Source organism: Episyrphus balteatus, chromosome 1 (genome assembly GCF_945859705.1).
Source record: "Episyrphus balteatus chromosome 1, idEpiBalt1.1, whole genome shotgun sequence".
Lineage (NCBI taxonomy): Eukaryota > Metazoa > Arthropoda > Insecta > Diptera > Syrphidae > Episyrphus > Episyrphus balteatus.
Genome location: NC_079134.1, coordinates 119,996,881 through 120,285,238, shown reverse-complemented (window position 1 = coordinate 120,285,238; position 288,358 = coordinate 119,996,881). Strand labels below are relative to the sequence as shown.

At 31.9% G+C, this 288,358-nt stretch overlaps 7 protein-coding genes across 15 annotated transcripts; 4 read left to right on the top strand and 3 right to left on the bottom strand.

Moving 5' to 3' along the window:
- Nucleotides 1-104,226: 104,226 nt before the first annotated feature.
- On the top strand, nucleotides 104,227-186,471 carry LOC129910518 (uncharacterized). Its single transcript, XM_055987938.1, is given in 16 exon segments — nucleotides 104,227-104,895; nucleotides 135,412-135,479; nucleotides 167,177-167,440; nucleotides 169,614-169,817; nucleotides 169,885-170,004; nucleotides 170,068-170,210; nucleotides 170,278-170,367; nucleotides 172,271-172,337; nucleotides 173,095-173,646; nucleotides 178,287-178,643; nucleotides 181,318-181,444; nucleotides 182,438-182,912; nucleotides 182,970-183,169; nucleotides 183,234-184,448; nucleotides 184,513-184,671; nucleotides 186,238-186,471. Coding segments are annotated over 14 exon segments (3,930 nt in total). The 5' UTR covers nucleotides 104,227-104,895; nucleotides 135,412-135,479; nucleotides 167,177-167,341; the 3' UTR covers nucleotides 186,360-186,471.
- A 3,144-nt stretch (nucleotides 186,472-189,615) lies between these two features.
- On the bottom strand, nucleotides 189,616-215,426 carry LOC129921058 (uncharacterized). 4 transcript variants are annotated; one of them, XM_056002695.1, is made up of 10 exons: nucleotides 215,342-215,426; nucleotides 202,837-202,931; nucleotides 202,188-202,777; nucleotides 202,015-202,121; nucleotides 194,057-194,203; nucleotides 193,659-193,787; nucleotides 192,548-193,604; nucleotides 190,536-190,598; nucleotides 189,929-190,058; nucleotides 189,616-189,874 (listed from the first exon to the last, which is right to left on the bottom strand). In XM_056002695.1, coding segments are annotated over exons 1-10 (2,415 nt in total). In that variant the 5' UTR covers nucleotides 215,344-215,426; the 3' UTR covers nucleotides 189,616-189,779. The 4 variants fall into 4 exon arrangements, with proteins under 4 accessions (XP_055858670.1, XP_055858671.1, XP_055858669.1 ...); XM_056002696.1 differs by lacking the exon at nucleotides 215,342-215,426 and adding an exon at nucleotides 203,228-203,246; XM_056002694.1 differs by lacking the exon at nucleotides 215,342-215,426 and adding an exon at nucleotides 202,992-203,215.
- Nucleotides 205,366-211,774, top strand: LOC129921055 (uncharacterized). Of its 3 annotated transcripts, none has more exons than XM_056002690.1 (5): nucleotides 205,366-205,517; nucleotides 205,581-206,968; nucleotides 208,780-210,880; nucleotides 211,192-211,331; nucleotides 211,395-211,774. In XM_056002690.1, exons 2-5 carry the CDS (start codon nucleotides 205,600-205,602, stop codon nucleotides 211,643-211,645), a joined length of 3,861 nt encoding a protein of 1,286 aa, XP_055858665.1. In that variant the 5' UTR covers nucleotides 205,366-205,517; nucleotides 205,581-205,599; the 3' UTR covers nucleotides 211,646-211,774. The 3 variants fall into 3 exon arrangements, with proteins under 3 accessions (XP_055858665.1, XP_055858664.1, XP_055858666.1); XM_056002689.1 differs by having other exon boundaries at nucleotides 205,378-205,517; nucleotides 205,576-206,968; XM_056002691.1 differs by having other exon boundaries at nucleotides 205,378-205,521; nucleotides 205,576-206,968.
- Nucleotides 215,427-215,881: 455 nt separating the features above from the next.
- On the bottom strand, nucleotides 215,882-223,325 carry LOC129921056 (replication factor C subunit 1). The gene is made up of 4 exons (XM_056002692.1): nucleotides 222,228-223,325; nucleotides 218,018-219,186; nucleotides 217,800-217,951; nucleotides 215,882-216,763 (listed from the first exon to the last, which is right to left on the bottom strand). The coding sequence occupies exons 1-4, from the start codon at nucleotides 223,171-223,173 to the stop codon at nucleotides 216,001-216,003; spliced, it is 3,030 nt and encodes a 1,009-aa protein (XP_055858667.1). The 5' UTR covers nucleotides 223,174-223,325; the 3' UTR covers nucleotides 215,882-216,000.
- A 2,407-nt stretch (nucleotides 223,326-225,732) lies between these two features.
- Nucleotides 225,733-240,733, top strand: LOC129921060 (ras-like GTP-binding protein Rho1). 4 transcript variants are annotated; one of them, XM_056002701.1, is made up of 5 exons: nucleotides 225,733-225,885; nucleotides 233,771-233,931; nucleotides 239,944-240,093; nucleotides 240,158-240,238; nucleotides 240,319-240,733. In XM_056002701.1, the coding sequence occupies exons 2-5, from the start codon at nucleotides 233,776-233,778 to the stop codon at nucleotides 240,508-240,510; spliced, it is 579 nt and encodes a 192-aa protein (XP_055858676.1). In that variant the 5' UTR covers nucleotides 225,733-225,885; nucleotides 233,771-233,775; the 3' UTR covers nucleotides 240,511-240,733. The 4 variants fall into 4 exon arrangements, with proteins under 4 accessions (XP_055858676.1, XP_055858674.1, XP_055858675.1 ...); XM_056002699.1 differs by having other exon boundaries at nucleotides 225,735-225,969; XM_056002700.1 differs by lacking the exon at nucleotides 225,733-225,885 and adding an exon at nucleotides 233,259-233,414.
- A 10,972-nt stretch (nucleotides 240,734-251,705) lies between these two features.
- LOC129921059 (adenosine deaminase-like protein) lies at nucleotides 251,706-258,896 on the top strand. The gene is made up of 5 exons (XM_056002698.1): nucleotides 251,706-251,821; nucleotides 257,676-257,815; nucleotides 257,872-258,060; nucleotides 258,116-258,578; nucleotides 258,648-258,896. Exons 1-5 carry the CDS (start codon nucleotides 251,783-251,785, stop codon nucleotides 258,828-258,830), a joined length of 1,014 nt encoding a protein of 337 aa, XP_055858673.1. The 5' UTR covers nucleotides 251,706-251,782; the 3' UTR covers nucleotides 258,831-258,896.
- A 2,455-nt stretch (nucleotides 258,897-261,351) lies between these two features.
- On the bottom strand, nucleotides 261,352-270,820 carry LOC129905180 (GTP-binding protein Rit2). The gene is made up of 5 exons (XM_055980590.1): nucleotides 270,282-270,820; nucleotides 270,121-270,177; nucleotides 265,485-265,750; nucleotides 265,288-265,425; nucleotides 261,352-262,854 (listed from the first exon to the last, which is right to left on the bottom strand). The coding sequence occupies exons 1-5, from the start codon at nucleotides 270,469-270,471 to the stop codon at nucleotides 262,741-262,743; spliced, it is 765 nt and encodes a 254-aa protein (XP_055836565.1). The 5' UTR covers nucleotides 270,472-270,820; the 3' UTR covers nucleotides 261,352-262,740.
- Between the last annotated feature and the right edge of the window lie 17,538 nt (nucleotides 270,821-288,358).

Sequence of the window (288,358 nt, the reverse complement as noted above, 5' to 3'; positions counted from 1 at the left end):
AACAACTGGATCGCATGCTTTATGTCTGATGGCACAAGGTTAATAGAAATTAAAGATTTACAAATATTTAGTACATAGTTCTATGTTACAGATAGTTGGCATAATAATTAGGATGTGATCCTGCAAAAATGTGGCAGTTGCTGATCTTCAGTTTTTTTTTTGGACAGCTTTGGGTTATGGAAAAGTTCAATAACGGCCATATTATTCACTCTGGATTAAGTTTGGATAAAAGTTAATTTTAAATCCAATCCATTAAATCTGAATTTCATAAATCCAAGGATTTAATTTTTTGTTCATATTATTCACTCAAATAAATTATGTGATTATTCAATAAATTTTGTATAATTTGCATTTATCTTTATTTTTCCTTCACAAAATACTTAAAAAAACAACTGAACACTGTGAAAATGAATTTTACATCTGGATTTATAAACAGACCTCCAGATATCAGTTTAAATTTATTTGGATTTAACGAGATTGGATTTAAAAAATTGGATTTAAGATTGGATTTAAGTAGTGAATATTATGGAATTGGATTTATTTTTGACATTTGACATTGTTTACATGATGTAAATTACATCCAGATGTATTTTTTAAACTAGTGAATAATATGGCCCAGACATGGAAAAGTCAATACAATTGTATCGAATTCGATACAAATGGGTTTGCTCGAGTACAAAAATACAATTTGTCTGAATTCGATACAATTTTTTAATCTGTGTCTTCAAAATTCTTTTGCAGTCTAAAGCCTGAACTACATCAAAACACAAAGTCAAAAAAGTACGAAAAAGTAAACAAAGCTCAAAATATAAAAATCACATGTATATTTGACTGACGACATCTATTGGAAAAAAATATCTAAAAAAGCTCTTTTGTTTTTGAAGTTTTGAAATTTCAAATAAAAAAAAAAAATGAAAAAATAAATAAATTACAGTCAACTCCATCTAAGTCGAATTGTCACAGGACACGAAAATTGGTTCGAGTTAGAAGGAAATTCGACTAACAGGAATCTATTTAATCGGTAAAAAAATTTGTGTTAGAGGAAAATTTGACCTAAAAGAAGTACGACTTATAGGGAATCGACTGTATTTGAAATTTCAATTGTTTGTCAAAAGAGCTTTTTTTTCGCAAAATGACAGGAACTATGTGATCGAAGAGCTACCTTACGGAAAGGATATAAAATATTGTTTGAGTGTATTTGTTTTTAAAACTTTGTGAAAATTGAAAGCTTGGTCTTGTTCAAGCTTTTTGAATCGGAAACATCGTGTTTACTTTTTTGTACTTTTTTGACTTTGTGTTTTGATGTAGTTCAGGCTTAATATTTAAAATAAAGAGGAAATCGAAAGTATTTGAAACATAAGATCTTTTTGTTTAAGTTTTAATTTAGTTTCAGATTTTTTTTATTCAAAATAAATGCTACAATTTGAGTATAGTGACTTGTTTTTTTTTTTAATATTTTTAAAACTGATTGTAAACATTTTTTTTTTGACATTCATCAGCAAATATTGAAAGTGCTGTTCAAATTAGAGACTAATAAAGTCGAAATGCAAAACACTGAATTCACTCTGTTATAAATTCAGAAAACCAAAAAGAGTTTTGGTATTTATCGAATATTTAAGTTTGTTAAACTAATTTTAAGTTCAAAACTGAGCCATTACCTGAAAACCAAGATTGCACTTTTGGTCCCCACGATTTTGCATTTTTTTTTAAATTTTTTAATTCTTTTAGTCTTTTGTGAATATGTACTTTTTCCATATTTATTCATACCGAAATTAAATAAAAATTATTCTTTTACGCACAAAATAGTGAAATGTATACGCAAAATTTTAGAGTTTTTGCAAATAAAACATTTTGATTAAATTTTATATTAATTTCTTATGTGAAAAATATATTTCAATACAATTGTATCCATTTCAGTACAATCCAAATGAAATTTTCAGTACAATTAAAAAATGTAATTTTCCATCCCTGATAATGGCCGTCACAGTTTAGTTTTTTAATTGAGTATGGGAACGATTTGATTTTCCAAAAATAGGGCAAATGAAAGTCGAAAAAATGACTTAAAATAATAAAAATAAAATGCACGACTGGGTCGCACGAACTTGCTCTTAAAGTTCAAGATGCTTAAATTTTAAAGACTTTTTATAAAGAAATTTGGGAAATGTAGGTACCTACTATATATGTATGTAGGTAAAAAAAAAAAAAAATAAAAAAGAACATAAAATTCTAGCGGCCCATTATAGGTATGGAACTGAGACGAAAAAAAAATGTTGCCACTATAATAGATCATTCTTCCACGATACCAAAATATTTGAGTGTAGATTGTGAGTTGAATTTTCAGCCTCCTATCTTATATAGAAGGGGTGCTGATCGATATTAAAAAATTTTATTTTTTTGGAAAAAAGTAAAAAAATGTGTATTTTAAGTTAGAAATTGCTTTAAAGTTGTGGTTTTGGTACTTATTCCGAAAAAAAGTTCGAAATAATAATTTTTTGGGCCACTTCCAAGTAAATTTCAATAACAGGTAGTACACACTACACAGACTTTTTATTTGCACATTTTACTCATTATTTATTATATTTTAATTTATTGCTCACTTTTTTTTCAAACAAAATTATTTTATATGTTTATAAACCCAAGTAAAACTTAAATAAAATATTTGCTTTAAAAAAAAAATCAAGATTACCTACAAAACCTAAAAATTGAGCTGTTACTAGCACCCTCTTGCGCTTAAGATAGCGAATTGAAATTTTACAACGTAAATGTTATAGATAAGTGGAACAAATTTAGCGGGTGGCCCGAACGAAAATCGAAAAATATTGCTTTCAACCAAATAAAGAAAATGCGAAAATCGTTGGGTTTGTAGTAAAGTACAAAAAACAACACATCTGTCTCGAGCAATATGGTATTTTTCATGAGTTTCGAGGTAACAAAAATGTCTGACATTTTTTGGCGAAAAGTAATATCAAATCCTATTGAATTTTGGAAGACATCGCTCTTGAATTCATATAAAAAAATTCAATAATTCGCTGGCTGAGAATTATAGGGGTGTGTTTCATACAAAATACAAAAAATGAGTTTTATACACCAAAATTTTTGTAATTTCAACGTAATTAGAAAAAAATTAATGGTGACGGTACAGGTAAAAAAGACATACAATTTTCATGATTTCACATAAATGTATTAATATAATAAGGTTCTATGTTATTCAAATTGGAACATAGAACCCTTTTTCTGATTTTTTTTTTCAAACAAAAAAATACATTGATTAAAGTTACATAGAACTTTTTTACACAAATTTTTCAAAATGAAATCTTATGGAAATGATCTTTTTTTAAACTAAAGTAAAAATTAAAGATCTTTTGATATGTTTCGTTGGTATTGAACAACAGGGGTGGAGTCGGCTAACTTGATAGTCAATAGTTGACATTCAAAAACGACGATTTTGCTCCATAATTCGTCGTTTTTGACTATCCACTATCAAGTTAGCGGATTTCACTCCAGGGCATTTGCTAAACAGCAAAGAATTTTTGTATCTCGTTCTGTACTCTTTTAACTAAAATATGTACTATCCAACGTTAACTTTTGCAATAATTCATTCGGATTACCTAACCTATATATTCTTACATTATAATTAAATTAGAGTAATGTTTTTCGTGTGCCAAGAATTGGAAGTGATTTTTTGGAAACTTCTTTTTCATAATCGAGGTTGGGAATTTTATAGTTCGTATTAAAAAGCCAAAAGTTAAAGAAACACTTAGATTCCTTAACTTAAAACAAAAGAAGTCAAAACTCAAAAAGTACCTTCGGACAAACCTAAAGCCGATGATGGCAAGATATACTAGGATAAAGCAACTGCAAACTAGATTTAGCTTTCACCTTAGTAACCAAAAAGCAAAAATATTAAACCAAAAATTAACTAATTTTTAGTTGTATTTAGTTGGAAAAAAATTGGTAAAAAAATGAGTTTTTTTTTCAAAGGTCAAGATTTTACTCTACTAACCAAAGTTAACTCTTCGTTAATCATCTTTACAATTACATATATTAGTTTATTTCTATGGAATAAAAATTTTTTTTTTAACTTGAAGCATAATTTCTATGGAATAAAATTTTTTTTTTTAACTTGAAGCAAATTTACTTACGTTATACATGGAGACAAATAAAGCACTAAGAATCAAGATGATACTCCTCTAAAGTCCAATCCTCTTAAATTAATAAGATTTCTAATAAAAATAAGTAAAATTTGTTTAAACTTTTTTTAAATCAAAGTGAACTTCATTTTAACAAGAATTTTCTTTTTCGGGTCAGTTTTTTCGTATGTTTACATACTTGCAGTGGCTGCTATTTATTCCGTCAATTCCATTACAATCCTTGAACAGCAACAACATCTTGAAGGTGCTACCCCACCAAGTGTTTAATGGCTAGAGTTACAGTACTGTTTCACGGATGCCAATCCGATCATCAAACTCCTTTATTCCATTTTGTATGTGGTGCTTAGTCTAGTAAATTTCTTCTTAAGAAAATTTAAGTGTAGATACATACCTGCTAAGATTGAAATGATTTTTCATTAATTTTAATTGCATTATTATTAAAATTAAAATATTAAACAAACTTTAAACTTTGTTTGGCATACATTTTGCACTGTAAAGGATTGTTTTAAGACGACTGTCTTTTTGGCAAAAAACCATGCAAAAATCCGATTGATTTAATAAAAATTCTAATTGTTTTTAGCATGTCTTTTTTCTGTGTACCTGATTGAACAAGAGCAGAAATTGTTGTTTTCTATAAATGCCAAAGCCTATTTCACGATGAAGTCACTTTTTTTCATATAAAATCCATTTATTACATGTAAGCTCTTTATAACTATAAGGTTCTATGTTGAACATAGAACCTTTTTCAATTTTGTTTAAAAAGTTTTTTATTAAAAGGTTCTATATCATTTTTCAAAAATGCTCATAGAATCCTTTTTTGTGATGAAATTAATGCTTTTTTCATGGTTTTATGATTTTTTAGGGTTCTTTATAAGATTGCATCAATACTTTACTGCTATGTAACATATGTAACTATTTTATCCAAAAACCAGCCTTAAAAAACTTTGAGATCGATTTTCTCAAAACTAAGGTGAGTTGACATACAACCCTATAATTCTCAGCCAGCGAATTGTGGGGTACTAAAAGGAATATTTTCAGAATAGAAGTTTTCAGCATGTTCTCTACTTCCTGTCCATTCAGTTGATATGTTGATGATTCAATCTAAAAGGATTTAAAGAAAATCAATCTTTTCTATTTTATTTAACAAAACCTGCATTGAAAAATAAAGACAAAATAATTTTACGAGCAAGAGTATAAAATCACTAATTTTGGTCTTTTAAAAATTACAATTGTAATGGCTACAGAATTTCTGCTGAAATATTTTTATTTTTTAAAAGCTTATTTATTAGCGATTTAATGAAATTGACTATACTAAAAATGTAAATAGAAAACTTTTTTTTTTTGTTTTGCATATAAAGACATTTGTTAGAAATTAGGTGATAGTACCTACTTGAATACAAAATTTTAATGCATTTTTATTTTCTTGGCGGTTTAACCTTTAACCTTATAATTCATAATGCTTCGCTTCTCATCTCAAATTACAAATAAAAAAGAAATAAACATGTTGATATTCTGTCACTACATGCCAAACATGTAGTTACGACAAAAAAAAAATCTTATATTTTGAACAAATAGAACCAAAAATCTCTTATCTGTTTGTTTTTTGTCCTTTCTTCTATTTATTGTTCGACTTGTGAAAAAAAAGTATTTTTTGTTTACGACCTTATGCTCTCAATCTTATTAAAAGAAATCTGTTTTCATCTAAAGTTAAACATCTGCTGTTTTTTCCACCAAAAATTACAAGCACTCTAACCATGTTATCCCAGGGAAAAAAACTTTAAAAAATAGAAAATAAAAAAAAAAAAAACAAAATACAATCAAGAAATATTTAAAAAATCTTCATTCTTCATCCCACCACTAATATACAACTGGCCAGTGACATTAATGACAAAAAATATGAAAGACATTGGTTTTGCCACAAAACTCGTCGTCGGTCGTGTCAAACCCAACAAACTTAAAATAATGATTTGTTGTCGCCAGTCCACTGCATTACTAAAGTTGTTGGCATCTGAATGACTGACCCCCCAGGATCAACTATAGAACGTCTTTATCTTGGGTTCTTCATTTGATCTTTGTCATGGCATCAAGTGATAAGCCCCTTGGAAACCAACAATATAATAAAAATACTCAACAAGAAGAAAAAACACGCAAATGGCTGCTGGGCGAAAGGAAATCACACGACAAACAAGGATAATCCGAAAGCTGTACTGCAGCTCCGACCTTCAGCAGAGCACCACAGCTACGCACATCTTCACATAGAGGTATAACAGCCAGTACTTTATTTTATTTGCTGTAGATATACTTGTATACCTTTAAAGGATATGTCAGCTCTATGTGTATACGGAACGGATATTCTTTGGGTATCATCACAACCTTATAGTTCTTGTTCTTTTTATGAGCTGTGTATATGTTAATCCATCATTTTTACTAGTATTTGCACTATACTCTCACATAGCCACTTTTGCATTGAAATACTTTATAATTGAACACGAATTAAAATTATTGAGTTACTAGTAAAAAGATGTTTCATTTATAATCAAAATTTAATATTAAATTTCAAAATGTACCCGTATTGAACATTAATTGTTTCGAAATTGTATCTACAGGTTTTTCATCATAAAAATTATGAATATGTATGAATGTAAATTCAGATATAAAGTCGTATTCAATAAATTGTTGCTTCAATAAATAATTTTAAAAATATACCTTGCATGGAAGCCTTATAGATTTATTTTGCATTCAATATAGCCAAGGAAAGGCCATTTTTTTTTTATAATAACTCAATCCACAGTTAATTCTTAAGAATATCAATAAAATTTCTTTAAAATTTATAGTATCTTTAATCTACAAGTTAATTAATATAAAAGTGATTAGGACTGGAAGAGCAAGTACGTGCGACCCAGTCGTGCATTTTATTTCGTAAGCAAACACAATTTGGTTTCCAAAAAACGGATCAATTTTTAATTTTTGTGATTCTCTACAGGGGGCCAATTCTGGTTCTGTGAATAAGTGAAACAAAAAGCTTTTCACTTGAAAAACAATTAAAAAACTTTTGGAATATAAACAGTATTTTCTGGATATTAGCGGTAGCTGTGTTAGAACCGTTTTCTTGACGTCGTGATTGAACTTGTTGTACAAAAGCTTTACCTAAGTAAATGAATTTTAGATTTTTTTAAATAAATTTTAATTTTTTTTTTTTTTTGAAAAATTCTTTTTTTTTTTAATTTGTTTTTATGTGTCATTTAATATTTTCTATTGGCATGCCATTTTGTTTTTTTTTGAAAAATGTTCGAAAAATTTTTAATCATAAAATCTATTATACTATTTAAAACGGCTCTGACTATTTTCCAAAAAAATTCTAAATATTCTTTTTTATACAAGAATAAATTTTATATTTAGAAGTCGAAACCACAATTAGTTATTTTTTAATTTTAAAATAGTCATGTTTTTTTGTTGTAACTGGCTCAGTTAACATTTTATACTGTAACAACAATACACTGCGATTCACTTGAATAAACCAACACATTTTAGAAAAGAAAAAAGCAATTGGAGCTTTGGTAAGGTAACTTACCAGATTCTAGGTTTTGGTATTTCAAAAAGCAATTTAAAACAAACAATATTGCAAAAACAAAAAGCCAAAACAGTTACCGTGTGGGTGTGGCTACAAGTTGCGTTTTTTTTCACAACACTTCACAAAACAGTGTGATTCACTAGAATAAATGCAGGCTATCAAATCGAGTAAAAATGATGAAAAACGGTAGATCAAACTGATTTTAGTATAGAAAAGTGAAGCGTTGATATTATTTGTGCATTTTAACCAAATATGGACCAAGAGCTGTTATTATTAACCAAGAAAAAGGAGAAAATCGAAGTTTGCACTGGAACCCTGGAAATGCATTTTCACAGTGCACAATCACGGACTAAAGTGGAGAAATTAGGCCGTGTGCGAATTGCGTTAAAATGTTGGTTAAAATATGACGTTTGGTTAAAATTTGACACTAGCATGGTGAATAAAATGGGTTAAAATTTACCCAGCTGCGGAGCAGGGTAAAATTTGACACTAGTGGTTAAAATTTGACGTTTCTCAAGATAGAAAGATCAAGATAGATTTGAAATTATTTTTGTTATAATGCGTTGATATTTTAAGAAATGTTAAAAGTATTAATACAAAGTACTTCCTCAAATTAATATTCATCTTGAAAAATTGAAAATCTACTAATTGTTTGTTTCTTTTTTATTTTTTATATTTCTATTTTGTTGGCAGCTGGTGAACTACGAATTAGTGTTAGAAGACTGAATTAATACATTTCTTTTTGATCATAATGAAATGGGAATTTATCGATAAAATAAAAAAAAGTATGTGAAATTGAGAATTTCTTACATTTTCATACTAGAATATTTAACTTGATATATTTTCAACTGGGTTTTGTAAAAAAAAAATAGTTAATTGAATATAAGAAAAACCATTTTTGAGGGTAATTTTGTTTTATCTTGAGGGAATTTTATTCAAAGTAGTACCAAGAAAAAAGTCCCATTTAATACATTTTAACCTAATTCGCACATCAAAAAAATAAATTTGATCCCTCTTTTAACCAAACGTCAAATTTTAATCGTGGTAGAAATTTTAACCAACATTTTAACGCAATTCGCACACGGCCTTACATAAAATGCTTGGTAACATCTTAAAAAGATAAGAAATTATAGTTTTCGATAACATTTACATTCGATGAGTATGAAGGCTAGTCCAGTGAACTTTCGTCTTGATCCAATATGCATCAGTTTTATTTCTATTGCGATGTGATTTCGGGCATTTACCTTATGGAATGCTCATGACGTTTGTTTACCCAAAGTGTTAACCACGCAAACTTTGTTTGTCAAAGTTTGCGATTAGTTTCGAACTATGTAACTAAAAGTTAATTGTTGCATATTATAAAAAAGTATTGTTTCCTATTACACTTTTTAGCGACCTTTGTTGGTGGTGCAAAAAATGTACCTCCTTTCGAAATCTAAGAAATAGGACTAATATTGTTCTGGAACATTTTAGATGGTTTATTTTCCATTCAAAACTCACCACCCCATTTTTGTTTTCTTCAAATGTAGGTAACCGTAAATGATGAACTTTTTATTTTACCTTATTTGACCATAATAGTGGTCTTAATCTGCATTTTGAGGCTTTTTAATATTGTACACATTTATAACTTCAGTGAAGGTAAAAACCATCACACTACCATCAAATAAACACCACTTTTCGTTTGATTTTAGCGCCACGTTTATGGAACGTGCAGCTAGTTTTTGAAATAATTTTTACTTGGCTCTTTGTTTATAGGTGCCTAGGGTTGCCAACCGTACACTAAAAAAGAGTATTGTACTCTATTTTACGTATGTGTACTCTATAATCTATAACTCTGATAGAGTACGTCAAAATACTCTTTTGTACTTAAGGTTGAGTATACGTTAACTAATTGGTGGATAACTTTCATATTTCTAAAGATAGAATTGAATGAAAAAAAAAGAACGAGGCTTAAAATATTCGACCTTATAATTTCTAAATTTGAACAATTGTAATTGTAAAAAACACTATAATTTTTGTCGTTGTTTTAGTACGACCTATTTGTTTTGTGTTTGTTTCTTAGTCAAACCTTAAATTTAATTTTTTACTAAAATTTTTATTTTTTTTAATTCAAATTTTGTTCTCTATTTTACTTTGTTTTGTTCAAGACCTCAAAATATTAGATTTTTTCTTGTAAAATATCAAGGTATTTAAAATTGAGTTAACCTTCTTATATATTTTTATTTCGATGAATTATATTGATAACTGCAAAAATTGTAAGCCATATTCTATCTGTTCTTGCCACTTTATTAGCATTCACTGAGAGAGTATTTTCGGTCTTGAATATGAAGTGGCGAGAGGAGAGAAATAGGGCTTCGTTGAAATTGATGAATTTTGAATTTGAACGTTTAGTCATACACATATTTTAAAAACAACAAAAATTGTTATGTACATATACTGTAAGAAGCAAAAAAAAAATACATTTTCAAGACTTGAAATAAATGGTATGTCGTATGTACTCTTCTTTTTTCAAATGTACTCTTTTTTTTCGTCTCTGGAATCTAATATACTCTATTCCTTCTTAAAAAAGTTGGCAACCCTACAGGTGCCCCATGCTTTACTTTTACATTAAATCATTAGTTTACGTCGATTTCAAAATATTCTCATACAAATTTAGCGTATTTACAAACACCATTCACAAGTGTGCATAGTAAAAGTGCATTCAAAATGTTAGCTTCTATTTTTGCATTTTCTGTGGTAGGTACCTATTGGAAGCTCTTAGCGCAGATTTTGTTAAAATACACAAATTATTATTACAAAGCTTAACTTTTCTAAACTAAAACTAATTTTGTCCACGCTTTTTTATCATTTTAACTAAAGATTTAAAAACTTGCCTGTATTCTAGTGACCCAAAAAAAAACACAGTGTTTTGTGGCGACATGCGAAAAAACGCAACTAGTAGCCAACAGGGCTGCCAGAAATCATGATTTAGCATGATTTTCATGTTTTTTGAACTAAAATCATGTTTTAATGTTTTCGTGCCCAAAATCATGTTTTTTTTTTTAATCCAAGAGAAAAATCTTTATAATCTTTTTGTAAGCCCACAATCTTTTTCACTAGATGAACTGTTATTTTTAATGGGGGTTATTATGAATAAAAATTTCCCTCGAAATGTTTCCCATGTTTTAAATATGGGATCGAAAATTATCATTAAAAGTTTCCCTCGGAATTTATTGGTATCGGCAATCAATTTTCCAGGGGAATGTAGACATCATTTCTTACGATTTTTTGCTAACTGAAAATAAATTCCGAGGGAGATTCATGATCGCACAAAAAATTCCGAGGGAATCAAAATTCCCCTCGAGATTCACGATTGGGCCCAATAAGTCATTCAATACCTACATGAAGTATGTATATATGAAATTAACCTTAAATGAGTGCAAATTATAAACTGATTTATGTTTTCAAGTTTTATTCCCGCCATTTTTGTAATTTAAGTTATAATTACAATGGCCACCATTTGAAAAAAAGTGGGTAAATTACAAAAGCAAATAATTATTTTTTCCTTCAAAGGGCAATTTTTCCCGAAAATAAACCATTGTATATATATTCCTATAGTACTCTCATGAAGTAGAATTTTCTGTTTTGCGTCGCCACCGCTTTGATCGCTAGTTTATTTTATATTTGAACCTTATGCAGAAAATTGAAATGCAGATCTACCAAAAGATGTCGCTAAAGTATTTTCTTCGATTGATAGTACTATAGAAATATATATACAATGAAAAAACTATAAACGTTTTGAAGCCAAGATCTAAGAATTCTCCATCATAAAATGAGTTTGATAATTTTCACTTGAAGAATTTTTACAAAAAGTACCCTGTGTAGTTATATCTCTGATACTTTATACTATTTTCTAAAATAAACTCGAAATAATTTGTTTTATTCACCCCTAGTCACGATGTGGTTGTTCATTTTCTTTCAAATTTTGCTTTTTTTTATAAATCATGTTTTTTGAACTGAAATCATGTGTTTTATCATGTTTTTTTAAATTTCGAAATGGCAGCACTGGTAGCCAAACGGTTTCTGTTTTTGTAATAAGTTACTCTTTGAAAACCCAAAACCGAAAATCTGTTAAGTTACCAAACCACAGCACCAATCACTTCTATCTTTTGTAATATTAGTGCCTTTGTTCAAGTGAACCGCAGTGTATGTGGGAAATAACAAAATTTAGAAAAAAAAATTTCTGTAAGCCATAACAAACTTGCGTGTCGGTTCGTCGGTTCATTTCAGATAATTTTTTTGTAATATCCAAGGGTCATATTTTTTATTAATAATCCAGTCAAATAAGGGTTTAACCTCGGAATGAATGTTAGTAGAAATTTTTTTTGCTCAATATCTTCATTTTGCCATTCTATAACATATCTCAAAAGTCTAGAAAAATCTCATGTCCGCTTGTCGCGATTTCAAGGTCAAATCGCGAAATGGTGATTTTCAAAATTTGCAAAAATAGGCTATGGTATTATATACACATATGATACATGATTTCAAGGTATTTTTTAATGCTGATTCCAAAAAATCTAAAATCAAGTCAATCTGACGTCTCTGGAAAAAGTTATACGTGTTTTTCATCTTTCAACCCATATTATTATAACAGTTGCTAACTTACTACCGAAAAACCCTTAAAAGTAATGGTAGCGGAATCATATTTTGCATGAGGGTTTTTATATCCATTATCATTAAGAATCAAAACAATGCAATGCAAAAAAAACATTTATATCTATGACAAAACGGTATTTTTTGAAAAAAGGGGAAATTTTGGGATGTGCACTAAAAAACATCCTGGTACAATCTTGGAATAAGTGCTAATAGGCTAATTTTTTTTGTTTCTATCTTTGTTTGGATATTCTATAACTTATGTCAAAAATCTAAAAAAATCTCATGTCCGCAAGTTCTAATTTTCCAGGTTAAACTAAGTTAGGTGCAGATTTTAAAAAAATAATAAGAAAACTTTAGATTCTTATATGTATACCAACATAACCCATATCATTTCAAGGTATTTTTTAAAGCTGATTCCAACAAAACCCACAAATAAATCAATATGACCATCCCTGAAAAGTAATGTACCTTATTCATGTTGATCTGACACAAATATCTGAAAATTAGTTTTTCAAATTTGTCAAATCTGCACCTTATCTTCAAACCAAGAAAATTAGGACTTGCGGATATTAGATTTTTTTAGATTTTTGAGGGTAGTTAAAGAGTATCCAAACAAAGATTAAAATAAAAAAAATTGCCTATTAGCACTTATTCCTAAGATGAACAAGAATCTTCTTTAGTTGCATATCCTAAAATTTGCCCCTCCATCAAAAAATACCATTATTTCGTATGTATATATATTTTTTGTAATGGATTGTTTTGATTTTTAATAATGATGGATTCTAAAATCTTCATGCAAAATTTGGTTCATCTACCATAACTTTTAAGGGTTTTTCGGCAGTAAGTTTGCAACTGTTATAATAATATGGGTTGAAAGATGAAAAACACGTATAACATTTTCCAGAGACGTCAGATTGACTTGATTTTAGATTTTTTGGAATCAGCATTAAAAAATACCTTGAAATCATGTATCATATGTGTATATAATACCATAGCCTATTTTTGCAAATTTTGAAAATCACCATTTCGCGATTTGACCTTGAAATCTCGACAAGCGGACATGAGATTTTTCTAGACTTTTGATATATGTTATAGAATGGCAAAAGGAAGATATTGAGCAAAAAAAAATTCTACTAACATTCATTCCGAGATTTACCCCTTTTTTCTCCTTATTTTACTGTATTATAATAATAATTTGCTTTTAACTTGTACCTTCCATCCAGTTTTTGAGTAAAATGCAAATTTTCGAAAATGTCTAACGATTACGATTGATTTTTATCTCATTATGACTGCATTCAAGCAAAACAATGACATAATTATTTAAATATCACTTCGCAGAGCGTTTACCAAAAAATATTCACCTCAATTTTTGCGTAAATAACTTAAATATTCCGCTACAACACTTCATCTTTGTTTTGTTGCTGTCCCAAGCAAATATTGACTGTATCCACAATAAGGCCCTTCTATTAAATCATAAATGCGTTCAAACTTTAAATCCGTGTTTTTCAGCGTAAATTTAAATTTATTTTATTTTTTTTTCTGCTATGGGAACACACGTTCATCAGTTATAAAAAGAATTCTATTTTAGCTGGCAAATTTTATTCGTAAGACTTTAAGAAGTTGGAACTTTCAAAGTTGGCAAACAAACCTATTGGCATTAGCTGCCCATTGAGCAGAGTACATATCGCTCCAATCGGATTACGTGGTACTTTTTACCCTAATAGTCCAATGGTATAGGTATACCCTCTTTCTCATCACATCATTTGTCTTTCAAGGAAGTAAGTTAATATTTAACTTATTTTTTTGTTGATTTATTTGATTTTTATGGCGCTGTTATGAGGTTGAGAGGAGATGCGGAAAACGGAAGAAGTATCATGGTACATTTCAAGTTTTTTTTTTTTTTTCTCTAAGTATTTATATAAAATGAGAATAATGAAATCTTTATGTTTTGAACGTCCGTTCGGGAGGTTTTTCATTTTTATTTTTTTCCATCCTTAGATAACCTATTGAAAGTCAATCATATAAGAGGACAATAAGAACCGTTTGCAATGTATAAATGGACCCCAATGAAAGTCAATGAAGCCAGGTGGTGAATCTGTAGACTTTTTCTTTTAAAAATTATTATATAGACCAAAAATTTAACAAGTCTTAATGAAAGAATGATATGGCCACAGCAATTGAGCTTATAAGTGGTTTATTTTCATTTAAAAATTCATTTTTAAGTCTTATTGAGTACTTTTTTTTTTAACTTGTACCCAATATATAGGCAAAGTAAGATTTTGAGATTTTAATGAAATGTAATAGGTATATATTGTAATAGGGAAACAAATTTTTTTTCTCGAGAATTGTTTTTCGGTCAGTCGTTTTGTTTAAGTGGAAGGTTACGGGACTAAAATCTTGCGTTTAATATATTTTTGCCCTATATTGCAATATTATTCATACGGGAAACCGACGAAGTTACGAATACCAGAGTTACGGGCGACAGAGTAACGAGCGTCAAAGTTACGCGAAACCGAAGTTACGAAAAACTAGAGTTATGAATTCTAAAGTTATGATACGCTATGACATGTGATTTTTGGGTTGGCAACAATTGCGAGGAACGATATGGAATTATGGAAATACAAACAAGAGATTAACATTTTTCTCATTGGTCAGAACTAAATAAGTTAAGCGAAAATGGGTGTTATTTAATCTTGTAAAATTTTGATTGGATAGGTATAGATATACATATATGGTTTTGTTTTTGTGAGAAGATCGCAAAAACGTTGAAATAGAAAAAAAAAAAAACATAAGTATACTTATGTAAGTTTGGGGGACATAGTTGAAATTAACTTCTTATTTGTCTAACTAATATTGCACCTACGTATTTTTTTTTTCTATTAATTAATATAATTATTCATAGCGTATGTTGTAATACCCACTTTGTATATCTATACCTATCCAATCAAAATTTTAAAAGATTAAATAACACCCATTTTCGCTTAACTTATTTAGTTCTGACCAATGAGAAAAAATGTTAATCTCTGTTTGTATTTCCATAATTCCATATCGTTCCTCGCAATTGTTGCCAACCCAAAAATCACATGTCATAGCTGAACATGTAGAATTCGTAACTCTAGTTTTTCGTAACTTCGGTTTCGCGTAACTTTGACGGCCGTAACTCTGTCGCGCGTAACTCTAATATTCGTAACTCCGTTACCATTTCTATTCATACATACAAAAGCTTAATTGCAGTCGTACCTATGTACCTACTTTTTATCTTTAAATCATTCCAAGATTTGACAACTGAGGGCGAGTAAGACATCTTTGGCGCTTAAAGATATGAAACGGTAGACGTATAAAAATATTGTTTACTATACAAGAGGGGAGTCTATCATTCCTGGGCAATCTAAAAACTGACATAAAATCAAAACTATTTGACAACAACGGCAACACTTACAGTTACGAACTATAGCATTTTCAATAGAATTTTTTTTTCTGTTTTTCAAAAACCCAAAAACATATGGTTTGATACGAAATCAAAAGAGGCACGTTGCTTTATCATTATCAGTTAAGTTTGTATTGAAATCCAGTCTTGATAAATTAAAGTACTCAATATGTTATTAAAACTCCTTTTTCCAAATTTTTACTTTGAAGTCGATTACTTCAAAAACCAGTCATTGAAACAACTTTATACACCTACTTACTTATGGTTACCAGTGACTTAAGGCAGCGGCATCCATAATTGAATCGTTTATTTCAGAAAAAACATAAGTCAGGAGCAACAAAAAACTGTTTTTTATGTTAAAATTCCACAATACTTCAAATTTAAAGTATGACGCATTTAAAATATAAACTTTTTTTCAAGTCTTATCGGGTTTTTAAGCCTTTAAAGTCGCTGGAATTATGTCGTTTCTGAAATAAACGAATTTTTGTTGGTAAAACTTTTGTATTTATCTAGCTATAACTTTTGAACCCTGCTTCTGATTTTAATGAATAAAATAGTAGTAGATAGAGTAAATGTTAACCTTTTTATTGATGTATGACTTAAAGGCTTGCGTGTCATGATGGCTGCCAAAATAATTAAAAACTGGTAAAATGTCATATATTCAACAGTTAAAAACGCTTCCACCGCGAGAAATCTGGGTATAACTTTTATAGTTAAAGTAATTGCTTACCTTTTTATAGATGTATAACAAAAAGGACGTGCGTGTCTAGATTGCTATCAAAATAATTTACAACTGGTAAAAAGTCATGTATTTAACAGTCAAAAATGTTGCCACCGCGTGATACCTTTCCATATGTTTTGGACCCTATACTTTCAGTTTTCGTATTTTGGGGGGGGGGGGGTTTCAGAAGATGAATAACTGTACATAAATGAGAAATTAAAAAAAAAAATTGGGGAAAACTGGGGTCGAATTACAGCATACGATTACGATCATTCGTTAACGTTTTTTACTATTTGTGTCTCTATTTATTTAGTAGAAAAAGATAGGGACACATAGCAACCATACGTTAATGAACGTATGCCGTAATTCGACCCCTGGACTTATGTAGGTAGGTTAGATATCAGACGAAAAAATTTAAAAATAAAAATCTACTAGTGGATTAACTAAAGCTTAAAAAAATGGAAATATTAGGAAACCCGGCCGAACAGCTCCAATTTTGATAATCTTTTTTTTCAATCATCAGTAGGTAATTGAAAATACTTAAACCTTTATTTTATATTTGTTTAATAACAATTTTTCAAAATTCTGCGTTTAAGGACCATTTTTTCAAAAACTCTTAATTAAATTTAGTGGATTTAAATTTTTCAGATAACAATAAGCTTCTGGCTTTTTAAAAATGTATTTTTAAATATTGTAGGTGTTGCCGTTGTGTTCAAAAATTTTTTTTGTGCTTAAAGTCAGTTTGTGAGAAAATTGCTTTTACTCACATATATTTTATCCCCTTAAATTACCTAGAGTACCATTTATTTCAGAAATGTAAGCAAAAATATTAGTTTTGTTAAAAAAAATTAATTTTAATAAAAAAAAAAAAAAAAACAATACGGCAACATCGGCAATTTTTAACCTATATAGAGGTTAGAGTATAAGATCATCTAAATCGGAGCTGTTAGGCCCGGTTGTTCCCTAATAATTTTCTTTAGTTACTCCACTATACAAATGTTTCCTTTTTATTTCAATAAATACATATATTATTTAATTTTAAAATAAGTAAGGAACGCATGTCTGTAAAATCCATCCTTTAACGGGAAATATCTACAAATAACTAAAATGTCAGTTTTTGCAATAAAGGGCAACTCTATATTTCAAATTTATTTCAAAGAAAAACTGGAAACGCAATTTGGTTAGAATAGCTAAGATCAATACGTGCACAAAATTCAATCAAAATGGTTAGAACCATTTTCGACAAATTGCATTTATACTTAAAAATTGGATGGGAGGTACAAGATATTAAGAAACAAAAAAAAAATCCGAAGTGGAGCGGAGCGGAAATTTCTTAACCATTAAAAAAAATTGTTATTTTGTTAAAAATTATTGAGTAACAAATTTATAATAAATTTTAAAAAAATCAAAAAATCATTAAAGAGGAACGATCTTTTATGCATTCCTTCATTGTCATCTCCTATGTTGATCAGGAAAGCTTCCTGGATGTCTTTGATAAATTTTTTCGTTAATTTGTTCTCATTTTGTGCCCACTTTTTCATGGAATTAAGTACCCCTAGATTACACAGCGACACAAAAAAAGAAAAGTTCTGACCTAGGGATGCGATTATATTGATCATATGTTTTTTGGGACACTGAGACCAAATCTGAAGTCTATTTTGCCCTATCACGGCAGGTTTTTGAGATAACCTCAAAAAAGAGGTTTAAGTCAGGTTGTCTGTGAACTCTTTTTAAGTTTATCTAGAAAAACTGACCCCTGACGTGATCGAATAAAACAGACTTCGGATTCAGTTTAAGAGACCGAAAAACCACATTATAAACATAGTTGCAATCCCAGATCAGCACTTTTTTTTGGTTGTCACAGGGTATGTTTTGTGCAAGCTGAAAAAAAGGAGTTGGGGTCAAAATTCTTTTGTCAAAATTCTGCTTTACAAAATTCTCCTTTCAAAATTCTGCTTTTCATAATTCTGTTTTTCAAAATTCTGCAAAAAATTAAAAAAGGGTTTGGAAAATGTTAAGAAAAGGTTTTTAATACTAAACATTTCCGAAAATAATTCAAAATTTTTTAATTTATCAAATAAAGATGAATATTCAAAAATTTGAATAAGAAAAGGAATATATATCAAACAACATCGGTTCCAATAAGTTATAGATTTTATGTGAAAGAAAGTCAGGCTATGCATTTTAAAAAATATTTGCGACACTTGAACAAAAAAATTTAGGAAAGTACCAATGTTGAATTACATTAATGAGGTGTATTTTTCTTTAGTCAGCGCATATGCTATAAAAAAAAACAGAATTGGCAGAATTTTTTTGTTCAAGTATAATGAAGAATTTTGAAAAGCAGAATTTTATAAAGCAGAATTTTGAAAAGCAGAGTACAAAAAAAGCAGAATTTTGAAAAACAGAATTTTCGTTAAAAAAGCAGAATTTTGAAGCCAGAATTTTGACCCGATCCCGAAAAAAAGTTCTCACCTGAGTATGCGACTATGTTAATAATATGTTATGCTTGCCATTTATATCACCCGCAGTATATTTTTGATATCATGGCTAGGAATTGGCTCGTACCTATATGTATATTTTCCAGTAGCTCGTAGAAACGGTGGCATCACCACAGTTGATTTCATCTAAGAAATTCTTCCGCTACCCGCCTTGGATCCAAGGAGAAGTTCCTTAGTGAAAACACGTCTCTTGCGAGCACCTTGGAATGAACACCTTTATTTTAGAGTAATAAGTATGTCCTACTCGAATAGTGGAGAACTACATTCAATGATATGAAAACAAAGTGTCTTTCATTTAACGACTTGTAGAAAAATTATTATTTGTATACCCTATGGAATTCTAAGCTTATTAGAAATTGTTTGTGTAATAAGAACTTCAAACAAAACAACAACAAAAAAAAATTATACAGGACACATGAACCATAGATACTTTTACACAAAAAGCAACCAGCATGTCAAAGTGAATAAACTAATTATAATTTACCTAATCACTTTAACGAACACAATGTTAACATCATTAATTCTAATTTGGACTACGTTTCATTTATTGAATCTTTTTGTTTTTGTATGTTTTTTTGCTCAGAGAGAGAGAGAGGTCAAAAATAATTACGACTTCTTCAGACAACTTCCCTACACCCTAATTGATAGACCAACAAAGCTTGTAATTACTCCGCACAGCAAACACAAATAAAATTTATAAAATATAACACCCATTAATATTTACTACTTTATGGAACACAATTAACAAAGTTTACGTATGGAAAACCTCTCATTTAAACCGAAATGCTTACCGCAACTTCAAACCACAAGCAGGTAAACGTATAACACGCAAATATTGTCCTTATAAAATGAGTGTGAGTCGTGTGCAAGCTTAAATTTATTCTACCAACCGGCCAATGAGTGGTTGAATATAGGGTATATGCGTTTAAACGGGCTTGGGGGGGGGGGGGGAGGGTTGACTCCCAATCCCGAGTGCCTTTTTTCCTCCTTCTACTCCCTATATTCTATCCTGTCCCGTCCCGATGCAAAAACGATGACGAAAGTATCTCTGATGAACCCTTAAAGTAATGAAAGTAATGGGGGTAATAAAACCTCAAAATGGGCCTCATCAGTTCCCCAGCCGGGCGCCAACGTCAACGACACATTATATAGTTCAAGTTGCTCTTGCTTGCTGTCCTACAAATTCTGTTGGGCTTGTTTGTGGCTTTGGTCGTAATTCTCTCGTTCGTTCCGTCGGTCGTCGGCGGTGGCGGGCGGCGAAGGCGTCGTCGTTTGTTGTTCATCGTCGAAAAGAAGCATGATGCCGCATATAATGGTTCAAATGACGTGGTCGTGCGTCATGTGAGCTGGTCGCACACCGCCAACACCACACAGCACGGCACGGAATCAACAGTCACATAATATGGGACAACGTCTATAAATTAAAATTATGATATTAGAAAGAGTGTCATCCGATACAAACGAGCACAAATTAAAAGCACCCTCAGTAGCTCTGTGCTGTACTGTGCAATGTTGCTTGCCTGTTCCATGGACAAAAATCAGCATGCTCCAAGTCCCGTCCGCACTCCACAGTTTGTACATTGGAAGCGGTTTCTTCTATATCGATATATGCAAGCAAGTAGTGAAAGCATACACGTTGTGTCCTTGTGTTGGGACTGTTCTAGCTAGAGATGGAGAGACGAGGTAGTAATAATATCCTTTTGCCCTTTGAGGAACGAGTGTAGTAATATTATGAAGGTTGAAATGGGGGAGGGGAGAAGTATTTGATATAAACTTCGTTTTAAAAGCTAATTATGTTTTATTATTTTGAATTTGTTCTTGAAAAGCTTTAAATGAAACATGTTTTATTTTTAAACCATGAATGGGTGGCACCCAATTTGAGCTTTGGCTTCCTATAAAAGAAAATATTTATTTCTGTGTTTCGACAAAGTTCTTTAGAATTTTCGTTTGACTTTTTATGATAGTCTAAACACCACAAATTATCATATATGTATAGGTTTGGGTACATTTTGAATACATTTCTAAACTGAAACAAGATTTGTGGCAGCATTTTTGAGAGAAAGTCCGATTTCGTTGGTAACCATGTACGGCAGGGATGTCAAACTCAATGGTTACTAGGAGCCAAAACAGGTATATCTTCTGGTTTTAGGGTTTTCGGGACACCACCAGGCGAAATTCGTCATTATGAAAAACGCGAATTGGTCTATATCCCACAGACTATTGGATTGACCGAATAAGTTATTTAATCAAAGTTCCAGCTTCTTCATGTCTTCGAAGCCGTGAACTAAATTGGGAAGTTGTAGTTGATGATGCGGACCTTACAAGTAGCTTGTAAGAAAGCAGATTAGGACTCTTGCGATGGATGCGATGGAAAGCGAAGGTAGCCGTTGCAATTTGACTCCCAGATATTTGGAATTAGTTTTGGCTGTAAGCTGCACTCTATGGTTAAGATTGATTGCATTCGTTTTAAGTTCCGATTTGGCATAGTTTATTTTAAACCCAAAGTAGAACTCAAAGTCGGGGTGCGTTCAATGTAAAGATAAAAAGAAATGGGCGTTGTTTGGATCCTTGTGCAACTCTTGGTCTTGATCCATGACCACAAGTCCTTGATGTTGATTGACAGCGATTTGAACTTAAAATGACCTAGAAGGATAAAAGCTTAAAAATATTTCAATGAGATTATCGTGAAATAGAAGTCGAGAGAACTTTATTCCAACACTGTCAAATGCCTTTTCCATATAAAGTAAGCATCCAACAGTGAACTGATGATAGTTTAATAAGAGAGCTACAATTTTAGAGACAATTTCGTCGGATCATCACTGAGGTATTTTTTTTTTTTGCAGGTCCAGCTGATTTCTTCAAATGCCTCTTGTAAGTGATATCTTGTATTTCATCAGAAGTGGTAAGTCCTGCGTTGTTGGTCTTTAAAGTTGTCTGCGGAGGCTTTGGTCTTGTCCCTGGTTGTTACAGCTTGGTCGGTAGTAGTGTTGAAGCTTGTTTGCAAATAAGGTCTATTTCTGCTGAAACTGTTAATTTTCCTTCATGCGTCTGGTCGTGGTTTGATGGTCTGAAGTCTCGTTATTATTTTATTAAAGGAAAATTGTTTAAACATAAATCGTAACAGTTTCTATAAGATTTGTGATTCTTCTTTCAATACCTGTTTGAATCTTTTTTACTGTCCGAGATTCGAGTTCAGCACTCAGAAAACCTTCAGAAAAGTATATTTTCGGCATCAAAACTAGTCTTATTGTTGGTGTCAAGCTCCTTCCGGTGAAACCCTTGTAGCTGCTACCATAACCTCTGTCTTTGGTCGTAAAGTTTCTGGATGTTCTTAAGAAGATGTTAATATCTGTCCCGAGGAGTTTTAAGCTGCGCAATTGCGCCAGAGACAGCTTCGGTAGGTTCTTTGTGGCTGTAAGTAAGATGATTCTTTCCTTGACGTGTCGCTCTGGAACTAAGCATAGCTACATCAAGTTTAAAGATCTGGTGTTGAATGTTTATAGGCAAGAGGATTGCTTCATGGTTCGCGTTACTGATTAGGATTGTGCGATCCTGTAGAACCTTGTGTAAAAGGCAATATCATGCAATGCTTCCATATGACCCTGATGAACTAAGAAGAAAAGGAGGCCTATTCTGCTGCAAGCATATGGAAAAACATTAGCATTTAGTTGCCCTCAGATATCGAACAATACAATGCATAACGGGGAGAATTGTCGTCTCTTTCTGAGGTAAACTCGAAAAAAGAACCCAACGATCCGCAATACATCGAATGACGAATAAAAAAAAAAGAAGACAAAACTTGCTTGATTTATATTAATTGTTATTCCAACCCTAAAAACAATTTATGGCCGAACAAAAACGACTAAAGTTTTTATCCTTCGATAACACAGTACCTACTTCCTCTTTAAGAATGGCATTTAAATGGAGCAGTTCAATCGAATAAAGAGTTTTAGTCAATTTTTCCGAGGCGGTGTCTATTTTATACTCAAATAAGAGAAGTTGTTTTAGAATGATCCATATCATTTCCGTGCATCGATTATAGTTTTGCTTCATAACTTAAAACAGGTTTAAAAATAGGGTAGAGTTGCTAGTAGCTCCAAGGATTTTTTTCTCATAAAATAAAGCAGAAAAACGTCAAATATCAACATTTTTGAATGATTCTTGAAGTAATTTAAAATGTAGGTATGTACTTTATTTATTTCTTTTTCGGTAAAATTAAAAAAAAAGTTAATAATTGTTCCCAAAAATAATTTATTTAAGTTTTTGTAAAAAAAAAAGTCCCATTCTCCTAAATCCGGCCTATGTTTCATATTTGAATCGTTTATTTCAGAAACAGCATAAGTCCACTTTTTCCAAAATTTTTTTTTTTGGAAATTTCTCATTTATGTATAGTTATTCATCTTCTGAAAAAAAATTAAGTATGTCAGACCCCCCAAAATACGAAAACTGAAAGAAAAGGGTTCAAAATATATGGAAAATTTTCACCCGGTGACAACATTTTTGACTGTTAAATACATGACTTTTTACCAGTTTTAAATTATTTTGGCAGCAATCTTGACACGCACCCCCTTTTGTTATATATCTACAAAAAGGTAAAGAATGACTCTATCTATATCTATTAAATTCATTGAAATTGTACTCAGGATTCAAAAGTTATAGCCATATTTCTGGTGGTGGCAGCATTTTTAACTCTTGAGTAATATGACATTTTGCCAGTTTTAAATTTTTTTGGCAAACATCATGACACGCAAGCCTTTAAGTTATACATCTATAAAAAGGTAAAGATATACTCTATCTACTGCTATTTAATTTATTAAAATCGAAAGTAGGGTTCAAAAACTATAGCTAAATAAAAACAAAAGTTTTACCACAAAAATTTCGTTTATTTCAGAAACGACATAAGTCCACCGACTTTAAAGGCTTAAAAACCCGCAAAAACCTAAAAAAAAGTTTATATTTTAAAGGTTTCTAAATGCATCTTAGGCTAGCTAAATTTGAAGTGTTGTGGAATTTTAAGTAAAAAACAGTTTTTTGTTGCTCCTGAAAAGTTTATGCTCATGGACTTATGTCGTTTCTGAAATAAACGATTCATTTTCAGACATCTAGTGTCCCATCTCCGGCCACTAACTTTATAATAAAAAAAACATTAAATAAATTTTAATGTTTTTTGTTTAAATTTTTGTTATTTAATAATTTAGAAACAATTTTGAATATTAATAAGTAATAACAACAAATGATTCAAAAATGTATTCATTTTTTTCCATTTTTTAGCTTTTATCAATAAAAGGAGGCCGAATACAGGAAACCCTTGAATTTCAAAACTTTTTTTGTGTTCTATCTCCGGCCCTCTTTTAATTGAAGAATAATACATATATGTATATTTAATTGTTTTTTTTTTTGCTTGAATTAATTAATTTTTATGCTCCAAGTCGCTTCCTTAGAAATCGTAATTTATTCCAGGAAGCAAATTATAGAACGAATTATGCATTAAATGAGCCTATAAATCACTGTGTGAAAGAAGCAAATGCTATTTTGAATGATTTTGATTTTAATTTTCAAAATAGTAGAGAAACTTTTAAAAATTTGTTAAATTTATATTTTTCAAATCGGCAGTAAAATTATAAAAAAAAACCTTACCCGACACGGCATAAAAAGTTATTTTTTTCGGAAAAGATTGACTAACAATAATATTAAGAATAGATATTGTAACTACTTTAGGAGAGACATTTAAAAGAACAGCATAAGAGCAAAAATTTGGAATAGATCCTACGAAATCACTAGCTATAACTATTTTTCAGAAAGTTGGCCGGCTACTGGAGACGGCCAGAATTAGGCAACTCTACCCTAAAACGCATACAATGGAGTAATCAGATAGTTAAGCTTTTGAACAGAACTTCCACATCAAAATGAATGAATTCGCCTAAATCACGACGATGATGATTCCAAAACTCCATAGATACGAGTCATGTTTGTACAAAATTATATGATATCAATCAGATGATTTTAATCTGCACAAGTCATCTGAAACATCCAACTGATTTTAAATGCGCCAATTCACGCACAAGCTTGTAGTTATCCTTTAGAAAAATATGCTTCTTAAATTTGAATGAAAGTTCTTTGATTTCGTACCCCATAAGCAATAACCACTAACAGCAGGGGAAGGGGACCTCCCAATCCTGACTTATTCATATCTTCATAACAAAACAAAAAAAATGTATATATACAAATGCAAAACAATGTTATTTGATCCGAAATTATATCTCGTTAGTGTGTTATTCATCGAGTGCCATTACGCCCATTTTCCTTTTCAATAGGCTAACTAAGTAAACACATTGAAAGCCATTGGAGAGCAAAAAAAAACACATATTCAAGCTGACAGCGAAAATAACAAAGAACTCAGCTGTATGCCATGCCAGCACCAAGCAGCACCCAGCACATCATTATTACGCCACATGAAGGGCAGGCATCCCAACTCCATTCCCACAAAAAGTGTTATAGCATGTTTAGATTCATGTGTCACATTTGCGACATACGAGCATAATACGAGAACCGAAGAAAAAGGGCCGGGGCACATGGTACTGGAATGAGCCAACATGTGGGGGCGGCCTCATCGAATTAATAGAAATAATAAACACAATAATGATAACGCTCCAAAGGTATATATGTACTGTACATCCATCCCCATTCCCGTGATGTGTCGCCATTGCCATCGACATCATCATATCGTCCGGTGGCCAGTGGGTCGGATCGAACGTAACAAGACTCCAATAGCAACGCCAAACAACGAGGACAACGGCAACGGATATAGAAAAGCAAAGACGGAGCCAGTGTTGTGCAATCAATACACTAAGTCCTTCGTCTTTTTCCCTTTATTAATCCACCACTTAAAGATGACAGGGAGTTTTTTGTTTGTCGTGTCCTTCATATCGTGAACACAAATGAGGGTGTGACAACAGGATGTCCAATGCCATCGGTGGCTGTTAGACTATCCTGTCCTGGTCTGTTGTGTCCTGTCCTGTCCTGCCCTGCTCCTTATTCTTATCCTTATGCTTCAAAAAATAATAACTTTAATTCATTCAGCCGGCAAACAAAGCCATTATCAATAATATCAATAATCAGTTTGATTATATTGCCAGCAAAACGGATCAGGTAAGCTGAGCTGATCAGGATGTCATCCCCTCTCATGCTCAGCTCATATATTCGACAAGAGACATGGAGGTGGGCGCGAGAAATGTGACGCACTCGTCCTTTAAGATGGGCGTTTGGTCATTAATTTTGATTACTCGCGTGTATAGAATTGCGCTTACAAAAAAAAGGTCCTTATAATTAATGGACTCAAAACAAAAGTCCTTGTTTAGTAGTTGTTGTTGGTGTGTTCAATTGAAAAACAAGTTTATGTACGCTAATTACCCCAATAAATACGAAGCGAATACTTTTTGTTATTATAAGTTTGTTTTCTCTTATCGTTATGGTGTTGAGTATTTTGTTTCCAATTCCGATACAAGAGAAGAACAACTGTGGTAGGCGTTCTTGGAATTATTGTTTGAGCTTCTTAAAGGATTAATTAAAACTATTGGCAATTGAAAAAAAAAGGAATTAACTCAATTGAAGAAAAAAAATAAAGAAAATGGGTATTGAAAATAGAATAATATACATAGTTCTTAAAAAATCAGGTATTTTGAGTTCGAAAACTTTCTGAACTGAATCCAATTTTATCAACTCAATGTCGGACAAAAGTTTTTAAATTAAAATAATTGAAGAAAAGTAACTTTGCAGTGAGTATCACAAAAGTAACCTGAAGTTAAAAAGACTCGCAAACAGTGTGAGAATACCATTTGAGGTTACAAATATTTGTGAAAATAATTGTATTGAGTCTAAATGTGCCAAAATTGTGGAAGAAGCGTTAAGGAAACAACCATTAGTCTCAGGTCCGGTTGTTCTATTGTCATTGTGGTGGAACTGACCGAGTTATCGTAGAATCGGAATTCTTCGCCTAGTCCAGTAGATCTTTGGAATATTAAGCTCAGGTATGTCTTGGGCTGTTAATTATACTTTTCAGTTGATTAGTATCGTTTTCTAGATTTTGTTATTTGTAAAGCTTTTTATTACTAGGGTATTTACTTCACATCCTGACATATTGCATCCCAGTTCTGGTTCGCAAGACCATTCTTTCGCAGACCGACAGTTTTCCAATAAAACTATATCTTCCATGTCGTGGACCTGGGAATTTAGATGTTTTTCTTGTAGTGTTACAGTTTAAACTTTGAAGATTTTCCTGTGCAGTGTGACAGGAACAGTCCCTTTTCGTATTCAAAAGAACTAAACAAGATTTGGGATCCTTTTTAAATCAACCATGTTGAACAAAAAGTGAAATACACATGCAAATCATGATTTGTAGGTATAGTAGGTACCCTTCTCAATAATTCAAATAAACGAACTATAAATGGACTAAGAATAATGGCGCCTTTTTCAACAACTTCGGGAAAATTCGGGGCGCCTTAGTATTTCATAACAAATAGGACGTAAAACAGAGGCACCTTTGCGGAAGCCATATAAATTGAAAGAAGATTGGGAACACCTTCGTCATTCAAAAAGTGTAGACCCGAAAAATAAGGACACCTTTGCGAAAGTCATTCATAACCTCAAACCAAAATTTCAATTTATATTTAAATAGTTCTTGAGATATTTTCAACTAAACATTTTTTTTCTTTCTTTTTCGTACATACTGAAGCCAGTATCTTTTGACCAAAACTTTAAAAATTGGTTTTGAATTATGCATTCAGATACAAAAATTTCAAAAATATTATTTTGCTGTTATATCATCCAAAATATTCAAGAGGTACCCCTTGCCGAAAAAATAGATACCTTTTTAAAAAAAACTCATCCAAATCCATCGAGTGAGACATCAAAAGAATGTTGTCTTTAAGCTCTAAACTGCAAACCAAAAGTTTCTTGGAGGTCTTTTTCTTGAGATGTTTCCAGCGAAACATGTTTTCTATCTTTTTCTTACATTCCGCAGCCAATAGCTTTTGGCCTAAAACATCTAAATTGGTTTTGAGCATAAGATATGAGTTCATAAAGATTCAGATTCAGGTAAAAAAATTGCAAATCTATTTTTTGTGGTATTTTCGAAAAATTCCCTGCCAAAAAAAAAAATACGCATTTTCAAAAATCCTCCAAAAAGAAAGGTCTCTTTAAGCTCCATTCATTTCTGAAAACTGAAAGTTTCTTGAGTGTCTGGTTGCATATTTGCATCCAAACATATTTGTTCTAACATTCGAAGGTATGCGGACCATTGTTTTGAAACATGTCTTGCATTTAAAAAAATCTTCCAAATTCATCAAAAAAAAGGGTTCTCTAAGCTTTATTCGTATAAATGAAACCCAAGAGTTTTTATGAGACTTGAGTCATATTTTATGTATATAAACAAGTTTCTTTAATAAGTAGTTTCTTGTGGGCCCTGACATCCGTTGGGGAGCCCGGTTTTAACAAAACAGTGTTATATCATCTTACAGAGCACAATCTAGGTATTTTGGCTTTATTGCTGGTTATTTGAAAAACGAAACAAGGTTTTACAATTTTTTAACTTAGGTGTAATAAAAATTCATTCTATTAAATGCACATTATGAACGAAAATCTGACTGGTATCTGGTAGTACCTTCCACGGCGCGGCGTATCTAGAAAAAAAATTTGGAGGGGGCTGAAAATGTTTTCAATAATTTTTAAAAGGGTGAATGTACGAAAAAATTGTCTCTCTTTTTTATTCATCTTTGAGCAAGAGTGAAGCACTGTGCTGCGGTTCTGAAAGTGGTATAGGAGCTACTGTCTCTTCCTTTCACGGTCAAAGTAGGTACAGTAAAACCCGGATAAGTACCTTACCTCAAATCCCCTATTTAGATAGGCACTAAAGCGGGTAAGGTACTTACCAGAACCCGCTTAAGTGCTCATAGGCACTTATCTCTATATTTATTTAATAATAAAAAAAACATGTTTGATTACTAAAAACATAGGTAATCTTCACAAAACAAAATTACTTTGAAAGTTTAAAATAGCTAACTAGTTAATTTCCACCTTTAGTAGAATTTTTGATTTTAGAGCGGTTTAGGAAACAAAATTTTTCTTACAGTTCAAACTTGTTTCAAATGTGTACTTAAAAGAATTTTTTGCAAGTAAATTTAATTCTAAGTATTTGAAAAGCCAGGCAATTAAGCGGGGAAGGCAGTTAAGCGAAAGGTACTTAAAAGATGAATTTTCTATGAAAAAATCCTTAAAATTTTGGTTCTAAAAAAACAAAGGTACTTATGCGGGTTAGGCACTTAAGCGAGAGGCACTTATCCGGGTTTTACTGTAGTGTTTTTTTCAAAGTTTTTGTATCCGAAACATTTTACACAAAAAGCAAGGTATTGAGCCATCCTTAAAATTTCCCACTTTTTTCACTTTTTAGGTCATGTAGTTAAGGCTTGATATAACTACAACGGCCACTTTTTGGCAAAAAGTCAAAAAGTGAAAATTTTCAACCTCATTTTGTGACAGTTTTTATTGCCACAAAATTAAAAATAATGATGCAGAGAGCTTATTTTTTGGTTTAAAAAAAAAAACAATTTTTCTACTTTTTTCCAAAAACAAATAGCGTTTTCTCTTTTTAAGTCATTGTTAAGGCTTAATGCTGTATGATACTGTACAGTCATAATAATGTATGATTAAAATGATGTATTTCAAAACAGTGCAAATTCAGAATCCAGTAACTTAAAACACTGTATGAGCAAAATACTGTAATGCTGTATTACAAAGTTCTATAATTCAAAATTCTGTAAATTGAAAAATAGTGACAAAAAAAATACAGTATTTTCACAAAATGTCACAAAGGCTTAACAAACTGCCTTAATTTTAGTGGAAGTATTGAATATTCATATAGTTTCATGGAATTGGTGATTAATCAAAGTGCTTACCTATGTATATTAAATGGACAAACAAAAAAATAAGGGAAAAAAGTGAAAATAATTTTTTAAAAAGGTTTATCCAACAAAAGTACGTACTTTTTTACATTATGAAAACGATTTTGCAGCCTTTTTACAGCATTTTAATGCACAAAATTTTGAAATACAGTGTTTTGACCAACCAGAGTTTTGAAATACAGAATTTTGCATCACAATATTTTGCCCATATCTACAGTATTTTTGTACTTACAGAATTTTGACTTACAGTATTTTGACTTACAGTATTCTGAATAAGGTATTATGACCCATACCAGTATTTCGACCGCAACCCATTTCGAATACTTCGTAATTGCATAAGAAGTTTTGCAAAATTTAAAGGTGATGTAATTCGACGTCAAAATACTAGAAAAATGATCTGAAGAATTCCAAATTGGTCTAAAATCCGAAAAAAAAATTACCAGAATCCTCAACGTCAGTTAAGGCTTTTGCTAAAACAAACACAAATAGCCGTTTCAGAGTTTGGAGGGGGCTCAATCAAATGAGCTGCCTCTAAATCTCTTAGATTTACTAACAAGTTTGAGTTAATCATGTACATTATGATGAAATCAGCTTAATAATAACATGATCTTGAAGGCTTGGGGGGGCCCTCCCCCCCCCCCCCCCCCTCAATACGCCACTGCACAGTCCTTCCGAAATTTATTAGGTTATATTTAAGAGTGATATGTTGAAATCTATTTGAACACCTCGCAACATCTTTCTATCAAAATTAGTCCTTGTCGGTTTCTGTTACACGTATTCACATTTCAGTCGTATAATTCTGTAACAATCTTGTATTGCCATAATTTCCACCAAGCAAAGAATTTATTTTTTTTCCCTTTTATTCTAAATTTATGACTGCAGAGAGCATTTCGGAATAGTATTTCTTTTTCACCAGAAGAAGTATATAGATGATGTCGTTTCAAGCAAATGTTCTTCCTGATATTGAATCCAATTCCGATACCCATTTCCTATAAATCTCTGCTAAGTCAGTGTCCTTGCCATACTACGTCCAGTCCATGCGTTGTCGAACGATTTCTTACATAAAAATAATAAGGGATCAGATTCAAGTTTCGGATTCATAAGTTGATTGGATGAAATAAAATGATAATTTATTGAATCCATGTAAATTGATTCTTCAACAAGATGCCTTTAACGTGGCCAACATTTCAATAGGTCATTCCACTGAACATCCCAACCAACCCAAAATGTGTGTATTATGTGTTTATTGGTATTTTAAGGTCAACATGTTAATTTTGTTGACACATCCAAAAATGTCGCATCACAGAGACAGGCTGTCGGAGTCAGTGGACAAAGATCCATCATGGCCATCGTCCAATACTAGACACTATATATGGAGTCGGACAATCTGCCGTCCTCATCGTCGTCGATGGTCGTCATCGTCGCCATCGCAAGCATAGAACTCCAACTGCAAACATTTAGGATAAACTAATTTGGCTTACTCGTCACCAACACCACTGGCTGCGAATGATCCGGATTCGGCTGACAGGGAATGAAAAGAACACAAGGGAGGAGGCCTCTGCCAGCTCTTCGGCTGTGTATAACATGGAACTGGATGAAAGTTAAGTAACCCTCTTCATCTTCCAAATAAAGTGTGAGGGAGAGAAGCGACTATACCCTTCGAACGCTTGACAACTGACAAATGTACCAGGACGCGTTGGCCGTTTGTTTTAATTTACCACCCGTAGTTTGGACTGCTTCATAAGGGAAATCGAGTAGACTTTGACATTAATTGCGTTAGAAGAATGGAATACCTTCAGTGTGACTGTATTTGGCCGCCATCATACCGACATATATCCAAACTCATACTTGATGGCCGTCGTCGTCGCCACAGTGTCGGTTTGTTGTTCACACTCGTTCTTTTGCGATGGAAAACGGAAACATTTTTTTTTCGCACTTTCAGCAGACCATGGTTCATTTATTTGTCCCACCGCGTTGGGTGATTAAACTCACACTTCTTTACTGTCGTTCTTTTTTTTTTGTTTTTGTTTTTTTTTTTCATGTTTTTTTTTAAGGCGGAAAGCTTATCAAGTTTCAACGCACGTATTCAAACTTAAATTATTTTGTGCATTTACAAACAAAAAGGACTAAAAGGAAATTGGTTGAGAAGATGGTTGAAATAATCTCAACGGGGTTGCAATGGAAGCATAATAAATCTTAATCGAACAGCAAGAGGTCAAAGTAGTTTGTCTTTCAGAGTAAGCTATAGCCTTATAAACAAAAAGGGCTAGGTAACACCAAAGTTTAAAAAATGATTCTAATTTTGGCTGGGGAAAAATATGGATTAACTCTACAACAACACGGTATTTAAAACGCTGAACTGGGTTAGATAAAAATGGATTGGAACAAGACACGAGTTCTATGAAAGCATAAAACACGGTATTTTCTTGAAAATAAAAAACCTCGGACCTTAAGTATGGCAAACGTGGTTTCAATCAGGTTCGATGAAAGTGTAAACTGATAATTTTACAACCAGTTGATAAAAAGCCTGTATGGACCATCCATTAAGCAAAAAGTTTTGGAGGATATTTGAGTTTGAACACCGCGGAATACTTTGAACAACACCAGGAAACCGGCTAAGGAAAGACCAGAAGCAGATTTTGGATTAAAGTGATAGCAAAAAATACTTTCGGAAAGGTCTTTGAATTTTATGTATATGAGAAATGCATAATCTTGCATTCCTAAGAGGGCATAGTCCCTTCTCAACTACACCTGAAGTTGAGCCGACTCTTTTCCTCGATTGTTTTCGATCTTCCGACTTGCCTGCCTTCTTGAGTGAGCGTGTTCCACTACATTGCTTGGCTTGCAGAACAGTCGTTGCCTTTTCGAAGCGTGTGGCAATTTTCAGAGAACAATTCCTTAAAGAATTGGGAACATACCGAATGCAGCCTTCCAGATTCGGCTCTCATGGTGACTCAAGAAGTTTTCTATGTGTATCGCCAAAGGATTATTGAAGGTTAGGTTAGGTTGTAGTGGTTGTCAGGCAAATTACCCGACACACTTAGTCTTAGGATTATTGAAACATGGATCCCTTTTTAAAAAACTCATGTGGGTTCCTATTTATGTCCCGAAACCGCTTTTAACTAATTTTGAGATTTATACACTTTTCCGACAATTTAACGGCTGGTAAAAATCATTTGGATAAAGTCAGTGGCCTTTGTATATTTGAAAGGAGGTTTTGTAAGTTCTAGAACACCTGCTGAGGTTCTAACCGTGGGCGAATCGATGATAACTTGTTGCGGAAGGCTTCAGTTCCGGCAAGTCGCACAAATACGGGATCAAAACTTACAAATTATGTGACCCTACTCGTTAAAGCGTAACAAGTTCAGTACATAGATTTTTACACAGGGTTACAAAATTAAATGCGTCCTACGCCCTAGAAGAGTTCTTGCTTAAGCTGCTGAAATATTAAAGTTGTCAGAAGCTATTATTCTGCCTTTGTAGGTACAATCCGATCATAGACCTAATTGATTGGAACCGTTATTTTTCCAATGGTGAAGCTAAGAACATTAAATCATTATTAAATATGTAAATATAGGATTTAAAAATTTTAAATTTCAATTTATAAAAATTAATTTAAGTTTAACTTTGGTATTTTATAATCTTTTTTTTGTATTCAATCTAACCTGTACTATTTATAAGAATTATTTCTCACTGTACAGCGATTCATGAATTAAATAAAATAAAATCAAATCAAATTAATCAAATATTTTTCGACGTGATACGTGAATATGTGTACATACGTATCAGTAGTCAAATGGACAGATATGAGTAAGTGAAAAGTTCTGATGCTGAGCACAAATCATGACCTTGAGATTATAGCTACCCCGAGTAAAAATGGAATTCCGCCGCACCACCGCTGCACTACGTCCGCAGCACTTTTTGACCGCCGCACCTACGCTGCAGCACGTCCGCACTATGATCAAAAATTTCTAAACCACCGCTGCAGCACCATTTCATTTTGAAAAAATGAAAAATATGAAAAAAAAAAAAAAAATAGCTGTATCAACGCCGCCGCACCACGACTGCAGCACGCCCGCACTATTTTATTTTGTATGAACAAAATTCTATTCTCGTACTTATACAAATGTTTAAGTCGTCTTCAATGTTATTTTGGCTTAAGTAACAAATTGCCAGTTCATGCAAACATGACTTGGTGGTCGAGTGGTTAAGGCGTTGGACTTCTAATTGAAAGTGCTAGGGTTCAAATCTCCTTCTCGTCGGTAGTTTTTTTTTTTATTTTTTCAAAATTCCAAAATTATGTATCATGGGCCCCTGTTCTGTAACTTTATCACTGGCGATAAACGCTTTTGAATGTCTAAAAAATCCACTTTCTTCTATAAATAAAGCAAACATTTTTTCATATTCCAAAATTATGAAGGAGAAAATATGATTTTGAACGAAATTTCTTTAATTTTGATGTTATAAAATGGATTTTAGAGTCGTTCAAAAATTGTATCGCTAGTGATAAAAGTTACAGAACAGGGGCAATGCTGCGGCGAATTTTTCATACAAAATGAAATAGTGCGGACGTGCACCGAATTTTTCATTCAAAATGAAATAGTGCGGACGGCGCGCTGCGGCGGTGGTGCGGCGAAAATTCCTGCAAACGCGGTGATGCGGTCATGGTGCTGCGGTCAAGATTTTTTTCTTTAAAAATTCAATTTCCATTTTTACTCGGGACTGGAGAAAGGAACAGAAATAATGAAGCAATCACAAATCTAAAAAAAGAAGTGGACTATTACCACGCAAAACAAGGAATGGACAAAGTGGAACCCCACAGTCGAAGTAGGTACCTAATAGCAAACTCAGAAAAAGTTGTAATATAAGTTATAAGAATTGTCCGACAGCTCAAGATACAAGAATCGACTGGAATCTCCGGTTTTTACTTGTAAAGGAAAATCAACGCTTTGATTGGAATGCTTAAAAAAAACATCAATTTTTTTATATTATTGTTTCTTAGAACTGAAGAATTTATTTTGTTATTTTTTTGGATAAAAGTTAAACAACTTCAGATAGATTTGTTTACTGTCATATAATTAAAAATGTCAGCGATAAAAAGTCAAGCCATTAAATTAAATCTATTTCAAATTAGAAAGAAACGATGATTGTCATTAAAATTAGAAAACACTTAATATTGTCGTTGATTAGATTGGAGGCCCCTTTTTTCGCAATATGATCAACTTTCTCTAATGTACAAGTACAAAGCTATATAAATAGGTAGATATACCTCATTTTCTCATGTTCATATAAAAAAAAAAAAAACATATAGCAAGGTTAACCCCTATAGAATTTGTCATGTGAATGACGAATGAAAAATCACAAACATTCAGGAAGAGAAACCAGAAACACACAATCATATATTTGTTGCTTTTTCTGTTGTGACTTTGTTAAAAAACATTATTAGCTCCCAAAAGAACTACTCGCCTGTGTCACCAAACAACGCACACCGTCATCGTCTTTGTCGATAACCTTTTGGGAATGTCGATTCACTAGAGAAGATTCCCATTTTGTATCCCACTTCTGATTCTAACTGCTAAGTATGCGGTATTGGTTGCATCCCCCGAATGGGGAATCCAATTATTTGCTTATTTTTCAGTCAAACATCAAACAAATAATAACTTTCTTTTAATATCGTTCTGTTGACTATGGTTGGGTGTATTAAAGTGACCAATTGTACTTTTTTAATGTTCTTTTGATTCTATTGAAAAATAAACAGTCACAAAAAAAATGTTATTTTGGGTTACCAAGGCCCAATGACTTACAACTTTCGGCCATACTTGTGTCGTGTGCATATAATTAATTTGCAAGAATGGAAGGAACCTAGAATACACAACAGTTCCTCTGGACTTGAGGTTTGAAAAAACATTGCTGTTCAGTTCAATTTAATGAATTTAAGGCTTTGAATATTTTTTTTCATTTTTTTTCAATTTTATTTATTTATTTTCGTACATTAAAAGTTTAAAATGGTAACCCCATAAAGTATATTATTATATTTTTCAAAAAGGACTTTTAGATCCTTTATTTTGTAAGGAGAGATTCATGTCCAATGGTCTTAGCTTATTTATGTGTTCCATTGGCATCAAGAGAACTTTGTTACCTATATTGGGTAAAGTTTTATGCCATTTGTGTGAGTTGGCATTGGCAAAACACAGGCACAGGCACTCCTTAAGCCGCAAACTACATAATGTAAGGTTGATTTTAAAGAGGATTTTACACTCAAAGTTTTTTTTTTTCTCAGAAATAATGTGTTTGCCTACTTATTTCTTTTGGTTGGTATGAGTTAAAGTTTTGAGTGAAAGAGATGTTTATGTTGTATTGTTTTTTTTTAATACTGATAATTAAAAACTTTAATTTTAAGTGCTATATTTTAAATTATGTTAAAATGCGTAAGATTGACAAAACAATGGTTTTATGACAATTTTCTACTCTTTTATTAATGATTGATGATGATGCAAGGTGGTGCAACAATCGCGTTAAACTAAATTTTTGAGATTTTAACCAAAACTAACATTATATTAGTGTTTTTATCGTGCCGTCCATGTTGCATTGGGACAGTCGATGTGGTTTGACGTCTTTGTGACCATCTGAACATCGAAGAGATGCTGAATATTTGTCACTGCCCAGTACAACAGTCGTTCTCGTAACGGCTTCTTACGCTGACCAACATTCAGCAACGAAGAACTCAAAACCGAGCTCGTCAACAAATACGTCGCATCCGTTACGTCGCACACTGGAGCAGCTCTATAGAGATCAGTGCGCAAAAGGGCAATTTGAAATGTTGTCTAAAGAAGAAAAAACTGTTTCTTTTCACAAAGTATACGATATTTGTGATAAGGTGTAGCAGGTTCGATCAATGTTAGTATTTTTATGTAATTTTTTTTTTAATGTGTGATTTTACGTTGTTTTTTTTTTTTTGGCTTCTTCAGTTAAAAAACTTGATGATAGTTTTACAAAGGATTATTTTTTTCATTTTTAGGAATTAATTTCATCTTTATTTAGTTATCTAACTCAATTTTTTTCAAGGTTCTGACCCACAAAAAAATGAGTGTTTAAGAAAACAACTGGTTGAAGTATTTTTGGCCAGTGAAAAGAATACTTGTGATGCCAAATTTTTTGAAGTTGAGACTTTTCTTCAACCTAAGACGTTATGCAGCGAAACTAGTTTATGTGAGCTACGACAAGACATAAAAAATTTCAAACATCAACTAAAAATCAAATGGGAACGATCAAATCGAACAACAAAAACGGTTTCTTGCCTCAGAGTTAAAATGGCTCAACTTATTAATTTCTTTTAAACAATTTTGTTCACCTCCTGGACGTCCATCAGTTTTTTTTTTTTGAAACATGCAGTGAATCCACAGAACGCAAACGAACTGCGGAATTGCGAAATGCAGTTCCTACAAATGAGCTTGTTTATGCTGCCCAAATGAGTATACGGGCTTCGGGTCAGAAGTAAGCAGCAAATGTTGTAAAAGAAGCAACATCGTCTCAAAGTTTCTTACAAAGACAAAAAAGTTTTGATGAACCAAGAAGAGTGTCATCATTAGAAGCTTTGTCTATGATGATTGAAGCAAAATTATCAAGGCACCAGTACAACATCATAAGAACCTATGCCAAAAATGTGTTTCCCTCTTACAAAGAGGTTCAAAAAGAAAAGAAAAATTGCTACCCTCCTGAAATTAAAGTAACAATAACTTGCGCTGAGGTATCTATGCAAAATCTACTTGATCACACTAGCGAAAAAATAAATACTGATCAAATTAAGAAATGTTTTGGAATCTTTGCAATCAGATACAGAATACGAATTAAAGCTAATATCTATTTTGGGGTTTGATGGCAGTTCGGATCATAGCCAATATCATCAAAAATATTTAGAGAGCCATGAAAGCGATGATAAATTTATTTTTATGAAGTGTCTGGTCCCACTACAACTTTCATTCAACCAAAAGGTTCTGTGGAAAAATCCATGTCCTTCATCTCCGCGCTATTGCCGTCCATTAAAAGTTGACTTTCAAAAAGAGAGTGACGAGCTTATAAGGACTGAAAAGGATATAACAGATACGCAACTGCAGAATCTTCATGGATCTAACATATCAATTGATTCTAAAAAGTTTGTTGTGAAACATGAAACAATACTATCAATGATTGATGGCAAACTTTGCAACAGTTTATCTGACACAAAATCTTCCATGAGATGTTATTTATGCAATAGTACAAGCAAAGATTTCAACAACGTAGACAAAATGATTCAATTGCCTGTATCAGAACAATATTTATCATTTGGTCTTTCTGTTTTACATGCATGGATTCGAATTTTTGAATGTCTTCTGCATGTTGCATATAAGCTTCCAGTTAAGGAGTGGAGAACAAGTCAAACAACAGAAGTTGTCGTCAGTGAAAATAAAAAGCGAATTCAAAGTGAATTTAAAGAAAAATTTGGCTTAATTGTTGATCATCTTTAGTCGGGATACGGAATACCAACACAGGTAATGTTGCGAGGAGATTTTTTGAAAAAAGTAATTTATCCGCAACCATCACAGGAATTGATGAACTTTTAATTCAAAAATTTTATAAAATTGCAATACTTTTCAAGTGGTTTTAAGCTCAACAGCGAAAAATTTAAAAGCTTTTGTGAAAATACTGCCCGATATTTCATTCCCTGGTACTATATGAGTACAACAGTGCACAAAATACTAATCCATGGACATTTAATTGCTTCTACCTGCCTCTTACCGATTGGTCAGTTAAGTGAAGAAGCTTTAGAATCGCGAAACAAAGATTTTAAAATCTTCAGAGAACAATTCAGTCGAAAAACCTCAAGAAAAGATAGTTCAACCGATATATTTAATAGAATGATGATTTCGTCAGATCAAGTGTTGTCAAGTCTCAGAAGCGAAAGCTTTTTTGTTATTAAAAAAGATTTTCATTCAGATGCTATCAATATGTTTGATGTGGAGAATATGTCTTTTGAAAATGAATACCTTAACAAAATTTAATTAGATATTAAATGTATTATTGAATGTAAATTATGAGATTTCTTACAAAACATTGTTTATAGATTATTGGTTCTAAAATTAAAAATTGTACTAAAAGTTTTCATATTTATTTAATTCTTTGCATATTTATTATTAACAACACATTTGTCTTTGGGAAAATGACATAATCCTTGATAATAAACACCAAAATGAAAAAAAGATTTTTTTGCTGTGTAAACACGAAACACTCAGGTTTATGTTTAAGCAACTTTGTCTTTTCTTAGTAAAAATTAAATTTGAGCTCAATTTCACTATTTTACATAGCTTTTAAACACAAAAAGTCACTTTAGACTCTTCAAAATAATTAATCGCACAAAACCACTACTCTTGCCCCACTGTGCGTCGCCGGTTTTATCCGACCGCTCGATAAAATACACACTTTCTAATACATAAGTACCGCCCCGTACACGACGGAAAGGAAAAGGGAACAAAACTAAAATAAAAAAAAACGATATTCTGTGAATTTTTCGATTGGAAGTCTTTCTCCCAAACATATTTCCCTTTAAGTTTTCCCTGGGTCTGGATGGGTTCGAATCCACGCCTCTTCCACCTAATTTTTTTCTATGGTGAGGAATTAACAAAGCCTCCGAGAGTATCATTGTCATTAAAAAGTGCATTTCTTCTCTATCTTGTGAATAACTTATTACTTGCTACTTTAAACCGCATAAAAAAAAAATAAAATAAATCCCTTTCTTAATTTAATAATTTCGCATGATTTTTCGAACAGAAGAAAAACATAGCTTCATTTTGTTGAAGAATTAAAAGAATCCATATACCAACTTCCAGCATGCATAGGAAAATTTTCATCCCCCACTTCCAGCCAGCCTATCCATTCAATATCATCTTACCCGAAATTATTACAGACATTATATGGATTCCCTGCTAGCGATACGCTCGTCATTAAGATTTCCCGTAAAAGATACTCTTAATTCGTCTTGGACTTTGCCCCCAGAGAGAATCAGAGAAGGAAAATCTAGTAGAGGATATCCATGAATAGAGCAAATTTACAATTAATGTTTCCATTATCAGATTTAAGGCATACATCATCAACACTCAACAAAACACACAGGACAAACAAACCAACATCATACAGAAACACAGAGATAAACATCGACCGAAAACCGAAACAATGTTGTTACTTTACACCGAGCACCACATTATACCGTTACCGTCCCGCCTAAATCACCACCCCCCCAACAGCCAGCAGTCCAGGCCCACTTGCCAATTTAAATGATATGCCAACTCTGTCAGTGCCAGATTGGAATACAGGCAACAGTCTACTCGAGTGACTCGTTTGTCAACTGTGCGGGCGTCGGGCGAGAAACTGCTTTCTGGTCCAGTTGCCCTGGAGTGGACCATGCTGTTGACGTTACATCAGAGCGAGCGGAGCACACAACTGGCAAACTGGGAGGTAGACGCTAGATGAAGATGAGCGGAGCTCCCATTGAAGGGTGTTAATTCTGTAATTAACAAAAAGGCGCCCTACTGATTCCTGAATGTCGTCCAATGGACGGACGTAAGGACGAACGGTCAGGCGATCCGTCGCATCGGTCTGGATATGTTTACTCATTGGTAGAATACTGGGGGTTTGCCAGAAGGGGGAGGAGGGACAATGGACAGAGGCGAATGGAATGTGTGAGCTGCAAACTGAAAATGTACCCCGATGTGGCATAGATTTTCGAAATTCTTCTCTATCGAATTTAATTGATGGGGTAAAACGGTATAAACGAAAATTTAATGTAATTTGACAACTTAATTAAATGAAGTGTAAATGTGAATGTGTTCCTGTGGATTTAACATCAGTTTTCATTTAGCTCCGACAGAAAATGGCTTCGAAAAGAAGCAAGGACGAGAGTAAACAAGAAATGTATAGGAATGGAGAACTAGAAACTTACAAACATACAAGAATAAGAGACTTGCCATTACACTTTGAGTGTAATTCTAGATGACAATTAAAATATTGTGTTTTATTTTTTGTTGCTTTGTTTTTTATTTAACTCTATAGCTGTCGGAGCATTCTAAAAGGGGTGTTGTGTCGAAATTTATACGATATCTTAACATTAATCGTTTTTGTTAACACAAGCGGTCATTTTAGGTCGTTTTGCTCATTAGAATAAATCCGGGAAGGGTAAATCTAGGGCTTTCCACTCACTTAACATGACTGATGACGCCATCTAGTGAAAGGATTCAACTTTATAGTCAAATGGAGATATACATTTATATAAAAAACAGCTTTAATTGAATTGTTTTGTACACATTCTGGGTGTGTAATAAAACAAATTGTGTGAAATTTATATCACTCACAATCACACAATGTTCTAACTTGTTCAACTCTGAGTTAAAGGAGTTTAGGAGTTTTTTTAATTGAATGTTCGTGTCATTTAATCTTAGTTCTTGAGATTAAGTTAATTTCTTGGATGTAATGTTATATTCTGTGAATTAAATAAAATAAACTTTATTCTATTTTGTGAAAAAAAAAAAATAGAGTTTAGGTAAATGATACAATCGAAAGAAAAGAAGTCATGTAAGAGACAGTCAGAAATATTTAACTTTAAATGGAACTATGAATATATATGTATATCTTTGGGTCATAACTATAGCTACCCTTGTGAAATTGAAAATCAGTGGGCAGGGGAAAATGTAAGTGGTAACGGAAAATCTAAGCAAATTTGCTTACAAAAAATATGGAATTCGAAAAGAATTAAAAAATTTGGTGTGAATCTATTAAATTAACTAGAATCCATTAGATTCCTTATGCGTATATGACAAATTCTATCGCTGTACCTTGTGAGTATGTTTCTTTTATTTTTTCTGCGTATAGAATGGAGTTTTTATAAAACAAAACAAAATAACTTATCCGAAATATCTAGAATGGAATTAAAAAAAAAGAACTACAGTTGAAAGAATAACAATCAGATTTCCTGTTGCTGATAGATTTGTTGTATGCAAAAAAAACTTGTTGGACAGTTGTGAGAACCATATAATTGAGTGGCCCTCCCCTGAAGAAGCACAACGTACCTACTGCTTCTTTTTTTTTGGGAAATTACGATTTTAAGGTTTTGTTTAAATATGTATTCATTTGAAAATAAATAAAATGATATCGTTTTGGAGGAGCTAATCCACCCATTAGCTGGAGAATCCTGTCAGTCAGTTTTCTCCATTTTCTTCCTGTGATGTCTTTCTCTTTCTTTGTCTGTATCCTTTCTTTTATTATTTTTACTTGCTCAATAGGGCAAGTATTGGTTTTGTGTCAAAAAAAAAATTTCGAGGTTTTAATCAAAACTAACATTACGATGATGGAGAAGTCCAAAAAGGTGGGTTTCGTCATGACGTTCGTGTCGGTCTGTGCGTCAGTGCGTCCATCTGTACAAGTAGCTACAGCCTAAACGGGTGAACGAATTTTCTTGAAATTTGGTATAGATGTTTTTTTCGTAATTTCCAAGGTTGGTTTTTTTTTTTGTTTTTTAATATCTCCCTTAGAACGTATAGCTCCCATAAAAAATTTTTGAGTTATTGCACTTTTCTCGAAAACGGCTCTAACGATTTTGATTAAGATTTACAGTTTTTTCGTATGTTTTCATACTTTGCAGTGACTGCTTTTTGTTCCGTCAATTCCATTATAATCTTTGAACAACAACAACATCTTGAAGGTGCTACCACCAAGTGTTTTATGGCTAGAGTTACAGTACTGTTTCACGGATGCCAATCCGATCATCAGACTCCTTTTATTCCATTTTGTGTGTGGTGCTTGGTCTAGTAATTTTTTCATTTGATTTGAAAAACTTCTTCCGTCACACTTGAGTATTGAACCTAGACCAAGCGAGTTCAGAAGCCAGTACACTACGCACTGCGCTACCTCACCCACGTGATTAGCCTCACCCAATTGCAGGTTTTCTTAGTTTATCAACATGCAAATGAATAGACTTAGCATTTTTACTAGCTCCTTCAAGTATGATTGTTGTTGTTCGGCTCTTTCATGTTTTTCTCCATAGTCTTAAGCATAGCAACAATTCGTTTGCATATACGAAAGTAGGAAAGTGATTAGAAAGATGTTAGGCGCGGGCCCTGATTATTTTTCATCATATTAAGTTTACAGTTTTTTCGTATGTTTCCATACTTTGCAGTGACTGCTTTTTGTTCCGTCAATTCCATTATAATCTTTGAACAACAACAACATCTTGAAGGTGCTACCACCAAGTGTTTTATGGCTAGAGTTACAGTACTGTTTCACGGATGCCAATCCGATCATCAGACTCCTTTTATTCCATTTTGTGTGTGGTGCTTGGTCTAGTAATTTTTTCATTTGATTTGAAAAACTTCTTCCGTCACACTTGAGTATTGAACCTAGACCAAGCGAGTTCAGAAGCCAGTACACTACGCACTGCGCTACCTCACCCACGTGATTAGCCTCACCCAATTGCAGGTTTTCTTAGTTTATCAACATGCAAATGAATAGACTTAGCATTTTTACTAGCTCCTTCAAGTATGATTGTTGTTGTTCGGCTCTTTCATGTTTTTCTCCATAGTCTTAAGCATAGCAACAATTCGTTTGCATATACGAAAGTAGGAAAGTGATTAGAAAGATGTTAGGCGCGGGCCCTGATTATTTTTCATCATATTAAGTTTACAGTTTTTTCGTATGTTTCCATACTTTGCAGTGACTGCTTTTTGTTCCGTCAATTCCATTATAATCTTTGAACAACAACAACATCTTGAAGGTGCTACCACCAAGTGTTTTATGGCTAGAGTTACAGTACTGTTTCACGGATGCCAATCCGATCATCAGACTCCTTTTATTCCATTTTGTGTGTGGTGCTTGGTCTAGTAATTTTTTCATTTGATTTGAAAAACTTCTTCCGTCACACTTGAGTATTGAACCTAGACCAAGCGAGTTCAGAAGCCAGTACACTACGCACTGCGCTACCTCACCCACGTGATTAGCCTCACCCAATTGCAGGTTTTCTTAGTTTATCAACATGCAAATGAATAGACTTAGCATTTTTACTAGCTCCTTCAAGTATGATTGTTGTTGTTCGGCTCTTTCATGTTTTTCTCCATAGTCTTAAGCATAGCAACAATTCGTTTGCATATACGAAAGTAGGAAAGTGATTAGAAAGATGTTAGGCGCGGGCCCTGATTATTTTTCATCATATTAAGTTTACAGTTTTTTCGTATGTTTCCATACTTTGCAGTGACTGCTTTTTGTTCCGTCAATTCCATTATAATCTTTGAACAACAACAACATCTTGAAGGTGCTACCACCAAGTGTTTTACTAGACCAAGCACCACACACAAAATGGAATAAAAGGAGTCTGATGATCGGATTGGCATCCGTGAAACAGTACTGTAACTCTAGCCATAAAACACTTGGTGGTAGCACCTTCAAGATGTTGTTGTTGTTCAAAGATTATAATTTTGATTAAATTTAACACACATATTGCTGTACAAAGTTCCAACAAAACTGCGTTTTTAGTTTTTCTCTAAAAATACGGATAATAGAAATATGGTATTTCCTTTTTATCACTAATGTCGGCTCTTCCCTTAAATCTTTAATTAGTTATTGCAATTTTCTCGAAAACGGCTCTAACGATTTTGATTAATTTATGCATACGTAATATTCAAAGCAATTGCAATAAAACTGCATTTTTTGTTTTTCTCAAAAAAGTCAAATAACAAAAAAAAATGTTTATTTAACAAATTTTAGTTTCTATGTCGGCTCTTCCTCTGCATAAACCAAATTTCTTAAAAATATACATATACAGGGTGTCCCAAAAGTTAACGTCGAAACGAAAACGGTAGATAGGGTAGGTGGTGACAGTTATTAGAAAAATAATAAAAAAAATCGCAACCATATATTTTGGGAGTTATGGGCATTTGAAAAATTCGAAAAAATGGTCACCCTGTGACGGTTTTTCATATGCCGTGACTACAAATCTTAATTTTTCTCATTTTTTTCTTTTGTTACGGAACCTTGAATAACCCTGCTATCAAATGCATTCAATAATTTTTACTCAGCTGCATCAGTTTTAAAGAAAATATTACTTTTTTACCCAACTTAGTACGAACAAATTTTACATGACTCTAATTCAATGAGCCGTAGTGTAAAAAAAATGCACTACGATGTTTCGGCAAGTTGCCTTAAAAGTTGGTGTGTTCAATTCTCTTTTTAAAATGGTACAATATTGTTGGGAATATTCCATAAATAACCGAGATAAATTTTTTTTTTTCTTAAGAAATCCGGTATTTTTTATGGGTATAGAATGGAGTTTTCATAAAACAAAACAAAATAACTTATCCGGAATATCTAGAATGGAATTGAAAAAAAAAGAACTACAGTTAGGGCCAATTTTTCAATAGTCAGTTAAACAGTCAGTTAGTACTTATTCCTAAGGATAGAGAAAATATCAAATTTTCAACAAGAAGATATAGCTTATTCCTAAGAATAAAACTATCTGCTTCTTCCAGAGACGAATAAAAATTATTCTAAGGAATAATCTCAACAAAAATATTGTGTCAGTTGTCAAAGCTGTTTTGAAAGAATTTTGAAAAAAATACAGTGAAACACAAGAAAACAAAAACAATCATGAATTAAAATGACTTTTAATTTTAAATATTTTTGAATTTGACAATTTTTGTTCGTTATTCTGTAGAATAATTTATTCTTGATTGAAAAACTCAATGTTTTTATCTGATTGTTTATGAGCCTTATAACTTTATTCGTCGAACAGTTAACTGACTATTTATTAGAAGATTGAAAAATTGGCTCTTAAAAGAATAACAATCAGATTTCCTGTTGCTGATAGATTTGTTGTATGCAAAAAAAACTTGTTGGACAGTTGTGAGAACCATATAATTGAGTGGCCCTCCCCTGAAGAAGCACAATGTACCTACTCCTTCTTTTTTTTTGGGGGAAATTACGATTTTAAGGTTTCGTTTAAATATGTATAGGCATTTGGGTTTCAAAAGGACACAACCAACAAGGCAAAGAAACATGGTGGTGGAATGATGAAGCTAAAGCAGTTGTAAGTAAAAAGAAAATGGCTTTCAAAGCTTGGTCGAAGTGCCCCTCTAATAATACAGAGCAAAAGTCACGCCTCGAAGTGGAATACAGAAACTGCAAGAAAGAAGCGAAGAAGATATGTGCCCAAATTCAAGCCAAGAATACGGAAGACCTGTATCGGGAGCTAGATGAAATTTCTTCCCCGACTGCTGGTGCTATTCAAGAGCTACGACAAAACGTGAATAAGGGCGCAACCATCTTCAAAATAGCCGCTCAAAGAAGAAGAAATGCTCAGGAGATCTGTTCGCCAAAGTTTATTAACAATGCTCAAGGTCAACTACTTGTGGAAAACGAAGAAATCCTCCACAGGTGGCGACAGTATTGTGACGAACTTCTAAATGAACAATTTCCAAGGCTACACTTTCCAATAGCTTCACCTAACTTAAGCGAAGTATCCGATGTCACAGTCGAAGAAATTAGAGAGGCTGTAAAATACTCCAAAAAGGGAAAAGCTGTTGGGCCAGACGAAATACCCTCAGAGTTTTGGAAAAAGATGGGAGACATCGGGTCTAGATGGCTCATGGTTCTTGTTTCCAAGCTTATACGAGGTGATCGAATGCCTAATCAATGGAGGGAAAGTTATCTTCTTCCAATATACAAAGGGAAGGGTGATACTCGAAGCTGTGATAATTACCGTTCGATTAAGCTGATGTCACACACCATGAAGATCGTTGAGCGAGTCTTGGGTAGCCGACTGCGAAAAATAATAAGGCTATCTGATGACCAGTGCGGGTTTGTTGCGGGTAAATCAACCACAGATGCAATCCAGAGTATCAGAATCATTATGGAAAAACATCGAGATTCCTTGGAGGATTTGCATGTGGTATTGGTTGATTTTGAAAAAGCATTCGATCGACAACCACGAGATCTGATATGGGTGGCCCTCAGACAACGAGGAGTTCCGGAAACCTATGAGCGGATAATTATGGACATGTATGATGGAGCAGTTACTAAAGTAAGATGTGCAGCTGGAGTCACCGAAGAATTCGAAATCACAGTAGGTGTACACCAGGGAAGCGTCTTGAGTCCTCTGCTCTTTATTACCGTTCTTGATTACCTGCTTCAAGGCAAAGTGACGGACCCAAAAGTGCATCAGTTATTCTTTGCTGACGATGGAGCCATCATAAGTGAAGACCCGATATCCCTGCAACGAGCACTTGATGTATGGGTGGATGTTCTAGAAGGTAGTGGGTACCGCATAAGCGCGAAAAAGACAGAATACCTATGCTGCCCATTTTCTGATCCACACAGGCCTATTCCTGACATTTATTTGAATGGTGTAGTGCTTCCCAAGTGTGAAAAGTTTAAATATCTGGGGTCTATGATAAATAACGAAGGTACTTGTGATGACGATATCAATCATCGCGTAAGCGTAGGGTGGATGAAGTGGCGGGAAAATTCTGCTATCTTCTGTGATCGAAAAATGCCCCCTAAGCTGAAAGGAAGGCTCTACACCGCAGTTGTGCGTCCAGCACTCACATACGGTTCACAATGTTGGACAATGTACAAAAAGTATGAGAGTAAGTTAACGGCAGCTGAGATGAAGATGCTTCGCATGACAGCAGGAGTAACAAAGCTTGATAGAATTAGAAGTACAAAGATCCGAGGAAGCCTTCATGTTAAAAATACCATCTCCCAAAAAATTGAACACGACCGACTCAGTTGGTATTGCCATGTTCAAAGGAGAGATCCTGAGAACCCCGTCAAAAAAGCAATATCATATAACGTTCCAACACGAAATAAAAAGAAAGGTAGGCCTAAAAACTCCTGGTACAAGCAAATGCAAAAACACCAGCATTCAGTTGGCCTCAGAAACGGAACAATACAAAACCGGGAGGCTTGCCGCCGATTTCTGAGGTCAACCCGGCGAACCCCACAGGCGGATCACTAGTGTGAAGCAGTAACATGGGAAGGTTATGATCCCCTCGACATCGAGATCATAACAGCGCCGAGAAAAAGGAAGAAGAAGATGTATAGGCATTTGAAAATAAATAAAAGATATCGTTTTGGAGGAGCTAATCTACCCTTTAGCTGGAGAATCATTTCAGTTTTCTCCATTTTTTTCCTGTGATTTCTTTCTCTTTCTTTGTCTGTATCCTTTCTTTTATTATTTTTTCTGACGGTTTTAGGCAACCTCTGTTTCATCTACAATATATGTCCATTAGGGCGTTCGTTATTTTTTAGTCAAGATCCTAAGTGGAAAAACTGTTTCTAAATAATAAAACAAAATCCCCTAATTTTTTCAGATTTTTATTTTGACGCTAGATGGCGCCAAAAGAAGCTTAAAGTTTTTTCTCATTTTAAAAAGGTATATCGTCGCTGTAGTTCTAATACCTCGTAACCCAGAAAAGTCTATTTTTCAGGAGAGCCAAAAAACTAAGTATGAAATGGATGAGAATCAATACAAATGATCTGGTTTTGATTAAGCGTAGCTCTGACAATATCGATGTTAGGCAAACAGGGTCTTTTCTATTACATCCGGATTTTTTTCAACAATATAATTGCATCATTAGTCCAAAATCGCTGTTTTGTGGGTTACGAGGTATTAGAACTACAGCAACGATATGTTGACTTATGAGGCCATTTTTTTAGATATGGCCTTAGTGTAAAAATTGTTGATGAGGTTCTTATCTATATTAAACACCCTAGTCAGGACATGCATGCCTTTTTTGTGTTTATTAAGCCAAGCATTTTTTATTAAAACAAGCATATGAATAGCATGTAAAATAAAGTAAAACCAAAAAAAAAAAACATGCAACAAATTTAACTTTAATAAGCATGCTGATAATATGTATAACAGTATAACCTTTCATTTGATATATCACACATAACGGTTAATTCTCTACAAGTTAAAGTTACACAATATTAAAAAACTTGAAAGATACCTCAAAACACCAGTGGAGAAATGTGGCTGTAATCTGTACTGTAATCTCAGTTTAAAATTTCTACATAGTTGGCTTTAAAAAATTCTTACTTTTTTTGTAGGCATGGTAGAAATATGATTGATATGTCATATAAAAGGTGGAATAAGCTTTCACATAGGCGGATGCAGGGGGGGGGGCACGTGCCCTCCCCCCCCCAGAACTTAAAGTTCATACTTAAAGGAAATCAAACTATAAGAGTTTTAAAAATATATGAATAATAACAGAAAGAACTTGAGTGAAACTCTTGTCTATTTCTGGCTGAAAATGCGAATTTTGTTGATTGTTGCATTCCTTTCACATGAATAGCTCCAACTCACAAATAAATAAACGGCTATTTGTTGGGTACACACGAATTTTTTTTTTTCGATTTAAAAAAAAGTGAATTTTCAAAGTGATTTTGGTGAAAAATTTTGATATGGACATCGAATGACATTGAATGATATAAAAAAAATAATTGTATATGCAACTCTATTTTTTCATACAGAGGGGTAAAAAAATTTGCACTTTTTTCGTTGTTTTTTTTTTTTTAACATTAGTGTTTTTAAAATAGCGGAACACGTCACAAAATTGCATAAACTATATATTATAGAACTGCTGGATATGTAGAACAAACTTGCATTTCAGAAGTTTGCCCAAGTTTGCACCCCGAAAATAAAGACCCCTTGAAAAAAAACTCCTCAAAAGCGACCCTTACTTATAGATTTTTATAAATATTATTTTATTGAGAAAATTTTTCCAGGGATACCTCTAAAAATATGTAAAAAAAATAGTGTTCCAAATTTCAAAAAAATCGGTGCAGTAGTTTTGAAGTTATGGGTAGCACCGGCGTTGAAAACATTAGTTGTGGGGATAACGATTTAAAGTTTTGAACTCTGGACTAAAAGACTAAAACGTTCCTAATAAGGGAAGTATTAAAATACTCATAACTTGGTCAATTTGGCTCCAAGAGACCTACAATTTGAACACAATATTCTTGAGGTATAAAACAATTTAACCCCTTGTAGCCCCATGTGACATTTCTGTAACAAACCGAAAAAGATTGCATAAAAGCTATATATTTTTTTTCTTTTGAAGCTTCTAATATTATAATCTTTAAGTATTGCTTTATCGAAATAGTACTTCAAATTTCTAATAAATAACACCAATAGTTTTTAATTGACAGTTAATGTTGAAAGTTGGGCTTTTTTTTAAAATAAGCAAATTTGTGTAAAAACTACGAAATTCAGAAAAAAAATAGTTTTTGTTAGTAAACCCCACTGGGTTTTATTTTTGGATTTTAGGAAAGTGCCTAAAAATTAATATTAGATAGTTTTTTGCTTGAATTTTTGCATTTTTATATAAAAATAAATTATTTAAACTTTTTTTTTACTCCCAAAATATAGAAATAACTAAGTAAATAATGACTTAATTGAATTTTTAAAAAATACGTGTTTCATTAAAGATAAAGGCCAATCGATTGACTTATTAATTTTTAAATTTACGACCTTGGGTTACAAAAGGTTAATGCAAATAAAAAAAAAACAAAACTGGGTTTCCCGGCAAAAAAGTATGATTCAGTTTTTTTTGTTATTCTTAGGAACTTTAATATTTATTAGAATGAAGTCTTTAGTATTTGACTAAAAACTACTAGGTCATTAACTAATGGTATAATTATGTCCATAATATTGCAAAATTTTATACAAAATCAATTAAAAAAACGTAAACATTATTTTTTCAAAATTTCATCTTTAAAACCCTAGATGGTTATGCTTCGTCGAATCGACGAACACATTTTTCAAATTTTGAAATTTCCCTAAAAACATCCCAAAATAATTCTTACTTTTAGTGAATAAAACATTATGATATCTGCACAAAATCTAATTTTTTGATTAGAAAATATGTTGAAAGGTTTTAATCACAACAAAAACATTACTGTTAAAAAAAGAGCCAAGTTCTCCTATGTTGAAATTATGCTGGCACAAAAAGTACTGAGATGTAAAAGTGTACCAAGTTCTAAAGTTTGGGTTCAAATTCGTATCAATAAAATTTTGATTGTTCTCTTGACAATTTTTCTTAATTATCGATTTTTAAAGTTATTTCAAAAATTGCCAAGTAAACAATCAAAATTTTATTGATACGAATTTGAACCCAAACTTTAGAACTTGGTACACTTTTACATCTCAGTACTTTTTGTGCCAGCATAATTTCAACATAGGAGAACTTGGCTCTTTTTTTAACAGTAATGTTTTTGTTGTGATTTCACTACTTTTTGGAAGGTATGGCTGTAGAATATAAAATCTCTATATTTGATGAAAATTCAGTGAAAATGGGTGGTTGCCACGCCCCTGCCTGAAATTCTCAAACTTTAAATTTTTTCCTTTGTGTAAACTACCAGCTCCACCATTCTACCAAATTTCAAGATTCTACGACAATCAGAAGTGCTCTATAATAATTTATGAAAATTCAGCGGAAATGGGCGGTTGCCACGCCCCCTGGCTGAAATTCTCAAGTTTTAAATTTTTTCCTTTGTATTAACTACCAGCTCTACTATTCTACCAAATTTCAAGATTCTACGACATTCAGAAGTGCTCTATAATAATTTATGAAAATTCAGCGGAAATGGGCGGTTGCCACGCCCCCTGGCTGAAATTCTCAAGTTTTAAATTTTTTCCTTTGTATTAACTACCAGCTCTACTATTCTACCAAATTTCAAGATTCTACGACATTCAGAAGTGCTCTATAATAATTTATGAAAATTCAGTGGAAATGGGCGGTTGCCACGCCCCGTGGCTGAAATTCTCAACTTTTAAATTTTTTCCTTTGTATAAACTACCAGCTCTACCATTCTACCAAATTTCAAGATTCTACGACAATCAGAAGTGCTCTATAATAATTTATGAAAATTCAGCGGGAATGCCGGTTGCCACGCCCCCTGGCTGAAATTCTCAAATTAAAAATTTGCCACGCCCCCTGGCTGAAATTCTCAAATTTTAAATTTTTTCCTTTGTATAAACTACCAGCTCTACCATTCTACCAAATTTCAAGATTCTACGACAATCAGAAGTGCTCTATAATAATTTATGAAAATTCAGCGGGAATGCCGGTTGCCACGCCCCCTGGCTGAAATTCTCAAATTTAAAATTTTTTCCTTTGTATAAACTACCAGCTCTACCATTCTACCAAATTTCAAGATTCTACGACAATCAGAAGTGCTCTATAATAATTTATGAAAATTCAGCGGAAATGGGCGGTTGCCACGCCCCCTGGCTGAAATTCTCAAATTTTAAATTTTTTCCTTTGTAAAAACTACCAGCTCTACCATTCTACCAAATTTCAAGATTCTACGACAATCAGAAGTGCTCTATAATAATTTATGAAAATTCAGCGCAAATGGGCGGTTGCCACGCCCCCTGGCTGAAATTCTCAAGTTTTAAATTTTTTAATTTGTATTAACTACCAGCTCTACTATTCTACCAAATTTCAAGATTCTACGACATTCAGAAGTTCTCTATAATAATTTATGAAAATTCAGCGGAAATGGGCGGTTGCCACGCCCCCTGGCTGAAATTCTCAAGTTTTAAATTTTTTCCTTTGTATTAACTACCAGCTCTACTATTCTACCAAATTTCAAGATTCTACGATAATCAGAAGTGCTCTATAATATATGATGAAAATTCAGCGGAAATGGGCGGATGCCACGCCCCCTGAATTGAAAATCTCAAATTTTCGATTTTTTCCTTTGTATACACCACAAGTCCTATCACCGTGTAAAATTTCAAGTTTCTACGATATCGGGAAGTTCTCCATAATTTTGATGATCTGTCAGTGAGTCAGTGAGTCAGTGAGTCAGTTACGGTTTTTGCGATTTTTGAAGCCCTATATCTCAGAAACTACTCATCGTAGGAGGCTGAAATTTTGTGAGGAGTTTGGTTTTTACGAGCTCAACAAATGTAGTGAGTTTGAAATTTCTAGCATCTTTGGTGTGGAAGTTAGAGGGGGGTCGAAAATGGCCTGAGTTGTTTCCTGTAAATAAGGGTGTAGTGCCAAAGTTGCTAGAGAACTTGGCTGGGCACTACCGTGCCCCTTGATGCGAAATTTCAGAATCAAATTCACTATAGTTTGGGAAGAGCGTAGGTGTTAAGATGGGCTTCGTCGATTCGACGAAGGATAACTTTAGTGTGAGTTAAATATGCATAACCATCCAGGGTTAAAACTTAATTTCTCAAAAACTATTTGGTGAAACAACTTAAGTCAAAAAATTAAATAAAGAATTGTATGTGCATTTTCTGATTTTTTATATTTTTTTTCTTCCGGCTAATCCAGGAGTAAGAGGGTTAGCACTTAAGTGGCTTTTACTGTAACAATAAAATGAAAATTTTTCCTTCCGAATAACTTTTTGGTCATTTGGTACCTATTTGATGTGGGAAATGTGCCTAAATATTTTTGGCCAGGTTTTAGACCACTGTGGGTCGTTAAAATTTTCTGCTTGTTAGTCAGTCGTATGGTACTTCACTTTATTTCTAACTGTTATTGCTGTTGTTTTTGCCAATCCGTCCCTTGTACCCCCCCCCCCCAGAAAAAAATCCTGGATCCGCCCCTGAGCTTTCAGATGATATAAAATTTATATAGGTATTAGGTTGTCATATAAAAAACATGGATTTAAAGGTATTAGAATAAAAAATATTTAGATGTTTTCTATTTTTTGCAAGAAAAATGATTTTTTAAGGTTTCACTTCTACCACGTGTGAATTGCACACATGATTTTTTTTTCTAAATGTATAGCTTACTGCGCATAGTGGGCATGTGTAAGCTTAACTAGGCCTTTAAATACTGAAAATTTGTTTTCTGTGACAATTTCTCATGACATCATTTTAGCAGTCTCCAATGGTAATCTTTATTCAAATATGGTATAAGAACAGCGTGCATAAAAGAGCACAAGCAGTTTTAATTGTCACTATCAATCTGTACCTAACAGAACAAAAAAACATAACTTAAAATTTATTACTTGCATGAAAACTTATAACTTACCAACGAATTAATTTTCTACTCACTTAATGTCTTATCTGGATTATTGAACTGCTTTGATCGAAAGTGGCTTGTTTTCTTTCAATACATAGTCTTAAACATTTTTGTAAGGAGCCAGCAAAGTGATTTGCCAACCAAAGTAATGTATTGGTCCAATTCATCTATCGTAAAATAACTATACATTACTTCGTTCAAATATTAGAGAAATTTTATTTAATTAAATACCTCCCTCGTCTCGGCTGATTTTATCATAGCCTGTGAGACTTGCTTATGCTGGGTATAGATCCTTTCATGGATTTCAATCGAAACTTATAGTTTATCCATTTTTTGGAATGCAGTTTTTCAGTCCGATTTTTTATTTTTATTTGCATTTAATTTAAACGAAACCTTTTTTCAGTCAAACAAAATTTTGCAATGCTTTCTGAAATTTGATTAATTCAATTATAAGTTAGTAAAATTCTCTAAAATGTCTGCAATACATTGAACTAATTCTTTCTGGCATTTATTATTAAAATTTTTTTTTTGTTTTTTGCAAAAGTCAATTACAATGTGATATTTTATTGTTGTTTTTTTTTTAAACACATTCCACGTTCAGAATATCTTTGTTGGAAAGGTGTTAAAGCTAAAGGGGGCGGTTGGCGGCAAATAAAAAATCACTCCGTGATGAATAAATCGAAAAAGAAAAATTAAATTAAAAGTGGGAAGGCCATTTCGTACAAAAAAAAAACAACCAAAAATAAGATAAATGAATCTTTTAATACAATTTATTCAAAAAACTTTGTTACATACAGTGGTGGCCAAAATAATAAGAGTGAATCAATAAATTTTCTTAGTTTTAGGTACTTGTTCTTAAACACCATGGTATAAAAAGACAAGGTATGATCATTAGAGCCGCCATCTTACAAAATGGGATAATAAGGTTTTGACGTTTGGCATTTGGCAAAGTCAAAAGCAACAACAATTTCCAAGACAAATTTGTTTACAACAACAATTTCAATGGGCTGGGCTGTCAAAACCTTAAGTAGCCATAAGTTTTGACAGTTCTCGATACTGAGTTTTTTCTAATGATCATACCTTCTCTTTTTATACCATGCTTAAACACTATCCAAAATAAAAAATATTAATACACGAACTATGCTTGACATTACCGTCAAATATTTTCGAAACACTGAACATTTTCAATTAGTATTTGCAAGTATTTCAAGAAACTCATTTTTTAAGTGGACAAAATAATACACAGAGAAAAATAGACCACATAAAATAGAACAAAAACAAAAAGATTTCTCTATGGTTTTCATCCAAGAAGGAAACCTTATTAAAACAATCGGGTTTTCCTTATTGTTATAAAATCTGCAAAAAAATAAAAAACACGATGACCAGGCTGGGAATCGAACTGGAGACTTCAAATCATTAGTCGCCCACCTTACCACCTGAACCAACCTGCCATGAAAATATTGATCGCGATTTTTGTTCTAGTGCTAAGTTGCAAAAAAAATCAACTTTTCAGTCAAATTTTAATAAGATTTTCTCTATAAAAATAATAAGAAATCTCCTTAAAAAAACCTTATTAATCGTTGATTTTAATAAGATTTCCTTATGAAATGTATGGATTGTAAAACAATATGGCAATCTGTTAGTTATTAGCGGGTCATATTTTTCTCTGTGTAAGAGTGTTTTGTTAAACTGCATTATTTGTTGGTAGGTAATTTTTATATTATCTTTATTGTTTATAAGAAACCAATTTAAATAACAAATTTTAGTTTTGAAACTAAAAAAAAAATGGGCCGCGCGAAGCATTGCTCAGAAGAAGAACGGCGATTGATCATCCAACTTAGGGATGATGGTAAGACCTACGATTACATTGCAAATGCGCTCCATCGTTCTCCTTGTGTTGTGGCGGTGGTATTAAAATCCAGGAACAAATCAAAACCGGTCAAAACAAGAGGACGTCCAAAGAAAACGTCACCAACTCTCGACAGAAAGATTGCAATCAATTGTTAGAGAGGCTCTATAGGATCCCTTTTCAACATCCACCTTTATAAAAAGAAATCTGTCATTGGATATTAGTTCTCGAACGATTCGCCGTCGCTTGCAAGACAATAATTTGCATGGAAGAATTGCAAGAAAAGTACCACTGCTTAGTAAAAAGAATATAAAACATCGTATTGACTTCGCAACTACTCATCAAGCAACAGGTAACCCAAGGAATTGGCAAAATATACTTTATAGCGACGAAACCAAAATTAATTTGTTTGGATCTGATGGCCGAGTTTACGTCCGAAGGCAAAAAAATGAAGAATTGAACCCAAGGAACACAATAAAAACCATTAAGCACGGTGGTGGCAACATAAAAGTTTGGGGTTGTTTTTCACATGCTGGAGTAGGTCCTATCTTCTGGATAAAAAATATAATGACAAAAGAAATTTATCTTCAAAAATTGCAAGAAGTTATGCTTCCATATGCCGTTAGTGTGGACATTTCAGCAAGAAAATTACCCCCAAACACACAGCTAAAGTTGTTACAAGGTGGTTTGATAAAAAAAAAAGTGTCAGTTTTGCGATGGCCATCACAGTCCCCCGACCTAAACCACATCGAGAATCTGTGGAAAGACCTTAAGCAAAGAGTATCATGTAAAAAAAACCACAAATTCTGAGGCACTTTGGAAAGAAATTGCATAATAAGATAAAATCTTAAAAAAACGATTTCACTCTTATTATTTTGGCCACCACTGTACCTGTGCTCACAGAGCCGTTTTTGAACAAAATACATACACTCAAAACTCAGCCTAAATCAATGTCGTGTCGCTCCATTTTGAAAAGAATGTTTTCGTCAATTTCTAATTGCTTCTATAGTAAAGCGATGGAGCATGGAGACTAGAAAGACCCCACTTAGTAAAGAGCTGTAGCACAGACCGTGCGTCGTGAGAGTGTTCACAAATATCGAAATTGCGTCCGATCAGACCAAATGAAAGCTGCTCTGTCCGGTAAGTTTGTCAATATGAAACACTTTAATTAGAACTATATTCTCAGCTTTGTTCTGGACGAAAACCGAAAACATTTAATGGGTTTGTTGCTCTTATCATGGTTATTGTTGATTGTTCCTGTAGCTGAATACTTGACTTCATCCTCTATCGTAAGTAGGATCCATTGTTTCTAAACGGATTTCTGGTTCTTTAAGCAAATATTGGTTTTGAAAAAAAAAACTATTTTATTTAACTTCTTCAAAGTCTTACACCTAAAATTTGAAAGAATCCTGACTTGTAGAAAATAAAATTAGAATAGTAGATTATAAACCCTTTGTTCAAAGATAATAATTGTAGCACCAGTTCAATAGCAAAAGAATATCTACAAAAAAAAAAACACCCAACTCTTAAAAACTCACATGATCTATTTGCAACTAAAAACAATTTTCCGGTCGACTAAGCCATGTCAAAATGATAATGAGATGCGAAAAGAAGCAATGAAAATATCAAATAAACGTAAACATCCCCCAACCTATAACATCGAACATCCCAAAATGAGTGAGTGTTATGTTGTCGTCGTCGCCTCTATACTATACACAACAAAGTCATTCATATTTTCATATTTTCCAAGTCCCAGCCAAACCCAGTATAGATGAACATAGAGAGAATATAATCTCTGCTTGGCTGTCATTATGAATTTTAGTTGAAGTAAATTCATATTCAAATTTATTCACTGAAGTAGATACTCCAATAAATTTTCCCTTCGCATGGGATGTAATCAAAACAACATCAAACTCAAACCGTGCATACACATTAAACAAAGGAATCTATGTTTCTCTATGCTGTGTATATAATAGGGATCTACAGTGTTGCTAACTTTTTCTCTAATTCGATGCCAAAAAGTAACATATTTTTGTTAATTCTGTGTACATAAACATTAAGTACGTAGGTATTCTATTGAAATTTAAAATAATTCTATTCATCGTGAATTGAGATTTTATGCTTTTATTCAGATAAAAACATACATTTAAGTAGGTACTGGGAGAAGGAATCTTTTTGTTTCCACTTCAGTAGTTATGAACATTTTTTTATTCTTGTCCTATTATGTCATATTGTGACCTGTTTATAACATAACTTCATAAACAATAAGAAAAACATATTAGCGACGAATAAATTACTGTAAGCTTTACTTTTGATGTATCTGGTACGATTTGGACAAAACAATTTTTTTGTTTGTTGCAATATTTCTATTAAACTGTTTGTCCTTTGTTTAATACTTGTACGACATGTTTTCAGCATATAAAAAAAAGCATGGGCAATAAGGAACGGTTTTACCGAGCTGTCCAGCTTTGCAGTTCTTAAGGGACCTACCTCTCAAGGTTAGGGATTCCGGCTCGGGTTAATCTTAACTGCCCGCCCAGGAGTAGGATGAAACTATGACCAATGACGACATGCCTAAGATACATACAAATTGACTAATAAGGAACACTAAAACCAAATAAACACAGGGTTTATCGGTTTTGTTCCCTTTAGGTGTTAAGTCTTTTAGTACACCACGTGCAGCCGAACAATCAACGGATGCTCTTTACTGCTACAAGGCAGATATCTAAGATTATGAGAAGGGCTGAAGAACCATGACATTGACATCCATTGCGTTTGCTACCGCAGATATCGCTTATTTAGGTCTGGGTTCGTGGTTTTAAGTAGACTCAAGCTGAAAGTCCTGAGTTCAAACTGTGTCAACGAACACCTCACTAAAATCCGCAGAATGTCTAAATTCACCAATATAATACGCCTCCTTCACCATGATGATACCGAAGATAGTTTTTACGATTTCCTAGTAAAAAAAAACTGCAAGCGATATTAAAACTCTTGGGGTTTTTAAAGGAAGCTATAGACATGTTTGGAAGCACAGTAGGAAACCATAAGCTGCACGAAACCGACACCACGCCCGAGCCCGATAACGACCAGTACAGCCAGTACGAGATTTCCGTATCTCAATCAATCAACCTTCAACCAGATTAATCATGTTGAGATTGATGCTAGACATTCCTCCAGTATTACGAACGTCTGCATGTTTCGAGTAGCCTGACCATTACCTTTTAGTAGCTAATGTACCGATGCTGATATCCAGACCATAGCGCCAACCCAAGGAGATTGAGAAGGGTCGACGGCGGCGGACGATTACACTCGCAAGAAAGTACCATCTTTTCTTCCGATCGCTTCTCAAATAGATAACCTCGTTAGAAGTCTAAACTAAAGACTTAAGGCCAAACTATAACAGTGGGAAAAGAACGCACGGTTCACGGTATCGTAAAGGATAAGTAAAGGCAAATCATATGACGCACCGATAATAGCGGATTGGTCAATATCATTTAGTTCTGTTTTCAGACGTGAAGTGAGCACTTTGCGCACGTTCATAAATGTTAAAAACTGCCTTTAGAGCACCACAATAATAGACGGATGCTTACAACGAAAATGAGCGGACCGTTTCTCTCCGTTCTATTTAATAAATTGAAACGATTTTGACGTTTATTGTTTTTTACGGTTTCTTTTTCAATTCTTTTATTTTTCTCAAGAGGCTCAGCGGAACTATTTGGTTATCTAAAACAAATCAGAGCAATGAATTTTTCATCGAAAGAAAAAATGATTTTTTTATATGCATTATTTATATAGCTATTGTTCAGCGATTTTCGAAAGCGAATTTTTTAACATCTGTTATTTTAATCGCTGGGCGATATGAGCGACGCATTCTGCTCAGCTCTTTAGTAAAATTTTTCAGTGCTGGGTTAACTCATTATAAGAATTTTGTACCTATTAATTTTATTTTTTTATTATGTTCTATACCTAATTAATAAATTATAATTTAATTAATAATTATATTTTTTTGGACAACACGATATAATTAACTAGAAGACATAACTTGAACATAGTTCAACGAGTTCATAACTAAAACAAGGAAATAAACCCAACAATTATCACAAATTCACTTAGTGTTGTATGTCGTCAGATGTACAGTTCATGCATTGTATAAGTACAAGCTCTATGGAAAAGACCTAACCTACACCTACTTCCAGACCAATCAAAGAAATTAAAGCATATGACTTAATAATAGGTGGTTGGTTGGAGTTTGAGTTTGAGTAGCCAATGTTGTGCAGAGAATAGACTATGTTTAGGTGGACGTCTTGTGATAAGACATGCAAATTTGTCGTTTATTCCGATGGTGACCCCAAACTGTCCAATCCACTTAGATATTTTCAATTCAATTTCCCAGTGGAATTATTATGCCGGAGAAAATTTACGTCAAGTGCGGATTGTACCTATACTCGTACTCGTATCTGTGTCCATCCAATAGCTTGGGTAATCGGATATGTGAAAATGCAGATACATTTCGTTGAAAACATTTTCGAAGGCACGCCACCAAAGATACAGACAAATACCACTGAATCTACCCAGTTTTTCTTTTTCTTATTTTTTTTTTCATTCTTTTATTTTTGTACGAGGCAGGATGGAGTGTGGGGTGGGTAATGGTTAATGGAGGTTGAGGACTTAGTCGATCAGGTGAAGGAGAACAAGAGCCATCATCTTCTTCAATCCATTCTGAAGCAATGAACTGGAATCTTTTCTACATTTGCAAACCGAATATACATTAGTTCAACTAGCGGTGTTTTTCAATTCATTTTCTGGTCTTCAATTCTATCTATGTTTCTTTTCCATTTGGGATTAAATACTCGTGTTTGGTCACGCAGTTTATATCGTCAAGTGGTTTCTGGCCAAGGGATATACTCAATGTTTTAAATTGTATTTTTCCCTCCCTTATTTCTTTTTTTTTAAATGTTATTTATTTCAATTAAATTAAAATGTATTTGAATAAACCGGCAGATAAGGAAAACAATAATGCTTATACATTTTTGTTTAATAAAGGAACGTATTTGTAAATGTTTTTGTTTGTGGAGAATTTATCGGAATTTAATTTAACCCTCGTAAATGAGCGTGAAAACCAGAATTATGAGCAAAATTAAAAACAAATAATTATACTTGAAGTTCTTATAAGCAAAATATTTGAAATTAAAAAAAAAAAATCAAAAATCTCATACCACAAAAAATTGTTTGCGTGTGTTGGATCTTTTATGAAAGCGGCTATTTTTGGCTCCAAGATTTCTCAAAATTGGCTCCTTGCCTCTAAAATATTCTGGCAACACTGTGACCTGACAAGAAAAGCTTAGTTATTAGTGAAATTTATAGAGATACTAAACCGGTTTTTGTTCTGTTCTGTCATCTCTCTATTATTACTTTGAAGTTTGAACATTTTCGGTTCCGTTAAACAAGTAAACTAGACCAGTTTTGAGCTCAATAGTTGTGCGACTCCGCCCGGACACGGTTTTGTTAAGTTTTGGTATCTAAAACCAAAGGTGGCCACTGTTCTAAAATAAGTTTTTGTTTTAAATTATTTTGGGAAGGCGGCCGACAATAGGACAGACAAACAACCACTGTTGTTATTTTTTGAAACTTGTTAAAGTACTCAAATAAATTTCTTAAGAAAAATGGAATCTGCTAACGAAGGGAACAGGGCAACCTACACAGAAAAAGATTTATCTGAAACTCTTCTTGAGATACGTGAATAAGGGAAGCTTCTAAGAAGTTTGTGATACCTAGAACCACTCTTCAGGATCGTGTTCACGGCAGAGCCTCGGCCACACCCGGCATAAAAGGTCATTTCATTTGAAAAAGAAAGCAAACTCTCAAACTGGCTTAACACTCTCGCGAGGTGTGGTTTTTCTCAAAGGTTGGAGGATCTTCTTTCGGCAGTTCAAATAAAATTAAAGAAAGGTAATCGAAAAACTCCCGTTAAGGGAAATAAACCAGGAGCAAAATGGTTTTATGTATTCGCAGATCGCAGAGCTGAATCAATTTCAAAAGCTCGTGCTGCCATAACGAGCAAGGAAAAAGAAAGTGGTTCCGAGAACTTAAAAAGTATCTAGAGTAAGAAAACGCTGAAGATATCCTTCTTGACTCAACAAGAATTTTAAACAGCAACGAAACTGGTTTCAGTCTGTCTCCGGAAACTGGAAACGTTCTTGCCCCAAAGGGCTGAAAGAACGTTTACCAGGTCAAATAAGGAAATAAAAAAGAAATGTTGACAGTACTGTTAACTTTTGCAGCATGTGGAAAAACGCTACCACCTATGGTTAATAACTTAAAAAGTTCAATGTTTCTTTGTTCACAATATTTTTTAACCCTGCTGTGACAAATTGTTCATCTTCATGTGTCTGTAGCTTTGGATTCACTATCCTGTTGGTTTCCGTTTCACTGGTTTTCAAAATTATGTTGGCCGTTTCTAATTTTTCGCCATCTCGTAAAGTTAGGTCAAAGAACGCCAGACCTGCCAGCTCTGAACTCAAATACCATAAATGGTTTGAGAATTTAGCAAGAGCCTTCTCTGAAATATCTTTGTCTATCTTGCGGTATTCAATGCAATTACGCAAAAGATCAAGATCTTGTTTAGGAGCCATTGGCATTAAACCAAGCAAAAGTGTTTTCTTGTTGAATGTAAGTTTGATTTTTAAACTTCAAAGTCAATTGGATTTTGCCCTAGTGCTTCTATTGTAGCTATAATTATGCGAGAAGCATTTCTATCAGATGCCTTACATCGATCCAATAACATAGAAAGTTTCACGACTATACCTCATACTTTTGCTACCCGAGGGCCCAGAGATAGAGAAACATCCATTCTATCCCAATCCGCAGAGTAAAACAGTTAAAAAAAAGTTTAATTTTAAATCGAGTTTGCACTTCAGCTCTTTTTGAGGTAAGTACTGAAAATTTAAATTGATGACAATATTTTTCGTTTTTAGTAAAACTAAACAAATTTAGCATCCCGATAACCCGATTTGTTTGGGAGCTAGAGCTAATTTTAAAAAATCGAGCTGAAATTTTGGCTATCTAAAAATCTGCAAAGGCGGAACATTTTATGGGGTTCCCCCGAAAAAAAATCGACAAAAAATTTTGTCTATGGGAGTTGCGGTCACTCTAATGGTTATATTCCCATATAAGAGATATCCAGTATGGCTAAAAACAATCGAAGCCAGCAAAACCGATTGGGTTTTCGGAAAAATGTAGAGTGGCTGGAAGTCCATATTTTCTGGCTAATTTGTTGCTAATTTGTTGCTAATTAGTTATGGCAATTTTAATTTTATTGCTCCAGTTGTTTTTGTGTTTTGGTAATTTCGCTTAGTTTATATTAACTTAGCGAATCCAATATAATCATACATTTTGTTGGTATTTTGTTGCTGGTTAGTAACGCCGATTTAGATTTTGTTGCTCTGATAGTTTTTTTAGTGTTTCGCTAAGTTTATACTAACTTAGCGAATTCAAAAAAGGTTTATATTTTGTTACTATTTCGTTGCTAGTAAGGTGCTACAACTTTGATATTGTTGCTCTATTATTTTTGCAATTAGATTGGTCTGCCCAAAGCTGATTGCTATTGGCTGGATTGACAACACGAACAGGGAACAGCTCTTTAAAGATCCTCTAAAAGGTTTTCAATAGGATTCAAGGCAGACAATGGGCCGGGCAGTCGATAACACAAAGCCCATCAACCCGGAACCACTCTTTTGTCTTCCGACTAGTGTGTTTCGGGACATTATGTGTCTGGAAAAAACATTTTAGAGAAATTTCTTTTTCCGTTACACAAGAAAAACATTTTGGTTCATAATCCCATCGATTTTGTGTATTGGTCCTTATTCCGTAATACGAAAAACATCCCAATTAGGGTTGCCAGATATATTTTGACGAAACTAGTAATCGAGATGCAAAATCCCGGACTTTCCCGGACAAATAAGGACAAAAAAAAGAGTACAAAACTAGAACAAAAAAAAATGCATAATTTTATAAAAAAAAATAACCGAACAATCCTATTCAAATTTAACTAAAAATCACATTTTTAACCCTTGTTCCCGTAGCATTTTTTTCCTAATTTTTTAAAAAAAAAAAAAAAAAAAAATAAACAAAAACTCCGAGACAAAGTTTGGCCTTCTCGGTATAGTATTATAATAAACATTTGAGCTATAATATACTACAAAAGTTGCAATGCAATTCCAGTTAAAAAAATTTTTAAAATTCCATTGAAAACCAATTGCGCAAAATTTTAAACGATTTAGTTAAATGCAAATAAAATTTTTAGTAAGTTACTAAGTAAAGAAATGTTCTTTTTGACTTAGCAACTTACTTAAGTGGCCTTAGATTTTCCTTAATCGTTTAAAATGTTGCCATATTCTATATTTTTGAGTTTTGATTATATTGGAACAGAGTACAAAACAGAATTGAGCAGATAATAAACCAAAATAAAAACGCCTCGCTTTTAATGAACTCGATTCGTTTTTTGAATAAAAAGGGCCAATTTTTCAATAGTCAGATAAACCTCAGAGCTTATTCCTAGGAATAAAAGTTTTTTTTTATATTGACATTTATTCTTATGATAGTCTAACTGACGAAAAATTAGGACTAAATGAATTAAGAGTAGCATACAAGTAGTGAGATACTTAAAGGCTAGAAAAGAGTACAATCCCGGACAATTGATAGAAACTATCCCGGACGTCCCCCACACAGCCAAAAAAGAGTACATGTCCGGGAAAACCCGGACGCCTGGCAACCCTAGGCTTAAACGTTCTATAAAAAGTTCCTTAGCAGCAAATTAATTGCTTTAACCGTTTAGAAGATAATCGTATTCAAATCGCAATGCATACTTGTATCAAGAAAACTATTGAAATCAGTAGGCATTAGTTTGGATACGAATATCTTCTTAACTGTTAAAGCAATTAATTTGCTGCAAAGGAACTTTTTATAGAACGTTTAAGCCCCTACAAGAAAACATCTTGCTAATTTGAAAATATTGAATTTTCAGTGAATTAGAAAATTTTGAAAAGTAAAAAATGTTTTCATATTTTTTTTTAACTTTGACCTCGAATATCTTTAGAATGGTTAGATTATTGAAAAAAATTATTAAGACCTTTTTTGTGGACCAATCTGTTTCCTACAAGAATAAGTCTTGCGCGTTTGTTTATTATAATTTTTCAATTTGTTACAAAATTAAGAACAAAAAACGAATTTTTAAAGATTTTCTCGATTTTTGGACCTCAAATATCTATTAAACGGTTAGATAAACGAAAAAAGAGCATAAGGTCTTTTTTGTGGAGCGTTCAATTTCCTACAAGAATAAGCAAAGAAATTTGCAAAAAAGTCGATTTATAAAAAAAATAATTTTTTTTTGTAGAAGCTTGATGCAAAAATGGAAAATTTAAAAGCGGAGGACCTTCCCATTAATATAAAGAGCTCATATTTGGTGTGTATATTCTAGAGGTGTCTAGCAATCGATTTTTCGGAGTACCAAATAAAAAAAAAGAATTTCGATTTTTTTGACCCACCCTAATGTAGATGTTATCTTAAAAAAAAAGAAATTTTTCAAAAAAGCTCAAAAGTGATACAAAATATTCCTTTTCAAAAAAATAGTAGTAAGCAATCCAATTAATAATACATTTTGCAAATCTTGCATAAATAAGTGAAAGGATGATTTAAAATTCTGCAAAATAAAAAAGGTTTTGGAATTATGAAAAGCAGCATTTTGAAAGAGAATTTTGTAAAACAGAATTTTGAAAGCAGAATTTTGAACAGAATTTTTTAAAACAGAATGTTGACCCCAACACTTTTTTTGGGAAATTTGATTGGTTTTGATTTTTTCTAAAATTATTTTGGCGTAGTTTGGTTTTTTTTTCAAAACAAATACGAGATAAAAAAAATGGGGACTTTAGAACCTCTCTCCTGCCTGAAGCTAACGGAACTAGGTTCGTATCGTCTGGTATGTTACATATTACACCAGTAGGTTTGCCCAGTGGAGTAGGGCGGGCTGCACCCGGGGTGGCAATTATGGTGTCATCATGAACCATCATGTATCATGTTTGACGGTTTTCGATGTAGGTATATTAATGGTATATTTATTCTGTTTTTTGCAGAGGACGTCTCGTCTGCCGAGAACCAGTGCCACTATACAAAATAAATTTAACTCGTTCGTCCATTTTTCCACAGAAAAGAACGTTAATTTTATATAGAGGCTTTTGCTTATGGTCTTTTATAAGCAAATGCGTTTTTCTTGGACTACGTGCTGGTAAATTTTCTTCCACTAGTCTGCGAACGGACATATCACTCACTTTCAAATTCAGCTCTTGTCTGAACTGTACAGTTATTACAGTTAACTTTTTTGGATCTACTTTGTATGATCTTGTTGTTTTTCTTATTCCACCTCTGTTTTAAGGTTTTTTTTTACGTGGCGCAAGTATCTATCAAGTTTCGTTGCTCGTTGCCGCCCGCGCCGGTGCAATGCTTACCAGAACCACTTTTGTTCTTACAATAAGAAAACTTTTGATGTGAAAGCCAATTTCTTGTTAAATATGTTTGTTAAAAGAAATTCATCTGTTTTAATATTATTTCTGATGAATTTTTCAATTGAACCAAAAAAATATCAAATTCTTAGAGACCACTGCTATTTGCACATGCACATGCACATTTAAACAAGCAATAGTCTCTAAAATCCATAGAGGGCTTTCATATCTACTAAACATGATGGCTGCTGAACACTATGGCGTAGGTACTTAATTTTTCTGGATTAGGTCAAATAAAAATAAGAAAGATTTTTGCGTTTGAATTTTTGTTTCCACATGCCAAAAATGAGGGTAAAATCTACCATATTTTCCAGTTTTTGATTTTTTATCGATGGATTTTTTTTTTGAAGAATTGTACGTGAAAGAAGTTATCTAAAAAAATGACTATTGAAATCATTATTTCAAAATTCAAATTGTTTTTTGTATCATACCTTTTATGTGTAGATGTACCTACATAGATATTTAATTAAAAAATCAGGCATGGTTTCAATATTTTTATTTAAATTTTGTAAGTTCAGAAACTGGTCTGCTTCGTCTTGAAAATTCCAGCAAATATCTCCCAGCAATGAGTCGAGTTTTTTCACTGTAGACTGTACCAGTGTTCAAGTCTTGCGGTAACTTGATGAAATCACTCGCCATGTTCATCAGATTTGCAGGTGATTGTTGATTAAATTTATCTTCATGGCAATGGAGACATTTTTACATTTGAATCATTTATTTTCAAAACCTGATATAAAGTCCATTTGCTCAAGAAAATTTTTTCACAACATATTTTTTTGTTTAACAAGTTTGAGCTATACTTTAAATGCAAATATTATCCTTATATATAAAAAGATCTACTGATTAAGATTTGAATTCATAACAATTAATAATATTATAATTTTTGTGGGTTTTACAAAAAATATTCAAAATGGACTTATATCATGTTTTGAAAATAAACGATTCATGTTCAGAGTCCTTTAGAGCTGCTTCCAATTGTATCCTTCATTAACCGTCGAATATCGGGTCCATAAGAATTCCTTAAGTATGAATTTTAACTATTTCATTTTTAAACTAAAGCTTACCGTAACTCTCTTACCTTTTTTAACTTTCATTCCACTTAAATGCGGTCAAACGTAAAAATCTTTTTAATTCATTGAAATTGTATCGCCAGCGATAAAAGTTACAGAACGTATAGAACTTAAAGTATTAATACATTGCTTAATTTTTATAAAACTACTGTTATATCCGTGTTCACAGCTGTAGCTCTAATATACCTAGAATTAAAAATTATATACTTGTGTTTTGTTGCTAGTGCTCAAGAATGTAGCACTATATGAATTAGACTACCGGAACAAAAATATAGTATTTTTTCCAACTTGCAGCTAAGCCACACATTTTCCGCTTCCTAAAATTAAATCGAATTTCCGTACAACACCAATGGAGTTGTCATAACATAACATGCAAAACATTGACGCCTATAGGATCGACCAAACAGATGCAAAACTGATTTCTAATTTCATTTAAAGAGATTTTGAATTCTGATTTGTTAAACCTTATTTAGGGTGAAATTCTAGTGAAATCTCCCGTTACTAGGATTAAAATATTCAACTCTTTACTACTTACAGTTACAGTTCATGGTTTCCGGAAAGCCTCGTACGTACATAGATACGTTTTTTAATTATTATGAGCTGTTAAAGATCTAACTTATTATTTAAAAACAATCTACCTTTATACAGAAGTTTGTAACCTTCCCATAAACCAACATATGTAACCTAGTTGTGTATTTACGAGTGTGATACTTAAATAAAGGGAAATCTTGAAATTCCTGGGACTAATGATCTGAAAGATAATGGTGTCATTAAATTAACCAATATAGTTACAACTCGTCGCCAACGAAACGCGTTTTCTCTATTGTGGTAGATGGTACATTGTTGTCAACTTGCAAAGCCCCCACAAGCTTCATATAACACAAATTTAAATACTCCAAAATAAAGTCCTTTTTGCAAATTAAATTTATATAAAGTAGACGAAGCACAACCAATCCACATAATACAATACATTTCGAATGAATAGGCAAAATATTTTGTTGCAATTAACCAAATATCTGTGGCACTATCCGCCAACATCGGTATTTATTCAGAGCACGATGAAACAGCAGCGATGTCCATCAAATGTGTAAAATTAACAGAAAGGAAATGGAAAATTATTAAAATACTCGTACATACTTGAATCGTATTTTTGAATCTTTTTCATGTAAATTTTCAGGAACCAACTGACTGGATTTTGTGGCCAAAGGCGAGGCTACTTTGTGGCCTATCCTCTTCCCTGGTTCCATATAGTCATTCATCGGTGATATGGTGTCCTCTATCCCTTTTACCCTGCTTGTCCCAATGATTTTTCGTGCTCGAAAAGAATTTGTCATTTTGAGGCCGACATGTATGTAAGAGCCCCATCCTCCTCCTCCTCAGGGTGAATGGTGCTTGTCGACTCACATAACGAGTAAAACATGATATGGCCCAGAGTGAGGGCAAGGGCTGAACTGAAAATCTCTTCCTATTGTCAATTTACTGCTGGTCACAAAATATTTACTGAGTGAGGCGGCTAGATAAACCGAAAAGGCGAAAATTGAAATATCTATCAATTTATTCAAGTTTTCAGCACTTGCAGTGATGATACTGCGGCAATATGGTAGGTACTCGTTACACCACTCCTGATGATGCTCCGACGACGATGATGATGATGTGGCCAACAGAGTACATCAACCGGGTTTGGTTTGTTCCCCGAGAGCCGTCCCGCCGCTGCCGCCGGACGAGAACCATAATGGAAAATCAATGGCAATTTGTGCTCTCAGAAAAGTTATCTTTGGTTGCATCACTTATGACATGAATATTCCCCATATAGAGGATATGCCTAATTAAACTTTCGATTAATCATTCGTATACTACAGCGAAATATCAAATTAGAATGGAACATGTTATGTGCGGAATGCCCTTTGGTTTTTCAATTTTTGTTAGAATTCGATTTTGATTTCAAGCCTAAATTTTGTTATAAATTTGAGAGTTTAAATTAGGTACGAAGTACGAGCCTTATACGAGTGAATGTTATTAGTTCGTTTTTGCTGGGTTGTTGTACTAAGTAGGTGCTGTGTGGATTATTTTCAATATTAATTAAAAAAAGAAAATTGGCTTTGCCCTTATAACTCCCAGCATTGATTAAAATGAGACAACTTGAACTTAATATTTATTTGTTAAAAATTTCTAACCGTGAAGGCCGTCATATTTCCCTTAAAATTTTGAAGCAAAACATTTTTTTTTCCCATAAACTAAAACCGATATTATACCCAATATAGAACCTTGTGGGACACCTAAATTTTAACATTTGTCCGCACTAAAAAATTCTTGAAGCAGACGAAGCGTAGTTTGGTCTCAGAAATTAAAAAAAAAATCTATTTTATTGACCCGTGTTATTGAAGTGAATCTAGAAGAAAGCTTAAATCTCAGATTCAAGATTCAACGAATTATATGTTTCATCATAACTCTTCAACACTTCATTTCCATCAAGTAGACTCTCTTTTTCTGAGTCCAAGCAGCAAATTACAAAAACAAATTGTTGCCAATATCACCATGTTACCATGCACACTATTCCCATGCATTACATATCGCACATGTCGCTGCCTTGGTCGCCATGTCAATACGTCGACATAATTTCAATCTGCCATATAAACATGTCGTATATGTCGCTATTCCGAGCATGTTGCCATGTCGCTATCTCGCTTAACGCCATTTTGCTATGTCGCTATATTAGGTCTGTTCCACACTCAGTTTGAAACTGCCGAATTTTGTAATATTTGGTTATTTTTGGTCAAAGCTCACGAGAGAGTAAAAAATTTTCCCACCCTGACAAATTTAGCCCAAAGAATTTCTTCCGGCAGAAATATAAGCTCTGTCAAATGAAAAGTTGACGTATGTCAAACAAATAAATAAAGAAGAAAAACAAATCAAATTGTAGTGATTTTTAAATTGAATCGCGTTTACGTGTTTTTTGCATTAAAAAAGTGTTAATGTTTATCGAATTAAGCATAAAATATGAAATTGTGTTGTATAATAGTGTTCAACTTGTTTCAGACTTTTTGGCAGTCTTTCGTAGTTTTATTTCCTACTGAGAGAATTCTCTCCCAACTCTCATTAATTTGACAGACTTCCTAATAATTTAGTGCACAAAAAGTCTGGAACAGACCTATTGTCATGTCACTATGTCACAATGTCGCCATGTCGCTAGAGTAAAAACTGCATGAATTTTCTTAAAAAAAAAAAAAACAAACAATAAAGAGAAGAAAAAGAGCCCCAAAATTATTTCTGCCCTGGGGCTCCAGGGCTCAAAGTGCGTCTGTAGTCAGATGGCCTCCACACCAAGTGAGAATATATTCGAAACCAATGGAAAGACGCAGAAGTTATAGTGGTCTTGAAACGTGGCAAATCATCAGTTTTGTTTTTTAGAGACGAATTCTTCATAATCTTCCGTCAAAAATAGAAGAAAAAGGTTCTTATACCAGAATACCAGTTCGACTTTAGAACAAGCCCTCAACGATTGATAAAGTGCGACCACTGTGGGATGAAATGAGATTCTAGCGCGCCAAAAGTTCGTTTGAGAAGACTATACGATGTATATAAGGTCTTATTTTCTTCTGCATTTACTTTTTAAGGTCGTTGTTAACATTTTGTATTATGCAGATAATCGAAAACAAAATAAGGGTGAGAGGGTTGGGGGGTTAAAAAGCTCGGTTGAAAGAGAACTATCAATCTCGATAGGTGTAATTTAAAACTGTCATATAAAATATGTTTTTGTATTCTTTATAATCTTAACTGAAAAAGTTTTATTAAAAAAAAAAAACACAGCCATTCTTTTATTCAACTTAAATACATATAGATAATTCAGGTAGGTTTTTAGCATAAATTCATGTAGGTTTTGTAGCATTCATTTTACTTATGTAGATTGGGACAGCAAGTCCTTTAGATCTTTTAAAAGATCCAGTTGCCGCTTTTCAATGTCTATCTTCTCTTTTTCAATCGCAACCAGTTCTTGATGTAATTTTTTTCAGCTTCCTCCTTTAAAAATTCAAGAAGTTGGCCGTCCTTAAAAGGACGTTTTGTTTCGTTAGAGTCGGATAAGCTTCCACGGTGATCTTGAAGACGCGGCAGGTTTTACAAAAATGGACCTTAAAAGTAATGATGCAGGATTGTTCGGACTGATTTCAGGATTCTAAATATGTAAACTTCAAAATCCTACCTGATAGCTTTTTCAAGTTATAAGCATATATGTGCCCATGATTATGAAAGTGGACTAAGTCACTTTTTGCATTGTTTAAAGAAAAACTTTCATAATAATTTTCTTATAACGATTTAATTATGTTTCTTTTATGAAATCACTAGAGGAGCAATAAAAAAGTTTATTTACTGCAATTTCGCTTTCAAATAAATTTTACCCCTTAAATAATAATTATTTTAAGGCTAGATTTGAGGCCATTTTTAGGAGTGACTTAGTCCACTTTCATAATTAAGGGCACATATATATACGCGGGATAGCATTTTGACTTAGAATGCAAAAAAAACATATTAAATATATAAAAAAAAAACACATTTTAATGTCTTATATATTTTTAGAAAGCTAAAATATAGTTCTTGTATATAATGTTTAGTTAAAGTTTTTTGAGCAAATAGTTTTTGATATATTAAATTTCGAAATCAAAATTTTAGAAAAAAAAATTTGTTTTGTATTTAAGTTCATTTTTTTAGACTTCAAATTATAAGGTACAATTTTTTTCCAATATTAAATGCTCTATTTAGTTTTTAGTTAAATACTCAAAACCAGTTGGCAAAAAATATATCAGTTTTTTAGAAATTGAAAAAAAAGATACGAACGTTTATTTATGTTTTATTTTTTCCTTCAAAATAAAACTTGTAAATTGATTATTTAATCCACAGATTTGTAATTTTTAACCACTCTTAGCGTTACCCAGAACCAACGACTTGGACCGTGGACGTAGTGGTTTTTTGTTTTTTTTTTTTTTATTTTTGTTGTTTTTTTAATTTTTTTTGTATTTTTTTAATGTTTTATGTAATTAAAGATTATTTTAGAAATTTTAGAGTTGCAATAATGTTAGATATTCATGGAAGAGAACTCCACAACTGCTTTCAGAAGACGAACTGGATACAGTTTATTTTATCGATGATGGAATATATTTTATATCGATCTCACGTATGCAAAAACTCTCAATGAATAGACTCTCCACTTTGTTCTGGTTCGGACCAATAGCCCAGGCCTTTATTATATTTAATAAACTTGAGGCATTCTTCAATGTGAGTTCTCAAAATATGAATTTTCAAAGTCTCTGAGACGTTTTCAATTGCATCCAAGGCTCTTCGGAGTTCGTTTAAGATGACAAACAAACCTTCTCCTACTTGCCTGGATGTTAAAGCACATTCGACAATTTTATTCATAATGTTAAAAGCGTTTATGTAAGGAACAAGAGAAAAATATCCCACATTTCCATAGATTTGGGGACGGTTTAGCCCCTCAGCTTTTTTTTAAAGTGTCCTTCAAGCATTGCCTTCAAAAGTCTCTCCATGATAATTTTTTGAAACAAGTCCTAAGCTTTTCGGCCACTTTAATGCCTTGTATTTTCCCAAAAGTAGGACTAAACCTTTCCAAAACAAATGGTTAACGAAACCTTGTAAAATGCGGAGTTCAGGAACAACACATTTTTCCAGCACGGCAGTACTGTCACTTTCAGTAAATAAAGGCACGTTTATGGTACTGTGACACTGTTGAGTGCTTTTCATGTCCTTTCCAGAAAGAACGAACTTTTGAAAGTCATTTCTTAAATCTCCATATGTTTCTGTTCTTGCGTAGCTACCCTTTTCAAAACTACTGGTGCTAGAAGCAGTATTGTGATAATCGTCTTGTATAGGCTTATGTTTTGTTCTCAAATGGTTCAGTGAAACGAAACAGTAAGGACATGGATACATTGCCGATGCAGTCTGTTGCAACATTTTCAAATCTGCAACGAATTTAAAGGAAATATTGTTTATATTGGTTATGTTGAATAACAATTTGATATTCTCATAAGTTTCCATAATTTTAGGTACTACGCAAAGTAGTACAACACGTTTTACGCTCAATAATCCTAGGCTTTTACTCACAGTTCCGCCCTGAGAGTATAGTGTCCTTTTGTTTTCTTTATTGTTATCATCATCTGAATCATCATTACTTTTTGAATTTGTTGAGTAGTTTTCAGGAAATATGGAAAGACAGATTTTGAAAAAGCCTTGCTCGCCATCAGCCATTACTTTCACTAAAACGTTTCCTTCAAACTTTCTTTCTGTCACAACTGCATCAAAGAGTTCTTCTGCATCAGCATAAACGACAGGTCTCTTTTCTTTTTGCTTACCTTCGCATTCAAATTGAAAAGTTTCTTGTTTGTATACTTCTTTTAGGGTTTTAGACTTTTGTGCCATGTGCTCTGTAAAATTTGCTGGTATAAATTTCTTCCAACGTTGGACCTTAAAAAATTTCTGACGTTTTTCATTTTATTTCTGGAAATATTAATTTTTGCTCTAAAATCATCTAAAGATTTTTCAGTAAAAAAAATTGCCTTTTGTTTTGTTGGATTGATAGTGACTCTCATTTTTGAACCCTTAGAACTTAAAACAACTTCTTTATTTTTTATATGACAATTTATTGAACAATTTTCTTCAGAAATCTTGTTTTTAATAATAGAGGATGCAACTTTTTCTTGGATTGACTCGGGGATGATTTTAATAATTTGTGACACGTTTGTTTTAATTTTTGAACACTTATGGCTTAAACCTTTTCTAATTTGTTTGCTGCATTTACTGCAAAGTTTAATAGTTTTTTTTTTTGTTTTTCCATGATTACGAACTACGACCCTTTTTTGGTGAAATAATATTTATATTATTTTTCAAATTTCGTTTAACCCCTCTTCCGTTTTTAACTATGGTATGCCCTTTGTACCTTCTTGTTAAACATATGTAACAATTACATGCTGAATTTTGGATCGAACCAGGGGTTTTTGATAAAACCATGCTCTCATAGGCTGGCATCACCTGAAAAGATCTTTTGTTTTTTTCGGCATCGCAAAGAGTAAGGTAGCAAGTTCTACAAATAATCAAAGTATATTTTCCGCCTGATAGATTGTACCCAATATTTAAATATTTTTTAATCAAATTTTCGGTTCTGTCATTGATAAGAAATCTACTTTTTTTTTGGTGTTTTTTTACACAGGGACCACAAACCTTTTCTCGATTTTAATCGTGGGAGCACATTTCCTTTGAATCCATGTTGGCTTCGCGCATAAATTAAAAAAAAGAGGAAATGTCTCGATCAGCAACGTGCCTGACCTATTTTTCATTTGATTTGAAACTAATTTCTTTTATTAAAAAAAAATTAAGAAAATGGGAGGAAAACAAAATTCTGGGGATGCGATACATTTTTGCTTCAATCTCAAAAACTAAAATACTTATAAGCATGTGGTTTTTTGTTTTCGACTAGAAATTTATAAGACCATTATTTAAAAAAAAATTGTACCCTTTATTTAAAAAAATGGAAAAAAATAAACTTGAAGAAAAAAAAATTTTTTTTTATTAAAGGCGTGTTTTTTCTAATACTCAATAGCTTCTCATTTTTCATTTTATTCGTAAACAATGAAAATTACACAAGTAACTATTTGTTTTTATTGTTTTTCAAATAAAATAAAAAAATGAGTAGCTACTGAGTTGTAGAAAAAAAAACGCCTAAAATGATTTTTTTGAAATTAAATTTCTCAGAACATATTTGCTCAACCAACTTAAATTAAAGACTTAGTTCAAGAACAATATTATACACTCCTCGCCACTTGAATAGGACACCCTTTTTGTTTTTAATAAAGTGGATATAACTCCAGTCTCTTAATAGTTAGCTGTTCAATATTTTACTATTTTGTGTGTCCCCTTATGCACTCTCTCTGTGAGCAAGATCATTCATTTTCAATGCCCCGTTAGTTAAATTTTGCAATTTTTTGCGGAACAACTGTGAAAAAATTGCCCCTATTTTTGTTCACTTGAATAGGACACCCCCTTTTTAATTGGTTTTCGGGTGCAAATCAAAGAAGGTGGAAATGCAAAAATGTTTTCCAATGTCTTTTAGTAATTTTTAGCTAATTTCAATTTAAATGGGTCGCGCGAAATTATTGGCAGAGGAAGAAATAGCGAAAATCTAGAGTGTCATCCGATTTTTCACCAAAAAGGTAAAAAAACGCATCAAAGCCGAAATTTTTTTTTACGAAACGAGTCCAACTGTCGAAAAAATATGAAAGGCTTAACAATGAGTGCCGTTACTGCAGCTGACAGAAGAGCGATTCAACGACTCGCATAAAATTTACATGACTTTGCCGCCGAAAAGAACGAAAAAGTGGTTAAAAAGCAAGTGCATCCGTAGTGAAGCGAGTGATTTCGAAGGCCAAAGACTTGAGGCGATTGCAGCTTAAGAAAAAACCATGGGTTAACACCTGCAGTAAAGAACAACGCCTTAGTTTCGGTCTGTTTTATGACATGAAGTAAAGCATGTTTTCTCCAATGCGAAAAAAATTAATTTAGAGGACCCCGTTGGCCTCAAGTATTATTTTTATGAAATAATGGATAGTCCTTATTTCGCAAAATATGAAACAAAAAATTTAAAGCCAACGGAACCCCCAAATTAATTTTTTTTCTCATTGGAGAAAACATGTTTTACTTCATGTCATAAAACAGACCGAAACTAAGGCGTTGTTCTTTACTGCAGGTGTTAACCCATGGTTTTTTCTTAAGCTGCAATCGCCTCAAGTCTTTGGCCTTCGAAATCACTCGCTTCACTACGGATGCACTTGCTTTTTAACCACTTTTTCGTTCTTTTCGGCGGCAAAGTCATGTAAATTTTATGCGAGTCGTTGAATCGCTCTTCTGTCAGCTGCAGTAACGGCACTCATTGTTAAGCCTTTCATATTTTTTCGACAGTTGGACTCGTTTCGTAAAAAAAAATGAAAAAAAATTTCGGCTTTGATGCGTTTTTTTTACCTTTTTGGTGAAAAATCGGATGACACTCTAGATTTTCGCTATTTCTTCCTCTGCCAATAATTTCGCGCGACCCATTTAAATTGAAATTAGCTAAAAATTACTAAAAGACATTGGAAAACATTTTTGCATTTCCACCTTCTTTGATTTGCACCCGAAAACCAATTAAAAAGGGGGTGTCCTATTCAAGTGAACAAAAATAGGGGCAATTTTTTCACAGTTGTTCCGCAAAAAATTGCAAAATTTAACTAACGGGGCATTGAAAATGAATGATCTTGCTCACAGAGAGAGTGCATAAGGTGACACACAAAATAGTAAAATATTGAACAGCTAACTATTAAGAGACTGGAGTTATATCCACTTTATTAAAAACAAAAAGGATGTCCTATTCAAGTGGCGAGGAGTGTATATAGCTTTTGAAAAACATATACAAAATCAAAATGTCTTTTTTCGATGTTTTTTAACAATGTTTTCCCCATTCTAAGTCAAAATTCCCTCCCGTGTATACAAAAATGCTTATAACTCAAAAAAGGGATCAGGTACGATTTTGAAGTTTACATATTTAGAATCCTGAAATCAGTCCGAACAATCCTGCATCATTACTTTTGGGGTCCATTTTTGTAAAACCTGCCGCGTCTTCAAGATCACCGTGCTTCCTCATCGTCTAAATCGTTTTCTCCATTTACAGATGAACCCAACAGATTTCGCGAAGGCTATGCCTACCACCGTATGCTTCGTCGAAGTATTCGTAGAACTCCCATGTCGTAGCTTCTCTTCCAGATTCTTTACTTCGCTTTTTAAAGCGTCTGTGTGTTGTCATTACATTTTCAAACTTTTTTTTATATCCAGTACATCGAATGATAAGAATGGATCAACTTTTTTCATTGCCATCTCTTTGCATTAGAATTCTTTTCTCGATTAAAAGTTTTATTTTGGCGATATTCCACCCCGCAGCTTCTCCTTCCCTAAAAAAATATAGATTTGAATAAAAACAAGAAATTTATTAAAAAATCGCAATAAGAACATACATTTTTTGCTTTTTATAATAATTTTTCTTTATATCCCGCGCTTTTTCTACTTCTGCAGTAAACAAAATTTACAATCTGCGCGATGCTGATGACATTTATGACGTTTATGAAAATAACTTCAAACCATCGGCGTTTGTTCGACTGCAAATCTGACGTAATGAACACGTCTAACGCAGGCCTAAGTTAGGCAGACGTTTATGACACTTTATTTAATCACTGCCTACTTTCTTTTCAAATCATTCCTTTCTTTGTTTTAAAAAGTTTTCGTTTAAGAATTGTTAGAATTTCTTTCAGTGTACCTACTTTTCGAATGTAGGTAGAAATAGTTTTTGAGTTTTTTGTTTTGTTTAAACTAATAACCCCAAGCGTTCATACTTTATTGTTATTGAAACTCTATCTTCGTTTAGAATTCAGTTTTCCAATCAATCAAAAATCAAATACATATGTATGTAATGTAGGTAAGGTATACAGGTACCTATTGCATATGAGCATAATGTACATAATGTACAGACAGATACACAATCTTGCAGCTTGTAGGTACATTTTACAAAACAACCATCAATTTAATCTCATATATAGCTTTCTAAATAGTCACAGTTTTGTTTTTCAAAAGTTTAAGTTGATGGTCATCTTCTCTTCAATTTAATCATTTTTATCAAAATTTATAAAAACAGACAGAGCTCGAGGTGTAAATCTGCATTAAGACACAACATACAACTTTCAGCTCAGACATCAATTAAAGGAGGAAGGTAGGTATTAGATACATTCATTGATTTTTAGTAGGATAAAGTTCATTGTGTAATGGTTTGTATAAGTTTTATGCATTTTAATTTTCAATTTTCGCTCCCATAGAATTTGTTAAGGTGTCATATTGAATGTAGGCTTCTCTTAAACCTAATTAAAAACTTCTTCATTGACCTCTGATATCTTATTGAATATCCATGGTCATTCGGATCATTGTCTTTCAGTTATGTTTGTAATTGTTTTCGATATGCCAAGGTAAATGAAGACAATAGCTTCGTTATGCTTGTAGACCTTTAGCTTTTCATATTCGGTATTTCATAGATATTCCATAACTGTTGATGTTATTTTGTCAACCTTATAAGTCTAAGATACTTTCTTGGAATGCTGTTGTTTGTACAATGATGTCATTCATTCGATTATAATGTTCGAAATTCTATCTACTCAATGCAATAAGATAATCTACAGGGTGACTTGATTAATGAATTACATAAAAAAGGAGTACCTACAGCGACAACTTGGATTCGTATCCAATGTCATAATTTCAAGCACTCAATTGTCAATGTTCCCCAATATTTATAAGGGGAATCAGTAGTCTCCAGATTATCAACCACTAAAAAAAATTGATATCTTCGCAATTGACTCTAGGTATTCTCCCAACATACTGGAACAGTCCAATTAGTTCGAACTTCAGAACAAAGAGCTTAAATTGTGTAATGGGAAAAGCTAAGTGAGGGGAAACATCCGAGATGTTTTCAAAAGGTGAAACAATGTAGGTAAACAAGGATATTAGTCTAGAAGAAAAGCAACTGTGAAATGGCGAAGAGAGCCAACATTCGACAATGGGGCAGAAATGACCATTCTTCTTGGCCGATGACGATAACAAATTTGCCAAGCGAATAAATTCATATAAGTCCAAAAAACTGCAGATGCTGACAACCTTGCTGTCAAGCTATTTAAATAAGCACTAGATGATCTGGTTGGGAGTATGCACAAACTCATTTGCCTAATATGGTCGGGAGATCTCGATTCTTATAAAAAGGAAACCCTTCCAACTGCGCCAACAACAGAGAAATCAGCCCCCTCGACATCGCTTATGAAATCTTCTCTACCGTTTAACGTGAAGGTCTGAAGCCGTTTGCCAACAATATCATAGGTCCTTATCAGTATGACTTCAGACCAAAAAAGTCCACCATCAACCAAAGATTCAAATTACGGCAGATCTGGGAAAAAAACTCGGGAACATCAACTAGAAGGGGAACGCGTATACGTAATACAGGGAGAAGCTACATAGAAGTCAAGTATTGGCATCCCTAGATCGAGAGCAAATTTTTCGCTTGAGAGGTAACCGAATCATATTAATATTGAAATCAGTCCCAGGCAACGTATCGGCGCCTTTACAGAGAAAAAGGGCATGAAACTTACCATTTTTCTGGAAATTGATCTTGTGGGGGTAACCACTTAAAATTAATTGCATCACCTACTCCCTCTTACTGGCGAAATACAATGGTGTAGCTGTGACTGTAGCTTGTAGTACTGTCAATATTTTACTGAGGGAAACAACAACAAAAGTTGGCGGCAGCTGAGCAAAAAGTTGAGAATTCTTCAACTTGCGCTACAAGCTACAGCCACAGCTACACCATTGTATTAAGGGGGTTATTACAAACACATCTATGACAGACGTTTTATCGGCGCCCACACACCCGACACACGAGTCCAAAAACGCATATTTTTACGCTTTTTTAAGGAATTGGGGTAACCATCTGGAAATAAAATACCCATGACAGACGTTTTACCAGCGCAGCGCCCTCGCACCCGACAAACGAATCTTTAATCGTGATCTCCTTCGCAAAATCAAGGGCTTGGGGTAACCGCACTTGAAATTATTCTCATCTTGTCGTCCTTGACTTCCTCATTGCAAAAATACCCATGACAGACGTTTGTCTTGCTCCCAAACACCCGATACTAAAGCACAAAAAAGCGTATTTTTTATCCTTTTATTCAAAAATGCGTCAAAATTGAACCTTTGAGTTTTTTTCTATTCAGATCAACAGTTGTGTTAACTTCTAAAGATAGCTATGCCAGCAAAAAAAAAAAAACACGCCTATAGAGTTCAGACCACAGCTCAAATAGTTTATATCTTATTTCTAAATAGAACCTTTATCTATCGAATTACCCTGTACACGTACCTATTCAATAATATGGGTAGATAGGTCAAAAAGGTGAGTACCAGAACTCAGATATATACTGGCTGAGGAGTGTCAATTGCAGGAGAAATAAAAGCCCCCCAGGGCAAGGCATCATGCTCTTTCTTTTGGGTGTAAAAGCATCTGTCGCCATAGTCTTGGGGTCTTTCATTCATTATTTATATTGTTGCCTTAGGCTTGGTTGGAATTAAAAAGGCTTAAAACAACACTGCCCAGAGATATTTGTTCCTTCTAACACTGATGTACCTTAACGATAATAATAAAGGAATTCAAGGATGTATGTCAAGGGAAAATCCATGCTCGAAAATAAATATACCTAGGTAATACATACATAAACGATATAACACACATTTAAACGTCGATATTCGGTATTTTCTTGGCATTTCAATTAATAAGAAAACTCTTGCATTTTAAACAAATTACAAATTACCCAGTATCAAGATTCAATACTTTCTGGCATTATCTATCACACAATGTAGCTGCAATCAATACCTACATATAATTTTTCGCTTCTGCTCAATTTCAACGTTGTTGGATATTTTTGTCAAATCTTTTTCAAATATATAAACGTAATGCAATGTAGTGTAGGTAATATAATGTAATGTTACTGTTTTATTTTTAACTTGAAATTTTAACCTACGATAACTTGAGAGTTGACGAAAGTTGAGAATAATGATTGCTTTTGTTTAATCATTTATTAAACATTTTGGATATAAAAGCCAAAGAGTTATAAAGTAAAATATAGTAAAAGTTAATAGTTGACAATTTTTTTATAATAAAATTAGCTGGCATATTGTGGTGCACAAGTCTGATTCACAACGGCTAAACCTGGGGTGAGATTCTGTATGGCGAAAACGAACAAACGTTTTCGTGTGTGCGAAAGGTTTGATTCATACAACTTGAAAAACGAAAGAATTTGTTCTGTATCTGTCAAAAATTTTCTTTCGTTTTTCAAAAACGAACGATCGTTTTCGTTTCGTTTTTTATAGAATGTACCCCCTGCTTTCATTTAGTAAAATAAGGTCACATTTACCCTTGAAGATCCATACTATACTGCCAACATCAAAATCATCAGTGAAATAGTGTTGCCCTCTTGAGGGGTCAAAGAGTCTATACATATATTCGTGTTGAACTTTTTGCTGTTCTTGTGTTATCGAACTGAAAGCCTTAAAACTTAAGATGATCGATTTAGTTAAAACTTTTAACATTCTATTCTTCTTTGGAACAGACTCTTTCCTCCCATTTTAAGTCAAATCCAATCCCATTTAACTCTTTTACCCAAAACTGATTTTTTAGTAGGATGTTCAAAGACTGTTATTGGATAGGTATATTTATCTCAGATGAAGAATTAAAGTGTAGAAATGGAAATGGCCATCTTCGGCTCCAGTTTCCAATGTCAGACCGTAGTTTGGTGGTACATGCTGGTAGCTTTAAAACTCGCCTTAATATAAGTACCACTGCAGTGTTTCTACTTCCTCGGACATTCGGAAATTCCGAACCTCAGCAGTCAGCACCATAATATTGTATAGCTCTGCAGACTGCTTGAAAGAGTGAACACTCAGTTTTATTATGTTTCCTTGCTAAAAAAAAACACTGCCAGGTAAAATGTATGCTAACCTTCGCTGTAAAGTTCGTCATTTCTTCATGTTTAGAGAACGTCGTCCTAGCTAGAATGTCATTCTGGTTAGATATTCTGCTTCCATTGCGAAAATCCATACTTTCCGATTTAGCGATTTTCACTTCAACGCTTCACTTTTGGCAGTACTTTACCAGTTTGTCTATCATCTTTTGCATAACATCACGGATGTTCTCTACTAAAATCAACAAATCATCATCGTTTAAGTTTTCTATTTGGAAACCTCCTACCAAAAAGTCATGCAAATCGTTTATGTAGAGCGCAAATAGAAGCGGTGATAGAAGACTACCTTGTTTCAAAGCAGGTTTCAAAATACTCCGACATTTCCTTCCAAGTCCACACCGCGGAAAAAGGGTTAGCACATACGATAAGGTTTGAATATGCACTTTTGTGGAGTTAATAATAGAAAAAAAATCCTTGTATTGGAAATTGAACTTTTTAGTAAGCACAAAGGATATAAGTTTTTTAGTACAAACGAAAGCTTTATATATGTTTCGTTAAAAATAAAAAAAACAGCTTGGAATATTTTGGGATGAAATGGTTCTAATCTTTGGAGTAAAAAAGCGCCCTCTCTTGATGAGACTCAAACTAATTCATAGTGAAGAAATAAAACATTTGGGTTGTTTTTTTAAATAAACCGCTGTATCATTTTTCAACTTCTTCAAATTCTCATCATTGTTTATATCATTGTATATATATTTCTATAGTACTATCAATCGAAGAAAATACTTTAGCGACATCTTTTGGTAGATCTGCATTTCAATTTTCTGCATAAGGTTCAAATATAAAATAAACTAGCGGTCAAAGCGGTGGCGACGCAAAACAGAAAATTCTACTTCATGAGAGTACTAAAGGAATATATATACAATGGTATATATATTTCTATAGTACTATCAATCGAAGAAAATACTCTAGCGACATCTTTTGGTAGATCTGCGCTTCAAATTTCTGCATAAGGTTCAAACATAAAATAAACTAGCGATCCCAGCGGTGGCGACGCAAAACAGAAAATTCTACTTCATAAGAGTACTATAAGAATATATATACAATGAGAGTACTATAAGAATATATATACAATGGTGCATTGTTCAGTGATTCGTAAGGATATTGGGCCTTAAAGGTGAATTTTCATTGACTGCAAACAAATTATTACAAAAAATGACCCAATTACAAATACCTACTAACAATTGAGATTTATACGTATTAGAATTAGAAGTACTTCTGGAAGGTACAAATTTAATGTTCAAAAGAGTATACTGCTGATTGTACATAAAAAGTACATCAAACACTACTTCGTTGATGCACTTTGGAAGTAAATATTTGAGCACTCTAATTGAAGGGAAATTAACAATTTTTACTTGCTCTATAGGGGGCAAGTATTGGTTTCGTGTAGAAACCAACATTACGATGATGGAGAAGATCAAAAAAGTGGTTTTCGTCATGCCGTCCGTGGTGCGTCTGTAAGTTTATCTGCGTCCATCTGTACACCCGTCCATCTGCAGTTCAGGCGAGTAATCTGCTGAAAAAACAAATGCTCCTATAATACCTGTTATTCGGATCAAAATTATCTGCTTAATCAAAATTACCAAGGAACTTATAATACCTGTTACTTGCGATAAAATTCATCTTTGATATTTGTAGTTCAGGCGAATAATCAGCTTAAAAACAAATGCTCCTCTAATACCTGTTACAAGTAGCAAGTCGTAAGTAAAAGGTATTATAAAGTTAATTGATAATTTTGATCCTAGTAACAGGTATTATAGAATCATTTGTTTTTTAAGCAGATTATTCCCCTGAACTACAAATATCAAAGATGAATTTTATCGCAAGTAACAGGTATTATAAGTTCCTTGGTAATTTTGATTAAGCAGATAATTTTGATCCGAATAACAGGTATTATAAGAGCATTTGTTTTTTTAGCAGATTACTCGCCTGAACTGCAAATATCAAAGATGAATTTTATCGCAAGTAACAGGTTTTATACGTTTCTTGATAATATTGATGAAACAGATTATTTTCAGCGAAGAAACACGAAGAAAATTTGTTATTTTTTAATTTATAATTTTTTCAAATGACATTTAATAAATTAAAACTATAAATTTAATTTCTTGTTTACTGCGATTGAAATATAAAAATTAAAGGGCGACCTGACAGATTGGTTCCTATTTTTGAAAAACAAATTTTGACAACGTTCGGAAGATAATATCTTATTATGTGTACTGTGATCAGTGTTGCCAGGAAAATGTTTTGAAAAATCTGAAGAAAAGACGAAAAAAAATCTGCAATGCAGATTTTTTTAAATTTGAGAGACTCAATTTGAAAAAGTTTGCGAACAGGTGTAAGCAAAATTAATTACGACAAAATTTTTTCTGGCTCAAATTGTTAGATTTTCTTAATACAGTCGACTCCCTCTAAGTCGAATTTCCCTCTACGTCGAACTTTTTCACCATTTTTAATGAACTATTTTGAAGAAAAAATATTAAATAAATCCCTATTGCTCCCTCTAACTCGAACCGATTTTTGAGTCCCGTGAAAGTTCGACTTAGAGGCAGTCGACTGTAATTGTATTGTTAGGCTTTTTCCTCTATAAAATCAAAATCGTACTGAATTTTTGTTGCAATTTGCATTTGAGAAAATGAAATCTAGAAGTCAAGAAGAAATTATAGAACGTTAAGAAAAAATTCCAGCTGATTTGAAAACTAAAGTTAAATAATAGAAAAATTTATAGTTTTTGAAAAATAATTTTTTTTCCGTGGGTAGGTGTTGAAAAATAATTGATGTTTTAATTCGTTCTTGGCCTTACTTTATTTAGCATTTTACTGGATTTTTTTAATGAAATCCATTTCCGTTTTTGAAACTTTAGGTTTCAGTTCCAGATAAAATCTGCACTGCAGATTTATGGTTCTTAAAAGTCTGGGAATGGGTTGAAAATCTACAAAATGCAGATAAATCTGCACTAATGGCAACACTGACTGTGATTATAAGTTCCTTGATAATTTTGACTAAGCAGATAATTTTGATCTGAGTAACTGGTATTATAAGAGCATTTGTGTTTTTAACAGATTATTCGCCTGAACTGCTAGTATCAAAAATTATTTTTATCGCAAGTAACAGGTATTATAAGCTCATTGATAATTTTGATAAAGCAGATTATTTTCATCCGAGTGACAGGTATTACAGATTATTACCGATAAAATAATTAGTTTTATTGTAGGATAAGAAAAAGTTGTTTGGATTATTACTAGGTATTTTTCATTTTATACCGACATTTTTTTTGGATTGCAAAAAAAAAATAATTTAATTTAAAGTAATTTTAGATATGATAATAACTGTTATTTCACCGAAATGTTGGTCCGGGGAGGACTACGTCAGAGCAGCCCAGCTAAGATACAACATGCTTCCTTCTGCCGACATTCCTTCAAACCCCCCTGATGCCCGATTCTGCCGTGCCGGATGTCCGAGAAGAGAAACCGTGAGCCACATCCTGCAAAAGTGCCCACTCACTCACACAAGCCGCATAGCACGACACAACTATGTTGTAAAACGAATTACCACCTTCATCGGTCGGCATGGGTGGACATATCTGCTGGAACCTAACATCCGTTGCAGCGATGGTATCTTAAAAAAGCCCGATATCATCATGATGAAAAACAACACCCTTATCATCTCCGACGTCGGTGCGGTGTAAACGGGGAAGGTCCACTCAGTCTGGACTTCCATTCCAATACAATAATAAAGTCGCAATTTACAGCACAGCGACATTCATTGATGCCATCCAACAACGTTTTCCCTCTTATAACATCCATGTACTGCCACTCATAGTTGGCGCCAGAGGCATCTGGTGCAAGCGCAATAACTACCTTAAACATCATCTGCGTTTACCAAAAATCACTGCCAACGATATCATTTATACCACCATCCGCGGTAGTTGCACGTCTCACAGAGACTTTATGAAATTTTTGTGGAAAACAAGGCCTCCACAACAACGAAACATCCAGTAATCTGTTATCTATTTTTCCATATAATTTAACAAATCATCTGATGCGTTCCATTAGGGGGGTTCACATTGACCAACTTACCGGACAGACCAGCCGCCATTTGGTCTGATCTGATGCTGTTTTGATAATGTGAACACCCATCCGACAGCCTGTCCGGTTTGCCGGATGGTTTTCAAAAAATTTTGATTTTTTGGTGGTCGGACCGACATGTTAGTCAATCAAACGACATGTCTGTCCGGCAGACAGTGATAATCCATTCTCTCTTATTTGAGAGCAGAATAGGGTAAAGATATATTAAAAATAAGCTGAAAAATGGGTTTTGACGAAAATTGTCTGAAGAGTGTGAACGAAAAATATAATTCGGCCATCAGGCCAAATGACAACCGGTCTGTCCGGTAAGTTGGTCAATGTGAACCCCCCTATTAACGAGGGTATTACTACCATTTAGTAGAAAAGGACACCAGCGATCACCTTTCAGTCAACGATCAACATAAAATATATGAAATATAATGTAACAATTTAAAGTTGTATATTTAGTGTATGATATTATTTTGAAATGTAATTGAATTGTAAAATGAAATTTATTATTTTTTAATGTCATAGATCTGTAAATAAATTTTTAACAGCTGAAAATTTTTTATTCACTTCAATAGTGTCAAAAATTTTACACGGTGTTACCTATTTAACGCACACGGCCTTAAAAGCGCAATTTGATCGAGAACCTTAAAATGATTTAAAAACACACCCCAGGTTTAATATATGTATTATAATATTAGCGAACAGAGTTACAGTGGTGGAAATTAATTCGAAAATATTTTTTTTTTAACACTTAGAATTATTAAGATTGCGAAAAAAATCGTATTTACAAAACCCTTATAATAAAACATGGTAACCGAAAAATTTAAAATGTCAAAATATATACCAAAATTCTTCAAAAAAAAATTTCGCTTCAAGATCGAAACTTCTATTTCGGGAAATATAATTAGAAACGGTTTTGAAAAATTCTGTGAAAATAAACAAGGATAGGTAAATTTATACAATAAATAAGTTTTTGGCATAGTTTCTCAATATCTCTTTTGGAATACACAGGAAAAAATGGGAAAAAATAAGAACTGCACCCCAGAAACTCGCAGGCTCATTGTACACAAGTATTGTTTTGAAAACTGTTCCATGGAAGCAATGCCGTCTTTACCATCTACACCTATACGGAAAATATATGTTTTCAAAATGAAAACAAATTATGTGGCGTTGTATGCCGACAAAATTTTAAATCCAAACGACCAAACCCAAATTTAATTTTCAAAAAAACATTAATACATTTTCCGTTGGAAAACGTTTACAAAAAAACTATTGTCGGCTCGTCGACCGTACATCAATGTTTTGGTTCAATGAAAAACACCATGGTACAATGTTTGGCACCCAAACACATTTTTTAATTTGAATTGCGAATTGCTCTCGTATTTACAGATTGACACATAAAATTCATTAAATAACTTTTAAAAAAATTGTTTTCCAAATAAAAAAATTAAGTTTTTTTTAAGTCCAAAAATAATTTTTTTTTTTTAAGTTTTCTTAATTTTAAAATACAAGCCTTAATGTATACCTAAGCCTTTTTATGTCAAAATTTTCATTAAAATCGGTTGTGTCGTTTACATTAAGAAATCGGTTCTATGGCAAGTAGGTACCGTTAATAACGATCCAAAAAAATCTTCTTCTTCCTTTTTCTCGGCGCTGTTATGATCTCGATGTCGAGGGGGATCATAACTATCCCACGTTACTGCTTCACACTAGTGATCCGCTTGTGGGGTTCGCCGGGTTGACCTCAGAAATCGGCGGCAAGCCTCCCGGTTTTGTATTGTTCCATTTCTAAGGCCAACTGAATGCTGGTGTTTTTGCATTTGCTTGTACCAGGAGTTTTTAGGCCTACCTTTCTTTTTATTTCGATCCAAAAAAATATTTTTCTTATTTCAAAAGTGCGGCCTTATTTGCAGCATTACATGTTTTTTTTTTCAATGCAAAATCGTTATTCGTTTTTGAGAAAATTGCAATACCTCGAAAACTTTATACTGAAGATATCCCTTAAAAAGGAGACATTAAATCACGTATTATTGACACCCTCTGCCAATAATCAAGACACTAGGTACTTTATATGGAACGATATATTGGCACCCCTTAACCAACCATTACCTTTTAGCCAACCATTGTACTTATTTTACTTTCCAAAAGGGCCCCAAATTCTTGTGTGCCCAAGGGCCCCAGGATAGTCAAAGACGGCCCTGCATGGAAGCCATTGCAAGGGACTTAATGTGCTCTAAAAAGATGGTACACGGAGCAATAAGAGTGTACACGGAGACTGAACCAAGAAGCAGAAAAACTACGGAAAGAGAAGATGCCGGCAGAGTAAGGTTGATCCGTTTTTATCAAGCAAACAAATCCATGCAACCCTTTCGTCCCAACTGAGCCCAAAAATTTGTGCAAGAACCATAAGGAATCGGCTACTAGAAGATGGTTTACGAGGATGTATCGCACAAAGAAAACCATGCGTCTCAAGAAGAAATATTAGACGCCGCACGGTTGTCCAAAATGACTTATCTCGTTGCAAAAATCATAACTTTTGAACGGATTGAGTTAGCGGTACAATTTTTTTTTTTATTTGAAGGACATTTCTAGGGCTGTTATACCAATGAATTTCAATAAAATTATTTCACAGGGTGTTTCGGAATCATCGGCCAAAAACAGATTTTCTTTAAAAAAAAAGTTTAAATTAAAATTGGTATGCCATTTTGTAGAAATCACTAATCCACATTTAAAAACAAAATTTCAAAAAAATACAATGTCCCGTTTTCGAAAATTTAATTTTTCAAAAAAAAATTTCAAAATTTTTTTAAAAATCCAAAAATTATTTTTTTTGAAATTTTATTTTTGGCTTATATTTGAGTTATATAAGTGCTTCTTCACAAAAAGTTTCGTTGAAATCGAATAAGCCGTTTTGGAGAATATCGGATTTGAAAAAAAACGGTTTTATGGCAGGTACCGTAAAAAATCCATTCGGTTCCATTCATTAAGCCGAATAGGGTATGTGTACCAATCAATTGTTGATTCAAAATAAAAATATTTAGCTGCGCATGCTTGCGCACTGCCGAGATTTTGTACTTTGAAAAAAAATGAAGGCAGAAGGAACAGATTTTCTTTAAAAAAAATGTTTAAATTAAAATTGGTATGCCATTTTGTAGAAATCACTAATCCAAATCTAAAAACAAAATTTCAAAAAAATACAATGTCCCGTTTTCGAAAATTTTATTTTTCAAAAAAAAATTTCAAAATTTTTTTAAAAATCCAAAAATTATTTTTTTTGAAATTTTATTTTTGGCTTATATTTGAGTTATATAAGTGCTTCTTCAAAAAAAGTTTCGTTGAAATCGAATAAGCCGTTTCGGAGAATATCGGATTTAAAAAAAACCGTTCTATGGCAGGTACCGTTAATAATGATTTTCCAAAAAAATTTTTTTCATTAGAAGATAGACCTTGTTTTCAAACTTACATTTGAATTTTTTAAACAAAATCGTTGGAGCCGTTTTTGAGCAATTACAGCTTTACTGAAATTGGTGTATGACAAGTACCGTTATTTTTGGCCCAAAAAAATTAATTCCAAAAACACCTCTGGAGGGTCTCCAAAAAATGCTACATACCAAATTTGAAGTCAATCGGTCCATCCGTTTAGGATGTAGATCCTTATACAGACAGACAGACAGACGGACTTCCGGGACCAACTTTTTTGGCATTCTCTATAATCGTAATATCATGGAAAAGTGTAATCTGAACTTTTTTTAGATGTGAATTAGTGATTTCTACAAAATGGCATACCAATTTTAATTTAAATATTTTTTTTTTTAAGAAAATCGGTTTTCGGCCGATGATTCCTAAACACCCTGTAAAACAATTTTCTTGAAATTCATTGGTGTAACAGCCCTGGAAATTTCCTTCAAATTAAAAAAAAAACTGTACCGCTACCTCAATCCGTTCAAAAGTTATGATTTTTGCAACGAGATAAGTCATTTTGGACAACAGTGCGCCGGTTGGAGTTTTCGAGAGAACATTTGAGAAAACCACTCTCATTTTGGAAACGGATCTTGTGGAGTGATGAATCCAAGTTTAATATCTTTGGATCTGACGGTAAATGCTATGTGCGTCGTCCAAAAAATAAAGAATTGGATCCTAGGTATACAACAAAAACCATTAAGCACGGTGGAGGAAACGTTATGGTTTGGGGAGCGTTTTCCTGGCGTGGAGTAGGTCCTTTAGTAAGGATGGTAGAATGGATCAGTTCCATTACAAGAGCATATTACAAAATTTCATGGAGCCGTATGCATATTCAAATTTACCGGTTTCATTCATTTTTCAGCACGATAACGATCCAAAGCACACTTCACGCATTGTGAAGTGTTGGCTTGAATAAGAAAGTATCGGTGTTTTGGATTGGCCAGCCCAAAGTCCAGACCTCAATCCTATTGGGAATTTATGGGGGGAGGTCAAGAGAGCTTTGAACAAGAAGAAGCCCACCAATGCATCCGAATTGTTCAAGAATATTGAAGATGCTTGGAAGAATATTCCTCTCAAGACATGCCAAGACTTGGTAGCCAGTTTACCAAAAAGATGCCGAGTTGTGATTAATAATAAAGGGTTTCCCACAAAATATTAATTGAAAAACAAAGAAAAAAATAAATACTTTTTAATATTTTTTTGAAAAATGCAACAGTTTTTTAATTCGTTTCTAATTAAATTTCCAGGGATAAAATGAGTTTTTTTAAATTTGTCGTGGTATCATCCTGGTTTTCGAACAACTTTTATTTTTTTTAACGAAAATCTGAATTTAAAATATGGGTGATTACCACAGAACCATGAGTTCACTCATAAGTATTGATTTTAGTTAAACCATGAACCAAAGTAAAAAATGAAAAAAACGTTTCTAATTATTTTTCCACCACTGTATATTTCAAATTTAGTTTTTGAGAATTGTGACATATCAGATTTGCCAATACACAAATCAAATCATGTTGTTTTCAAAGGTACGTCTTACAAACCTAGTTTTCTTATAACAAAATCTTTAAAGTTATCAACGTTTGTTTCATAAAGGAAGAAATACTTAAGGAATACTTAAGCTTTTCTAATATCCCTCTTTCAGATTTGAAAAATTCAGCCGTCCTATATTTCGTGCCACGAAAAAGTCTTTCCTGTACTATTTATTTATTTCTAACTTTAAAATTTAACTTCCATCGAAATCAAAAGAATGTCCACTTTGTTTGACATGATCAGCCAAAGCAGCGATGTTTTTAATGATCGACCCTTCTATAACTTTTTCACATTCGTAAAGTATATTATCATTAGTATAAAAGTTAATTCGTAAACAAAATATTTCTTAAAGTATTCCCATTTTATAATTTACATAAATATACGAGTATTTTATGTTTCCTTGGCTGACACCGACTGCAAAAATTATAATAATTGTAAGTATTTTCAATTATAGTAATAATTTGAAAGACTTTTAAGAAGTCTTATATTTGTAGAAGAATAAATTTTTTTTTTTACTTTTTAGTGCATATTTTTTTGTTTTGCAAGATTTTTTTTGGAGTTACAAGCCTATTTTCGCTGACACCCAGTACAAAAATTACAATAATTGTAAGTACATTATATTATGGTAATAATTTGATAGACTTTTAAGAAGTCTAATATTTGTAGAAGAATAAACAATTATTTTTTTACTTTTAAGTGCATATTTATTTCTTTTGCAATACTTTTTTGAAGTCGGTTTTTTGTTTTTTTGTTAAAATTTGTTTATTTATTGATTTTTAGTGAATCTTAAGTCTTAATATGGGTAGGCCTACAAAGTGTGCTGCTCAAATAAGACAGCGCCGTTTAAATGAAGATCAGGAAGTCAGGGAGAAACGCCTTACTCGACAGAGGAGATCTAACTCCAGAGCAGTTTCGAAAGAGACTTGCGAAGAGCGTAAAAAAAGGCTTGACAAAATGCATGAAAAAAGTTTTAAAAACTGAAAATGTTGAACAACGCTGTCACCGGCTCAACTTGGTCAACAATCGACTATCGAACGAAACAGAAAAGCAACGTGCCCATCGAAAGAAACAGAGCAGCAACCAACGTGCTTATCCCAAGAGACGGTAGACCAACGAACGCGCCCACCGTCTCGGATTAATTCACGATCGCCTTTCTCATGAGACGCAGGAGCAACGTGCCCATTGACACCAATCGATTCGCGACCGTCTATGTAATGAAACGAAAGAGCAACGTGCCGCACCGTCTTGGATTAATCCACGATCGTCTTTTTAATGAGACTGAAGAACAACGTAACCGCCGGCCGTCTCGGATTGTTTCACGATCGCTTATCAAATGAAACTCCGGAAACTCGTTCACTTCGACTGAATAGAATGCGACAGGCAAGTCATGTTTGCAGGAATATTGAAAATGAACAGTGTTTTGAAGCGGCTAAAAATATTTTCGCTGATGTTCCATGTGCCGTTTGCAAAAGAACCCTGTATCCACAACAACATTCTAATTTACGAGCAGGTTTGTATAATACCCTATTGCCGTAATAACTAACTACTTGCACTCCCTGTTACAATAATATTAGGAAAAGGAAAATTCCACCAACTACTTATTGGAACAAAATGACGCCTGCAGAAATACCGCCTAAATTAGCCAATTTGACAAGCGTTAAAGAATGGTTTTTAAGTCGAATCACACCGTTTTTAAAAATTGTTAAACTTAATAAGTGTTTCAGTCAAAATTGGTTAAAGGTTCAGGTCTCAGGTGGTTTTATTTGCAAAAGATGTTGTGGAAATAGCTGAACAGTAACCACTAACACCCCATCAAGTTGGTTTAGTTTTGTTAGTGGAAAGTCTCGAGAATCTCTCAAGTTCTAAGGAATTCGTCGTGGATATAGAAAGACTGAAACGAGCATTACCTAATTTGGTTAATTTCCAATAACCATCTTTACAGAGACGTTCGGGTGCATTTTGAAACAACTTTAAATGTACCTCATTTACTCCAAACACCTGAAAACTCAATTTCTGAACAGGATATGTTACTTCAAAACCATACTAGAAGCATTATGTCACTTTAAATGACAACAAGACAATACTACGCGCATCGTTTCATCAAGCTGACTTACGTTTTAATCTATCTCGAGGTAAGTAATGTACTATCCTTTTCACACTATTTATTTGCCAAGTCTGCTTCTACACGAAGGACGAAGACGTAAAGTTCAAGATGCACAGAAGGACAAGGGAGATAGAAAGTTCGAAAAAAAGGGATGGAAGATTTTCTACCCTGTGAGCAGCGTTACCGCTGTGCCACTTTAGTCTGTGTCACCAAGCCACTACCTTTTAGTCTGTGCCACTTTTTTAGAATTCCATTCAATTAAAACAAAAGCATGATATTCACCACACCTTTCCATGCCTTTTTATGTTTTTTGTTCCTTTCCATTCCCGTGCATGCATACGAATACGATACTAATACCATCTAAATCAACTTACGATATCGAAAGTATTGAAATGTTTTGGATTTTGGTTTAAAGTGGTACGTAGTATTAAAAATAGTCTGAATGAATACCTATTTTCTGATTTGTATGAATTCGTTGCAAACATTTATTAACTTTGCCACAGAGCAGCGCCTGCACTGAGAGAGTATTTTCAAAGTTTACTTTAATAAAAAATAAACTCACCAACCGACTAAAAACTGAATCTTTCGAAAATATGTTGGCTTCTTTAAATTTAATAGGGGTATTCACGATCCGATGCAACTGGTCTAGTATCATTGCAAAAGTGCAAAAGTGTAAAATCTTACAACACTACAACAACAAAATATATGGATTGAAATTTTACAATGGTCTTGCACTTTTGCTATACCCTAACCCTATTGCAAATTAAAAATACAATGGTGTAAAAATTTTTCACAGATGGCAGCTCGCCGCGCCGTCGCGTGTCGCCCATGATGAACAGTTTATCTTTTTTATTCTTATTCTTTTTTATTTTGTTTTTTTTTTTTTTTTTGATGTAATTTGTGAAAATAAATTAAACCGAACACAACAAAGAATGAAATTATAAAAAAATTGAAAAAAAAGAAGAAGCATCGGTGGAAAGACAACTCCGCAAAAAAAAATGTGAAGCTGATATAAATCATATCATGGATTCCATTCAATATTTACTATAGATAAGAAGAGGTGCGTTCACGATCTATTGTAAAAAAATAAAATTTTACACTTTTACTAGGCCTGTTGCACCAGATCGTGAATACCCCTAATAAGTATCTGAGTGGAGCCAATTACAAAAAAATAAAATATGATACAAATTCGTAACTTTTGTACCTTTTAATTAAGTATTATTTATTTATATATTTATTTTATGATATTGCAATTGTCAATTTCCTTCCATAAACTAGTTTTAAAACAAATTTTGTTTTTGAAACATCTATTAAATACCTGGTACCTATTATCATTGAATAATTACAAATAGAAGTGACACCGCAGATTACTCATGCGACTACAACGCAACGTCCTGGAAGATAGATGAACTACATGTTTGCGCCTCAACTATCATGTATTTTCGAGTTGAGTCTTAACTAATAATTTTTTTTAAACCTTCATAAAAAAAACTAATAATTATTATTATACATTTCAAAAAGCTTATATTGATATAAGTTTTCGTATATTGAAAAGTCATATTAGTCTAGAGAACAAGGACGATGCCTTTTATTCCTACTGGCCTAGGTTCGAATACCGGTAAAAATTGAAATTAGGGGTATTCACGTAAACGCGGAAAACCCGTAGAAACTGTAGAATTTTCTATCGGTAGAAATGAGCTGTCAAAATTTGTATGGGAAAAATATTCCGCAAATCATAGAATTTTATCTCACAAATTTGAAGCAGAAACCGTAGAAAATAAAATCTGATAAACTTTGGGTGTGTTCAATCACCTATCGGATAGGCTATCTGGGATCCCCGTATCTGGAATATCTTTTTGAACGCGATTTATGTCTTATTATTCAGATAACCACAAATAAAATATGTTAATATTGAAAAGAGAATATTATTTTAATTGATCAAATTACATTTTTTTATTGTTGCATAGTATTTGCAAAATTAGCTTGACTTAATTTTTTTAATTAAACAAATTTTATAAGTTCAATTTGACGTTTAACAAACAGCTGTTTGTTTCCCTTGTTTACGCAATTATTTTCTGCTGGGGTGTTCATTTAAACCTTTTGCGGAATTTTCTATTTTTCTGCAAAGTAGAAAATTATCTCATTACGTGAATACCCTTATTGTTTTTTTTTTTTTTTGCGGAGATTTTTTTTTGACAAGTTTAATTAATTTTTATTCTAGTAATGTAAAAAAAAAAAAAAAACAATCTCAATTTCCCGTCAGATTCGAACCTAGGCAGGTAAACTTTCCAGACATTCACCTTTTTTTTTTTAATTCATTTTTATTTTTCATCATCTTAAAACTATCTTAAAGCTAGACAAAAATTCATAAAAACTAGCCTACTTATCAAATACTTACAACTAACTTACTGGCCCTATACGGGCACTCTAAGTTATTCTTCTATTTTCTTAATACTAATGCCTTTTGGCCTTAAAACTAATTTAATTCAAATATTTATTTCATGGTTTTATTTTTTCCAAGAAATAATTTAAAAAAAAAACTTGGATTCTGAAGACATTCACCTTATCCTCTAGGCTATCTCCACTTTTTGAAATAGGTGAACTTTTATCTATATGTATAAGCGGTTTAGGATTTGATTTTGGGTTGCTGGATTTGCTTTTGGATAGTTGGATTTGCTTTTGGATTGTTGGATTTGCTTTTTTAATTCAACGCACGATACTAGCGCCGACAATTTTACAGCGGAAGTTTCCCTGGGTGTCCACTTCTATTTGTAATTATTCAATGCTATTATTTATGTATGTATGTATAATATAAAATGAAGTGTTAAAAACTTAACTTAAGTTTTTAAGTTTGCGTTACAATAAATCCTAAAAAAAAATGTTCGTTTAAATTGTGTGTTTTCTTCAAATATTATGATTTTGGAGAGATGTTTTTTCTCTGAAGACAATTTTCATACAAATATGGTGTTTCTTTATTATTATTTTGATGTGCCACCTTTTTTCTTGGAGTGCAACCTTTTTTGCCACCTTTCAAAAATATCCAGCGGTAATACTGCCTGTGAGTCCCCTTCAAGCAAGAAAACGGAGTTCAGAAAAGACAGTCCGCCCTCCGACCGAGAAAACCGGGGTTGCACTCACACACTTGCAACTTTTTGTGTATGAACACTACCCAGCAAACGCAGAACTACAGAAAAAACCGGTGAAATATGTACGTAAAAGAAGTACTTCTTTTCCACTGAAAAAATATAGGAGCCCGGGAAAAAACTCAGTTATATACTTTCTGTATATAAGAATACGTGAAGCAGCTATCTCTTTCTAGCATGCAAGATGAAATAAATTTCCCCTCCATTAATAGTACAGACAAATGTACTTCAAAAGTGCATCAGCGAAGCACTTCTGGAAGTGGTTCTGATGTACATTTTGCAGTACTTTTTTACCTACAGAAAAAGCACTGAAACTTGTACTTTTAAAGTACTTATTTGGAGCACTTTCATGGGTTTATATCCGTACTGCTAAAATCCATATTTTAATTTCATCTGAAAATAAAAAAATCTTCAAAACAAACAAACAATTCTTTTAAACAACTATTATTTAATATTTTATTGGAAAAACACAAAATAGTTTTTTTTTGAAAACAAAATACATAAAAAAAAGATCCTTGGGCACGCCACTGTGGCCTGACCAGTTGAGAAAAATGAAAAAAAAAAAAACTGCAGTCTGCACTTTGGTGGTAGTTTTTGTATCTTGTTTTGACTTTTTTTTTCTAAATGCTCAAGGCTGAAGCTGCTGTAAACTCAGTCAATGATGTCTGGAATTGATCGCCACTAAAAGACAGAAAAATCAATAACTTTATAATTTATCAATTTTATAATCAGCATACCTTTATTTTCCAAATCAATTGGTGGTTGTTTTTGTGTCATTTTTTTTTCTAAATGCACAAGGCTGAGGCTGTGCATTTTGATGGTGGAAATGGTGGTGGAATTTATGTGGCGTGCCGAAGAATTTGTGCGGTAGATTGTTTTTTTTTTTAGAAAATAGTTTTCACAAATAACACTGAGAAGATTTTATTTATTTTTTAAGTTAAATTGTTCTATTTATCTATCAAATGGAGCACAGAAATTTTTTTTTTTTCTTAACGAATATGTTGCTGCGGCTATCAAGGTTTCACTAGAAAATATAAAATGCAGGAAAAGTCAAATCAATGGCGCGCCGCCATTACAAAAGAGACAAAACTTTGTGCATTGCATACATCGCTCTCTTTTCCTCCCATTTACCAAAGAGTTTATTTTTTTCAGGAGAAACAAAACTACAATATTTTGAGGGGAGAGATTTTGGTAAATAAGGAAACACATACACCTACAAAGTATAGACTTTGTTGGTGGTTGTAATTTCCCCTAAACTACTGAGGTTTGGTTTGCAGGGAAATTAGTATGGAAATTATAATCACCGCGAAGTCGATTGTATATGTATTGGTGTGGTGAAAATCTCCATTCCGAGAAAATGGAGCCGAAGGCGGACCTGAGCCGGAGCAGCGAAAACCTACCAGAAAGAGGAATAAGAAAGGGATGACATTTCGCATTTGCGACCAAAAAAAGAACAAGATTTATTTTTTTTTTCACTGTAACTGTTTTATTTTTTATTTTATTTTGGCAAACGAAATTTTCACAATAAATACAATATAAAATACAATACATTTTTTCTCATTTTATTTCATTTGATGCTGCTGCTGTTGTGGGTGTTTTTTTAGATACCCAATCGCATGTTTCACCTTCTAGATTTTTCTTCATCATTAGAGATTACATCTACAACACAAGAAGAAACAACATTTTAACCCAAACACTTTGAGCGATATATAAAACATACCTTTTTTGTTTTCCATATTGTTTATAATTAAATAAAATTGTTTATAATTAATAAACTAACATTATACAAACAACGACACGAGACACGACGCGACCAAACACTTCAACAAAAAATAACAAAATGACGCTTTGGCTCTTGTTGGCCTTGTCTTTCTTTTCCTTTTCTCATTTTTCACCACGATTCTCGTTCGACTTTGTGTTCATACACAAAAAGTTGCAAGTGTGTGAGTGCAACCCCGCTTTTCGCGGTCGGAGGTCGGACTTTCTTTTCTGGACTCCGTTTTCTTGCTTGAAGGGTACCTTTCATTTAATATATAAAAAGTGAAAATAACCCCATCTGTTTGGGAGCTAGAGCTAATTTTCTTCGAAAAACAGTGAAAAAACAGAGATTTTTGATACTTTGAGCGAGTGTCGGCACCATTTAGACTTATCCAATCGAGCTTAAATTTTGGCTATCTAAAAATCTGCAAAGGCGGAACATTTTATGGGGTTCCCTCGACCAAATTTCGAAAATCGATTTCTTGCGGACACTCTAATGAACACAAAGTCGAAGGAGAATCGTGGTGAAAAAGTGAGAAAAGGAAAACGAACGTAGGAAAGACAAAGACATCAAGACAAGGTATAATGGTCATTTTGTTATTATTTGTCGTTTGTTGCAGTATCTCGTCGGTGGTCGGGTCGTGTGTCGTTAAACTAAATACATTGTTTTATTAAAATGGAAAATTTTATTTCAAAAAAAGGTATGAATTGCTTAACGTGCTTCTGCGATTTTATAATTAATAATTTATCATTTTGTTGTTTTTCAAGGAGTTCAATAATGAGACGCTAGCTGAGAATTTTCACCCTAACCTAAACTTCCCACAACGCACAACAGCTACAATATTCTTCAATGATGCAAATTCTCCAGCAGCTGTATCAACGAATACCTATAATAAAATAAAATTTTGTGTTAAAAAAAAAAAAAACAATAAAAAAAATTTAAGAAAAAGAAAATAATTCGTGTTTTGTTTTGTTTGCAAATGCTTCCAAATGTCAAGCGCCATTTTTTTTCCATTAATCCAATGCCGGACGTCATTCATTCCGACTTCGGCTCCGTTTTCTCGGAATGGAGGTTTTCACCTCACCAATACATATGCAATCGACTTCGCGGTGATTATAATTTCCATACTAATTTGAGCCGCCTTCGGACCCGTTTCTGAGCCGAAGTCGGACTCAGCTCCACCTGAGGCGGAGCGGATTCGGACCGAGGTCGGACCTGTTTGCTTGAAGGGTCTCCGGTTGAAAATCTCATTGAGACTCATTTTGACGTTTCTCTTTCATCTTGTTCTTTTTTTTTGCTGTTTTGGTTAATTTGATTTCGTCGTTCGCAGAGTTCACTTCGTCGGATGTATATTATTTGAGTGAATTTTTTTAATTTGTTTGCACATAGAGGGCCTTACTAATAATCAAACACTAATGTGGACTATTAACTAACCAGAAGGTTAAAACAAAATGATACCAATAAACAATTTAACCCTTTCACTAACTTAGTCTCGAGATTATTTCTGTTTGTGAGAAAAATATTATCTTATTTACATTCTAGCAGCTTATATATTTTTTTTTTTTTTTTTTTTTTTTTGACGGGAGGAAATCTTCAAAAGACACTTGGCAGTATTCGACACCAAGTAGTGTGGGACTCTTAACCACTAAAACCACTTCTTTATCAGGACCAATCTTGAGAGATCGACATCAGATTTTTCTTTCTTAACTTTGTAAAATCACTTTGGGGGAAGTTTAAACTTTTAATACTTTCCCATGTTTTTTTAGACCATAAGCTCATGAGGCTTGGTTCTTCTTAATCTCCGAACATGGTTTCTTGTATTCAAGACGGACACCATTTCAGAATTGGTATGACTTTGCAGTCTCTGATTATGCGATACAGCGTATTTTTTAACAACTTCTGTAACCGTTTCTATTTGTAAGTCACGATGTAGATCGCTATTTCTTATGTACCAAGGTGCATTAACTATTCCACGAATTACTTTGTTTTGGAATTTTTGGATGATTTCGGTATTTGTTTTCTTTGTACAGCCCCATAATTGGATACCATAGGTCCAAACATGCTTTAGTACTTGATTATACAGCATTATTTTGTTTTGGGTTGATAAATCAGAGTTGTTACCAAGTAACCAGTACATTTGTCTATATTTCAAGTTTAGTTCTTCTCTTTTCTTTTTGATGTGCTCTTTCCACATTAGCTTTGGATCCAAAGTCATTTCAAGGTATTTGGCCGTATTGGCGTAAGGTACAGCTTGATTATTAATGAATATTGCAATATTGTTTATCTTTTTATTTGTAAGGTTTATATGTGAAGATTTTGTTTCATTGAATTTGATACGCCATTTTTCGGTCCAATCTCTGACTGTGTCGACGGCATTTTGTAGTTTTACTGCTGCCTTAGAGACACATTTGTCGGGTACCAAAATTGCGGTATCATCTGCAAAAGTAGCCATTATGGTGTGATTACCAACTGGGATATCTCTTGTGTATAGTAAATACAGGGTAGGACCTAGGACACTTCCTTGTGGTACACCGGCTTCTATTTTCTTCAATTCCGAATATTCTTGATCGTACCTTACTCTAAACAATCGGTCTGAGATGTACGATTTTAATATTTCATAGTACTGTCTGGGAAGATCCCTTTGCAGTTTGTACTCAAGTCCCTCATGCCAAACCTTGTCAAAGGCTTGAGCAACATCTAAGAAAATAGCCGAACATTCTTGTTTTTCTTCTAATGCTTTTTCTATTACATCCGTTATTCTATGAACTTGGTCTCTCGTGGAATGTTTATTTCTAAAGCCAAACTGATGATTTGGGATTAACCTTCTTTCTTCTATAATTTTGCTAAGTCTCTTCAGAAGCAGTTTTTCAAAAACTTTTGCCATAATTGGTATAAGCGATATTGGTCTGTAAGACGTCACTTCTGTAGGTGGCTTACCTTGCTTGGGTATGACAATAACTTCAGCAATTTTCCAATGGTGTGGGACATACCGTTGCTTAAGGCATGCATTTATTATATATTGGAGTTTTATGAAGGCTTTCAAAGGCATTTCTTTCATAACCTGAGCAGTAATTAGATCGTAACCTGGTGATTTTTTATTTGATAGTTGATGTAAACACATACTTTTTATTTCTTTTAATCTTACAATTGGTATTTCACTTTCATCTATCTTATCAACTAACTGTAAGCTATTTTCAGCCGCGTTTGTTGGGTATGGCTTAAAAACATTCGCAAGTGGCTCCGCGAAAAGGTTAGCTTTTTCTTTTGGGTTACCGATCCATTTCCCATCTTGAGATTTCAAGGGCGAGTTTTGTAACTGCGGTCTTTTCAGGCGCTTGGCTGCTTTCCATAGCGAAAAATCGGTTGAAGCATCAGTCGTTAAATTCTTTAGGAATGTACTGAGTGAATCATTTTTGAATTTATAAATTTGTTTTTTAAGATTGTTGCTTATACGGTTAAACGTTGTTTTATCATCTGGAAATCTAGTATTTTGCCATTTTCTTCGAGCTCTTCTTTTCTCTATTATCAACTCTCTTATCTCTAAAGGATATTTTATTTCATTTTGTCTTCTATTAGAAAATGTTGGAGTACTTTCTTCAGCGGCCTGTTGCACATCAGCAATAAATTGTTCCACTTCATGGTCAATTTGCTCGATTGTATCCATGGGAGATCTTAAATTTATAAAACTTAAAAGCCTTTCTCTAAAATCACTCCAGTTTGTTTTCTTATTTACAAGCTTTGGATTACTTTTTTCTATTACTTCCGATTCACTTAGTGATAGAATCACTGGAGCATTGACCTACTATATATGGACTGCTAGTCGTTTGACTTTTCCATACAAAAATTGAAAAAAAATGATTCCACATCTTTCTAGCTCTACTAGCGGTATAACCTTAGACGGCGAAAAGAGGAAACTTTTAGTGAATGACATCTGTCGTTAAAAGGTAGTGCTTTCTCTGTTTTTCTATATTTGTTCCTTTCGCACTTCGTCAAAAATGTTGCACTTATTCTCCGCTTTTTTTTTAGGGCGCTAGTATGGCGAAGAAACAAGTGGAACCAACCTGAATATGCTTCTAGCAGTCCATATATATTAAGTCAATGCACTGGAGTATGATCTGATGACAAGTCATAATTACCTTCGACACTAATGTGATTTCGTTTGATTCCTTTAGCTACGAAAAAGTCAATAAGATCTGGTATTTTGTTAGTATCGGAAGGCCAGTAAGTAGGCGACCTGGAGGAATAGAATTCGCAATTGTATTTACGGCCTGCTTGGAAAAGTCTTTTGCCTTTTGTTGATATAAGTCTTGAACCCCAATGAGTGTGTTTCGCATTGAAGTCTCCACCAACAAGAAAGTTATGCCCAAGAAGATTTAATAGCAGCTTATATGAAGAAAAGTTTTCGTAAAATATAAATTCGAATTAGCCTAGTGGACAAGGCCTTTTACTCCACCGGCTTACCCTTCAAGCAAGAAAACGGAGTTCTGTTTAATTTCTCCATTTGGATACGCTATTTTACTCACACATTTACAACTTTTTGTGTATGAACACAAATTCTAAGGAGAAATCGTGGTGAAAATATACCAATGAATATGCAATCGGCTCCGCGGTGATTATAATTTCCATACTAATTTGAGCCGCCGTGGGACCGTTTTCGTTGTTGAGTTCGGACTCACATCGGAGCCGATTCGGACCGAGATCGGACTCGTTTGCTTGAAGGGTAGGTTCAAATCCGGGTGTAGTTGGAAGTTTTTTTTTAATTGTTTTTTTTTTTTTTTTATTATTATTTTTCACCAGAATATTCGGTTGTAATAAATTATTTATCAATAAAAAACCATAATTTTGGTTGTTTTACCATCGTTTTGGTTATTTTGCCATCAACAAAGTCACTTTTTATTTAGTGCTCGACTTTAAACATGAATTTCCGTGTATTAAATTTTGATGTTTTGCTAATGACTAAATTGGAGATTAAATTCATTATTGGTATGCGTATTTTCTGTAAACCTTAGCACTAATTTTGATTATTGGATTGGTAAGGCCCAATGACCTAAAAAGTGAAAAATTTACAAAAGTAAACATTTTTTTTGGAAAAAAATACAAAAAAATGTTTTTTTTTTTTTTTTTTTAAATAAGCTTTCTGAACATAATTTTTAATTTTGTGGTCGGAAAAACTGTCACAAAATGAGTTTGAAAATGTTTACTTTTTGCAAAAAGTGGCCATTGTACATTGTAGTTAAGCCTTAACTTCGGTTTTTCATAACTTTGTCGCGAATAACTCAGGTAAATAAATATTTAAAATAATAATTGTCATTCCAAACATCAATTTTGATGTTTTTAAACAAATTCTAAACAATTTACGAACAAGTTAATTTGGTAGCACAGATTTAAATCTGTTGAAAAAGTTAAGCCCAGAGAATTCTCCGGGCTAAACATTTAACATTTTGTTGCATTTAACATTTCCTTAGCCCCGACTGCGTTTTTTTTTGTCCAGTTAAGACCGGTGGTAATAAAAAACACACCTATTATTTTAAATATTTATTTAATAGTTAGCTAAACTTTTTTTCTTCAAAAACACACAAGAAACCCCAAAAGCGAAAAATGTGACAACTTTATATTTTTTTGTGTCAGCTGATTTCGGAACATTTAGTATGCAGTGCTGCCAATTTTTCTCGCTAAGCCCCGAGGCGTTTTTTTTAACCAGTTAAGACCGGTGGTAATAAAAAACATACCTTTTGTCGGTTTCTCAAAATTTCACACATATATTTGCCAAGCGATTAGATTATCTCCGTCTAAACAAGGCTTTATTTTATTTGAATAAATGCGGCTTCACCCTTATGTTTCCAAATACATACCAAACCGCATCTATCTTCACACTCAATTGAACTGTCAAAATTAGCTGTCACTTTTTCAATTCAAATTGAGCAACTTTTCTCTTAAATACCCAATGCCCAATACTCTTTCATATATTTAATTGCACACACACACAATCCCCATATACAATTTTCTATCCGCCGACGAGCTAGCTCCGTTCGCCGTGTGTAAAATATTTTCGCCCCAGAGCTCACCACTTTCATATCCAGTTCTCCACGACTCGACGAAGGGCGTCGCTGGGACAAGACACAGTTTGAAAATTAATTCTTTTTGCTTATTTCATTTAATAAGAAGAAATTTGTGTGAAAAAAAAACTAAAAAAAAAAAGAAACTAATTCCCAATTCCACTAATATTTGTGCTGTGGAACAATCAATAAATTTCTCATTGAAATTATGTTCGGGATTTACTAATAATTCTGCTGGACTTTCTTTCTCTTCCAAAACTGCAAATCGATTTTAGTTTGTGTGTTCTTTTCTGCTTTTTTTTTTTGTTATTTTCACGCGTCCGCGGTGAATACACCTTCCATGGATTTATTATATTTTACCCAGAAGTGAGTGAGAATAGAGCAGAATTTTTTTTTTTTTGAGTGCCTCTTTTTGTGGAGTGCGTGTGTGTGTTTATTATAAAATTTTTGCAGCTGTTTACACCGTTGAGTGCAATTATTATAAACGAGTGATAAGCTTGACAATATTTTGCAATTTTTTTTTTGTTTCCTCTAAATTTTGTATGTAAACTCTTGAATCTCTCTCTCTCGCTTCCACCCTCTTAAATAGATAAAATACCAGCCGGTTCCAACGACATCATTTTTCTCCAGCTGAAAAAAAATTGCGGTAAGTCCTACAAAATTTCCCCCAAAAAGTCAGTCGTCTCCGGCAGCAGGAAGCACCCAAAAAAAGATGAAAAAAAAAAATAACTTAAATCAATGTTCTGGGAGCTCACGCTCAGCTCTCTTCCCCGTCTCCTCTTTTCTCTCTCTACTCCCTCTCTGTTTATGTTCCTCCTGTTCCTGTGCTGCTTTTGCTCTACGACACACAGGGCGGAAGTAGACAACATCACAGGGAGAAGAAAATCGATTATTAAAAAAAAAAAAAAAAAAACAAAGTGAAGCAACATCACAAATTCACAGAAACCGAGTCGGAACATTCGGACACCTTCCATGTCGCAATTTTTTTTAAAACATTTTTCTGCTTAGCTATGCAAAGTGTTGTGTTTTTTTTCTCTTTTGTTTTTGTCTATTTAATCTTTTTTGCTCAATTTTAATTTTGAAACACGCTCGTGTTTCGGCATAAATCTGCTATCTGTTTTTGTGGAATATCAAAATTCCAAAATGTAAAAATCTGAAATCCAAAATCGAAAAAGCCGTAAAAAAACACATACGAAAAAAGAGATGATGCTGGTAGCAGCAGGCTAGAAGGCGTATGGCGGCGCACACTGGGGCAGAATGCCCTTAAAAGTGGCATCAAATCAGTCGTTAGAGCTAGAAAGCTGAAATTTTGCACGATGACTTCTGAGAGCAAGCTAGATAAGTTTTTAAAAACCCGCCCTCGGGCCACGCCCACTAAAAACGCCCCTTTTGCCTTACGCAAATGCTAAAAAAAACACTTAAATCACTTCTTTTTAAGCCAATGTGTAAAGTATTTGATAGATTTAAAGGCTAAAACTTACATCAGCTTTTAGCTTAGACTCTGTTCTATCTAAAAAAAATGTCGGGTGGCATCTCCTAAATACAAACAAGTATTCGGCAACCCTACGCAAATGCTTGTTTGTAAGAGCTATGCCCCGAGTTACCATCGAAGTTACCACTTCTCAAGTTCTTCGTCTTCCAATGTTTCAAGAACACACTCCAACATCGAAATTAGTCTTTTTGATGTTATGTTAAGACTGACTTTGGCACATGTAACTCCTATGACTGAGACTTTTCATATACGCGCCTGTATTTTTCAGCCCTATTGGGGCTTACAATTAACTTCTTTTATGAGTTTTCAGGTTTGGATCTGTCCGAAAGCTCGTAAGTTCATAATATTTAGGATATCAACAAGTCCTGAATCTCTCAAGTCTTGCGTTTGGATCCTTTTTGTTCGTTCGGAAGAATTCTCAAGTCTTACTTCTAGATAGTGATGGGAACTATAGAATGATTTGAACTATAGATAGTTCGCTGCCTCAAAACTATAATGTTCTATGTTTCAAAAAAATGTTTCGAGAAAATCGACTACAAAGTTTGGAGTATCAGAATTTCACCCTTTATGTATGTATTTTTGCATGAAAATAGAAAATTAACTACCGTAGCTGGATAATCTATCAATTCAAATGCTAAAATTTCTTTTTTGATGCTGGAAATCTGTTTAATTAACGTTTTTCTGTTTTGACATAGAACATTTATTTCATTTAGTTGCATTTCGAGTTGATTTTTTTGTTCTATGTTCGACATACAACATTATAGTAATGAGTATGGTATATGAAAATAACCAATTTACAGTCAAGACAAACAATATTTTTGGAGTAATTATATTGCTTTTTAAGCTTTTTGTTGTTTTTTTTTATTAAAAACCATACATTTAATGAAGTGCATCATGCCCAAGCAAGTTCAAAGATTTCAAATTAGTATTTACCAAGAAATTAGCAAAAAAATATAATTACACAGCAATTATTTAAATAAACATTCAAGTGAACCTTACTAACAAACTATTGATGATTACTGTCAGTAACTTTTTCAAAAAAGCCATAATCGACTTGCCGCATGACCTTTCAATATTGCTTTAAAGGATTTTATTTTGGAGTCCGGCAGCTAATTTTTAAATGTAAAATGTTCTATGTAACTTAAAAGTAGTCATTTTTGTATGGGGTTGAAATGAGGCAAATTGTTCTATGTCAACTAAGAACTTTATAGTACTGAGTATAAGCCATTATATCCGAAAATTGAATATTTGTTTTGGCCATAAATATTGTATTAAGCCAAAACTAAAATTTTTGTGGACACAGTCTTGTAGCCATTGAAAAGACGAAAATTTTGATATAAAAAAGTAATTTTTTTCCATTTCTTCGACATAGAACATTATAGTTTTGAGGCAGCGAGTTAGTAACTGAATGATTTGAACTATCGACTAGTTCATTCATTCATTCATTTACTCATTTGAATAAAAACTATCGAATAAAATATCGAATACAAAACTTATCGAGTGAAAAAACTATCCTTTAAAAAAATTATCGAATGAGAAAACTATTATTATATAAAAAAACTATTTGAATGAAGAAACTATCGAATGAAAAAACTTTTCAAATGAAAACAGTAACTAAATGAATGAATGAATAGTTAAAAACTATCGAATGAATAAATATTTTAGAGCTATCGATAGTTTGATAGTTTTTATTCGATTGTTCCCATCACTACTTCTAGACAACCACGTTTCTTAGCTGAGAGACGGGTGCTTTACAGAATGCAACAGATGTGCTAGGCCAACTTTCATTAGTATTAAAAAGTCTGTCCTCAATCCTAGAAGCTTTTTGCCAACGTATTTTGAAATCAGATTTGAAATGCAAAAATGTATTCATCATAACCACAATTTCCCTGTTTTCAGTGCTTTTCGTATTTCTAATTAGTTCTTTTCTTAAGAAACTAAACTGTTCTTCTATGACAATACTCCCAGAGTTTCTCATTATAGAAATTAGTTCCACTTGCCACTTTTAAGGGCATTCTGCCCCAGTGTGCGGCGGCGGCAATACCGGCCCCCTCTCAGTTGTTTGGAAATTTACGTTGGGTCGACGACGAACGACGAGATGAGTGCGTTTGTTCATTCGTTTTGTGTGTGGGTCATGCACCCATCCCATAATGGCAATGGCATATGCACAGCACAGGCAAATCACACACTACAACCAGTCCAAATTCAAACCCAGTGAGCCTCACTCAGCCAGCCAGCCAGCAGCTTCAGCCAGCTAGTGCCTGCAGATATATAAAATGATCATGGTCGGACTTGGTTTGTTTGTGTTTTGCTGCCCGCTCATCGTCGTCGTCATTCTCGTCCTTTTATTTATTTATGGACCATCAACTTTCTATATGGAAACGAGTGGGAGGAGAAAAAGAGTTTTTTTCTTTCACTTTTTCTGGTTGGGGTTCCCTTTATTGGGAATAGAGTAGAGGTATTGGTGCACAGAGGGATATATTATAACAAAACTCTTTGTTCTTCTGCCTGCGTTAGTTGTTTTTTTTTTTTGTTTTTTGTTTTTTTTTTCGTTGGGGGATTTAACTCGAGAGATTCAGATGCTATGAGGAGTAGAGATAGGTACATCGAACCACAAGGGATTCGAATTAGGAAATAGATATTAAATTTTTACAGGAAATTGGGTGACACTTTTTTTTTTTTTTTTTTTTGGAAAAACAAAAACAAACTGTAAAGGAGACAAGCTAAAAGGGTTTTTTGTTTTTTTTTTTTTTTTTTGAAGTTGTTTTTGTTTTAATTTTTGTTTAGCTTAAATCTATTTAAGGATTTTATAGATCATTGTTGTGTGATGGGCCTTTTTTGTATCTAATTATTTGGGCATTGGGAATTGCATTCAATTAGATACATACATTTCTCATTAATGAATTTTGGAAAAAATCATTTAAATGTAATTTCGTTTTAGTCTCAAAAATGTCGGGGTTTATTTTATGAGTTTAATCGTCTTGAATTTTGTAATTATCTTTGAAACAAATGGCTATGAAGTTAAGCATTTATCAATGGTGATTGTCTAAGATCATTCAAAGCTAGCGAATTGATATTTGGAACTATGTTGCTTAAAGCGCAACAAACTTAATGAGTCCTAAATGGTTCTCGGGACATCGTGGTGACTACACTAATGTTTATTGTTTATTAATTATTTCTATCTTTGTTTATAGTTCATTGGAACACAAAAGGTTTAGACTCAACAGTAAAGGAATTGAGTAGTTATGGACGTATACATATCGGTTTCGTGACCCATTCTTGCTTAGAGTTTCATTGTCTGGTGGTTCAGCAAAGCACTTGATCACCTTTCTTCTGAATGCTAAAAAGTGGATCTGGGATAGTCAGCAGACACTTGAGTTGTTCTCCCTAAATTGTTAGAGCTCTGAGGTAACAGGCTTTTAGATCCTTAAGAGCAACCTAATTCGACCTTGTTATATAATTTGTTACGATCATCTTTGTTTTTTTGCCATAGCAAAAATATAAAGCATTGTTTGATTAATAGCTTGTATAACTTTTTTAATTTAGAAAATGTGATCAAAAACCTTGTAAAGTTGGTATACACTCCTGCTCAAAATTGACGCAAACCTTTTTCCTTTTGTAGTTAGATCCAAGTATCTTGTTTTTATAGCTTTAAAATTCTAGTGCGTATGCGTGTTTTGTTTTTTCTTATTTAATACCTAGTAAATTGAAAAAAATGCTTAACACAATAGAAAAATAACATAAGCAATTTAATTTAATTTAACAAATAATGCTCTAAAAATTGATACCTATTACCATATTTTAAGAAGAAAAAGGTAAAACAATAGAAACAAGAGACAATTCTTTCCAATACGTATTTATTCAATACTTGGAATTGCCCCATCTAGCGCATATGACAACTTGGAGTGATCTGGGCCCTATTTTGTAAAACGATTATCGTTGAAACTACTTCGTTCTTGTTGAAATGCGATTAGGTATTATTTTATCATTTTATTTCAACGATACCTATTTGCACTAAACCTAAAAAAATATTAACATACTGAAATATTAAAACGAAGAAGCAAATTTCGTATTATTATTAGATCGCCACAACACAACAAAACGATAAAGCATACAATTGATCTCAATCTTCATGGCCAATTGTAAATGGCAGAGATAAAGTTCTCGGAATGATGATTTTCTTCTTTAAACTCATAAAATAAATAGTCAAAATCAAAAAAATATTTCCATAACTTCAATTTTATTATAATACAGTCAAATAAGGAGAAAAAAGGGGTAAATATCGGAATGAATGTTAGTAGAAATTTTTTTTGCTCAATATCTTCCTTTTGCCTTTCTATAACATATCTCAAAAGTCTAGAAAAATCTCATGTCCGCTTGTCGCGATTTCAAGGTCAAATCGCGAAATGGAGATTTTCAAAATTAGCAAAAATAGGCTATGGTATTATATACACATAATGATACATGATTTCAAGGTATTTTTTAATGCTGATTCCATTAAACTGATAGTTTGTATACCAACTTCTTTAATATATTTTGAAACCATTCTAGCACCATAAGATCTTGCATTTTCATGCATTTAAATAATCTGTGAACCAATTCCAAGTTTGATTGGCACGCATGCTGTTCGACGATATCAGTCACGTATTTCTGGACATTTAACCAAGGTCCATCAAAGCTCAGTACCTCCATACGTGTTGCAAGCAGATTCCACGCCAAGAAGATTCGTTGGTTGATTTGATAGACAGACTTAAGAACATTAAGGAACTTGAGGGCCGGGTGCCCTATTATAACGGAGGGTTCAGCTATTACACAATTTTCGACTGAAAATGCTCACATTGGATGAATTCAAGGCTGATTTAGATTTACCTGAAACGTATAATTTTCTAATATATTAGATAACTAGACAATTTTCATATAAAAGATATTGTGATTTTGACCAAATTGATAATTTGTGACCTTGTATTTGTTTGTTCTTTAAGTTAATTTCTTAATTAATAATTAATATTGAATAAATTAGATAATTTTTAAAACAGAAGATCTAAAAAAGTTGAAAGCTTTTGCTAATGTATCATGTTTTTACTCATCGTTACTTGAGTAACATAGTACATTTAATTTCCATACCAGATGTTGAATCACTTTTCAATTGGCTGTTGCCATTTTGTCTGGCAAATCAATAAGTTAATTTTTTATACAATTTATACATCTGGTTTTTTGTATTTAAATAAATTAAATAATGATAAATTATACTGGTTCATGCTTTCACAGCGCTCTATTCATTTGAATTTTATGATAATTCTTTATCCATACATAAAATACTTAAATGTTATGGTTGAAAAATATATCTCACTAGAGTTTGCTGAAGATTATGTGTGAATCAATAATTTTCTAGGTTATATCATGAGAATGATCCATATTTAAGAAAAAAAAAAAAATAAAATGAAAAAAAAATGTATGAGTCAGTCAGTCGGGTCAAAAGTTAGCAACCATTAAAAAAATGGAAACAATTTTTCGAAAGCCGACCGACTAAGAATCTCGTAATTGTGGGAGCACAATTGTGGGAGAGCAATTTCAGGTTATTTTGAATGGTGTATGAACGACTCCACTTGATGAATTTGGATTCATATATTAACCAAAAAGTCAATGAAGGAAGTAAGGCGCAACCTCCAAAGCATGGGACTTCCATCAGCATCAACACATTTCCATTCATATTACCGGATGTAACATTGGTTTAATATTAGTCTCCTGTTGGAAAGATCAGTGGATGGTCTTAAATCGATTATGCGGGAACTGAATATCTTCTAAATATAATTACACTATGGATTCTTAAAGGGCTGTGGTAGTGCGTGTGGTTGTTGAAGGTCTATGGGTTAAGTGGTATATTGTTTATAGAACTTTTAATTGTTCGTCTTGCTTGAACGCTATTAAAATCTAAGTTGTATTGGAAAAGAAGGGTGTGGGGCAAAGTAGATGAAATAAGGAAACACACTGAACACCAACAGAGACGAAATATTTCCTGCAACTATTCCGAAGAGAACACGAATACGAAACTAAATTGATATACAAAATATTCAATCATAAATAACCAAAACCAAAAAAAGATATACTAATTTTAACAAATTCGAGAAAGGTTGTAAAGAACGATCAATTTTTTTTTAATTCCGCAGAATTCATCTTTTATATTGATATTTTGGACAAAGATTAAATAATTGCCTACCACAAATACCCAAATCAATAAAAAAAAAGTATTTTAATTAGAAAAACGAAAAGAATAAAAGGTCAGATATTTACATATTTCAAGTTATGCATTTGTAAAAGAAAGTAAAAGAAATTGGAAATGGACGTAAAACCCACAGGATTTAAATTTATCTAAAATGAAAATTAATTAATGGTGTCATAGTTTTTGCCTAATAGTGGTGCCTACTAACTTATCACTGTTTTCAGTTAGTTTAAGATGTTAAGAAAACAAAAATTAAGATTATTTCAAAACGAACCCTATGTTTCCATTGATTGGAAAAGTATTTTTTTAAGAATAATTGATTTATGTATTTTTTTGCTCAATAGATAAGGTAAACATATTTTATTTTTAATGCTTTCTGACATTTAGAGCAAATTTACCATTTAAATTACCATTTTAATGAAATCATGTTTGTATTAAAATCGCTTAGTTTTGGCGAAAAAACCCTAATAAATTATTTAAAGAATTAAGGACCCATCATACATGCTATAGTTGAAATATTTAACCAAATTTGAGTATGATCTTTTCTTATGAATGAAAATAGACTAAAAAAAAAAAAAAAAAAACTCATATCCACACTAATGTCCCCACGTAGTGCCAATTCTGGAGAAGAGGCTTCAAGAAGACAATTATTATTAGTAATGTTAGAACAGTAAACAGACTGATCAATAAAATGGCTAAATCTTTAAAAGGCAACATCTCTAAGCGAAGAACAGAAATGTTGGCAATTGGAGTTTGAAAAATTCTATATTACTTGCAAAATTGAATGGTGTTTTTGGATGAAAGAACATTAATTTTTATGTCCTTTTTACGTTCTGCTGAAGTATGACCCAAATTCATACTTAAATATGAAGTGTTAAGGCATGGAAGAAAGTAATCTCTTATATGATACTATTGCACTTGAACTTCAATTGTCAAGAATAGGTGCATTTAGTTGTAAATAAATATTGAAGGAACTTTTTCCATAATTCTATAGTGTTTGTGAACCATCAAACTGGATTTTTCAGCAGACCACGCCTCGTCCCACAAATAATGTTCAATAAATATAGAAAGTATACTATTATATCTGCAAAATATCCGTGTTGTTACCGAAAATTCAGTTTTTCTAAATTCTGCTTTTCCAAATTAGGCCAGCGCTTAGTAAACAAAAATAAACATCATTAAGGGGTTATATCTAGTTGTAAGTACAAAGAAACCTTCTTTTGTGTGGATTTTTTGTGAAGAGGCATTTAATTATGTATATAAACATAAAGAATACATATCCATATAGCAAATTTATTGTATTAAAATAATTCGCTGTGTATTAAAAAAAATATTGGGTTCCGTTATTTTTGTAGTAGATCTACTAGACGACCTCCAAAAAAAAGGTGTCTGTCGGTGAGCAAGATATCTCTGATCCAAGTCACTTAAAATTAAAAAAACCAAAAGATTCATTTTCAGGATAGACGAATGCAGGTAATGAACGAAGGAATAGTCAAAATTTTGATTTTTGACAAAATGGCGGCTTTCCAAAGAAAACAATCGTTGTTTTTCACGAAAATTTACACTTTAAAGTGGCCTAAAAAATCAAATTATTGTCAAAAACCTTTTTCCTTCGTTCATTACCTGACAAAAGTATAAATTTCAAGCCGATTACTCCAGCCGTTTCGGAGAAATTTTGCTCACCGCCAGACACCTTTTTTTTGGAGGTCATCTAGGAGATCTACTACAAAAATAACGGAACCCAATTTTTTTTTAAATACGCAGCGAATTCTTTTAATACATTAAATTTGCTATATGGATATGTATTCTTTATGTTTATATAACACTGGTCAACAAGGTTTTTGCCACAACAACCAAAATATACTTTTCTAGTAGTTTTTGATGTGCTGAACTCGAATCTGAAGTCAGAAAATTGTTATTGGCCTCCGTTTTTTAAATATTACCGTTAGAAAATGTAGAAAAACGTAATTTTGGCTGCTTTCGAGGTTATGTTTTTATGTGGGGTAATACATTGTGAATAAATTTGTAACGGTGGCTATAAGAACTGATTTTATTCTTTCAAAAAATGTTTAAATCTTTCCGATATCTGTTTTACTGCCTGAGATATTTAAAATTTAAGCAGCGGTCTTTGAATCAGAAACAACACTGGCCAACCAAATTAAACTTTTTTTGCCACAAGAACCAAAATATACTTTTCTGAAGGTTTTTGGGTTGCTGAGCTCGAATCCGCAATCAGAAAAATTTTATTAGCCTTAGTTCTTGAAATATTACCGTTATAAAGTGCAAAAAAAGGTTTTTTTTTATAACGGTTATATTTCAAGAACGGAGGCTAATAGAATTTTTCTGATTGGGGGTTCGTGCTCAGCAACCCAAAAACCTTCAGAAAAGTATATTTTGGTTCTTGTGGCAAAAATTCTGTGATCAGAGACTTAATCTTTAAATTAAGTTTAGTTTCTCTTTGGCTTATTAACTGAAACTTAAGATATCTCGAGCAATAAAAGAGATATCGGGAAAATTTAAACAGTTTTTTAAAGAAGAATATCAGTTCTTATAATAACCGTTAAAAATTTGTTTCTAATGAATTACCCCACATAAAAACAGAACCTCGAAAACAGCCAAAATGACGTTTTTTAGCATTTTATAACGGTAATATTTCAAAAACGGAGGCCAATCAAATTTTTCTGACTTCAGATTCGGATTCAGCACCTCGAAAAATACTAGAAAAGTATATTTTGGTTCTTGTGGCAAAAAAAAAGTCAAATTTTGTTGACCAGTGTAATTAAATGCCTCTTCACAAAAAATCCACAAAAAAGAAGGTTTTTTTTTGCACTTACACAACTAGATATAACCCCTTAATGTAATTCAAATTTAGTACTTTCTTTACTAACTGTTTGTTTTTTAACTGTCGTAAAACGCACACTGACTTTCTTAAAACTAATTAGAAATGATGTTGCTGATACAAAATTTTCCTTTTCTAGAATTAAATAAGAAATTATTCAATAAATAAATATATTTTTAGTTCTTTTCAAATCCTTTCTTAATTATTTTTCAAAAAAAAGCGCGCGCTTTTTTACATCTCCCAAACCATTTTTTTATTTATTTTTTTTGCAAAAATATGTAAAACAGAACTATGTAAAGCAGACATTTTAAAGGCAGAGTTTTGAAAATCAGAATTTTGAAAATAATAATTTTGACCTCAACCCATTTAACAATCGTGGGGACTTTAGATGGATTATATAAAGAGATTAAACATGCAATCCGAATAATATTTGTATAAATTTTGAAAAAAATAATTTTGTAATTATTAACTAAAAATAGCTATGTCGACATATTTTGCCCTATAATGTTTTACTTAACTCGAAAAAAATATCGCGGCACTGAATGAAGCAAGGTCATTGTATGGTGGAGTCTTAGACTATTAGTGGTTAACTTAATTATTATTGCTTACATCAAAGAAACTTCAAAAGAAAAATATAAACACGATTGAATTTCTTCAACGATGTATTGCAAAACTAACATTTCTCCTCTCTAAGAGATAAAACGCGCACATATACCTCAAGTATATTTCAAGATTTACCATTAAATAAAATCAAAATTGAACTGCATTTAAAACCCTTTCAACCTCAAGTTCTTTAATTGAAATCTATGAAAATTGCTTACATCTCCTCCAAGTTCATCCATTCAATTGTTATAGCCACTCTTGACAACAAACTATTGAAAAGCTACAAGGAATAAAAAAGAAAACTGATTTAAATAGCCATAGGCACATCGGGTGAGTTTTATTTAGATCCGATCATCTAACCACATGTGTCTTTTCCAAATTAATTACCAAAAAAAACTCTCATTTAAGCATATGTAACTATTTTTTAATCGTTGTGCGTCATATTATTATATTAAGATTATTTTTTGTTCAAACATCATCAGAAATCGTTCACACTTTTGTTCAACATTCTAGCAGATTTGTTCTGAAAAATAAGTTAAATCTCATTGTACTTAAATACATCGCTCATCTCATGGGGTTTTTTCTTTGCAATTTTTGTACGATGGATGGAAAGAAAATAAATACAAAATTCCAACAACACCTGGCGTACATACAGTTTAACTATTACTCAGCCAATTATTGATGTTGTTATTTTTATCCGTGAAATTTTTAATGTAAACATTTTTCCAAACATAAACCAGAATCAGAGCTCATGGATTTTTACGCAGAAATTGTGTATGATTATTTGTGTTTTTCTATTTATAAAATGAATACTTTTGGTGATCATTTTGGTTTTTGCGAATACTTTTACGTTAAGCCTTGCAAAGAGCGTAGGAATACACACTGTTAAGAGTCAGATTCCAGCGGTATATCCACAAGATACAAACTATATGTATTAACACTCAAGAAGCCTGATTCAGCCCACACCTTTGTAATAAATTCGCATATAGTTGTCGTTTTTTTTTTTGTTGGATCTTTTGCTTTTGCAAATATATCTTTATATCTATAAGAAAAATAAATAATGGCCAAAAGTGTTTTATTATTTTCATCATCTCCATGACCACAACTGGAGTTTAATGCATTGGTCATTATTTGCCATACAAAAATATTTGAATTTGTTCATTATTTTCAATAGAAAATAAATTGATTTGTTTAGATGGTAAAGGTTTTATTTGACTTTTTTAAATTCTTTTTTTTTTAGCTTTGAATAAAAACTTAATCATCCGTACTTCTCGAGTATTTTTAATTTGGACTTTTGTGATCTATGAATTTTAAAATTTTGTATCTACAAATTAATGACATTATGTGGTTACATGCACTTATGTACATAAATGTACGTTCAGAGCTCTCGATGAATTTGGTAGTACAGAATAGTATTAACATTTGTGATATAAAATTAAAGAGCGTTTTGTTCAATTTGTCGTTTTGATGATAAATCAAGAGGACACAAAAATTTTTGGGTGTGCGTGAAACGTGATAACATGATTGGTATTTTTAGGAAAGTCTAATTCTTGCGGACCACTTAGTGGAACATTTACAAGTTGAAGTGCAGAAACAGGATTTTTTTTTAAATTTAATCGATATAAGTATTTAAAAAAAATATTGTTGCCAGTATTTTTTTCCTACAGCATTTTGGTAGGTACATATCGTCGGTGAAACCAGAAAAGTGTGTAACTCCAAATTTTCTGAAAATGAGATTTGAATGCCATCTGTTAGACAAACCTAATATCTACCGTTCCTTAAACTCATAATCCCCTTAAAGTTCATAGTTTTTATTTTATTAGCAAATTAGAAAATGAAAACTCATACAAATGCCTTCAAAACGATTTTGTTTTTTTGCTCTCCTATAAAATTTGCTAAAATGGAGTTACACACTTTTCTGGTTTCACCGACGATATATTATGTAGGTATATCAGGTATGCGTGAAAAAGTTTAATTCTTTAGTATGTCGATTTGGAACGTATGTCGAGCATTAGCCTAGTCGGAATAAATATTTCAAATGGAAACAATTAAATCTTGAAATTTTTTTCATAAACCGGTATAGGGGGTCACTTTGAGGTCAAAACCATTTCTTTTTCGTAAAATCGAGCTTGAGCTAAAGCCGCCATCTTGGATTTAGAGAAAAACAAGTTTAAATGAATAACTCGGCTATTTGTGATTTTTGACAAAAATGATTCAGCCAAAGCTTGTAGAAAAATTTTTTTTTACAAAATTTATCTTCATAAATTTTTCTATATGAGTTAATTTAAAAATACTATTCCGTTACTCAGCTTAAACGTTACACTCTCTTTAAAGTATAGATTTGAAGATCAACGCAATATGGGTGTGTTTTTATATGTTTTTGGGGGTGACTGCGATGTTTTTTTTTTGCGAAAAGTTAATATCTTAAAATCAGTAAGTGTTATGTTACAAAAATGTATAGTATGTAACTGATGTCGTACAAAAGATTACAGTTTTTGATTTTTTCGAATCGGTCTATTAATTCCAACAATATGACCAATTGTTTGTATATAAGTTATAACTCTGTCTCTGTTTGCACTATGCAGGGATACAAGTAGGATGAGGTGAGTCGGAAGAATTTTTTTTCATTTCGCAAAAAATTATTTCGCTTTTGGTTTTATGAAAATCTGTTTCGCAATTTTGTATCTTAATTTTGTTTTAATTTCGCGTTGTTGCCACTTTGACAAGCTGCACTGCAATCATGACAAAATTTATAATATATAGATAAATAAATTCTTAATTTTTTATCTTGACTACTTTGTTGTAAAATTGATAATCTGAATTCTAAAGAATAGCCATAAGTTCTGTTACATGATTTCAAGCAGCCAGCCATGGCTCAAAATAGAATCATGGTTTTTGTTTGAAAAGGTGAGAACAAGAGTGCCAACCGAATCTTCGATTAGTAAGAATCTCTTTAAGTGTTAAAAATGTTCGTTTATCGGGTTATGATTTGTTCTTCCTTGAAGAAAGGTTAATTTTATGTTTCAGGGGTAATTTGGTTGAGTGCAGCTATCAATCAGTACGTCGAAGAATTGGACCAAGACAGTATCACTATTTAAATTTCACATAGCCACATACAAAAAAAATAAAATATCAACTATCTATATTTTTTTTTCGAGGTCCTGAAAGTTTCAAATTCTGTTTAATTAAAAAAGATCAGACATTTTCGTTAGAAACTGACGTAAGCATTTTTATCGCTGGCTCTTAGACTTTTATTAAAAATAAAATTAAAACTTAATTCTTGAGGGACACAGATTTTTTTTTTTTAATTTGGTGAACATCAAATCAAGTCATTTGTGTTCACATTGATCGTCTGAATCTGAACACAAAGAATAGAATTTACTCCAAAATGAAGAAGAAAACAAAATTAATAACAATTGATTTCAGCAAAGATGGCTCTTTATTTCGTTTTCATCTGAAATTATGTGAATTTATATCTTTTTCATTGATTTACTTGGCTCGTGGTTTAATTTAAAAATTCCAGGTCATTAACCCAAAAAAAACTTGATTTGTTTACTGCGCCAAACTAATTGGTTGTCTAAAGTGAGATTTTAATGTTGCAATATTTATAATTTAAAAGTTCCAAGTTGATCACATTAAAAAATGATCTTTAGTCTACACTTTTTTTACTTTAATTACAGTTCAAATGTGTATCCAATTGCATAATTTCGGTTTCAAGTGTGAACACACAAACATAATATTTACCAAAATATTACCTAAAGAAAAAAAGTAGAACTCCGGTTGAAAACCCTATGATAGATAGGTAAAATACGTACGCCATTCGCATTTTTTGAGATAGTAAAACAGCGATAACAAATTCTTGCAATTACACCCGAAACCAATCATAACGAAACAACCTGTTGAGTCGCACGCACTTGCTCTTAAAAAGAAACAAGTGTATCTCACCCAGCAGCCGTTCGGATTCGAGATATAATTGTAGATCTTCTGTATTCTTCCAAACAAGCTATAAGCTAAAAGGACCGCTAACACAAATTTTACAAGACAAGTTGGGAGATCTATGAAAAAAGAGGAGTTACCAACAAAGAACCTGAAATAGACTTAATTCACATTATACACAACAGATGAGAAATTTAATCAAAATCGTTATTGTCGTTTTCAAAATGGAAATAGAGAAAATTGAATTCTTCCAATTACCAGTATTGTTTACTTTGATTTAAAACATTTCCGTTCATACAAGATTGGTGACTGGGTTTTAGCTTAAAGTTACGATGAACACATCAACCACAACTGGAATAGCGATATGGTGAAAATCACTTCTTTTTCTCCAGAATTTGAAAGTTTTTTTTTTTTTATTTTGTTTAATAAAACTTCGTCATGTTTTTTTTTTCACATGAAACCAATACAAGCCTTTAAAGGACAAATAAAAAATAAAAATTTTCATACACCAAATTGTGTCACTTTGTTTGCAAAAAACCTTATACACATTAATGTGTAGCTTCCATTTGAAAAATTGGGTGTGTGTGTATGAGTGTTTTCCATTGAGTAATTTAGGAGGAGGCCATTTAAGTTCATTGCTCTTGTCTCTTGCCTCTATAACGAATGTTGCGTTAGTTCTTTAAATCAATGCCTGAAGCCAGAACGAAAAGATTCTTCTTCTCTGTCCTCCATAGTTAATTTTCAGGTTAATAATTTATTATGAATCATTTTTGCTAGGTGTACCTTCTGGCTTTTTTAATCACCTTGAGTACACATCTTGAATTCAAGAAAATTTAAATGATTCAGAGGTGTTCCGTATACAAAAATAATCTCTTGTGTTGAATTTATTGCAATTGGGGAAGTACCTACCCATGAAACCGAAATAACTGATTCATTGCCAGGAATAATGAGTTTGAAGATGACTTGAAATTGTGTGATTAAGAAAGTTTTTTTTTTCGTCATTCTTTATGTCAGTTGACAGGAAGACAAAAGCTAAAATGTTGCCTAATGCTTGTGTTTATGAGGTGTTTGATTGGTACTTCAACAAATGCATACAAATGTTTGATGACTTTAAAAAACAAGACTTTTATTGTCAATCAGCACCTTGTTTATTACTTTAGTGACTTTTCATCAAGGTTTCAAGTAATGAAAAGAAATTTAAGTCATTTCTATCTTAAACAAAAAGTAAAAATAAAATAAAAAGTAAAACTTGAAGCACCAAACTTTTAAGAAGTTGAGGGAGCACAACAAGAATATTTATCTTGAGAATCGTATAAGTAAAAAATGTCTTCTATTTTTTTGTTTGTATGTTTACTAGTGATTCTCTCCCCCAGGATCCTAAAAATAGGATTGCATACGTTGCGTCGTCGAAAGTAATTGATGCGGCAAGTTCTTAAAGTTTCCGCGTTGAAATAAAATTTTATTTTAGATAATTAACTTAAATTATAACACTTAGGAATGGTGTGAAACTATCAGGTTTTTATTTTGTTCTTTATATAATGTAATTCGTGAATATAAAGAAATGACAAAAATAGAACAACTAAAAGAACTCGACTTACACCGATTTTGTTTATGAATGCTAACAAAAACGTAAGGAATAAAAATAGAAAAAGTATTCTTATTATTGTAGAACGACATGTTTTAGGTTTTTTTTTTATATATTCATAAATCAGCCCATGCACCATGCACACACATTTTGGATAAAAAAAAGCATTAATTTAAAAAATAAAATCCTTGAAAAAGTTAGGATTAATGTTGTCAATCTAAAGTTAAATAGTACTTTTTGTCCTAAAGTATTATAAACAAAATCACGGAAAGGGAAAATTTAAATTGTACTTATTTACCTCCATTTCACGAACGGATAGACCACAAAATAATTTATTTCTCAGAAGAGGAAAAATTAAAATCCTGGGTTTCATTCTTCCCGATATAATTACAAATATAATGATCAGAGATAGTGAAATGGGCCCAAAAATGCATATAAACAATATGTGAGCTAGGGGATAAATTGTTAAAGCCATATTTTTTAACGACATCTACGTTCACAACGCCTAATTTCAGCAAACAAAAAAAATGAAACCTGAAACAAGTCCGCGCTTCATTTTGGTCAAAGCTGTACAACTGGAGTAAACTTTGGCTAAGGAATCCTACAAGCTTGGATTAAAAGAAGCATGCGAAAGCAAATTAAATTGCAATTTTCGCACTCTTTTTACCTTTCCCAATGCAGCAAATTTTCTTATAAAGTAAAATCCTATTTCCAGTTGATTTCATTTTTTTACGGAATCTCCAAAAACTGAGTCCATCTTCAAAATTATGAAGTATTATATATATACATATGTACCTATATGCTTATTAAAAATTTACATTGAAAAATGTTAGCGATAACCGGTGGTCAGGAAGACCAAACCGGACTCTATGTCTCATCTCATAGCTTAAAATCTCTTGAATTAATAAATTTAAACAAACTTCTGCAAAGATAAACCCCCAAATTAAATGCACCGTTATCTCATAAAACTTAATACATTTTTTCCGCACTTTTTAGAGCGTTTGTCATTTTTTTTTTTTAATTTGGAGTGAAAACCTAAGAATTTGCATAAGGGGAAAAAAAAGGTTCGGTCAGGGGCATATGTATGTCAAGTTTAATTTCTGTCCAATGAACAGCTTTCCTCTTTTTTGAGCCCTAACAATGCATAGCACTTAAATACGATTGCTTAAATTGCTGATTGAAAATGTCAGTTAGTACCTTCATCTTTTATTCGCTTCAATTATAATAACCAAAAATATGCTGGCACTAAGATATCTCCTTGCCTATTATTTATTTTTATATTAGTTTTGATAAAATTCCACATTATGTATAGTATGAACGATGGACTTAGTGGAATAATCCCTTTTTTATAGTAAATTGTAATACATCAGACATCCATCATTGACATCAATAAAATAGGGGTTAATTAAAGAAAAATTTGTAGTTTAATCAGTAAAGGTTTTTAACTTCTCAATTCATGTCGATTTTGATGACTCTTCAAGCATTCTCTCCTTCGACCATATTCTTCAAATGAGTTGTTGAATGCTATCAATCGTGTTTGAAAAGTTTTGCCTTTAGTCAATCAGCAGCTTTCTGATTAAATCTTTACGATTGTACCTTATTTAAATATAGGTGTTGACCTTTTAGATTATCATCCAGGTTGGTGGAATTTTTATCTTTATTATCATTGAAAAGAAATCTCCTGGATATAGCCCAGTCTCCAGTTATTGTAACAGTTTTACGGTTCTGTTGTTGATTTTTTTCAATTTTCGGTAGAAATTTCACAACCGATTCCTATTAGACCATCTTTGCGTCTCCTCGACTTTACGCTGTTGCAATTTCTTCTTCTTCGGATGCATACAATGTTATTTTTTCTTTCTATATTTATGGAGCTGTTGAGCCGTAACCTATCGCTATCTATGGGCTTCAGTTTTGGTTTGATCTATCTCAACACATAATAAATCCAGACAAGCTTCTGCAAATTTTTGTTATTTTCTAAATAAATCTGGCAATTTTCCCAATGTTGTTTTGGGTCCATCCCTTCAGTTTAAGTATTTCTCACAAGTTCCAAAGGCACAAGCAAGGAACTTGTGGAACATACTTCAGCTCTTTTAGGAACAATATTTTATCTTTTGTTCTTAATTCCTGTAACTCAGGTGTCACAGTGGAATCTGGATCTGATGGGGGAAAACAAATTACACTGGTTTACAAGGGTTTTGTTGCCAAAAAAAAATATACTTTTCTGAAGGTTTTCGGTGTGCTGAACTCGAATCCGAAGTCAGAAACAACTAATCAGCTCTCGTTTTATTACCGTTAGAAAATGCAATAAAACGTTTTTTTTTTTAGTTCTTCGGACCTTATTCTTTTGTATAAGGAAAATTGTTTGAGCATATTTATTTACGAACTGTTTTCCATCTTTCGATACCTGTTAAAATCTTTTCAATATCTTTTGTTTTGCCCGAGATATCTTAAAATGAAGTACCTAAGTGCTTTTGGCTTCATATATCATAAAGGAGATAATGACGTTATTAAATTTATAAAAATACCAACCAACTGAGGATATCTCGGACAGTAAAAAAGATATCGGAAAGATTTAAACAGATTTAAAAAGGTGGAAAATAGTTCTTATAAAAACCGTTACTAAATATGCTCAAATAATTTTACTTATTTAAATGAATAAGGTCCGAAGTACTGCATTTTCTAACGGTAATATTTCAAAAACGGGAGCTGATGAATTTTTTTTGACTTCGGATTCGAGTTCAGCACACCGAAAACCGTCAGAAAAGTATATTTTTGTTTCGGCAACAAAAAAAAAATGTTTAATTTTGTTAACCAGTGCTATAGACGACAATATTAACCTCTGCCCCCGAAGAATGAATACAAAAATTAAACGAAACACCCCATAGTACTTTATTATGTATGTTCTACATTCATTATACATAATCTCAAATAAAAATCAACGCAATTTTAAAGCCAAAATAGCCCATAAAATGTGAATGATTATACTTAACTACATACTTTTGTTAGATATATGAAGGACAAACCCTTTTTTTTTTTAATAGGTGCAGTTTACAAGTTAACTGACTAAAAAAAACAACAATTTTCTTAATTTCAATAGCTTCACAATCCCCTCTCATTATGTTGCTTTAACATGCAACAGAGTTAAAAAGAAGAATTCCATTTGTGGACAAAAAAAAAAAAAAAACAACAAAAACATGAGCATTTTGTCCCTCGCTAACATTTATCTTGTTAATAAGTAAAATACTTCAATTAAATTACAAATTGTTCCGGTTGAATGATCTGCTACTTATTAGTCCATTAAATGACATAACCACTCATAGCTGAATGCTCAAAGATACATATATTGTCATTTTGTCAATGCTGCGGTGGCGATGAGTTATATGCTCACTTAACTCATCTAATTCTAAAGTTGTAGCTTTACACACTCTCAGACTCATTGATTTGGAAAAAAGGGGTGTTTGTTATTCATATTTTTTTTTACAAAAAAAAAAGAAGCTTGATAAGAAAGAAGCTATGTGAAATGATAACGATATGGGGCTATACAAATATACATCTTCTTCAAATTGGTATACATATTTTGGGGTCAAGTTGTTGTTGAAACCAATTCCCCACGACATGTCTGACCCATATATCCGTTTTCATTTCTTTTAATAAAAAAATTTAATCCATTTCACCAATGAACTCTAATTACTCTCATATATACGAAAACGAGCTCACCCACAACTATACTAAAACAACAACAATACAAAATCCTTAAATCGCGTTTATTTTAAGTGAGTGTTTTGAAAATATTTATCGCTAATGACATTTCCAGTTTCAGTTAAATGTGTATGCTATTTCGTTAAGTTAACGCGTGGTATGTCGTTTGACGCACAATTGTTTAAAATTAATGGCAAACGACTATTTTAATTGAATTGTTGCACACAAACTGTTTGTATAGCGATGCGATGGTGCAGAAGGAACACAACGAATAATGTGACTCTCTGCAAATGACAACAGTATTGTACATGGCTGGATTTGTTTGACGAAAGGGCCCAGAGCTATTACAGTATATTTGTCAACCAAATAACCATTGGTTAATTGGTGTCAAATGAAAAGTAAATTGATATTGAAAATTAAAAAAATAGGGTTGCCACTTTTAAAATGGGCTCTTCTATGTGACTGCCCTATTTTAAAGGAAAAAAATTGTCACATAGCTAATTTTATCATCTTTTTAGTTTTATTAAGCCCTGATTTTTCAATCGTCAGTTAGACTATCAGAAGAATAAATGTCAATATAAAAAAAACTTTTATTCCTAGGAATAAGCTCTATCTGAGGTTTATCTGACTATTGAAAAACTGGCCCTAAGTAAAACAATTTTTTAAAAAGTGACAATTTATTAAAAAGTGAAGGCTTACAAATATGGCAACCCTATTCAAATGCAAAAAAAAAAAAAAACAGTACAAAAAAAGTTTTTTTAGCAACAGAGTATATTTTTTTATACACTAAAAGGCTAAACTATACACCAAACTGGTGATACTCTCTTTTGACTGAAAAATGTCGGGTACCATCTCTTAAATAAAAGCCCAGCACTCGGCAACCCTACGCAAATGCCAAAAAAAAAAAAACACGACATTTTTAGTCAAAATGTATGATATTTTATAGAGTTATAGACTAAAATATACATCAGACTTTAAGTGAGACCCTCTTCTATTATAAAAATGTCGGGTGTTATATGTTAAATACGTACAAATACTTGGCATGCTAAATACACTAAAAATAACATAATTTTAGCCAAAATGTATGATATGATTTTTATAAATTTAAAGGCTTAAACAAACATACATAAGATTTTATTTTAAAATTGTAGGGTTTCGTCTCTTAAATACATACGAAACAAGTACTCGGTAACCCTACGCAAAGCTCATACTTAGTATAGCAAAAGTAAAAATTGGGGATCCGATAGAAAGAATACCTAATGAAGAAGGAGTAAAGAGTAAGTAAAGAAGTCATATATTACATACAAACGAAGTATAGAGAATTAAGAATTGTCATACCGTAGGATACTTCATACACAATGCATAGAAAAGGACCAACAAACACATCAAATGTCACAGTAACAGTGGCAACAACAACAACCAAAATTAGCTTATATTATTATTAAAAGCCCGATGATGGAATAACAGTTCCGAAACGCTTAGCTTCATATTTTTATTTATTTATTTAAATTTATTGTTGTAAAAAATTTGGTACATTTCAATAAAGTTTAATTTTAAATTTAACTCTTTAATTTCTTATAATTTAAATATTACAACATGGAGACAAAAACAATAAAATACTATACACAATGCATTTCTTTATAAAGAAAAAAACCTAACCTAAAAATGAAAAAAATTAAAAATAGTTTTTTTTTTTTCTTTAGGTATTTAGAATCATTTTTTATACAGAGTGTTCCAAAAGTAGGTAATGATGCAAACGAAATATGCTGATGGATAAGGGCTCGTGGAATCCCTGTTCATAATTTATTGATAATTTTAACTGAAACATTAATAAATAAATAAAATTGATTGATTATAATAATAATCCAACCCTAAACCAAATTTTCGACACCGGTATTCCTCGAAAATAGAGACTTTTGTTTAAAAAGAATTAAACGAACAACAGGTTTAATTCTTTTTAAACAAAAGTCTCCATTTTTGTACCCACACGGCTTGAAACTTGTAGGTACTCGCACTGACATCTGACATCTTGTCATCTGTAACTATACGACATCTTGTTTTCTGTAACTATACAAAATAGTAACTTTTAACTATTTTATAATAGTTATTTCTAACTATAAACATAATAGTTAAAAATTACTATTTTAATAGTTACGTAATTACTACGGCATAGTCAATTTTAACTATTTGAATAGTTATTTTTAACTATTTGGTTTTTGCATTTGACTATTTTTATAATAGTAATTTTTAACTATTTTGTAACTATTTTCTGTCCAAAAATAGTTATTCGCCAAATTCAATAAAGTGACTATTCAAATAGTTACCAAAAAACTATTTTTTTCCCTAAGTGTGGTGTAACATATGATGTTTTAAAGAATTCAAATTGGGAAAGTGACAATAAATATTTCAATACACTGAAATTATATCATAGGTTAATCATCAGACTGTGCAATACCCTAAGGGCCCCTACACACTAAGTCCGCCTCTGATGGTAATGAAGATGACTCGTAGTGGAATGTAGATAGAGAACATTACTGATACTACATTATACCCTGTGTTGTGTGTTCTGTGAGGCATTCCATATTTGTTTGTGTTTTTTATTGGTCCAAGATTGACTTCATTGCCACTCTGGAGAGAATATGGGAACTACATGTGAGTTACACAAATAATTCATTTAACAAAAACCAAAGTTTATGCAAGTAAAGCTGACGTCATTCGAATATAAAATAAACAAAATTAAATAAAAAAAAATACTTTGGTTTTAAATGATAGTCAAGTGTTTCTTAAAAATATACTCGCCGGCCGTAGTACATACGAGTAGGTATATGTATTTATGAACAGCCAAGCCAATTGAACTATGTTAAAGAAGAAAGGCGCCGCCTTTCTGTAATTCTGTTTCTTTTTCTTTTTTCTTATTTTTTCATATTAATTAATAATCAACCTTTTGTACGATTGATTGTGATCACAGTGGGTCAAGAAAACAAGAGCATTCATAATTATTGCATCGAAGATGTGTGGAATATCAATACATTTTTTTTTCTTAAAAAAAAAAATTGTAATGAATTTTATTTGAATTTAATCTAAAAGAATGTTGCAAGTTGAAAAAGGTGAAGTAACCTTATCTGAAACAAGATAAGATTTTATTTAAAAAAAAACTGTTTTATATGCAACCAGAATGAAAATAGAATTTTAGTGTGAATCATTTATTTTTTTTACATAATGTGGTTAAAGTAGGTTACTATTAAGATTTAAAACTAGATTTTGATACTACTAAAGGGTAATAATACTAGTTGTCAAGCAGGCGCCACACAGTGAGGCACCTTTAATGGGAGAGTAGAAAAAACTCCATAAAAATAAGACTACCGAACCGACTGTGATGAAATTTGCAACACCAGCAACTTCACTCACTTATTATCCTTTTCAGTAAAGAAAAAATGGCTGTTTAGAAAATTGAATCTTGCGCATTTTTGTAGCTGAAAGGAGAATAGCCATTTTGGACGTTCGGCAGCCATTATTGATACTTGCATCAAATGAATAAGGTATAAATTTGGATATTGCAATATTAGTAGTGTTAATGCATCATGCAATGTTTGATGGACCACATTGTATTCAAATTTAATTTAAGTTAGAAAATATGAACCTACGCAGATCTCAATCTTGATCTTTCAATTCCATATTTTAGAGTTTTCAAATGATGCAAAGTTCAAACCAACAAAAATTAAACTAAAAAAATCTCAAACTTTTCGTTTTAAAAGCTTTTTTTCTTATGTTTATTTCGACTAAAGTCTTCAGACTCAGTGAAAATGACAGAGCCTCATAATTTTACGCTCAAAATACACAATTTTAAATTTGTTACTTCAATAAATGAATTCAATGAATATTAACATAAACAAATTAGGATGCATTTTTTAAACGAAATTTTATAACTTTTTATGTTACTAAATGGGTAGTTTTGTACAATTGATTTATATTGTAAATTTTGTGTGTTACAAAATTTAAATTAATTAAAAATTCAGTTTCGCTTTTAAAAAACGTTTTGGTTATGTTGAAATCTCGAAAGCGTACAGCGTACAGTTTTTATTATCAGTCTACGGTGACCATCCGTCCCGGTTTACCCGGGACTGTCCGGTATTTCTACAGCTTGTCCCGGGTTTTTATTTAAGAAACCCAGGACGTATAATAAGTGTCCTGTATTTTGTAATTTGTCCCGTGTTTGTCCCGTATTTGGTCATTCTCTGATTTTTGTATTCAATATTTTAAATACTTTGTACGGAAAACAGTGGTTGGAAATTAAAATTTTTCAAATTTTTCGGATAAAGCATTAAGCCTTGAACGCTGCTGAAGCAAAACGAAAATTTTTCTAAGTCTCCAAAGTCAAAAAACTTTTGCTGCAAGAAGAAAAATTGCCTAGACAAATAAATGGGAGTGACAAACGATTGAAAAATCTCCATATAGTCTAGCACAGGTAAGAATTTCGTTACCTTAGCTGAGTACTGTGCAACGAAAAGCAAAATTTTGTGCTGGTTTTGTATGAGAATTTTCGTTTCGCATCTAGAGTAGGCTTTATATTTATTTTTAAATATTCGTCAATTATTAGGTTCCAGCTTCTGTTTATCAGGTTGCTACACCAGGTAAAATGTTTTGAATAAAGAACAACATGTTGAAGCCTTTAAGGCTTGGCCACACCGAAGGTAGCGGTACGGGTACTTGTATGAAAAAAATTCCAAACTGACACATCAACGTTCAGAAGTGGAATTTTTGTAATACAAATATCGTTACCGCTACCCGTATCGCTACCGCATACCCTCCGGTGTGGCCAAGCCTTAAAGAACCCAGATAAGTTTCAAAACTTTTAAGGACATGTTAAAAGTTGTGTTAAAGATCATACAATTTCAAAATCATTTAAAATACAATTAAAATGTTAAAAAACAGCTTCCCAATTTTGATTTAAAAAAAATATTTTTTTAGAAGTTATTAAGTTATTATCTGATTTCGTAAACGACTTAAATGATTTCAACAAAAACGCTCCCATAACATCGTTTAGGAAATCTTGATATCAAAATAAGGAAAAATTATGAAAACTCATTAAAACATTTTTTTTTTTTTTGAAAATCAATATTTTCAAAACGATCCAACGAATTTTGTATATGTCCCGAGTTTCGCTTCCAGAAATATGGTCACCGTTATTATCACCCAAACCTTTTTTTTACAGTGCTAATTATTATTACTACGGAATTTCGAAACCTCTACTTTTTAAAACGTGAATGAAAATTCATTAATAAAACAAATTTTTTATCAGACCACTCCAATATTAAGTTCAATTATTGCTCCAAATTCAAGTAAAATCAGCCCAACAATTTTGTTTTTAATATGTCAACAAAACATTTCTTTTGTACAATTATTCATTTAAAAAAAATTCTTAAAATATGCATAAAAATTATTTCCCAATATACGAAATAACGTACGAATTAGAAAACTGACCTGACCTTGTTATGGAAATGGCACAAGCTTATTAATGATTTTTTCGTAACGTCTTCCTGTATTTTTTCAATCATAGCCCTTTCGTTAAAAATATACATTTTAGTTATTCATTCCTAAAACTTTAGTAAATTCTCTTTATTTCATCGCTTCTTTATATCTTTTTATTTCATTGCTCCTTTAGAAATAGTATTCAAACGAAAAAGCCCAGTGGTATTCATATATTCATCTAAAGAAGCTTAACCTTTTCATATATAAAACGTACTTCATTCATTTCTTCTCTAAAACCACCGTACGATTATAGAATCCTATAAATCGCTCTGCTTTTGTATGTTATATTAAGAAATTCAAAAAACCTATATATTTCCTTTTTTATCCTATATTTTCTTTGCTCTCGTCCTGTGTTGAAAAAAAAAATAACCCCTTGAATGCATGCATATTAAATAAAAGAAGCCATTTTCTATAAAAATATATTTGATTATCCTATCTAAACCTTGAAAGTTCAAAGTTTTGATTTTCTTCAAGTGCATTTGACAATTGAATAAATTTTTAACAGGCATTTGCCCTTCAATTACATAACACTTCATAAAACATGTAAACCGCTTTCATTAATATATGTATATTGGGGGAGAACCCTCTGACAAAAAAAGTCACCCTTATATTTTTATAATTGATGTTTACCTTTATGGAAACATAAAAAATAATTTGTTACTTACAAAATATGCTTTCAACCTAGTTATTAAGTCTTTGAATTTGCCGCTAGTGTTCACTGGATCATATTCCACGATATGTTTATTAGTTGTGCATTTGCGCATTTTTTTTTTCTTTTTGTGGGGTTTTTCAAGGTCATTCTGGTGTAAAAATTAAGATACATAATACATAGTTTCTTCAACTACTTGAAGTATACTTCGTTGTTAAGTGTCCCTCTTTTTGCTATAGTCTAACTACATTATTTTTATTTTTGATGATGTACTTTCGAGTCTACGTTTTTCTTCTCTTGCCGAAAGCTTAAAAACTAACACTTGAATAACTTTATCAAAAGTTTCTTTGATCTCCCAAAAAAAAATATTTTTTTTTGTATAATTTAGTGTCGGCCAAGGCGATTATTTCCAGGGGTTATTTCTTCAATACACATAATTTCTGTGTTTTTTTAATAATGAGAAAAAAAGTCATAGTTCGTTGTGTCATAAATTTCACCTCCGATTTTGTAAAGGTACAATTTTAAGACAGTTGCATACTTTTTTGTCTTACTAACAATTCCGTCTCAGTATAAATATAAGCACTTTTACTCTAGATATGAAGCAATTAATCCGATTAATTGAACCCAATAAAAAGGTATAACCGTATCGTCATTTATTTTATTTTTTACTTTATCAAAACAAAAATATAAAATTATAAAATATACGTTTAGGGTTTGCTTAGATTCCCATATCTTTCATTCTAATAATCCGATGAATGTTCGGGTTTTGACTTTTGAGAAATAAGCAGAAGGACACAGGATAATTATTCCTATATGCTCTTAATATACCAAAGATTTATGTTATATGAGCTCTAACACACCGCACAGGAAAGGTCACTATTTCATATACCCTTGTCTCCTTAAATTTGAGAAAAAAATCCTTCGCAGATTCACACGAGCATTATTATACTCCTAAAAAGAAAGTACCATTCAGTTCAATTTCGCAAATAACACTGGTCTACAAAAACAAAATAAAAGTCGAGAGTAAGAACTTTGTTAGGTGATTTTAATTGACTTTAGGGTGCTGAATTCAAAACTGTTTATCTACAAATTTATTCTATCACGTCTAGTTTTAGAGCTATACTCATCATTATTTTCGCTTTAAAGTCTCAAAAACAAATCAATGAAGTCCTTTTTTGCGTTTTTAAAATTCAATTCAGAAGTAGCAAACTAGAATAATATGTAGGTATAGAATGTGGTTAAAAAAAAAGCATTCATTATTTTGAAAAAAAAAAAGCAATCAAGATTTTGAGATTTGTATCATAAATTTCTTTTAGTCTATTTAATAGACCCGAGCTCCAGAGCAAAAATAGAACAAATACGTTCAAGACTTTTTATTGGCGATTATGATTCCTTGGCATACAAGAATACTCCACCCAAAAGTGCTACTAAATCCATTGGTGCATTTCTGAGAAAACGGCAACACTGGTCGGTTTTCAGTTTTTTTGATTTAACTCGAAAACCAAGCCTGACTTTGAAATGGTTCAAAGACACTTTTCATAGCAAATTAAATTTTCTGTCAAGTTAAGATGGTTAAAAAATTTTAAAAATTATTTTTGTCTAAAATTCTAACCTAAAATCAAAGAAAAAAAAGTTAAAAAATTGACAATTTTATTTTTTTTTTACTAAATCAAGGGGCATTTTGTGTATGTAGCCGGGACGTCCAAACTTTGTACTAATGAAATAAAGTAGAGGTAAAATCCTTTGATAATATGCAATTTTTAATTTTTTTTGTCAAGAAACAACTTAAATGTACCTATTCAAAAATTAGCACTTTTTCTAAATTTTTGACTTTTTTAGTTAAAAGCAAGTTTTTAAAACTCGATAAAATCGTATTAATTGGTAACTTTTAGACTTTTAAAGTAAACATACTTCGAGGGATTGATTTAATATAAACTAAATATGACAAACAAAAAAATTTATTTGCATCCTTATGGCCTTTTGTGCAATTTTGTGTATGTGCATTTTTATAAATTCGGGTCGAATGGATGGACGGAGAGCCATTAGCTTTGGTCTATTGCATAGAAGAACATTTAATACCAACTCTTTTACTGTTTTCAATGGCCTGAAAAACAATTCTTGTAAAATCCGCGACCAACGAAAAGTTTCTCTTGAAAAACGAAAAAAATACTCTAATGAGTTTGAAACAAAATAGCTCAGGGAAATTAGTAAATCAAATTGCACTTTTCGCGGGACAAATTTTTTTCATGGAACGTATTTAGGTGAATGTCCTTATCGTAAAAGTGAATTTTTTTGGGATGATAAGATATCGGGAACAGCCGCCATCTTAGAAAAGAGGTCGGTGCCGTTTTTATTTTATAACTCCATTTTTACTCATTTAAACCAAAAATGTCCGAGGGTAGACTTATTATCAATTAAATTATCTAAAAAATGATATACAAATGAATTCCGTGAGTTAGTTAAATTCAATTTTATAGTCGGTCAAAGTCCGGGTTCTTCTCGCAAGGTTAAGACAATATGACATTTTTTCAAATATCTGAAGAACTTTTGATTTGTTGGGGATTTTCTTAAAGTATGAATTATAGCACTTTGAATTATCTATGAAATGAGCCCTTTATCGTTACTGTAACCAACATAATGTATAAGCCATCTAACGTCGAAGTTCACATTCTACTATCCAAAAGTGAGAAAATAACAAGTTTTCTTCTATTAGACCGAGCAAATTTTTGAAGTGGAGGTATAACCAAAATATAAGTAAACAGTTTTTTAACTATATTCGTCTAAATATTGAATTCAAAGTTTGAAATCTTTAATGTTAACCTTTATATGGTTTTCGAGGTTTTAAATGAAGTGAATTTTCCAATTAATGTGAATAAGCTCAAGTGACACTATTTAAAATTCTAAATATAAGAACTGATGCCCTGTCATTTTTCCTAAACATGAACACTTCAATCTCAGCATTACGATAAGTATAACTCAAGATATGAGGTGTGTAAGCCGTTATGTTTTCGAGACTATTGTGTTTAATTTTTGATTGTTTATTTGAACTATTGAAATCCCAAATATGTTCAGTTAAAAAATCGTATATCATGACTTCGACGTTTGGTTGCCTCTACAATGTGATGGTTACAAAAACAATAAAGGGTTCATTTCATAGATAATTAAAAGTGCTCTTTAAGAAAATCCCAAACAAATCAAAAGTTCTTCAGATATTTGAAAAAATGTCATATTGTCTTAACCTTGCGAGAAGAACCCGGACTTTGACCGACTATAAAATTGAATTTAACTAACTCACGGAATTCATTTGTATATCATTTTTTAGATAATTTAATTGATAATAAGTCTACCCTCGGACATTTTTGGTTTAAATGAGTAAAAATGGAGTTATAAAATAAAAACGGCACCGACCTCTTTTCCAAGATGGCGGCTGTTCCCGATATCTTATCATCCGAAAAAATTCACTTTTACGATAAGGACATTCACCTAAATACGTTCCATGAAAAAAATTTGTCCCGCGAAAAGTGCAATTTGATTTACTAATTTCCCTGAGCTATTTTGTTTCAAACTCATTAGAGTATTTTTTTCGTTTTTCAAGAGAAACTTTTCGTTGGTCGCGGATTTTACAAGAATTGTTTTTCAGGCCATTGAAAACAGTAAAAGAGTTGGTATTAAATGTTCTTCTATGCAATAGACCAAAGCTAATGGCTCTCCGTCCATCCATTCGACCCGAATTTATAAAAATGCACATACACAAAATTGCACAAAAGGCCATAAGGATGCAAATAAATTTTTTTGTTTGTCATATTTAGTTTATATTAAATCAATCCCTCGAAGTATGTTTACTTTAAAAGTCTAAAAGTTACCAATTAATACGATTTTATCGAGTTTTAAAAACTTGCTTTTAACTAAAAAAGTCAAAAATTTAGAAAAAGTGCTAATTTTTGAATAGGTACATTTAAGTTGTTTCTTGACAAAAAAAATTAAAAATTGCATATTATCAAAGGATTTTACCTCTACTTTATTTCATTAGTACAAAGTTTGGATGTCCCGGCTACATACACAAAATGCCCCTTGATTTAGTAAAAAAAAATAAAATTGTCAATTTTTTAACTTTTTTTTCTTAGATTTTAGGTTAGAATTTTAGACAAAAATAATTTTTAAAATTTTTTAACCATCTTAACTTGACAGAAAATTTAATTTGCTATGAAAAGTGTCTTTGAACCATTTCAAAGTCAGGCTTGGTTTTCGAGTTAAATCAAAAAAACTGAAAACCGACCAGTGTTGCCGTTTTCTCAGAAATGCACCAATGGATTTAGTAGCACTTTTGGGTGGAGTATTCTTGTATGCCAAGGAATCATAATCGCCAATAAAAACTCTTGAACGAATTTGTTCCATCCAAAAGGGTCTATTCAATAGACTATTTTTCCAATGTAAAAAATTAATTTTGAAAAAAAAAAATAAATACATTTAACGACTCAATATGGCGTTTTGAGATTGCATTTTTTTTTTTTTTGCAATTTAAACTAAGTTTTTTGTGGACAATATTTTTACATTTTATGAAACTTTTAAATAAAATTAAACTTCAATCTGTTTATTTTTTTTTCTTTCAGGCAGTCAAATTACTAATACATACGTTGAATTTTCACAACTTATTGGATCTTCAATTACAAAGATTTCGGTAAGTCAGATAAAATACATAGTACGTAAAGCGTACCTATTGTTTTTTTTATTGTGCACTTAAGCCTAGTACGCAGATCGGGAAAAATTTTATTTCTCATACAAATTTTTTCTCGGGACAGATTTGGTCTTGAATATTTTTCCAATATTTGGAGCCGCTGTAAAGAAAAAGTCTCCACTTAATTTTGCGTGGACAAGTAATGCTCGAAGCATTATTCTGCCGGCAAGATTGTGACAAGAATACAAAAATAAAACAAAACTGAAAAAAAAGTCAAACAAAATTTGTGATAAAATACTTGGAAAGTGAAGAAGAAATAAATAAAACTCAGAATCGAAGAAAAAAAAAAAGAATTTAATTCAATTTGAAAGAAGAAAAAAAAATTATGTAAATTGATAGAATTTACTTAATTTCTCCAACTACAAAATTTTGCCGGAATTAAAAAAATGTTTTTGTAGAGATTAAAATTGTAGAGATAAAATTTGTTTTTTCCCGATCTGCGTACTAGGCTTTACGAGCAAAAGCATGTTATCACTTTCTTACTTTTTTGTTAAGAAACTATATGGTCTTGATGCAGTTGTGATGCATTAAAGTTTATTGCATCGTTAAAAAGCTGGCATCTTAAAAGCAAGCTTAAAATTATAACTATCACTTCAGGACTTTAGGAGGAAACTGTAAAAGTTGAAACATCTTCCAAAAAACTAAGTGAAATTCAAACAAGTACAGTAAAACCCGGATAAGTACCTCACCTTAAATGCCCCGTTTTGTTAGGCACTAAAGCGGGTAAGTTACTTACAAGAACCCGCTTAAGTGCTCATAGGCACTTATCTCTATATTTACTTAAAAATAAAAAAAAACATGTTTGATTTATTAAAAACAGAATCTTCACAAACAAAATAACTTTGAAAGTTTAAAATAACTAACTACTTAGTTTCTACTTTTAGTAAAATTTTTGAATCTTAAAGCGCTTTAGCAAATGAAGTTTTTCTTACTGCTGAAACTTGTTTCAAATGTGTACTTAAAAGAATTTCCTGCAAGTAAATTCAATTATAAGTATTTAAAATAGAAGGTAGTTAAGCGGGAAAGGCAGTTAAGCGAAAGGTACTTAAAAGATGAGTTTTATATGAAAAAATCCTTAAAATTTTGGTTCTAAAAAACAAAGGCACTTATGCGGGTTAGGCACTTAAGCGAGAGGCACTTATCCGGGTTTTACTGTACTAGCAGGAAAATTAAAATTTTAAAGCAAAATCAAGTGCAATTTATTTCTATGTGCATTTTGACCAAAAACAAGCTAACAACGCCATTTAAAATTCAACCATAGCTTATGGCACATGATCTTAATGTATTTTTTGATGCTGAATCTCATGGAACTAAAACAAAGACAATCGGAATTCCCTGAAAAAAGTTTTGGTTGAAAAAATAAGAAAATCGTGAAAATAAGAATCGTCATAGCAAGTCCCGGGGATGGTTTCATATTCGTTATCTCCTATTGATACCCTTTTAAGCCATATAGGTCTCATTCGTATCGATGCTGGGTTTTTTCTCCATATATTTTTGGGCATTCTCCTTTCACGGCAAAATTTTTATAATAATTTTCATACTCAAGTTGGAAACAAGGCAAAAAAATCCTAGGGAAATTTCTATTTACGATAGCCCCCAATATATCTTTAATGGGAAATATCTCTTAAATAGTTCACTTCTTGATCTCTATGATTCCTCAGAACTTTATTCTTCTTTCTGAAACATTGCCAAAAGATCTTGGAAAGTTTAATTTCGCAAAACAAAACAGAACCACAGAAATCTGTGTACGAACCTGAATCCTGACCCCGCTCCCTTAAAAAAAAAAGAAAAAAACTACATTGTGACAAACGAAATGCAGTTGAATCATCTTCTTAACTCTATAGATCCTCAGTGACTCACTCTAAAAGGCATATGGTGGTTCAAGAATTTTTCCTTTGGATTAATTGCGTTAAAAAAAAAATTAAAAAATATATCTTCTTAGCGTAAACATGTGCAGTATATAATAAAATGTATCCATTTTCTACATTATGTACTTGTTTGTGATGTTTTATTTTCTTTTTTTTTTTTGTAAAAAAAAAAGTTAAAATGAATTCCGCTAATAGCGGACACACATAATAATAAACTTCGAATGAAATTATATGAACGACACAGAGAGGAAACATAGTGTATCTCTAAATAAATAGTCCAAAAAGTTGAGTTGCACTTTTAAAACTGCATTGTTTTTTGAGTTGGTGGAGTTTTCGAGCTAAGTTCAAAAGCACAATCCAACTAGTACATAATTCATCTACTACTGAGCAGACAGGTAATTGACTTCTTGATCCTAATTAAAATTGGTTGTAAAAGCAGTTGTTACTACCCATAAGATGAAAACATGGTATTTTGATTTGAGTTGAATGAAAATATGTAAAATTTTCGGTGATGATCGTGATTTTTACACTTTTCTTCAGTTTAGGTTCATCTAAGCGAAATAGTTCTCATAATAACATTGATACAACTCTAAATTTCCTACATTTTGGTATATTTGGTTTTCTTGTACGTCCAAAACTATTTCAGTTATAATCTGACGATAAGATTATAAGATTAATTTGAGTTAGTCTTTGGCTTATAGGTAAGCTTAAACTTAAGATATATCAGTCAATAAAAGAGATATCGGAAAGATTTAAACAGTTTTTTGAAGAAGAAAAGCAGTTCTTACAGACACCATTACAAATAGTTCTGAAATATATTGCTACACATTATAGCTCAACCTCAAAACTATAAAAATAACGTTTTTTTTTGCGTTTTATAACGGTAATATTTCAAAAACTAAGGCTAATAAATTTTTTCTGACTTCGGATTCAAAATCAGCACTCCAAAAACATTCAAAAAAGTATATTTTGGTTCTTCTGCAAAAAAAAGTTTAATTTTTTCCACCAGAATTATCATTGTAGCCAACCAAAGTATTGATTTCGTCAGGTTATAACTGAAATAGTATTGGACGTACAAGAAATCTTAATATACCAAAATGTAGAAAATTTAGAGCTGTATCAATGTTATTATTAGAACTATTTCGCTTAGATGAACCTAAACTCAAGAAAAGTGTTAAACATGATCATTTTACATATTTTCGTCAATAACTTTTTATAGAGAAACTTTACAAAAAAAATTATTTGATAAAAAAAATTTAAGAATACGTTCTTCTACAAAACAAGACAAAAAAATCTTTTCTACGATTAACAGGAACCGAGAAAATCACAAAAACGCACTTTTCAAAATGGCGGCCAAACCACACGTTTTTGAGACAAACAAAATATATTTTTATGTTCGTCTTAATGCGCCTCTTTATATGAAAAATCAAATTCAAATCCTTTCCAAAAATTCTCAGATGACCCATTTTCAGCTACCTATTTCCTGTAGTAAGTGTTGATTCCAAGATGTTCAAAAAATTGTTTTTTTCGTTTAGTTTACATCAGAAATTGTTTCAATTCCCATTTAAAACACTACCTTCCTGACTATAACAATGAACCAAATAATATGTATAAACATGCAGGCGGTGGTGGCCTACACAAAAAAATTAAAAAAAAAAAAAATTATATATATGCATATACATATAATCAAGCAGTCTTTAATGCACTGGGGTAGTATTTTACGGATCGCTTAGCAAGAACAAGTTTTTCATTGACATGATATTTACAAAAACTAAATTACAAAAAAAATAAAAAAAATAAGAAAAACTGATGTTTTCTGTTCTTTTGATTATATTCGAAGCAAAAGTTAGCATCAGCAAAACAAATTGAGCCCTTTAACAACTAACAAGATGAGTAGATATATTTTTCTCATCTCAGTGAATCATTTTGTATCTGAATCTGAATATTTGTATCTAAATCTTGGGAATTGATGTTGATGGATACATGATTCCGATGCACATGCCTAGCAAATAGCGCAAACCTATCTAATATGTTGCTATCGGTGTGTGTTTGGTTTTTGTCAATAATTAAAAATAGAATTGCATCTTAAAATAACACTTAGCCAATGTCTGGGTGGAAAGAAAGTTTGAAGAAGTACGTGTATTTTTGCAGTTGTGTTCTAATGCGTTTTTTGCTTATTTTCAAACGAACAAATAATATTAATTTCTATATGTCTAATGGGAGGTCTCTGACACTTTGTGTGCGTGTATTAATCTTTAGAAAAAGAAAGCAAAAGTTAAGGCAGAAAAATTACTTCATTGAATAACAAAAACTAAAAATAAAACTTTTTGAAGTAATATACCTAATATTGTGATTCTTAGAGGAGTTGGCTAGTTGGTAGTGTTCAACGAACACATTTTGGTTTGATATTTAACAACAAACTAGGATTCAGAGTTTTTAGAAGCATGGTAAAAAAAAACGACGAATCAGTTGCTCGTTCTTATTTATTGGTTCGGTTTCAAGGCACTTTTTTCTGATTTTGATTACGAATTAACTTTATGTATTAGAAAAACAAATCGTTACACTTATGTAAGTTTTGTTATTTTAATATATTAATTTCCATTGAAAACACTGGTCTGCAAGGAAATCCTCCATTAAATAAAACTATACTTTTCTAAAGGATTTTTGTATGCTGATTCCGAATCGGAAGTCAGAATTGGCCTAGCACATCACGTTTTTTAGATATTTCCGTTAAAAAATCTCAAAAATCCATTTTTTTTATTTCGGTTAGTTATATTGAAAAAAAGCATAAGTTCCGATTAATTTTTTGCTATAAAAAACAGATTTTTAGTTTTTCAAAATAGCTTTATTCCTTAGTTTGATTCAATCTCAATCCAAAATAGAATTTAAAAAAATTAAATGTTTAAACCTGAACTACATCAAAACACAAAGTCAAAAAAGTACAAAAAGTAAACAAAGCTCATAATATAAAAATCACATGTATATTTACCTGACATCTTATGGAAAAAAATTAACTAAAAAAAGCTCTTTTAAAATTTTGAAGTTTTGAAATTTAAAAAAAAAAAACAAATCTGAAAAAGTAAACAAATTACAGTCAACTCCATCTAAGTCGAATTTTCCCAGGACACGAGAATTGGGTCGAGTTAGACGTATTTTCGAGTAAAAGGAATCTATTTAATCTTTTTGCTGCAGGCGGTTTCATAAAAAATTGTGAAAAAGTTCGATTTAGAGAAAAATTCGACCTAAAGGAAGTACGACTTAGAGGGAATCGGCTGTATTTGAAATTTAAATTGACAGGAACTATGTGATCGAAGAGCTACCTTACGGTAAGGATATAAAATATTGTTTGAATGTACTAGTTTTAAAAACTTTGTGAAAATTGAAAGCTTGGTCTTGTTCAAGCTTTTTGAATCGAATACTTTTTTTAAATGAAAGAGAGATATACAAACAAGCTACTAGGGGAAAGAAGAAAAAACATCGTGTTTACTTTTTTGTACTTTTTTGACTTTGTGTTTTGATGTACATAGTTCAGGCTTAAGAAACAAATTACAATAACTCAAATTTTAAAATTATAAGGACGAATGTTTTAAGCCTAATTACTAAATAGCAAAATTTATTTCATTCGATTATCTTTACAAATTTAAAAGTTATCCACCCATTTCTCCCCATCTGATCTAGCAATTATTTATAAGGCATATATTCGTCCAAAGCTCGAGTATAACTCCCACATCTGGGCAGGTGCTCCTATAACGTCGTTGAGTTTCTTGGATAGAATACAAAATAGAGCTATAAAAATGATAGGTGATAGATCAATAACTGATACAATTACGTCTCTCGAGCACCGTCGTAACGTCTCATGTCTCACGTTGTTCTATCGTTATTTTTATAAGCAATGTTCAGAAGAAATAGCTAGTTGCATTCCTCCCCTCAAAAAATTCAACCGTAATACTCGCGCTTCGAGGAATGCTCATCAGTTTACCCTAGAGTCCAATTTCGGACGTACCGTTAAAAACAGCGACTCTTTCTTCAGCCGCACTACACGAATGTGGAACGCATTACCCGCCTCTGTTTTACCATTGCATTTCAAAACTCAGAACTTCAAAACTAATGTTCATCGGCATCTCCTTTCAAACCCCTCCCTTTTTTCCTAATGCTCGTACTGTGTTCACCATATTAAGGGTAGACTAATCCCTTTAGTGCGCGCTTAATATATAAAAAAAAAAGCACTATAGTTTGCTTGAACGTAACGTCTTCAATTTACAACTTCTTCTAATGCTACAATCTAAAAGCATTTCTATTATAATCTTGGCTACCTTGTGATTCATGTTAAAGAATAGAAGTTGATGATTTCATGGCCTACAATTAAATGCTTCTAGATTTTCTGCACATGAAGCTTTAGTTAATTTATACAAAAAGATACGTCATTCAGCGATGACTCCTCTACACTAAGCCTTTTGCATACAAAACATCTAATCATAGGCAATAAACACTTATTTTTAATTCTAATCATTTTCACAATTGTTTGTAATATATCCGACACATAACCAAAGTTGAACTGTACTTTTAATATATTCAAAAGAACTGACAAAGTTGATATTGCTAGTTGAGGTAATAGTAGGTGGTTAAAATGATAGTTCACATAGCGATTTTCGCTGACGGAAATTAAATTTGTCCAAAGATATTAATTTTAATATTCAATTGTTTCTGCAGTTGATATGATTATAAATAAAGTTGAAAGGAAACGTTTAAATATCAACATAGTTTGTTTTTGCACCCTTCTATTAATAATAATACGCTTCTTGCAGCGAACGTTCGTAGGTGTTGCCTTTTAAATCTTATAAAAAAAATAAAAAATAAAATGCACGACTGGGGTCGCACGTACTTGCCCTTGCAGTTCAAAGCACTTTTATGTCTACTTGTCTACTTGTAGATTTTAAAAGCTGGATCTAAATTAAAAAAAAATTGATATTGGGGAAGAGCCGACATTTAGGGCAAAATTTTGTTAAATGAAAAAATTTTTTTTTTATTTGACTTTTTGGAGAAAAATAAAAATGCAGTTTTATTGCCACTGCTTTAAATATTACGTATACAAAGTTTAATCAAAATCGTTAAAGCCGTTTTCGAGAAATTCGTAATATCGTATTTTTTTGTATGGGATGTATACGTTCTAAACGAGATATAAAAAAACAAAAAAAACCAACTTTCAGAATTCCATAAAAACCATCTATACCAAATTTGAAGAAAATCCATCCACCCGTTAAGGCTGTGGAAATGTGTACAGATGGACGCACAGACGTACAGACGCACGGACGGAATTGCGGGACCCACTTTTTCGGAAATCTCCATCATCGTAATGTTGGTTTTGATTAAAACCTCAATTTTTTTTGTTCGACACGAAACCAATACTTGCCCTATAGAGCAAGTAAAAATCTTATTTAAGAAATCAGAAACCTTACCTAAAGAGTTGCTTTAAATGCAGGTATCTATTTGTGTTGGTGTTAATTTTTCTTGATTAGTTTTAATACCAAAAGATTTCACTTCAATTTTAATAATAACGGCAGGTATTGTGTTGCTGCATGTTGCAAATGCTTGCAACTAATTTACATCTGGTATCTAATTGGTGAAATTGGAATAGTTTCCAGGTTAATAATCTGAGTAAAACCATTGATTTATCGCATAGATTAGCATATGAACATTTCTAAGAGTTAAAATACGAATAAATCAGTCGAAGCGTTTAAATAAGATATTCAGATATCTGCTGAGTTGCTTATTTCTTTGACAGACAGACCTTTCCTCAGAAGTCGTTGCCTGTGCGAATATAAATCCGGCGCATATTTAGAGAGATATTGTATTCTTTTATGTCCTGACACTTTCTGATTTTTCAATGGATTTAAAGGAGGTAAATCTTCTAAGTAGTCGATAGCCCTTTCAATTCTAACTAAAAATGTTTAATGCAGTATGGCATTCAATTTTTTTTTACAAAAAAAGCCATAAAACTAGTATACCAACAGCTCATTGCGTTAAATCCTTGTTTTCAACACATCTGTTTTTATTATCAAATTATTGAATTTCAAGATTTAGCATAAGTGTAAAAACGAAGTTTTATAATAAATTATAAAACCTTGGTTGATTTTACGCGCGACAATATATTTCGCTCGGGATTAAAAACCCATTTCTTTTATTTTTTTTCAATAATCTGAGAAATACAATAATAAGAACAAACAAGATCTCTCGCTTAATTAAGGTGGATGAGGGTAATAAGGCGTAGCTAAGGGAGATTTGAAATTTAATAAAAAGTGTCCATCAAAGTAAATGCATTGCGTTGTTTAGGTGTTTAAAAAGTGATATTAAAATATAATTTTAATGTTTTAATATCACTTTTAACCCTTGGAAGTTGACGTCATTTTACTTTGAAATATTGTGGGCCCTATTCAACTCCAAATTATCTGTATGGGAAAATGAAATAAAACATTACTTTGAATATTCATCCATGAAAGAGAGATCCAAATATTACAAATTCGAGTCGCAAAAACCATTTCTCAAAATTAATGAAGCAACAACGATTACATCAAGTGACAGTGAGTTGTATGAGTGTTAGCTCATTGTACCTCAACCTACTACAACCAATTTTAAATTGTATTTCTGTGACCTAGGGCTTATTAGCATAGAGGCCTTATTACCCGCTGTCACCTTTTTATGGATGATAGGGCCAAATCAAGTCTAATCTTTTGCCCTTACTTGAGTTTTTTCTACCACATCTCAATTCTTAAATTAGACTAAATACCTCCGTCTGTACTATGTCAAATTAAAAAAACAATACGCAACTAAGTTTAGTTATCATTGGCGTTGAAATTGGCGTTGAAATTGGCGTTGAAATTGGCACATTAATATATTTTTCATAAAATGGTATCTTTATCCTCAATACACTTTTCTATGTTTCAAAGATTTATCCATTGATAAAAGTTTCTAGTTATAAACTCTAATTTATCTATTTAAGTGATACAGAATCATAAAGAGGCAAAAGTTATTGGATCCAGGGATAACTTTTCTAACCAAGTTTTCACTATATTTTTTTTTTTTAAATTCTTTTTGACTTTTCCTAGTTCAAAATTTCTACCATCTGGTAGCAGTTGGTCGAAGAAATAAAAAATTCCCTTCATTCAAAAAAAAAAAAAAGAACTTATGAAATAATATTTATTGTGCACGTGCAAGTGGCACATAATTGAGTTACACTTAATTTTACTCACACCCCAAAATTTATGTGGGGCCTCTTATTTCTATCAGTACTTTATTTCAATTGACTTTTTGACCCACTGTGTAACATCATGAACTAATTGTTAGAAAAAAAAAAAAAATTCACGGCACAGCGGTGTTGTCTGTTTTTATACGAAACATATCATGAGAGTATTTATTAAAAAAAAAATAAAACTTATCACCATCAAGCACCACTCAGTCACCCTTTTCGAAATTAATACAAAACAACCCGCGTACGTACACCCAGTTCAAACCAAACGTACTGTTGCTCTCATTCATCATATGGACACAAAATGGTGATAGAAAAATGATATCATTTCATTTCCACATATCTTTCCAAATGAGTAAATTCGGTTTCGGTTTCCCTTCTCTAAAAAAAAGTTCCATATGCCATTCTGCTGCTGCTGCATCATGCTGGGGGGCTAGCAGCACAGAACAGGCAGAACAGCTCTACTATATATCAGTAGCCTTTTTGCTTTTTTTAATTTCCGTTTGTGAAATGAAAATACATAATGTTGTTGAGGAATTGAAAAGTTATTTCTCTCTTCCGTACTTTTCAATTCAATTGGAGAATAGTTTAACTATGCGGTGCTTATTTTATTTGAAAACATTTGCTGAACAAGTGTGCAACATAAGTTTGAATAACAAGTTTTGAAAGAGAGAGAGAAAAAAAAATGTTATTTAATACCGATTGAGTGAAGGCTTCAAGTTTTTATTTTTTTATTCCTTTTTTAAGAGGAAATTGCATTCTATAAAAACAACATTCATACTTAAAATATGTATATGTACTACTATTTGAATAGTATTACAAAATTCAATAAAAAAAAAACACACCCGCAATTATTTCCAGGTGACCTGATATTTTATCAGAATTTTGAATTAAGTTGATTTTTCTGTACACACTAAGGAATTATAAGAGTTCGGATTTGTGCTTCGATCTGTCATTGATAGAAGTTTTTAAATTGAAATTCTTTTATAGAATCCATTCGAACGAAAAGCGATACGGGAAGGTAGTTTGAAAAGTTCTCAATCAGAATCATAGACCAATTTCAGTTGATCAGCATTTGGATAGAGTAGGTACTTAAGTCTTCTTCACTTTCGGTTGGGCTATTAATTGTTGATCAATGGTGAACGAAGATCCACTCTTTATACAAAATTTTCTTTTGAAAAAATAGGTGCTTACCCAGGACTATATTAGAATCGGATGTCCTCTTTGTTATTGGTGTTTATCCAATCTCAAGATCCTTTGGTACAAAATATCTAGACCGAGATGTTTTGGACTTCCAATAATACTTAATTAAGATAGATGCGGGTAATCAGGCCTAGCTAGGGGGGGGGGGGGGGTATAAACTAAAATAAAAGTAGATACGTCATTGGTGTTCATCCCTAGATCCTTTAAACTGCTGATAATACTTTCTTTCAGTATATTGACATGATTTTCTAGATTTTGTGTATATGGGATTTTTGGGTCTTCGTACTGTCTCTTGCCAAAAGATCTTTCTTTTGAAGATTTGCAGCTTGCTCATTTCATTTCGAAACAAAGCGTTTCATGTCCAGTAACAGAGACAGTTTCTTCTAAATCGTTTATATTGCTGTCAATTTCATAATTAAGTTTCTTGTGGCAGCAGATAAGATCATTTAAGTGTAACTGAATTATTCTTCAGGATTCCTGGTGTTAAGGATCTAGTACAGGGATGGCGAACCTTTTTAGAGCCTCGTGCCATTTAATAAAAAATATTTATTTGAGGTGCCTTCGGCGTGCCATACAGTTTTGATCTAGTTTTTTTTTTTGTGACCATTATCAGCAAAATTTTAAACTACGCAGCGTTTTATTTATAAACACACCTATTAATTTAAATTTGAAAATAACAGATTACACTGGTTAACAAGGGTTCTGTTGCCGAAACAAAAAAATACTTTTCTGAAGGTTTGCGGTTTGCTGAACTCGAATCCGTAGTCAGAAAAAATTGATCAGCTCCCGTTTTTGAAATATTACCGTTAGAAAATGCAAAAAAATTCAGCACACCGAAAACCTTCAGAAAGGTATTTTTTTTGTTCCGGCAACAAAAAAAAAGTTTAATTTGTGTTATTATTGTATTTCGTTTTAATTAAAAAAAACAACATTTCAGATTAAAGGTATAACTTATTGCCACTTTTTGCAAAAAGTGGCAGATTTACAAAATTATTATTTCTTTATAGGGCTATTCGTTTTTGAAAAAAAACTACAAAAATTGTTTTTGGAACCAAAAAATAAGCTTTCTGCATCATTGTTTCAAATTTTACGTTCGGAAAAACTGAGTTTGAAAAAAAAAAGAATTTGAAATTTTTCAATTTTCAATTTTTAGATGTACCTCAACAAAATAAAACAAAGAAATAAAAAGTGAAAGAAATATTAGGGGTATTCACGATCCGGTGTAACAAAAAGGTGTAAAAATGCAAAATTTTGTTTTCTACTACTACAACTACAATAGACAAATTTTGCACCATTGTATTTTATTTTTGCAATAGGGTTGGGGTATAGCAAAAGTGTAAAAGTGTAAAAAAATGTAAGTCTGTATATTTGGTTGTTTTATTTTAAGAAAATGTTACACTTTTGCACTTTTACAACGATACAAGACCATTTGCATCGAATCGTGAATACCCCTATTGTAGTATGACTTCTCTTGTTGTGAACTCGATGCCAAGTAGTTTATATCAGGGCTACGTTTCGTCACTTTCAGCAAAACGCAGGCTGAACTGAAAGATAAAGTTGGAATCATCTGACAATATACTTTTAAGCGAATCTTTAATGTTATTCATTTGGACAAATTATGGCTCACAGGCGTAAGTAGGTGAAAATATTGCCCTCCACCCTCTCTAGTTTGATTGATATCGGACAAATTCGTTCAGCTACATTTCAATTTCCTACCAGTAAAATTTAGACATGTTAAGTTTATCAAAGAATGTCGTATCAGGGTCCATAGTAGACCAAGCATTTCCGATAATTCTTTAACTTGTGAAAACCTAATTACCTACCGATAAAAAAAATGTTCAGTTAATTTTACTTCGTCTGGTTTTTTATGTAAATTCAATCCGTTCTTCAGAACGTGAGTATATTCTTCTGAGAAGAAGAGATTTTTACAGTTTTACAAAATCTCAAGAAAAAAATTACTGGAAAAATTGTTGAATGTCGCTCAAATGGCAATTGAATTACTTAATTGGTGGCGTGCCGGATATATCTATGGCGTGCCACCAATGGCACGCGTGCCATTGGTTCGCCATCCCTGATCTAGTACATAATGAAATAGACAACAATATAACTTTATAGCCCGAGTCACTATGTTTGCCAATAGTTCCGACTTGGTTGAGTTGATTCGGATACCTCATTTTCTGTAGAACTCATACAGTTTCCGAATTAGATTTTCGACTTTCCTGTCAGCTATCGTTTGTGAGATGGACTTTCAGTATGTGAGTAAATCGTCGCCGTAGAGAAGGTTCTTGCACTCAATTGCAGGTGGTTGATCTGACGTCATGATGTTATAGAGGAAGGAGCCAAGTTTTGATCCTTGGGCAACTCCAACTCTAATGCACTACTTTTTTGGTTTCCGATCCTCTATTTCCACAAAAGAGTTCATGGAAGAAAGAAAAATTAATAACTTGTTGATTGTTTAAAGATGAGGCGATGTCTTGATGAAACTTCATAAGCGGATGGAGTGTGCAGTTTTTCTCCCGAAAACTGAACTACATGATGTTATTATCGCTGCAAAACTTCTATAATTTCCTGACAGCTTTTCCTATCAGCTCTTCTTCTTACTTAGATTTTTGAAAAGAGAAATTGGCCTGTAATTGGATATCATACTCCTAAAACCTTTCTTAAGAATCGCCACAATTCTTGGAGTTTTCTATTTCTGCGGTAAGTAGCTGTTATTAATGCAGTTATTGAGGATGATAACTAGGAAGATCATTACTGTTTTTGGGAGCTTCTTTGTGATGAAGTTAGAAATGCCATCTGATCCAGCTAATTTCTTCGGTTTGGATAGATTAATTATTTCAGCAATCTCTTCTCGGGAGCTCTCACTGCAGATACGGATAAAAAAAACACGACTATTATACTGGTCTGCAAAATTCATCTTTTTTTTATCAATCAAATAATTTTTTGAAATTATGAAAGATTTGACTTTCCTGAATCTAAATCTGGTTTCAGAAAAATTCTAGCACGTACCATTTTTTTTTAAATGAGTAGATTGAAAAAAAAAGAAACACCTTAACTAAGAAAAATGTAAAATATCAACGCCCATTATATTTAAAAAGTCAAATATGTAAAGAAAACCATAATAAAATACATTAAACCAGAGATCAGAAATAAATCTCAACCTTTCGAAAGGTTCTTTAATAACACTTATTTGTTGCCATGTCATATAATAACCTTAATTTTAAAAAAAGAAAAATTTCGGTCAAGGTCTGAGAGAAACCATTATTTTGTTTTGTTTTATATTTCGGTCAACCAGTTAGATTTATCGCTGAGAAAAAAAAATTAATCTCATCTGCAAATTTATCAATTAGAACATCGGTCTGCTGAAATATTCGAAATTGCATTGGTCGTCCCGGCGACTCAAATCACAGTGGAAAGGACATTTTTCATATTTACATTTTATTTTAAGCCAAAAGAGATATTATCTTGGGTCAAAAAACTTTGAGAGTCTATTAACATTTTTGACATATTCGACTTTTTCCTTTGAATTAAACATTTATGATTTATTTTCTGCGAAAACGGTTAAAGGTTGACCTTTTCCTTTAATTTTTTTTGTAAAAATCTCAACCTTTGAGAGAGATTTTAAAAAATAAAAAATAAATCTCAACCGATAACCTTTATTTAGAGTAATGTGGTAACTCTCAGAGCGAAACCAGTTGAAAATAAAGGTTGACTGTTATTTCTGATCTCTTATTTTTACGTTTTTGTAATTTTATATACTATTTTTCTATTTAGAAATATCTAATTTGTAATAAACCATTCCATAAACTGCCTTGTCAAGCTTCAGATTTGTTTCTCCTAGAAACAAAAGTATTCTTTTTTGATAGGTTTTTGATTTGCTGAGTTAGAATCCAAAGTCAAAAAAATTCTATTAAGGCAGGATTTTGATATATTCGCATTTAAGGATCTTAAAATCAATTTTTTTTTAGAAAATCAAAAAAAAGTACTGTATCTCAAAAACCAGAGCTAACCGAATATTTTTGAGTTCGGATTCAAAATCAACACACTAAAATCCATTAAAAAAGTATACTTTTGTTCTATTTAGAAAGATATATGAATTTTTAAAGATCAGTTTCTTTATGGTAAGATATGCCAAACCTAATAAACTTACTTAAATTAAGATATCTCGGAGAAGAAAAGAGATATTGAGAAGATTGAAACTGAACTTAAAAGAAAAAAATTAGTTTTTTTCATAAACCCTAACAATATTAATTGAAAAAGATTACATTATGCCAAAATATTTCTTCGAAAATAGCAAAAAAAAAAATGGGTTTTTGAGATTTTCTAACGGGAATATATAAAAAACGTGACGTGCTAGGGCCAATTCTGACTTCGGATTCTGAATCAGCATACAAAAATCCTTTAGAAAAATATAGTTTTATTAAAAAGAGGATTTCCTTGCAGACCAGTGTTATTGACAAATTTCGATCTAAAAATAAGATTTGACATCTTTAACTCGGAATCTGAAATTTAATTTCGGTGTTGGTCGAAAAATGCAACTTTAAACATTTTTTTAAAACTTGTTATGAAATTTGTCAAAAATATGACCTTTAAGCTATTTCAACTATAAAAACAAATACGTAGGACTTTATCTAGTAGTTTATTATCATTTCTTTTTTTCAATCTATCAATCGCTCGACCAACATATTTCTGTCCTAAGGTTTTCTTTTAATTTAAATAATTTACTTTCCCAGTACAACGGTTTTACATCAATACCTTATTTACATATATTATATTTTTACAATATGTATTTTTCATCGCCTCAGAATCCTCATCCCTATTGGCATCTTTTAATTAAGTTTCCAAAAGAAAGCAAGAATTGCTGAATGCCGATAGTCAACTTTCCTATCACTATAAACAACCTCAAGCCGCATTTCGAAATGAACGTTTTCACTAAAGCAGTTTACATTAAAAAGCTTCAATATGTATGTATATTACTTGTTCGTAGAAGGAAAAACCAGGATGACGGCAGCGGTTCCCACTTAACCAGTCTCTTCCTATGCACCATAAGCTTTGCTATACAAAGTAAGAATACTAATACATGTAATTGCCACACAGCATGATGTCACTGGCTCCAAAACCCCCAAAGGGGATGTAATTTAGTTCGAATGCCCAGGCATTCGCATAGTATAAAACACTATACAGTATCTACATATATGCAGGGCCAAAGCATCTTAGACAACATTCAAATCTCTCAAACTCATCTCTGCGTTGTGTACTGTGTGTACACAAGAGCAACAAGGACTATGCAGCAATTCATACTCATTCTTCTTCTCTGCTGGAAATAGATGTATTTTGTTTTAGAATCAACTTCCTAAACAACTAGACTGTGTTCTACTCCAAATTCCCACCCACATCTGACTACCCATGTGCAAGGAAAGGAGTAAACTTGCTACCACTTCAAAGAGCTCCTAGGTACTCTTGTAAATAAAAAGGTAAACGACTAACACAATGGCTGTGGTTGAAAATTCTCAGTGTGTTTTTTTTTTTTTGTATTTTTGTATTTTTATTGTGCGACATTGCAACACTATTTCCACACTTTTATTCGCTGTCGCCGACCGACATACAGTGAGACAAATCGGTTTGAAATTTTGAATATTATCAACAAATGTTGTTGGAGACAGAAATGTTTTTATGTTCATTTTACCAAGAAGATCGATACACCTTGGGGTTGGGCAAAAGTTGGGGAATAGAAGACGAAAATATTTCACCGAATACCTTACGCAACGAGGTCTCGAGAGTCAACTTAATTGAAGTTGCTATCAAGTCGACTGTTACATTGGGATGCACAATATCAGAATTGTAATTTGTTTCCGACATTCGTTTAAATTTTCTACATCATAATTTTTAATATTCAAAATAATAATTAATTTCTCTATTTTTATCCAACTGTGACCTATAGGCTGTCACACTGTACGACGACATACTTGCAAGTGGATCTCTTGTGTTCAAAAGTGGCGGTCAAAGTTTTGTTGTTGTTGGTTGTTGTTCTAGGTATAGTAAGGGTGCGCCATGCAAAGCGCGGCAGCATATCTACGCTGCGATGCGGTTGTAAAGATTCTTTAATACCTCACTTGACCCATTTATTAATTCGTCCGAAAAACTCGTGAACAATTTGCCACACAAAAAAAAGTAGATGAAAAATGTTATTTCAGCTGGGTGCAGTTTTTTGTTGATTTTCTGTTTTTTTCTTCTTTTTATTATTTTGATTGTTGCCGTTTAAAATAGAAAAGAAATCAGAGAAATGATTCGTTTAGGAAAAGCTTTGGTGTGGTATATTTCGCAATGTAATCGTATGTGTTTGTCTTTTTTTTTTTATTTTTATAGACAATGAAGAAAGAATTACAAAACAGAACAAATGTGTTTTTGAATAAAAAAAAACTAGATAAAAATTGGGTTGTTTTTTTTTACGACAGATCATTTAGTAGACAATTCGTTCAAAATAATTTAGTTTCTTCGGATTTTAAATTTCGGATAATAATTACCGCCGATAGAAAATGATGAAGAAAATCTTTTAAAATCTCCCTGGAGTTTCCTTGAAGAGTTCTGTTCATATTATGGAATAAGGGAGAATATACAACCACGACTTATACGCTATACGGGCTTACTACTTACAGCGACATCGAAATGGTCAGAAAGCTGAAAGTTCAGCAGCTATGATGTCTGGGTCATGTGGAAGTATTAACACAATAACAAGTATTAACATATAACAATTTCAACTTGATGTGCACAACTGAAGACAGCTTGCTAGGAACCCAGCTGGCTGGAGAGGCTTGTTGGTTGAAGTGGGTTTATTTTAAAACAGTTCTGTAATTTTTTTTTATTGTTTTATACTGTTAAAAATATTCTCAAAAATTACGTAAATACAGAAAATATTTTCTAGAACTAAACTTATCAAAAGGAAAAATGTCAATGCTGCAGATTTGAATTCAGCCGCCGAAACATACACCAACATGCTGATTCTTCCTTATAGCTAAAGAAATGAACAATAAAAACTGTAGATTTGGCTAGTAGACCAGTGCCAATAATTTTTTAAAATAAAAAAATTATTAGCAGCAGGGTGGTGGGAAAATTTAGGATAAATGGTATATGAAAGGGGAAAAATAAATTGCCCACAAAAAAATTGGGGGAAAGTGGGTGGGTGGGCGAATAAGTGGGGTGGGTGTCAAAAATCATGGTTTTTTACGATTTCTGTCAAAATTAGACGTCCTATCAAAAAAAGTCAAATGCAAAAGTTGTAGGTAGTATAAATGTCTACAACTTTTACTCAAACAATTTTTTTCTATAACCTCAAAAATATTGAAAAAAAATGCAAAAATACGATTTTTTTATTTTTTATTTTTATCTTTTACAAAAATAGTTGGATTTTAACAAAACTTGGTTAAAAATTACTTTGTTATGTTTTCTATCTATTAAAAATGTTTTTTGAGCAAAAAGTTAATTTTTGGATTTTTGACGAATTTAATTTGAAAAAATAGCCTATTTTTCAATCAAAAGAGTTACCGAAAAAATTTTTGATTTTTGAAAAGTTTGGAATGCAATTATTTAGCTTAAAACCGTTTTTTAAAAATTGTGTGGAAAAACTATACTTTTGTTTTAGAAAATATTGAGAAAAATTGAAAAAAAAAAAACAAAAAACGATTTTTAAAATTGAAAAATTTTAAAAATTTTCCATAGAAACCAAATTATACTTTTTTAATGGTCATTGACCTTTTTAATTTGAATCAAGCACTAGAATAGCTCTAACGTGCAAAGTTTTTGAGATATTGAATTTTGAACGTCGCAAATACTATTTTTCTGATTTTTGGCATGGTAATATGTCAAAAACGTGATGTGATAGAATTTTTCTGACTTCAGATTCGAGCTCAGCGCACAAAAAACCATTAGAAAAATATACTTTGATTTCTAAAAAAAACTTTTTGACTATTGAAATTGAACAAGGCATTCGATTTTTTCTGCCCTATTGACAGAAATTGTAAAAAACCATGATTTTTGACACCCACCCCACTTTTTCGCCCACCCACCCCCTCTCCCCCAATTTTTTTGTGGGCAATTTATTTTTCCCCTTTCATATACCATTTATCCTAAATTTTCCCACCACCCTTATGCCTTATGCTGCTAATAATTTGTTCAACTTTTGCCTTCTGAAAACCGGATTGGCACTGGTCTATAGGTAGTCTTGCGAAAGACGAAGTGAAACAAAATACTTTAGAAGACATCGCGATGGTTTTTTTTCAAGTAAGGGCATTAATATGTCAAACAAGTTTTAGATTTTTCGGAAATGTTTCCATATCAGAAGTTTTTTTTTAAATTAAAAACACGCTGCTAAAATTTCGAGCTCAAAACTTTGGCAGACCTTCAAAAGCTGTATTAAAAAAAAAGTATTGGGTTTATTAGTGTGTTTTTAAGGCTCAATTAGCTTATTTATCTTTAAGGTGTTAAGACGAGTTAAAAAATTTAGGCGTTAAAATACGCGGGCGGAGACCTATCACGTTTGGTAAAGCTAGTTGCACTGATTAGGTACGAAACGTTATTTAAAAACTCCGTAACAATCCCAAAATCTAAAGTGAGGGGCCAAAAACTGTTTTTTGTACCTTCTCCAATTGAAAAAAAAAAATCTAGCTTCGTCAAAATAGATAGATTTTTTTCAAAGGTACTGCTTCTTACAAATCGTCAAAGTCGCCATAAGTTTACTACTTCAAAATTAATTTATTTTGTTTATGACGTTATTTGTCTCATTGTGCGACATCATGTTATTTTTTTACATTTGTCGTTTTTTATATTATTTTCTAAAAGTATATGTTTGATTAATAAATTATTGTACTTTTGGCGCCTTTTAATTGAGGATATACTATATCAACATATGCCTTCTTTAACTTATTGAATACAATTAAAACTTCATTAAAATTCATAACTGCTTTATGTTATTTTTTTAGTGCAGTGAGAAATAAAATGAATGGATTTTTCGTGCTTTGAATAATGTCGGTTATTTTCAAAAGTATTTTTCTTAGACATCGATATCTATAAGCAATACAAGTGATCGATTAATATTTTTGTATATGAATGAATTCCATTGTGTAGAAGAAAATATACTTTAATAATGTGCATATTTAAACACATTTTTTACTTGTTTAAATGGTGTCACTGCAATAAAATGAAGAGATATATAAAGATCATTGAAGGCTTGAAGTGGGTATGGTATGTAGACAAAGAAATATCGATATGTGCCCTAGATTCATTCTTGATAAAAGTAACTTAATCAATGGTTGGCACATTTTCAACGCTCCACCATTCCATTCTTAAAAAACACCTTGTGTAGAGATTGTGCTGCTTTCAAAAAGTCCTACTTTTTCACAGCTGTTTTCACCTATGTAAGTCATAAATAGAGATTTCAAAGATATAAAGATTTAGACTCTAGAGTAAACTACTGCCCAACTCTTCGCAATAAAACACTTTATTAAGACCTGCATGCATAGTTACTCCCATTTTGGTTATAACGGGAAAGACTTTTGCTGGTAAATAATTCCAAAATGTAGGTATTCTGATTTCAGGACTCGAAAAAGTCTCAAGAAACAAGTCAATGATCACATTTTGCACAATCGCACCTAGAGTAATTTGGCCGCCATTTTGTTTTTTATAAAATTTTACTTTTTTACATAACTCGCGTATTTTCAAATCTACAGAAAAATATGTCTGACAAACTTAAAGATGCATAATTTAATTTCCTACAATATATGTTAAATAAATTAAATAAATTCGTAGTGAAAGTTGTAGATCTTTTAATTATCTCATTTTTACTTGCGATATAGGTACTATATACGGTGACCATCCGTCCCGGTTTACCCGGGACTGTCCCGTATTTCTATAGCTTGTCCCTGGTTTTTATTCAGGAAACCCGGGACGTATCAGTGTCCCGTATTTTGTAATGTGTCCCGTGATTGTCCCGTATTTCAACATTCTCTGATTTTTGTATTCAAAATTTTAATTACTTTATACGAAAAACAAGAAAACAGTGGTTGAAAAATAAAAGTTTTTTTTTAATTTTTCGAATAAAAGCATTAGTTTTTAAAAATTCTTCATAAATTATAATTTAATTCCAGCTTGTTTTTGTCAGTTTGGAAATCTACACTAATATAAGTCGAATAATGAACAACATATGAATGAGAAAGAACTCAGCTAAATTTCAAAACTTTTAAGGACAGTTGAATTCCATATTACAAAATTTCAAAATCATTTAAAATAAAATTAAAATGTTAAAAAACAGCTCTCACAATTTTAATAAAACAAGTTTTTTCAGAAGTTATTAACATTTCCTATTATAAAACCGTTTTATTGATTTTTGACTTCCTCGTAAACGACTTAAATGATTTCAACGAAAATGTTTGTTTAAGCATTTTATTTTATTTTATTTTATTTATTTTATTTTATTTTATTTTATTTTATTTTATTTTATTTTATTTTATTTTATTTTATTTTATTTTATTTTATTTTATTTTATTTTATTTTATTTTATTTTATTTTATTTTATTTTATTTTATTTTATTTTATTTTATTTTATTTTATTTTATTTTATTTTATTTTATTTTATTTTATTTTATTTTATTTTATTTTATTTTATTTTATTTTATTTTATTTTATTTTATTTTATTTAATTTTATTTTATTTTATTTTATTTTATTTTATTTTATTTTGTTTTGTTTTATTTTGTTTTGTTTTGTTTTGTTTTATTTTATTTATTTTATTATTATTTTTTTTTTTTTTGATAAAACAAAGTTTTCAAAACGATATAACAAATTTTGTACTGGTCCCGGGTTTCACTTTTAGAAATATGGTCACCGTAACTATATATCAAGTTATGCATTCGTACAAAAAAAAAAAGTTGAGATAACATTTTTCCATGACATTACGATGGTAGACAATGCCAAAAAAGTGGGTCCCGGAAGTCCGTCTGTCTGTCTGTCTGTCTGTCTGTCTGTCTGTCTGTCAGTCTGTCAGTCTGTCAGTCTGTCAGTCTGTCTGTCTGTCTGTATAAGGAGCTACAGCCTAAACGGATGGACCGATTAATGTCAAACTTGGTATGTAGCGTTATTTGGCGACTCTCCAGAGGGGTTTTTGGAATTAATTTTTTTGGACCAAAAATAACGGTACTTGTCATATACCGATTTTAGTAAAATTGAAATATCTCGAAAACGGCTCTAACGATTTTGTTTAAAAAATTCAAATGTTAGTTTTAAGCTAAAGTATATCTTTCAATAGAAAAAATTTTTTTTGAAAATCAATATTAACGGTACCTGCCATAGAACCGTTTTTTTCAAATCCGATTATCTCCGAAACTGCTTATTCGATTTCAACGAAACTTTTTGTGAAGAAGCATTTATATAATTTAAATATAAGCCAAAAATAAAATTTTGAAAAAAATAATTTTTGGATTTTTAAAAAAAATTTGAAAATTTTTTTTTGAAAAATCAAATTTTCGAAAACGGGACATTGAACTTTTTTGAAATTTTATTTTTAGATGTTGATTAGTGATTTCTACCAAATGGCATACTAATTTTATTTTAAAACTTTTTTTCCAAAAAAATATTTATAAAAAATTAGTTTTTTAAAAAACGGCTCTAACGATTTTGAAAATTTTTTTTCTAAAAATGCATGTTAATATATCAATCAAAACTGCATACTTGTTTTGGAGGGCAATTTAATTTCAGATTTTATTTTATTTTTTTTCAAAAACGAATTTTGTTTTTTTTTCAAATTTCTATATAAAAAGTCTTAAAAATTTAAGCAACTTTAACTCTAAGAGCAAGTTCGTGCGACCCAGTCGTGCATTTTATTTTGCATTAATTTTGACATTTGACAGACCGTTTTTGATCTGTAGGCAAAAAACTTAAAACAAATTTTTGCATAGGGACAAAGGTACAGGGTTATTTGCATAAGGTGTAACAAAAACGAATAATGTGCAGGTTGCACTCAGACAAGAAAAAAATCGTATGGGATTGGGGGTCTATTTCCCTCCTTTAAATCAACAAAAACTTTTCTTTTAGCAATCTAATCGTATTGTTTTAATTTTCTTGGCATTAGATTTAGCATTAAGAAATAACTTAAAAACCTGTATGTATGATTAGATTATATTCCACAAACATTTTTTTTTACTGTTTTGTTGACCTTCACTCTTTCCCTCTCTCCCGCCATTCCACCCAATTTTTTTGTATTGACTCTTCTGATGCTTCATTCTTCTTGCGAAAGGAAATTTTTCCTTAGTTTCACGCAAATGTTTCAGCTAGCTTTAAATTGCTAAACCTTTGACTCCAAAACAACATTTTTGTTTTCACCAAAACATTGTATGATCTTTAGTACAATCTTCTTTACTTTGGATAAAAAATGATTTGGTCTTTAAAAACCCAACTTTAACTCATTAATCATAAGCGACGCATTTAAAACCGCATCAGTAATTCAATCAATATTTTTGAAATTCCACGCAAAGGCTTGGTTCTTTATGCGCATTTTTAAACCTTGCATGCATTCGAAGCTGATTTAAATAAATTCTTCAGAGTAAAATTCAAATCTTATTTTCCCCTGTGCTAAAACCAAATAAAAGTACAGCTATGAAAGCTGTTGAATAATAAACAATAATTTTAACATAACTGAATACATATTTACAACTGTCAACCTTCGAATATAAGTTCGTTCAAACAAACAACCTATATTAACATGATCGTCATGAAACACTTTTTTTTCTGCTATCATCTATCAAAGCTGCTGTAATTCCAACTTGAATATGCTTTCAGAACCAGTGAAGCCAGAAAAGTTGTTTATCTAAGCAAAACAAAGACAATGACATTTAATGATCGGCAAATATTACATAATTACAACAATAATTAAAACTCGCTTTAAGAGGGTCTGTAAATTTTTTGTTTACGCATGATCGAAGCTAAAACCCATTTTGAGCAAAATTCTTCGGTATAAAATCATAGAAAGAATTAACTCTGAGCACAACTCTACCGAAGCGAAGTTACATTATTGACTGTTGGTTGGTCGCCAACGAAGTCTAGTCATTCTTTAAATTGATCACGTTTCATTTCTTGGCTTCTTCTTCTCCTTCTTTCATTTGGCTTTCGCACTGAGGCGGAAATTCATTTTCATAAAAATGCATAAATCATCATATTTGCATGGTTGTATGTTAAATGAATGTTGCTCGTTGGTATATGGACATCAGAAAGTGTCGCATTTTGAATTTATAATTTATATTTTATTCTCTGTTTGAGCAGTTTGCGCTTGTGATTGCAATTAATAGCTTGGAGTAAAGGGTGTTTCGGTGAGATTGAAAATGAAATAAATAAACGAAGTGAAAAAGTCTTCTATTTAATGAGTATCTGTTTTAAAATATGAAAATTCTGCAATTAACCTTCAAGCTTCTAAAACCACGGATTGCATAGACTTGGTTGTCACACGCGAATTGAAGATACCTCTTCTGGCACCCTGATATGACATTACAATTCTGAATTTATGCTTTCTGCGATTGTTTATCAACAACCGGGAGATTTTTAAGCATTTTAACTTTTGGTAGTTCTCGTTCTTGAGAAATAAATTTGTACGAATATCATACCATTCTTGGGTAGCTAAAGTTCGAAGTGGTTTTGATTTAAAATAGCACCCACTTGAACTTTAATACGGTAAAAAATGAAGCTAGAGAGCCAATATCGGATGAGGGAAGAATTGCTTGCAAAGCCAAAGAGAAAGACTTTACACTTAACAACGTTTTTGATGCCAACTTCAAATATCGGTTCATTCTACCGAAGTCACACTAAAAGTTCTGTTGACAGCAATCGAATTTAGTGCATAAGGTATTCAGGGTATTCAGGTATTCTGAATGAAAACTCTCTGCGAAATGTGTTCGGCACAAGGACTCCTAATCGAAAATTTTTTAAAATAAAACATCATTCCTTTCCTGTTTTAAAAACCTCTAAGTTAGCTGGAAAACCACACAATCAGGATATATTCGTTTTGCTATCCTATTCAGGTTTCACTATTTGTGTTAATATATTTTTGTTTCGATCTCTTTTTTTCATTGACCTCTGTTAAAAAATTCCGCCTTCGATTTTCGAAAGGTAGATAGTTCGTAAATTTTGCAGCAGATCAAGTGTTTTTTACCATCCTTTTATCATTTAAAAGTGTATAAGTAAATAGGATCATGCCCGTCTTATTTTGACTTACACTCAGTCCCCACATTGAGGTCCAATTTTTTTTCAACGCAAGGTCATCTGCATAACATATTGCTTTCATCCACCTTGTTCTAGCTTAATGATAATTTCATTCATAACTATAAACCGCATATAAAGGGAAATAATACCACCCTGTTCTGTTTCTCTTCTGCCATATCTCGGTCTCTTTGATTAAAATTACTTACAACAAGATTCTCAATGGCTCACATACTTTTGAAGTAGACGTGTTTTGATTTTGCATTAATGGTTCATATAAAACGTATTTTTCTAATATCTTCCAAGTTTTAAACCGCCGATACTATGGATCCAAAGTAGATAGCAGTCGCACTCCTTGAAAATCATTCTTCACCACCCCAACTGCTCAATCAAAGCTTCAAGCAGACTTTACCACAAACAGAAAACATTGTATTGTAATTATTGTTTAATCGTGCCTTTTAAGCGTATTTTTAAATATTAATCTAACGAAAAGCTTAAAACAATCAGTGTTTTAAAAATTGTTTGCCTTCTTGTTTTCTCACTTCACTTCCTACTTTTTATTTTATGCCTAAATGCTTTATACAAAAATATATCAAAATCAATTTCCCTAAACCGTTTCGATTAGGGTAATGTGAAATGAAACAAAAGGAAGTGTGTAATCGTATTTTGCAAAGTGTGATTCTAAAGTGAAGTATTTAAAGTAAAACAACAAAAAAACGAGACGAGAGATTCAAACAAAGGACTTATTGTTTTGCCAAAATACATAACAGGATACTCACTTTAAAGTACATAATTAAGAATCAGCTAAACGACCTCTTGAACGTGTATTCAAAAAATACACAAACACACACACTAACCCAATAGAATAGATTGCGAATGAATGAAAAACACAGATCCCAGATATGAATCATACAACTCATTCTCGATCCCACACATTAAAACGCAAACACACAAAAAAAGTGATAAGAGTTTCTCAATTCATTTGTTTATTGTTTGCTTCCCTAAAATCCCATAATCCACTGTTGAATAAAAAAAAAGGGGTTCAATTCTACGTTATATTTTGAGTATCTACTACCCGCATGAAGGAGTATATGTTGTGAAAAGAAAATGAAATTCAAAATTACATCGTGTCGTAATAAAGGAATTTGACTCATTTTCACAAAATTAACAAAAACTAAAGGGATGAGTTTTCGGAATGGTTAATGGGGATGAATTGAATATAATATTGGCATGATAATGTGGGGAAATATTATTTTACAATTAAAATTTATCTTACCGGAAGAAATTAATAGTTGAAATTAAATTTTAAATATGTATGTATTAGGTAAATTCATTTTATCAATTAAACAATGGCCATAGGGATATTTAACCTGATCAAAAATCCGGAATTTAAAATTGATCATGGGCTCAAAATGTTGCCCTAATTGCATAAATAAAGATGATTTGTTTTTATTAATACCTCCTTATGCCTTTTTAAGGGGGGCTTTGAACATAGTAATTCGCATCCGAGTGTAGGCTTTGTAGGATCTGTACCTACAGGATATAAGAGTTAAAGAAAATTTTATACAACTTCTTCTGAATTCAGTACTTTTAATTCGATCAAGATTGGTAGAAGGTAACTTTCCCTCCATGAATTGGAGCTCTGAGGGTATTTCGTCTGGTCCAACAGCTTTCCCCTTTTTGGAGTAGTTAAGTGCCTCACAAACTTCTTCGACTCCACTGTTACGTCGGATACTTCATTTAGTCAGGTGAACTTTCCCCACTTGTAAAGAATTTTGCCGTCTTCCACAAGTATGTAGTTAACTTTGAGTATTGGTATTGGTAATTAATTTATGGCTACAAATTTCCATTTCTTCTTCTTTGAGCGGCTATTTTGAAGACAGTTTTGCCTTTATTTATGTTTTCTCGTAGCTAATGAATAGTACCAGTAATGGAAGTAGAAATTTCATCCAGCTTCCGATACAGGCCTTCCGTATTCTTCGCTTGAATTTGGGTGCACTTCTTCTTCGCTTGTTTCTGCAGATTCTATAGTCCCCTTCAAGGTGTGATTTTTGAGTATTGCTAATGAATTTATCTGTATTATTAAAGGGGCCCTTCAAACAACATTTCCATTTTATCAAAGTTAGCTTTTGAACGCTTCTTACAAATTGCTATATTAAAGTTAAGAATTTTGACGTTAAAAAGTTTAGTTCATTGTTCATATTTTTAGCCATTTTGTTCAAAAAATTATGTCTCTAATAAGCAGTAGAAAGACAAGCTTGTCAAGCAGTCATAATGCATTCTAATCTACAAACGAATAATTATCGATTTCCTTCTGAATTTGTAAACCATCGTCAAAAAGATTTATATTTTAATTGATAGAACGTGTTAAGAATAAATTGAGATTACACATAAAAAATTGAAAACCATTTACCAGGATTTAAATCAATACATTCAATACATCATGAACACATGAACGGGTACCTATATATAAATTATTTTTATTTTTTATCCAATGAACTCTTCTAAATTTGAGTAGTTTCTGTTTTTTTTGTGATATATATGATATAAGAGCTGGTATTTTTTATCGAGCCATAACAGCTAAAATATCCATTTGAACTTTATTTCTTTCACATGATCCAAATATTAATAGGCACCCAAACCAACCATAACCATTACGCATGTATAACCAACAAACACATACAATCCAGGTTGGTATTTAGTCAATTGAGAGCCTAAGAACTTGAAATTTTAAGGGCTTCATAAATTACTCTTATTGTTTTGATGATGAAACCATAAAATTGGATGAAAATATTTTTATATCTTCCCTAAAAGAAATTTAAAAACAAAACTGTTTTATTTGTTAGAAAACTGGTGACAATATTACAGTGAATTTGGTATATTAAATCTGGCACTGGATTTCTGTGTAAATCTGTCTATTTTTCAACCGTCACACTCTTTGAATCATATGCCACTTATCCAAGTAACATCACATAGGGTGCATTGGATCAAAACTCACCTCCAATATAATAAAGAGTTGCGTGGGCTTGAAGAAACTCAACTATCTGTATCTCTTCGTCTTCATACAGCACAAATCCAACGCATATCTTACGATGACACGGGTGTTACACGTACGCAGTCAGAGTAATGAAAATTGAAAGGTTTTGTATTTTGTATACTCACTCATGTAATATATGACGATGACGACAAATGAATCTCTAAAAATAACAAACACCAATCCGATAGTATCTTTTGATCAAAATAAAAAACAAAAAAAAAAAACCAAGAATCTTTATTAGGCGACTCTGCCGAACGTATAACAAAAAACAACAACAGCTTCATGGCGGGCGGATATGCGTTCTTTTGTAAAAAAAAAGAAAAAATTAAAAAAAAAAAAAAACGAACGTGTGTTGGGGAATCAACTGATTCCAGATGAAGGATTGCCTGCCATACCATGGAGGGGCAGATGGTTTATGAACTTAAGAAACGGACGCCAGCCAAAGTGCATGGTTTGAATTTTAATGTTTTTGTTTCAATATATTTATGGAATGCACACTATCCTGACGCGCTAGCAGTAGAAATGAGCGAACAAACAAAGAAGCTTGGCCTTGTTGTCGTCTATAAAATTTAATTGATTATGCCTTTTTGAAAATATATACGAACTCAAAAATATTCATACAACCAACTACCTATGTGATGTACTTTGAAAATCCAAATAAATTCTTCAATAATATTTGTGTGTGGTGTGCTTTTTTAACTGCATAAATACATAGTTTTACCTTTGAATGTAGGTCAGTTGAGAAAAGTAAAACCTATACCTACCTACATTTCTGTATGAAACATTACATTATACAACTCTCTAAATTGAGTTCGTTTTTCTAACTCAAAGAACGCGCGTTTATATTAGATTTCAATATTAAAGAAAACACACTTCTCAAAGGTACTTGAGATATCAACAAAAATGTACTTCAAAATAAGGACAGGGCCATTAGATTACACGGGTCGTTGCATTTGCAAATGATTACACAGTCCCATATCCATATCACACTTTTATTATTGTTAAATCATAATCTTTCGAATTTGATTGCAAATTAGATTACGAGCACATTATCGAAAAAAATAGCATAATTGATAAGGTATCTAATAGATATGGTTGTTTTGGGGTTATAGAACTTTTTAACAACAAAAAAAAACATTGAAGTAAGTAAACCTACTGTTTAGTATTGCCTCTAGAATTATGTCAGTAGTTAACGCTATATTGATGCGCATAACGAACACTCAAATAAGTTTCCAAGAAATACCAAAATCTATAAAAATGAGCATTCATTCCCTTTTTTTGCCTAGTGTCGGGGTTTTAAGTATGTTATAGCAAAAAGCCACCCCTACCAATTAAAATATTACCTAAACCAGACTACACGATATATTGCATTTAGTTTTCCTTCGTTGACTAGTCTAATCAAAATATAAGCGATTCAATTCATAACCATTAACTCATAAATTCTGAATTGGAACAAATTTGTTTTTATTTTATAAAATAGAATTTATAATGATACAAAACTAATTATGGCCATTACAATAGTTAGCAACAACGCCCGACAGAAGTTGCTTTGCAAAAGCGTTTTTGAGAGTGCAATATAGCTGACTTAGGGGCGACTTAGAACTACAAAAAGATAGGAAAAAGTTTAACAAACAAACAAAATACTTAAAAATCGTCTTCAGAACTACACGACGAAAAAAAAATTTCAAATGCTCAAAACCACTATTTGTCTGACGTTTTTTTTTTTGGAAATTTTTAGCTAGCACCCGAAATTTTTTAGATGGAAAAGATTCTTAGCTAAAATATGATGTATTGCATCAACGTTCAATTTAGAGAGATGAGAGAAATTAGAAGACTTTTAGAGAACGATGTATAAAATATGTAGTTTTGGTAACAAACCTAGACTTAATAAATTCTACAATTTAAAAAAAAACTGCTTTTTCACCATTTCTTTTTTATTTTGACACTTGAACCTAGAACACGTTATTTTAAATTTATTTACTTAAATAATATATATTCGTTTCCAAATACGACGATTTGTATATCGTGGGCACAACGCCAAAACCACGAATCTGCAAAATTGTAGTTTTGAGAAAAACGGCTTCAAAGTTTTGGAAATGCATACAATCTTATGGGAACTCGTGCTACGGAAATTGATATTTTAGGCTTTTAGGCAACAGATGGATGATTGGGGTCGAAGCAGTGGATAGAGGGACCGATAACAAGTTAAATGACGCATTAAAGTGAAAATGTCCAAAAATGCAGATTCGCGGTTTTGGCTTTGTGCCGACGATATGAAAATCGGTTAAAAATGACGTGAGAAAAAAAATGTTAGATTTATTAAAATCTAAAAATTAAGATTTTGCTCAAACAAAATTTCTAGCTTACTTAAAAGAAAAATACATTTTCAAAAAATTAATCAAAATTAGACATTCTTAATTTTTCTTTGAGGTTATAGTAAAAAATGATCCAATTAAAAGTTGTAGACCTTTTAATTTTCTTCAGCTTTCCCTCCTCCACCCACTTCCTGCTATCTGCTGCTATCCAATCGATTTTCCTGTACGAATTATTTTAAAACTTGTCAGCACTCTTTTTCTGCTAGAATTTTTGATTCAAAAATTATTTCCATTGTTCTATTCTAGGAACAATAAAATGCAAAGAAAGTTCTGTTAATATTTTTTTAATGTAGGTACCCCCGAATATTTGTCTTATTTTACTGTTCTATATGGGAACTACTTCAAACCAAAGAAGGTGTTCATAAAGAAATATTCAGCCTTTAGAAACAGCCCGAAATAATGTGTCATACGTCAACTTGCAACTTGGTAAAACACCACCTCCCCCATACTTCCCTTTATTAATTGCGATTTAAAAACAAAAAAAACCCAATAGGGTAATTTTATTAAGCTTTAAACCAGCTATATAGGATAAAATTCTGGGTCGATACTAACGAAAAAAGTTCTCATTTAAAAACTACCAGATTTATCGTAAAACTCAACGAAAATACGTGCGACCTAGTCGAACCCTTTATTACTCAAAGTTCTGAGTTTGTTAGCATGTGAGTTATAGTGTTTCAACTGACTAATACACCTAAGGCGTGGTTTCTCAATGAACCTCGATCTATGTATGTAATGTGCTCTTAAGATATTCTAGTCACATCCTCGCGATGCAGAATATACATACATACACATATAGAAAATAGATACAAAAAAAAAAAAAAAAAAACAAATAGAAATTAAACCCTCAACTAACTAAATGAATAATGCATTTTCATTTGTATGATGACTCCTGGAAAATCACTGCATTTTCCTTGAAATAGAAATAGAGAAGAAGACAATCAGCAATGGCGGCATTTTTCATCACAACAACAACAACAACTCTAAGACTCTCTTAGAACATATTACAACTACTTTGTTTGCCATTATGCCACATTGTTTGGAGGATAATATGTGACTTATATGCCAACCAAAGATTATTAACTACTTATTATGTGCCGCTCTTCAACAATCGATTGCCATCTATTGTTTAGCTTTTTTCGTGTTGCTACTGCACTCACTGCACACTGACAACACGCTGGGGAAACATACTTAGAATGGTTCATGTGGAATCTGGGTCATACCCGTAACCTTTTTGAAAGTGTTGTTTATACTCTCCCATCATCATCCCCTCGAAAGCATTTTGTTCTACATTGTGTCTATACGACGACAAAAAACACGTGGATGAACTCGGCACCATGATATGTGCTCTCTTAATCCCTTTCAAACACATCCAAGAAAGCATAAAGTGTGGGGTGAGATGGAAGGGGGAGGAGGAGGTGGAGGCCAAGATGAATTATTATTGAAAACTTACTCAAGTGGTAATTAGTGCAACTTCTCAACTGAGTTTCTTTGAATGTATAGTCTAAGTCTTAGTTAAGAAAAATGAAAAAAAAAAAAAAAATATCAACAAAAAGAAAACTAGGATCATAAACTACATTTTTTTTTTTCTTCAAATTTGTATGCTCAAGTACAATTATTTTGTTGTTCAAGTTTTGTTTATTTTTATTGAAATCTTTTCTTTTTTCTTCTTATTTCTTTCAGGTACAACATGATTTGAATTATTTATCTCAGTGGAACGGATTGTGCTTTGGATATTCTGCTGCAATACCTTTACTTTTGGCTTTCAACAAACAAACAAAAAATATCAAATAAAAGAAACTTTTTATACTGCACACAATTTTCTTCTTCGGGGAGAAGCACACAAACATGATTTCGCTAAGCTTCCGCAATTTATCATTACTTACATTATGTTTTCTTCTATCAACAAAAGCAGAGCGCGACTTTAATTTTAATGATGATATACAGGTAAACGAAATTAATTTAAGATTTTAAAAAGACATTATAAATATACTTTTCGGTTTGTTAACTCGTTGCACCTTCAAATTAGAAAGAACTTTTTATTATTGTTTAAATTGTAAAAAAAAAAAACGTTAGAACTTATAAAATTAGCCCACTGACTGAGTCGACGCTTTAGGGACGCGTCAATAGGGACGCTGTGATTTTTGGCAAGGTGATTGATTTGGTTTTAACATGACCAAATTAATAACCCAACTTCTTTTGACCTCGAATCTTGACAACTACGTTTTCAGGAATCCAAAAAACAATGTCAAAACAAAATGTATACTCTGTTAGTTAGTCAGCCATCCCTGAATTTTCAGCTTTCTAACCATGTCGCTGTCGCTGTAAAGACCGTACAACTCGTGGTTGTATCTTCGTCTCCACTCTCCCCCGATGCCCATTACCTGAAGAATCTATTTCTCTGCTCTTATCAATGACCAAGCCTACGTCTTATACAGCAGGACTGGGATGATTAAGGTCTTGTACAGAGTTTCCTTAGTTCTTTGAGACAGGGCTTTCCTGCTTTAATACCTTCTATCTCCGAAGAAACAGCCATTGGCTTCATCTCAGTGTACGGATGTCATTGTGCGAGGTTATAGTGGAACCCAAATATACAAAGTCTCCGACTTTTTCAAAATTATATCTGCCCATTTTGATGGTCTGCTCGAGTCGGCGGCGGCGCGGCGGTGTTATACCTCTCTTTTCGTAGACAGCATATACTTTGTTTTTGTCTAATACTATTATCCTGAGCTTAATGGGATCAACCCAAGTCACTCCGACAACACTATCACAGCTATTCTTCGAAATCTTTCAAGCCCCTCAAGTAAGGAGGTGGGTGTTGGCGGGAAAACAAAGCAATTTATTTCCACACGTATGGATCGAAGAATAATGACGAAGTCGATGAGTATTCAAATAGACTCAATGTTAGTCTCTACTTACGCATACCAAACTATAGTAATGTATTCCAAACAGAAATTCTGGCCATTGCCCTGGATCAGAGGAAACGCCTTCAGCTTAATCAAACTGTATTTATCGCAGTTTCAATTCTTCTCCTTGTATATTGAGAGGAGGTAACTAACCCACCACAGATAGGGCACTTAGTCAGCCGGATAAGGATCTTTTTTCAGAACTGAAAGGAGATATCGTCATGTCCGATTGTTTTTCCTTTTTGCAATTTCTCACCGCCAAACTAACTTCTCCAAATTTAACGCAGGGAACTTCTCCGCAATCATTTGCGGCTATTTGGATCATTCTCCCTGTTCAGACCTAATTTGAAAAACATAAGCACTAAAAATACACCACATCTTTTTTTGCATCACCAGTTTTAGAACAATCAAATGGTCGGAACCGCCATGAACTTCAAAGTATGTCTAAGAAACGATTTCTGTTTCGAGTGTTTACCATATTGTTTCTTGGATGCACAAGACGTCCACTCGCCTTCTCTTCATCATTCCAATTCACAGCTTTCACCGCTAATACTCCAACGCTTCAACTCACGTCAGGATACTCAATCTTTTTTTAATCAAATGCATATACATTGCTATGGCCTTATCATTTTTAATGACTCTTGTATTTTTACCTTGCATAACTGTGGTTCTGCCTAGCCTAGAGGCACTACTTGCCTCTCGTAAAAGCAATTACTTCCATAATTCTCGAATTTTCTTGAAACCACGGAGTTGTCGAAACTGACATCTTTAAGTTTTCGTTATTTATATTCTGCACCCAACTAGAGTTACCAATGAGACTCATTTAAGCCTCAAGTTTTGTATTTGAACTCAAGGACACATATCGTCGGTCTCATGAGAAAACCTCGTAACTCCCAAAATCAAAATTTTACAGGAGAGAGACGAAAGAGTAAACAAACAACAGAGTAGTTGGGAAGAAACGCGCTATGCAAAATTTAAGTCTATTTAGAGTTTCCGGAATGACCCCAAATTTTCTGGGTTGCTCCGCTGACATATTTTCTAAAGAATGGCATTCAAAAGTCATTTTTGAAAAAAAAGTGGAGTTACGAGGTTTTCTCATGAGACCGACGATATTTATTTTAATACTTGAAAAAGACAATTCGACTGAGCTGTTTATTTTTTTATTACAATACTTTCCTTATATAAAATGATTAACCTTTATTTTTTTTTTTTAGATATCATTTAGTGAACCCCAAGAGGAACCCAAAAAGATTTTACTTTACAAAAATCCTTACACAATAGAATACTCACAATGTCCATATACAGAGAGTAAAATAATGCTTTCACTAATTCTCAAATCGAATGACTGGAAAGATCTCATAGAAAAGAAACGAACTAAAATTCTTAATAAGCTATCGAAATTCTTCGCTATTCCAAAGGTAAGTTAAAAAATGATTATAAAATACCCATAATTTAAAACAATAAATCACACACACTCTTTTACAGGAATTTATAGACTTTGATTCTGTGACGAAACGAGAAATCTTAGATTTGTCCAAAAATGCAATCAGAAAAGGACCAAATAAGTCTGATACTAGTAGAAGATTGGGTAGAGTTGACTTTACGGTAAATATTAAACATTGTTTTCTTTTTCAAAATCGCTATTTTATAACATATTTTTGTCTTCAGATTGGATGTGACCAGAGTTATTTTGCTGCTGGCGAACCAATTTCTAACCAAATCGCATTGCAAATGAAGGATGGATCACTCAATGATATTGCTGGTATCGATTTTGGTTGGTGGGTCATCTGGCGGAAAAAACTAAGCAACAGGCAAATATATCAATCGAATAAAAACCGAACAATTACGTTAACATATTATTATTTTTTTTTTAAATAGGGTTCAACGCTTCCGACGACAAGCTGAAGGGTCCGGTGAAGAAGAATACGAATATGACTATGAAGACGAAGATGGAGATGATGAACTTGAGTAAGTTTAAAGAAAAAAAGAAACTATGCATTTCCTTTATGTATTACATGTAAAATACTATGCAAACGATACACTCTACGTCAAATAATAATGTGCTGGGATTTAAAAATCAACTGAGATTTAAGGAACAACACTATACATTGAAACCCTTTATGGAAAAAAGTCAATAGGAAATTTGAAATTGTATAAATAATGTGTTTGAATTTTTGTTCCTCTTGCTTTTTTTGTTTCTCTTTGCCGTATTACGTTAATTTATTTTACACTCTGTTCTGTAGCAAATCGGAGACTGCACCTTTTAAAGCCAATTTAAGTCAATTTTTCAATTTCTTTACAATTTACTTCCCATTACTAACTTAGCCTAAAATGGCAAAAATATTGTTTTCAAATCATTCATAAAAAATCACTACTTACGTTCCAGTCTTCCCTCCATATGCGGTGAACCCCAAGAGCTAGTGAATGGTCAGAACAAAAATTTGCAGTGAAGGGAATTTTGTATAAGTGGGTGTTTAGAATGCTTGTTATGATACTCTATCTATTCTTTTATATTCCTGCACTGATGTACCAGTGATTGCCAATCCGTGGTCAATGATTTGGTACATGGACCCTAACAAACCACCATATTTCAGGGTTCGCAGGCAACTGTTTGAACTGCCGGTTTATAAGTTTCTTTATAGTTTTAGCATCTTATTTACTGAGCAACGTACTTTTTTTCATTGGCTAAGGATTTCCGTCTTCTATTGTTGAGCTCCCAAGTCTATGTTAAGAAGAGTATTTTGCCTGAGGATTTTGTAGGGATTTTCAACTTATTATTATTATGCCGGTGTACTTCTTTATAGGGTTAGTGATGAATGAGCAGAAAATCCAGAAAAGAAGAAATTGTGGGAAAACAAAATATCCAGGACAAAATCATATAATTTTAAGCTTAGTTTAAAAGTTTTTCAAGAAATTTTATTCCTTGATTATGCAACCTCTTGGTATGTCAAGGAGGTTTTTAACTGTGGTGTTCGATAAAGAGTCCCTTTTTCTGCGACCTATACTTTTGCCCATACCAGTTCCTTTCTTGGCGAATCTCATGATGGTGTCAAATGGAGAATGACCTACAATGATGGTGTACGGCAAGTTCTCATTGAGCTCAAAATACCTATGCAGGCTTATCTTTCAACTTTGTTTAATGCCTTTTAAGTAGAAACCCAAACAGCAAATACCCAGTGATGTTCCATGTTTCAGTCATTTATCTACTACAAAACTCCACAGCCTCTTGTTGTTATGATCTTCTGTGTTGTTTCGCTTGGTTAATGAGAGGTTTTATCGAAGGCTCCCTCTATATTTAGGAAGGCCCATAATGCAGTTTCTTTAGCATCTAATGCTTTTTTAGTGTATTTGTATATTCGTAGATAGCCATTTCAGTTGACTCTACTCTAAAGGCATGGTGGCGATTATTCTGAGGCATTTTTATAACTATGTACTTCTGATCGTATAAATTTGTGAATAAATTAATTCACAATGTCTTCAGTAAAAAATTGTTTAGCTTATTGGTCTGAATGATTTTGGATGAGTTGTATTTTACTTTCCTTTAAGGTTTCGAGGGTTGATACTTGGTACTTATTGCCATGATTTTTGAATCGTCAGTTAGACTATCAGAAGAATAATGTGAATATTAATAAAACGTTTATTCGCAGGAATAAGCCTTAACTGGGGTTTAGCTGGTTAATGAAAAAGTGAGTGGAGAGGAAAATGAGTATTTAGTCGCAGATTTTTGTTCTTGCTTTTAAGTTATTAAGAAAAATTACTGAAGTTTTCTTGTACTTTTGTGATACAAAAACAATTTCAATTTTTCTTTAAATAAAAATGCATTTTCTTGCTGAATTTTGTTCAAATATTAAACCATATTATTTTTCCATAGGGAACCTGTTACCGAAATTCCACAAGTGACAACACACGCTCATCGTCACCACCATGGCGTGGCAAAGGTAAGTGCACGTTTGCTTTTATTAGTTAGTAATGCTGCAATATTTACACACATATACATTGAAAGTTTAACTTTAAAGCATAGAAATATCTCTAGATCAATCATACACCACTACACATAATTGCTTAGTTAACATATTGCGAAAGCTATTAGTTTAATTTCCACATAATCACGCTATTGAAATGGCCAAGCACCGTTTCACTGTAAAAAGAAAAACACTTAGAATTGTTTAATTTTCAAAAACTAAATTCATTTAATTTTATTTACCTGTGTTTTTATTATCATTTTTAAGTTAAGTTCTTTTTGTTATATATAATTGTGTTATCCTGATTGTTAGTAATTATGTTTACAGTTTTGCTATTTGAATTGAATCAAAAACAAAATTTTAAAAATTCAATTTAAACAGCTGACTTGTAAAGGTTACTAACTTTTGGAAAAGTGCCCGTATCTCTACGGCGCAAGTCGCTTTTTTTTCTAAACAAAAAAAACTATTTTTCTATAATTTATTTTTGTAAAATTTGCTTTGTTTTATTCTGTTTCTGCCTCACTGCTGCCTCACTGTACTACTGTGTGTGTGTTTGTATGCGTGTGTCTTTTCTTTGACGTGTGTTGAATTATATTTAATAACACAAATTCATCTTCCAACTTGATACAAACCAAAACAAAATTACGCAAACCTACGAAAAAAAAAAATTCTTAAAAAAAACCAAAAAAAAAAAATCAAAAATTCCAACACTGGCAAATTTTTCAACTTGTAGCCCGAAATCACAGAAACAAGCAAAGTCAAGAAAATCCCTCTTGACAAAAATATTGTTGAAAACCCAAATAAAATTAAGCACAAGAAAAATGATTTCAAACCGCTTGTCAACAATGAAAACATTGACGAAGATATGGCTAGAGGTGTTACAAAACTGGAATTTGATATAACAAAAACAATCGAGAATACAAAGAGATTAAAGGATCTGCCACCATTCGTTGACTCTGAAATAAATTCATCCCCATTACAAGAAGACTTCAAGGATATACTTAAGAATAACGATGATTTTGTTATTGATGATTTCGACCTAACAACTCCTTTGCCAATTGATGTAACAACAACTACTACAAGAACAACAACACGTTTGCCAGTATTAAGCAGGGAAAAGAACATCAGCAGCAGTAGTAGAAGTAGTATGACGACGACGACGGCAAAATTAAACAAGAGCACAACAGTTTCTCTTGAAAAACCTGCAACTGTCGTCACCCCTCAAATATTGTTAGAACAAACGACACTTTTAACAAGCACAACCCCAACTACATTGTTGCCAAAGGTAATAGTGATCTAGCAAACGGATTGCATCATTCGATTGCAATTTCCTTAAATATTTTTTACAATTTTTTTTATATATTTTATCAATTTTTCTTCTTCTCTCCTATTTCCTTAATTCTGATCCTTTGAAATGTAATGTTTTAATGCTCTTTCCTTATTCCAAGAAATCATAAAGCCACTAACTTTTTTTTCAATTATTTTCTCTTTTTTTTTTTATTTATTTTATATCTCAATTTAGTTTTGATATATGATTGATTACTCTTTGTACGAAAAGTATATTTCACGTTGGTTTATAATTAAATTACAAATTATACAACGCAAAAACAGATAAATGCTGCTATTTTTGTATGCTATTTCCTTTGTTGTATTTGAAATGAAAGTGAACTTATTGAGCAGAGTTTTTGTGAAGACGGAAAATAATTTTATCTATCTGCAGTTACGAATGAGTTTCAGTTCAGACTATGTTAGCTGATTGCTGATTTAATAGTAAGGATGGTAACCTCTTATGTTGAAATATATCATATGAGTTAAAAGCTGTTTCTTAAAAAAAAAAACTTCTTTTCTGATTATATTTATTTACAACTTGGTTTTAGAAATGATAAATGAGCAGCTATCATCTAAAAACTTTTGTTTTTGTTTTTCGTTTTACCCTCAGAAATAAATGAAATTGGTATGGATAAAAGTCAACTTGAAAACACCAGGGGGTCATTCCGTAACTTAATTATCGAAAAACCAACCCAATCCAATTAGTACCTCATTCAGCACCCCGAAGTATGCAATTTCATGATGACAGACGAGACGATAGCGATTAAGTTACGGAGATTAAATCAAAAACGATCACGTTTTCGATTATCCTTTTTGCGATCATAGTTTTGATAATTACGGAATGTGACCCCCAGTTTTAATTTTAGATCGATTTCACTATCATTTCGAGTAAAAGCGGTATATAAATATCCTAGCTGTAAAAGACTTATGATAGCTCTGACTTTGGGATTACCAAAATTTTTGTGTTTGAATTTTTTTTCTAAACTAAATATACAGGGTGTCCCAAAAGTAATGGATCAAACGAAGTATGCTGATAGGCCAACTTTAGGGCTCTCAGAATTTGGTAACTTGTTCATCCCAAATCTTTACGGTTTTCGATTTAATGCAGTTTTTGTGAAATTTCGATAAATCCCGACTTTGCAACAGTATTTTGCTTCCTCCACTCATAATGGATTTTTGTTTTTTACAATTCTTTCACTAAAACATTGCCTAATAATAAGAAGTAATTAATTAATCAAAATATTTTTTATTTCATTCCCCATTTTGCTGCAAATGAATGACTTTTATTTCAGAGCAACACCCTGAAAAAAATTTGTATGGTGTGACCCTGGTTTATTATTTTGATAACTTGCCGTGTTATTGCAGTTTTCAAAAATGTATAAAAGTTTCCAAAGTTGAAGTTAGAACTAAAGATATTATAATTTAAAAGCAACAAAACAGGGTCTTTCAGAGAAAAATAACAAAAAAAAAAATAAACAAATTTTCTCGACTGTTGTTTGTTTATTTCTTTTTGAATAAAAGCCTCGATTTTTGTTTGTTATTTTGCTCTGAAAACCTCTGTTTTTTTGCATTCAAATTGTAATATTTTTCGTTCTAATTTCATCTTTGGAAACTTTTATACATTTTTGAAATCTGCAATAACACGGCAAGTTATCAAAATAATAAACCAGGGTCACACCATACAAATTTTTTTCAGGGTGTTGCTCTGAAATAAAAGTGAAAAATTTAGTTTTCATAAAACATGAAACTGTTAATTCATTTGCAGCAAAATGGCGAATGAAATAAAAAATATTTTGATAAATTAATTATTTCTTATTATTAGGCAATGTTTTAGTGAAAGAATTGTAAAAAACAAAAATCCATTATGAACGGAGGAAGCAAAATACTGTTGCAAAGTCGGGATTTATCGAAATTTCACAAAAACTGCAATAAATCGAAAACCGTTAAGATTTGGGATGAACAAGTTACCATATTCTGAGAGCCCTAAAGTTGGCCTATCAGCATACTTCGTTTGATCCATTACTTTTGGGACACCCTGTATTTCATGTAGAGAGAAAACTCAATCTGCCTTACCACATTAAAAGCTCACTTTCAGGGATTATACCTAGTTGTAATTTTGAAAAGATCAAATATTTTTTTTGCATATTTTAAATGAACATATTTATAAGAACGTTGTCCGATACACATTGATACAGCAATTAGTTTCCGAGAACATACGTATTTGTGAAGACTTTTTAACTAAGTTTACATGATTCCCAAAATTTTTAAACGCGTTTTTCTCGAAACTGTGTTTTCAAAGTCGGTTAGCAAAACGGCTGGAGTGATCTGCTTGAAATTTTTACACAATTTTCTTAGATACTTTTGTCAGGTAATGAAAATAATTGGATCTAGGAGATCTACTACAAAAATAACGGAATTTTTTAATACATAAAATTTTCTATACGTACATGTATTCTTTGTGTTTATATAATTAAACTCCTCTTTACAAAAAATCTACAAAAAAGAACGTTTTTTCGCACTTACAACTAGATATCACCCCTTAATATTTATCTGAGTTCTACTTATTTCACCATACCAAAAATCAATTTAATAGTCAGTTTAGAGGCTAACGCTCGGTTAAATTTTATGACCATATTATTCACTAGTTTAAAAAATACATCTGGATGTAAAGAAAATAAAATGTCAAAAATAAATCGAAATCCATGATATTCACTATCACACACAGAAAAAAAATAGTCGTTTTTAACTATTTTTTAACTATTTTCATAGTTAAAATCGGGATAACTATTTTGGATTTGGATTTGTTTTTGACATTTGACAATTTTACATCCAGATGTATTTTTTAAACTAGTGAATAATATTGCCGTTATAGTTGGGAAACTCAACTACAAAATTTAACCGAGCCATAGCCTTTAAACTGCCTATAAAATTGGATATATGGTGAAATATGTAGAATTTAGAAAAATTAATGTGGGCTTTAAATTTGATAAATTAGTAGGGCCCAATGTTTCAAGTAATAAATTATTTAAAACTAAGTTGATTTGATATGCAAATGAATATTCCATATCTTCACCTCATTTCATTACTAATCAACATTTGTTTTTGTAAATATTAAAGCTAGCGAAGGTTATCTTGGTATTTATGATCCAAAATACTTGCATAAAATATAATTTGTAACAAATATGCTCCGAGTTTATTAATGTAAAAATTCGGCAACATCAGAATTCAAGTCCTATTTTGTCTGCGAAATTTCCCGTCAGAAAACCTGACTTATGTTTTTAATTTTATTGGTGTTTATTTTCACGAATGTGCACTAGAGTGGTTCTTTTTTTTTATAAATATTGGAACCTTTATGCTCCAGAAACTCATATAATCTTAAAAAAACATAAAAGTCAATTTAACGTTGATTTTATCTTTTTTCTTTGCACTTATTTGTCACTTGCAAAATGTAGTAGATTCTAAAGTGTGTAAGCTAAAAAAATCGCTGTGTGTTTCTCATTTCTTTTACACGCTGATGAAAATGGCACTCGATTTCGTGCCTACAGTTGAAAAGCCTTGTATTGCTGTGTTCAACTCAAAATCAAAAAACTAATTCCTTTAACTAGAATTCTATACAAAAATACGAGTGATATATGTATAAAACTCACTCAAAAATTATACTTTTGATTAATATAAGAAGGTTTGTATTTTGGGATCTGTGAAATCAGCACTTTTTTCAAAATCAGTTACAAAATAAGATACATGATAACTTAGATTGTGTAATTTAGAGTTTGGACAAAGCAAAAGATTTTTTTCCTGATTCAAATGAACAACCGGAAAAAAATATATGAAAATATTCAGTATTTTTAAATCATTTTTTAAGTTTAATTCTCAAAATTCATTTTTTATTTATTAATCTGAGTTCAAAATTCTGGATTTAAAATTCTCCAAAAATCTCGACTCACAAAATTTTAGAATACACAGTATAATTCAGTTCCCATATTTAAAGTAGCAATATAGCTAGTGTTTAATGCAAATGCGTGACACCTTATTTTAGTTTCTCGTAAAACCCATTCCTTTTATTCTTATTCATTCATTGGATATATTCTCAAAAATGATCTTTGGCAAGTAACGTGATAATTTCCTCTGGCGATTTATTTATCTTGAAACCGAAATAAAATTTGATGGACCCATTTTATCCTAAAAACTAATTAATGTGATTTCTGATAAAAATGAATAGATGTCTCCAAGGTCCTTCCTCTCGTTCTTAAAAGATAGTAAATTTGCTTAAGATCTTTCTATTATAATATAATTTATATTTCTTTCTTATTTAACTATTTTAATTTTGTTTTTAATTGGCTCAATTATATTTTATTAAAACTTTTTAGTTTATAATGAGTGCACTTATTTATCACATAATCTAACCTTTTTCTATATTAACAAAGAACGTAGTCAAATTACAAATAATAATTAGTTACTTACTAAAATTAATTTTATTAACTATTTTTTTTTGTCACCTAATAAAAATACAATTGTAAATAACAGCAATACGAAAATTCAAAATAATCATGGTGTATTTTATATTTTTACATTGTTATTTGTCGATTTCTCTAACAGCAACCCGATGATAGTAGTACTTTAGTGCCATTAATAACGGATGAATTAGTAACTAACAAAGTGAATACAAATCAAATGACTAAAACAACAACAGTTGCAACAACAACAACATCAACCGAAAGCAACATTGTTATAACGACACCAATTGTGCACGTCTCAACACCAAACATATTGGCTACAACATCAACCATTATACCAATAACTTCATCAAATCCATCATCAATAACAACAATTACACCCCCGGGGGTTACAGAACAAATAATTGAACTAACAACGCAAATGCCAATCACGACAACTACAGTCGCCACAAGTACTACCATCTCAACAGCAACATCTGCATTAGTTGTTAACAAAAAGGTGATGGAAATACGACTTATAACTACTGTGATCATTGTGGGAATGTATAAATATTTTATGACTCAATATTCGAACTTGATTAATTTTGACATTTTCAACCATAATCCAAAAATTTCATCGTCCATATGTTTGGCAAAAATAGAATTTTTGTTTATACATACTACATTAAGGTGGTCCTTATATTGTTTTTTTGCCGAAACTCTCCGTTGGATTGACATAAGTTCATTGCCAAAAAAAAATTCTCTAAATTTTGCGAATTTTTATTTCAACTGCCTAGTCTCCCGGTACAATCCGGACCCCATATAAAATTAGAAAATTACCTAAAAAAATCAAATTACATGAACATTTCACGTTGAATTCGGGACAGGAAGGGAGTCAAATAAAAATCTAAAAAAAAAACAAGAAACATTTTTCTCAGTATTTCCAAACGGATGGCGGCTATCCAACTGCATGTCCAAAATAAAGACCACCTTACTTACATACATACTTGTTTTCTTCTGAATTTCGAAAATATCGAATACACAATCCTTTTCTCTATTCAAATGTGTTTTTAAAAGCAATTGCATAAAAGCTCTGGGTACCAAAAGCATTCTTCTTCAAAAGAAAACCAATAGTATTGATATTTCTCATTTTGTCCGTTATTCCTTTTAAGAACAAAAACACAATTGTTGAGGATTATTTGATGTTTAAAGCGAAAAGTATTATTACCTATATAAATTTATTTTATAAACAAATCAAACATTGTTAACACTATAACAATTTTGAAATGATCCTTGCACGAAATATATTTTGATGCACAGTTTTACTATAGATTGTTATGGTAAATAAAACCAAAATTTGCCCAATTGACGATTATATTTTAAAAGAGGGTTGTTTTGACTCTTAAATGACCTCAAATGGACATTGATTTCGATAAAAAATTTGATCTGCAGTCAATTCATTTTCCTTAATCTTATTCCAATAAAAAAGTTTACTCCTTTTCTATACATTTTTTTTTTAGGGATTTACGCAAATTTCCACGCACATTACAATTTTGACAAATGCAAAGACGTCAAACCAAATTATAATTTTTTGGAAAAAATAAACAAATTGGGTATGTTCCTCTAGTGCTTAAATCTATGTATGAGATTATGCTTATCCTTCTGTTCATTTAACTCAAACTATTTCCATAATGTAAAATTTGAAATCGTTTCAAAATAGTAAATATGGATTTTCATCTCTCAGGTCGCCACACCACTGCATTCACAAAAAAGATCGCTATTTTTGAATTTCCTAAACAGCCAAAATTTTGAACTAAAATAAAAAAATGAAAAAATGAAAAAATAAAAACAAAAACCAAAATGTACACAGTTAACAAATGTGTCGTAGTTTTCAAGACAACCTTTAGACTAGGCCTTTTTCAATAAAAAAATAGTTTTAATATTTCGATTTTATCACAGTTTATTAAAAAATGTTCTCCTTATACTTAATACTTTTGCATTCAAAACCTTATTTTGAATACAATAAAATGTAATCAAAAGTATTTAAAAAATTTAAATTAAATATTCATCTTCCTTTTTTTTAATAAGAATATTAAATTTTAATCAAACTGTATTAAAACGTAAACGACAGCAGAAACCATTTTCAAATTGAAATACAATTTTTTGTGTATGATTTTAGGGTTACCATTACCTGAAAAAAAAAAATAATTATACAAATATTTTGTTCCAGAAAAATTTGGTATTTGGTTAGCTGATATGAAATTGAAAAAAAAAAAAAAAATTTGATCGACAGTAACATTCTACTTCACATAATCCAGACCGTTGTTTATCACTTCTTACTAAATGGAGGGTGCTGATTTTCGAAAACAACATTAATTTGCGTCTAGAAGCTCTAGTTTTTAATAACTTATTCATGCATAAAATTCATACAAATTCGTAAACTTTTTCAAATTAAGAAAAAAAAAAATATTATTGTGATAAACTAAAACTGAATATATGACAGAATATCCTTGTTTTTTTAAACCTTGTATTTGATTTAGAAATGTAATACATTTAATATACTCAATGTGTAGGTATAAATAATCTTTGGCGTTGCCTCATATGTACGTAACCCAAATATTTGTAGAAATCACTCCAAAATTTTTAACAGTGTGTGTATTTTGAGCTTTTACATGTATAGATAGTTCGTTCAGGTGGTAAAACCCCTATACATTATACTGAATGAACCTTTTACGATTTAAGCAATGCCATATTTTCGAATCTCCGTAAAATTCAAATTGATTTTTCTGTAGGTTAAGATTTTGAAATACATTATATTAAGGTTGGAGTAAAGTAAAAACAATTATGTATAAAATCTGTAAGTATATGGTAAAGAATTCTTTTAATATTCAATATTTATGTTTCTATAATTTCATAATATGTTAAATGTTAAAATCTTTGTTACTGTCTTTTTTATCAATGTTCAAAAAAAATAAAATATTTTTCATTTTCCACAATGATGACGTATTTTAATGGTGTAACGTCCGCTTAAAACATTTATTTGGTACTTGGGACATATGTATTTGTATATATTTTTTTTTTCAACTTTTTCTTTTCATCACCAATATTTTTTTTTCATATTTTACATTTTATTTTATTCAATATGTCTGATTTTTAAAAACTGAATATTATTAACACTTAACTATTTTTAACAGAATGACACTCCTGTTCCACGTGTATTGGATGAAGAATCAACATCTATTTTACCAATTCCATTATTCGAAGATAACGAAGAAACCGAAGTTTTGACCACACCGGAAACTGAAGAAAGCCCTGTGGTAAGTTTTTTTTTTTAATTCAAAATCGCTCAAATTAATAAACTTTAATCTCTCAAATGAATGAAAATAACAAGGTATTTCAGGCTTTTTCAAGTTGATTGAAATCAAGAAGCTGGATATATGTACAAAAATATTAAACAAACTGAAATCGCCAAATCTTTGTTGCCTCACAACCAAATAAAAATTCAAATTTTCGATCCAAACGAAAATGACGGAGAAATATTTCCTATATTTTAAATACAAATTGTATCGAATTTGTCTTTCACGCATACATATTTTAGAAAAATCGCTTTGTTTTCTCTAGAGAATATCAAATCGTATAGAACAAAATTTAATTTGAAATTTGAACTGACCTAATTTGCGAAACTATCTCATTTGGGCTTCAATGAAAACATGCTATTACCCTGTCATTTTATTTTATATCTTATACCTTAAAAAATTTGAATTCGAACAAAAAGAATTGTTGTTCTCTTTTATTCTTACAGACTAACGGGCCAGTTATATCTATTATTGAAATGCATCATTGAAATTTTTCATTTCAATTTTAAGCTAGAGAGAAGCAAACAATAATGGTTACAAAGGGTATCAGCATAAAGAGAATGAAATGAAATATGAAAAATTTTTAATTAAAAAAATACTTGATTTTGATTACAACTCTTCTTAAAATACAATTTTATCATTTCACTAGTTGAAATGATTTCAATAAACAGCAGATTTTCGTTTCCAAATTTGGAACACAAATCGTTTCACTGAAGATGTTCTAATCTTTTTCTGTTCTCATCTTTCAGTTTTTGTTTCAATGATCAACTCTTACCTCAAATGTCTACCTGGAGTAGTAAATTTCACTTACAGTGCTTTCCAATGATGTAAATTTTTCAATATAACTATAACTGACTTGTTAAAAACAACTCCACTGATTTGTTTCAATGATGGCCCTAAATAGGTCAAGTCCTGAGCTAAAAGCTCTAAAAATTAATTTATTTTCCCTTAAATTTTTAATTCGATATTTTCTGTTTGGCATTGCAAATGTCTTCTAATATTTCAAACTGTTCTAATTTTATATTAACTTCCCAGCCAACAACAACTTCAACACAACTTCCATTAACTACAACAACGGAAAGTACGACAACAAGCACCACAACACCATCAACAACTTCCACGACCACAACTACAACAACCACGACAACAACTACCACGACCACTACTCCAAAACCAACAACCACAACTACTATTCCTACTACAGAGTTTGTTGAGCCCGAGCCAGTCAATACACCACCACTCATTAAGAATCGCCTCAAGAAGCACCCAGTTACCGCAGGAAAACCATTCACCTTAACTGTGCCATTGGAAACCTTCTATGACAGTGAAGATGGAACTAACTTGCGATTGGATCTTTTAGATAAAAATGGCAACGAACTTAAGTCGACGTCATGGATTCAATTTAATGCAGAGTCTAGAGAAATTTACGGATTGTAAGTTTCCATCTAAAGAAATATTTATCGCTCATTAATATTGATATCCTTTTTTAGACCCCTCGAAGATGCTGTGTCAAGGTGGCAATATAAATTGGCTGCGACAGATAGTAGCAATGAAACAGTGCTGGAAACTGTTGACATATCTGTTCAGCAGCATAAGGGACACCGTAGTGTCAACCACGAAATAAGCATTGGAGTTAAACTAATTGAGAAGTATGTTCGTAATATTGATTGGCAACTTCGATTGATTGAAGGTATGTTTTATTTAATTTTTGTTTGTATGCGTAATTTACTAAAAATTAAATTATCATTTGTCAGGAATTGTAAGCACACTTGGTGACGACTCAATGTTCGCTATCGTGGTCAGGGAAGTCCGTCAAAATCAACTTGATCCTAATACAGCAACTTTCATTTACACAAATGAAACACTACCGAAAAGTGAATGTCCAGATGAGCAGCTAAATGAATTGGTTAAACGTCTAAATGAAAAGTTGTCCGAGGCTGTACAGCCAGAACTTAGCGTTAAGTCCGTCACTGGTCAAACAGTCGGTCCCTGCCAAAAGCAGAGTGTACCTAAGCCAAAACCAACATCACATATGGCAAAGAACTACCCGCCTGTGCCAAGAAATCAAGTGGACCGTGTCAATGCCACTGTTGGGCATCTACTTGTGTACAAGGTTCCAGCTGATACGTTTTATGATCCAAATGACGCTACAGATCTTAAATTGTCTCTACTGACAAATGATCGAAAAGAAATTGGCACGCGTCATTGGTTGCAGTTTGATTCGAAAAATCAGGAATTCTATGGTATTCCAAAGGGTGGTGATATAGGCTCTGAAGAATATTTACTTCAAGCTGAGGATAGCGGTGGATTGACAGCAACCGATGCCCTTGTGGTTGTTGTTGGTCATGCACCAAAACGAGAATACAGTGTTTACTTTAAAGCGTACTTGGCCATTCGACATGAGCAATTTAATTCGGATATGCAGAGAAAATTTGTAGAACGTGTTGCACAATTATTCGGTGATCATACAACACAATTTATACAAGTCAGATCAATCACCACACACCATGATTCAGATGGAACCATTGTAAACTTTTACAATACAACGCTATATAAATCACACAATCGGTGTCCCGAAGAAGAAATTGAAGCAGCTAGGAATGTTTATTTCCATCAAGACACTCTTCTTCGAGATCGTGTTAGGAAAACTATAGGAAGTGAATTTAATTTGACAAATGTTCAAGTTATACCTCTAGGATCTTGTCATCGTAAGTAAAACAAAATTGGAAGCAATAACACATTACATACATTTTTTGTGTTAAATTTAATTTCAGCTATTATACCGGATGTCATTCATCGTGACACTATCCCAATTAAGACTGAAGAACCAAATACAACTTCGACATTCACCGATGACTATTTGTTTACATTCATTTTACCAGCAGTTATTATAGTGGTAATGATTGTTTTAGCATCGGTGATAGCATGTGTCTTGCATAGACGTCGCCTTACTGGTAAAATGGAGTTGGGTATGGTTTTTTATTTTATTAAATTTTAATTTTTGTTCTAATAATCTTGTATTTTGTATTAAAGGTGATGAAGAAGAACGAAAATCATTTCGCTCTAAGGGAATTCCAGTAATTTTCCAAGATGAGTTAGATGAAAAACCTGAAATTGGTAATAAATCTCCTATAATATTGAAGGATGAAAAGCCACCATTGCTTCCACCATACAACAGTACAAATTTGGATGGTAATTATTGCATTTCAAATAGTTTTAACATTTTGAATTTAAATTTTTTTGGGATACACGTTGAAAAGTTCTTTTGTGCTCTTTTGGGAACACACTGCTTTTGTTTCATTAAAAAAAATGGTTTCAACTTTTTTTTTTATAATAATATTAATATAATATTGGTTTTAGAAATTTCTATGCAAAGCAACTCTCGCATAATTAAGCAAATCATATCGTCCCCCTCAGGCCAAAAGCATGAATGTGAAAAATTGAAAACTTAGTAAGATTGGTTTTCAAATCAATGACGTAAATTGTATCCGAATTCAACATTTGCGGATTGGAAACATTAATATATTATTCTGACTTTACAGCCTAAATCTGTCTGTGGATGGATTTTCTTGTGTCGTACTATATCGTGCAAAAAAATTATCGAAACAGTGTCTAAACTACATGTATACGTACTTATTTTTCCTCTGCTTACTGCATGTGCTCTTGTTTTCTTCTTCTACAATTACAGGCCCTTATTGCAAGTGTCGTTTGTCTATCGATAAACGACTTTTATCGAAAATCGATCATCGAAATAGAATTTTGGTGTCGTGAAATTCTATTGTGAAGGATTTTATTTTGTTTTATCGTTCGATCTTTTCCGTTTACAATTTTGCTTTTGACTCAAATCGAGTTTATAATTCGAAATAGCAAATATCTTTGTCGAACGATAAACACAATACCAAAACAGATCTTTATCGATTCCATCGACTTTTTTCGACGAAACGAACGACTTTTATCGTGAATCGATAATCGAAAATGAATTTTAGTGTCGTGAAATTCTATTGTGAATCGTTTACAATTTTGCTTTTGACTAAAATCGAGTTTATAGTTCACAATAGCAAATATCTTTGTCGAACGAGATACCAAAACAGATATTTATCGATTCGATCGACTTTTATCGGATCGAAAGTTAAAGGACACTCGCAATAAGGGCCACAATGTAGTTATGATACAAAAATTGCTGGACAATTGATCTGACAAAAAATGTACAGTTGCAGTTGTTTAAACTGCGAAAAGAAATTTCAGAGAGTAGAAAGCTGAGTTATACGGAGTTTGGTTTATACCGTAAACTAGATTTACTGTGTGCCAGATTTTGATACTTTCCGCAAAAAACTCGTATCCCTTAATATAAACAACAGAAAAAAACAAAGTACGACATTCTATTCAGAAAATATGAGCAGGTCAGAAAACGTTCTTATGTTTTCATATATTCCACACCGTTATTAACCTGCAAGAAAGCGCTTTAATAACTAACGAAATTTGAAAGATATACAATAATAATAAATTAATGATTAAAGCCAAGCTTTTCAAATGCACAGATTCAATTTTACTTCTCAACATTAAAGAAAAAATTAACTTTGGGGTTTCTGAGAATCACCTAATACAAAAATTAAGCGTAAGGTTTTGATTATGGAGATGGAGACCCTGACATTTTGGACTAGACGTTACTTGAACTTTTATTATTTGAATTATTTAATTATATAAAACAATGCTGGTTATACAAACAATAATAATATTATATAAAATCTTGTGTTACAGGTGACAACGATGTTGATGAATATGTTCCTCCACCAGCAGTCATTGTTGGCGGTCGGGAAATGCGAGGAAAATCTCCAGTTACTCCATCCTACAGAAAGCCTCCGCCATATGTATCGCCATAAGTAATTCAAAAATCCATTTTTAAGCTTAAAACTCGAGTCACAAATGCAAATGATAAATACGAAAACATTTATTTTGATTTTTAATTACATAATTCTTTTTGGCAACTTTAAAGTCGACTGATTTATTTTTTTTTTTGTACTGCACATACTGCAAGAGTATGTTTAAAAAAACACACAACATACACATTTATATTTTCATTCTAGGCAAACTGACTTAGCCAAAATTTGGTATATTAAATATAAAAAAAAAATATATAACGTATAATTTTAGCCTATAAACTGGAACAAAGGTGTATAACATCATGGCATTTAAACAATTTATTAAATATATATTTCTGTTCTGTCCAACGATGCACTGCCATTCGCTAGTTGTTTCGTTTTATTTTAAATTTTTATATGGCAGCATAAACTTTTAAAAGCAATGATAGCTCTTCCTACAGGTACTATTTTATTTGTTGAATTTAAAAAAAAAAACTTTTTTTTAATAATTTTTGTCTTCTTTTTTTGTATAAAAAAAAACAAGAATTTAATCTCGAAAGTGCGACGCGACTTATTACTTAAGGTGTCGAACGAATTTAAAGAAAAAAAAAAAGAATAATAATTTAGATCATAAGTACTTACAATAGTTCACAAAAAAAAATAATAACCCATTGGATGAGTTTCAAATCTCTAAACTTTCAAGTTTTTCAAGCAATTTTCTATTAAATTGTTCGAAGGAAATATGCTTCCAAACAAATACCAAAAATTAAAAAAAAAAAAAAAAAAAAAACAAACAAACAAACCTAAATATTTTCTTAATTGTATAATCAAGTTATATAAAAAAAATATTGTACAGGAATTGAATTCTGTAAATAAATAAATTCTGTTATAAATAAAAAACAAATTAAAATTCATTGCAATACATCCACTCGACAAAAACCAACCGATATCCCATCTCAAGTAATAAGATTATAAATGTGAAATTAAATCGTAGACAAAATAATAATAAAAAAAAATAAAACAAAACGCTCCTATCAAAAATAATAATATCAAATCGTATTTTTAACTATGAAAATTATATATATATATACATTATATTATTATTATAATTATTATTATTATTGTATAACATATTACTATAGCGTAGAAAACTATGAAAAATCCTATAAAAACCAATCAATAGAGTTTGATCGACGTACATATTTTAAACACAAATGCAATCACTGGTGAAATTATTTCAAATGTACATTTTAAGTATATATGTATGTGTATATTTTTTATAAAGAAAACAAATTTAAATAGAACAAAAAAACAAAACAAACAAAAAACGGTGACATGATCAACAATCATACGAAAGTATTAAACACTTTTAACGCATTCTTATGTTGCTTTTTTTAACTCAAAATAATAAAAAAAAAAAAAAAAGTTTTTCTCCGTTGCTTGTATAGTCTTTTGTTTAAACTTAACCCAAAATTGTCAAAAGTTTTGAATTTATAACTTTATTGTTTGAATATTATTTTATATTTAAGTATTATAGACTTTTTTATATAAAAAAAAAAAACAAAAAAAAAACAGAATTGTATAATTAATAAAAGAAAGCCGAAAACAAACTTAAGATATAAGTTATAATATAAAACAATAATATTTATAAATATTTGAATATACGAAAAAAAAATTAGATTATACGGGACTACAAAAAAAATATTTGAAAAAATATACATTTTAGTATTACATTTTTGCATTAAGAATAAAGAATACCAGAGACATATTCAAAAAAGAACGTGAGGTTATAATGAAAAATAATAAATAAATAAAAAAGAGAAAAATAAAATAAAAAACAATATTTGTAATTTTGTATTTTTAGATTGTACACATATTGCGTGAGACCCGAAACGGATCATCTTTATATTGAAACACGACAAAATTTTTTATACAAAAAAAAATCATATATTATGAATTTTATTAAAATAAAAAAAAAAAATAAAAAGTAAAACGAAAAATAATTATTTAGTTGGAAAAATAATTGTAATTAATAAGTTAATAATGTTTCCAAAACTAATACAAAATTTAATAAACAAAAAAAAATACAATAAAATATTATTTTGATTTAAAAAAAAAATAAAAATATTTATATATAAAACATAATCTCATAATATATATTAATACATATATTATGACAACTACCAAAAAAAAACAATAAATTGAAAAAGAAATGGAAACAAATCCGTCTTCAAAAAAAAATTGAGTGTTTTATTTTTGATTCAAAAGATTTTTTCACATTCAAATTTCAACATAAGGCTGTTGTGCTTCAATTAATTAACTTAACACGTAATCAACAACGATCTCTTTTTTCAGCCCAATCCAGAATGGTGCATCACTTCAAAATAAAAGATTTATAATCAGAGAAAAATTAGACTGGGGGTGTTAAGGAGTCACCGAAATGCTTAAAAAGCTGTTTTGAAAAAAAATCCAGCGTGGTAACACTGATGAAACAAACAGATAAGCTTTTTCAGTTTAAAAGCAGTTTTTATAGCAATAAAAAGTAAGTATACGCCCAAGTGAATCAAACGTTAATTTTATTTTATAGGGGCAGCGCTTAGATGGGACTTGTATTTACAACAAGTTCAACAGTAGTTAGTATTAAGAAGGTCTATGGTCTATAGAAATTTAAAACCAAAATCTTTACAAATATCTCCTGGCTGTGAAGGTGGAACGCGTCCAATATGCGGCGGCGTCAAAATTATATGGGGAAGTTTTATTTTGGTTTAATCGGCCGCGAAAAATCAGCCCTATCGAGGTATCCGTTCGGAGAAAGTTCCGAAACGAAAGCCCGTTCCGATCGGAACTTACATTTTTTTTCAAGGTATCCACTTCGGAACAAAAAAATAAAGTATACAATCGCATTCATTTGACACATATGTCAGAGTGATTTATTCAATAAATAAAAATCGGCAACATGAGATTTTAAGTTATTTTTTTCTCGGGTATAAATCATTGCAATTTTAATTAATTTTACGTTGGGAAGAAGAAATAAAAAATATTTCTTATAAAATCGCGGTGAGTTTTCGTAAAATTAATTAAAAATACAAAAACAGAAACGTCATATTTCTCCAATTTTATTTTTGAGAAAAACTGGGTTGCCAGCGAGCTATTTCCCGTTGGACACATCAAGTTGATTGAGGTTAGTTCCAACTTGAGCACGCCACCTAAGGCTAGAATATGATTTTCTTTCAGTTCGTTCTTCTTCTTCTTCTCAAAAAACGGAAACAAACGCAAATTAAAATTATAACAATATTTTATTAAAAAAAATTAAAAACAATGAACAAACATGAATCTAACGAACATAATGATTTTTAAATTAGAAATAAATAGTTTAAAATTGATAATATTTTTAAAATAAAACAAGGAACAAAATAAGTAACAAACACATTTCAAAATCTTTTAAATTTCATTAGTATTTTCATTAGATTTTAATTGAAATCCCTTAATCTGTGTTTCCATCGATTCGATTTCTATAACACCAATAGTTTTCAAATCTACAGTAAAAAAATATATTTTTGATATAAATTGCAAAAAAATAAAACTCATACCAAGAATAAATTTAAATCCTTTGGCAGCTTCAAGTCTTGTCATTTGGTTTTCAAAACAATTTTCCATTGTCACATATTTATCTTTAATTATTCGTTTAAAAATATTTGTGTACAATTCAAAGCGGTCGTTCTTTAAAATAAATAAAAACATTAAAAACGGATTTAAAAGTACATGATGTATTAATACAGGGTGATTCGCACATGATTAGGTTTTAGTCTTATAATGTACCTATTGTAATTTTTAAGATTAGTATTTTCTTAGTAAAATGTCGCTCAGCAGGTTGTTTTTTAGACATCGAAATAAATGTAAAACAAAGCAATTCAGTTATATTGAAACTGAATTCAGTTCAATTTTCTGTCAAAAATGCTGTCATGAAAGGTAGCACTTTTACCATAAGACTTATAGCTAGAGTTATAGCTATTTAAAGGTCCCTAATCTGATCATCAGCCTTCCTATTTTTTTATAATTTTTATTTGTTTATTTATTTAAAAATTTTATATATTTTTTATAAAAACAAGTTAGTTATAAAACCATTAACATAAAGAACAAACAAAAATTGAACAGTAAGTAGGATGTGCGAACAACCCTGTAAATTTGACAACTTACCTCATTAAACAAGTTAGAATCAAATGTTTCCCAATTGGCGTATCCTAACTTCTGACCAGCCCGCTGCAAAAGTTTTATTCAAAAGGTTAAAAGCATATCTGATTAAGCCCTGATTTTTCAATCGTCAGTTAAACTATCAGAAGAATAAATGTCAATATAAAAAAAAACTTTTATTCCTAGGAATAAACTCTATTTGAGGTTTATCTGACTATTGAAAAATAGGCCCTTACTGTAATAAGGCAACTGGTCGCACTAACTGTTACATGACTTAATCGTAATACCCTCAAGCTCATTCCAGTTAGAAAACTAGTTATGTTGTACTAGATAAAGAGCCAATATAAAGTTTTAGGACTAGAGCTATGAACAAAATAGATACTCTTATAGATGGATTCGTTCTGATATCGAATTTAGAAGTCTGGAAACTTTAATTCGCAGCTTAATTTGTTTTTCGGGGGATTAAACAACGCGAGTTTTTCAATACATATGAGCAGACTAAATACACACTATTTTACATTAGTGAACGTAGTATCCATCTATTTTATGTGGACCATCACGTTTTTGTTTGATCTCTGATTACACTTGGCAACAATTTTCAACATTTTAAAATTTTCCAGAAAGATTTATATCAAATTTTATAGATTTGAGTTCAGTAAGCTAAAAATAATATTGGTTTCTTTCTAGCAGCTCTAGTTTTTGAAATATTTAATTTTTCATATTTGGGGAAATAGTCATACTAATTTTTAAGTTTTTCTTATTTTGAGCGTTTATTACAATTTTCCAGAAAAAATTATATTAAACTCAATGTATTTGGTGTCAGTAAACCTAAAAATCGCATTAATTTTTTTCGAGGAGCTCTATTTTTTGATATATTTTAGTTTTCCACATTTTGGGGGTAATTTCGTACTTATTTTAAAGTTATGCTTATTTTAACTGTTTGTTAACATTTTCCAGAAATTTTCTTATAGAACCTAATGCATTTTGCTTCTAAGCCTAAAAATCATACTGATTGCTTTCTAGGAGCTCTATTTTTTTAGATATTCTAATTTTTCACATTTTTGGGGTAATTTCACACTATTTTTTTTAGATTTTATTATTACAAGCGTTTTTAAAGTTTTTTTTTTGGAAAAATTTGTTTCGAATGTAATGTATTTTTGTTCAGTAAGAGCCAATTTTTCAATCTTCTAATAAACAGTCAGTTAACTGTTCGACGAATAAAGTTATTAGGCTCTTAAACAATCAGATAAAAATATTGAATTTTTCAATCAAGAATAATTTATTCTACAGAATAACAAAAAAAAAATTGTCAAATTCAAAAATATTTAAAATTAAACGTCATTTTTATTCATGATTGTTTTTGTTTTCTTGTGTTCCACTCTATTTTTTTCAAAATTCTTTCAAAACAGCTTTGACAACTGACACAATATTTTTGTTGAGATTATTCCTTATAAAAATTTTTATTCGTCTCTGAAAGAAGCAGATAGTTTTATTCTTAGGAATAAGCTATATCTGCCTGTTGAAAAATTGATTTTTTCTCTATCCTTAGGAATAAGTACTAACTGACTGTTTAACTGACTATTGAAAAATTGGCCCTAAGTAAAATAAAAATAAAAAAAAAAAAATTTAAATAAAAAAAAAATGTAACTTAAAAAAAATTGTATTTATTTCTATGACTTTTCATGTATGAATAATTTAAAAACTAGAGCTGCTAGAAAAAAAACTGATGTTATTTTTGTAATCAGCACCCTAAATTTAGTAAGGAATGATAAACAACGGTCTGGAAAACTTTTGTGTGTTGGGCAGTGTTATTTTAGAATACTTAATTTTCGCAGAGAAGAATAATTCGTTATTTTTTAAACAAATCTGAAATTTAATAGTTTTTAATCAGGGGCAAGACATTTTTCCATTAAAAAAAAAAAAAGATTTAATAACCGTCATAACACCAGAAGTATGTATACGACACGTAAGATACGATTAAATCATAACTTTGCTGCTATCAGCCACCAAACTTTTACCTTTATTAATTTTAAATACTTCTCAATCTGTGTTGTTTCTATTTGATCCGAACTTCCACCTTGTTCTTCAGAATATCTAGAAAAAGCAGGAGGGCTTAACGGAATTTCTGGTAGGTCACTAACAACGTTTGTAATATTTTGTGTCATATTATCCAAACCAACTATTTGTTGCTCCAAATTCACCACTTTATGGTTTGATGGCATTTGATCTAACACTCCAACAGGAGCAACTTTCAAATCATTTATATTTTCGTGAGGAGGACTTCTTGGTATTAGCGGAAGTTCGTAGTTTCGATTTGGTAGAACAACGCGTTCAGGACTGTCTCTTGGACGTCTTCTTCGTTTTCTTTTCTTTTTTTGAACTGCTTCAGGTTCTTGTGGATATTCTACTAAATCAACTCTTGGTCGCAGGATTTGGTACCAATCTACACGGAGGTTATCGTTCATTTCATCTCCATAAGGTATAGCAGGGTTTTGAACAAGAGATTGTTCTAATTGCATTGGTACTTGATTTGAAACTGGTTCCTGACCTAAATTAGAAATTGTTGTGGGAACATTTGTACTTGAATCTAAACCCCCTACAGAAACAGTTTCTGGGGGCGTTGTTACAGAATCAACTAGCGGTTGAGGTTGTTCATTATTATCGAAATCTCCAGAAATATTTCCAGGAAGACGTGATTGGTCTTCAATAAGTGGCAATGGCGCAATAGGTTCATTTTCGGTTATAAGTTCAACATTTACTACTGAATCATTGAGAGAAACTTTATTCTGTTGTGCTTCACATTGAGAAGCTTCATTGTAAGCAATTTGCAACAATTGATCTTCTAAAATTTCAGGAACTTCTCGTAGTTGTGAGGGATCATCCTGTAAAGGTAATGGAATTACGGACGTATTTTGAGATTGCGGTGGTACTTCTATTGGAATCTCTTCAAAGTGATTATTAAATGGAATATTTATTGATGATTCTCTTTCAGGTATTGGCAACAAAGGTTGTTGGCGTAGCAATGAATGGGTTGGAGCACTTGCAGCTTGGTCTATAACCATTCTAGGTGAAAGACTGTAAAGAAATGAAATTCAGATTTTACTTAAATTTTGCTTCATTTCTTCTTACCCTGACATGTCCCCTCTAAGAGGAGTGAATGGAAGATGATGAGATGTCCTTAATAAATCTTGTGGTGTGTAAGGTGAACGTGTTGAATCTATTTGACTTGATTGAATTGGTTGTTCTACCGAAGAATGGCTTAATCGAAATATATGTGTATTAACATCTAATTTATTATATTTTTTTTTAAATAAATAAATAAAATAATAAAGTCTCAATTGATTTTTTTGTATTCTTGGAAAATCAAATTCATATTTGCTACTTAAATTACGGGCCAGTACAGTTATTGGTTGAAAAGATTTTTTCTTAAATAAATTTTTAAAATTTTGATAATTTCAAGAGTAAAAATAATTATAAATGAAGAATGAATTATTACATATTTGCTTTATAAACATATTTAAACTTACCTTTGACTTGCATGAGCTCGTAAAACATTGGAAAAATTAATAATTCTCTCCATCGATATATGCCCCCGTCTACCTTCTGGTATTCTAGTGTTGCTTATTATTCTACTTAATATATTTTTAGTTTTTCCAGGCTTCAGAGGAAAATATCTGAGAAAAAAAAAAGAAACATTTTGTTGCTGTTGGAAAATAACAATATCGAAAATCTTTAAAAAAAAAAATAAATTAGTATTTTTTTTACCTTACTTCATTGGCCTGTTCACTGTGAACTAATATCTGTAAACCAAAACCTGTTTCCTGTATTTGGATGCAAATAACTCAACAACCACACTTCAAGTGTCGAATTTTGAAGATATGGATAAAGCTTAAACATACCTTAAAGGTGAAAAAAATGGTAAACCTAGAAATGAATGCTGATAGAATTTTTTTTTGCTCAATATATTCGTTTTGGCGTTCTATAAATAACTTCAAAAGTCTAGCAGAATCTCATGTCGGGAAGTCGCGATTTTAAAGATCAAACCGCGAAATTAAGATTTTCGAAATAAGCAAAAATAACATACTAGGACTTGCGAACATGCGATTTATTAAGATTTTTGACATAAGTTATAAGATATCCTTTGTTTGGTAGAAACCAAAAAATTAGCCTATTAGATTGCATGGACGTTTTTTGGTGCATATCCTTAAATTTCCCCCTTCCACAAAAAATACCATTTTTTCATATGTATGTAGGTATGTATGTTTTTTTTTTCATTGTATTGTTTTGATTGTTAATGATAATGGATATGAAAACCTACATGCAAAATTTGGTTTCTCTGATATAAGTTTTAAAGGTTTTTCGATACTAAGTTTGCAACTGTTATAATAATATGAGTTGGCAGATGAAAAATAGCTATAACTTTTTTCAAATGTTTTGGAATCAGCTTTAAAAATACCTCAAAATCATGTATCATATGGGTACCTATATATAATACCATTGTCTATTATTGCTTATTTAAAAAATCTAAATTACGCGGTTTGACTTTGAAAATCGCGACTTGCAGACATGAGATTTGTATAGACTTTTGAGGTAAGTTATAGAATGCCAAAACGAAGATATTGAGCAAAAAAAATCCAACTATTCAATTCATTTCGAGGTTAAACCCTTATTTGACAGGTCTAAATAATAATTTATTTGAAAGTTGAAACAAAATTTAATTCCTAAGTACAAAAGAACAAAGTGTATCTTTTAACATCGTCTAAAATAAGAAGCGTTAAAATGGCTGTTAAAATTAAATGTAAACACAACTTTGGGCACGTTAAAAGAGCTAACATAAAGCTATCGGATAGCTTTTTGTTGTTGTAAACAATGTTAAAAATTAGCAAGGAAACGAATCATTTTCTGTCAAAAAATAATCTGAAGGTATCCGGGAATTTCTGGTATACCTCACCTCAGGTATCCGAATGATTTTATTTTGATATCTTTTCGGGTGATTATTCAGCTTGAAAATAAAAAAAATTTGTAAGAAATAAAGTCAAAGCGATTGTGTAAGTACTATTTAACAATAAAAAAAAATGTAATTTGCTCAAAAGAAACAGTTTCCTCATCTCAATATTTACATATTTTTGTTATAGGTCGTTTCAAATCAAAAGTCCCATGGAAAATTGAGCAAAAATAAAAAAAACTCATTCGCTTACTGGAAGGAAGCATTTATGAGGCATCTGAACTTTTTCTAAAATTACGATAAAATAATGAAGAACAGTTCTTGATATCCCTATTTTGATTAATAGATCCGTCTGTGAGATTCAGTGGGTTAGCCTCAGAAAGCGGAGGCAAGTCTCCCGGGCTTGCATCACTCGATATCCGCGGACAATACAAAAAAACATACAATTATTTAATTATTTATCATTTGAAGGCAGTTGGAATAACATTGCCGAAGATATTAGTATAGGACTAGGTGAAGATGGACCAGAAATGTCCAGTTTGTATGATAGCAATTCATAACATAAAATTCTATTCACATCTTTTCATTTGTATAATTGGGCAGTGTACAGATCTGTTATTGATAACTAAAATCACTTTGAACATTTAATATAGCAGAGCAAGTTTTGTTATATATTTTATTAATTGTTTTATATTATTTGTTATTACTTCAATATTAATTAAACTGTTCACATGAATAAATATTCTCTATATATTTGCGTGTTGATAATTGATTGAAGACGGACATATTATTTAAGGATCGTTACATTAAATAAATACTAAAATAATAAAAATTGCAAAAAAGTTGATGCAAACAGGTAAATAAAAATAAATTGCAAAAAAAATTTTGATGCAAAATATAGAATAGTATTAAATGTTAAAAAAAAAGTTTATTTACAAAAAAGAGAAGTTATGAATACAAAATAAATTCATAATTTTTTTTATAGGTAATATAAAAAGATAAAAGAATACAGAAATTAAATACAGAAATTGCAAAAAAAAAAAAAAAAAGAAAATAAAAAAACAAAAGAACCAAAAATATAAAAAAAAAAAACTGTCAAGCCAAGAAATAAAAGAAAACAAAGAAAATAAATATAAAGATGAGTGAAACCATAAAACCATTTTTGTGCGAAGCTATCGATAAATCGTTGATTCGAATAGAATGGGAAAAATGGTTCCGGAGTTTCCAATTATATCTCAAGTCTGAAGAAATTATTTATCCTGACAAAAAGAAAAATAAACTCCTTCATTTAGGAGGCCCTCAACTTCAGGAGGTAATTTTTAATATTCCGGGTGCTTTAGTGGAAGAAGTTCCGGAGGGAACAGTGGGGGATAAATATACAATTTTAGTAGATAAATTAAATAGTTACTTTTCACCAAAGCGAAATTCTACATTCGAAAGACATTTATTTCGATCACTCAAACCAGAAGAAGGGGAAAATTTCAACAAATTTATAATGAGACTTAGAAATCAGGCAACTAAATGCTCTTTTGGTACCACACAACAAGAAATTTTAGATATAAACTTGAAAGACAAAATTATAGATGTGTGGGCGGTAGATGATCTTAAGAAACGACTTCTTGAAAAAGAATATTCTTTAGATGAAATTCTGGAAAAATGTATTGTTCATGAGCAAATTAAATGTCAAACAGATAAGATGGCTTATTCTACTTTACCAAATGAAGTTAGTAAAGTATTTTCAAACAAAAACAACAGGGTCAGATTTTCGAGTTTTGGTAAGGAATGTTTCAGATGCAGTCGAACAGACCATCTAGGAGACGATCAACTTTGTCCAGCAAGAAATTCCAAATGTAACAAATGTGGGTTCTTGGGCCATTTTGCAAAAATGTGTAAAACCAAATCAAATAAACGTAGGGATGTGAACATAACATGGAACAATCCAAACTCTAAGCGACGACGAATAGAGACTTGAAAGATTCAGTTCATTGAAGAAAAAGATGTCATCGATAAGGATCGTAAAAAAATTGATGAGTATGATTGTTTACAAGTAACAAATGATTTCAATGAACCTATGAGCGAAAAAATCTACTGCTATATTGGGAGCACTAGATTGTTAATGCTTATTGACTCTGGTTCAAGATTTAATTTACTTAGTGAAAGTGATTGGGAGAAATTTCAATCAAATCCTACAATACTGGGAAATTTACGTACAAAATCTGAAAATCGATTTAAAGTGTACGCTGGTAATGAATTGCTAGAAGTAAAGTTTGTTTTTGAATCTCCAATAAGTATAGATAAACGAAGAGAAATTATTTCCTCTTTTTACGTTATCAAAAATGCTAAACAGTCTTTACTGGGTCGAGAAACAGCAATTAAACTAGGGGTCTTGAAACTAGGAATCGATGTGAATCAACTAGAGGTCCAACAACCATTTCCAAAAATAAAAGATTTAATTATACACCTTTCAATCGATATTTCTGTAAGACCTGTTCAACAACCTATGAGACGCGTTCCATCAGCATTAGAGAATAAAGTCGAGGCCAAACTCAAAGAAGCAATCGATTTAGATATAATTGAGTCTGTACATGGACCAAGTCCTTGGATTTCACCAATAGTGATTACTCACAAAGAATCCGGTGAAATTCGTTTATGTATTGACATGCGTCAAGCTAATTTTGCTAAACAGAGAGAAAACTATCCTCTACCGACTTTTGACTCTATTATGACTAAATTAAAAGGAGCACAGTATTTTTCGCGATTAGATCTAAAAAACGCCTATCATCAATTAGAACTGGCTGAGGAGAGTAGAGAAATCACAACTTTAATCACTCATAAGGGTTTATTTCGTTACAAAAGGCTACTTTTTGGCGTCAATTCAGCTCCGGAGATATTCCAGAAGACAATGGAGAACATTTTAGTCTCATGTCAAAACACCCTCAACTATTTAGATGACGTTATCATTTTTGGACAAACAGAGGAAGAACACAACAAAGAACTTGAACATGTACTTAATATTTTTAAGGATAAGAATGTTACTCTTAACAAAGGAAAGTGCGTTTTTAAAGTAAAAGAACTTAAGTTTTTGGGTCATATTTTATCTAATACTGGTATATCTGCCGACCCTGAAAAAGTCAAAACAGTACTCGAATTTCTCCCACCTAACTCTAAAGAGGAAACAAGAAGTTTTTTAGGACTGGTTACTTATTTAGGAAAATTTATCCCAGATTTGGCAGATGTAACTGACCCGTTGTGGAAACTAATTAAAAAAGACTTAAAATTTGTTTGGGATAATGAACAACAACAAGCACTTACAATAACTGATATCTTAAACAGTAACTCTTCAGATGAAGAACTAATGGAAGCTGTAGAAAACACAAAAAAAGACGAGTGGAACATGAGCGTTAAGAATAAATATTTTCCATTTAGGTGGGAATTATCTGTTTTGGGAAATATTCTTTTGCGAGGATCTCGGATTATCATACCACGAAGTTTACGAACCAGGGTTTTAGCTCTTGCTCATGAAGGTCATCCAGGAGAGACAGTTATGAAACGAAGACTTAGAGTCAAAGTTTGGTGGCCTTCAATGGACAAAGACGTAACAAATTGGGTGAAAAGCTGTCGTGAATGCTTATTAGTGTCCCGTCCAACACCACCTGTTCCTATGATACGACATGCATTTCCAAATTAGCAATGGATTTGTTGGGTCCATTACCAAATCATGACTTCGTTTTTGTTATTATAGACTATTTTTCCAGATATCAAGAGATACGATTTATAAGAAAAATAACTTCATCCAAAATTATTTCAATTTTAGAAGAAATATTTAGTCGATTAGGATATCCAAAATCAATAAAAGCTGATAATTTACGACAATTTGTTAGCGAAGAATTCAAACTTTTCTGCAAAAACAACAATATAAATCTTATCACATCGCCTCCATATTGGCCACAGGCAAATGGCGAGGTTGAAAACATGAATCGATCGATATTGAAAAGACTACAAATTGCAAATGGAAATGGAACCGATTACAAGAAAGAAATTCAAAAGTTTATTCTTATGTATAATGTTACACCACATGGCACTACTGGAAAAGCACCATCTGAGCTTCTTTATAGTAGACTGATAAGAGACAAGATTCCTTCTGTTCAGGATATAGACGCAGAATCAGTTGACTCAGAAGTACGAGATTTTGACTTAGTCAATAAAGAGAAGGGAAAGCAGGTAGCAGATAAGAAACGGGGTGCAAAAATCAGTGAAATTAAAGTTGGAGATAAAGTACTTGTTCGCAACATGGTTTCCCAAAATAAATTGACACCAACTTTCACTTCGACCGAGTTTAAAGTAATCGAACTTTCCCCTAACGAAGTAACAGTACGAACGGAAGATGGAAGAGTCTTAAGACGAAACATCAGCCATGTTAAGAAGATTCCATTGTATTCTAATTCAGAACAAGAACAATTTGATACCACTCAAAATGTTTCCATGTCCTCTCCTGACGCAGATGTTATCTAAATAGATTATAAGATTCAATCTAAAGAACAAAGAAGGGATGTACAGATCTGTTATTGATAACTAAAATCACTTTGAACATTTAATATAGCAGAGCAAGTTTTGTTATATATTTTATTAATTGTTTTATATTATTTGTTATTACTTCAATATTAATTAAACTGTTCACATGAATAAATATTCTCTATATATTTGCGTGTTGATAATTGATTGAAGACGGACATATTATTTAAGGATCGTTACAGGCAGTAAATATCTTATTTTTATTTTTCAATTATTTTGGAGTCGTCACCATAGAAATCATTAATAAACAAATTCAGATTTTTCGTTTGTTGATTTTTTTCTCTAGCATTTCTTTCATTCAAACAAGCATGATTTGTTGTTATTTTTGAGTTGATTTGTCGCAATGAGCCAATAAAATTGAGTTTTTTGTTTATTTGCTCTCAATTTTATTGGAAGGGAGAAAATAAACTCTGAGTCAGGACTTTTGATTTGAAACGACCTATAGTAGCTGCTTGGGCAAGCCATCTGGATAGCTCTTCGTTCAAAAAGATATTCGAGATACTAGTATCCCACATAGGCTATCCGATAGGTGTTTGAACGTGCCCTTTTTCTTGTGGATTTCTAAAACAGATGGGAACTTGCTATTCAAAGAAAAATGGTTTTCAAAGCCAATTTGACGTGATAAATGAAGGGAATCTTTTGATTCAACTGAATCGAATAGCAGAATAGGGCTGTAGCTGTAAGAGAAAAAAATATCCGCTTATGTCGTTTTCTATCGACTTTTGAGATTTTTGTGTAAAATTCTCAGATTTTGAACTGCAAATAGAATATGAAATCTAGTTTTGTAATTGGGCACGTTCAGGAAATATTAGGGACGGAACGGAAATTTGAGTAAATTGACTAAATTAGTTTGGATGTGATGCTATTGTCAAATTTCGAAATTTATTTAAGAATTTTACCGGTCACATGGGTAAGACACCAAATTTCACTTAACTGTAATGAATAAATAAAATTAATTATAACCGATAATGCACTTTTTACTCGTTTTTCACACAAATAAATTTAATTTTGCTAAATTAATTCTTTAAATAAAAACAATCTGCTGTCATGTTGACAAAAAAAACTTTCCTAAATTTTTAGGGAAAATTTTCTTGCCTAACTTTCCAGTCAGCTTTCCAATAAAATTACCTAAATTGGAAGGATTCTTTTTGACAGCTCAGAGACCGAGAAATTACGTAAATATTTAGTCCCTAACGTTTCTGAACCTGCCCATTGTGTACGAAATCTGAGCGTATACAAAAAATAAAACGACAAAAAATGTTCAGACAAATGTCAAACAGAGGAGTGTGTGTGAAAGTGCGTGTGTTTGTATGCGTGAATCTTGATAAAAATCCAGATTCAGATTTCTGATTTTCATGGCGTTTTTAATTGGCAATCTGGAAGCAAAAGCATAAGAAGCGTTCAATTAAGCAAAACTGACAGTTCTGATTCTGAAAAAAAGAGAATTTCTCTTCTGGTTTTAAAAACAGAATCAGAAGCAGAATCACTCACACATTCATAGATTTAAATGTCAGCAGTACAAAATGTTTGCAGCACAAATACAAATGAAATTTGGCGCGAATACACATATATGTGAAACATGTTAAACTCAAACAATACATTCACACCAACCTTCAGATTCTTCGGAATAAAAAAAAACTGTTCAATTGGGATTCCGAATCGAAGAACAATTCCGGATTGCCAATTAAAAACGCCATCAGATTCATTTTTTTGTCATTTTTTTGAATCTCAAGACGCAAATAGATCATGAAATCTGAGATTTTTCCACTATTTTCCCTCTTCACCCCCCTTTCAGCTGTCAGATTCACAAATCTCATTCTGAGATTCGTTAATGGAAAACGACATTAAGTACGCTTCTGATGGTTTGTGAATTGTGACGTTTATTTCGTAATTGGTACATTTTTTTTACCAAATAATTAAATTTTTTTTTCTAGAGAGAAAAAAAATAAAATTTATATAACTACTTACAAAAAAGATTCCTCCGACCGTTTTAATTGCACATCAGATTTGTTCTTATGTGCAAGACAACAAAGGACATCAAAATTTATTTTATCCATTTTTTTCTTGATTCCTCTCTACAAGAAATCATTTAAAATTAGCAATGAATATGAATTTTTTTATTATAGGTAGATTTTGTTTACCAAAATTCTTTCAATTTCAAAACGTGCCCTTTTGCGACCTCTAATCGGAGGAGGGTTTTGTACTGGAATTTTTTGTACCAAGGGTGGTTCCCTCTGAATGTTCTCAAAATCCTTTAAGAAAGTAACTTCTTGTTGAATAACATTTTCAATAGGCTGCTTAAGTAGAGGCTGTGCACTAGGCCTCTTTGAAATGGCCGAATGCATCGTAATCGGCGAAATATTTATCTGAGAAATGACATTTTCTAAGAAAACGTCTTGTTCCGGTTCTCTCGCATGCGAATGCTCTTCTTCGTTATGCATTCTTTGTAGTCCAAAAAATGGAACACTCAGTGGTGTACTTTGCATTAAAGGAGCAGTCTTTTGTGTATAAACGGGATCAATAGATTCCTGTTCATGGGCTGGTTGCAGCGAAGACAACACAGAATCAGAAACCGGTTGAGTTTCATGTTGTTCTTGGGCTGGTTGCTGAAAAGATAACACAGAACCATCAGCAGGTCCGGGTTGTTGTTGTTGTTGTAATGGCTCTGTGTCATTATCAGGAACCGGATTCAAAGTTTGCTTAGGGAAAATATTAGGTATTCGCAATCCATCTAAAATGAATACTTAACAAATTATAATTGTCTTTGAAAAGTCTTTGAAAATAACCAACTATTTAAGTGGAAAATGTAAGCATTATGGAAATAAGTTTGGATGCGCTTCGCTTCCTCAATTGATATCAACGGCAATAGGTCCTCTAAATGTGGCCTTGAAAAAAATGGTATTGTTTTTAAAAATGTTTAATAAAACACTCTTCTATCAACAAACTGTATATATTCAAATTCGTATTTTCGGAAATCATTAAAATTGAATCCTTCTTGTTCTCGCCGAATAAATAATTTATTTAAAAAAGTTTCAAATTCTAAGTACAATTCATTTGAACCATCCATTTTTGTTTTTGTTTAGAATACCGTTGTTTAAGTTCAAAAGTAACTTGACTTTAAAAGGTGCATAATCATTTACATATAATAGGTATATTTCTTTATTTAACAATATTAAATTACATTAAATTATCTTAATTAGCATAAATATTAGTTTTTTAACTATTTATTAATGATCAAATATTTTAATTTTAACGAAAGCTAGAAGTTAGGCCAACCAAATAAAAATAAATTAATTTTCTTTAGAAATTTGTTCATTTTCCATTTCTGACAAGACTATTTGTTTTGTATTTTCGGAACATCATAAAATGTCATAAAATGACGTTGATGATGTTCCGAAAATACAGAATCTAGAGAAAAGGGTGATCCAATTTGATCTTATAAACTTAAAAAAAAAATGCATTAAGTGCTAAATTTTTTTAAGGAAAAATAAATTCCAAATTGGAACGTCAACATTCAGGTGTTTAACTTTGTTCATACAATTTCTTGTACCGCTACTTCATATGTGTTCATTCTTGACCACACCGGAAGGTATAGGATAGCGGTATTAGTAGCGGTACGCTTGGCCACACCGAAGGGCCCATGCGATAGCTGTACGGGTAATTGTATGAAAAAAATTCCACATCTGAACGTTGATGTGTCAGTTTGGAATTTTTTTCATACAAGTACCCGTAAAGGCTTGGCCACACCGGAGGGTACATGCGGTAGCGGTATAGGTAATTGTATGAACAAAATTCCACATCTGCACGTTGATGTGTCAGTTTGGAATTTTTTTCATACAAATACCCGTACCGCTCCCGCATGTATCCTCCGGTGTGGTATGCGGTAGAGGTACGGGTAGCGGTAACGATATTTGTATGAAAAAAATTCCACATCTGAACGTTGATATGTCAGTTTGGAATTTTTTTCATACAAGTACCGTTACCTCTACCCGTACCGCTACCGCATACCCTCCGGTGTGGCCAAGCCTTTAATTTCTCAAATTAGGTCAGTTAAAATTTCAAATGAATTTTTCTTTGTATTCGATTTGACATTGGAAATGAGATAGGCTATAATAGCCTGTTTTCACAATGAGATAATGGGCACGTTCAGAAATTATAAGGGACTAGATATTTAGGCAACGTCATTTTCTGAACGGAAATTTGATTAAATTGACTAAATTAGTTTGGATCTGATGTTATTGTCAAATTTCGAAATTTATTGAAGAATTTCACAGACCGCATGGGGCAGACACCAAATTTCACTTAACTTTAATGAATAAATAATATTAATTATAACCGATAATGCACTTTTTACTCGTTTTTCACACAAAAAATTAAATTTTGCTAAATTAATTCTTTAATTCAAAACAATCTGCTGTCATATTGACAAAAAAAACTTTCCTAAATTTTTAGGGAAAATTTTCTTGCCTAACTTTCCAGTTAGCTTTCCAATAAAATTACCTAAATTGGAAAGATATTTTTTGACAGCTGACCAATCAGAGACCGAGAAATTACATAAATATTTAGTGCCTAACGTTTCTGAACCTGCCCAATTTCGCAAATTAGGTCAGTTAAAATTAAATGACTTAAATAATTATTGTATGAAAAACCCGACATACAATTTTGGTTCTATAAAGCTTTACAGATGCAATTGTTGCATTATAGAAGCAAAATTATTAGTAGGGAAAATTCGACACTTGAACTTTGACGTTCGACGTTTAATTACCCGTACCGCTATCCGGTGTGGTCAAGCCTTCAGATGGTACCATATTTTGGTAAGGTTTTTCCATACAAATTTTGACAGCTCGTTTACTATATTTACAATTTTACCACGTTTAAGATATAACTACAACAAAAAGTCAAAAAGTGAAAATTTTCAAACTCATTTTGTGACAGTTTTTCCGACTACAAAATTGAAAATAATGATGCAGAAAGCTTATTTTTATTATTTATTTTTTATTTTTATTTTTGTAGTTTTTTCCAAAAACATATACCTAGCGCTAGAAAGAAATCAAAATTTTTTACTTTTGTAAATTTCCCACTTTTTCACTTTTTAGGTCATTGTAGTTATGGCTTTACTCGGTTGCATAAATACCTCTATTAAATAGAAAGTTACCACTTGGACAAAATGTCAATTTATTAAATAAAATAACTGCAACAATTAAATTGTCTGGTGTGCACTCTTCCTTACAGCAAATATTTTTATTTTCACCTGGAACGTATTCCGATGAACAAAAACAGATGCAGATGTGCAAAATTCATTTTCATGTCAAAAAAAAATTGTTTTTCCACGTGCTGTTGCTGCTGCTGCCTACGGTAAATTTTTTCATTTTTTTGTTGTTGTCTCGTCGAAATCGAATTTATGGCCGGCGCTTTCCAAAATTTATAAAATTTATCTAATAAACTCGTCACAAATAAATTATTCTTGCATTGTAAGTAAATATTTATAATAAATTAAACACATTTATATCGAAAATTGATTTCTTTTAGAACAGTTGATTCAAATTAATAGCCATGAAAAACAAACGATCACAAAATAATAATAAAAAAGGCCAACAAAAAGTCCCTCATCCAATAATAACTCCATCGAAAAGTATAAAAAATGAAGACCTACTTCGAAAGAAACTTAAACAACTACTTGAAAAACAAGTACCATCACAAGCTGGTTCAAATATTAACCAGAAATCAAACAAAATGTCTTACAATAAACCCAAAAGTTTTAAACAAAATGATAATGATGTACATTTGAAGGAAGAAATTCCCAAATTTGATAAAACGAAGAATTCTTCTCAAGCAAATGAACCATTCAATGTAAAACCCAAGAGTTCAAAACAAAATGGTAATGAGAAACCTCTGAAAAAAGATACTTCCAAGGTTCCTAAAAAGAACTTTTCTAAACCAAATAAAACATCCAATGTCAAACCCAAGAAGAGTTCTAAGCAAAATGGTAATGAGGCAACTTTGAAAAATGAAAGTTCCAAAATTCCTAAAACCAATCCCAAATTGAAGATTGGAACAGAAGCTGGCCAAAGTGCCATTTCGAAGAAAAATAAAAAATCGATCACTAACGATTCCAATTCGAAAAGCATTGAGGTTCCACTTAAGAGAAGACTAAACGAAGAAAAGAACCCTTCCAAGAAAAGTAACACTTCAGATAATAAATTACCAGCTAAGAAGCAAAAGCTTGTTAATGGTAAAGCAAATGCAAAGCAGTTCCAACAAACTCCCAAAAAAAAGACTGATAAAGACGAAGCTAAACAAACGAATGCAGATTGTAAAAAAGCTAAACAGTCCAAATCAGTGTTGAATAAAAAAAAGCCTAAATCCGAACCATATGTTCAAGGACGTGGGCCTCTACGTCCTCCAACTTCCGACTCTGAATTTGATACTGATATGAATTCAAGTCCTTGCCAACTAAATAATGAACAAGAAGAAATTCTTAATTCTGAGTCTGAAATAGATGTGCCTCGTGAAGAAGTTAAACAAAATAATATTCCAAATACAGAACAAGCTTTGATACGAGCTAAAAATGAATTTGAAGGTTCTTGTTCGGACGACGAAGACGGCGATCGCAATAATTCTTATCTTGATTTTTTGTTTGAAAATACATGTAACGATTCTGAGGAAACAACATCTTTCTCAGGCCAATCAGAAAGCGATTATGATGAAGATGATGAAGAAGAAGAATATTCAGATGAATCAGATATGGAATATGCAAGCGGATCAATTGAAGATGAATCTACAGAAGGCTACGATGAATACTCGGACCAAGAGTATTGGGATGGTTATGCGTCGGATAGGGATGATTATTTCCATTCTTCAAGTGATGATGGAGACTATCAACCGCCGGGAAATCCCCCTGAAGATGTTTACATTGCCCAAGGTAAGTATTTTTTTTTATTTGCTAAAAAAAAAGTAAATTCCAGATATAAATTAGATATATTGGTTTTCTAAGATGAGGTCATCCGTTTCCACCTGAGTTGTATACCCTCGACGTACCTAGACTCTAACCCTTTGAATACAAATTTCTGATTAGGTCGATAGCGCTGATTCCTTTTAAAGCAGTGAAAGCCGAATTTTTTTTATTGAACAGTTATTATATTATATTGAGTTTAGCCTTGATTAACTTAGAAGGTGATATTCTCTTCTTCATTGGATGATATCTCATCCAAAAGTCTGGTTTATAACTCTTCCTATTACTGGGTTTGGGTTGGCCAGTTTTTTTGTTGTCTTTTGGCTTAGTTCTTCTCTTTTCCCCTTAATAAATGCGATGGTATTTTTCAAGACAACTGCTGCTGGAGGGTTCAATCAGTACATCTCGTGGAATTCTATTCCCATGTATGTGAATTTTTGATCATATGATTGGAATTGAAATTTTTAGGTTTTATTTGGGCTTTAATGATCTTAATTTTTTGGATGCAATTAATGAAACACTAATTCATCTTTTTGTTACCCTACTTTTCGTCGGTTTCTTTCCAGCTTTTTTTTTTGAATACCCAGCTCATATATAACAGAAGTTAGATTGGAGTATAACCAAGGACATACATATTAATATGCAATCTGCTCTGAGACGGCAATTTCATATCCTGTCTAGGTAGATTTGTCTATTGCTAGTTGAGTTCTCTCCGTGGGTTCTTGACTTAGCATAAGTTTGTATTTAGCGATGGGTATGCATATCAATGTTCACCGTGCTAGGTAAAATCGGTGATTCTTTGGCTCCAAATGGATCTTAATGAAATGGTTAGCTGGAAGTTTTTCACAAAAACCAGTTGAGGGATGGTGAAGTCAGAATGATGGAATGAGTTCATTGAAATATGGTGAGTTTGAGTGTACATCAATTAAGTTTGTCAAGTGGAGGGCTTCACTGATACAGATGTAGTCTGATTTTGAACTCTATAACTAATTGAAGGGTTCAGGGGAAAAACAGCACAAGTCCATTCCAAAAAAAACACATTTTAGGATGCAATTAGACAGTGCTCTGTAAATACTACAAGACCTCATCAGTAGTTTTTTTTTTTTTTTTTTTTTTTTTGACAAAAAGTGGAAATGTGCCGTTTTTCCCCTGGACCCTTCAATTATTTTATTTTACGAATAATCCTCATTTTTTCCAAACAGTTTTTTTTATAGGAAAAAAAGCTTTCGTGTATTTGGTTTCCAATTTGTATCTAATATTAGACTAAAATATTTAGTTTTGTTTAAGAAGTTAAGTATGTAAATCAATCTTGATTTAGGGAAAGGATAGTTTGTGGAGGGCAACAAGTTTAGATTAGAGGGGTGATGCTCAGTCAATGCCTTCGTGCATGTTCTTTCGTGCAAATTTGATCGAGGCCGATTAGTCGCACAAAGTGGCCCTTGTCTCTGCAGATACTTTCATACTTAAAATCGATTAATAAATATTTGATGAGGATCCTGGATTATTTCCAAGATCTGCCGGACTGTCCACACATAAAGCCCTTCGTCAACAATCTGATAGGTATCAGACGTTCATATTGCTACCCTACTTCCTTGTTCGTCCTTACAGGATTCAGTTCTATATTTATAACCTTGAAATGTTCTTTTTTTCCTGATAAGCCGAAATGCCTCTTTCTTCATAAGAAGCCGATGTTCCTTCATTCTTTTTCTTACATTTGAAATTTTTAAACATAAATTTCATTATTTATTTTTAAAAACAATAAACAAAATTCTCGTTTACAGGAACAGCTGTTAAGTACGAGCTAACAACAGATGACGTGGGCTTTGATAATGACAAAGAAGATGCTCAAATAATTGAATTACCTACAGAAATCCCAGATCTAGAAACCACTTCCAACAAAGAAAACTTACCACTGCCCATTAAACAATGCAAAAAGACATGCTCAAATGATGACAAACCAATGTCAGATAGCGATGATAGCTGTCCAGAGTTGATACCAATTGATTATACAATCGACAATGAAAACTTTTATTCTTCAAGTTCTGAATCATCTCATAGTTGCTGTAGCAGTTGTTCTTGTGATGAAAACGATGAAAATGACTACAGACCAATTACTCCAAAAAAATGTCAACCAATGACGGCAGAAATTATTAAGGCTAAAGCCAATGATGTCGATGGTATGGAACATTTTTTTGAAATTAATTCTAACAAGCCTAACATTATAACGACTGCGGACTTTGTACTGGAAGAATTAGAGAATTCTAATTCTTGTAATTCATTGCGTTTCAAAGTTTATACCATTAACAATGAAGTTTTCAATAAAGATTCATTATCAAGTAGTAAAACATTACAGAGTAAAGTTAATTCAAACAATAAAGATTCATCAGCTGCAATAGAGAAAGTTTCTGAAAAACAACAGACCGTAATAAACCAAAAAACACATGATACAAAAAAACCTTCTCCTGTAACGTCTTTCCCATCTGAAACCCAACATCCAAAAATAAATGAAGCAACTTATGCTCCAAAACCAAATTCTGCCTTAACGCCGTCACAAGAGGAGAAGAGCCCTCAAAAGAAGATTCCAGCAACAGAAAACTCGAGTCCTTTCTATAGAAAAGAGCAAATTTCTAAATCAAAACCATCACAGCCAAAGGTACAAATAAAAACATTGTTCTTTAACGCCATCAACTGCAATCATGTAATTGTGCTTCTCAAAGATCCTCTTTACATTTATGGAACTGTCAAACTCAAACTTCTCGCAGGCGGTGTAAATATTTTTGGTTACAATCCCAAACGAAACGAAGTATTGGAAATCTTCTCACCACGAGGTTATAGTTCCTTAAAAATTGAACCATCCTATATAGGTGTAAATGCTGCACCCGTAAATGAAAAAGAACTGCTTTCATTGACACCATTTTTTATTCGTTCGGACTTGGAAGAAATTCTTGCCAAATTTGAACCTTCCAAAGATGCTATCTTGATTCTTGAACGCAACGATCGAAGCAAAAAAGTCAACATGCTTCGCAAATACATGGTTGAGCATTTGTTTCCCAATATGAATTCCATTCAAAGTGATCGTCCATTTTATACAAGTGAATTCCTCTTGCGTTGCATAATAACCCCAAATACTGAAACTCCATTACTTATCAATCCTGATTGGAATAACATAAGAATTCAAAATAACAGCAAAACTCTAATAATAGGTGGAAAATCTGTTGGCAAATCGACACTGTTACGTTATTTGATTAATAAAAACCTGAACGAACATAATAAAATCTTGTTGATAGACTTGGATATTGGCCAACCCGAGATGTTTGTACCTCAAACTTTAAGTGCAACTAGTATAACTGAACCATTACTTGGTCCGGGTTACTTTTTGAACAAACAACCAGATAAGTCTTTTTTGGTTGGACATATCAGCATAATTCATTCACTTGAATCATACATTGATAGTTTAAGAGCGTTATTGGAGTTTTGCAATGGAAACAACGACTACAAAGACATTCCTTGGATAATAAATACTATGGGTTATAACAAAGGTTTTGGCGATGAATTAGTTTCTGTGATTTGTAGTCTTCTAAAACCTTCGAACATTGTTCAGTTCGAAAGTAATAAAGAAATAAATGATTTCGATGTAATTATGACAAAAGAAAATGTTAAGACTCTAGAGAGAAACATTGTTGGAGAGGTGTTTCAGTCAAGTAATGAATTTGATCCTCAACATGAAGTGACCTTGATAAATGCTTTGATACCGAAGAATAGAAATTCAAACTCCGGCTGGGCTATGAAACCCAGAGATATGAGACTAGCAATGGTTTTGACAAGACTTAGTAGTATCTTAATTGGGCATGCGGAATGGATAACTGATGTTAAGCCACTTTGGTAAGTATAATGTTATTTATTTTGTATATATAGTCAAATTTTGATCATTTTGCATGAAAAGGTTTGAAGGAAAAATATATTATATCCTCTTACTCAAATTTTCCTCTAACTGGAAGCACTTCTCGTGTCCCATGAAAATTCGAGAGAGTCGGCTGTTTTTAAATCAGTTTTGAATTTGTATTTAAGCAATTATCTGCTTTCTAGGAAAGATAAACATTTCCATTTAAAAAAGTTAAGAAATAATTGAACAAACGTAGGCAACACTTCAATAGAAAGTACTCTAAAACTGAACTGTTTATTTCTATTTTTAGTGCTTCTATTGATGATTTGAACATCATTAAAATGGGGGATGACCAACTTTGTAAGGAAGATTTGGTGAAAACTTTAATTGGCAATCTCGTTTATCTTTGTCGATTGGAATCAGGAAAAGCATACGAGTGCTTTGGAATAGGTATGTAAAACACTGTTAATATATATAAAATTTTTTTCAATATTAATATTTTCAATCTCTTAGGTATCGTAAGAGGTGTGGATTATCCATTGAGACAAATTTATTTATTGCCAACAACACCATATTGTTTACTTGAAAATGTAAATTGCTTAGTAATTTGTGAAATTCCTTTGCCATCATCAATTCTTCTAAGTCAAGGACCAAAAGTTAAAGGTGTTGCTTCGTATGTGTATAACACAGTGGATGATGCAGCATCTATGTACATAAAGCATATGTACAAGACTCCACAAAATTTTACGGGTAAACGTAAATAAGTTGTTCAAATAAAAGCTCTGAGATATGTATATTATTTTTATGTTTTGTTTTTTCCTTTTTTTTTTTGTTGAAGTTGTCCTTTAAATTTCATTTAATTAAACTATAATTCATTTATGTGTTAAACAATATATTTCGTCTTATTTATATCTTGGGTACTTAACAAACCTCAATTGGTTATTCCAAAGAATAATTGTAAAAACGGGTTGTTTTTCTGCATTATTAAATTCTGTGAAACCAAAATTCTGTATAAGAATCACAAATTCTGTATTCTATCCAGCCCTATCCTGAGTTTCACGTGAAAATTTTCCCGCCCGAAATATTTTTGTTCGCCCGGAATTTGAAAAGCTGTCGTGAGTTTCACCGGAAGGGAATTTACATTTTCCTTTAAACTAGTTTCCTGTACGCCACAAAAACTTAAGTGAGAAAAGAGATGTCGACTGCCCAACAAATTACTTAAAAAAAAGTTTAAAATACGGGGAGTTTTGCCAACGTGAACAACTTTTCGCCCGGGCCACACACAATATGGGAAAAGTGAAATTCAATTTTTCCGGTTGGAATTTTGTTCACGTGAAACTCACGATAGGGCTGATTATTCTGCTTTTCTATTCAGCCCTATCGTGGGTTTCAGGTGTAATGTTTTCCGCCCGGAATATTTTTGTTCGCCCGGAGTTTCCCCAGAAGGGAATTTATATTTTGCGCTAAACTATGAAGTGAAAGAAGAGCTGTCCAATATCTCGAAAATAATCTGAAACTAAAAGTTGTAAATACAATGATAGACCAGTGTCAATAACTTTTGAAAATAAAAAAATTATTAGCAGCATATAGCATATGGGTGGTGGGAAAATTTAGGATAAATGGTATATGAAAGGAGAAAAATAAATTGCCCACAAAAAAATTGGGGGAAAGGGGGTGGGTGGGCGAAAAAGTAGGGTGGGTGTCAAAAATCATGGTTTTTTACGATTTCTGTCAAAACTAGACGTCCTATCGAAAAAAGTCAAATGCAAAAGTTGTAGGTAGTATAAATGTCTACAACTTTTACTCAAACAATTTTTTTCTGTAACCTCAAAAATATTGGAAAAAATGCAAAAATACGTTTTTTTGATTTTTTATTTTTATCTTTTACAAAAATGGTTGGATTTTAACAAAACTTGGTTAAAAACTACTTTGTTATGTTTTCTATCTATTAAACATTTTTTTTGAGCAAAAAGTGAATTTTTGGATTTTTGACGAATTTTATTTGAAAAAATAGCCTATTTTTCAATCAAAAAAGTTACCGAAAAAATTTTTGATTTTTGAAAAGTTTGAAATGAAATTATTTAGATTAAAACCTATTATTTAAGATTGTGTGGAAAAACTATACTTTTGTTTTAGAAAATATTGAGAAAAATTGAAAAAAACAAAAAAAACGATTTTTAAGATCGTTTTTTTCCGTAAATGACAGTAATATTGGCGAGAAATAATTTTCCATAGAAACTAAATTATACTTTTCTAATGGCCTTTGACCTTCTTAATTTGAATCTAGCATTAGAATAGCTCTAACGTGAAAAGTTTTTGAGATATTGAATTTTGAACGTCCAAAACACTATTTTTGTGATGTTTTGCATGGTAATATCTCAAAAACGTGATGTGATAGAATTTTTCTGACTTCGGATTCGAGCTCAGCGCACAAAAAACCATTAGAAAAATATACTTTGATTTCTATACATCACGTTTTTGAGATATTACCATGCAAAACATCACAAAAATAGTGTTTTGGACGTTCAAAATTCAATATCTCAAAAACTTTTCACGTTAGAGCTATTCTAATGCTAGATTCAAATTAAGAAGGTCAAAGGCCATTAGAAAAGTATAATTTAGTTTCTATGGAAAATTATTTCTCGCCAATATTACTGTCATTTACGGAAAAAACGATCTTAAAAATCGTTTTTTTTGTTTTTTTCAATTTTTCTCAATATTTTCTAAAACAAAAGTATAGTTTTTCCACACAATCCTAAATAATAGGTTTTAATCTAAATAATTTCATTTCAAACTTTTCAAAAATCAAAAATTTTTTCGGTAACTTTTTTGATTGAAAAATAGGCTATTTTTTCAAATAAAATTCGTCAAAAATCCAAAAATTCACTTTTTGCTCAAAAAAAATGTTTAATAGATAGAAAACATAACAAAGTAGTTTTTAACCAAGTTTTGTTTAAATCCAACCATTTTTGTAAAAGATAAAAATAAAAAATCAAAAAATCGTATTTTTGCATTTTTTACAATATTTTTGAGGTTATAGAAAAAAATTGTTGGAGTAAAAGTTGTAGACATTTTTACTACCTACAACTTTTGCATTTGACTTTTTTCGATAGGACGTCTAGTTTTGACAGAAATCGTAAAAAAACATGATTTTTGACACCCACCCCACTTTTTCGCCCACCCACCCCCTTTCCCCCAATTTTTTTGTGGGCAATTTATTTTTCCCCTTTCATATATGTACCATTTATCCTAAATTTTCCCACCACCCTTATGCTGCTAATAATTTGTTCAACTTTTGCCCTCTGAAAACCGGATTGGCACTGGTCTATGAGATGTCCGAACGTGAACAACTTTTCTCCCTTAACTCACAATAGGGGAAAGGCGAAATTAAATTTTTCCGGGTGGAATCTTGTTCAAGTGAAACTCACGATAGGGCTGATTATTAAATTCTGATTATTAAAGTCGGGACGGAATTTTTTTCAATTTCATACTAATCGGAGAGCACACCTCGAAGCAGGATTCGTATAGGGTTGATGAACTCTGGGATGGAATCCAGTGGCGTATTGAAGGGGGGGGGGGCCAGGGTGCTCAAGCCCCTCCCTCCCCCAATCCTTCAAAATCATGTTTTTATTTAGCTGATTTCATCATAATGTACATGATTAACTGAAACTTGTTCGTAAATCTTAGAGATTTAGAGGCAACACAGATGCTCGAGCCCCCTCCAAATTCTGAAACGACTGTGTGGGTTTGTTTGAGTAAGAGCCTTAGCTGACGATGAGGGTTGTGATAATTTTTTTTTTTTTTTGGATTTTAGTCCAATTCCGAATTTTTTAGATAATTTTTTTAGTATGCAATCTCAAAACGCCGTATTTGATCATATATTTACTTTTTTTTTTTAATAATATTTTTTTTAATAATATTTTTCAATCTTAAAACGGCGTATTTGATAATATATTTACTTTTTTTTTTTAATAATATTTTTCTCAAAAATATTGGAAATAGAAATTTTTGATATCTCAAAATCTAAGTGGTCAACAGGTTTCTTTAAGAAAATTGGACTAGAAAAAAAAAAATGCACAACCTTTCTTAGAACTGGAAGCACAAAATAATTTTGATACGGTGCCTTCTTCTAGTTCTGGTAATAAATGCTGAATTCATTAACGCATTAAAAATGTTTCTGGTGCCTATGTGATGCTTTGTAGATTAAATAGTGTTTTATTTCCATGCAGAAAGTAGTGATGCAAAAGCAGTCGGGCGTTTATATGTTCAGCCAAAGCTTTGAGCTAGGCGATTGTTTATGGTTACAACAGTGATCGCAACGTAATTAAAAATTTCATAAAAATGAGTATGAGTATAAGTCATTCCTTATAATGCCGAATAAATAGCGTCCGAGCATTCTAGCGAAATATATACAAAACAAACATTTTTGAGGTTTACTTTTAAACCACATATGTACATACATACTTCCGAATTAGTTGGTTACTGAGATTTCCACACTTTCTTCTTGTATTTAGCCATTCTTTTCTTTATCGGAAACCATTTTCAAACTACAAAAAGAATATAAATATCTTAGAAAAATGTTAGATATTTCTTAAAATGTACCAAAAGTCAAGAAAATGGTTATTTGGTCTTTAATGTCAAAAATTTACTTTTTTAATTAATTTTAGAAAAAAATTAGAAAAACAATTTTTAAAAACTTCGGCTGTACTCATCAAAGAAAAACGCATTGTACTAAACTTACGCATAAAACATTAAATTCAAACAAAAATGTATTAATAGGAGTGATGAATATATATTTTTTCTTATTTTCACATTTTTTCAATTACAATTTAAGGTCATATTTATTTTTGGTTGCTTATTCTGTTTTTAGTATTTTATGAATTTAACTTTTATGTTTGAACTTAGTTCTTACCGGGGGTACTTAAGATAGGCATCATCTGACCAGTGTGATGTTTTATGGCTGCGGTTTGCTTTAGATGGGAATAGTTCCTACAAACACATTTTAAATTATTTATGATTTATTAATATTCAATTTGAACAACAAAAAACTAAAGAGAACAACTTAATTGATAAGCAACAAAGTGTAAGTAACTTATTCCTTGATTGAATAATTTTTAAATTATTTTTTAGACCTTCCTGCGACCTTTGGCTTTGTTGATGTTGTTGCTTTTTTTGAAGCCTTTGACGTTGAAGCAACAGGTTTTTTCTTGGCTTTGATAAGATTATCGTTATCCAAACTATTATCTTCTTCTTCAGATTCAACTACTGCTGTTTCACCTTCTTCTGTTTCCGTTAATCCCAGTAAGTCTTCTCCTTCATTTGCTTCCCCTTTTTTCTTCTTAAGAGTTGTGACGGCAGAATATGAATATGGAAGTACTTCCTTGTTATATGACCTCGTCAAGGCAGCCTTTACTCGCCCATCGACTGCATCCATTATACTCTTTTTTCCAGGCCAATTGGTCAATTCAATAAGTGAATCTATATCCTCCCTTAAAAGGCGATATTCTTGAAGTACCTTCAAACTTTCTTCAACACCTTCAAGTCCACGATCTTTCAATGGCCTCACAATGTTTGATAGGAGGAATGGTGCATAATCCATTCTAATCGAGAGACGAGAACCAGATGTTCGTAATCTGGTGTGATCGTGAATCTCTTGTGCTAATCTACTGCGTTTATTACTTCTGGAATATTTTCCCAACCAACCAGGGAAGTTTATTTGACCTGTGAAATGTCCTTCCATGTATTCACCTGGCAGAACTGAACTTAATACAGCTTGTACTGGTAGAAGAGTCCATGCCGAATTTGATCTTATACGCCGGTCGACCAAATCACCCAAGCTCAAGGAATCAGCAGTCAATGCAACCTTTTTAAGGACATCCGATCTAAAAAGAAAAAAGAAAAGGAGGTATGCTTTACTATTACAATATATAAATTGTGAAAAGAGGCTTATGTGATTTTCAGCGACTTGTTCTAAAAAAGCATTATAATATTGTACCACTTTTATATTAATAAAGATCTCGTGTCTATAAAAATGCACGAATGTATCACACATACTAGAATTTAGGGTTGGTAGTGTACAGTTATGTTTTGACAACGCAAAAAGTTATCAACATTAGTTTCTTTGCGTTTTTTTGTTCTTTGAATTTTTATGCGGAACTAAAACATGTGAGTTTTACTTACGAAAGTTTGTCGGTAATGTAAATATTTTTGTAAGTCACTTCTGTTAGATTTAAGTAGATGTAAGAAAATGGCAAAACACTTATTTTTCATCAAAAAAAAAACTTTAAATTTTAAAATTAACGATTTTTCAAAAAAGTGTTGGCAAAACAGTTCATGTGAGTAAATTTAAGGCTTATTCCTACGAATAAAATTTTTTTTATATTCACATTATTCGTCTGATAGTCTGACTGACGATTGAAAAATCAGGACTAAGAGTTTAAAAACTCTAACGGCCAATTTCTTCACATTATTTCTAAGTCAACCTAAAGTCCAAATCAATTGCTTGCTGCTTGGATTAAATTGTGAAGAAACGCGCCACTCACCGCTTTCTAATTCCAAGCGATTAATCTGTTTAGTTAAGAACCTATACCTTTTTAAAGCCTCAAAATTAACTTGTAAATAGTTTTTTGTATTTATAGCCTTGTTTTATTGGTACTCAGTATTTTACTGAATGAACATTTTATGCTGCAAACAATAACAAACGATTACTTTTATTTATTATTAATAATCTTTTATTGTGGGAGAGTCAAAAGTGTATAAGTTTATAAAAAAAAAAATGTCTCTGTAAACCAACAAATAAAAAACTTTTGTTTATCCTTAGCAATCATTTGTTGTTGTTTAGCGTGTAAAATTTTACTGAGCTAAGTACTGAGTTACCAATAAAACACGGCTTATGATACAAATATAATTCAATCTTACTTTGGTCCACTTGGCGACACCATCAAATAATTTTGCTGAACAAAGAGGGGCGCCATACTATAGTCGTGGAAGAATAGATCTGCTTTATCTGCCAAGGACATAGTCTTGTGATCTTCGGCCGAGAAAACTTTTCGCACCACCTCCCATGGACCCTTTAATTAAAACATAAAATACATATTATATAAAATACTGAACGTTAATAAGAGCTCGTTATTTACCATTTTTAAATCTTTCTGTGCCGTTTTCGTACCCTTTGTTGAGAGTTCAATTTGGTCTCCCGAACTTAACAAACAAATATGATTCACCGACTGCCGTATATCATTGTTCGTGGCCAAAATAATCTCGTCTATCTTCTCTGGACTGATCTTGATCTTTTCTTTAAAACATATGCTCCTAATAAAACCTTTAATTTGTTCCAAACGTGGTCTATTAAATCGCAAATCATAACAATAATTTACAAGCGAACGCATTTTTTGATGATTACGATCATTACACATGCAAATTATAGGCACATGAGATTCTTTGATAAGTAATATCAGTTCTTGAATGCCTCCTCGATCTTCATTTCCTGCCATTCCATCAACTTCATCCATTATGAGGACATGTTTTTTAGATACTATCTGGGTATTACCAGTAAAATAACCATGAAGAGATTTATTTGACAAAAGTTCAGAAACTTCTTCTTTTAGGAGGCGTTTGCTGCGAGTATCTGATGCATTAAATTCTACAATATCATAACCTAATTCCTGGCAAACAAGAGTAGCTGTTGTTGTTTTACCCACTCCTGGGGGACCAGAGAGTAATGCTGCTTTGAAATAACTTCCATCATCATTTTTAGCCCAAGGATTTGGTTTTTGTGATTTCTTTGGACCACTTTGATTTGTATGCCATTTAGTTAACCAATTCAAAAGCTTGCTACAATTACTTGCGGGTCCTTGTTGACCGATTATTTGTTTGACAGCCGTTGGCTTATATTTATCTACCCATGCTATATTATTTTCTGGAATAACTTTTATTTCTGGTTTGAATTCTACACCTTCAACTTTTATATTTGTTTTTATTTCATTTTTAACTTCTTTTTTAATGTCTATCTCTTTCTTAATACTTATTTGAGATTTGCTCTCAAAGTCCTCAACTTCTTTTTTAATATTCATTGAAGTGGTGTCATCTTCATCGTGCTTACGTTTAAGTGGAGTTTTCTTAGTTTTAGGTGATTTGTCGGATTTTATGGGTTCTTCTTTTACACGCTCAACTTTCTCGCCTGATTTTTCTCTAATCAAGTTGAAAAAATCATCTACAGTTAAAAGAGGAATACGAAGCGCTTCAGCATCGGCAAGCTTTTTTGGTCCAGCTTCTTCACCAGCAATAATATAATTAAGTCGTTTACCTTTTAAAAAAAAACATTAGCTCGGTTACCTTCATTAAACATTGTTAAAATCAAGTATGCAAATTAGAATTAGAACAAGTTGGTGGTAAAGAAATTGTTCGTACGAACATTTAATTTTCTCCTATGTCTTCTTCAATGCTTTCATCAGTTTTAAAAAATACCACAAACTGGGCAAAGTCTGAAATATCTATAGACTCATCTAGTTGCAATTTAAAATGTGTAAAAAGCCTTTTAAAAAGCTGAAACAGTGGAGGTCGCCAAAATAATTTTCCGATCAAAGAGGTAGGAAAAAACTTCGTCCGCTGAAATCAAACGAAGGATTAGGGTGTGTTCTCAAACGTCGGAAATCTGCGTTAGTAAAATCGTCTTTCTACTTTGCATTTGAATACACCAAACCTGCAGAATGTTTGCAAGCCTGCGTAAGTACAATTTTCAGCAGTCATTGAATGTTCATAAACGTCTTAGTGGAATAAAAAAAGCGTGGTTTACATTTGAAACAAATTATCGATGGAAAAAAATATTTTTAATTAAGGTGTTCATTTTTTTTTTGTGTTTAAGAAAAAATGAATGCACAGAAAGTTTGTTAAGTGCGTACACATTCAATTGCGAAAAATGAAAAAAGAATCATTTTTTGCACCACTCTAATAACAGTTTTCTTTCCCAATTTTTTTTTACAATATGTATTAACATTTTTTAACAATAAAAACATCGAATCAAGAGTCAAATAAATTTCTTTGTGACTTCTGCAGCCTTTGACCTCGTCAAAGGTGGCGCACGCAAGTTAAAGCATTTAGCTAAGAACAGATCTGGATGGAGAAGCTTGTTGATTTACGCCCAAAATCACAATTAATTCTAGCACCGCACAGTGTGCAATTTTGCATATCTCCTAAAATCTCCATTGGTATATTCTGTGTTAGAATTCGTTAACTTTTCTTCCTTCTGGTTTGCAACCCCATACAATTTTTTTTTATTTGTTCTGGTTCATAGGGCAAAATCCAGTTTTTGATGTTTTGAAAAATAGTACATCACATTTTTACAAATCAAAAATTACTTTTTTAGATTCTTGTTGACAAAATAAGACGAAAAGATTAACAGCCGTATTGTGATTTACAACTATCAATCGATAGTTGATAAATACTGAAATTTGGGATTTTTAAAACTAATTTACAGGAAAACTGTTCATTTTTACTTGCGATATAGGTACTATATATCAAGTTATGCATTCGCACAAAAAAAAAGTTGAGATAATATTTTTCCATGACATTACGATGGTAGACAATGCCAAAAAAGTGGGTCCCGGAAGTCCGTCTGTCTGTCTGTCAGTCTGTCTGTCTGTATAAAGAGCTACAGCCTAAATGGATTGACCGATTAATGTCAAACTTGGTATGTAGCGTTATTTGGCGACTCTCCAAAGGGGTTTTTGGAATTAATTTTTTTGGACCAAAAATAACGGTACTTGTCATATACCGATTTTAGTAAAATTGAAATATCTCAACAACGGCTCTAACGATTTTGTTTAAAAAATTCAAATGTTAGTTTTAAGCTAAGGTCTATCTTTCAATGAAAATTTTTTTTTTGAAAATCATTATTAACGGTACCTGCCATAGAACCGTTTTTTTCAAATTCGATTATCTCCAAAAAAATTCTGTATGAAAATAAACTAAGATATCTTTACTTACTTTATTTACGGCCAATTTCTTCACAGAGTCCTAGAGCTAAAACTGGTGCTAGTCCTAAAAAAAGTACTCAAATTGAAATTAATTAAATTCTGCAACCTAGAACTAGAGTACTTCAAAGTCGGAATAAGTATTTTGACAAAATTAACATTTCTCAATCTGATGACAATCTGTAACGGTTAAAGATAAAAGATCCACGTAAACGGTCATTTAATAGGTTTGTTATGATGAATCTGATTATGGTCAAAGTCAGTCATATGGGTGGTAGTATGCTTCGATGTTGCCCTTTTTGTGTTAGCCATGCGAACTTCTGAGTGGAAAAAGTATTTTGACAAACGTTCTTTTTCAATATTGGTAAGGCAAGGTAATGCATTTTACGTTTTTCAAGCATGTGTCAAAATCTTAAACTTGTTAAAACTCCAATTCGTAAAAAAGTGATCAAAACGGCATAGCTAAAAACTGAAATGAATGCATCTTTAGTTGCAAAATATAATTTCGGTGTGTCTTTTAAACAAATCTGTGGAAAATTGAATTTATAGTGCCAACTGCCAAACTATTAATTACCAAATAAGAAATGTGTACTATCAACAAATTTAAGTCTTTTTGTGCTACCACTTTTGGGAGGAATTAAATTTACAAAATTACACAAACGAGTTGACTTTTTTCATTTTTGTACGCTCTTGTTGGTCACGCCAAAATGTTGGCAGACAAATTTATTCTTATCTAATGTCGTTTTCTATTTGGTTTTGAGATTTTTGTGTAAAAATCCCAGATTTTCCACTGCAAATAGAATATAAAATCTAGTTTTGTAATTGTGTACGAAATCTGTGCGTATAAAATAAAATGCACGACTGGGTCGCACGAACTTGCTCTTAGAGTTAAAGTTGCTTAAATTTTTAAGACTTTTTATATAGAAATTTGGAAAATGTAGCTACCTACTATATATGTACAATGTACATTGTACATAGGTACAAAAAAAAAATTGTTTTAAATTAATTTCGTTTTTTAAAAAATAAAATAAAATCTAAAATCAAATTGCCCTCCAAAACAAGTATGCAGTTTTGATTGATATATTAAGATGCATTTTTAGAAAAAAAAAATTTCAAAATCGTTAGAGCCGTTTTTTAAAAAACTAATTTTTTATAAATAATTTTTTGAAAAAAAATTTTTTTTTCACAAATCAACATCTAAAAACAAAATTCCAAAAAAAAAATTAATGTCCTGTTTTCGAAAACTTGATTTTTCAAAAAAAAAAAAATTTCAAAATTTTTTTTTTTTAAATCCAAAAATTATTTTTTTTTAATTTTATTTTTGGCTAAAGCCACTAACTACAGAAAAATTATGTCATTTATAAAATATACATACCAACTGTCGAAGAAACTTTCCCTCCAAGTTCTTTAATAATCGAATTGGCTTCATTTCGTTCAATTGATTCGAGAATACCAGTAACAAGAAAAGTGATTCCTGCAAGACAATTTGGCTTCCCTTTGGGAATTTCTTTACTTCCAGGATTAATAACCGATGATCTGTTTTTGAACTTTTGATATAGAACTGCTGCCATTCGCTTGCGCTCAAATCTTTCCTCATCAGAGAGAACACTTGATTCAAGATCGGCTTTTTTACGTTCTTTAGCCTCTGCTGTTTTGTCCTCTTTCTCTTTCTTGATAGATCGGTCCAGTTTCTTGCTATGGACAGTTTTCTTTTCAGATTCTGGAATAAATTCATCTTCATCTGTAGATTTTTTAGGAGTGTTAGTTTTTATTGATGCCTTTACATCAACAGAATCGTGCTCTTTGGATCGATTTTTATCTTCAGGTGATTTTTTGGAAGTAACACTTGACTTCTTTGGAGTTTCAAGTTCATCGACTAACTGAGACAATGCAGATTTCTTTGAGATCTTATTTGTACCTTCTCTGCTCTCATTCTTATGAGAATCCTTGGATGCAGAAGGAGATACTGTTTCGGTCTTCTTTTCCTTTGATGTATTCTTGAGAGGACTAATTGCCTCATTGTTTTTGATCTCATCTTTGCTAGAGGAAGATTTATGTGGTTTCTTGGTTTCACGAGTAGCTTCACCTCCAAACAATGCTGTAACATCAACGGACTTGAGTTGTTTTTCAGACTTTGTTGGGACATCTTTACGTTTGATTTGATCGGATGTCTTTGAAAGTTTGGCTTTTTTATTTGGAGTTGAATTTTTCTTGGGACTTTGTTCTTCATCACTGGATATCACAAGAGCCTTTCGTTTGGCAGGCGGTTCTGTTTTTTTGCTAGGAACTTTATTGAAATAAGAATCGATACCTCGTTGCATTTTATTATTTATGAAATTGTTCAAAATTTAATTTTATTTGCAAAAAATTGCGTCTGCCGGCGCGAAATGTGAAATGTCTGGAACGAAAATTTTAATTTAAGGCGTGTTCGATTATCAGGGTGCTCGAAATCAGAACGTCAACCTTAATGGCCGTTTTACATGAGTAACAACTTGCAAGTATTTTTGACATTTTCTAAACATTTATTATTTCGGCTGTCAATTTTAAAATAATTGTAGAGTGTTAAAAAAATCAACCTGCTAATTCTTAAGGCTTGGCCATTAGATATTTTTTTTCTTTGTTTTCAATTGTTTTGTGAAAAAGAGAATACAAATTGTTTTTTAGACCAAAAAATAAGCTTTCTGCATCATTTGTTTTACTTTTCCAGCCCGAAAAACTTTACAAAAATGCGTTTGAAAATGTTCACTTTTGTCCTTTTTCACTTTTTGAGCCAATGTAGTTAAGGCTTAAGGAATGTTACTTTAGTCACCTGCGACTTACGTTCACATGAGTCGAAAAGCTTCACCGCATGGCAAAAATCGACTCGTGAAAAGTCCCCATAAGGGTCAAGGGCAAATTGCCTCAACAAAGAATTTCGCGATCCAGAGAAGATTTTGGCCATGATTAATCATACCTGTAGAATTCCTATAAAACTCGAAAGAATAAAAAAGCGACTTTCTTCGCTCCTTTTTCAATCGTTGGAAATTCACGTGCCTATCAATCACGTTCAACTTTTTCATTTTCAAGGTCAAAACGTCAGAAAGAGGAACAATAGAACTGTAGCACGTTCCTAAAATTCAGTTCCTTTCGTCAGCGATTGAAAAATCGCCAGGCAGATTGAACCGCAAAGAAGGATAAACTGAAAGCTTGTTTTCACAAGAGCCCAAATAATAGCCTTGTCACTACAACCCAAATGAGATAATTTCGCAAATATTCAGTTCAAATTAAATTTTTTTTTATAAGATTTGACATTCGAAATGAGATAATTAGTAAAATTATCTTATTTGGGCTCTAGTGAAAACAGGATATATGAGATAATTTCGCAAATTAGCTGTACCTATCCAAATTCAAATTAAATTAATTTCCTACACGATTTGACATTCGAAATGAGATATTTTGCGAAATTCTCCATTTGGGCCTTATACTACGTTTCCACCTACGCTAAATACGAGATTTAGCTAAGTAGATTTAGCATAAATCTCGAGTTTTATTCTAAATCTCGGATTGAAAGTAGGTGAAAATCTTAGATTTAGGGTAGCTGAACCCAAATCTGAGATTTAGCGAAGTAGATTTAAAATAAATCTCGAGATTTATTCTAAATCTACTTAGCTAAATCTCGGATTTAGCGTAGGTGGAAACATAGTATTAGTGAAAACACGCTATTATGATTTTGTTATTATCATTTATCTATGGGATTTATCATTTATTAAGCATATCAGCAGCGTGCTAGGCTTGAATGAAAAGAAAACACATATGTACATAAACAGAAAACAATTTGTTTTGTTGAAATTTTTTTAAGCAAACCACTGAGTTTTGTAACTCAAAGGACCAAACATCAATAATAATACCATTTTAAATCATTTAAATAAAAGGCATTTCGTCGGCTTCATAAGGAAAACTTCAACCAAGAAAATTTTAAGTCAAGCCAAGTACGCAGCTGAAACGAAACTTTCCATACAGAATTTCGATAGCTAAATCTTGAACGAAATTAAATTCGTTTTGTTTTTGCTTTAAAACTTATTTTCTGATGTTTTTTCTTGAATTTTTTGATTTGTGTTTTTATATTAATATTATATTTTTTCTTTAACATGTTCGCTATTGACTTTGGAGACTTCAAAATGTTTCGTTTTGCTTCAGGTTTTACTACTAGGCTTTATTCCGAAAACTCTAAATAGACTGAAATTCAAATTTTTCATAGCACACAAATCTTAACTACTCTGTTATTTATCTACTCTTTCATCTCTCCTGTAAAATTTTGAGTTTGGGAGTTACGAGATTTTTCTTTATGAGGCCAACGATTTGACTCTATTGAACGAACACGGCTTTAAGCCTGGTACGCTGCTGAAGCGAAACGAAATTTTCCATTCAAAAATTCAACGAAAAATTTCGTTTTGCTTTTCGTTTTTCAGTACGCAGCACTAGCGAAAAATTGGAGAGTTTTTACTCATTTGTCACTTACTTTTTACTGTCCTGTGCATTTTTTTTGACTCCAAGAGCAGTGTTGACGGTTTTTTCACTTTTAATTCATTTATTTTTTGCTTTACAAATTATTTTGTTGATTTTTCTTGATTTTAAATAAATTTTGAATTTTTTTATTTTGACTTTGACAGAATTCTCCATTTTTCGTTAGCATTTTCGTTGTCGACTTTGGAGACGAAAATTTTTCGTTTCGCATCAGCAGCGTACCAGGCTTTAAATTTGTTTTCGCTTCACTCTAGTGTTATCATACCCTTACTAGTTTCTTCAAAAATAAAATTCCAGCAGTTGCCACATTCAGCACATCCTCGAAAAAAAAGTTTCTGACAGTTGGTATTAATCCGCTGAATACAAACTTGACAGTGTTCTTGCTCAGTGTTGTAGAAAAAAGTGAAAAGTGAACAATTTCTTCTGATTAGCGTATATTAAAATAAAATACTTGTAAATTATTTATAATTGTGCCTCGTCCTTTTGTGTAACCTTAATCAAATACTTTATATATATTATTGACCAGAAAGGTAGAGAAATTTAATTGCTTTGCATGAAGTGAAGGAATTTAGTTATGTGGTGTTTTTCATGCGTCTCATCTGATACTAACTCAGGTATTTTTGTGTTGCTTGCCTAAATTGTGTCTCATAAAATATTTCTATTATTCTGTCTCTTGCTATAAATTGCAACTTACTTTTGCTTTCGGGGTGGCGGCGGTGCCTATTTTTTTTTTATGTTTTCCAAGTAACATCAAACATATTTATTTTTTCGACCTAATTTGGTACAAAAAAATTCAGCATCATCCAATGACGCAACGGGAGTGCAATCTATAACAAATTAATAAAATTAACTTTCGCTCATTACATCCATCTATCTGTAGTATACTTTGAATTAAAGCACCTATACATCAATCTTCTTAATAATGTTAGATTAACCGCAGAAGAATCCTTTGTTTGAATTTAATTAGATTAGTTTACAAAATGTTCTATCCTTGTACAAAATGTTGAACAAAATTAATTAGATGGAAAGATAGTCTCCAAAATTTATTAAAAAAAAAAATTGCTATAAGATAGTTTTTTTTAAGAAAAATTGAAGCATTCATTTTAATTCTTTGCGAATCGCAAAAAATAAACATCCAATAAATATTCACTGTTGCCAATCTAGAAAAATAAATATGTGGCAGGTAAAAATTCAACCAGCCGTGTGAATGATAACTACGCTGTAATTCAGCTGTGTATTTTTAATTAGTGTTGCCATTTAATGTTTTCAGATGTAGTACTTTTGTAATGTTTCGTTTTTCTATGATTGTTGAAAAAACAATCTCCCGTTCAACGCAGGCCACCTAAGCTTAAGTTCAGAATTTTAAGAGGCTCTGATTGGTCCGATGTCAAAAAAAGTAAGGTGAAATTTAGGTGGCACTTGGTTCTGACCAATCAGAGCCTCTTAAAAATTTAAGTCCATGTGAACTGCGTTGAACGCAAGGAATCACAAAATCCGATGGTAGTGATGATTTGTATAAAATTTTCCAATACGAACGGATTCCGCGATTGTTTTTACGGGAATCTTAGCAAATTTCCTGTACAAATGGAATTCGTGATCGAGACTTTTCATTTCGAATAAATGGCTTTTCAATCCAACCTAAATTCTCATTCTCAAAACTGAATTTGTAAATAGCCGAATTCAATAATGCAATACTGCTTTTCATAAAAGTAATTATGGTGCAAAATTGATGTTTTCTGGGTTAGATAGTGTTCTAGACCCATACAAAAAATGTGTCATGCAAAGCAATACTTCTTTTTTCCTTGCATTGTTCGGTTATTTCATGATGAGGGTATAATAATTCTCCAAAAATATCTGCTTCAGACTGCTTGTGGGCTTCCTCGGGTTGACTTTTTAGAAAGCTGTGGCAAGTTTCCCGGTTTTCAATTGTTTCATTTCAAAATGATTTATGAATTTATTTTAAAGTTTATGAATGGTTTGGCTGTGCACTTAAGTTCCCTATATCAGCAACTTACCCGGCTGAGAAACTCTACTTTATAGCCTGGGGTGGAACTACGGCATCGTTCGTTAACGTTTTGACAATTGCTCTTTCTATTTAACCCTCTGTCGGCACACGGGTGCGAATTTGGCAGGACAAAAATGAAAAGTGGTCACAGAAAAGTGTCTTTATAAGGGTGAAAATACATTTTTTTTGAATTGTGAATACAGTATTCGAATTCTTTGGAAAATTCTACATCAATTTCATATGCGATTCCCCATAAAATAGTGAGACAGAATAAAGTTCTAGCGATATGAAAAAGTATAAACCATATTCGCAAAAAAGAGGTGTGCTATAGAGGGTTAATCAGAAGAAAATGATAGAGACATAAAGCGTCAATACGTTAACGTACGTATGCCGTAGTTCGACCCCTGTTTTCGCTAGAGCCCAAATGATATAATTTGGCAAATAAGTTCAAATTCTAAATTACATTTTTTTCTATACGATTTGACATTCCAAATGAGATAATAAGCGAAACTATCTCATTTGAGCTGTAGTTAAAACAGACTATTATGCAGAAGTAAAAAAAAAGCAACGTCAGCTGATAGCCGCTGCCTTATTACGAAAGCTGAACATAGTCCAATAAGAAATTAAACAAAATGTAAATAAAGTTCTTACATTAACGGAAATACCGCTTCAGCGACTAAGGAAAGATGAAACATTCACGCAGCTTTGACAGTTGTCGTTTGCTTAATCTGTTGTCACACACCATGAAGATTGTAGAGCGTCTTGGGTAGTTTGTGCAGGTTTGTCACAAGTAAGTCAACCACAATTTAAAGCATCAGAATCATTATGCAAAAATATGGGGATTCCTTGGAGGAAATGTTCTAGACCGCAGTTGTGCGTCTACCATTCACATACGGTGCGCAATGTTGGACAATGTTCAAAAAGTATGAGAGTAAAATAACGGCAATTGAGATGAATATGCTTCGTATGATAGCAGGAGTAACAAAACTTAATCGAGCTAGAAGTACGAAGTGCGTTAAAAACACAAACTCTCATAAAACAGAACACGTCCAACTCAGTAGGTTCAAAGGGGAAATCTTGAGGACCCCGTCATAAAGGCAATACAACGTTGCAATGTAATCGCGAATTGAGAACAAATGTTGGCCTAAAAACTCCTGATACCAGCAAATACAAAAACACCAGCATTCAGTTGGCAACCGAAATTGAACAATATGAAGGCTTGACCACACCGGAAGGTATGCGGTAGCGGTACGGGTTGCAGTAACGGTACTTGTATTAAAAAAAAAATTAACATCTGAACGTTGATGTGTCAGTTTGGAATTTTTTTCATACAAGTACCCGTACTTTCCTTAAAACCGAGATGCTTGCCGCCGATTTCTAATGTAAAGCCTACAGGCGAATCACTAGTGATTCCCTCGATATCAAGATCATAACACTGAATAGAGGAATAACAAGAACACACATAAGGATGGTTTTATCTATTCTTTATATTTTGGTGGTCAGATGAAAACAATTTAGAAAAAAAAAAAAAAAATCACTCAATTTTGTCTGACCTGGAATGATTTTAATAATAATGATTTTAATTATAATAATAATTTTGCATTTATTTAAAACAAACGTGCATTCTAGGACTTTTAAATATTATTAATGAAGCCACTCAGTCGTAACAATAAGATTGAATTAAACATAAGAGGTAAAAATATGTATATTAAATTAATTATTTCATTATTAATGATGCCACTCAGTCGTAACAATAATTACTAAAAAACTTCAGGGGCCTATTTCAGAGCCAAGAACATTAATTACATCAACGAATTTATAATTTAATAGATGCGGCCCATTGCACTTCTTGAACCGCTTTTAAAAACATTACCATCATAAAAAGTATTTCTTAAGTTTCAATGGAACCCAATTAATGATTTAAGTGTCAATAATGTACTCCATGTATCTGACGTTGATTTAGCTACCTTTTAAACAGGTCCCAGGGCAAACATAATCGGTGCACTGTAAAAATTGACGAATACATATTAAAAACAAAAAAAAAAAAAAAACAAAGAAACACTTTAAAATGTTTTTGATATTATCACGCAAAGAATTTCATAAAGTATTTGAACGAACATATTCGTATGGTAAATGTTTCACTTCATAACCTATGAAAAACCAGAGACTTAAAACTGTTTTTCTGGACGATAATATGTCGTTCAAGTAATTAGGCGAAATGTGTTGAGAAAGGACTGGGCTCTGATACATAAGTATCATGGAACTTTTTGGATGCACAACACATTGCGGTGAAAACAAAACATTTTTATTTTTGATGGGTTATAAACAAACGTTACTTTATGCTTTAACGGAGTACCGAAAATAGCAAGCATATACATTCGCTAGGAAAAAAATTGGCTGAGAAAAATCTTGTTTTCTAGTTAAAAATTTGTGAACTATAAATATGCTTTTCAAAAACATTCATTATGTAATTACATATTTCGTTTAAACTTTGCGCATAACTTTATGAAACATCGTCATTTAATTGCTTGATTAATAGTGCATCACTTTCAACATTATCACTTTTACGAAGAAAATTTAGATCACCTCCATTACATTCATGCCAGCTAATTACACATACACAAGAATGTTTGAGAGGTTTAAATCACGAAGCTTTGGTTTTTTTTTCTTCAAATTCATTTAGTTTTCTTAATGTGACTAACACAATGTGAAAATGTGCGGGAAACTTAATTCTAGATTTGTATGGAAACGAGTTTACCTGTTTCAATGGATTTAAAAATAAGTGTATACTCGAGTAAAAATTATTATAATCCAGTCAAATAAGGGTTTAACCTCGGAATGAATGTTAGTAGAAATTTTTTTTGTTCAATATCTTCCTTTTGCCATTATATAACATATCTCAAAAGTCTAGAAAAATCTCATGTCCGCTTGTCGCGATTTCAAGGTCAAATCGCGAAATGGAGATTTTCAAAATTAGCAAAAATAGGCTATGGTATTATATACACATATGATACATGATTTCAAGGTATTTTTTAATGCTGATTCCAAAAAATCTAAAATCAAGACAATCTGACGTCTATGGAAGAAGTTATACCTGTTTTTCATCTGTCAACTCATATTATTATAACAGTTGCAAACTTACTGCCAAAAAAACCTTAAAAGTTATGGTAGAGGAACCAAATTTTGCATGAAGATTTTATAATCCATCATTATTAAAAATCAAAACAATCCATTACAAAAAATATATATACCTACGAAATAATGGTATTTTTTGATAGAGGGGCAAATTTTAGGATATGCACTAAAAAGATTCTTATTCATCTTAGGAATAAGTGCTAATAGGCTAATTTTTTTCATTTTAATCTTTGTTTGGATATTCTTTAACTACCCTCAAAAATCTAAAAAAAAATCTCATGTCCGCAAGTTCTGATTTTGGAGGTTAAACTAAGTTAGGTGCAGACTTAAAAGAATTAGCAAGAAAAGTTTAAATTTGTATATGTATACCAACATAAGCGACATGATAAGGGTATTTTTTAACACTTATTCCAAAAAAACTCACAATAAGTCAACCTGACCATCCCTAAAAAGTAATGCACCTTATTCATGTTGATCTGACACAAATATCTGAAGTGTTGTTTTTCAATTTTTTAAAATCTGCACCTTATCTTCAAACCAGGAAAATTAAGACTTGCGGACATGAGATTTTTTTTAGATTTTTGACATAAGATATAGAATATCCAAACAAAGATAGAAACAAAAAAATTAGCCTATTGGCACTCATTCCAAGATTGTACCAGGATGTTTTTTAGTGCATATCCCAAAATGTCCCCTTTTTTCGAAAAATACCAATTTTTCATAGATATGAATGTTTTTTTCATTGCATTTTTTTTGATTCATAATAATAATGGATATGAAAACCTTCATGCAAAATTTGGTTCCTCTACCATAACTTTTAAGGGTTTTTCGGTAGTAAGTTTGCAACTTGTATAATAATATGGGTTGACAGATGAAAAACAGGTATAACTTTTTCCAGAGACGTCAGATTGTTTTGATTTTAGATTTTTTGGAATCAGCATTAAAAAATACCTTGAAATCATGTATCATATGTGTATATAATACCATAGCCTATTTTTGCTAATTTTGAAAATCTCCATTTCGCGATTTGACCTTGAAATCGCGACAAGCGGAGATGAGATTTTTCTAGACTTTTGAGATATGTTATATAATGGCAAAAGGAAGATATTGAGCAAAAAAAATTTCTACTAACATTCATTCCGAGATTTACCCCTTTTTTCTCCTTATTTTACTGTATTATTATATTTGTATTAAAAAATAAGACACAAACAAAATTTATTTAATTCTTTCTTTTCAATTATTAAAAAAAAAAATTTGTAGAATAAGGCTTCAATTATATGGTCACAAGTGTGTTCAATTTAAGCTGACCATTAGTTTCAAAATCTTTCTAAAAAAACTCAAAAGTTTATTCTAGCCATCATGAAAACAGGTAAAATTCGTCCGTTAACGTGTGGTTGCTGTGTCCCTGTCTTTTTCTATTGATCAAATAGAGATATCAATAGTGAAAACGTTAACGTATGATGGTAATCGTGTGCTTTGATTCGAAACCAGATTATATCGTTTCTATTAAGTTTTTTAGATAATGATTTTAATTAATAAAAATATTTTAAAATTACAAGAAAATACTTACAGTGACGACCAAAAGTAGTTAAATGTTTTGCCTTTTTTTAAAAAGATTCTCAACTAAACTTTGTTTACGTTAGGCGCCGGGTCGTCATCAATTCTTCTAAGCGATTCTGAAACTGTTCGTTTGGCACTCAATGACAGTTCTAATTCTGAAAAGAAGAGAAAATCGATTCCGAATTTTGAGGCAGAATCAAAACGAGAATCACGCACACATGTTCACATTTAAGACGTCAAAGTAATGAAATGTCATTGTTAGTTGTTCATTTCTCAATTTTAAGATTTTTAACTATGCACAAACTTGAAATTATATAAAAATAAAGTGATGAAAACCAAAAAAAAGATAACTTAATAATAATAGAACAAAATAAAGAAAGCAAAACTTTCATCAAACGTTCGCCTTTGACGTTTCACAAATACAAAGAAACCCAAACTTCAGAATAAAAAAAAGTATCCAAGTCTGATCGTTTGGCATTTCGGACAGTTCTAAGAATTACCAAACGAAAACGCTAAACAAAAACAAATTTCCTGTTTACTGCGATTGAAATATAAAAATTAAAGGCCGACCTGACAGATTGGTGCCCCTTTTTGACAAACAAATTCTGACAACGTTCGGAATATATTCATGCCTATTACTGAAGACGCAGTGATTCACTCCCCGGATCTACTCGATCCGCAAACGCATCAAATTTCAATCCGTGAACTTCCCGGGATAAACTGTATTACCGATCCACGAAACCACCCTAAACTGCTTACCGACATATGTCAAATGTCATTCCATCACTTCCGCACCGGCGAGTTCAGTAATAGGAAATCTGACGAAAGTGACTGTCATTCCTGCCGCAGTTCTTCTGCGTCTTCGGTAATAGGCATGATTACCTTATTATTAGTGTACTGTGTCCCAAAACAGCTTTTTGAAAAAGACACCAAATTTTTTCATAAATAATTCATAGATTTTCTTATAGTAAATAGCAATTAAATTAAAATCCACACTTAATTTTTAACCATGATTCAGGCACTCATTTTCCAATATTCACCGCTTGGTGTATATTATTTCCATTGACACATCATACTATTTTACTACAATTCTGTTTAAATAAAAATACACACTAAAATGGCAACACTGTTCAAAAAGTAGTACGTAAATCATCCGAATTCAGCGAAATTTTCTATGTGTCGCCATTTTATTTGTATCTCGCTCTCGTTCTTGTCGTCAAAAAAATTTTTTAAAGGCGTTGTTCCATCCCGTCGTCGTCGTCGCATTAAATAATTTTTCTATTCGGAAAAATTTATAAAATACTTTTTAATTAATCATACTTTTTTTTTTGTTGCAGTATCAATAAGAAAATAAATAAAGTAATTACAAACTTTTTTTCGTGATATATACATTATATTTTGTGTTCTTTTTCTTATTTGTTTCAAGAAAATATAAATTATTATATTTTTCGACTGTTCTTCTTGCCTACTGCTGATGCACATATTCATAATACATACATACAAAAATTTTTTTTTATATTTTTTTCGTCTTTTTCTCTGTGAGAATTTATTTAAAAAAAAGATTATAAAGACGTGCTGTGTGCTTACACAGAAAAACAGTCCGATTTGAATACAAAATCTTTTCAATAAATAATTTATTAAAAATTTCTAATTGAATGTAAAGTGAACTTATATTTATTTATTTTCTTTTTATAAAAATCATTTTACAAAAACAGAACCAATGGCGACAATTCGCAAGAAGTTAGTTATCGTTGGCGACGGTGCTTGTGGTAAAACTTGCCTCCTCATAGTCTTCAGTAAGGATCAATTTCCAGAGGTCTATGTCCCAACAGTCTTCGAGAACTATGTCGCAGATATCGAAGTCGATGGCAAACAGGTATGTATATAGATAATAATAATAAAAAAACCACTTTATTTCTTTTTTTTTTTTCGTATTCTTTTGCGGCGGCTCTATACCCTTGCATATAAATTTGTAACTAAGCGAAATTTATTTATTTTTTTTTTTCAATTTTTGTGAGATATCTTGGAAGCAACAGATTGCCTTTGATTAGCTTTAAGTTTAGTTTATTATAGACTTGGGTGGTGATTTTTTTTTTTCAAATCCATTCAAATTGGTGCTCCAATATTGTTTTTTCTATCATCGTTTGCATTGTGACGATGAGAGCGAAGTAAAGAATTATAGCTCCACAAGGAAATGACTCATAATTACTTAAGGAATTTTCAACGGAACCAAATCATCAGCAAAAAAGCCAGCAGCTTACTTTTTTTTTTATTTGATTTGCTTCAATCTAGTCTTGTATAGATGTGTGATAATGAAGTGTGTAAGGGTGTGTAGAACAAAAAAAAAAATATGTATGTATGGGAATTGTGAGATTCGACATTCAACAAGCCTGTCGTACTTGAAGATTGTATTTTTTTTTTATTTATTTTTTTTTTATTTGTATGTCTTTTCGATTCCTTAAAATAAGCAAATTATTTAGATGCAAGATTCGAATACATGTTCTTATTTAAAGTTTCAATAAGATGCATTTTAAATTGAAGAGAGAAATCCCTGTTACTGGAAGCAAAAAAAAAAAAAAACAAGAAGAAGAGTTTAAAGAAGTGTAGTAAAAGAATTTATTGAATGCGGTGGCAAGGCGCCTGCTGCTTTATAGCCTTGATAAGGGGATTTGACATCTCTGAGTTTTATTTTAAATTGAATTTATACTTTCTATTGTACACTTGTGTATCGTAGCTCGTAGGTACCTAGGAGGTACAACATGTCGAATGATATGATGAATTATGTCGTAGGTATTTTACAAATTTGCGATGATGTAATTGCTATTCTATTGCAAATTTTCTAAACTAACTACAAATGTATGCTTCTTTCTAAACTTCACGTGAGTAAATCTTTTTCTTTGGATACCTACTACTTTACCTTCATACCTAGATGTAGGTAGATAGGTTAGGTATTTTTTTTGTTTTCTACTAATTTGCAGTAAATAAAAAAATGTCCAGTTAGAAATATACTCCTGCTAAGTGGTGCGTTTCACCATATAATAATATACCTATATTAAAATAATTTGTAAAGGAAGGTGTTTTTTGTTTACTTAGAGGGGAAAAATACTATCCACAAGTTCTTTGGGTTACTCATAGGTATACATTCGCACATACATATTTATAATAAAATTTCTCATGTGTTATCGTTTGTTTAAGTTTTTTTTTTTTGTTTTTTTCTTTGCGAACAATTATAACTGAGTTATAATAGAGATTTTTTCTTAATTACTTTTTTTTTAAGATAAGAAATGAATTTAGATTTGGGATCTGTGTACGTAAAACAGGTGTATCAAAGTCCTGCTTTTTAAATTATATCAAGAGGATTTTTGTTTTAAATAAAAGTTTAAATATAGAGTTGAACTTTTGTTAATTAAAAAATGGAACTTAAAAAAATGCATAAAAGTATTTTATTTTAATTTGTTTATTTGCTTGTTTGGAGAAATCTTTGTGTCTCTCTTAAGATGATGTATAGGTACCTATCTTTCAAAAATGTTCTTTAGATTTACCGGTTGAACAATAAAAAAATGTAGTAGGGTAGATGTACCTATTTCCGAACAGCTCCAGTAGCCGAACACTTTTCACTTAAATGTGTAAAAACAAACTGTTTTTTCCCGTTAGACGTAAAAACCCGGTTGAACTAAAATCTATATACTCTATTCGATCACTCCTTGCGATATCTCGCTCATAAATCTTTATTTTCTTATTCAAATGGCTTTCAGTTTGTCGGAAGGATCAGATGCGTAAAATTATCGTATTTTTTTGTAAAAAAAATAGTTAGAGTGGTCACATGAAATAGTGTTTATTTGAATGAAAATATAGTTTAAGCTAAATTTTATAATTTAATGTATTAGTTTAGACAATAAGTAATTAATTTTTATTATTTTTTTTAAAATTGTATAGGTATACTTATTCCTATTTTAAACTGTTCGGTAATAGGAAGCAACTGCTACAAATTTTCTTTATATAATATTTTTTTTTTTAATATTTATACAAATTTATAAATATTTAAACAAAATAAATAATTATTCTTATTTCATAAAAAAAATGCACTTTATTTCTCCTACGAATACAACCCACATCATGCAGCCGGCAGATGTTGGAGCTTTTAAAGGGCTGAAGAGTCACTGCCGAGCTTCAATGTAGGAATGGACCAGTTTAAAAGGCAACGAACGTTGGAAAATTCCTAGGTGACAAAAAACAAACTTTTGCGGACTGTTTTGCACGTTGTAGAAAATAAAGATCGTTTTGGTTTTATACAAAACGCATTGCGCAGATATGGTATTTATCCCTTCGAACCTAACGCGGTCGACCATACAAAATGCATCCATAATAACTTTCTCTAATGTTTCTACCAACCAGTTATTAGAATGTACATCTTACGCCACATATTCATAGCCATAGCTAAAAAAAAAGTTAATTTAAAAACCCTTCTTAAAGTTGTATCGGAAGCACCGACAAAATTGAGCCCATTGAAGAGCCAGAACAATATGATATAAGCCGGTTTCCTATTTGGTTTATAAAAATACATAATGTATGTAACATTTTTGTTTACCTTGAAGGTTCCATATTTTTGTTATTTAAATTAGTTGTAAAAGAGTTTTTATCTAAATAATAGAAGAAAATTGTTAAAATTTATGGTGTTCGGAATTAGGAAACTTAGCGTTCGAAATTTGTTCATGGTATTCTGCATAATAATTCATGAAGAGAAATTATCCCTTCTGCCATTTATGCTCACCAAAGGGCATTTTCTATGCCAGGAAAATGATTGTTTCATCGTTTCAACAGTATGCTTTACATTTTGTGAGATAGACAAATATTTGGCAATGGGTCCAACGCAGTTAAGCACTATTAGAAGAAAGAAAACAGAAAACTAAAATATTGAAAATAAATTCATAATTTTTTGTTTATGTTCTGTAGACTTTATGAATAAAATTCAATTTAAAAAGTTTTTATGACCTGTAGTCCAATATTCACATGGAGCACTATTCACATGAACACGTCCAACGAATTAACGAAAATTCGTTGATTTTGACATTTCTTTCACATGAGAATTTTTAATTTGTCGCGAATGAAGTTTGAGTTTGATACCGTTCACCACCAAAACCAGAACAAGAATGATTTTTGAAGTTAAGGACGTGCGAACATTTTGTTCGTTGGGAATGTGGATTGTGTGGAACGCGAATTGAGTCTGACAGTTCGTATCAACTAGAATTCTTTTCGTGACGAATAAGTTTGTTTTCTCAAATTTATTAACATTTTATTTTAAAAAGTGAATAAATGCATCATAAAATCAAATATAAACTAAATTGCTATTGATTTGTTGAGAATTTGTGAGGAAATAGGGCTTGAAACGTGTCTAAAATCAGTTCTTTTTTCATTCATTCGTTGGTCGTGCTCATGTTAATAGTGCTTTAACCATTGTTTCATCACACCAAAAGATTCATCCAAAGATGTACATTCCATCATCATTAAGTATTCTTCTTATAACTCTGCTTGGCACTTTCAAAAAGAATACTTTTTTTACTTCAGGCATAATCGTGCGAGATGACATTTGCATTCACAGTTCACAAATGCTGTTTGCATAGCATCTTCTAGCTCTTAGATTATCAGAAAAAAAACCATCGGTCCAAATAAGAAGTCAATTTTTAAAAATGAGGTTTAACTTTAAAGTCCGAGAGTTCACAGAAGTTGAAGGAGTAGAGGTATAACCAAAATGTATGTACGCAGTTTTATAGTAATATGCATCCTTATATCGATTTATGGAATTCAAAAGTCTGGTAACATAACGTCGTAACTAAAACCGCGAATCTGCATTTTTTGACATTTTCACTTTAATGCGTCATTTAACTTGTTAATGCTCCCTCTATTCACTGCGTCGACCTTGATCCTCCATCTGTTGCCTAGCAACCTAAACTATCAATGTCCGTTGCAAGAGTTTCTATGAGTTTGCATGAGTTTTCATAACTTTGAAGCCGTTTTTCTCAAAACTACAATTTTGCAGATTCGTGGTTAAATAAAGTGAGTTTTCCAATTAATGTTAATATATGTTTAGTTGGTAACTCAGTATTAAGCTCAGTAAAATTTCGCACGGGAAACAACAACAAATTATTGCTAGGGGTAAACAAAAATTATTTGTTGGTTATAGAGACTTTTTTTTTCTAAACTTCAACAATAAAGGATTATTTATAATAAATAAAAGTAATCGTTTGTTGTTGTTTACAGCATTAAATGTTTACTCAATAAAATAAAAAAACATTCTAAATATAGGAATTGATGCTCTGTCAAACCTGAACACCTTAATCTCGGCGATGCCATTAGTGAACTAAAGATACAGGTTGAATTCATGCATCACTGTCTTTGCATCGCAAAAATTTTTTATGACAACAAAACACTAACTTACCTACAAACCATCAGCTCTGAATCAGAATCACTGCATTAAGGAATTCGGCCTAAAGCGTTTTTTTTTCTTAACGCTTTAACAGCTTCTTGAGTTGCTTAGTTGCTTCGCCGAGGTTGAGGTATATTTAGGCTAAGGAAGAACGACAGAGCATCAACTCTTAAATTTAGAATTTGAAATAGTATAAATTTACTCTACTCAAATTTTTCGTGGGCTTCAAGCGTACAAATTAGTGTCTAACATTCGCCTCCGAATGTTCATTGCACTGCAATCCTGGCTTAAAGCCTTCTGGATGTGAAACAACGATGCAGAAGGCTCAACTTTGCTCATCTGGACAATACGCCTGTCATCTACGGCGGTCTTTTTTCTTTTTCTACCGCGCGTTTCGGGTCTTTCGTTGACTTTATTGCATTGGCTACCATTGTAGGGGAGCATCCTAATATAAACTTGAATTTCCAAGTAGGTTTTCCCTTCTTCAAGCAGCTTTCGTATAAGTTTCCGTTATCCGAACTGCAGTGTTTTGCTCTTCGAACTTTAAATAGATTAAAACCGAAACAAATCGTTTTTTGTTGAAAAATTATTCAAATTATATGAGTACTTACTTTTAAACCAAAAATAAATATTCTAAGTTATAAACCGCTTTTAAATTCTTAAAAAATAACTTTAACTACTATTATTTTGAACAGGTCGAATTCGAAAGAACAACCAAAAATCAATGAAAAATTATTTGGCACCTTCTTTTTCATTTTAAAATTACGATACATTTATTAGTAATTGACCGTTACAAACTTTGACATCAAAAAAATTAAATTTTAACCATGAAGCACAGTAAATATAAAAAATGTTATTTTGTTGCAGGCACTACTATTATTTTGAACACAGCTGTATGTACGTTTTTGTAAACCTCGTTTTTTTTATTCTGATCCAGTCGTCCAATAAAAAACACTTCATAACCACTTGCAACACAACATTGAACCCAACACACATGTTAAAACAGTGCTCCGTATTACAAATTTGGATGTTTACAGATTTGTTTCTTTTCGCTTATTCTTGGTCAATGCTTTGGTAGAAGAGCTACATATGTAGCTAGGCCAGTAAACCTGGCCGGTAGTTTTGTTCTTTTTTTTAAACCTTTCTTAACCTTTTTTCCGCTGAACAGTATGAGTTTCATTGAGTGGAATTTTCTTCTTTTTTTTATACAATGTCAATTTTTCATATCTGATTAAACTGGTAACAAGTAAATGATTAACAGCCGACGTCAACGGCTGACAACTATATGGTTGTGTGCTTAATGCAATAGGCTGCAGACATACAACTCTATAATTCTTAATCAGCGAATTGTCAAACTTAATGTAAACACACTGTTCAACATTTATTTTATTTTTTTTATATTTTATAATTATTAAGCATTAATTCGATTTGTTTTTTTAATATTTTTTTTTTTTTCAATTTAAGGTCGAGCTGGCTCTGTGGGATACAGCTGGGCAAGAAGACTACGATAGACTCAGGCCGCTGAGTTATCCAGATACAGATGTTATTTTAATGTGTTTTTCAGTCGACTCACCCGACTCGTTAGAAAATATTCCAGAAAAATGGACACCCGAAGTAAAATTTTTCAACTACAAAATGTTTCATTATTTTTAAAACAATATATTATTTTATATTACAGGTAAAACATTTTTGTCCAAATGTCCCTATCATTTTAGTGGGAAATAAGAAAGATCTTCGAAATGACCCCAACACAATTAGAGTAAGTTAAAGAAAAAAATAACCATTTTGCGTGTGTCTAACTTTATATTTATTTTTTTTTTTTTAAATAAACTTTTAAAGGATTTAGCTAAAATGAAGCAAGAACCTGTTAAGCCACAAGAAGGCCGTGCCATGGCCGAAAAAATTAATGCTTTTGCTTATTTGGAATGTTCCGCCAAGTCAAAGGAAGGTGTTAGAGATGTTTTCGAAACGGCTACTAGAGCTGCCCTACAAGTCAAAAAGAAGAAGAAGACCAAATGTCTTTTGCTCTAAGAGAGCAACTACGACATCAAATGTGGATTTGATCGATGTTTCATCTTTTATTATTATTTTATTTTATTTTACAATTTTTGAAAAATTATATATATTATATTTAAAAAAAACAACAAAATCAAATCAAAAACAAAACCAGCAGCAACAGTAACAACTACTACAACAACAAAATAAATGTAAATGAAACAAACGAGAAACAATTCGTACAGAAAAAAAAAACAAACTGAATAACGTTTATTTAACATCTACGATTACAATTTAATTGGAGAGCAAAGCAGCAACAAAAACAGCAGCAACAAAAAGATGAGATAAAAGTATTTTATTTATTTTTGAACATTGATTCGGGTGGAAAAAGAACAACAGAGATAAATGGCGGCAGATCAAGCAATCGATGGAATTTTAGGATTAAAAGGTTGGAATTTTTTTTATTATTAAATAAAATACTATTTTATTCAATTGAACTGCTGCGCAAAAAATATATATAAAATATCTATTTATTACTGATATTAAAAAAAAACAAAAATATTACAATGCCCAACGCATTTACCCTTAATATAGATTGTAAGGTTTTGCTTTCCATTTTGTGCATTTTTTTGTTTCTTGTTTATTAAATTTGCTGTTTTTAATTTGAAGCAAAATTGTTTGTGTTTTTCTTTTTGTTTGTTTTTTTTTTTTTTTTTTTTCATAATCTTTTTGTAAGCTTAAAAGACTGGAGTATTTACTATAAGCTAGTTATGGATTATTTTGAACTGCTATGTTTGTTCATATTGTTGTGGTTTTGAGAGAAAACTTTAATAATGTAGGGAAACTTATCTGCCACAAGGACTTTTTTTAACTTTACGGATAGCACAATTATTGATAAAACAATTGAGAAAACAGGGTGCAATTTCTGGACATACATACATCTGGGAGGATATGCAAACATTCCTTAGCTAAATATTCTGTTTGCGTGTAGTACTTTTGTGAAAAAAGGAAAAAAATCAACTATCAACAAATAAGAGTCATCTACTGAAGATAAGCAAAGCGATACATATTTATTTTGGTTGTATCATGCATAAGGAAACTAGGGTGCCAAAACAACATGATTGTCCCACATCTATAATGTTGGCTAATCCTTCGGGGAACATGTCGAGTATTTTTCGATTAATTTAAAAGCAGATAGAAGCCTTTTTCCCGGGCATTTGAGAATAGGGTCTAATAATAAAAAATTATGAAAAACATCTATAAATTTTGATAAAAAAATGTGTGTATTTTGGATAATAAAATCCTACTTTTGGAACAAAATCAGCAATATTCTGAATGAAAATTCCCTGAAAAATGAAGGGCTTTCAATCGAAAAATGGCCAGGGGTGGAATTCTGTTTCGCGTAAACGAACAAACGTTTTTGTGTGTGCGAACGGTTTGCTTCATGTAACTTGAAAAACGAAAGAATTTGTTCTGAATTTGTCGCACATTTTCTTTCGTTTTTCAAAAACGAATGATCGTTTTCGTTTCGTATATCGTTCTTTTTACCTTTGGTTTTATGTACAAAAAGTGGTCATAGGGCTGTAACTTTTGATCTAATGAACGGATTTTAAAACGGTTTTCGCTATATTGCTTCTTGAAATTCACAGAATTGAATTCAGTAAAAAAATTACAAAAACTTTTTAGTTTTTTGTTTTTACTCAAAATATCAGTTAGCATACAAAAATTACCAAATCCTTATTGTACTACACAGAAAATTATTATGTTACATTGTTGTCTCATTTATTTATTTAAAAAAGTGTTTATTTTGTTTAACAGTCTTTTAAAATACTCTTAATTTTCAAAAAAAAACTTATGAATAAAAAATAGATTAATAATAATGAAATTTTATATATTTTTTAAACAATTTTTTTAACAAAAAAGATAAATAGTTATCTAACTTAAGTTTAAATTTTTCAAAAAACCGAAAAAAAAATACATTTTATTTTCTGAAACAAGAAACAATTCAAAGAACAAATTTTTTGTAAGACAAATTTTAATTCGACACCACCAATTTGTTTTTTTCTTATTTTAAGCTTACTTAGCTGCTAAAGCGAAACGAAAATGTTTCTAAGTCTCCAAAGTCAAGAGCGAAAGTCAAAATAAAATAAAGTCAATAAATTAAAACTAGAACATAATTTTGAAGACAAAAAACTGGAAATAAAAATTCACAAGGCGCAAATTTCTTTTGTACCAAGAAATTTGACCTGAACAAATAGCACTAGTAGTAACTCAAAATTTTTTTTGAGTGAAGGGACATCATATTTTACACAATAACTTTATATTTATATATCTAACGTTTTAAATAATTGCTGAATAGTTAATTGCATTGCAAAAAGGAACTTGATAAAAAAGTTATTTTTTTTACAATTTGGAATAGTTTGTAAATAAACAGTTTTTCGCTGATTCAGCGAGAAATTTTTTTTTTTTTTAAATACTACCTTAAGGGTTAAATTTACAAAGATGGTGCTCTAAAAAACGGGGTCGGATTCGGTCGGATCCAAAATCTAAAAAATATTACACACAAAATATTAAGCTTTAATTCTAGACTACTTAGAAAGCTTGCATATGTAAGCATTTTTTTAAAAAGCCTTTTCAAAGTTAAGTAAAATTTTCAGAAAAAGGTTATAGAAAAACGTGTTTTAGAATTATTTAGAAATATAATTTTGTGATTTTTGTCTTAAATACATATTTTAGATATCATTATCTAAGAAAAAAATGTACTTCAAGAATATATCTTAAAAAATGAGCCAGATATAAGAGTATTAAAATTGCTAAAAAAAGCATCATATTTTTTCTTGTGAAATAGCCCCCATTTGAGACTCTGTATCTTTGGAACCAAAACATTTTGATAAAAATAACTTGTGGATTATGAAAGAAGGGACAGTTATCTGTGCAATCCAAAAAAAAGTTCGTACCATACACTAAAAAAAAAAAATCACCCCATGACCGGAATTTTGGACTATTCGATCCACTTTGCGGCCCTATTATGACTCGCGAGTCGAACAATTTCGGAAACACTCATGTCGTAATATTCCAATTAGAAAACTACGACGTTCGCCTCGTAATGCAGCCAAAATAAAGAAAACCATGTGTCAATTTTTAAACCTCCAAATAGCTTAATATAGGCCTAGTAACTGTGATTCGCCAAATTCTTCAAGCGATTCGCAAGTCATAATAGGGGCCTAATAATAGTACACAAATCAGGAACAAAAAATTGATGTAACTGGTCTCACCCGTTACAATGGAAATATCCATTAGTTTGAATTTCAGATCATAACTCACATTTTATTTATTTTTTTAATGCTTTGACAACTTCCAGCGTTCCTTTCCTTTGTTTTTGAAATTCTCAAGGAGAGCTACATTAGTTTTATTTTAATTTTACCGCTGTTCTATCTACAAATTTAAAACAATCGCCTCTGTGTTATATAATCAGGCCACGGAAATTATATTCAACGGCCTTTTTTGTTGTAATCTTGTAAGTTTACAGTTATCTAAAAAAAAAAAAAGATTTTTTTACAATAACAACAGACAAAAATTGAGGCTGGATAAGTCGCTTAATGCGAATCCTGATTTTTTGAAAAATAGAAGTTCCAGTACGTAACCCCCACTATCGAGAGCGGTCGATTCAATCCAGTTTTATAATTTGGTTTGAACCAAAAACGGAGCTATACTCCTGGTAATATCAAATGTATTTTTCAATTTCATTTCAATCGAAATTGAAGGCGGATTTCAGTTCAATTTCGATCTTAATTCAGTAATGCGATTTATCCGCATGTTATATTTGTAATTTTCTTTTTGAACGAAAAGTATCTGCATCTGTAATGGATCTATTATTTAAAGCTCTATTCTGTTTATATAGCTCAAATGAGTCCTGCGAATACATTCTTTAGAAATTAGCTAGATCAGAAGGAGCGAACATTTCTTACATCCTCAGAGGAAACCTAATGGCCAGTTGTACCAACGTGGTTCAGCCTCGGGTCAAGAATTTAACTCGCCGATTTCGGCGGATTAGCGGTGGATCAACTCTGGTTCAAGGATGAATTTAGCTATTTTAACCTATATGGACCTAGAACCAGTGCTAAAACTCAATAATACTAGCGAATTCAGAAGATAAAAGTTGCTGAACCACGGATTAAATATTTGTACAACTGGCCCTAAGTATTTCGAAGAGTTTTTGGTAGCATCAAGTAAGTACCCATAATTTGTAATAGACATTGTTTAGAATTAAAAGCTGTTCAGTTTCCTCAACCAAAAAGCAACATTGTGTTTCTTATTCCAATGCACAATGCATTGAATATCAGACTTTATTGAGGTTATCATATTTTGCCGTTGAAGTTCCACATTAGAAAGACATAAGTGTGAGTCCTTAAGCGAATATGGTATTGGTGTATTGATAAAAACAATTATTGTCAATTGTATTGTGGTAAAGTGGTAATTTATATTTATACATAGGGAAGGGAAAATGTTTTTTTTTAAGTCTTAAAAACTTAATCATGGTCTTTTAAATACAGAAACTATTTCAATTCGAAGAACATTAATCTTAATATTGTATTTTTTTCTTTCTTTCAGTTGAAAACCTGAAATGGACAAAACTATTTTCTCTTTGGATATTTATATAATTAATAATGTATGCGTGTATCATAATAAATAATTCATAAAACATAGATTTTCGATTTCGTTTACAGAAAGAATAACAAAATATACATATATATGTAACATACCTATATATTTATAAAAATCGTGAGCATAATTTTTATTTTATTTTGGAATAAAATCCAAATTACATAGTGTTTATATGACCCCTGTCAACAACGCCCCACAGTAACTGAGACATTCTTCAGAAAATTAAAATTTGATATAATTATATTTAGTGTTTGTCTTCTACATGTACTAAATTATAACCTACATACATACATATGTATATACAAATCTAAACAAAAGAAAAAAAAAAACGGATTGAATTTTACAATAATTATTTTCATGCGATACAGTTTTGCTTTGTAATATTAATTTGATTTATGAATGTATTTATGTATTTTTGTACGAAATAAAATATCATGTTTTTGAGTTTACTACTACGAATTGTTTTGTCAAAAAAAAAAAAAATATATATAACAAAAATTAAATTAATTAATCAATTATAAATTAAAGATAAGAAAATTATAGAGCTAAAGAAATCCTTTTTTTTCACCAGTGTTTGAAAGTGCCTAGCTTTACAAACGTAACTTGATGAGAGCACATTTTATTTGCAGTTACTGAATATTATTTTATATAGATGCCGAATTATTTATTTTCCTTTTTTATTCGTTGTATGAAACAAAAGAAGAGTTTTAAAAGATTTATTCATATCTATTTGTTATTCAAACTATAGATTTTGTTTTTCAGTTATATCCTGTTAAAAATTTACTATTCCTTACTATACCTAAGGTTGTCTCTTCTAACATTTTTTTTTTTTAACTTATACATTGGATATATCCAATGCGCTTAAACATGGAAAACGTCCACGTATATTAACTATGCATTTTCAGATATTTAATTTTTGTACCTTCAATTATATTAATAAAATGTTCATGTTTTTTGAACGTAGTTAGAAATTTTTTTAATTTTGAATGTATGAACATGGATTGGAAGTTAAAACGTTTACAAAATTAATGGTGAATTTTTAACACGGGATTTTTGTTTGTCTGCTTCTTGCATTGTCAATATGGACTGGATTTTAAACGCTCGTATTATGTTTCAAAGTGTTTCAGTTGCAAAAAAAGAAGATTTTTTAATAGCTTCTACATTTTGCCAACATAAGTCTTAATTGGCCTTATCACGAATTCAATTCGTATCGCAAAATAACTACGATTCCCGAAAAAACAATCGCGGAATCCGTTCGTAATGGAAGATTTAATACAAATCGTAACTTTGATCTGATTTTGTGATTGTTTTTTTTTTTTCGGGAATCGTAGAAAATTTCCGATACGAATGGAATTCGTGATAAGGATTATGGGATATAATGTAAATATTCATGTTTTGACTGATTTATTTCGTTTGGAACCTTAAGGATACATTCTAAATAATTTGTATTCACCATTTATGAGAAATTAATAATAATTAACACTAAAAATTGCATTAAACAAAATCATCCCCTTTTCAAAAAGATAATAATTTCTTAAGAAAAATTTGGTGTTTATTTGAATCAAATCCTTGGATAAAAATTTACATACATAGGTACAAAGATCAAATACATTTAAAACTCTATTTTTCGAAATTCTTTTACTTAAGACACTGTTACCGGATTTTTCAAAATAATATTGGAATAATTATTTTGATAAAATGAACATTTCTGGAGCTGATGAGAATAATCTGCAACGATTAAGGTAAAAGAGGGTAAGTTAACGGATATTTAAGGTTACGATTTACGAGTATGATGAATCTCATTTCAAAATCATTCATGCTTTGAGGCTACTTTTTTGTGATAATTTCTGAGTGAAAAAAGTAATTTGATAAACATTTCCCAAATATCAAAACTGAACAAAGATTAAGGGAAAAAGCATCTAATTTGTGTTAAAATTCCATCCGCAGCTGGATTTAGCTTCTATTCCTATTCTTATCGGGAGCTCTATGTTGTTTATGTAATACATGTTAACTCCAACTGCGGATACGGATAGCAATGCAAATTTTACATACATAATTCAAGCATGTTTAGGGTATCAAATTTTTATAATTTCAGTATATCCGCTAAATAAATCATAATGGTCAACTGAATTTTTTCTCACTTAAATTTTTGTGGCGAACAGGAAACTAGTTTAGAGGAAAATATTTCAGACGGAAAAATTCAAGGATAGTGCTGGATTATGACATTATATGGTGTTCCATTAAAGTTTTAAGCCTTGTACACAGATGGCGATAAATTTTAGCTCCCATACAAAATTCTCTCTAAATTTTAGTCGAGTTAAAATTTTAAGCCTAGTACGCAAATCGCTCTTAATTTTAGCTGCCAAACAAAACTCTCCTAATTTTAGCCGAGCTTAAATTTAGCTGAGAAAATTATGTCGAGGTTAAGTAAAACTCACAGATAAAAGTTTGTAAATACAATCTTTTGAAATTGTTTGTTCTCGGGATATATTTGCCATCTATGTATAGGATGTAGGATAAATCAAAATTGTAGTATTCTCCACAAATTTCATATTTCATTTTAATCCTAGTACGCTGCTGATGCGAAACGAAACTTTCCATACAAAATTTCGTTAAAGAAATCTTGAATGAAATTAAATTTGTTTTGTTTTTGCTTCAAAAAAACGCTTAATTTCCAAAGCAAAACGTTGTTTCCGTCTGTTTTATAAATTTTAAAGAAAACAAAATTGTAATTTAAACGCCCATTTAAACGCTTCTTATTTAGACTTTCTCGTGAATCGAATAGCAGAATACGGCCGTAAATTTAGCACGACCTACGTACTAGGCTCTAAGTGTAAAATAGTAAATATAGCCAATACAGATTCAGTGAGTAGTGCCACAAATAAATACATATTACAAAACAATTAAAATCAGAGTGTTGGAAATATTAAGCCCAAATAATGCACATTAACTATAAAAGAAACCAATTTCACTAAACAAAATCAAACTGAATTAAATTCGTTCAGAAAATTTAAATGAGTGGAATGCAGTACATCTAATTTCACTTTCAGGCCTAGTATACGCAGATCGCGCTAAATTCCTCCCGAAATTTTTCTGCTCCAATGTTTAGTACACAGATCGCGCTAAATTTTAGTAGTCCAGTGAATTTATAAATTGACTCAGCAGTTTGTACCACCCCCAAATATGTTTTGCTCATTCGATAAAGCATTGGATGAATATTATTACCCTCGCAGTCGCACACGTGAAATTCACCTTTCGGCCGCCATCTTGTATTTTATGTCGTTTTCTTTCACTCTATTAAGGAGTACTCTAAATTTTTACTAATGCTCTTTCGAATGAGCAAAAAAAATTGAGGGTGGTATACAAACTGGCTGGGTCGCCCATACCATGTATGTATAGCTTAGAGATAAAAAATGTGTAGTTGAAAACGAATGTGTGATTTTACAGCTGAATCTGGGCTCAAACCCGGCTAAAATTCAAAAATAAATTTAAGCTCGGCTAAATTTTTTTTGGTAATTTGTGTGGTAAAATTTCGCTTGATCTGCGTACTAGGCTCAAACTATTAATATTTTTAACCATATGCTTGTAGAAATAACTATTATAATAAGCACGTGTCGCAGCAAAAAAGTTAAAAGTAACTAAAAAATGTTTTGATTAATGAATTGTTCCTTTTTATTGGCCAATAATGTTTAAGTGAAAAATGTTTCAAAGCAGGGATTTTTTGGAGATTTTAATAGAACTACATTTCATAGAAAACCGTATGTATTTATGGTATAAACAAGCTGTATTAAGAGCCCTTAAATTGGCCTATCATCATACATTTCGTTTGGCTTAAAAGACTTAAAATGAAGAAAACTATAAAATAATATTTTTTTAAATTTTTAGTCGTTTTTTAGTATCATCATAATTTCCCCTCCCGCCTTAAGCATAGGACGCTGTTGAAGTGAAAAGAAATTTTTCATACAAAATTTCGTTAGGGAAATCTTGAACGAAAAATTTCGTTTTGCTTTTCGTTTTTCAGTACGCAGCGCTAGCGAAAAATTGGAGAGTTTTCACTCATTTGTCACTTACTTTTTACTGTCCTGTGCATTTTTCTTGACTCCAAGAGCAGTGTTGACGGTTTTTTCACTTTTAATTCGTTTATTTCTTGCTTTTAGGCTTTAGGGCGGAGAAAGACCCCCCTTTCCATTGTAAAGAAATGCTTTGTATATTATAGTCCCTCCATCTGACTATTTAAATAATCACAAATAACTATTTTTCACTATTTAAAATCCAAAAATTTAATATCCAGATTTTAACTATAAAAATAATGTAGTTAAAAATAGTTATATTGCTATTTTTTTTCTCTGAGTGCAGGGGCCAAATCGTCGCATCCGTTGACGAAACCTCAAACGTACGAAAGATAATTTCGTGATACATTAAACGAGCACAGCGATTGGGATGACGGCATACGTTAGAAAACAGAACGAAATTTTTGGTAGAATGTACAACTGCATAGGCCAAAACATAATTGGTGATAAATTTGACTTCGTCGACCCCTATGCGAGGATGGCCGAGTGGTCTGACTCAAAAAACAATGTTGCCTTCTAAAGATATGGGAGCGTAAATGACATGGGTTCGAATCCCACTTTTGACAAGAATTTTTTTTTTATTTTTTTTAAGAGTTTTATTATTTTTTTGGCTAATCACGTCGTTTTAGTTTTAAAATCAATTTTTTTTTTCCATATAATTCTAATTTGAGGAATTATTTTTTTCTAAAATCATTGGGGGTTGGTGCTGGTGCTTTTAAACTTTTTTGGTGAAATTTTATTTTGTTAATATATGCCCTAATGTATGTTTTCGTTATTTTAAAACAGTTTGATTATTTTTAAAATAAGATATTCTTATATTTTCATTACTTTTTGAACCCATTAACAATTTGTTCGAAAGCTTCAAACCAAACGAATGACATTCCGTTCAGTTGAATACGAAGTCGTTTGCTGTACGTATGACATCATGCCAAATGAACAGATTTCGTTAACGAGTTACTCGTTAACGTATGCGACGATTTGACCCCAGTACTTACTTGTTCTTCTGGCATTTCAATTTCGAATTGAAATGTGTCCAAATTTTCGTTTATCTGGGTTAAGCAATCCTGCAGACGAATGATGAGGTCATTTTTCGATCCAGCAGTAGGAAGATTTCGCTTAGTTAATTCCGCCTTCAGCTCAGTCAGACTTAACTGATTTAATGTCTTACCCATTTTAACTTTTTAAAACGCGAGCACTTTTACTTATTTCAAAATGTTTTAAACTTTGTTTATTAAAACACACGCGCACTTTTTATCTGCATACTAGGCTCAAACTATTAATATTTTTAACCATATTATGCTTGTAGTTAGAAATAACTATTATAATAAGCACGTGTCGCAGCAAAAAAGTTAAAAGTAACTAAAAAATGTTTTGATTAATGAATTGTTCCTTTTTATTGGCCAATAATGTTTAAGTGAAAAATGTTTCAAAGCACAGATTTTTTGGAGATTTTAATAGAACTACATTTCATAGAAAACCGTATGTATTTATGGTATAAACAAGCTGTATTAAGAGCCCTTAAATTGGCCTATCATCATATATTTCGTTTGGCTTAAAAGATTTAAAATGAAGAAAACAATAAAATAATATTTTTTTCATTTTTAGTCGTTTTTTATTATCATCATAATTTCCCCTCCCGCCTTAAGCCTAGTACGCTGCTGAAGCGAAAAGAAATTTTTCATACAAAATTTCGTTAGCGAAATCTTGAACGAAAAATTTCGTTTTGCTTTTCGTTTTTCAGTACGCAGCGCTAGCGAAAAATTTGAGAGTTTTCACTCGTTTGTCACTTACTTTTTACTGTCCTGTGCATTTTTCATTTTTTCACTTTTAATTCGTTTATTTCTTGCTTTAAAAATTATTTTCTGTTGATTTTTCTTGATTTTAAATTAATTTTTATTTTTTTTTATTTTGACTTTGACAGAATACTCGATGATATTTTTTCGTTAGCATTTGAATTTTGAGATTTGAAAATTTTTCGTTTCGCATCAGCAGCGTACTAGGCTTTAGGGCGGAGAAAGACCCCCCTTTCCATTGTAAAGAAATGCTTTGTATATTAAGTCCCTCCATCTGACTATTTAAATAATCACAAATAACTATTTTTCACTATTTAAAATAGCTATCCAGATTTTAACTATGAAAATATGTAGTTAAAAATAGTTATATTGCTATTTGTTTTCTCTGAGTGCAGCCTTTATTCTTCGATTCTTCAAAATTTTAAAATTAGATAGTACAATTCGATACACTTTATTACTTCCGTAGACGATTTTTTCATCCCTGATACATTCTAGGACAATATGATTGGTGTGTGTGTGTGAGTGCGTATTATTATGGGAACAAGCACACTAATCAAATAAAGATGTGTAAAAACAGCTGACTTTCATCTCCCACTTTTGCATGTGCAGCTGCAAATCTGCAGATCATGGTATATGTCTTTTTATACCATGTCTGCAGATAATCTGTGGTATCTTATCTTTCTATTTATTATTTGTTTATGTCAGTTCCATCGAATGCGGTTGTGATTTCATAATTTCGAATTTCTGATAGATAATATTTAATTATAATTTGAATGGAATATGGATATGGAAAAGTTCATCAAAAATATGCCCAAGGTGGTAAGTACATAAGACTTGTGCACCTATAAAGTGCTTGTCCGATTATTGTTTGTTGTGATTTCTACCTCCAATTTTACACTTTATAATCTACATTTATCAGAAAACACATCGCCGTTGTTCAAAAATTTAACTTAAACAACTAGAATTTTAAGTAGGTTGGCTGGTATTAAGACTATTTACGTTTAGAAAGTTCGTACTGCCAGAACATCGCGCTTTGATCTAACCAAATTATCTGTTGCAGACATGCCTTGAACATTTGTGCCAACAATTTGCAATATTTTGATTGCAACATTTCTGGGACGTTTCTAAATAAAAACTTAAAGATACCGGCTGAACCCTATTATATTGGGTCTTGGTCAAGGTCATTATGCCTCAGATCTGTTTTGTTTTAACTTTGTACATTTATCTTCACACCTCAATTGGTGTTCGATAATAATTTCCAGACCTCATTCGTTCCAGAACTCTATGGGAGGACCGTAGCATTCTGGTTCAAAAACCAACGACGGTGTAGGAAGTGTTATATTCTGAATCTAAGTCTTTTCTTCCACCTACCAGACCAATGTAGTGTGTTCCAAGCGGAAATTCTGGCTATTAAGGAGGTTCTCTCTTGGCTCAGAGAAAACTTTATATCCAATACGGATATTCGGATCTTCTCGGACAGCCAAGCAGCAATTAAATCTCTTGCCTCCGTCACTACAAATTCAATCACGGTCCTCGACATCTCGAAGGGAGATGTCTAAGCAGTTTAACATTCACCTCGTATGGGTTCCGGGACATAGAAACATTCCAGGCAATTGTAGGGCAGACGAACTCTCCAAACAAGGAACAATCACTCCTCTACAACCAGAAAGGAACAATATAGGAATACCTATCGCTACATGTAAACTTTTGCTAAAGCAGGACGCTTTAAAGAAAACCAACCTTAGATGGACTCAGAGTAATACTTGCTTAGCAACTAAACAAATATTGGCCTTGTATAGACTTGAAACGTTCAAAGGGTTTGTTGAATTTAAACAGAATGCATATTAGCTCTGCCATAAGTGTTTATTTATTTATTTAATGCGTTAAGGACTAACGTTAAACACTTATTATATATCTTAAAACTAGTACATTTTAAATTTACATTACATTCTCGTATTAAAAAAGATTTGTTTGAATTTTATACTTTTAAAATTATCATTAACAGAAGAGATCATAAAGTAATATTTATTGAATACTGAAATCAACTGATTAAGAGGACTATATAATCCATAATTTACTCTACTGAAAGCTGGACATAAAGGTATTTGTCTTCTTATGTTAGCTTGGCTAAAACTGAAATGTAAACGATCCAAAGTTGATGGCGATGTTATAGAACCGTTTATTATTTTAATGATGTAACAAAGCTGTAAGTATTCTCTATGCTTTGAGAGTAGAGGGAGATTTAGTAGCATAACTCTTTGATTGTAGGGAGGTAGTGAGATTTCGGGGGACCATGGTAGAAAACGGAGAGAAAATCGCATAAATCTTCTCTGAATACCTTCTATTCTGTCAATATGTATTGAATAGTATGGTGACCATACAACACATCCATATTCGAGTATAAGCCGAACAAATGACACATATAATAGTTTTAAAACGTATGGATCATGAAAATCACGAGAAAACCGTTTGACGAATCCTAGAATTCGATTAGCCTTATTAATAATATAATCATAGTGATAAGTGAATGTTAGTTTTGGGTCAAGTATAATCCCCAAGTCAGAAAAAACGGATGGTCTAGTTAATGGGCAAGAGTCAAACATGTAATTATACAAGACTAAATTCTTTTTGCGTGTAAAACTCATTGTTTTACACTTGTCAACATTTAAAAATAAGCGGTTTGTAATGCACCATTCCCTGAAGTTTTGTAGATCTTCTTGAAGTTGTAGACAGTCACTAACTGAAGATATTTCTCTAAATATTTTTATATCGTCTGCATATATAAGAAGAGAAGAGTTTTTAATAATTGTGGTCACATCGTTTATATATAAAGTGAACAATAAGGGACCTAAGTGGCTTCCTTGTGGAACACCAGAATTAACATAAAATTGTTTGGAACATTCACTACGGAAAATAACGGCATAACTTCTATTTTCTAAATAAGATGCAACCCACATTAAAAAATTTTCGTTAAAACCTAAGGCTCTTAGTTTTAGTAATAAAGTTTTATGACATAGTTTGTCAAAAGCCTTACTGAAATCAGTAAAGACACAGTCTACCTGCTTCCGTTGTTCAAATGAGTCAATGCAAAAAGAAGTGAAATAAAACAAGTTTGTAACGGTAGACTTATTTTGGACGAAACCATGTTGACTGTCACTAATAATAGATTTACAATTAAACGATAAGACATTACATATAAGAGACTCAAACAATTTTGGGATAACAGATAGTTTAGCGATGAGGCGGTAGTTGCTAACATCATTTTTTAGTCCTTTTTTATAAATTGGTCTAATGTAAGCACTTTTCCACAATATGGGAAAAACTGAAAATTTTATAGATGTATTAAATAACAAACATAAGGGATAAGATAGTTGGGACGCACATTTTTTTAAAACACATGACGGTACACCGTCTGGACCCGGACTATAACTATTTTCAAGGTCAAATATATTTCGAGCAATTGAATCTTCTTGAATAGTAAAATCTATGGAAGTAAGATGTGAGTAATTTAAGTGCGGAGCGAAATTATTGACAGGTTCATTAGAATTACAATCCAAATAAGCATCTTGGAAAAAGTTAGCAAACATATTTGAAATTTCGATGGAGTCATGGCTAGTTATGTCTTTGAATGACATAGAGTTAGGGTAATCGTCTGTGTTTCTTTTGGAACTCACAAAATTCCAAAAGTTTTTTGGATTATGCTTTAATTCACTCTCAACCCTCAATACATAGTTTGAATACAAGGTATTCGAATATTCAGTAAACATATTTTTAAGTTCAGAATAGATTCTATAATCTTCATCATCCTTGGAGTTACTAAAAGTAATCCAAGCCTTATTTCTTCTATTTTTCAAGTTTTTAATGCGATGATCAAACCATGGTGGGTTGTTAGATTTAATATAGTTATTCCGTAAAGGCGTCGTTTTATAAAAGCATTCAAAAAGTAAGTTATAGAATTTTAAACACATCTCATTCACATTACAGTTAAGAAACAGTTGATTCCAGTTTACATTACACAACAAATTGACTAGAAGATTAAAATTACATTTTTTGAAATTGAACTCAAGTTTTACATTTGATTTTAAGGATACATTACACATGTTCAAAGATATATCAATTGCTGGGTGATGTCTATCTTCGTTTAATAATATAGTGTTAGCCGGAGTTACAGCTATGTCAGAGTTTATTGAATCCGTAAAGAAAACAATATCCAGTATTTTATTAAAAGCGTTACGAATTCCATTATATTGATTTAACCCGCATGAGGTAAGTCCGTCGATGACTGAAAATTCATTTGAAGATGATAAGTTTGATGGAGATAAGATATTGCAATCGTCTGGCTGTATCCAGTTCAAATTTGGGAAGTTGAAATCGCCTACAATCAAAAGTTCGTCGTTTGGTTCCATTAAATTGTGTATAATTTCAATGCAATCAACATATTTTTCATATACATTATTATTGGAGCTTGGTGGTATATAAGTGCAGATTATATATAGGTAGCCAGTTTCGAATTTTATTTTAATAGCTATTATTTCAGCGTCTGTAGAAGTAAAATCGTCAACGAGTGTGCAGATATAATTGTTTTTAACAGCTAGCAAAATTCCGCCGCCAACTTTTTCTAGATCATTTGAGTTATGCCTATCACGTCTAAAGATTTGATATGACCCGTCAAAAAGCTCAGTGCTCAGAAAAGAGCTGTTTAACCACGTTTCAGTAAGAGCAATAATTCCATGAAGGAGGTTATTTATATTTTTATAGACCGTATTGATCTTTGTCCTTAACCCGTTTACATTCTGATAGTAGATTAGTATCTGATGAAGCTGCTTTTTTGGTATTTTGGCATTGTCCGTTCCTTCTGAAAAGGGTTTTGTTTGGCGCTCTGGTGTTTATTTATAAATTCGTGGACTATTATTCCCCCTGGCCAAAATAATGGAGAGTTTAGTTTTTGGTACAATGAATCTGGTACTTACAAGACACTGTCTAATAGGTAGACACACAAAAAGAATGGGGGCGTTCTCTAACGAATTCTGCAGAAGTTGCATGGATCTCTGTATTAGAAGAAACTCCATCTAGGAGAACTCTTCTACGAGGACACTAGCGATCTAGTGAAAACGGACTTTAAAAGCCTATCCCTATTCATAGGAAGCTCCGAGTGGTTCGGCTAGTGAGTTCCTAACATGCTAGTCATCTGTGGTATCACAATGGATCCATAAGGGTATAAGTGTGTCGTTTAATTTGCCTGACAACCACTACTACCTAAGCTAACCTAACATTTATCTTTCTTAGTATAGTAAAAGTGAAAAAAAAACAACGCTGAACTGTCTAACCTACAGAGGAATCAGACTAGGTACTTAACATCGCCTAAAAGATTCGGTATGTGGTATCATGTCCTTAGTCAACAATTTGATAGTTCCTTATCTGTGTGGATTTAAACCATGAAAGTCTACCATCGACCAAATATCTTGGGATCTTGGAAAAAAACCAGGAAAATCAACCTTTTCATTGATTTGAAGACCGCGTATGATATTATCTACACAGACGAGCTTTATAGAGCCATACACATCGTCATCAAAATCGGATCTTGTGAAGTCGGGAATCATAGACGTTTTCCGATACGATAGAATACGTGATAAGGCCGAATATCTTACCGATACCTTTGATGTCAAAAAAAGTAGCCAGACAAGGCCACGCGCTCTCATGCAACTTCTTTATCAGCAGCCTTGAAAGAATAATACAAAACTCTAACTCAACGTCAGAGGTACCATCTTTCAAAAGTCCTTCCAGTTCCTTGCGTATGCCGACCGTTGTTACTTTGGTTTGAGAAGGTAATTGACCAACACAACCATTACTCGAACAACTCATATAATTCCAGTACTGCTTGCTGTATGGTCGAGATTTCGAGGCTCCAGAGGCATGAACTTTGAATTAATTCTAGAGAGAAATCCTTCGGGCGATCTTTAATCTCATCTGTATTGATGTTGATTGGAAAAGAGTATACAACAACGAGTAGTACCGATTGTACAACGATACTAACCTAGCCAAACACGTAAAGGCTGCAGCGACTGACGTGCGGACCTGGAAGCAGATGGAAAAGTATAGAGTTGGCTGGAGAAGCTTGTTGGTTGAGGCCCGAATCCACAATGGATTGTAGTGCCACTTTAAAGCACTGGTGATATTGCCCGTTTGAACGGAACAACGCTCTTCAAGTGCCAAGAGTTCAAATATGTTGGATTTATGCCTTCTAGACCGAAATGAAGGCCCTACACGATAGATTATTGAACAACTGTGCTGATACGCTGATAGAACCAATCAAATGATGAGAATGATGACAGACAACCCAATAACGACATCCCGAAACAAGGTACATTTGTTCTTTTAAACTTTACTTTTACACCGACAAGCCACCTAACCCAACACCATCAGTTCCACAAATGGACAACAGGGACGATTTACCTCGAGTCCCCTTATGAAACAAAAAAATTAAATGAATCAATATATTTTTTGTATTAAATATTAAGCTTAAATCAATTGTGAATACAGCGTTCAATAACTGAATTTGAAAACATTTCTTTAAAAGTTCATAATCACCAACAATTGTCTCCATCTGATTTCAAATATTCATTTTTATTCCATAGTCTGTTTTAAATAATTTGTTTACAATAAATACTTACAGGAACTTCATGCACATCTTAATGGCTCATTAAGCACCAAAACTCTTTTAGAGCTCGCAACACTAGAGTATGGAGAAACTAATAATGAATTTCAAACAATATGTAGAAACTTTCAACAAAATCAAGAATTTTCTTTGGACGAGTAATTATGATTAAACGAATTAAATGCCTTGATTTATATTCATCGTTTTTGTTTAGATGCTTTAAAAAGTTTCCTATAGCACATGCCTTGACAACAACAAAGGATGGATTAAGGAGAGCTTTGCTTTCCGTAATAAGAGATTTTTCGCAGGACAATGTTGTATATTTGGAATTACGTACTACACCAAAATCCACCACCAAAATGTCGAAGGTCGAGTATTTAGAAACTGTCCTAGAAACAATACGGTAAGTTTGTAATGATTTTAATTCAAACATTCATTTCTTATCAATCGAATAAAAGTCTAGCAGACTCTCTGTATCCAGACATTTGTGTAAAACTGTTGCCGTCTATTGATCGATCAAAGGGAATAGAAATGGCAAAAGAAACTATGAGTATAGTCACCGAAGCTATGAAAACTCAATCGGATCTTATTAAAGGCATTGACTTGAGTGGTAACCCAGCCATTAGTTCATTTGACGAATATGGCAAAATACTATCTGATGCTAAAAATAATAATTTAAAACTTGCACTTCACTGTGCTGAAATCGATAACAGTGATGAAACCTATAAAATGTTACAATTCGGTATGGACCGATGTGGCCATGGAACGTTTATTACATCTCAAAACTTAAATATTGCAAAAGAAAAACAAATCCCCATTGAGTGTTGCCTAACAAGCAATTTGAAGTGTGGCACTGTTAAGTCATATGTGGAACATCATTTTAAAAATCTTTACCAATCCAATCATCCTGTTGTTCTATGTGTAAGTTTTACATTCATCCGATTGTTTAGACCAATTTTTTGAAGATGAAATAAATGTTTTGTTTTGCAGACAGACGATCCAGGAGTATTCGACACTACGTTGTCTGATGAATTTATAATAGCTCAAAAAACATTTAATTTATCAACAAAGGACTTAGAGCTACTTTCTTTGAAAGCTGTTGATGTTTCATTCGCTGATTCCGTAGAAAAGGAATTTATAAAACAAAAAATTTCTAAATATTTTAATGATTAATGAAATTTGTAAACAATTTTTATGAAGGCAGTATTGTTAATGTGTTTATTAAAAAGAATAATACAACCCTCGACTTTTTTTGTAACAATGGATCAGTATTAAATTCATGTACGTTTTGCACAAATCTAGTGAAAAAACGGCATACATCAATTTTTAAAAAAACAATACATATTTACATGGAACTAAAATAAAGGAGAATCGATTTTGCTCAACTACATAAATGTATTTTACTTTTTTTTATGTTTCTTGTAAAATTATTATTTGTGGTAACTCCTGCGGGACTTCTTATCTACGTTTCCACTTGCTCATCGATGTCCATGATCATCCGCACATATATTTCCGGAACCCCTCGCTGTCTCAAGAAAACCCATCGACAAAAACAAATTTTGTAGACCAGTGCCGATGCCTTCAAAAACATTAAAAAGTACAAAAAAATCATAATAGGATGAAACCCATTGGAAAAGGAGGTGAATATGATGAAAATTAAAGGAAAAATAAATTACGGGCGAGCCGAGTTCGGGAAGTGGGTGGGTTGAGTTTTTAATGGTAAAAAATGGTATATCTCGATTTCCGGCAAAACTACAAATCCTATAGAAAAAAGTTGTATGACAAAGTTGTAGGTAAGAAAAAGATATTTTCACATAACCTCAAAATTTATGTGAAAATTCAAAAAACCGAGTTTTTGGTTTTTTATTTTTATCTTTTTCAAAAACAAAAATTTTTCTACAAAATTATGTGAAATACCCACCGATTTTTTGAAAAAAGCTGATATTTTGACACGTGAATTTTCGATTGAAAATTAGGGTGTTTTTTTGGTATTAAGTCAAAAAAAAGGTTAAAAAATAAATATTTTAAATCAAATAAATGACAGTGTATTTGGGATATAATAAGATAAGTTTTCACCAAATTTCGTAGAAAAATTTTTGTTTTTGAAAAAGATAAAAATAAAAAACCAAAAACTCGGTTTTTTGAATTTTTCACATAAATTTTGAGGTTATGTGAAAAAATTGTTGATACAAAAGTTGTAGATCTTTTTATTACCTACAACTTTGTCATACAACTTTTTTCTATAGGACTTGTAGTTTTGCCGGAAATCGAGATATACCATTTTTTACCATTAAAAACTCAACCCACCCACTTCCCGAACTTGGCTCGCCCGTAATTTATTTTTCCTTTAATTTTCATCATATTCACCTCCTTTTCCAATGGGTTTCAATCTACTATGATTTTTTTTGGTTTCAAAAATTATCGACCCTGGTCTATTGGGCTTTTTATAAAACGAAAAAATATGTTATTGCAAATTTTTCTTAATTTTACTAAAACGTTTTCGCAAACAAGTTTTCGTTAAAATCGGTCGTGTTTTTTACGAGAAAGAAAACGCTTTGTATGGGAGGGTACTCACTGTGCGCTTATGAGTTTGGAGAGCCCTCTGGACCCGAAATCTCCCATTTCAGGGTATTTCGTATGGACCAATTGCTTTTTCCTTCCTTTTTTGTGAGGTGGGGTACTTCTACGCAAATGGCTCGACTGTTGAAAAGTATTTATATCCTGGAAAAGTGCTCCCGCAGTTCCTGGAAATCCTGGCTTGTATGTTATATTTAACCAAGCTAGCGATACATGCTTTTTAAGCGATTCACACGAATCGTAGAGTTTTAACCTGTCGGAAGAACACCTCGAAGTTCGATTCTATATTCTATAAGAAACTCTTAACACGAATAAATTAACATACAATGCTGATTTAATTAATTTGTTTTTAATTTTGTTATCTATTTTTATTTATTTTTACTACAAACAATTCTTGAATAAAAGCTATAAAAAGTTTCTTTGGACTTTTGTTTTTATTTTTTCACATGTCTTGAATGAGTAATCAACATAATATTACATTATTCAAAAAAAAAAAATTAAAAAAACAATTATAACATTTGATAAATATTTTAAGATTTAAAAAATAAACATATTTTTTAAAATAAAATTTAATCTCTTAGATAAAGATTTGCTCTTTGAGGGCAATCAAGGAAAAAACATGCAAAGGCAGTAATTTATTTGATGGATGGTAGATATTTTAGCCATCTTATTACTGGTACACGATATAATAAAATTTTTGAATTTATATTAGTGTGTACAAAGTGATGTGTGTGTGTGCGGATATTTTTGTTTAATCCATAACTTCTCATAACATGAAATATACATATATATAATAAGTATTAGTAGTAGTTTTGTTTTTTTTTTCATAATTATAATTGTTTATAGTTCTTACACAGTTAAAACATTAAAAACAAATAACTTACTTAATATAGATATATTATTATACTTAACAAATATTCATTTATAGCATATATAGTTATATTTGTTATAGACACAATTTAATTTAACAATAGAAAACAACAATTCTTCTTTTTTTTCTAGAACAGACTACCATTATTGATGAGGCTACATAGTATTTTGTATTTATTTATTTGTGTTTAGTGAGAAACCAAAGCTATCGTTAAAATTGCGTTTTTATTTAATTATAAATTTACTATTGTTTTGTTGTTTTTTTTTATTACAAAATGTAGGATTATTTCGAGTTAATTGCTTTTCTATACCTTTATATCTTGAGGGTTTTTTTGTTTTTCTTTTGTTTCTATGATGTGTATTTATAATTTTATATTTTTTATATTTATTAAATTTTTTGAGCTTTTCAACATTTCGACTGTATTTTTTTGATTTTTTATTTGTTCCCTTCATGATTCGTTTGAAAGCAGAAAGGAATAAATATGATAAAAAGGATTCATATACATAACTTAAACAATCAATGCACCCAGAGGAAATAATTATTCTGTTTGATAATATTTATAGCATTAATAAAATTTTATAAATAAGAATTTGAAAAAAAAGATAAAAAAGAAGGAAATATGTAACAGAAACAAAGAGATAATCATAATTTTTTTGATTTGAAATATAATTTATAAATTTATATAATATATTTTTTTTTAATGTAGGTATATACTTTGTATTGTGCTATTATTTTGTTTTCTTAAATTGTATTTCACCTAAAAAGGTACTTAATTAAAATCACAGATGGTTTGGTAGGTATTATAAGAACAAATCTGTTTTTTTTTAGTTGCTTTAAGTTTTTTTTTTTACTAATTAAACTATTAGGTTGAATGTGCTTTGAAAAGATACTTTTTTTTTTAAGAGTTAAACTGTTGATGTTATTTTTATTGTTTGCTTGTTGTTTGTATTTTTTACTTTTTGTTTTAATAATAATGACCAATATTGCTATTTGGTTAAGCCTGACGCCTTAACATCGACTGGATATGTCTGATCTAAGGATTAGTTTTTCTTTTCTTTTTTTTTTTGAAATTATAATACATATTTGCAATAATAAATGCAACAAAAAAAATTGAAAGTTAGGTAGTTAAAGCTAATAACAATTAAAATTAGATTCTTAACAAAAAATTATACATTTTAAATTAAATTAAAAATAACAAAATTAAATTTAACATTCATTTCAATTGTATATGAATAAATTGTAACGTTAACTTAAGTTTAAAGATTTTTGGTATAGTTTCCTTTGCTAACTGTGGGATATGATATTACTTTCGATTTTTTGTGCGTTTCCTGAAGGCCTTTAAAACCTATCTAACCAGTTTATAAGCATACACATAGTTTTGTGTAAACTTTTATTAGAAAATGTTACAGGAGGATTAGGTCTTAAAGTTGCGAAGGGATTTTCGTTTTGATTTTTTTTTTGTTTCTCCTTCTATTAAAGCGATTTTACGTACTGTACGGGTCTTTTTGTTTATGTTTGTTTGGTAGTTTGTGCGAAACTTTTGATTTAAGAAACTCACATATTTTGAAAATTTTGTAAGATGAAATATTTATAACATTTTTTTCGTTATTCATACGAACGAATAAAAATAGTAGATTAGTTTAAATTTCTCCGTCTACGAAAAACTAAAGCAAAAATTGATCGTATTCTCCACCAGCGACTTCTTCGGCGAGAGTTTATTTTTTCCGAACTTGATCCATTCCCAAGAGCCTGGAAATAAAGAATAAAATTAATAAAAATATTTAAATGTACAAACTCTTTTATCAATTAATATTGCCAATCTGATTGAAAAGATGAGCATTGTACTGATTAAGTTAAAATTTAAGGGAGCGTATACATGGACATTGTTTGAGTTACTGCTATGAAAAAATCTGTAATGTTTCTTATGACTTCAAAAACCCCTTTGTAACTCATAAAATGCAATAAGCGAGCATCGCCATATTGTTTCGTTTTTGCCTGAATAACGAACTTCAGAGAATTTTTTTAATTGATATAGAGGGCAAAACCGAGTTTTTGCTGCTTAAGCAAGGAGGGATATTTGATTCTTGTAGAAAATTCAATTTGTATATTACGATGTTGATTATGGAGACAATTGTTAAAACGGCCGTCACACTATATTGATTGTTCGAATTTCCTTGCTTCATACGCATGTGAATGCACAGTCTCTTGAATTTTGAGTTTTTGGTATGGTTTTTAAACGGATAAAAAAATAGGTTTAGCTACATTGTGGTCAATTCTTGCAAAAGTAAAAAGATTTTTTCTCCAAACCAAAATTTCCTATTTCTATAAAACTATTTCTTTTTCATAAATTTATTAGTTCAGATAACTAATGAAAAGCTATACTAGGCTTTATGAATTGCATGCAAATTATAGCATTTGTTTTCTTTTGACAAAATATGAGGAATACTTTTTTTTTAATTTGTGTGTCGTGTTCTTCTTTAATTCACTGTGAGTATAGAAAGAAAAACGACAAGAAAAGATTGCTAAGAAGCCCAATAGATGTAGAAATAGAATTTGTTAAAACAAAAAGGAAATGTTTTTTTTTACTGTTGGGAATTTTTTGAAATGATCCCTTGAGCACTATTGGCCCCTTCTTTCCCATTTGGCATATTATTTCCAATGCTAATTACAACAAAAAAATCCAGAAATGTCAAAAATGTTTTCCGTGATCTCCGATAGGCGGGAACTTGGCGCTAGAATCGCTTTGTAGTTGGTTGAACTATTTTCATATTGTCCATGTCTTCCATGCCTATTGCGAATCTGTTTGAGAGTTAAACTCAACTCAAAGAAAGTAGTGACACCTACAGGTATTTCGTTAAAGTAAAAGCGTCATCTGTTATTGGAAGGTACAGTTTGATGCAGTGTTGAGGAGGGAGGGAAATTTTGATTCGTCTTAAAATGGACTTAAAAAACAATCCAATGCTCGACTTAAGTAAGTACTCGTACATGACATAACTAATATATACAGCTGAGAAAACTTTGATGAAATTTGGTTTATGCCGCGATAGAGGCCTAGGCTTTTTCATTTCAGAGAATCCGCTTAAATGCATCCAGTATCAGTGGTTTTTAATTGATGCGCATTTAGGGTAATCAATTGAAATTGTTTTTGATTTGCTAGAATATAATTTTGCTGATTGAAAAATGAACAAGAATTCTTACCTCGAGTTTGTAATCGACCAAGGGTACTTGATGCACAACCACATGCTGATACTGTGTGTACTAAGAATTGTCTTTTTCAACGTTTCCTAAACTAAATAAATGTCATCATATGGTATTTGGAATTTGAATGCTGAGCGTATTTGGAATTTATCTGCGATAAAAGCTGGGCATTGAAATTTCTTAGACGCTTCGGCTGTACCTGTGTAATGGCCGGTTTTTTTTAAGTATTTGGCTAATACATCGTTTGTCATTTGTCGTTTCTCATCGCTAATTCTACATAAAATAATTTGTTTAATACTTTTCTATTCGACCGCGACTGCCAAAAAGAATAAACAAAATCTGGTGAAAAAAACTTCAGAAAATTTCCCCAAAAGATACGTCAAAAATGATTTCCGTGATTGCCGACAGGCGGGAACTTGGCGCTAAAGTCGCTTTGTAGTTGGTTGAGTCATTTTCATAATGGTTCAAGCAGTGCATGTTATACCGTTTTCCTTCACTCCATTTGGGAGTGAAAATATATGAGAGCAGTTTTTTTGTAAATTTGTGTGAGTCACGACAAGAATTCTTCGTTTCCTTAAAGAAAATAGTGATAACAGGCGTAGGGAAAAATTTGTATGAATTGAAATAAAATTTCGTAGTTTTTATTTTTTTTTTTTACTTTTAGGGGGACTATTATCATGGAGCATCATGGATTTCGTATATTAAGACAGTATTTTTTTGATTTCTTTAGCAACCACAGTTTCGGTAAACAATACAAAGAAAATTTATAAAAAACATTATTATTTTTTTGTAAATTCTCAAGTTTTTGGAAGTCATTTTTGTAGTTTTTAGACCAACATTTATTTTTTAGTTAGCATATAGTTTAAACATTTTTGAGGCTCATTTCTGTAGAATTTACGTAACTCGTCTCACTTACATGAATGTAATCCCCTCATAATCTGAAAGAAACCATGGATTTATATACTTTCCTTTTTAGCAACTTACTTTTTGCTGTTCCTTTCGACGTATCTCTCTAACAAGACTGTAAAAAGCATCATCAATGTAATGTCGAAGAGCAGCAGATGTCTCATAGAATGGACAGCCAAATTGTGAGGCAAGGTTTCTGCCTTCTTCTGTTGAAACCTGAATACATAAAAATAAAAAATATCAACAAGTTCAAAGATTTGTATTATTTCCTTTACTTTTCTATGCATTTCCAAATCTAGTTTGTTCGCAATTAGAACGAGAGGAATATCTTCAGATAGACGAACACGTGTTATAAGTTTTCGATATTCGGATGCTTCTTGAAAACTATGACGATCGGTTACAGAATAGCAAATTATAAAGCCTTCACCACAGCGCATGTATTGATCGCGCATTGCTGTAAATTCGACCTGACCGGCAGTGTCAAGTATATCTAACAAAGCTGCTTCGCCATCGATAACAGCCTGCTGTTGATATGAGTCCTCTGTGAATGATATTATAAAATAATTATATTATAATCAAGTGGAATTTAAGTGAAGGAGGTGAATTTACAATCATTTTGAAATGGTTATATATTGATATTAACAATAAGAGTGTTCTTAAGAAACTTTTAATATTCTGAAAATGTCTGCACTTGTCTTTTTTGGTTTTGGTGGGGCAACACCCCATTTAATCCGCTTATTTCAACCTATAATAGCTCAATCAATAACAATCAAATAAAATGCACGACTCGGTAGCATGTTCTTGCGTTTAGTAGCAAGACTAACGTTAACTTTACGTTAAAACCAGCCAAAAGGGGCGTTTACCCGGTACTGGGCCTGAAACCAAACTTTCCATTTCAATGGGGCAGTTTTCTAGCATATTTCAAGCGAAAGTAAACGCAAATATCGAAAGTTAATACAAAAAAACTAAACATTCGATCCCGGCTCGGAAGTTTTTCAAATAGAACATAAATTGACTAAGCACCCCTAAAGGAGTGTGGTGATCGGGTTTGTTTGAGGGAAATAGCTATAACTCCAGCCTTTGAACTTGGTGGTAACACACACAAATTGTTGTTGTTCATTCAAAACCTTCAAAGTATATTGTTTACACAGGCAGCATCACTGCAAGTATGATTCCTTTTTTGCATAATATCGTTAGTATACCTTTCACCTTAGTTCATGTTAATTTTTAATATTTTTTTTATAGCAGGTTTAAAAAACTTATATGTATTTTCTAACTAAACTCCTGCTCAAAATTAACGCACACATTTTTCTTCTGAAGTTATACCCCTGCATCTTATTTTAAAAGGCTTTAAAATTCTTTGGTGCATTTTTTTTGTGTTTTCTTATTGTTTAGCAAGTCGAAAAAATGCTAAACTGCAACAGTATTATCGACCAAAAAAAAGTTTTCAAGGTTTGAAAACTGATTATAAAATAATTTTTGTTTTTAAGAAAAATTTAAAAAAAATGGAAGCGGGTGACGGTTCTTTCCCATAATTTTATGCAATATTTGGTAATGTCTCCTCTAGCGCATATGACAACCTGGAGTCGTTTGTCCATTCCACTAATTAACTTTTGAAGGTTTTGTTGTAACACTTCTTTCACTGAAGTTTTCAGTTGACCAAGACTGCTTGGAGGTGGTGGATTTCGGTCGCGAATGCATCTTTTCAATATTTCCAACACATGTTCTATTGAATTCAAATCCAGATTTCTGTGTGGTTAATCCGAAGCTGGAATATTAAAATCTTGAAGATATTCTCAAACTACTCTAGCATGCATTATCGTGCATCAGACTAAACTGTGGACCAAATCTAGAGGTGATTGGAACCGGATGCTGTTCGAGGGCATCAGTCAAGTATTTTTTGGTACTTAACTTAGGTCTAGAAAGGCTCGTTAACTCCGTAGGTGTTGTATAGCAGATTTAACTCCATGAAATTTTATTATTCTTCTCTAAAAGGTTCGCGGGTTAACAGACAGAATTGAGCAAATCTCTCCCCAAATCTTCCCGACAAACATTTTATTCCATATCTTGAATTTAAGATCACTATTGTCTCATTTGAGAAAATAACCATGATACTGTGGCATAAAGTAATAGCAGGACTTTACTTTAAAATAAATAGGATGTGCGTTAAATTTGAGCAGGAGTGTATAATAAAAATAATCATAAGCAAAAATTATAAATATTATCTTTCACTAAAAAGTGTGACTGAAATAGTTAAATTACAATTTCTGGATTAAGAGAAGAGTATCCTGGGATGGCAAACGAAGCATTGCGGTTCACTTAATACTTATTTAAAGTCAAATTCTCTTCAATATTGGAGATAAAAAAGAAGAGAAACAGGAAATCGTTTCAGTTCTTAAAGTATCAAAGATCAATCCAAGATTTCAATATTTATTGAAATTTTATGTTTTATTTTAATTAAGCATTAGTTTATACTCCTGTTACACTTATAGTTTTTTTAGAAGCAAAATAATTTGAATTCGCCGGACTACAAATGAATGAAAATTTTTATGAAACAGAAAACTACAACACCTAACTTTATTTGTGCTTGTAACTACAAGTCTACAAGTACAACAGTTATTAATTTTATGAATAGGTAGGCAGGTTGCATTGCAACTGCCCAGAACATGGCCTGGTGTTTCTTTTTGTTTATTGCAGAATCTACATGTTGCATTATTTACTAGGCCTAAAATGTTTAGGTGCCTTCTAAGCTTCCAGTGACCCGTGAGTAGACCAGTGATTATCCTGAGGTTGTTCCTACTTAGACTGATACAGGATTTGAAGTACTCTTGGTTGTAGTTCCCGAGAAGCACTAGATAGTTTGGCTCAGTCTTGTGCTCATTTGGCCTCCTCGTCTTTTTTTTAATTTTATTTTAATAACGTTTTTTACTATTCCTATTACAAAAAGTATTTGTTTTTGAAATATTACCGTTAAAAAATACTAAAAGCGTTTTTTTTTTTTACTATTTTTGACGTCTAAGATTGAAATTTTATAAAAGATCTAGAACAAATATGCGCACTTTTCGGCAGCCAATTTTAAAAGAAAATATATTTTAAGTTATGGAGCTTTATTGTTAAAAATAAACTAAAGCTTCATTATGCTGAGTAACTAATTAAAACCTTCTTGTTTGCAAACATTATACAAAGTATATGCACTTTTACATACATATTTGTATATAGAAATTAAATTATAGGATGCATTTTGAAAAATTTAAAGCCAAAATACACTAAATACTTGAATCCTGCGATTTCAAGTTTAAAAAAAGCTTTATTTATATAAATTAAGTCACTGAAGTCACTGAAAAACAAGACTTTTTAAGCCACTGGGAAGCAATCAATTGAGATGCTTCCACGTAGCAAAATATGACCACCAATAGTTCGATGTATTAGCTATGTGGCAACATATAATTTACAACACGATTTTACATTTTTAAAAACAATTTAGTTATGATAATGACCATCTTTTGGTATGAAAAACCACACTGTGCAACGTGCCCAGGTACCCAGTTTAGTGATTTTGTTTATTAGCATCCCAATTTGTTAAGTTTTTCTAGTTAAGTTACACTAGCTTGGAGTTGATTTCATAGAACTAAAGTGCTTTTGGGGAAGCTTGACTATCAGTAATGACAATGTTATAGTTTCAGTGATTTAATTCGAGGTGTATATCTGACTCAGCGTGATGTCAATGGCGCTTTTGTAAGCATTGAAACGGAAGCGGCAAAAATGGGTTTAAGGGTAAATGAGGGCAAAACCAAGTATATGCTGTCGTCAAAAAAGGACACACAACACCGACGCATTGGACAAAACGTCACCATCGACAGCCATAACTTCGAGGTAGTAAAGGACTTCGTCTACCTAGGCTCCGCTATAAACACGGACAACAACATCAGCGCTGAAATCAAACGGAGAATTACTCTTGCCAACCGCTGCTACTTTGGTTTGAGAAGGCAATTGACCAGCAAAGCCCTCTCTCGAACAACTAAGGTGTCTCTATACAAGACCCTTATCATCCCAGTCCTGCTATATGGTGCAGAAGCATGGACTTTAACGAAGGCGGATGAAAACATCTTGAATTGTTTCGAGAGAAAAGTTCTTCGTGCGATTTTTGGTCCGTGTGTATTGATGGTGATTGGAGAAGAAGATACAACAACGAGCTTTACGGGTTGTACAAGGACGCTAACCTAGCCAAGAGAGTAAAGGTGCAGCGCCTGAGATGGCTAGGTTAGTGGAGCGCATGGACAAAAATGCTCCGGCCCGGAAAGTTTTCGACTCCAACCCAGAGGGACGGCGCAGTAGAGGAAGACCTCGTCTGAGGTGGCGCAACCAAGTGGAAGGGGACCTCAATCAACTTGGCGTGCGCAACTGGAAGCAGCGAGCTAAGGATAGAGCTGGCTGGCGAAGCTTGTTGGTTGAGGCCCAAATCCACAGCGGATTGTAGCCGCCTTACGGCGCTGGTCACCCTAAGTAAGTAAGTAAGTATATCTGCGCATTTTACAATGGCATTAACTTCAACCTGAAAGATACTTGGGGATTAACCGTGTGCCAAAATCAAGAGATTCCATCAACTAAAAGCAAATTTCCAATTCACACGACAACAATTAAACCTGTTATATCATTACAAAGCAGGACATAGTTCGTTTGATTTGAGTGCACTAACAAATTCTGCAAAAAATAAATTCTTTTTTTCTACAGAAAATAAACAATTTTCTTTTAAAGTGTAACAATATTTATGTAGTTTAACCATATGGATACTCGTTTTTTTTACTATGTCCCTACAAACAACAAGTCCCTATTACATCAGGAAATTATTAATATCTGTGTACCCATATCTAAATGCATTTGTTTAAAACAAAAATTAAATTTCATACTTACCAATAGTAGGGTCATGATAGTCGAGGAAACTGTGGCTCACAAACTGCAATGTTACAGCTAAAAGCAAACGAAAACAAAAAAAAAACCAAATCAAGAGATATTATTGATTTTTACCCAAACCAAGTGTATAGGTATTCCAAGTTACAAATGAACACACTTACCAGATTTTCCCACACCTCCATCGCCGAGAATAACTATTTTATAGACCCGTAAACCACCGCGAGTTGTTTGCATAACCGTGTTCGGTTTGCTCGACGAATCGCCATTATCTCGCTTGTTGGCATTGTCCTTATCGGTTCCTTTGGACTTTGATTTCTTAAGAGCCGCACATCCTGTAAGGTCACCAGCCATTCCTTTGCCCTTTGCAGCTGACCTTGAAACGAATTTTCTTCTTCTCGGTTTTCGGAATTCACTAGTTTGGCTGGCTGCTGCTCATATGCGCACTTGAATATGTAGTTCGATCGAAGGTTTTATCTATATTTCACTTAACGTTTTTCATTTTTTGTTTTGTTTTTGTTAAATAATTACTCGTCCAGTTGTGGACTAAATAATTGGGAAGAAGTTTGTTGGAAAAAGATCGTCACACCCCGAAAAAAAGAAGTTCTTTCGTTTTTTCTTTTTGCACTGTGAACTTATGTGACAGAAAAATTGATACTTTGCTCGTTTCGTTTAAACGCCAAAAAAAAAATTGACGTTTCCTTATCATATAAAAATTTGCACTTGAAAGAGGAATACATATTTTTTGGGTGAAGTAGAAGTATATTTGCGCATGAGAGAATGAGGGAGACAAAACAATAACAATTTTTGCTCGGTTCTCTGTTTACATTTTTTATTGAGTCTTTTTGGGCTAAAGTGAGCGCAATCAAGTTGACGTCATTGGAAATTGTAGTAGAAAATGGGTAGTAGATTATTGTACAGAAATAGACGTGTTTATTTACTTGTCAAATCTGGACTATGGAATTATTAGCCGCGTTCCTTTGGAGGTGGTACACTACCATGATAGCCCTGTTCCTATGGAGGTGGTAGTCTACTAACATGAGCGTAGCTAGAGATTTTGTCTAGGGTGGGCCAAATTATATCGTCCACCTGAAGCCATAAAGATGAATGTGCAATTTTTTTTTTTACTTTGCTTCATTGGCAAATAATTCGCCAATCTTTGTTGTTTTTAATAAAGGAGAATGGGCACTTTGGACGTTCGGCGGTCATAAATAAAATTGGTATCAAATGAATGAACCAGAGATACCCAGAAGGAGATGGGAAATTTTCGTACGTTTTACCCCCCAAAACCCATTTGTTTTGTTGTAATTTCGCTTGTAACCGTGAATAAATGTGAAATACACACATAGTGTAACCACAGTGTTTTTCTTAACGCACACATATGCGACTTTTCACGCATACTTAGCCAGAAGCTAATTTAAATATAGCAAAAGTGTGTTATTATTGCAAATAGACTGCATTTAAAACAAAAGAAACTGTCTTTCTACCAAAAAAATTTGATGGGCGGTCTTACCCCAAGTGGCGGCAAGACCGTTTTTTTGTTAGATGTTTTTTGAAAACTTATTATCTTTTGTTCAATATTCTATCCATCTTCTGTCTTCTATATTATATAAAAATTAAATGCTGTTCGTTAGTCTCGCTAAAACTCGAGAACGGCTTGACAGATTTTTCTATTTTTGGTCTTGAATTATTCGCGGAAGTCCGGGAAAGGTTTAAAAGGTCATACCATACGCCTAGCCTTAATAGTTAGGGTGTGCATATCAGGTAGGTCTATCATTCGGCCAAAATCTATTTTTCACACACAATGGTTAATAGGGTGCTTCTTATATGGTCGAAAAAAATGTATTTTCGATTTTTTAATGGGACACCCCTGCATTATGTTCTAACATATAAGCATAATATTATGGTATTTTTTCCGATTCTAATATTAAAATTTAGGGGTCGCTACATTTCACTAAAGATTTAAGTAAAAAAAAATGATCAATTTCAACAACAAATTTTTTCTATATATTAGGTGTGTTTTTTTGTTTATCTTTATAGATTTTGTGCAAAAAAACGACATCGGGATTTTTGAAATCCATGCAAATATTTGGCACCACTGTACACATACTTTGGCAGCTGTCTGTCAAAAATGTTGCTTTTGTTTTTTTTTTTATTTTAACTCCGAAGTGGGAAGGCCATTACATCCATGTTGGATGCAAACAAAAATTTTCATATGGCCATGGCATCCATGTTGGATTCAAAAAAATTGTTTTTTCACATAAAACCAAAAATTATTTGTATATTCTTAGCTACATTTTAAGACCATGACCATTAACATTAGTTGCGTCGTTCTTGTGTTATAAGCGTTTGAAGGTAGCCATATTGAATTTTTTTTCGATTTTTTAAAAATTAAATGTGAAAACTTTTTTATTTTTATTTCTAATTTTTCGAAAAAACTTTGGTAATTTTATATACATATCTGTTCAACAATCTTATCAGGATCCATTTAAGACTTTTATCTGAAAAGTGCATTGCGTATATCTCGAGATATTAACATTTCAATGCAACCATGTCAAACAAATTTTTTATTATTTTTTTCTATGAGAGTTTTTTTCAAACCTCGTTTTCTCCGCTTTTTTTTTTTTTGTTAATATTTTCAGATATTTCTGTATGAACACAACAATTAAACTACCTTGGCACTACTGTTTTTATCGAGAGAAAGTAAAATCTGGATAATTATCTGGATTTTTCAAAAATCTATACAGATAAAGTTTTTGTTGTTTTTAAATTTTAACACGTAAATTGTTTTGATTTCAAAAATCTCGATGTAATCTATATAGATAAACAAAAAAAACACACCTATTATATACAAAGTATGCTTAAGACCCGATTTTTCAATCTTCTAATGAACAGTCAGTTAACTGTCTGACGAATTGAAATATTTAGCTCATTAACAATCAGATAAAAACATTGAATTTCTCAAACAAGAAAGATCACTCATCAGTTAGCTATTCTACAAAATAACAAAACAAAAAAAAAATGCCAAATTCAAAAATATCACTGGTCAACAAGATTTTTGCCACAAATATTGTTGGCCTCCGTTTTTGAAATATTGCCGTTAGAAAATGCCAAAAAACGTCATTTTGGCTGTTTTTGAGGTTATGTTTTTATGTGGGGTAATTCATTATGAATAAATTTGTAACGGTGCCTAAAGGAACTGGTCTTATTCTTTCAAATAATGTTTAAATCTTTCCGATATCTCTTTTGCTGCCCGAGATATTTAAAATTTAAGTTGCGGTCTTTGACTCAGAAACAGCACTGGCCAACCAAATTAAACTTTTTTTGTCACAAGAACCAAAATATACTTTTCTGAAGGTTTTTTGGTTGCTGAATTCGAATCCGCAGTCAAAAAAATTCTATTAGCCTTTTTTCTTGAAATATTACCTACCGTTATAAAATGCAAAAAAAAGGTTTTTTTTTTAAACAGTTATATTTCAAGAACGGAGGCTAATAAAATTTTTCTGACTGCGGATTCGAGTTCAGCAACCCAAAAACCTTCCGAAAAGTATATTTTGGCTCTTGTGGCAAGAATTCTGGTGACCAGTGACTTAAACTTTAGATTAAGTTTAGTTTCTCTTTGTCTTATTTACTGAAATTTAAGATATCTCGAACAATAAAAGATATATCGGGAAAATTTAAACAGTCATTTAAACAATCACCGTTACAAATTTGTTTTCAATGAATTACCCCACATAAAAACAGAACCTCGAAAACAGCCAAAATGACATTTTGTATCATTTTATAACAGTAATATTTCAAAAACGAAGGCCAATCAAATTTTTCTGACTTCAGATTCGGATTCAGCACCCCAAAAACTATTAGAAAAGTATACTTTGGTTCTTGTGGCAAAAAAAAAGTTAAATTTTGTTGACCAGTGATTCAAAATTATACGTAATTTTTATTTCGCTGTATTTTTATCAAAATTTCTTTCAAAACAGCTAAAGATTTAATATAACGTATATTTAATTCTGATTACAAATTTTAAAATTTTCTAAAATAATCATTTTTAGCAAAAAAACAAAACCGACTTCCATGAATCAAAACTGGGTTTTATGGTTTTTAAAATAGTTCCTATGGCTAAAAGTGAACGAAATTGAAATGGGACCACACTGCAGCCACCAGCTTTCCAATTATCAAAATTGGTTCACTCAGTCCAAAGTTATGCGGTAACAAACATAAAAAAAAAAAAAAAAAAAAATACAGACGAATTGAATACCTCCTCCTTTTTGGAAGTCGGTAAAAAAAAAAAATTTGCTGTTTTTTTCAAAACTTTGAATTGTGGTATCGACCCCTAAAACGTGTTTAAACTGGACCAAATTTTACCCAATTTATATTTAAGGCATGGAGAACAAAATGAAAGGGTGTCCCATCAAAATTTCGAAAATTGGTTAAGGTGGTCCAATATTTTTTTTATTTTTATGATTCAGCTTTGAAAATTATCAGATTATCAAATTAAATACTTAACATATTTTTTTTAAATTTCCGATTAATTAATAAATTGAAACAAATCATTGAAAAAAAAAATTAAATTAAAAAATCTAAGTTTAGGTAATGTAAATGCAATTGTTTACTTAAATCTGTCTGTCAGTCCGTCTGTATCTACCTTAAGCTACAGTTTAAACTACAAAGCCATTAGGGTGGTGGAACGATTGTAAGAAATTTTGTGTGCATATCAGGTTGGTCTGCATGTCAGGTAGGTTCGGCAAAAATCTATTTTGAATACTCCAAAAAAAATGGTTATTATTATTTTTTGAAATGATTTTTATTAAATTTTAGGTGCTTTTATAACTGAACAACGGCTGAGCCAATTTAGCTGAAAATTGGAGGAGAGGTAGGTTAGCACCAGGAGAATAATACAGGACACTGTAAAAAACTGCATTGTTAATGCATTTTATTTAGAATAAGCCCAATAGGCACTGCAAGAATTTCGCAAATAAAATACTCATCCAAAAACTAAAAAATTTTAAGTTATCACCTAAACTCACCATGTCCATCATGCGCATTTTGTCTAAAAACAAACAAAAAGTATCATTTAAAAAAATTCTGAACTTATGGCACATGAAGTTTCAGGGAGGGGTTTTTGAGAAAAAAATCATATTTGATATCTACGATTGATCATTTCTCATTTTAGTCGATGCTGTTTTTTTTGGGTATTCTCTTTTGCCTATGTCAAATAATCATTCAAGTCCTTCATTTGCTAAAAAGGGTATAACAAAACGTAACTGATAAATAAGCATAATGTCGTCTATACACTGAGGAAAAAAAAAAAAACTTAAAATCAACGAAAAAAACGTTGGTTCGATTATTTTAAAATCAAAGTAGAACATCGTTAGCTAGTTATAAATCATCCTTAAATCAAAGTTGTTTCAACTTAAAAAAAGCATCAATTTAAATAAAAAAAAAAAAAAAATTTGCAGCCACTGGAGGATATTTCATGTTAGTTTTTCCAACATTAAATCAACGTTGAACATATTAAATTTCACGTTGCGTTTTTTCCCTCAGTGTAGGAGGGTTCACACTGGCTTACTTATCAGAAAAACGAGCTCTCTTTTGGTCTAATCAACCGAATACTATGTCTTTTCGAAACACGAACGAAAAATGTTGTCTATCACAAAGTGTTTTACTGGAGAGTGCAACCCATGCACCAAAATACATGTCCAGCAGTGAATTTTTAAAATACCTGATTTTTTTACCTAAGTATGTGTATTTATTATACTAATTTCTTCATTATTCTCTTAAGGCGGGACAACGTGTCCCGAACGTGTCCCAAAATACATGTCCAGCAGTGAATTTTTAAAATACCTGATTTTTTTTACTTAGGTATGTATGTATGTATATTTATTATACTAATTTCTTCCTAATTCTCCTAAGGCGGGACAGGGTCCGCTAGTTTTTTAAACTTAATGAATAAAGAGTTTATTTTATTTTAAAGTTGTTTTCTATTGGCTTTTAAGACAATAACACACTAAAGGGGCGGTCTAGCCCCCACTTCCCGAGCGTGTCCTGATCCTGAACGTGTCCCGAATGTGTCGCAAAAGTGTCCCGAACGTGTCCCGAATGTGACCCGTAGATACGTGTCCCAAAGGTTTCACAAAAGTGCCCTGAACGTTTCCCGAACGTGCCCCGCATGTGTCCCGAACGTGTCCTGAAAGTGTCCCGAAGGTGTCCCCAATGAGTCCCGAACGTGTCCCGAATGTGTCCTTAACGTGTCCCGAATGTGTCCCGAACGTGTCCCAAAAGTGTCCCGAACGTGTCCCGAACGTTGTCCCAAACGTGTCCCGAATGTGTCCCGAACGTGTTCCCAATGTGTCCCCAACGTGTCCCCAATGTGTCCCGAACGTGTCCCCAATGAGTCCCGAACCTGTCCCCAATGTGTCCTTAACGTGTCCTGAACGTGTCCCAAATGTGTCCCGAACGTGTCCCGAATGTGTCCCGAACGTGTCACGAATGTGTCCCGAACGTGTCCCGAATGTGGCGCACCGCTACCAAGTTGAATAGCAACTGGGTTATGGTGAATCAGGTTCAATTTTAATTGAAGGGTCCAGGGGAAAAACGGCACATGTCCCTTTTTTTGTCAAAAATGAACCAATGATGAGGTCTTGTAGTATTTACTAAGCATTTTCTGATGGCATCCTTACTTTTATAAAACAAATTTAAGCCTTGCTGAAAAAATAAATAAATTTGTGTGCCTTTAGTACTAAGTAGTTGTATGGAGAACAAAATTTAAAAATGCGTTTTTCTCGAAATGACTTGGAATGGGACTTGTTCTGTTTTTCCCCTGGACCATTCCATTAATTGTCTCAAGTTTTTAAATAAATTTTTGTTTAGCTTTTTGCTCCACCTGAGCTAGGTCAATTTTTTTTAATATAGCTCTTTCACCCTCGCTAGGAGGCTGTTCATTAGCACAATTAATTAATTCCCCCTCACTTTGAGGCTGTGGCTCTACTTAGGATAGCTTAAATTAGGATAGCTACCGCTCTATTCGCCCTCGCTAGGAGGTGGGCATTAAAAAATTCCCCCTCATTTGGAGAATGGGCTCTCTACTGAGTACCGAGTGATCTCATTTGGAGATCACTCTATCCCCCCTATATAGAACTTGTTAGGTTAAAACCATAAATTATAAATATTAAATAATATAAATTTAAGAAAATTAGTTAGTTGTTTTTTTGAATAAAGAACAATTTACAATTGAAAGAATTCGGTCTTTTCATTTCTATCTGAGTTTTAATTTGCTTTCCTCAGGACAAACTTTGGTTTCCGAGCTTACCTCAGGCTTTGAAAATTAAGCATCACAAAGTTCTTCGCATTGATGGTGATTGGAGAGGGGCGAGAGGCAGATATAACAACAAACTTTACGGGTTATTCAAGGACACTAACCTTTGTCAAATATAAGTCCTTAAAGGAAAGCGAACTTTTGCTTTTATTCTTTCAAGCAATACGCCTTCGTCATTTTCAACAATATTAACAAAAAAAAAAAGAAAAGAACATTATTAATGATCATATAATTGGTGTTTAATTTATTGCTCAACCCTTAGACCAACACAACTAAAAAGGTAGATTTGTGGCATCATCTATGATATGTATGTAACTTCTTGTGCATCAATTACTCAGATGAGCAGGACTTGCTATTTTGCCCCTTGATGAGCCTCTTCGGAAACATCATTCGAATTTAAATTAAGTGTGTTTTTGTTGATTCATTTATTTTTAGAATCGTTTGGTTGTATGTATTTGTGAGCTATGTAGATATTGAAATGTAATTATATCAAAAAAAAAAACTTTAACAAATGGTCTATGAAATCATTAATCAATGAGTTTAATTTATTGGTTCTATCTATTCGTTTTGCAGATGGATGAACATTGATGGTTTCTTTCTTATTAGAACGTGTGAAGGTGTCATCATGGGTTTCAATTAGTTTTGCTACTCATTGCGTTTAATTCATTGAGTAAACAAAAATTGGTCCTTTTATGAAAGTACATCAAAAGTATAAAGGACAATGTCATTTCCGTTTCATGTCTATTCTCTTAAAAAAAAAGAAGTTATAAGTTGATCTTATACAAGTTTATTTCACTCTAGAGAAGTTTTTGTGTGTGTGGGCGAGCGAAGCGAATAATATTTTAATTAAAAGATAAATAAGTCACACAAGCGCGAAGCGGCTTCCATCAAATAGAGATTTGCGATTCATTTTTATATCCAGCACAAGAGGATTCCACCAAGTCTTTGAATTTATGTTAAAGATGTAATAAAATTTATAAATAAACGATTTTCTGTCTGCTCTTAATGCAATGCAAAATGATTTGATTTATTCGCAGAATAATCGTGGACCGCAATTGATGGATGATGCCAAAGATGAACGAAAACAGACGACCGACGACTCCAACGACGCTGTTGCTCTGTAATAACAGAGATTCAGCATTTATGTTATGTTGGATGTTGGCATTTGGCATTGGCACCCACCGGAGCCACCATCATCGCACATCAAAATCAAAGTAAAGCGATGATTTTTTGCAACAAATAATGCAGATTGTTTTTTATATGCATTCGCCGAAAAAGACATAAAGATTTTAGAAGTGGAACATTAAAAATTCGCTTCCTTTCATCTAGTTTATTAGGGGATTTTGTATTTTGATATCACGTAAAAAGAGGCTATCTTTGTGTTGCTAATCATATTTATGTACATATCTGAATCCATTTAGTTTGCTATAGGGTAGGGATTTGGTAGATATTTTTCGGTATACTACTTATTTTCTCAGTAGTTGCGTTATAATACACTTTTGATCATAAACAGAGCAAAAAAAGGGCACCTTAAAATAAGATGATGCAAACTTTATATCTCACCCTCTTAAAACAATATGATTTCCGATTAAAATAAGTGCAATCTGCTTAAATTCTATTAAATTTCAAGTGAATTTCATTTTCTAAGAAAATTATATCATTTGAAATATTTGGTAGTTGAAACAATTTAAGAAAATTTTTAAATTTGTATGAGACTTCAGCTTTAGTTACAGTTTATCATACCAATTTTTAACTGCGAGATAACGTGATGGTAAAGCACTCGCCTAGTGACCCATGAGTTGAAGGTTGTAGGACCGATCCCCAATGGCTGTCAGTTTTTTTTTTTTTTATTAAAATGCCTCCAATACAAAAATAAGAGGATTTTCATCTTAAATTAAGTGGATTTTATTTAAATTAGTACATTCAAGATATTAAGGAGATTTGTCCGCTTAATTTAAGACGGAAGTCATCTTGGCAAAAAACTTTGCAGAAATCAGCTTAATTTTACACAGAATCCAATTGTTTTTTGCTGGTCTTTTTTCTCCTTTACTTGGAGATTTTTACACGGGAGTTCGGGATTCCAATGCCCTAATTCCAGGATCTTGGATTCCCAGGATTTATAGAAAAATTACACTAGGCAACAAGGGTTTTGTTTTTGTTTTATTAAGTTTGAATTTCCGAAGGTTTTGTTTCAAGCCTGGTACGCTGTTTGCGCTAAATTTTAACCGAGATAAAATTCTCAAACAAGTTATCGATAACACTGGTCTACAAAATTTAATTTTTTTTTGGTGCGGGCACTTAAATATACTTTTCTATAGGTTTTTGATGTGTTGAACTCGAATCTGAAGTCAGAAATATCCTATCAGCTCCCGTTTTTGAAATATTACCGTTTGAAAGTTAAAAAAAATCGTGTTTTGACTTATTTTGAAGTTAAAAAGATTTTCCCCACATGAATCAAAATATACTTTTCTGAAGATTTCCGGTGTGCTGAACTCGAATCTGAAGTCAAAAATATCCTAGCAGTTTACGTTTTTGAAATATTTTTGTTAGAAAATGCAAAAAAACGGGTTTTTACTACTTTTGGGGTTATGCCTTAATTTGAAGAAATTTTTTAAAAATATAAATCATAACGGTTCCTAAAAAAACTATTTTCGTTCTTTCAAGACCCGTTTAAATCTTTGCAATATCTTTTTTACTGCGCGAGATATCTTAAAATGAAGTAAGTATGTTTGGCTTAATTATCAAAAAAGGAGATGAAAATGTGATACATTACAATAAGCCATAAAACTAACGATATCTCGAACAATAAAAAAGATATCGAAAAGATTTAAAAAATTCTTGAAAGAAGGAAAATATTTCTTACAGAAACCGTAATAAATTGTATTTAAAAAAAATTTCTTCACATAAAAGCATAACCTCAAAAGTAGTTATGTTTGCATCTTCTAACGGTAATATTTCAAAAACGGGAGCTGATAGGATGTTCTTGACTTCAGATTCGAGTTCAGCACACCAAAAACCTTTAGAGAAGTATATCTTAGTCTCGGCACCAAAAACGTTGTTGGCTTGTGTAATATGTTTGGGATCTATTTTAGCTCAGATAAAATTTTTCGATAATTTGTATGGGAGCTAAAATTTAGCGCGAGCTGCGTACCAGGCTTCAGTAAGAAAATAATACTTTTCTAGAGGTTTTGGGTGAGATGAATTCGAATCCGAATTCAGAATTTTTCTATCAGTTCGTGTTTTTGAGATATTTTCTCTATTAAATCTCAATAATCGATTTTTTGCTGCATTTTCTCAGCTGCTAGAAAAAAACTGAGGGCAGATTTGAAATCAGCGATGTCAAATAACTAAAAAACAGTTAAGAAACTTCATAAAACATAAAAAAAAATGTGCAATTTTGTTTACCAGTGTTATCGGTTTTAATATTTATAGGTTAATAAATATTAAACAAAGATCTTTTTAGTAATAACCAGTGCATTGCATTGAACTTAATTATTGAACTTGAAAAGTTTTGAAGAAAACTGTCTAAAACGCCATAAAACAACTTTTAAAAACAAAACAAACAAATTCTTCAAAACGAACACAGTACTTTGAAGAAAGAGGGACGATTTCTTAAGCTAAATAAAAAAAAATGCTAAGAAAAAAAACCCCAACTTTTCCCCCCTTTTGAAAATTTTAAATTGAAAAAAATAAAGAAAAGGTTGAGCTTCAGTTTCTTTAAAACGAAAAACAATCTAATCTGTTTCAATGATATTTCAAGCCCAAAAAATTACAAAATGCCCTCCACCGCTTCGAAATTCTAAAATCGAAAATCCAAAAATAAAATTCAATTGTTTAACTATTCATATGATATTGCTAGCAACATAAAAAAGTAATCAAAAATTACCAACTATGTATGAATACACACTCATTATGTTGTATAACTTTCTCAATTTCTTTCTTTTATTTCAGTTCTTGATCATTTATTAAAAAAAAATCTTCAGTCAAAAATTTATCCTCTGAAGCTATCTTTTCCTCAATAGTGTTAAAAATTTATCGTCGGCTAAACACTGAACAAATTCAAAGAAATGCTGTTCCAAGTGGATAATCACTGCAAATATTTGTTTTTTCACGGGTTTTATTAAAAACCTTAACAATTGGTCTTTTTTATTTCTTAAAATAGAACAATTTGCATTAAATGTTAAGATTTTACAATAAAAAATAAAATAAAAAAGTTACACATACGCCACAGTGACCTTTTAAGTTGATTGAATTTGTGACTAAATTATAATGAAAAAAGTAGATTTTTATTACCATTCACTAAAGGCAATATTAAAGAATTATTCAGTTGAAATTTTACATGCAGAGTTTTAAGATCCCGAAGCCCTAAATGTCTTGGAATAGAGAGAATTTGTTTGCTTTTGTTTTTTTAATCATTAACTGAACTTAATCCCTTTTATATTAATTTAATTTGAAATATTATGCAACTTTATATTAATCAAATACACATTCAACATTCCCATTGAGTACTAAAAAGTCAAAGTTACAAATACATGTCTATTAAAGTGTTAAAATTAAAAATCTTAATATAACCCCGTATTAGGTACATACATACCTAATGTGACTTCCTGACAAACAAAAACAGTTTCACAACTTAACCATCAACAACACAGAATTCACCCAATCCAATGGGGTACAAATTTGTGCATGTGAAGGCACACACTAAAACGAAATTACACACATCAATGCGAGCTTATTTCAACTTTTAATGATTTAAGCTGATTTAGACATGTTATTCAAATATATGGTGGAGAGAGGGCTAGACGGTGAGAAATTAAGAAAACAGAATGCACTTGAATAGGAAATGTAAGCCTAGTAATTGAATTATTAATTCTTTATGTAGCGTGGCAGCAACACTCAGCATTCAATACTTAGCAGCTTACAAATAGGCACCTTGTTATGATTTAGTTATTATTTTTTTTTCGTATAAACAACATTGCAACTCGCTTGATTATTACTAGCAAAAAATTAAAATTAATTTTTTCCTAAGTCTAAGAGTTAAAATTAAATATTGCGAGAAATTGTTGTATTTTAATTATTGCTTTATAATAATAATAAAGTTAGTACAACAATTCTGCATACAAATTTCCATTGAAATTCATTAACATAACTGTTTACAAGAATGTACGAGGTCAAGAAAACGGTTTTATGACTAGTGCCGTTAATAACGGTTCGAAGTAGGTATACATAAATATTTTAATCAAAATCGTTGGAGAAAACTACTAAAGTTTTTCCATATTTGTTTTACCGTTAATTTGTGTCCTACACAAATTAACTTCACCTCTATCACAGATGAAGTGAGTTGCTAAGGTGGAAGACACTAGCGCCTCCTAGCCTTCAGATTTTGTTTTCTTTTTGTGTTTATTAATGACGTCCATTGCAGAACATCAGTTCCACATCCTTTCTAAGCTACGCAGTCTGGAAGACACTAGCGCCTCCTAGCCTTCAGAGTTTATTTTTTTGTATTTATTAAAATGGCGTCCATGTCAGAAGATCCGTTCTAACCTAAGCATTCTGGGAAAACAAAATTTGGGATAGCTTGACGTCTATTGATATTTATAACAACAAACAACGCGGCGTTGGTTTCATCCGCCTTAGCAACTCAGTAAAAATTTTGAATACCGTAGAGTATTCCAACTATACCAATTCCTTATTCTTTATTATTCTTCAAACCATTCATTAATGTCATAATATAAGAGATTACTGCGTTAGTATTTAACGTGTTGAATAAATATAGAAACCCGAAAAGTGTAAAAGTTGCCATTTTTTGAGACTTTTATTAATGCTATGCTAACGGCAACTCCATATTTCAGTTATCATTTGCTTTTTTGAGAAAATCTGAAAACGAAGTTTTTTTTATACACTGCGATTTGTGATTCATTTGGATAAAGAAAAGATAAAAGCGATTGGCGCTCTTTGGTCAGTTAACTTTACAGATTTTTGGTTTTGGATTTTCAAAGAGTTTCTTAACCCTCTACTGCATGAATTAATATTAGCGGACGAAAAAATTAAAAAATGCTTTACATGGGTTCTTTGGGTTGTTTCAAAACGGTTTTCATTAAAAAAATTTTTTTTAATTAATTTGTTTAAAAAATTTGTTTATAAGCCAAATTTGGCTTCGTATGCATTAAGGGGTAAGAAATTTTACTAATTTTATTCATTCAGATTGTGTAAAGAATACAATTAAAAATATCAAAAGATAAATATTTATCATTTAAAAACAAAATAATGTAAAATAAATACATTGCATTACAAAAAGTTAAGAATTAATTCAAATTTGGCTCATTTTAAGCCATGGAACCGAGAAAAGCAATTTGTTTTTTCCGTTAAATATATTTTTTTCTGGTTCACATTCTTTCCACTGTCGAAGTAAGTCTTGCTCCAACATTTTCACCCACTCCCAGATCTTACAAAAGCTAAGAAGTAATAAAATTATTGAAAAATATTATAGGTGAGCCCCCCTTTCCCTGAAATTTGTGTGGTTACGCCGCCGGAAATGGGGTTAACATGTGAAAAATGTCTCTAAAAGCGAAGGGACTCCATTTCTGAATAAAACATAGCTTCCAAGCAAAATAACAATGTAAAGGAACAAAATTTTCCAACAAAAAAGTTTTACATATTGTGTAGATTTACAACCCCTGAATGCATACGAAGCCAAATATGGCTTCCCTACTTTTTGCCCTCCCAAGACCAGACCAATAACTTTTTTTCACTAAAAATTGGTTCATAACATACACAATTAGACAATCGATCCTAAATAAATTTTTAATTCCACTTTACTTTCCAAAGAAACGCAGTAATTAACACTTAAAGTATGAATATATTCTACACTTTCGATTTCAATGCAAACGACTGATCGACTCACCTGTGATCATAAAATACACCTATATTTTGTGTCGGACACACGAAAAAACTATCTCTATGGGTTCTCAGAAACACAAAGAAGAGGATTGTATTGAATCTTTACCATTTTTTTGTGACAGAGAAGAGAAAAGTGCTTTCAAACTGACAAAACCATATTTGGCTTCGTATGCAGTAGAGGGTTAAGCCAATTATTTGCAGAGTTTGCTTTATATTGAAATTTATAAAGTGAGCCTAACCAAATGAACGGCACTGTTTCATTTAATATGAATTCCATCGAATTTCTTAAGTTTGTCACAGGGAAATATCGTTTTTATATGTTTCTCTCGAAACCTGCTAAGTGTTCAATGTGTAATGTATTACACTATATAGAATGGCTGTGCGGAATGATTATTATTATATTATAAATTAATGTTATATGAAAAAGTTCTACATTGTTGTCCTCCTTCATTGATTCTTATTTATTTACATTCTGTTTAAATTTGTTCACAATTCATGAGTTTCTTATTGATTTATAAATTACTTACTCTTGAGAAGGTTTTCTTTTCTGAAGTAATAGAAAATTGAAGAAACAGCTGTTTTTTTTCTACCAAAAGAGTTCGGTTAGTCTATGATAAAGCAGGATTGAAGTCGCGATTTGGATAGGCGCAGGGACATAACGCCACTTTTATTTATGGGGCTCATAAGGCGACTTTTGCAAGGGTAAACCCAAAACATAAGTCCATAGTTCTTTAAATGCAAAAGCATTTAGATTTAAAGAATACCAGATTTTGGTATGGACTTATGTCCCAATAAGGTGGGACACAAGTCCAAAATCGAATTATGTATTTATGTCCCACCCAGGTGGGAGATAATTTTATAATTTGTGAATTCTTTAGTGAGCGGAACATAAAGCCAACGTTCAATTAAATAAAAATTGGGCCGTTATGTCCTGCGCTATTTAAATCGTGATGCTAGATGGGTATTTGAAATAAAATAGCGACCAAACAAAATAACTCTTAAGTAAATTTGTGTTCAAATTTTTAGTGATCCACATAGTCGCAGGTTGCTTTTCTTGTAAGGAAATTTTGATCGAAAATTAAACATTTCTCTATTCCACCTATTTCTTAAAGTCCATCTCTTTATTATCCCTAAGCTTAATTTTAAATTACAAATGTAGAAATTTCAAACAACAAAAACATTGCCAATATCTATTAAAATACTTATCTCTTTAATATGTATAATTACAGACAAAAGGAATTTCTCATTTCATGGAATCGGTACCTCTACTATATTATGGTATTTAATCACAATAAGCTGTTTTAAGTCATAAAGCTTGCATCCGCCTGCTGTCGTCGCATGTAATAACATTGAGCGATTTATAAACTTCACACATGAAATCATTCTTTCATTTCTGTGGGCCATCATAACCAAGCTCGCTGGCATCAGCATCATCACATGCAGCATCCAATACCATGCTAATCATGAAATTTACGTAGAAGTCGTAAAAATGTTTTCTTTATTAATGAAAAAAATTGAAGTTAGGTTAACAGCGATTCGCGCAGGCCCATTTAATTTAAGATTTCGAAAACGGCACGCACAATCTGCAGCATAAATTATTCAAATGGATGTCTGACCTGACGTTTCGACGCGCCAGTGTCAGTGACTGTTATATGAAAATGACAACCCAGTGCTGCCTCCTTTGTGTGGTGTTCAGAAATTGCAACAATGTCAGCCTATGTGATGTTGGAGTACGATACACTGTCAACAAATATATTGTTCAGCTTTGATGGAATACTTTATTACCATGGAGAAATTACGATTTAATTGTAAATCTCGTTGTAGACTGACCGTGCGTCCAGCACTGCATCATCAGCCTTGCAACAACCATACTCATACTCAGTTGTCGTCGTCGTACACACAAAAATACAAGTGGATAAAAAGTTTTAAAGTGAAAACTCTTTAGGTTTTCTCTATAAAATGGCTCTCTGCCTTGTGGCTTTGGATTGCGTTATGATGACAGTCACTATGCATAACATTTCACTATCGAACGTGCCGACCACCTTTTTCGCTAATTTGATTCCCGACACTTGGAATTGTTTCTGGTAGCTAACACTAGGTACAACTACTGTAGTGACGGGGTAATTGAATAAAAGAAACTTTAATCGATTTCGTTTGATCGAATTAATTTGCTACCGTAGGGTCTGATCGGGAATGGGATTTATAACCATAACTCAAACGCATCGTTAAAAAGCAATGAAGCATTGATATGACACACAAAATTAGATATGTCTGCTTGTGTAGTGCCTCTGAATCGAATTTATTACTAATTGAAAGGAAATTGAACGCCACACAGAGAAAAATATGACCCGCTAAAAACTAACAGATTGCCATATTGTTTTACCGTCCATACATTTCATAAGGAAATCTTATTAAAATCAACGATTAATAAGGTTTTTTTAAGGAGATTTCTTATTATTTTTATAGAGAAAATCTTATTAAAATTTGACTGAAAAGTTGATTTTTTTTGCAACTTAGCAGTAGAACAAAAACCGCGATCAATATTTTCATGGCAGGTTGGTTCAGGTGGTAAGGTGGGTGACTAATGATTTGAAGTCCCCAGTTCGATTCCCAGCCTGGTCATGGTTTTTTTTATTTTTTTGCAGATTTTAAAACAATAAGGAAAACCCGATTGTTTTAATAAGGTTTCCTTCTTGGATGAAAACCATAGAGAAATCTTATTGTTTTTGTTCTATTTTATGTGGTCTATTTTTCTCTGTGCAGTCACATTTATGATACACAGGGTCGGACCCCTGATATAGTTAGATTCGCAATTTTTCTGTCTGGAATCTCACAGGTGATTAGTTCTTACCTGTGAATTGGTAAGTCTTATGTTTGGAATTTCTAAAATATTTCTAGAGTGTGTAAATGTAGATCATGTGATAGAACTAGTAAGTTAAATGTTTTGTTAATTCAAAAAGTCCAAAACCATAGAGATTGCGTGTGTTTTTGATTTTGTCTGGGGAAAAATCTCACGGGCATTAATACATACTTCAATGGGTAATGCATATAATTCAGCAACCATAAAAGCTATCTAGACATCTAGAACCAAAGCTCTCAAGACAAGCAAAAGCATCACGGACATCCATGATAACGTGATAGAGTAGGTGGCTTGCACATCGGGACTTACAATGGATGAACTCTGGTGTTAGAATGCTGAATAGGCACCGAACCTTAACCCAATAGCCTGTCACTTAGCCGACTACCGCTACCTTGAGCGGAGGTTAACATTCACCATCTAAACATGCCAGTAAAAGCAATGATAGGCCCAATCACTCTAATAAAATTTAAAGGCCGTTATATCGGTGCAGTGCAATATCCCCCGCGGCAATAACTGCAGGGGTTTTATCCCAAACGAAAAGGTAATATCATCTGCAGGCTTTCTTTCCTATTTAAAATGGCAATTGCACCCGTGGGTGTTATAGCCTTTTCTTATTTTTTTCAGTTTTAAATGACCCACTTTCAAAGATCGAAAAACAAACAATTGCAATTCATAAGCGCTATAAACATTGAGGAAGGTATGGGGGGGGGGCATGCTGACACGGACAAGACGCGTCCAAAACGTTACCAAAACGCGTCTTAAACGCGACCAAGACGCGCTCAAAACGCGCCAAAATCGTGAACCAAACCCAGGACGCCACAAAACCGCGTCCAAAACGCGACTAAGACGCGTCCAAAACGCGACCAAGACGTACCCAAGACGTGAGAAAAACTTGTCCAAAAGTTACCAAGACGCGTCCAAAACGGATCCAAAACGCGACTTGACAATCCCAACACGCGTCCAAAACGCAACGTCTAAAACTCGACCAAGACGCGTCCACGACGCGTCTGAAAATTTGTCCAAAACGCGAAAAACGGGACCAAAACGCGACCAAGACGCGTCCAAAACGTGCCAAGACGCATCCAAAACGCGACCAAGGCTCGTCCAAAACACGACCAAGACCAAAACGCTACAGAGACGCGTCCAAGACGCGCCTGAGACGTGAC

Excerpts from the sequence above, each read along its gene's own strand:
- LOC129921060 (XM_056002699.1), top strand. The coding sequence starts at position 225,930 with ATGTGGTGTTTTTCATGCGTCTCATCTGATACTAACTCAG. Across the intron at positions 233,932-239,943 it reads TCGAAGTCGATGGCAAACAG|GTCGAGCTGGCTCTGTGGGA; the intron begins GTATGTATATAG and ends TTTCAATTTAAG. Across the intron at positions 240,239-240,318 it reads ATGACCCCAACACAATTAGA|GATTTAGCTAAAATGAAGCA; the intron begins GTAAGTTAAAGA and ends AAACTTTTAAAG.
- LOC129921056 (XM_056002692.1), bottom strand. The coding sequence starts at position 223,173 with ATGCAACGAGGTATCGATTCTTATTTCAATAAAGTTCCTAGCAAAAAA. Across the intron at positions 219,187-222,227 it reads GAAAGTTTCTTCGACAGTTG|GTAAACGACTTAATTATATT; the intron begins GTATGTATATTT and ends TTTTTTTAAAAG. Across the intron at positions 217,952-218,017 it reads CACAGAAAGATTTAAAAATG|GGTCCATGGGAGGTGGTGCG; the intron begins GTAAATAACGAG and ends TTTTAATTAAAG.
- LOC129921059 (XM_056002698.1), top strand. The coding sequence starts at position 251,783 with ATGGATATGGAAAAGTTCATCAAAAATATGCCCAAGGTG. Across the intron at positions 257,816-257,871 it reads CAAGAATTTTCTTTGGACGA|ATGCTTTAAAAAGTTTCCTA; the intron begins GTAATTATGATT and ends GTTTTTGTTTAG. Across the intron at positions 258,061-258,115 it reads ACTGTCCTAGAAACAATACG|TCTAGCAGACTCTCTGTATC; the intron begins GTAAGTTTGTAA and ends ATCGAATAAAAG.
- LOC129905180 (XM_055980590.1), bottom strand. The coding sequence starts at position 270,471 with ATGGCTGGTGACCTTACAGGATGTGCGGCTCTTAAGAAATCAAAGTCC. Across the intron at positions 265,751-270,120 it reads CTATCATGACCCTACTATTG|AGGACTCATATCAACAGCAG; the intron begins GTAAGTATGAAA and ends TATCATTCACAG. Across the intron at positions 265,426-265,484 it reads ATTTGGAAATGCATAGAAAA|GTTTCAACAGAAGAAGGCAG; the intron begins GTAAAGGAAATA and ends TTATGTATTCAG.
- LOC129921058 (XM_056002694.1), bottom strand. The coding sequence starts at position 203,113 with ATGGATGGTTCAAATGAATTGTACTTAGAATTTGAAACTTTTTTAAAT. Across the intron at positions 202,932-202,991 it reads TACGAATTTGAATATATACA|GCCACATTTAGAGGACCTAT; the intron begins GTTTGTTGATAG and ends ATTTTTTTCAAG. Across the intron at positions 193,788-194,056 it reads CGAGCTCATGCAAGTCAAAG|CCATTCTTCGGTAGAACAAC; the intron begins GTAAGTTTAAAT and ends ATTTCGATTAAG.
- LOC129921055 (XM_056002690.1), top strand. The coding sequence starts at position 205,600 with ATGAAAAACAAACGATCACAAAATAATAATAAAAAAGGCCAACAAAAA. Across the intron at positions 206,969-208,779 it reads AGATGTTTACATTGCCCAAG|GAACAGCTGTTAAGTACGAG; the intron begins GTAAGTATTTTT and ends TCTCGTTTACAG. Across the intron at positions 210,881-211,191 it reads ACTGATGTTAAGCCACTTTG|TGCTTCTATTGATGATTTGA; the intron begins GTAAGTATAATG and ends TTCTATTTTTAG.